The sequence below is a fragment of the Lutjanus erythropterus genome, chromosome 3, assembly GCF_056507025.1.
Source record: "Lutjanus erythropterus isolate fLutEry1 chromosome 3, fLutEry1.hap2, whole genome shotgun sequence".
NCBI classification, from domain to species: Eukaryota; Metazoa; Chordata; class Actinopteri; order Lutjaniformes; family Lutjanidae; genus Lutjanus; species Lutjanus erythropterus.
In genome coordinates this window covers 37,056,630-37,320,084 of record NC_139319.1, presented here as the reverse complement: position 1 = coordinate 37,320,084, position 263,455 = coordinate 37,056,630, and the positions used below count along the sequence as shown (strand labels likewise).

The following is a 263,455-nucleotide window of genomic DNA, read 5'->3' as shown; positions in this document are numbered from 1 at the left end:
CGAAAAGGATAGGGACCTTCCCCTATCACGTTACCTTCAGGGAACATAGGAACTAAAACAATTCAACGCAACACTTTTTGTAGGCTACACCAGGCGATTGGCAGTGAAAAAACTGATGTCAGTGACAAACTTCCATTTGCACGGCATGCACAGATATCGTGCACAGCTAAATCTGTTTTAATTTTCTCTGTAAGGCTAAAGCTGCTAATATGTCACTTTATATAAGTTTTATATTCTTTAATACGTGGTAAGTTCATCCAAATATCGCCTTTTTTGAAATTTACTCCGACATATTCGGAGATGTGAGATGTGAAAGCTGTTTTAGACAGTACTGAGGACCAACTGCAGAAGCGGGGGGATAAATTATGCCAGATTGTGCACTTCAACAGACACACTTGAATACTTTCCACGTCGCACTGTGAACGCAGCGCAGTGTCTGCTCACAATGATGACGTCAGGCTCTGCAGGCCCACCTGCTGGAGCAGCACACAGGTGAGAAATGTTCAAAATGACCGAGAAAGGTAAACCTGAAATGGCCAACACTGACATTGTTTCTGCTGTGTTAAAGTTAATCAACGCCAGATCAGATGAGCTGAAAACTTTGGTCCAGAATAATTCTGCTCAAATCACGGCTTTGAGGGAAGAAATGGAGTCTGTCTGCAAGCAAATGAGTGAAGTGAAGGGGAAAATATCCAAACTTGAGCTTTCTCTTGAGGAAGAAAAGAAACATGTAAAAATGCTGGAGACACGCATCACCGAGATGGAAAGATATTCGAGGAGGTGGAACCTTAAACTTCATGGTGTAACCGATGGGTGGAAGACAAAGATGTACGGAAAGAAGTGATCCGCATCTGTCAGGTGCTGCTGCGATAATTTGAAGTGAAAAGCTTTATTTTTATTTGTGAAACAATGCAAAACTGATTTATGTTTTTTTTTTCAGAAGACACACACTATTAAACATTTTCCGATACAGTTGCTAACCTGTACCTGTTTAAAAAAATGCAGTCAGTAACGTAATCCAAGTATCCCAACACTGAAGTAATTTAACTGGATTACTGCAGTTTATTGTCTTTAAATAGCCCATTTTACTGTCATAAGGATTGTATCATGTTTTTTTCATGTCCAGACACAGCAAAGCATGACCCCTTCAAAGTATGGTTACCATCACATGGACGACTATACAATTAAACGTCCCCACCCACGCTAGTCGGCGCCAGAAATACTAGTTGTTTAAAATATTTAAAAATGAAATATGTGTCAATATTTCATTCATGCATGATGCCAGGTATCTGTTGCCGCACGGCACTAGTCAGGGCTGCGGCTCTGTCAGACGGCAGCCCCTCTCACCCAGCGCGTGTGAACCGATCGCCATGGCAACACCGGATGTTTACATCAGCGAAGTCTGACAGATGAATGTAGACTGTGACAGAATAAGATGATATATATTCACTCGACTGGAGAAACGTGACCACATTAAGCACAGACACAGACATATACCTGCAGGCGGAGCTGCTGCTGCTGCTACTACTAGCTGCTAACGTTAGCCACACTGTGTGTCAGCATCCAATCAACAGAGAAATTAGTCACCAGGAACATCCCTTTTGCACATCTCAAGTAAGCACGCCTGTGGTGTTGGTGTGCAGCAGTGAAATGGCTCCCCGCTGAAACACTTTCCCGCCGCTCATGTTCCGGACGTTGTTTGGGCTATTCACCGTTATGGCGGTATATGAAACGAAAAAAAAAAGACCGGTTTTCGGTACGAACCGGTATATCGCCCAGCCCTAATTTAACCTTTTTTAAAAATAAATAAATAAATAAATAAATAAATAAATAAATAAATAAATAATAACTCATAACAGTTATGTTATGTATCAGTTAAGTATATGCAGAGTAATCAATAGTCCATTAATAATAGATTAATTGTTGCAGCTCTGTGTTTTACATTTGTTATTGGGTTTATTAATCCGTCCAGCTGTTCCTTCCTTTGATATGTGCAATTTAATGATTGATTGATTGAAGACAAAAAATGGTGAAATTTCCACCCATTGCAGCATTTTTTCACTAGAGGCCATGATAATGAATTGACAGCTTTGTGTGCACTGTGCAGGGTAGTTAATCATTCTTTATTTTCAATTTTCAATCCTACTAATAATCCCCATTTTAACTAAATACATCTGTCCTTTTTTTTATCTGTAGCTGTAATGGAATACATTTGCCTTTTTTGTATCCAGATTACATGATGATAACATGATGTGAGTGTTTCTGGGACTTCCTATAGAGACAGTGAAGGCTGTTGAAAACTTTGTGTTTTAACTGCAGCTTTTTACCACTGCCCTCTGCTGCTGAAGCCTGTTTATGTTCACTTGACATGCGAGGTGGACTTTATCCCCAACAAGGTAACAACAGTTAATTGCAAAATAATTTTTCTGACCATATTGTGCAGGCTTAATGGCAGTGAGAGATTTGGGAAGAGCACAGAAAACAAATGAACCCTCCCCCCCAACAAGCAAAAATCTAATCTTATGCTGTCTACTTGTTGGATAATTTCCTATTTAAAATTCTATTATTTTTATTTTTGTAATATACCAACTATAAAAAATGAATGCTTATTACATTAAGTTTGTTGTGCGTAAAAAAAACAGTCTGTGGTATGGAATTTGGATTTACCCAGAAAAGCACAGGTGAAACTTTGAACATGTAACAATAGCTTCATTCTGTTAAAGTGTTAAAATCTCACCCGAGTCAGAAATGTGTGGACACGCCCTGCTCCAGCCTCTTTAATGTCTAGACACAGATTACCAAATTGGAATATGCTTCTTGGACTTAGCAAGCGTTCATATTTGGTGTCCATTTCTCAGTTTCTTTCTCTGGCCTGTTTTCAGTAAAGCTAATTTAGATCAGTGTGTGAGGAAGTACTATTTACATAAGAAATAGATCAGGCATAAGAAATTGCCCACCGTGTGACCATTTGCGGCCCCAGCAGGGGCACTGTTGTCTGCACACTTTACAACAAGTTCAGCTCTGTCAGACAGAAGAAAGCTGCGGTATGAACTAATTGACACAACTCTTAACAGAGTGACATAGTGTGTTGTTTAGAAATGGTTCAGAAGTGGTTACATAATAATTTAAATTCCAAAAATGAATTGAAGGTTCTTGCGAGTGTCCCCTGCATGTTCACCTCATGAACTAACCTGCTAAAATTGGTATGCTAGCATATTTTAGTTAGTTAATTAGTGGCTCTGGATCAGAGCTAATGGTAGCTAACAGACAGCCAACGTAATGTGTCAGTATTAACTGTTAGACCTGTTAGTTCTTGTTTTGTGTGAGGTTAAATACTACATCAGAAATCGTGAACATGCAACATAAGTAGTAAACTTGAACAGCCAACTTCACCCTGAGAAAACATCAACTTCAGACTCTGCAGCAGCAAACAACTAACCTTCACCTGTTCATAAAGCATCACTAGTGATGTTACTAGTGATTGTTTTTTGACATACTTAACCATCTTAATACTTTGTTCAGTTTTAGTTTTAACTTTCTTTGGTACTTTACTTAAGTTAAGAGGTCTGCATGTTGCATATAAACTCCCAACACACCTTTCTTTCACTGCAGCCATTTTCATATGAAGTGTGTTTGTGAATTTTGGGAAATGTGTAATATATGGAAATGGAGTTCTTCATTGACCCCTATTTCAACCATAAAATGACAATGAGAGAAAACAGAGCACACAGACATGTTTTTTTTAATTTTTAAGTTCTTTATTATTAATATTAATTGTATACATTACCTGTAGTCCTTCCCAGAGAGCAAGCCAATTTATTATTGACCAACTCATCTCCTCATCATGATGATAAAAACTATGGATTCCAGTCCAATTAAGTGTCGTAATGCCAAATTAGAATGAAATAAACTGGAGATGAGCTCTGATTAGGTCTTACTGGTTCAGATTTATATACATGTGGCGACGGCAGCAAGGAAAAACTCCCCCTAGCGGGAAGAAACCTCGGGAGGAACTGGGCTCTCTGGGAGTGGCCAAGGGCTGGGTACCAAACTCGCGAATGATGCTTTGACTTTAATGGTGGTTAGGTACGAGATCAAAGTACTGACTACAGAACTGAACTAGCATACATCATCTTTTTGTTTTTTAATGTGGGGAAACCAGAGCACCTGGAGGAAACCCACAAAAGCCTAACAGTAATCTTTCGAAAGGCCTGTCCACACCAACAACAATAACTATAACAATTAGTCCCTCACTAGACGGTCTGAGTAGGGAGTAGGGAACTTTAAATGCACATGGTTCTCAGGCCATGGTTCCCCTGAGAACCATGTGGTGCTGATCCTATATTACATACAGACTGCGATAAGAATGGTCATTATATCTGTCAGGTTGTTGACACTTGTAGCACCAATTTAATAATTATTAACATTTACGGTTATAACACAATCTCAGATAACAATACTCTGATTAATGATGTGGAAAAAAGAATTTTCTACTGGCTGGCCAGATTTCCAAATGCTTGTCTACTTATAGGAGGAGACTTTAATGTTACATTGGACAACACAATTGACAGATGGCTATCAAGACCCCCGACAAGAGCCAACACAAATTTAAAATTGCTAATGCAAAGGTTTGATTTAATAGATGTCTGAGAGACAAATATCCATGTGACAGAATCTTTACTTGGTCCAACAGATCGAGGTCTAAACAATCTAGAATAGACTTTTAGTCATTATGAGATCAAAGTACTGACTACAGAACTGAACTAGAATACATTATCTTTTTGTTTTTTAACGTGGGGAAACCAGAGCACCTGGAGGAAACCCACAAAAGCCTAACAGTAATCTTTCTAAAGGCCTGTCCACACCAACAACAACAACTATAACAACAAGTCCCTCACTTGGAGTAATGACTCACTCCCTACTCAGAGTAGACGGTCTGAGTAGGGAGTAGGGAACTTCAAATGCACATGGTTCTCAGGCCATGGTTCTCAGGAGAACCATGGCCTGCGAACCATGTGGTGCAGATCCTCATCCCGGCCAGTCGGATGTGAACTGATATTTTTTGTTATTGTTCTTGGTGTGGACCAGTGTTTCTCAATCCTGGTCTTCAGGGACATCTTCCCAAAAAAGTCTTTTAAAAATCTTTTAGTGTATTATAGTTAAATAACTGTGATTAATGTATAGAAAATAAACAAGAGATTGAGAAACACTGTAATCCTGCCTAATCTCACACGTTGCTGATAAATAAATAGTGAGACCTCTTACTTTGTGTTGAAGAGCAGCTAGTCCAGTTCTGACAACTAACCACTACGTCATCTTGTGTATTTCTCTGTCTATTATAAGTCAGACAGGCTCTCTGCCTCGGCTCCAATTTCACCCAATAAATTAAAAGCAATAGAAGCGATTTGGTCAGCGCCATAAAAGTATCAAAGTTTGGTACCCAGTCCAGAGCCGCCCTCCTCCTAAGGGCTCGGTGAGTGTCTCCTCCTCCACGAGATGAAGCTGGTCAGGAACCTCCTCTTGTACCTCCACCTGAGAAAAGACAAAGACAAAAGAGAGTTAGTCACCTGGCTTTTCCTGCCTAATTTCACAAGTTACTGAAAAATAGTGACAGAGTGAGACCTCTTACTTTCTCTGTGCTAAAGAGCAGCTAGCCCACTTCTGACAACTAACCCCCACATCACCTTGTGTAGTTTTAGACCACTTTTTTCCAAAATTTAAAAAAGATGCTCTTTGATTGGTAAATTTTGATTAAAGGTTATGAGATAGACAATTAATAGCATCAAATTGATGGTATAGTATTTGTTTAGGAAGAAATATGTAAAAACGTCTAACAATATGTTATAGGAAAGTGAAAATTCATTCATTTAATTACTGTGAAATTAATATACAGACATCTTTCCCAAAAATACAAGACTGGGGACAAGACCATCTTCAAAGTCTTTTAAAAATCTTTTAGTGTATTAGTTGAAGTTGAATAACTGTGATTAATGTAGAGAAAATAAACAAGAGATTGAGAAACACTTTAATCTCACAAGTTACTGATAAATAATTAGTGAGACCTCTTACTTAAGGACTTGGTGAGTGTCTCCTCCTCTACGAGATGAAGCTGGTCTTCTCTTCCTCTTGTACCTCCTCCACTCATTCCTCTTGTACCTCCTCCACTTGAGAAAAGGCAAAAGAGAGTTAGTCATCTGGCCTCTCTTTAAAATTGTGGTGTCTACTTACCTGTGGCAGATATTTTTCTTTTGAGTCTGGCAGACAAAGTCTCTGCATGGCCAGACTGCTCTAGATCTGAGAACAGAGATACAACACTCAGCACAGAGTTGGTGGATTTTACATTGTAAGTCGGCAAATCGTTTGTTAAACTCAACAAGCATCAGAGTCAGTTTGACTGCAGGATGAGACGGCACTGTCTTCTTACTTGTCTTCTGTAGAATAGGATGTACGCTGACTGGCAACGCTGCTCACACACGGAGGCTCCGGTGGTTTCCTCGACAAATGAGTCATTGTAGGTGAGCCAGCGGTCAGCAGGGTCGTCCATGTCCCCATCTGGGTGCACCCCGTCGCTGATGTAGTGTCCTAACAGGAGACCAATGACTGTTAGTTTGGGTGTCTTGACATGTGAGGTTGCATTTGCATGAATTATTGCAATTACAATTTCTTGAAGGCACTGATAATATGTATAACATCCAGATATATGATGTGTCTGAGAACCTGATAGAGGACTGCAGACTGTGACAGTGTCTTACCAAAGATCCCTTGGGAGCCTAGATGACTTATGATGCTCACCAGGCGGTACTGACTGTCACCCTGAGAGGGAACACAGTTAAAAACAGTCAGTTACACAGAAGAAACCCAGCTACAGACAGAGCTCACGTTTCCTTTGGACTTGAACTCAGGTGAGATATTTCTTACCTGGCTGGATGTCACCAGCAGCTTCCTCAAGAGCTCGATTTTGCTGTTGAGTTTCTGCAGGTGCCCGGACTGACTGAAGTGGAAACGCTTCAAGTGCAGCATCAGTACTCTGTAGAGAGGAGAGAAACAGAAAAACATGGCTTCAGAAGGTTGTTGGGATTTTTGCTTCATACATGAAAAGTGTAAAATGTTCAGATATAACGTAAAGTAAAAATGGGGTTAAGGAGTAAATGCTGCGGTATAGTCCTTTAAGGTCCACAGTTGGACTATCTGTGTTGGATGTGATGTCACTTACTTAGGTTGGGTCTTAAAACTGGACTGCCGGACAGACGTGTTAGCACCGCAGTCACACTTGAAGTCTAACTCTGTTTCCTGGACAACGACACAGAGACAACATGCTGTCAGCTGCTGGACAAAACAGACTGTGTTTGGGACTGAAGTGTGTGTTCATGTGATGATGTCACTAAAGGAGGACAGGTGGGTCTTACCATCAGGTAATCCTGCAGCATGTCCTGGACTGAGCTGTGAGGTTTCAGGATCAGAGACAGGCTGCTGAAGTCTTCCTCTTGTGTAGACTGGGCTCCACAGCTACACAAAGGGACAGCACACAGAAAATATTTACTACTTTGGCCTTTGCTGTTATTCAATAATCAATAATTAAACAGGGGCAAGTACAAATGGACTTTTGTAAAGTGAAAAAACAACAGTAATGAAATGTGGAAATTGTTCACAGTATTTTGTATTTGGCCTGTATGAGTTGTATAAGGAGAATAAAACTTCTCCTGCTGTGTGTGATGTCTTTGTCTCTGTTGTCGTACCTCTTGCAGGTCCTGGTGGTCTGCATGCTGAACAGTAGGTTTTCCTGAACAGGGCATCTGTATTTCATTCCAGTGATGGCGGCAACATCCTGCAGTATCGGCGTCAAGCAGCTGATCTGATACAGGACTGTGGTCAGGAACTCGTGGGCGTCCTAAACACACACAAACACACACACACACACACACAAGGTTTGAGAGGAGAAACTGTCTCGCAGGAGGAGGTGAAACAACAAGTATCATCGAACCAGATGACTCACGTTCTGTTGGTTGCCCTGAAACTCAGGAGCCTGGACTGCTACGGTATTTTTGAATGACATGAGGGCGTGGAGTTTGGTCTCCGGGTCGGTGGAGCGGTGACTGCGCACGACGTTCATGAACATTCTGCAGAGGGTGGAGACAAAATAGGAGCAGTAAGTTTCTGGTGTTGTTTTAGTTTGGTCTCCATGGTAGTGTGTGTGTGTGTGTGTGTGTGTGTGTGTGTGTGTGTGTGTGTGTGTGTGTGTTTGCGTTAGTGTGTATGATGCTGCTGTACCTGATCACTTCGGCCACTGGGGTCATATCAAACACCACCTCCTGGCAGCTGATGTCCCTGATGAAGTCCACCAGTGTGATCAGGCTCTGGAGGCTGGAGTTCATGTAGCAGATCTGGGACGGGTTTGGAAACCTGACACACAAACACAACACAACATGGTTCTGCTCATATTGGAAAAATGCATCAAATTTAAATGTAGAGATAATCCTACTAAAATCTGTTTTTATGTAACATTTTAAAATGAGATAATTATTTTCATGAGCGCACTTACATACATCGCAGGTGGATAAAATATTATTTGTACATTTGTCATTCTTTTGTGGTCACACCACTTGATATTTTCAGGTGTATTCCATCTTACTTTTTGTAAAACAAAATGATGAAATTGACATTTCAAATGACACGAAACCAACATGAACACAAAATGTACATTTCAACAAACCTGATGCATGTTTTTAAAACAAGTTTTTAAAAGAATTGAAAGAATTTGAATTGCTCATCTTGTCAACTCTGATTTGTCACTGAGCCAAAAAGAAAGAATCAAAAGCTTTGTTTTATATGTGTGTATGTGTTTTAATGCAGATTTACTCACCCAAACTGCTGACATCCATAGAGCACTCCAGGGGGCTTTCGGGGAAGATGTCCCCCGAGCTGTCCAACGATCTCAAAACAGACAGCATGAAATTTGGTTCTTGTTTTGGCTCTAGAGAAACAAAGAGACACAAACACACACGGTCAAGAAACCCGACAGATAAGAAGCTGTGAAAGCTCTGTGCACATTCATGACTGTTTGCTGTCACTCTCAAATTTACAGTAAGCTGCAAACAGCATTATTATTTTTGTGCCTGAACATTAAAGGGTTTCAACTTATAACTTTTGCTGTCATGAGTTTACTCAGGAACTTTTTGACACAAATATGTTTTTGTTTCTAAAACTCAAAGATTCAGGTTTTTCTAAAAAGAAAAGTAAATTATCTCAACAAAAGATCATTGGTTTATTTATTAAGCATGAACAAATTGTGACCAATATCTGGTCTTTCTCTCTGTGTAATGATTCATTGAAGGTTTATAAATCATTTGGTAGTTATTAACAAATACTTTTTTAAAAACTTTTTATTATTTTTTGTTAACAGTGAAATAAGTACTACTTTGCTTAAATCTGTACACAAACACAGATGTGATCAGATGTTCAGTTGCAGCGTTGGCGACTGCTACGGCCACATTTCAGTTGGTACCAGAACAAGTACTGAGGTTCAGTCAGCGGCCTGCTTCTGATCTATTTGTAGTTTTAAATGAAAGTTAAAAAGTGTGATGGTGATTGTGCACCTACCTGTTGGTGGGTGGGTCCTGCTTGGCCGGTGTCTGGGGGGCTGCCTGGTCCTGTGAAGTGGTTGGAATGGGCTGCTCATCCTTCCTCTCCTCCTGGTGCTCCTGGTGGTCCTGGTGCTCCTGGGTCCTCCCATCCTTCTCGTCCTTTTTCTCCGGCTCATCCTTCCTCTCCTCCTGGTGGTCCTGGTGGTCCTGGTGCTCCTGGCTCTCCTGGGTCCTCCCATCCTTCTCGTCCTTTTTCTCCGGCTCATCCTTCCTCTCCTCCTGGTGCTCCTGGCTCTTCTGGACCCTCCCATCCCTCTTGTCCTTTTTCTGCAGCTCGTCCTTTTTCTCCTCCTGCGTCCTCTCCGTCTCAGTTTCCTTATTTAACTTGTCCCCTTCGTCCTTGGTTGGAAGCTGAGAGACTCGATTCTTTTTCTGTTGGAGGAAACGGAAACTCTCAAGATTCAATAATAAAGTTACACATTTTTTTTTATAGAAAATGTACAAGTGCAGACTGTAAAAAAATAGTTACTGCCTGAAAAATTCAATAGTTTTGATTTTAATATTACAATTTTAACATTTACTTTTACTTCAATAAATGTACTCAATATTTTTATTAAATACATTGTTTCGAGTTTGTAAAATTCAAAGATTTAAGTTGATGTAAAGAAGAAAAGTCAATTATCTCAACAAAAATCAGTAGCTGGTAAAACTTTTTCAAAACTTCAGAATTAGAGTTGGGCTCAAGACTCAAAAATCTACTGCAGTTTAGTTTTATTTAATTCATAGTTCATAGTGTGTTTAATGTGAAGCTGTGACACGGTGTGTTAAACTTACACGACAGCAGTTCAGGATTTTCCTGCAAACACTTCTCTTCTTCTTCTTCTTTGTCTTTGTTGTGTCCTGCTCTGGCTGAAGATCTCCAGCTGTTGTTGCGGTGGCTGGTGTCTCATTAGAGCAGGCGACTTGGTCCGTGGTCTTGTTTTCTTTATTCTGTAGTAAACATTGGAAGAAGCCATGTCAAGCATCTTTTGTTCCCAAATTTTAAATACAAATCCTACAAAGAAGTAAAATCAGTTGAAGGTGAAGCTGTGGCATTTCTAGCAGACATACCACTGGTTGACCAAACAGTTTTTGCAGCCAAGTCTTGTTTTTATCTGGGTTCTTGGTGTCGGGAACATCAGCCCAGGCGATTCTGGTGATAAAGACAAACACGGTCAGTTTGGAACAAACAGGACAGTCTGAGTCACTTATCCATAATCAGTGTAATAGTCAGCAGGAGAACCAGTGAAGGAAGCTGAGGAATGTACTTCTGTTGACAGGCTCAGCAGGAAAATGTATTTTAGCCCATAAAATGACCCACCTACAAAAAGTTAATATCAATTCAAGTGTAGGTTTTATTGAGAATATTTACAATAATGTAAGAGGAACTTGTTCTTACCTTCTACAAGAAGTGGAGCGTGGTCTGCTGTTGTCCTCTTCTGTTTTATTGGTGTTTTGATTTTTCTGTAAAGAATAAAGAAAAAATGACAAAATTATTCTAAATTGTCTGAAAAATAAATGCATGTCTTCATAAAACATGTAAGCTAACTTCAGGGAAAACAGGTATCTACCAAACTCAAAGTCAGATAGCTACAAAGATTTCTGATTTCTAAGTTAAAATGATCAGCATAGAAAATGTGAAACAAACCTCTTGTCGTCCAAAAAGTCGTTCAAACATGGCTGCAGGTGTTTTTGAAGGTACAATACAGCTTGTTTGAAACTAACAGACTAACTAACTGACAAATTAAAACTGTCCCTGGTAGTGGCACACGTTAGAATGGAATTATAACATGGAGCTCGATGACATCATTTCAACAGTTCTTCAGTTCTAGAACACATTAAGAACACCAAAAAAAAATAAATTTAAATAAATAAATAAATAAATTCCATGTAGTAACTGCTACCAACAGAGAGATACTGGTCATTTTAATCTCCACATTCCTCTTGTTTGAGTAACATTTGATTAAAAACTACAGTGAGCAGCTGCTTAGGAAATTACTTTAGAAAAAATAGCACCGTATATTTGTGAGGGAAACCAGACAGTATTAAAGGGATGGTTTGGATATTTTAAAGGTACTACAAGGAGATTTAATATTTAGTTGACTTTGGTTTTTAATATCTTACCTCTATTGGAATCTATCTTGAAAAGCTAAAAATACATAGTTTATTTTTTAAAAAAGCTGCTATAGTTTACCAAAACAGCTTGGCATTGTAGTTTTAACAAAAGTTAGTCAAACAGGAGGAAATATGGAATACTTGTTAATGAGATCAAGTCATTTTTGGTTTGGGTCTTCATGTGGGATTTGTTGACAAGAGGAAAATATAAAGTGTATAACCAAATATTCACATTAATAAATTGTCATAAGTAGTGAAAACATAAAACTTAAACTCAAAATTTTGTGATTGATAGACAGTTAACCAAACATGAAATTGTTTTTTATGCTTAAAATTAATGAGCTCTGTCTTGTAGAAAAAAAAAGTTAATTAAAGTCATAATGAAATAAACTAAATATAGTTTTGCTGACCTCTAATGTTTTTTTTTTGTAATTTACCTTTCTTCTTGAAATAAAATTGGATATTTGAGTTTTAAAATATATCAAAAAATCATATTTTAAAAATTGTTCACAGTGAACTATAAACCTGATTTTTCTTTATTTGGGTTCTTGAAAATTAAATGGTTGCAAATGAAAATATGAAATTATTAACCATTGTTCACTTCAACATTTTTTTAAATATGCATTTTTTTGGTTTCTACAACTCAAAGGTTCAAGTTTATCCAAAGATGAAAATTAAATTATTTCAATGAAACATTATTATTTTGTAAAACTTTTTCAAAGCTTCAGTGTGTGAGTTGGGCTCCAAACAAAAAATAAGTTGGTTTAATTAAACATTTTAATTGGGTTTACAGTGTAGATTATCCTCAGACTAACATAAATACTACATTGAAAATAAGATTTGGCTGTTGAGTATCAAATACTTACCTCCTGTAGGCTTGAAAGGTGGGTTTGAAATGTTTGTTTCTTGCCCTTTCATGGACGACAGCAGCTGAAGTCGGCTTGGATTTCAGTCTGTGGCCGATCACAAGAGACACATCACAGTTTCAGATCAAGAAAAGCTTCACAACATCCACTGAAGCTTCACAAACAGTATAAGCTGTCTGTATGATAGCTACGTACACTGTAAAAAATTCCAAGTTGACTCAACTTAAAAAAATTTGTAACCTCGCTGCCTTAAAATATTGATTAAAGTTAGCAAATTATTTCAGGTAATTTCAACTCACAACTAAGTTTCTCCAACTTAAAAGACCAAGTTCACATGACTTATTGCTTTGTTGTGGGAACTTTATTTTTTAGGTCAAATAAACAAATATTTTTATTGTATCAACAATGAAACTCAAGTAATCTCAACTCACTTTTGATTTAGTCTAACTAATTATGTAAAGTAAATTCAACACACAACTAAATTGAAATTACCTGAAATAATTTGTTAACCAGATTTAAAAATGAGTTGAGATTACTTGACTTACGTTGTTCATACAACAAAAATATTTGTTTATTTGACCTAAAAAATAAAGTTCCCATAACAGAGCAATAAGTCACATGAATTTGGTCTTTGAAGTTGGAGAAACTTATTTGTGAGTTGAAATTACTTGAAATAATTTGCTAGCTTTAATCAATATTTTAAGGCAACGAGGTTACAAATTTTTTTAAGTTGTGTCAACTTGGAATTTTTTACAACATGTATCAGCTTCTTGAATGCAGCGGTTGGGGTTCGAATCTGACACAAATCAAAACAATGAGAAATGCCACCTTAAATCAACTATTGTGTGAAAACAGTAGGCTACCAAACAGAACTTTGGATCAAAGTCAAACATTAATTTCTGAAACAATTTATTTCAAAAACATTAATTTTAACAGTTATTTCAAACATTTTAAAACATCTTTTTAAAACATTAGCTTAAGAACAATATGTGTGTTTCTTACCATGTGTCAGTGTGTGGGGTGATATTTGTGATGGATGTGTGTGTGTGTGTGTGTGTGTGTGTACATGTGTGCATCCGTGTACGCAGAGTGGCACCATCACAAGCAGCGAGAGCAATTGGCTGCCATTTCAAACACTTTAACACATCTGTTTAAATTATTAACATCTCTAAAAAAAGGAAAAGCAATGACAGTCTGTGTTTCTTAACATATGTCAGTTTGTGGGGTGATATTTGTGTGTGTGTGTGTGTCATAAAACTGAACAAATAACTTGTTTCTTCCTTTGTGTAAACAGGACACTAGAAAGTTCACATTCTGTAACTCCTTGTAAATGTGCTGGAAACAGGTCTGATTTAACTAATGCAGGAATAGATATAACATTACTATTTTGTTGTGCAGAACATCCTATGTGTCTTTCTATGTGTAAACAGGACACTTAAAACCGTTCACAAATGTGAATTTCTTGAAAATATACCAGAAACATGTATGTACCGTATTAACTAGTGCTAGGACAGAAATGACATGGCAGCTGCTCTGTTGTGAAGAACATCTCTACACTGTGCGCTGAAGCAATTTGTTGCGCAGTCCATGAACCCGAGCAGAGCAGGTGCTTCCTCCAATGTCCATGATTACCTTCTGAATTACCTCCAAGGTATACTTCAGTTCCTTTGGATAATCAATGTTGAGGCAGTAAAGTAGTCCAATCAGCACCGCAAAGCCGTTTGGTACATCTCGCAACTCACGCAAAACGATGCGCTCCTCCAGGATTACGGCAACATCCACGATGTTCTTTGATTGGGCTGTCATCTCCGCATTTTGCTCTGTGGTGATCAGTAGGCCAACATTCACTCCTTTTATCACTGCTGGTACCTCCACGGCGTCAGTGGTCTGAAGTATAGAAGAACATACAATGTGTATACCCCTAGCATTCAAAAAGATCCTATTTGCTGATGGTGTAGTTCTGCAGAGTTCCCTCCCTCTCAATGTGTTTTGTTGTGGTTCTTTCTTCTGACATTTGGGCATCAGCCTTTGGGCTGCAGGGGCGGGTTAAGGATTGCCTTCAACCAATAACCAAAACACAGCCAGAAGGAGGGAACTCTGCAGATCTTCACACCACTACAGATTCTAGTGGGGCCTTTTGAAAGTAAATCCTATAAATTTTAACATCAAGTATGTCACACATTACTCAATACTGGGTGAGTTTCAAACACACCTCTGAGAACTTGATGAAGTTTGAGGGATCCTCTTTTAAGATGAATGGAAGTCCAAGAAGTACTGTGGATCTCTTGTTCTGGTTGGACTTCTGCAACACCATCAAAACAGGCATTTGGGCTTTAGGGTAATAGATAGATAAATATCTAACAGATTAACATTTTTTTCTGCTTGTTTTGCATAAACCTCTTAACCCCTTCAGACCCACATTTTTTCTGCTGGGCAAAAAAACAATTTTCCATCTGATTCTAGCTCCTCTCCAACATAAAAAAGTTGAAAAAACAAATTTTTGCTGACTCATGTTTTTAATAGTTATTTTTCATGTCCATTACAATGGACGCCACAACACGATGGGCGTAAAACATCATAAAAACTTAAGAACAATAAGGCTGAGTTTTTCCACATAGTAATCAATCAGGTATGACCTAAACTGGATCTGAACGGGATGTTTGCACATGTTTGTGTCTGTGTACAGTTGTGAACATGCACATGAACTTGACAGGTATATCACAGCATTAGTAAGAAACAGCAGTGAGGTCATCACCAGGAAAACCTGGAGCCTGCAAGAAGAGGGTCTGTACAAGATCTGCCTTGTGTGTGTGTGTGTGTGTGTATCCTGTCTGTCTGTATGTATGTCTGTGTGTGTCCTGTCTGTCTGTGTGTGTGTGTATGTGTGTCCTGTCTGTCTGTCTGTGTGTGTGTGTGTGTGTGTGTGTGTGTGTGTGTGTGTGTGTTTGTGTGTGTGTGTGTGTGTGTCCTGTCTGTCTGTGTGTGTGTGTCCTGTCTGTGTGTGTGTGTGTGTGTGTGTGTGTGTGTGTGTGTGTGTGTGTGTGTGTGTGTGTGTGTGTGTGCCTGTGTCTGTCTCTCTGTGTGTGTGTCCTGTCTGTCTGTCTGTCTGTGTGTCTGTGTCTGGCATTTCAAGAGTTAAAATCCTCAAAATTATTAACTATTTGTTAGTTTTGGACAGGGCAGAAGAAGTTTAAGAGATTTATGCAAAAAAAAAGCAGAAAAATCTATTAATCCATTAGATTTTTATAGCACTTTTTCTGAAGTGGAGTGTATGTAAAATTCCGAACACAGTGTTCTGCTGCCCTGTTAAAAAATTTGTCATGAAAAAGGCATGATTACAAAAAGGTGTGACATCATCACCAACACAGACAAGATGGTGGCCAAATAAAGATGAAATGTTGGCCCAAATTGGACAAAAATGACCAAACGAGGCCAGAATTGTACACTTTCATCATAGCCCTTAGGGAAGCAAATGTATGGACTCTAGTGTATTTCCAGCAGCCAGTTTGAAAAGAAAAATGTGAGCATTTCAGACACAAAATATACTCACACGTGTCTATGAATTGATTTCATTTATCCTAAGACACTTCCGTAACAAAGAGGACCTTAACTTCATGACTTGAGGTCTTCATCATCTGTTTATATTCCATTTTCCAAGCACTGCTGGGATGGACTAGATTCTAGTCCAACCCAGCAGTGCCTGAAAAACAGACTCTAAACAGATGATGACATGATGCAATGGTCTCAGAAATCAGTACATTTTTCTAAACAGATTATCATACCAAACATGGCTGTTGTGTTTACTATTCACTTACTTCAGGATCCAGAGATTCAAGAAGACTTTGGAGCTCGGCATCATGTCCCAGGTTTGTTTTGCGTTGCTTCCGTGCTTTATATAAGTCGATCAACCTTGGCAAATGCTGGTCAAGTCCACTCAGGAAGGACTTCAGGAGGTCAGCAGATACAAGACGTGTAAACTCGGCACCAATCTTTGAGGAGTGGACACAAAACAAAAAATATTAATAAATGCAGAAGAACAGTTTGCTCATCCCTGGCTCAATACCAATTTATCAAGGACTAAGGGGATTATTTTGGACATTCAGTCCTATTTGTACTACTATGAACCTGGCTCTGGTTCATGTCTCATTATTGCCTACTACTTAGATGTAAAATTGACACGATATTTCAATTGCATGATGAGGGATTGCTATGGCAAACGTGTAAAATTTTAGACATACTACAAATAGGGGTAGATGTCAAAAATACTAAACTTCCCTTTTATGTATGTGTGTTTTGTCAAGACTGAGAAAAATACACTATGTGTCAAAATTATTTTAATTGTAATGAAGGGGGAACATGTGGATGATGTTGGAACTTACCTGTCTTTCTGAAAACAATGCTGGCCATCTGCTTTCAATCTCAGTCACAAGTGGCTCCTGTCTGCGAAGCGCAAAGGTCCGGCCCATCAGTGAATCAATCAGATTACAGTCCAGCTTCTTCTTCTTGACTTCATCTAGCAGAGATTCCCTCTCCTCTTCAAGGCTGTTGGGAGTTCTACCTTGAGGGAAGTCTGGGAGAAAGTTGGTCTCGGACCGCCTTGCTTTCTTCATCTTTCTGGTTTCCTGCCCTGCTGACCTCTTGCGGTTCACTGTAAGCTTTGGACATCCGGCAATACGATACTTCTGACGCAGGTTCCCCATCTTGAAACCGAGACTAAACTTCCAGGAGTAGAATCCCTCTTTAGAACCTGGCTCTTTTAAGCATGGGTGCTTTTCAACCAGGGTTTTGGCAACTTCTTCTATTTGTCTCTGAGTTGGATAAGCATTGAAGTCATACATGGCCCGCCCAACCTTGTCAAGAATGTCTATCTTTACGTCAGTGTGAGAGGAGAGAGGCAACAGGGAACCATCCTTCTGATAAGCTTCATTTCCTCGCCTGAGCTTCATCTGGATGTCGTAAGAGAAGGTGGGTATGGGGAACGGATTCGGCCAGGGTTTTGAGCGTCCGGACGTCTCGCCTGAGGACTGACTGGATGTGTCCAAGCTCGCTGTGTCCAGTGTGTAGTCTGACTGTGGACTGCTGGGTGGTGCCTTCATGATGACCTTCAGTTTAATCCTTTCACTGGGTAAATCCTCCATGTTGTTCAGATTACAGAACTGACCACCGAATTCTTCATCCTGGAATTGGATGACCATCTCACCCTCCAGGTTGAGGCGGGTCTTCAGCATCATCTTCAGCTCATCCACTGTCTCTGGAAGACCTTCAGTGCGAACTCTCTGAATGTTGTCATCTGCAAGGACGATGTGGAGCAACATGCTGACTTATATATAGATGGGAAAGCAGGGAGAAAAGAGATGTGAAAACAGGGAGAAAGAATATGAACACTGAAGTCAGAACATTTGTCACATAAATGAGATAAAACAGCTGTTTCCAAACAATTAAACTGACTGGACAGGAGAAAGTCCTGTGCTGATATTTAAGATGACACTTTGTTAACGACATTTGTTAAAACCCCTGTTTCCTTGCAAAAAAACAAAAAACAAACGTTCCTCCTCTTAAAGCCATTTTATACACACCATTTCAAACAGGGATCATGCAACCTTTAAAATATGAATTATGTTTTTTTTTAGTTGCTTAATTTGACTCCTCTTCTGATGTGTGATGTGGTGTTTCATCCAAAAAAATAAAATTTGGCTGTTTTATGGCCTGTTTTCATGATGGAGCTTTGAAATCTATAAAAAAAAATGTCAATAAAATTACAATAAATAAAAAATAAAAAATAAAAATTTGGTTTTCTTTCACTATCATAAAGACAGTGACATGTATGCTTTTGAACAGTGCATAGATTGTTTTGTTTGGTTATAATTTGCTGGATGATTTTTACTGTCAAAAAATAAATTTCACACATCTCTCCATATAGCTCCATAATCATCAGGCTGCAGCCTGACTGTAAGCCGAGGAGGGGTCGTGGTTCTTGGCCATAATTTTAACAAGCACCGGGCAAATGTCTGGAAGATCGCAGGTCCCTTTCCCCCTTTTTTACCCCCACTATTTTCCTCATCCTCAGCACGCCTCTAATAGAAAACTCACGGGTGATCACAACATTGCCACGAAATGGCCCGAAAACATCCAACTGAACCCTGTTTTTGGCAGGAAGACAACCTGGTCCTCAGTTTGAACTGAGCAGGGAGGCACATGTTATTACTGGTGCACTGGCACCATCTGGGGCTGAGCGGAGACATGGGTACCAGTTTGCCATAAAACGGCCAATTTTTAGTTTTTTGGATGAAATACCACATCACACACCAGAGGGTTACAGACACAAACAAAACAAAGCAATCAATATCAGAAAAGATTGATGATCCCCAACTCTGTCTTGGACATCAACATTTGGATCCCCCCAGTGCATGCTTGTTGATGTGTCAAAGCTGTATTTACAAATAAACATGACAAAAAATCTACAATTAAATACCTCAATGTAGTAGAAACACCCTGGGTGAGACCAGGAGTCTTCCTTGAAGGTGGTAAGGGGACAGTGGGCAGTAGCTGTTCAGCTCTTCTGGTTCAGCAACAACAAGGTCTGCAGAAGGTTTCTTGGTAAGTTCATAGCATCTGAGGTGCTCTAAGTACCAGGCCGAAAAAGGCTCAATGTTGAATGAGGCCTTGTCTGCAACAATCAGTACTTTGAGAATTTTGCCAAAATCAGGGAGGCCACTTGTGGTGCCAAGAGACACAAACATACCCTCGGAGTACACTGTGCCATGCAGAGAGGCACTAGAAGTAAGAGACACAGATGGGACATCTTTATACTTTGACTTGATGGCCTGTCTGACTGAATAATCCAAAATGTCTGGAGAAACAAGAGACATTCCCAGCTTCTACTGGGGGCTTGAAAAGGCTGGGCATGTCCAGGAAGTAAGCCAGCATGAGCTGGTGTCTTGTAGCTAATGTGAGTAAAATATTCTTAAAATAATTCACATCACGGACAACTTTTTAAAAAAAAAAAACTATGCTTAGCTTCAAAACGGATTGTCCAACAGTCAAGCAATGGTCCAAAGCATCGGATGAGGAAGGGATAATGTTCTATAAAATGATGTTTGGGTCTTAACTTGAAGTCCGGGAAATCATCCTGCAGGAACTGCCTATGGATCGATATTTTGTACTCCAAATAGCACAATGATTCAGTTGTAAACACAGAGGAGGCAAGAAGTTCCACAATGTCTTTCAGTTCAAGCAGTATTCTCCAAGTTGTGTTATTCTCTGGGACCAGATGACCAACCATCAGGGTTAGCAACCTCAAAAGAGTCCAATTCTCATGTCCATTGCCCCCGATTGTTCCATTAACTTTAAAAGTCTGAGTTAGTCTCTGAGGTGGATTAGTCTTATCTGAGAATGAATATGGGAAGCTCTGAATGGCAGTGTTTAATTCTTCAAGTGTAAAGTATTTATCAGAAATCAATTTTCCTAGACACAAGCTAAGTTCAACAGGCACAATTCCCTCTAATAGGTCATGTAGAACATCAGGTGGGAATCCTGTTACAGTGTGAAAATAGGTCAACTTGTTTAAAACACAGTCACTTTTGACACCATCTACACAAGACAAATCTGTGTCCTGTTTGAGCTTTGATACACTGGCTTCATAAGACAATTTAGTCCTCAGGGGAAAGGACTCCCTTCCAACTTCAATTGTCTGAATATCCCTACGACTTGCCAAACAAAATCTACAAAACTTATCTACATTAAACGATTCCTGAAAACCAGCAAGAGAATGTGCTCCTAAGTTATCAGCAGAGACAAAAGCCACAGTACCTTTAACATTTGCCCCCAGCCGCTGGATAAAAACACCTCGGTTTTCAAGTATTTGTATGTCTTTCAAAAGAGCATCTAGAACAATACCATAACCAAATTTTTTTAAATCAGCACTCTTACACAAAACTGCAAGGTAAATAGATGACAGGGCAGATCTATATTTGATTGGTAGATTTGCAATTACCCAATACACAGCACACACTTTATGTTTCTTTCTGGAGGTACCTAACGGATTACACACCTCAAATTCATCTGTATACAAACCAACTGCTATTGATAACTCATCGCTGGAGAGAAGTGGATTTTCTTTGAAGAACAGGCCATCACGAAATGCCTTAAATTGGCCAGGCTGTGAATTAACACAAGATTCTTCTACTAACACTTTGTCAAGGATATCATTCCTACTCAGCAATTCAGTTATCACACGAAGTATGGGCACATATACAAAGCTTTTTTTCTTATCTGCATCCAGAAAATACTCTACTGGCTCAATGACTGGAAAATTATCTTTGAAAAAACGTGATCTTTTGTGATCAGTGCCAAATGGACCACTCCTTGACAGAAAACCAAGTGGATTCGTTTGCTGAACGACCTCTGTTAATAACGCCAAGAAGGGGCCTTCAGAGTTACAGTTGTGCTCCCTTAACACATTTTCAATGGATTTCTTTGTGCACTCTTCAGCTAAAGTACCAATATCATAGAGTGATTCAACTATTTCCTGTGTAGCTGACTTAGATACATGCAGGATTGTCTGCATACGCAGGAATAAGGACGCAAGTCTATGCTTGATTGACTCTCCATTAACATCTTCATATTCCTCTTCTTCCAAGACATCGTCTTGAGAGACATCAATGTCTATTGGTGCTGTAACATCACATCCCTTGCTGGTAGATCACGAATCAACTCAGGTCTTAAATCCTTCAACACACAACCACTATGATATCTACTTCTATGTGCTGTATATGTGGAATACACAACTGACTTAAAAAGACAGCGCTGAAAAGGGCAATTCAAAGTTTCCTTATTTTTCAAATGGACTCGCAGATGAACAAAGTAATCTTTAAGTGTACATGACTCTGAAAACTCACATTGTTCACAATGCAGTCTATATGTCACAATGCTACTTCCATGAGCCACAGCATCTTGAGGTCGACCAGTCACTGTTTCATGCTTAAGTAAATGATTCTTGAGAGCTACTTGTGTCTTAAAAGAGCAAACACAGTCACTGTAGATGCAAGAAAAGGGACAAGACCTGCTATAATGTCCGTGTTTCAACGAGGAGAAAAAAAAGGAGATTTAGTTAAGTTGACATTCATGCATAGCCTACAGTCACAGCCAACAGGCTCTGGCCGCAGCCTTCCGTGTTTACTGGAGGCTGCAGCCAGACATATGTACAGGATCGGTAGTGAAATTAGATACAAATCGATCAAAAAAAACATCAACTTTACTGCAGAATGATGTTTAAAACACTTTTTTTCACCGGGAGTACTACACTACACATGCGCGCACGCATTACAACACCGACGTCGCTTTACGGCTGAATCCCCGGTCGGCTCGACCGTTAGACAAAAGACGTGGAAGAAGCCAAAGGACTTCTCCAGAGACATTCTCTAAATAATTATCGTAAATATATACCTTTAAGATGGCGCATACAAAACACCTTCTTCTGAGTAAGATTAACTTAATGTTTACGTTACAACAGATTCCCTTTATCTAATATGACACTGCCAGTCTGTTTCTCGCCATGCAGTGCATCAGACGAGCAGACTAACTTAGTTACATTACACTGCTGTAACGTAACGTCAAAGCACAAGAAGTAACAACAAACAGCCCAGCGAAATACATAACCAGTCGATCAGAGTCACACACAATTAGTCAAACAGACCACAATGTAGCGGGTCCCGATTAGGTATCCGCTGGCAGGTGTACAGATAACCCTCTGATAGGAGTGCACTGGATATATTGGTAATATGACACAGAAATCAGCGACGCAGGACAACAGTTGCTCTTTCTCCATTCAAAAGGATTATGAGCCCAACTTCTGCCGCGCATTGTAAAGCACCCTAGTGACGCTGCATGTCAGTGCTGCCACCCAGTATCCATTTTTAGAAACAGCATGTCATTGTGTGCATGTAATCTCTCATTAGAAATTACACAGAATAAAATTAAATACAATTGCAATCAACCAAAAAGTGACTCTTAGAAGGAAAGGAAACAAAAGTAATATCTCAACAAAACACTTATTTTATGAGTATCACAACAACATGCCAGTAATAACAGGTAAACAGCCATATTGTATAAACAGTTAATAAGGATGATTTCACTTACATGACTGTAGAAAGTTAACGTTACATGTAGACTAGCTGTAATTATAAAACCGGGCTGGCCGGCAAAGACAACATTAAGTTACCTTCACGTTTCTACTACTGAGGACGTTGAGAGACGTTCAGAGACAGCAAATGTTCAAAGTCATTTTTCTCACTTTTCACTTTTTGACATATGGTAATGCTCATAACATTCAAACGGTTATGAATAGCAGAGAACTTCTAATTAATGGAAACAGACCTATCAAAAATTGAGAATATAAAAATGCCACCATGCAACAGTTTTCCCAGGCCACCACACAAATAAAAACAAGTAGCAAACGTTTTATGCAGCAAACTACACCGAGCTTCTGTACTCCCTAATGAAATGCAGTCCACATTTTCCCGCCTGCATCGACTGAATTCACTTGCCAGCAAACTAGCAAGATACAAATCGTTAGCAACATTACTAACGTTAGCCAACTACACGCAACTCGGTTCTCTTGCACACATGCAGCAAACAAACGTTGAGTAGTTTTCATCCGTTCATCCGTAACTTAAACTGGGAGTCAATGTACCAAAAAGATGGACGACGAAGTTTTTGACAGGAAATATGCCATTAAAGTTAGCTAACTATGCTAGCAAGCTTGCATTGCACAAGGCAGAGGGAAGACGGCCACCCTCTTTAGATTTAACCGAGCATTTGAACACTCATATGGTAAAAATAAAATTATGAATTTACCTTTTAAACTCACTTAAGTCCTGAGAGGAAAAATATAATCCTTAGTCCAGCACATGGAGGCCCAACAGGAGGCCAGGAAAATGAATGCAGGCACGGGTTGACAAGGGTACTGTGCAGGGGCAGTGTTCTGAGCATGTGCAAAACCCATCACACTATTGTACGAGTTGGCTACTCTCACATTTCAAAGTAGACTGTACTATTTCATTAGTTGAAAGGATCAAAACCTATCATTTCTAGTTGTCTCAACTTTTTGGCAAAATTTAGTTGACCTGACACACAAACATAAGTTGAAGGAACTAAAAGCAAAAAATTTTTTTTACAGTGTAGCGAGAACACAACTTACACTGGCATGGTTAGCAGTTTGTGTGCAGTTATGTGTGACGAAGGTGAACAGTGCTGATGACAAACTGTCAGTATGTGTTTATCCATATTTGTTCATATATTGGCCATTTATCTTAAGAAGTGTGTCCTGACCGCTGAGAATATCTGCAAAACCATGGTCAAAATGAACAAGTGGTGTTTGAAATAACATTAATTTAGCTTAGTGTGATTATTATATTTTTACAGTCACATTAATGCTTAATAAAACAATTTAATTTCATAATTTGTTGGATTTAACAAGAGGCAGATTCACATTGTTTGTTACAGACACACTGTCATTCTGTCAATTATTTATTTTTGTAAACATAACAGCAGTGGTATGGGAGATCATTACATAGGATCATAGAACAAGGATCAATAAAAAGAGAAGTAGACAATGTCAGGGGTTACAAATAAATTGCAATATAAATAAATAAAAAATCTGCAATAAGATTGTCCCAAAAATAAATTAACATTATAATAGAATCCTAAATTTGGAGCACAAACTTAGGATTTTCACAGCTTTCCTATTACTTGAGGTGTGTAAAGTCTCTTCCTTTTTAAAGGTACAGAAAGAGGGTTTGATTTTTAGCGCCTTACATTTATGGATATAGAACTTGGCCAGCAATATGATGAGATCACATAGAAAAAAATAATTTTCTAATTCTTTCTTATAACTTGTAAACCCAAACAGTGCATCCTTAAAGCAAAGTACAAAAGCATCATAGATATAGTCCAGTATAAAGCAGCAGATGCCTCGCCACAAAGTCCGAGTGTGTTTGCAAGTCTAAAACAAATGGTAGACAGTCTCTGGGTGCATGTTACAAAAAGTGCACATGGTGTCAATGTCCTTCTTGAACCTGACTGAAAATGACTTGACAGGATAACAACAGTGAATGAGCTGAAACGTAATCTCTTTTACTTTGTTATCCAGTAAATATCTATTATTTTTTCCCAACATAAACCCTGAACAAGCTTGTTCCAGGTTGCTATTACATATGGGACCGAAACACAGTCAGTCAGGAATAATGTGCGGATTCTTTTGTTATTTTTACAGGAAGCTGGGAAAAAGCACAGTTTTCCTGTAGGTGTGTCAACTGGGTCAAGCAAAGGTGTTTTAGCAGAAGCTGAAGAAGCACAATCTTTATATAGCTTGATAACTCCAGATGGAACAGCATCATAGACCACAGCAAATTGTTTAGGGCTCACAGGAATCTTATAATGACAATGAAATTCTTGGTTCCCTCCCTATTGAAACGTTGACCAACCAGCACAATCCCATTTTTGAAGCAGCTGTCAAAAAATAAAGATTTTCTTTTATAGCACATATCCATGTTGTTCCATATAAAATATCTGTTTGGAGAAAAATCATGTTCATAAATAAGGGACCGTGCCAGAAGTGTTTGCTTATGAAAATTTGAGAGAGAGACAGGAATCCAATCAATGTTAGAATTACAAAGTACAGTAAATTCAGGCAAATAAGAAAACATATGATGGGAAATAAAATTCCACACAGAGGTAGGGTCTTTTAAATGCTGTCTAATCCAGTTGACCTTGAACGTTTTGTTCAGTGTGCTGAAGTCAAAGAAGTTGAGTCCACCGCTATTATAGCTATTCATTAAGACTAACTTTTTAATATAATGTGTTTTGTTCTTCCAAATAAAGTTATAGAGCAATTGGTCAATTTCTTTACTATTTTTTTTTCCAAGGTGATAGCAACATAGGTGAGCCTTGATATACCTTTTGCTTTAGAGAGTAACGTTCTGCTGTTTAAGGATAGATCCCTTTGAAGCCACTGATAAATTTTTTTTCTGGCTTTTTCAGTGATCTGGAGAAAGTTGAAGTTATAACTATTCCCAGGTAGGACACTCTCTCCTTAATTGGAATATTGGAAATGGAGGGTGATTCACATTTCTTGACTGACATTAATTCACATTTATTTACATTTAAATGGAGACCTGAAGCCTTAGAGAAGACCCGAATTATGTCAAGAGCAAGAGAGATTTGAGAGGCGTCCTTTAAGAAAAGGGTAGTATCGGCCGCTAGCAGTCTGATAATGATTTCCCGGTCTATAACTGACATACTTTTCAAGCCACTAGCTTTGATATGATTAGCTAATAATTGGGTGGAAAGCAAGAATAAATAAGGGCTAATAGGGCAGCCTTGACGTATGCCACGTTTTAGTTCAAATCTGGGAGATGTGCCATTTTTCAATTTAATGAGCTATTTCCGTTAATTGTTCTGCAGAAAAAGTTGCCAAAACCAAATTTGTTAAGTGTTTTAAAGATAAATTTGTGTTAAACTGAGTCGAAGGCTTTGTAAAAGTCCAGGAAGAGAATGAATCTTTCATCGTTAATAAAGTCTGGGTAATCTAAAATATCAAGTACAAGGCAAATATTGTTGGAAATATGTCTATTCCTCATAAATACACTCCACGGCTCATCTATAATATTATCCAAAACATTTTTGATGTGCTGAGCAAAAGTAATAGACAAAATTTTATAGCCATTATTTAGAAGACTAATTGGGCGCCAATTATTATTATTATTATTATTATTATTATTATTATTATTATTATTATTATAAAGCCCTGTGGTAGAGTTGGAGGGAGAACTGGGCCTCACTGCAAAAGGTTTGTATTAGTTCTTTAACCTTGAGTTTTACTGTTTCATGACACAAAACAGAACTATTAAGTTTCCAATATGAATTCTGTGAATAGTTAACAGTGGAGGGAAGTATAGCCTTGTGATCAGTTAATGGGGTGGGAAGAATGTTAACGTTTGTACAATCTTTAAGAATATTTCAGATGAACCAAAAGTCTTTTCTAGATTGTTTAGACCTCGATCTGTTGGACCAAGTAAAGATTCTGTCACATGGATATTTGTCTCTCAGACATCTATTAAATCAAACCTTTGCATTAGCAATTTTAAATTTGTGTTGGCTCTTGTCGGGGGTCTTGATAGCCATTTGTCAATTGTGTTGTCCAATGTAATATTAAAGTCTCCTCCTATAAGTAGACAAGCATTTGGAAATCTGGCCAGCCAGTAGAGAATTCTTTTTTCCACATCATTAATCAGAGTATTGTTATCTGAGATTGTGTTATAACCGTAAATGTTAATAATTATTAAATTGGTGCTACAAGTGTCAACAACCTGACAGATATAATGACCATTCTTATCGCAGCCTGTATGTAATATAGTCCCTGTAAAATTATTTTTTAGAGTACAAACCCCAGCAGAACATTGTGAAGCATGTGAGAAAAAAATAATTTCCCCACTGAGACCATTTGTCTTCAATCAATCATTAAATTGCACATATCAAAGGAAGGAACAGCTGGACGGATTAATAAACCCAATAACAAATGTAAAACACAGAGCTGCAACAATTAATCTGTTATTAATGGACTATTAATTACTCTGTATATACTTAACTGATACATAACATAACTGTTATGAGTTATTATTTATTTATTTAAAAAAAAGTTAAATTCTTAGATTTCAGCTTCTTAAATATGAATATTTTTTGGTTTCTTTACTGCTCTGTAACAGTACAGTACTCAACATCAACGTGTTGCGTTGAATTGTTTTAGTTCCTATGTTCCCTGAAGGTAACATGATAGGGGAAGGTCCCTAGTCTTTTCGTTAAGCTGTCTGTCATGATTCCACACCCACTCGGTTGATGCCACGCCCCCCACGCAAAATCCGGGCCAAAAGTCTGAAACTGAAAAATAAAGATATGAAACTGAAAAATAAAGACATGAAACTGAAAAAAAATTGAAACTGTAAAAAATAAGATTTGAATCTGAAAAAAATAGGATCTCAAATATCAAAACATATGAAAGTGAAAAATGAAAATAAATAATTTATTCAAATGAATTACCAGAGTGAATCATAATTATATTTAACCTGAAAAAAAATTTTGTGCACTTATTTTTATTTTGAATACACTGATGTATTTTTCAAAATTCAAGATCAAAACTTGAATTTTCAGTTTCAATTTTTATTTTTTCAAGTACAAAACTTTTGGCCCCAGTATAGCTCCATAATATTGGGGAAGACAGCAGTTTAGCTTTTTTGTCCCCTTTTTTTTGGGGTCTCTCCCCCATTTGCTGTCTGTCTAGAGCTGTTCTATCAAATAAAGTCTAAAAAACAATACAAAAAACTCAAACATTTGCTGAAGACACCTCCGTCCTTTTTTTTTTTTTTTTTTTTTACAGTGTACACCATATTTATATTAGAGGGAATGATTTAATGCAGGATGTATTATGAATTCCTGTTGCTCTGTATTACCACATGATCAAGTCACTGTGACTTTCTGTGATCAGTTAACACTTAATATGTGATCAGTTAAGGAATGTTGATTCACGGTTACTTGAAATGATACGTGATCAAGTCAGCTGGATTTCAGTTGCATAAAAGTTAATGTAATTGTAGTTATATTTAATATGTAAATGTTTGCATCTGACATTCAATTTGATCAGAAAAAGTTTTACGCACACTGTAAAAAATATATAGGAATTTAGTGGAATCAGCTAATCTTTTCTCATTACATAAACACAGAATGCAAATTTAATTTATTCAAGTTAATTATATATACTATAATATACTAGACAGAATTTATAAACATGTCTTTTGACTTGAAATGATGAGTTGAATGAATGTACTGTACAGAATTCACTGAACTCATTTCATTATGTTTCTAAAGCATATTAGCAGACTTCCCAGCATGCATTTTGTTAAACAGTTAAGTTAGAGTTAAAGCTGTCTTGAGACCCTTCTTTTTTGTTTTATGTTCAAAGAAAAATCATATGATAGAAACACTTTAAGATAAGTCATGACTGAATTAATATCCAGTTTATTTGACTAGCCTATTTGTATTTATATATATATACATATATATATATATATAGGCTATTACTCTCAATTTCCTTAATTCAAATGCAGGCAACTTAGAATTTTGAAGCAGCCAGGATACTAACTTTTTGAAGTTAAACAAATATGTTTATTTTTGCAGTGTCACTGAAATCAACCAAATTTAGTTGCATATTCATGTATGAAGTAACCATGAATGAACATTCCTGAACTGACAATCTGTTAAGTATGAATTAATTGCATCAAGTCATGGTGACTTTTGTTAAAACTGAGGAACAGGAATTCATGATACATCCTGTTTTTATTCATGAAGTAAATCATTATGAGTCGTGCATTAAGCATAATTAGTGTTATTTATCCATCTAGATTGTTCTGTGACTTTTCAAATATAGTTTTGGCACTTTGAGCACCACAAGCAGAGTCATGTAGTTCCACTGTAGACATCTCTACAACTGATATCTCCGAAACTCTGCAACTCACGCCAAAACAATCTAGATGGATAAACAGCACTACAAGGCAAAGGAAAATATACATTTCAGATTTTGATCTGATTTGTACCCTTATTGTTGTAGTGTTACCTTATTATCTCTGTATCACTACTGTAAAGCTGCCCCAGGTCTGTTTTCACAGAAGACATTTTGGCTCACTGCAAGACAAATACAGGTGTAACTAATAACATTAACAATGGCTTTGTTCCATGTAGGTGCACCAGCGGGCCAAGACAGTCAGCCAACATGCAAGAACAGGTTCTCTGTAACTGACACACCTGAGGACAAGCAGTTATTATTGCTATTAATTACACCAACACTTTCCAAGTATCATACGTATCAAGTATCAAAGCTAAATAGGCTTTAATAAAATGTGCATGGAAATGATGTAACTGAATAATTACTTGAAGTTTAAACAGTTCCGCTGCGTGATATCACATTTGCAGAAAACAATGTGAACCAGTATTTAGTGTATCATTTTATCAAGTATGATCGTATTATGAGGTATTTTTGAGCAGGAACCAACAGGCAGCCGGCACACATTTAATTGTGTTTGTGTGAATAGAGGATATGCTTGAAATAAAGTCAAGCTTGGGGTCTTTGGGGTTCACCTGAATCAGAATAGGTTGTTCAGGAGAGCACAAATAATGCAACAGAAACTCATATTTCTTCTTTCCAGAGTTGCTCATTATTATTCAGAAAATGTCAGCTCCATGATTACCATGCACCCACCTTAATCAATCACTCATATAATCCACAAAGATTATTCCCTTCAATGGAGGGATATTTTGATATATTTGTACATCATGACTGGAGTTTCTATTTCCAGTGCAAAGCAGGATTTTCGATTTCTAAAACTTTTTTTCCCCCAGTTTCTGATTTTTCAATGTCCTCCAGTTAAGTGGGATGACAAGGTTTGGCTTCTGCTCTGGACACCTACAATTACACAATAGTGTGAAATTACATGTTAGTCTACCTGCTGGTTTCAGTTTTATTATTTTTACTTGCAGTTTGGTTAGGTTTGAGCAACAAAACTACTTAGTTAGGTTTCGGGAAAGCCTACCTTTCAAAACTCACAAAACGCATTTTACAATTTTTGCAGTTAAGGGCAAGATGTAATTAACCAAGTTACTAGATTCATCAGTTTGATCCCTCTGATTAAGATATATTAATTATATATATATTATATATATATTATTTTCTACTTTTTATCTTCTGTCTAAACAAGATGTTTTTGATTATTCATTATTATTATTTCAATACTTAAGTAGATGTTTATTTTTACACTTAATTTGGTCTAATTTTCACTCAATATGCAACAAACTCCCTCTACTGGACAAACTGGGCTAATTTTAAACATAAACTTCACAACCACTTTCAGTACATATGTTTCTTTTATTTGGTAACAAAGAATTAAGTACTAAGAGTATAAAAATAGTTGATCTCCTATACAATGTAAAAGGTGTTGTTACAATATGAAATAAAAAAAAAACTCAACAAGAAAAATACAAATATCCTGAACTATATATTTACATTAGTGTTTAGCTTTGATGTTTTCAGTTTGTGCGTGTTTCGATGAAATCTTCTTGTCCAATATTTAATCACAGCTCAGACAAAAACTTATGTGACAGCTAAATCAATGATTAACTTTGCTTTTCAGCCTTCTTCTCTGGTTGGAAGGGGAAACAGGTGTGGGCAGCGGCTCCGTCTTCGTCCTCTCGTCTGTAACAGCAGAATCCTGTTCAGGTTCAGTTTTCGTTTTAAGGGGGGATCCAACTTTAGGCTTCTTTGTTGGAGAGTTCTTGTGGGCAGATGGACAGCTGTGCTGGTTCAGACACACAGAGCACAGAGGGTTGACAGGCAGACAAACCTGCTGTCCGAAACCCACCAGCAGCCAGTTGATCTCACTCCACAGCTCCCTGTAACGCAGTGTGAGAGGAACATCTCAGGCTGACTTTAAACCTTTAAACCATTTGAGTAGAGTGCTGTAAAAATTACACATTAAATGCTCATTCTGGTTATGTAGCTGCACTATGCTCATTAGCTAGTCAATAACACTGATTTAATACTAAATAGTGTCCAAATGTGGCAGTTATGTGTAGAAAATCGGTTCAGAATTGACAGAAAGTGTTGTATCCCTCTGTGTTTTGAACTACATGACTTGGATAACATCACTGTTGACAGGGACAGACTTGTGTACCGAACATAATTTAGCAGATGATGGATTTGTCACTCCTCATCATTTAAAATTAAATGATCAATTTTCCTCATTTTGATTTAAAATTTGCCTACTGTCAGTCAAGACATCCTACAGTGAGGAATTCCTATTAATCACCCGAGTCAGTGATGTGCTACATGCATCTGGAGCGATCTCAGTCGGACTGATTTTTATAGATTTGTTGGTCCGTGTTAATCAGGTTGTACGGATCAGCAGTGATTCAGTCCTGCTGTTACCTTGGTAACCACTCCTCCAGGGCTTTACGTGTTTCCTCCGGGTTCTTGGTTGGTTTCCTGAGCCAGCCCAGCCTGTTAGAGATGCGATGCACATGTGTGTCAACGCCTAAACAACAACAACAACAAAAAAAAAAAAATCAACACAATAAATCAGCCCATAAAGATTTACAATTTTAGAAAACAGTAAATGGTGATCTGGACCCACCTCACATCCGGTCTACTCACAATAGTGTAGGTATACAGTATTTATTCTATTTCCATTTAATCTGTTGTTTTCTATACTGCAACGTTACCAACCCTAGATTACATGACCATACATGAACAGCAGCTCTGAGCAGTCAACAACTATTTTGATTATAGATTAATACAGATTACTTGATTCCAGCTTCTTCATTGAGAGAATTGACCGCTATGTTTTTATTTTATTTTACCCGAAATGCTATATATTTGGACTATTTTTGGACAGCTGGTCAGACAAAATGTGCAACTTGAAGACATCACCTGCGTCTTTAGAAAACGTGATGAGCATTTGTTACTGTTTTCACACATTTTTAGACCAAACCATCGATTAATTGAAAAACCAATCAGCAGATCAATTGACAATGAAAATAAACATTAACTGCAATCTTAATTTATTGTAGGCGTTTAATGGAAAAGTTCACTTAGCAGCCAGGCATCTGATAGGTAGACATTTTTCATAAAAAGGCCTCTGACTTCAGTTTTTTAATTTTGTTGAAAAGTATACACGAGCACTGTGTTACAGTGGCATGGAGGGAGTGAGGTGTTCTGACTGATGTCACTTTGGTATTTTTAAACACTTTTCCCATGTCTCTGTGTCTCAGTGATTCACGGGGAGTTGGGGAGTTTCTCTTTACTCTTTCAAGGGTCTACAGGACAGTGGATGCTGCACACTGTACAGACTGTAAAGCCCCCTGAGGCAAATTGTAATTTGTGCTATGCAAATAAACTTGACTTTCAAAAAACAACTTTTGAAAAATGTTGTACCCATTAATCACTTGGACAGAAAACACTGGAAAATAGTTTGAAAAACACCAAAGTTAGCCTTTAACTTCTCTGAAAAAGATACTTTTCTGCCCAGACACCTATAAACAACAGGAGCCGTGCTGCCAAAGAAAACTTCTATCGCCTGAGATATCAAGGCCTGAAGCCTGCAGTTCAGTTTTGTAAACATGTGACCGTTTCTTCCATTTAATTTGTAAGTGACCGTGTGCACACAGGAGTGTGTCCCCACCGATGCCGGACACCTGGTCCCAGGCGATGTCCATAGCCAAGTGAGCCATCTTTGGTCCAACCCCTGGCAGGCGGACCAGCCCCTCCACGCTGTCTGGAATGTCCCCACCAAATTCTTTTTGCAGCATGGCCGAGGTCAGCTTCAGATACTTCACCTTATTCTACAGAGGGGTGGGTGGGACAGAAACTGATTTCAATGTGTAAGTTCAATAACAAAACACAATTTCATGACATCTGAAGTCGCATGGGATCATGGGAGTTGTTGTCTTCATTGCTGATGAAAATCTATCTGACGACATTCAGGCTGAAATCACATTAATGGATGAGGCAACAGTAAAAATGTATTTGTCTTGTGTTTAGTCATATTCACAGATTTTGTTCTTCACTGTCTGAAGTATCTGACATATCCCATGTTTTCCCAAAAATTCACTACTGGCTAGCACTGAAACACATCGTTACCTTGAATAAATTACAGATTTCTCTGGGTTTACTATTGTTGGAAACATCTGGGACAATGTTCACAACTCAACAAAACATATAACATACATTGAGCATTTTCTGACATTTTAATGCTGACATGTTACAACTTTAAAGGGACAGTTCACCCCCCAAAACAAAAATTTGTATTTTCCCCCTGGCCTGTAGTGCTATTTAACCATCTAGATTTTTTTGTTTTGAGTTTGGCCGTAGCGATGTCTGCCTTCTCTCAAGAATAATGGGACTAAATGGCACTTGGCTTGTCATGTTAAAAGCACCAAAAAAATACATTTGAAAACTTTAAAACCAGTGTCTCTTTCCAGAAATGATGACCTGGTTACTAAGGATAATACAAAGACCTTGTTGTGAGCAGTTTCATATGTGAACTGCTTTCTTACTGTAGTAGAATCTACTGGAACTACTTTCTTTTCTACTAGAAAGAAAATAGTCTCAAAAACTCACATCAAAAAATCTAGATGGATAAATAGCAAACAGGTGAACTGTCCCTTTAAAATGTAGTGATATAAGACATAAAGAGGCTTGTGTTTTACCCTCCAGAAGCCAACAGGGTAGATGAGTTTTCCCAGTGTTTCATCATCAGTAGTGAGTATATTCTGTACAGTGCAGCCATGAGCTCTGAGCTTCTGCATAGCTGCTGCCGTGACCTGGTCCTTCGTCTGACTGGACAACATGAGTGAGACCAACACCTGGAAACGTCTCACCTGTGCCAACAAGGAGGACAACAGAGGGAAAGAGATTCATTATTTTGACCTATTGAGTTACGTAGACTTAAAAAAAACCTAAAGCGCACCTACATGTGCAGGAGCCTCGGTATCGTAGCATTTCTCCGCTCCCATGCTGTCTACAGGTGCATCGCGGCCGCTTCTCATCTCACGAATGTGTCCTAATTGCTTCTTCCAGTCCGGAGGTTCCCAGTGCTCTGACTTCACTGGCGGAGCACCTTCATCCTTGTCATATTCCACCTTCAGCTGCCTCCTCCTGCGGCTGTGTGAAGACAGCGGCACAGCGTCCGTTTCTGGTTTCGGAAGCGCCGTGCCATTGGAGGGGGCTTCTGGGAAACCACCTGAATGAGCACAGGGGAGAGACAGTGAGAAAGACATGACAGAGCAGCGATACAGTGAATCTACATAAAAAAAAAAAAAAAAAAAAAAGAAAGCATCCCACAAAGCAAAAAAACATCCAAGACATTAAAAAATTGTGGGAACTTCATTGAACAGCTCACCCCAAACCACAGACATTCATTTGTAACCATCAGTCTTCAGTTTTTGGAACTTGACTGTACCCACTCTGCATTTGCATTTACAATACGTCTAAGATTTAGGATTTTATTAGGATCACTATTCGCTGAAGTGGAGCATCAGCCACTCGTCCTGGGGTCCACACAAAACATAAAAACATTACGACAGTTAAGACGCTTACAACCTTGATACTAACATAAGAAAAGTAGAAGTAACAATATTCTTTCTCGCAACATTTTACTATATTCTTATTCATAAACACTTATTAATACACATGGTCTATGTGTCCAGAGCAGAATTGCCCTGTATTACTATACTCTTAATCATAACCACTTACATCTGTGTGTGTGTGTATATATTCCAAAAAAATAATGAATATGTACATGTAACATATGAATATGTTATATGCTTTTACTTAAATTTGCTCTTTTCAATACTATTACTCATCTCGTGACCAGTTAGATAAACTGTTCCTGCAGGACACATTAAGCCCACATGTCCTCTGAGAGGTGATGTTAGGATGTTAGATCAAAGTCTGTCCTGCAGCGGCCTCACATGCAGCTTGTCTTGTATTGGAAGTCAGATCATAACAACTTTCCCAGCGTCTGCACGGACGCAACCGTCTGTTGGAAGCTACTTACACGAATTATGGCTTTTTTCTAAATATTTCCCCAAGTGTCTGTGTTCAACTAGTGACCTTGCATAAACATTACCCGATGACAAGGGGGCCGAGGAGGGTCTTTGCTCCGAGATTCTCGCCTCCTCTTCCTCCTCCTTGACCGCCGCAGAGGAAACTGGGCCCACGTTCCTCCGTCTGTTGGTAAGTTTGGTTCTGAGAGAGGCCGCGGGTGTGCAGTCAGCATTTTGACCCCCACGCCGAGTGATCAGAGACCTGCTCTGCATGAAATAAGGAGAGGTCATCATGATACCCTGAACTACATAACAGACCCTCGTGCTGCAGCCTCCCTGAAGCATTGAGACGAGGCGGAAGTTCGTTTCCCATTCGTAGTTTCATGGTCACGAGTGTATATAGTTACCCCTTTTCAAAGTAAATTCATTAGAGAAATACTACTACTACTACTACTACTACTAATGATAATGATAATAATAATAATAATAATAATAATAATAATAATAATAATAATAATAATAGTGATTGATAATTACAATTTAATATATTACAGATTATATTTATATATAAAATGGAATTATATACCACGCCATGTATTTTAAAACTACAGATATGAGTTCAAGAGTGAGCAATATCACAAAAAAGAAGTAATTAAATTTGCACAATGACAACACAGAACACTCATAACACACATAAATTATTTTAAATAACACACACACACACGGTACTTGAATATGATATGCCTATAAAATTGTTTGCAGAAAGGAAATAGTCTGTGTAAATAAATTAATTTGAACCCCTGCCCCATCTATACAGTAAACATATTAAAGTTGAGATCTTCACAATCATCGAAAAGCTCCACCTTCAGGCAGCCTGGTGACGGTGCAGCGTCTGAGCTGAAGCCGATAAGGAACCAACTTCAGCATCATCAGCCTGTTAGCTAGCTGTTAGTTAACTAAACCGTTGGGTAACGTTTCACTTTTTGTAATATATGTCGTTGTAAATCACTGATACTCGGATAGTAACTATTTTACGGGGCCGTTGAGAATCGAAAGAGTTGCTGACTACTGTGAAGCTGTTTTTCTCTAATATCTAGTTAAACCCAGTCCAGCAAACGAGCTCTAGCATAACTAGTTTGAGTCTAGCTTGCTCAGAACTACATTTCCCATCAGTGAGTGCGACAAACGTGTTTTTGTAGGAAGTGGCCCTGTCAGAGCATTACTGTGTCATCCGGTAGAGGAGTGGAGGACCGAGCTTGGACGAGAACGAGCGTTCAGCAGCAAATACAGAGTTATATGAACGCAGAGAGGCAGACGGCTCTATCGGCTGCATATGGACGAAGCTGAGGCTGAATGAAACCGCAAGCGACTCGTCTCCACTGAGGTGAGAGGAGAGGGGTGGAGGGAAGGAGGTGTTGTCTTTTTGAACCTACCACCAGACCTTGAGTGCCACAGAGGAGGAGTGCTAGCCCATGACACACAATGTAAAGCGTAGCTAACGGTCCAGCAGCAGCGCCATTGTGCATTTCTCTTGCTTATTTGACCATGTTTGTGTTGTCAGGTGATCACAGACATGATGGCTGTGGTCTTAGGCTACCTTGCACCGATGCGGTGGTTGTTGTTGTTGTTGAACTGAAACAGAACAGTCGTTGTCTGTCTGCTCACCTCCCCTCCCCTCTGTCTCTGTCAAGTCCACATGACATGACAGCAAATTCTCCAAACCTGCCCCCCCCCACCCCCCGGGTTTACACATTGACAGGCTGGGACTACGAACTTCACTGCTGGAGTCTTAAAGGTGCTGTTCACCCACATTACATAAAATTGGGTTCGCACGGGTGCTGGAAATCCTTGAAAACACTTGAATTTTAATGTATTGTTTACAATGTTTGAAAAGTGCCTGGATTTTGGTTAAAGTGACTGAAACTGCTTGAAATTCATAATAATAATCTTTCATGATAAATCACTACTTGACTGATAGTTAGCTTTTAGATAAACAAATTATTTAGTCAGATTTGGCTCAGACAAGGTTAATAGGATGCCAAGTCTACTTACAGACAGGTGACACATGAAACAACATGAAACTTTGTTTTCCTTCAATTTACCACCCATATGTAGAATGCTATCACAAACAGGGCTCCAACTAATGTATTCATTATCAATCAATCTGTCGATTATTTACTTCATTAAGCGATTAGTTGTTTGTCCTATAAAATATCAGAAAATGGAGAGAAATGTCAATCAGTGTTTCCATAAGCCTAAAATGATATGACTTGTTAAACGTCTCGTTTTGCCCACAACCCAAAGATATTTGGTTGATTGTCATATAGGAGTAAAGAAACCAGAAAATATTCACATTTAGAAGCTGGAAGCTTTTGACTTTTGACTCTTTTTCCTAAAAAAATACTCGAACGGATTTATCTATTTTTTAAAATAGTTTAGTTTAGAATTGATCAGTTATTGCAGCTCTAATAATGAAGTATACATTCTGGTTGTTTAACGAATAATAACATCTGTTTTAATGTGAAAGTGAAGTGAAATAATCACTTTAAGTAAGAGGAGAAACTTAAATGCACCTTGAAAATACTTGAAAAGAGTTTGAGTTTGACCTTGCAAAGGGTATAAAAACCCTGTATCATCTCTTGTGCCTTAAGAAAATAAAATCAGTTTAATGAACTACAAACTATTGTGAATGATCCAATTTTAAGATGCTGAAGACACTGTTTTCATGTCAGTTTCAGGGTTCGTACAAAATCGATTCCAAAAAATCTGGAAAATGCTTAAATAAAAACAAAATCACTCATGTATAGAAAAAAACTTTAAATCTTTGAAATGAATCCTATCATCATTTTTGTCATTCGGTCTCTCTTGATCCCTTACTCTGAAAATCAGCAAACCATAAAATAGTCATTTTCATGCAGTTAAAGTGAGTCTGAACAACTGGTGAAATAAGCAAAGCGACAATATACATTTATCACTGTAAGTATAAAGGAATTCTGTAAACTGTATTTTTAGCAACAATTTAGATGTGATGAAAAAGGCTTCAAGAGTCTGGAGATTTTTGATTTAGGTGCCTTGAAATTGTGTGAATGTTATTCTTAGGAAGCTGTTTGAACCCTGAATTAAATGAACTAATTTACCTTGTGTGCTACGAAGCCATACATAGTGTTTGTTGTTGAAGATTTAAAGTGCTGCCGCCAACTTATGTTAACTTGATCTGGTCCAGTGTCAGAGGCAAGACAATAAGCACCAAAATTACAAGTGAGAGCACACAATCTATAACAATAATAAGTAGGGGTATCATGATACTCTGGTAATGCTTGATGTCAAGCAGTGATGTTAATGATTAATATTTAATTAATTGATTTGCTGCTAAGAGTTTAACCAACATTTAACCAAGTAATCGTAATTTATTAATCAGTAATGTACACCGATCAGGCATAACACTGACAGTTGAAGTGAAGAACACTGATTATCTCTTCATCATGGCACCTGTTAGTGGGTGATGTACACTGTTGCCCATAAAGTTGGAATAATTTTGTTTTCAGACACATTTCTCTTTTTATTCCTATTTATACACATCAGTAATCACTTTTGACTAGGTGCAATGATTATATACTGAGTCCCACAACAACAATTGTTTGGTGCTATAAAAGGCAAGGCATTCGCTGTGTTGTCCTTCTCCTGCTTAAAGTCTGTATGCAGTGAGTCCACATTTTCAGAATTGGCTGTATAATTTTCAACCATATTTGACACAGAAGTTCCCTAGGCTATGCCTCATCTGACGCAACTGGCAATACACCAAAGAGTGCTTGCACTCTGACAGGATGGACACAAACAAGCCAACACTGCTGATTTCCTTGGAATATCGCAGAGTGCGGTCTGCAAAATCCTCAAATGTAATCGAGAGGAGGGTCATTTGAGGCCACAAAAATCTCCAGGACGACCACAACTAACTACCAGACGAGATGATCGGCAACTGCTTAATCTGTGCCATAAAAATGGGAAAGTGCCAGCAAGCCGCTTTTGTTGTTTGTGGAGAAGACACCATGCAATCAACATTTCCCGCCAAATATAACATTTCCCGTAAATTGAAGATTGCTTCAGCATGGTTATCAAGCAAGACAAATGACCAAGTGTCTATGCCTAACTGTTCAACACAGAGTTGCTCGACTTCACTGGGCTAGGGAGCACAGAAGATTACAACTTGGGCACTGGCAACATGTTGTCTTTATGGATGGGAGCTGTTATATCCTTGACCATATAAATGGAAGACAAAGGGTGCGGTGATCACGTGGTGAGAACCTCCGCAATGACTGCATCCCGGAAACCACTCAAGGAGGTGGCGGCTCAGTGATGGTATGGGCTGTTATTCATTATGGAGGAAAAACCCCATTGCTGATGCTGGATGGAAACGTCAAAGCCATTGTGTACCGGGACATCCTGGAGAACCATTGCCTCCCACATACAAGAAGGGTCTAAGGGAACAACTTTAGGCTGCAAGACAACAACACAAGAGCACAATGGGCAGCTGCAGTGAGAGCATTTCTTGATGCAGAAGGGGTGCACCAGATGCCATGGCCTGCTTGCTCCCCTGATATGAACCCTATTGAGCATCCCTGAGATGCCTTAGGCCGAGCCCCTAATGAGAGGGACAATATTCCTCAGAGTCTACAGGAATTAACCCGGGATCTGACCGAAGAGTGGGACGTCCTGCCCATTGACGGCATCAGCAAGCTTGTGGACAGTATGCCATGACGTCTTAACGCATTGATCCGTGTCAGGGGTGGCCATACTCGATATTAATGACATTGGACATTGGACATTGTTATGCATGAAATCCCCTCGAATATGTCTTTTCTGTTAAACTGACCAAGGTTGAAAAATTTAAACAAAACCCTTTATCCTATTGTTCAATACCCCCAATTTTGTTTAAGCCTGAATACACAGTTTCCAAAGGTTAATTGTGGTTTAATTTTCACTGTGATATGTTTGGAAGAGATTGATCAATAAAGTTTTGAGAAGATATATGTTTTATCTATCAAGAATAAATCACATTGTCACAATCATTTCATGAGAAGAGGCAAAAAATATTTTATTCAAACTTTATGGGCAACAGTGTATTAGGCAGCGAGTGAACATTTTGTCCTCAAAGTTGATGTGTTAGAAGCAGGAAAAATGGGCAAGTGTAAGGATTAGAGCGAGTTTGACAAGGGCCGAATTGTGATGGCTAGATAACTGGGTCAGAGCATCTCCAAAACTGCAGTTCTTGTGGGGTGTTCCCAGTCTGCAGTGGTCAGTATCTATCAGAAGTGGTCTAAGGAAGGAACAGTGGTGAACCAGTGACAGGGTCATGGGCGGTCAAGGTTTATTGATGCATGTGGGGAGCGAAGGTTGGTCCATGTGGCCCGATCCAACAGATGAGCTACTGTTGCTCAAATTGCTGAAGAAGTTAATGCTGATTCTGATAGAAAGGTGTCAGGACACACAGTGCATCGCAGTTTGTTGTGTATGGGGCTGCATAGCCGCAGACCAGTCAGGGTGCTCATGCTGACCCCTGTGCACCACTGAAAGTGCCAACAATGGGCATGTGAGCATCAGAACTGGACCACGGAGCAACGGAAGAAGGTGTCCTGGTCTGATGAATCACGTTTTCTTTTACATCACATGGATGGCCGGGTGTGTGTGCGTCCCTTACCCGGGGAACACATGGCACCAGGATGCACTATGGATGTTACTTTGACATATACCACCTACCTGAGCCTTGTTGCAGACCATGTACACCCTTTCATGGAGACGGTATTCCCTGATGGCTGTGGCCTCTTTCAGCAGGATAATATGCTGTGCCACATGGCAAAAATGGTTCAGGAATGGTTTGAGGAGCACAACAACGAGTTTGAGGTGTTGACTTGGCCTCCAAATTCCCCAGATCTCAATCCAGTCGAGCATCTGTGGGATGTGCTGGACAAACAAGTCCGATCCATGGAGGCCCCACCTCGCAACTTACAGGACTTAAAGGATCTGCTGCTAACATCTTGGTGCCAGATACCACAGCACACCTTCAGGGGTCTAGTGGAGTCCATGCCTCAATGGGTCAGGGCTGTTTTGGCAGTAAAAGGGGGACCAACACAATATTAGACAGGTGGTCATAATGTTATGCCTGATCGTTGTATCGTCGTATTTTGTGTACCATTTCTCTGGAAGTCACAGGTTTTCACAGGTTGGTTTGGTCTGCCTTGATAGTGTAGAAATGGCAGTAATTGCTGCCAATTTGATATTGTTTTGTTTGGCGGAGCATTTGTTGAATAAGGACATGTGGATAAAAGCAGCTGTTTTGAGCGAGAGCCTTATTATTCTTTTCATTTAGATTATTTGTCCTTGAAAGAATCAAGAATTAATGCTTTGTATAACTAATGTGCTGCTCAAATTATTTGGATGATTCATTGCAACAATTCTGTGGCTGTGATGCAATTTACCAGATTTCCTAAATGTGTGTTACTCTTTTTCCAGGCAGCTATCAGTCCCAGCCTTTGTAGTCTATCACGCCTCCTGATCGGGCCATGAATAAACAACCAAGCAAGGAGAGTCTCAAGGACAAGGTGAAGGGGATCTTTGGGCTGGGACCCCCACGGCCACCGAGCAAACAGAGTGAAACCAAACCGTCCGAGTTCATCATTACAACTGACATCATAAAGGTGTGCAGAGGATCTGTTCATACACACTCAAACTCACCTCATATTTCAATTTCTGTGAGAGATTGGACTGATCCAATATTGGTACTGGGGCCCAACATTGATTTAAGGCATTTATTGGGTTTCAGACTCACAACACTGATCCTCATTCCCATCTAAATTCCACAAACCCTGTTTCCCACATGTTTTATATTTGTAAACATGAAACTAAATGCAATTTATAAGGGCAGGAAGTGCAAATTAAGAGCTGAATACAGTTTTTCACTTCCATAACGTGTAATATATGGGAAATGCATTCCACATTACTATGGTACAGTTGGAATGAGGAAATGTACTTCCCCCCTCACTCACAGTGTAACAATAAACCAACACAAAAGTGACCTACATAAACATTGCCTGCATAAAACCACTATATTTTGAACAAACACATTACAGTAATATAATAAGCAGCAATATTTGCATTTTGAAGCATAAAATAAGTAAATTTTAACTCTCAGCAATGCTGCATGGGAAATTATGCATATGATGGCTGCACAGCTGCACTACTACTAAAAATAAATAATCAGGAACATCAAGAATAAAAGAGCGCTGGTATCAGTATGGCACTAGTACAGGCAGATATCCAAATTCAGATATCGGAATCAGATCAGTTTTATCCATCGTATTTTGCAATGCGTCATGTCCTTGATGTTTTTCAGGAGCTCCATCCAGACTGTGGTCTGAGCAACCGTGTTCGCATGATGAACCACGTCTGCGATCTCGCCAAAACGAAAAAGTTTGAGGAGGTGAGTCTGCTCCGGGTGTGATATTTCTGATGCAGCACTGCATGTATTTCTCTGTGTTTGTTAAATTCTCTGTGTGGTCGCACATGTGTCTTTCAGCATGCAGTGGAGGCAGTGTGGAAAGCAGTGGAGGACATGCTGTCTCAAGAGCAGCCGCCTGAGGCCAGACATGCTGTCCTGCAGCTACTGAGGGCCATTATACAGGGACAGGTATGTAGAAACACACATACACGGGCAAATACAGAATGTGAATATCATTCCTGTCACTTTATGAATTCATGATCACTGTTTTATTTATTTAAAGGGCGAGCGGCTCGGCCCTCTGAGAGCCTACTTTTTCAAGGTGATCAGAGACTACCAACCATGCAACGAAGACCTCTCTGATAGGCTGGAAGTTTTCAAGGCCTTAACTGAAAATGGGAAAGACATCACATACCTGGAGGAGGACATAGGTAAAAACACCACGGAAAAATGTTACAGCATGACCTGGGATCTGTTTTACACTAGTAGCACCAGCACCTGCACAAAGTTAGGAGCACCACTAAAATCAAAATGTAACCCCCTGGGGCCCTGAACAGAATTCTGCGAAGGGCCCTCCTACTTGACCTGTGAGCCATGGAAACCATTTGCCCCACAGTTACACCTGACACCCCAGTGCTCCCACTACAATCCTCCCTGCTTTAAATTTTTTCTCCCTCTGTCAGCCTAACCTAAGAATAAGTATCTACATGGAACAGAAGAGCTAAAAAGAAACAATATATATTCAATATAATATTTTCTATATAATCTTAAAGGAGAAATCTGTAATATATTTACTATAACAAATCATTAAATTATCATGACATGTCATCAGTGATGAAGGAAATCTGCTAAGTTGAAATGTTTGCCAAATTATTAAGTGTTCTGTTTATGAGTCATAAAAAATAATTCATGAGTAGTTTTTCATGATGATTCATTTGAGCAAAATGTTAATGGAGTGTGTATGTTCAGAGCAGTGGATGTTTGGTTTCAGGATAATGGACTTAACTTTACATTGACAGGCAACTGACAGTTATAAACAGCTGATCAACTTAGAGTGCAGTTGTTCTTGTCCAGTTATAATGTTGCACTCGTCTTGCATTCCTGCAATGTTTATGTGTCCTGCATGAGCTGAGCAAACAACTTGCTTCAACCATACATGGTATATTAAAACAGGATTTCAACCTATTTAAGATATTGTCTATGGCTGGAACTCACCATTTGGACCTCACTACAAGTGTTTGGATGCGTAATTGTTATATATTGCTCCTTTAAGATACATGAATAGTAACATTATCATAAACAAGAAATTCTAGATGTAGAATATAAAATGTAAAAAATAATGAAATATAACACTGAGCGTTGGGTCTGCTGTTTGGTCATTAGTGCGGTTAATAGTATATATTTAATTTAGTTGCACTGTCTCAATAAATGGTGGCAAAATGCAACTAAATGGTCACAGTCTGGTGGCCTGATGACGCTGAGTGACTGTCAGGTTCAAGTAACCAGATTCTTTGGTCATGAATTGTAGAGTAAATGTCGACTTTAAACTGACAGCACCGATCAAAAGACAGGTCAGATTAGATTTCCATAGGCCTATCACGATAGCGAAGTTTCATATCAGTCAATATCGATAATTATCCATCATGTTGCCCTTGACTGATGACGTGTTGTGTACTCCAAAGGATGGAAGCAGCTAAGGCAATTAAAAAAAAAGTCTTTAAAAAAGTTGTTTTACTGGTCTTGGTATTGCTGCATAGTTCATGCACAACAGTGTTCTGATAGTTGTCCATCAGTTCATCAGTTTTCTTCTGCTTATCCAAGGTCAGGTCACGTTGGCAGCAGACTGAGTATCACGTCTCTTTTCCCAGCATCACTTTCCAGCTCTTCCACCTCTCCTGACTCTTTCAATGTGATGGAGGAGCATTTGATAAAAAATGAAATTGAATTTTAAAAAAAGAACAAAAAAAAGTGGCCATGCTGACGAGCTGTCCTGCAACAACTGATGAACATATTGAACTATTTTCTAATGGCCATTGATGATGTGTCTTTTTGACATTTTGGGCACATATATGATGGTTTTTATGAAGATCTGAAAACTAGACTTGCACATGTCAGCACTGATTGTTAACCTTCTGTTGTAGCTGACAAATCCTGGTGTTTGAGATTCATTTCTGTGAGCCACCTTGTAGTACAACTTGGAAAGGCGTGAATCATCTTTTGCACAAGTATTAACTGGTAATATTCTTTTCTATTCTCACACACTTTTTTCCTGTCCTCCAGCACGCTTTGTCCTCCTGTGGATGGACATCGGTCTCACCTCCGATTTTCTCAACGTTCTCGTAAATCTGGTGAAGTTCAACAGCTGCTACCTGGACCAGAATGTTTCCATCATGGTTCAGTAAGTCAGAGTTTCACACAGATACACACACTTATATATTAATATATATATATATATATTTTTTTTTATTTAAATGAAGAAACTGTCATTAACATGCATTTTCTCTGCCTGTTCTGTTGTGCTCTCTGCAGGAAAATCTGTCTCCTGTGCAATAGAACTACATCTTCATCAGACATTGAGGTAGGTATTTTGGTTCTTCACGTTACAGATTTGTGTTAAAAAGATGTTTGTCAAACATCTTGTTAGTATTCAATAGTGCTGTTGTTGTTCAGTGCCAATAAGAAACATTATTGACTCAGCAAAGACCTTTTAAATAATTCAGTGGTTCAATTAGAGACTCACAGGTCAGAAAAATAATGTGAGGTCTTTCCAGATTTTTATCAAATGTGAAAAATCACTGGTCCAAAGTCATTATACAATAAACCTCCATTAAGAGATATATTTAAAAAAGGGTTAATACCAGCAATAGTTATTTTCACCATCACAAAAATTAAAAAAATTCTAACAAATGATGAAGAACCTGTTTACATTGTGTTGATGCAGTGGGCCTTTATCACCATCTATACTGTGTTTTCTGAGTATATATTTGCAAGACCAATTCCAGAAAGTTTGGATATTGAGTAAAACATAAATAAAAACTGAGTGTGATGATTTGAAAATCATTTTCCACTTGTACTCAGTTGAATACAACACAAGAACAAGATATTTAATGTTCAGACAGATAAACTTAATTGTTTCTTTGGTAAATATACACTCATTCTCAATGTGATGCCTGCAACATGTTCCATAAAGTTGAGACAAGGGCAACAATAGACTGGAACAATTGTGGAATGTTCAACACCTGTTGGGAACATTCGACAGGTAAATACTGTAGGTTCTTTGGTAACAGGTGACCGTATCATGATTGGGTGTTAAAGGGGCAACCCTGTAAGGCTCCGTTGTCCACAAGCATGGACGGGGTGAGGTTCACCACGCTGTGAAAAACTGCGTGGGCAAATAGTCCAACAGTTTCTCAAGAATGTTTCTCAACACAAAACTGCAGGAATGCAGGGATTTCACCATCCACAATTCATAATATCATTAAAAGATACAGAATATCCAGACAAATCTGTGCATGTCAGGAGTAAGGATAAACACCAATGCTGAATGCCTGTGACCTTTGACCTCTAAGATGGCACTGCATTAAAAACCCAACACACTGTGTGTGTAAACACAGTTTGTTGCTGCATTTTACAAACGCAAGTTAAGAGAATGCAATGAGAAAGCCATCACAACATCCAGAAACTCTGCAGACTTCTCTGGACCTGAAGTCATCGGCGATTGACTGATGCAAAGCGCTGTGGTCCACATACACATGACTGCTGGAACCTCGAGGGCTGTTGCCAGTGCTGACTTCATCTGTGGTGGTGTGTCGGTGTGTTGCTGCATCATGGATCCGCCTACAGATCTGACCTGTCTGCCACTGAAAATGTGTGGTGCATTGTGAAGTAAAAAATATGAGAATAGAAACCTCAGACATTGTTCTCTGTTCACAAACACTAGACTGAGTACCCCTATCCAAACATTTTTAGAACATGTTGCAGACATCAATTTCATGTGTATATTCACAAATACAATAAGGTTTATCAGTTTGATTTTATATTGTATTCAACTAAATATAGGTTGAAAAGTTTTTGGGAATCATTGTTTTTTTGCATCCTAACTTTTTTGGAATTAGGGCTGTATTTGATACTGATCTGCTCATGTATATATCTGCGTGCGTGATGTGTGCAGGTGGCACTACAAGTACTGGATGCGGTGGTGTGTTACAACTGCCTGCCCTCAGACTCTCTCACTGTCTTCATCATCACACTCTGTCGTACCGTCAACGTCAAGGAATTTTGTGAATCCTGCTGGAAGGTGAGAAAACACATATACATACACATGTGTGAAGGATCTGAAGTGAAAGGGCATAAATCATAACCTTCTCCTCTGTTGTTTGTTGTTCTTCCGTGTTGTGCTGCTCTCTGCTTGTCCAGTTGATGAGGAAGGTGTTGGGGACTCACCTCGGTCACAGTGCCATTTACACCATGTGCCGCATAATGGAGGAGAGGTATTGTCCTTGGTTTAAGCTGTTTGAGCATACTTATGAGCCAGTGCTGCTGGTTACTGAATGTATGTTTATGTTATGGCTGTATGTGTGTCTCTGTAACTTCCTGCACCCTCCACCAGGGCGTACATGGAGGATGCACCATTGTTGAGAGGAGCTGTGTTCTTTGTTGGAATGGCACTGTGGGGCGCACACAGACTCCCTGCCCTCAAAAATACACCCACACTTGTCCTGCCATCTTTCTACAAGGTACACACACGCACACACACGCACGCACACGCACGCACACGCACACGCACGCACACGCACACGCACGCACGCACACACACACGCGCGCGCACACACGCATACGCATACAGTGGTTGCATTCTTTCTGATGGTATAATTCAATGTCTGTTACAGCTGCAACTGGCTATTATTTTCATAATTTTTTTTGTTTAATCAATTAGTTGTTTGGTCAATAAAATGTTTTGTCCACAACCCAAAGATATTTAGTTTACTGTCATAGAAAAGTTTAAAAAAACAAAAAAACAAAACAAAACGAACAACAACAAAAAAACCCAAGAAAATATTCTTCTTTGAAAAGCTGGAATCAGAGAATTTTGACATTTCAATAATAAAAAAAAAAAAGACTCAAACTAATTAATTGATTATCAACATAGTTGGTGCGTAATTTATCGATTTATTGATTAATTGTTGCAGCTCTAAGTGCTGTCTTGGCCAAAATGGTCTTATTGTTTAAATGACAAATGCCTTCTGAAAGGGGGGCATGCCAAACACCTTTGGGTACCACTGTTTTAAGGTAACTTAAAAACAACTGTTCTTATTTTCAGGTGATTATAGACTAATGAAAGCATACTTATAAAATTATATTAAATTACTTCCACATTCTGCCATTAAATCCCTGCATATCTTGCACGTTGGACCTTGAAAACATATTATCTCAATTATTTTAAGAATTATTTTCGGCACTAAATAGTCTGACAGTTATTTTCTTGATTTCTTGATCTGGTCTACAAAATGTCACAAATGACACAATGGAGAAAAAAACAGTCATTATTTCCTGGAGCCAAAGGTAACACAACAGTCCTTTTTTTGTCCAATAATCATTTTACTATGATAGAAATACCAAAACTGCAAATATTCATAACTTTCTTGACTTATTGATTAATTGACTAATTGTTTCAACTCTAATGTGTCGATAGAAAAATTTCAACCTCAACAACAATAAAAAAGAAAAAGTAGGACAGCACTCCCGTTTCGATGGTTTATTGCCACTTGGAGAATTCGAATTAAAATGTCTAGCCATCAATGATTTGTCATTGTGGTTATGAACAGAACATTTATGTTCACCGATCCAGGTTTTTAACTCTTGTTTTGTTTTCCTAACATATTACCAGAGGGCTGTAACTACAAAGTGAGATTAATGGGTTAGCGAGGTATGTTGAGTCTAAACCCAGGATTTTTACTGTCACGAAGGTGGCTCTATTTTAACCTGACAAGAGCACCATGGTAACTTATGCTAAACTCATAACCTGGTTGGGAGCAGGTTATATTCAGAGTTTCAGATTGAATCATCTGTAAAAAGGGTTAGGGGGTTAGGGTTATGAGTGATATAGCTTTTAAACTGAGGGAAGACATTAAAAATGAAAAGTTGCTGAGCTGTGTGTTTGTAATATCACCGAACAAATCCATATAATGTAAAAATGTAACATAATGTAATGTAACAGTGGCACAAACTTCATGCATCGCGCTGTCATGGCAACCTCCGTTTGGTGATGCAGAGTCATTTTTCCCGTATATAATCCACACACTAAAATAATGATGAAGCAACTACAGACACTTTGAATACTTTTCACTGTTATCTGTTTTGTCTTGGTGATATTGCAGCTCAGATCACTGATAAGAAAATTCATCATCATTTATCACAGACAATCTTAAATCAGTTACACTCATTTTACGTTGGTTTGGTCAAAAACTTCAGTGATGTCCACGTCTCTGTCATCATAGGACAGTGTCAGACAGACTTCATCATGTTTAAATCTGCTGTATGGAGTTTTATTGTTTAATGTGCAGTTTTCATGTTAGAATAAATGGCAGCATTAAGACCGCATTTAGTCGATCAGTAATTTTCTGACGGCATTCTTCTTCTCCTGCTTTATTTGCAGCAACAATGTTGCTTTTTACCGTAATGTATTTTGTATATTTTCCACAGCTCCTAATTATAACAACTTGATAATTTTGACTTAAGTAAGTGGCTCGCGATTGCTTCACTTCATGTGGAAAAAGAGTCAAATGACGCAACAAACACCCCTTTTATATGAACGCACACAAAGATGACAGCCTGGATTAACAAAGCAAGTTCATAACCACCGTCGTGGTACCAATTATCTCTGATTGTGGTTTTAGGCTTTGTCGATCCAGATCATGCAAAGAAAGCCTGGCTGTGTTGAGCTTGCTTCGTAGTCCAGCCCTCTGGACATGTCAACTTTGAGAACAAGAATAAGTTCTTCTGTTGTCTCTTTTTCTGTCCAAACATCGCTCTGTCACATTATGGTATGAAACACATATTTTCATGCATGCATGTGTGGTGCAAAGGCAGGACCCACTTTGTGTTTTTAGTGTTAGTTCTACTGATGATTTTTCCTACCAGGCAGCTCCACTGTGACTTCATCGGTTGTAGCATTCTCTCTGGTTCTTATGATTCAGAAGAGATGAGCTTGAAAAATAATGAGTAAAGATAAATGAGACATGACTCAATAGAATGAAGTCTGAGTACTTAATATAATGAATGTAATAAATCAGTTGTGATAACTGTTGCTGCCTGACTTCTGCCGCTCAGGCCATGTCGTGTGCCAATGAGGTGGTGTCCTATGAAATCGTCCTCTCCATCACCAGACTGATCAAGAAGTACGGCAAAGAGCTGCAGGTGGTCACCTGGGACATCCTGCTGGGAATCATAGAGCGGCTGCTGCAGCAGATACAGGTGCACACACATGCACACGCAGAGAAAAATACCAGTTTGTTTATGATCAAATGGCCTGTCTCATCCAGTTAATTTTGTTGACTAAACATTTTCATCATAGTTTTTGCCAACAGCAGTTTTTCAGTGACAAAAATGAGACGATAACTAAATAAAAAGTAAACTTTGATGAAATCTAATGATACTTTATATCAAATTTAAAATGGTGTGGGAAGAAATCCAATATCTGTGTGTGATAGGGAGGTTAGAGGCACACAATTAGATAGTATTGATCTACTTGGGAAGTCAACTAGCATGCACTTTCTGCATGTCTCTTAAACTGCAAAAATGTCAACAATTGGGAGAAAGAGAATAACAAATAAAAACATAAATTTCACATTTGATGTCAAGGAAAACAGGACCCTTTGTAAAGTGTGTGCAACGACAATCACAGGTAAAACACAGCAAACTTGTTTTTCAAGCTAATATTATTTTATCAGCTAACCTGAACTGGTGTTTTATATTAAACTTGAAATACAATACAAACAAACAACCGCTGTCCCTTACTGATTAGGGAAGTGAGTGACCCAGAGTTACTAGTCTTAGATCATAAATTAAAAGGTCAATTAACATACTAAAGATAGTACGTATAAAGTTTCAATGTCCTTAAATTGAAACAGATAAGTGACAAAAAGAAGAATGCACACTTTAAGAAATGCAGTGTACTTAACATTAGATATATGATGAGAGAAAGGAGCAGAAATATAGTATACTTAGTGTTAGTAACAGGTTAATAGATGTTTTGTTCAGGAGTTCAATTAGTTTGGAAACATTTAAATAATGCATTTCAGTTGAAATGGAGCCAGAAAACCAGAAATATTTTTTAAAATATGACTGAAACCAAACGCCATTTTGATCAAAAGACTTTGACTTAAACTAAATTACGCTGTCAGAATTAACATCGGTCCCATCTGCCTTCACAGACAATAGGCAGTGCGGAGCTGAAGGCCATCGTCTATGAGCTGTTGACCACAGTGGAGGAGCTGTACGAGCAAAACGGTTACCATGGCTCCACAGAGAAGTTCTTCAATCTGGTGGAGAAATGTGCCGACAAGAGACCTGTTAGTACTCTTCCATCCCCTGGTGTCATTCTTTGTTTTCATGAGGTCCTCTTATATACCAGTACTACTTTTCTAATAGTAACCTTGTGTGTCTGTGTGTGTGTGTTTGTGTGTGTGTGTGTGTGTGTGTGTGTGTGTGTCTGTGTGTGTGTGTGTGTGTGTGTGTGTGTGTGTGTGTGTGTGTGTGTGTGTCTGTGTCTGTGTCTGTGTGTGTGTATGACAGGATGCATCAGTGCTGACACTCATCTCATACAGGGCCCAGTCTATCCAGCCAGCCAAGGATGGCTGGATTCAGAGCCTTCACCGCCTCATGGAGAAATTCTTCAGGTATGACACACACAAAGATGATAAAGATGATGATGATGATACTGAATGTGTCAGTGACCAGGTTTTGGTATTTTCTTTGTGGACCCCTTTGTAAATCACCACCTCGATCACTGTCTTGTTTCTGTGGTGTTGTAATCTCTCCCACCCCGCCGTCATCTTGATCTGTCTGAAAGGAATGAGACTCGCAGTGTGATAAGGATCAAAGTGCTGCATATCCTGTCCTTTGTGCTGAGTACCAACCGACAGCTTTATGAGGTTTGTATGCTCACAAACACACACACACACGTACACACCTTACTGACCGCCAGTAAAGCCCTCTGTCACTGTCATTGTTATTGTATGTCTGTGTTGTCTCGTTTTGCTGCTGTGCACTGACGTGTGTTGTATTTCACGCGTGGTTAACCTTGATGGTTTATTTAATTCAGTTTTCTCAGATTAAAGGTACTATATAAGACAAATGCACACTTTGTTTTTTCAATAAAGTTGGGGAAAACATGTCGTCTGAACACACACTGCTCACAAAACTCAAACTCAAACTGTTAAAATAGGCAGTGCTGAGCAAATTTGGATCAAGATGTTCTTGCTACATTGCTTATTTTATGCTAAAATACTTTCAGAAACACGTTTTAGTGACTGTTCAGTTGTAAAACGAGAAAGATTGCAACCAGGCAGCCGCCATTCTGGTTCTGAGGTCTAGCAGGTAACCCCAGACTTGAAAAGAAAGATCTTGTAAGAATGATAATTTTAACCCAAACTATGATCTTTCCTTAACCATAACCAGGCGGTCTCTAAACCTAATAGATCTAATACAAAGGGTTGTCACATTACAAAACTTAATTAGTTTGTGCAATGTGCACCATGAGCAAACAACGCATACAAATCTTGCATGCATCACCTGTTTCAGAAACATATTTTAGTGAACGTTTAGCAGTAATATAATAACGTTAATCATCAGGTTGCCATGTTTGAAACAGACACAGGAAATACTGAGAGAGACTCACATGTATAAGCACGCACATGTACAAAAAGACTAAATTGACTAAATAGCAACAAAACTACAGGGAGTGTGATGTCATTCACTCCTCAGGACTCCATTGTATCTTTACATTGAAAATAGTTGTTTGCTGACATCTTATGAGGCCGAATGTTGTTTTCAGCAGTCAGTAAAAATAAAATTCAACAAGATAACTCTTTCTCTTGTTTTCTACTTGTTTTAGGATGAGTTGATTGAAATGGTGGTGATCCCCCAGCTCAGTGGAATAGCTGAAGACCGGGACCTGGCTGTCAGAAAACAGGCCACCCAGCTGCTGGTGGACCTCGCTGAAGGCTGCAACACACACCACTTCACCAGCCTGCTGGACATCATTGAGCGGGTACATGTGGTCTTACTTTTACTCTCATGAACCCATTTAGTTCTTACCAGTCCAGCCGTGACGAGATAATGTCTGTTTTTTATTGTTTGTTCTCTGTGTAGGTGGCCAGTCGCTCTCTGGTGTGTTCAGGGCCTCTGGAGGTTTCTGAGAGAGACCCCACAGCAGAGTCTCCTATGGAGGATGTCAGGACTGCTATACTGGGCCTGCTGGAAATCCTGCAGGTACGCACATACAGATATTGAGGGCTGGATTCACATAAATGACATTAAAGGAGAAGTCTGTAATATATTTCCATGAATAAATCATGAAATGGTCACAATATGTCATCCGAGATCAAGTAAACATCCATTATATATAATCCTCCAACTAGTCCTTGGTCTGCTCCCTGGCCTTCTTCTTAAATCAGCCCAAACTATTTTCAGTGATTTTAAAATACACATGTTCACAGATAGGAATGTTGTCTGCCTAATAGGTAAAACCTCCTATGACCAGGGGTGCAAATCACCAGAGGCTCCACAATACAATATTATTGTGATTATAAACATTTTGCGATATGCTAAATGTTGCAACATTTGTGATATATTGCAATTTCACCTGCAAATTATGTCTTCGAAGGAAACTTTGTCATGATCAGTTTTATCTAATAAGGTACATTTTTCATCTCACTTCAATCATTTTTACTGCAGCAAAACAGGATTGCTATGCAGACAAACTGACCAACATATTCACACACATATCTTTTAGCCTAAGTTAAGGGGGAAAATTAGGGGAAAATGGCATTAAAAACTTTTTTTGCCTGTGCTACAGTTAAAAACTATATTTTCTGTTTTTGTGAATTATATAGAACTATGATGAATCCATCTGTTTCTCTCCTGGCAGAGCAAGCTCTACAGTCTACCAGCCAGTCACGCTAGTCGTGTGTATGAGTTGCTTATCAGCCACCTGCAGCTTCACTACAAGAACAAGTACTGTTCAGCTATCGCTTCCAGTATTAGACTACAGGTAGGGCAGTCATTTTTTTCTGCATATATTTGTATATCTCTTATTCCATTTGTAATGTACTGTTCATGCCTGCTGACTTCTGCTCCTTTGACTTTTATTCTCTCTCTCAGGTGTTTGATTTCTTCCTGATGATGCGAGCAGACTCTCTTCACCGTCTTGGAGTCCCCAACAAAGACAGGGTCATGAGGTTCAGCCCGTACTGCTACTGTGACACAGGGTGAGGCCACGCACACACACACGCTGCTTTTGCTACAGCTCTTCCCCACATCTGTTTTGCTTATTATAAGTCCAACCAGCTAAATATTAACAGTAGTGGTACTTGTGTCTTTTGTTGTTCCAGGGAGCCAGAGAAGCGTGTGAGTGAAAAGAAGCCTGCAGGTTCAACATCTCCTCCTGCTGGCAGCCCTGCTCCCCCCGCTGCTCCTTCTGCTTCAACAGCCTCAATACGCTCAGCCTACCTGCCCTACGCCCCTGCCTTCAGTGTCCTGCTGCAGTGCCTCAAGATGGTACACAAACACACACACACACATTTATTGTATCCACAGATCAGTGGCATGCAGGGAGTACAATATCTGTAGGGCTAGAACTAATGATTATTGTCACTATTAATTAAGCTCCCAGTTATTTTCAAGATTAATTGTTTAGTCTATAAAATGCCAAAAAAATGTGAACATTGCTCATCATAATTTCCCAGAGCCCAAAGCGACATCTTTTGCCCAAAAATAGATCAAAACAGACTCTTCATTTACTATCATATATGACAAAGAAATAAACATTCCTCATGTTTAAGATGCTTAACGTGGCAATTTTTTTTAGGATTTTTGCTTGAAAAATGATTGAAACCACAATCGATTATCAAAATAGTTTGGCAACTAAATTTCTTTTGATAATCTAATACAGCTGTTCCCGAACTTGAGAATGCCATGGCCCAATTTGAAATCTGAAAATCTTCTGCGGCCCAACCAAACCTTTAATCACAGCTCCAACTAAAACACAGGACTAATCGTACCAGTGACGAGTTATAAGACGCCTTCTGATGTAAATGTGACAGACCTCTTAATACTGTGTAACAGTAAGATAAAATAAGATAAACTTTATTGATCCGACACTGGGGAAACATGTTACAGCAGCTGAAGGAGCAAAAGTTGAAAAATGATACAGTTGTAAATGGAATACAAATAGCATAAAAAATAGAATCAGATATAAAAAGGAGAATAAATATAATGAGATATAATAGAAATATATGGATAAATACAGGTAAGTGCACACACCTGTTGAACTAGCTCAGATAAATGAAGACTGAAACAGAATTGAAAGCCCATGGCTTTTTTTATTAGTTTAAAAAATTATGGTAATTATGCCTCCGCCCGCCGAAAGGTGCCGGGCTGGATTCCTGTTCTCCGGTTGTCTTTGCGTACGTGAGTCTGTGCGTCCGTCCTTCCGTCCGTCCGTCACAGATTTTTGTTTGCACAATAACTTTTGAATGGATTTTTTTGGACGGATTTGCACCAAATCTTGTGTGCTAACAGTCTATACCAGGTACATGAACTGATTAAATTTTGGAGACCAACGCTTTCAAGATGGCCGCAAAATGGCCGCCTGACAGACCTGTCTCTAAAAACACACTTATGCCAATAACTTGGTCAATTTTAAAGCTTTTTTTTAACTTTGATATATTTTTGAATAACTATGTTGGATACTATTAGGTAATAAAGGTAATAGCTCTTTCCTTGCAATCTTTTCTCATTAACTGTATACTGTATCAATAGAGCCATAATTCTCAAACTCCTGGGACACTTGCAAATAGGATTTATAATGAATCAATGGTTTCAATCAGGTGTAGGGAACACAAAAAGTCACAGTTGTATGAAACTGTTGCAGGCGGAGGCATCAGAATCGACGCTTTAGCGTCGACTTCTACCCGTTTTCATTTCAAATTTAATTAAATTCAATTGAAACTTAAAAAACATTTAATTAGCTTTTTTCATGACCTCTTACAGCCTACCTACAGACTAATAGATTAATTGATTGATCATTACTGCTCTAAATTGTTTCTGTATTACAGTGAGTTTGCTGCTGTCATTAAAATATCAGACATGTTTTATTTCTCTCTTGTAGGAGACAGATTGGAAGGTCTTGAAGCTGGTTCTCGACAAGCTGCCGTGGACGCTGCAGTACAAAGTGCTGCTGCTCACGTCACCGTGCAGCTTGGACCAGCTCTGCTCGACACTCTGCTGCATGGTAGTGCATATGAAGACTGTACTTACAAGTCTGTACACTTGACCAAATGTCACTCCATGTTGCTCATTTCCTTGTCTGCGTGTTTGTAGGTGACGGACCGGCTGATCTCGGAGCGCTTGAAGAAGACCCCAGAGGGGTTTTCTCGCACTGATGTTCAGCTGGCTGTGGTTCCTGTCCTCACAGCGATCACCTCCTACCATAACTACTTGGAGCAGTCGAGACAGGTACAAATGATAGTCTGACAGTAATATACTGTGTGAGACATAAGAGTCTTGCATTATTTTACCACATTACATTATTGAACCATAACAGTGCAATGGGGCTAACTAACTATTTTATTAACCTTTCTTTCACAAACAAAAATATCAAATATACACAGAATGCTGCCTATAAAATGAATCAATGAAAACAATCGGTATTAGGTTCTGTTAAAGAGAGAGGCGCATATCTGACAACAGATATGCCGATACTGATACAGACCAATAAGACAGCATTGGGCCAATAATGTTAGTCAACTGATATATAGTGGTCGACCAATATTTATTGGTTTGGCTTTGATTCTTATTTCACTGTTGTTCCGAGGGTTCTCTGTCCCTTTCTGACCATTCAGCTGTCACTCTGTTTGAACCATCTTGCTGGATTTTGTTCTACATGTATAAAACATTACTTTTTTGGAAACCCGTCACACAAAATAACATCTATGTGTAAAGAGAACTTTATACAACAAAAAAGCATGAAAGACCGTTCAAATATTCAAACTTTTGTGGCAGCTGATTTCAAACTTTTGAACGGTTGTGTACGTTGAGGCAGTCATTTTTAATGTAACCGGAATGATGTTCACTAATTTCCTTCTCGCCTCTACAGAGAGAACTGGTTCAGTGCCTGGAGACCGGCCTCATTTACCGTTGTGCCAAGCAGTGTGTGGTGGCTCTCACTATGTGCACAGTTGAGATGCCTGATATCATGATCAAGCTCCTTCCTGCTCTCATCGTCAAGCTCACCCACATCTCTGCAACCGTTGCCATGGCATCCCCTATGCTCGAGTTCCTCTCCAGTGAGAACCAAAAGCTTTTCTACAAACTTTTTCATTGGTTTCTAACAATGTTCTGTACCATTGTTGAACGTTCAAGGTCAGTTAGTCACTCGAAGTTTTCTGTGACAGAGGGAGCACGAAATGTGAAAAACTTCTGTTGACGTGTTCTTTTCTCCTGTTCTGTTTCATAGCTCTGGTGCGTCTGCCCCATCTGTATGCCAACTTTGTAGCTGAGCAGTATGTCAGTGTGTTTGCTATCTCTCTACCCTACACTAACCCTTCCAAGTAAGTGTTCACATTCAAACAGACACATACATATATACCCTAAGACACACAGACACACATTGATCTGTTTGTGTCTTCCATCAGGTTCAACCAATACATCGTGTCCCTGGCCCACCATGTGATCGCCATGTGGTTCATACGCTGCAGACTCCCCTTCCGCAAGGACTTTGTTCAGTATATCACAAAGGTGTGTGCTGTTTTTTCTTCCTACTTTTATTATTTTTTGTTTTACTTGCATTTCTTTGAAATATAACACCAACACTGAGACCAAGAAATTCTATACACTACTGAGAGAAAAGTATAAAAGCATAGCTTCCACATGGAAATCAATACCATTACCATGTTTTCACCTTTTTGCTGACATGATGACATGACATGAAAACTTTAGAGCATTCCTAACTTTCTCACCAACTTATGTAAAGGAGGGACTTTTCTGTCCAAACATTTATCACACAATACCTGAAAAGGAGTAATTTGATGTTTTGGGAGTTTTTTTCCTTGCAGAGAGATACAGCAGATCAGTGGTTTTCAAACGTTTCCTTTGCCTTTATATCAATGCAAACCTGGTTTCAAAATGAACAAACTGTGATCAGCTGATTCCAGTCTGCCTGCCTGCAGGAGAGGCACTTCATGATGTGCTGGGATTTTAGATGCTGAAGAAAGGCATGAAAACGTTAGCTAACAAAATTATTAGACGATGTAGGCTGATATTGTTCAGCAGATAGTCTGTATGAAAATGAAACAATCCTTGAAAGAGTGGACATACAGGTGAGCAGCAGCACACCGGTTAGCATCAACATGCTCTGTGTTCACACAAAGTCCAGCGTTGTACAGAGCTGAGTGTGTTTATTTGTGCTTTAGAATATAACTGCTGTGAAACAATCAGAAAATAATGTATTATTTCTCTGATTCACTGCTTTGTTCTTGTGAACGCTGCTCCCTCACTTCATTCACTCTCTACCTCTCTCATTCAGTGAGCTGAGGAGCAGGGGGTAATTTTGAATGGTGTTTTTACAAACAGTCCTGCATATTATCCCTTTATGTCTCAGAAAATGAAGTTTTGGACAGAATACAAACTGCTGACCTGTGATACAAAACAGTGAATCAAGTCTAAGCAATGATGTAAAGTTTTAACTTGTGTGAGTCTTATCCTTAATCGTTTAACATTATTTAGGAGTTGCTGCAGACACTGTATTGACTTTAAACTACATTTTTACATTTTTGTGTCTTGACATTCATGTTTGTCTCTTCGTTCAGGGTTTGCGTTCCAACGCCCTGCTGCCATTCGATGACGGTCACGAGCAAAGTTCTTTTCGTGCCCGGAGCACCAGCCTCAATGAACGGCCCAAGAGGTAAAGCATACGTACACACACAGCTGCAGGTGCTGACGTACAAAATGGCAGCACCATATACTGACCATGTGGCCATTGTTGTGTAAGAGGGTCGGGGTTGCCAAGGTAACAGGGGACTCAGCATGTCTGGTACTGTGACGTGATGGTTGCAATGACTCCTCTCAGGTTGCCATGGTGATCATTAGTTCATTTTATTTATTGTTTATGCTTTTTACATTTTGAAATTTGTTCTTTTTTCTACCACAATTTCTTTTTCTTCAGAATTCACTTTTCATACTGGGGGTGGACAAAATAACAGGATCACCTGTATAATATAATGTAATGTAAGGCAATAGATTAATTGTAAAACTGTGTTGGCTTCTGTCAGAGAGGGTTTGAAGCTCTTGAGTGTGTTTGTGTATTATGTTATACAGGATTTTGTGTTACTGTGTCCACCACCCATAGCATATAGAAGAACCTACATGGTGATAACATGAGAAAAGGCCTGTAGGGTTTGTTTCTCCTGCTGTCACATTTTACCATCTGTTTATAACCATAGTAAATATAGAGTTTACTTGTACACAAAGAGAAATACACACTGTTTTTCACACAGAGGTGTAAGGAAGCTTTTCTCAGCAAGGCGTCATTCTCATCTGTACATGGTGTGAATGTTTGTTGGTTGTCTGTGTCTTAATTGCCCTAACAACCCAGGATAAAGACATCCAAAGTAACTCAATACAACACAGAGAGAAGGAGGGGGACTGAACCAGCTGAGACTCAGCAGACTACCTGGGATGTGTGCGTACCACTTCTTAACTGATGGTGGCTGTGATACACAGATTTAGTGCCAACTGAAAAGAGGACAAAGAAGAGGGGATTCAGCCATTGTAATAGATATATTAATATCTATGAAAATGATTTGGAAACACTAGTGTGGATACACGACTTTTGGGTAACACTTTTAGGGGTGTCACTTTTTTTTTTTTTGCACTGACCGAGTTGCTGATTCTGCCTGTGATGTTGATTATTGAAATTGAAAGCTTATTTTGAGTTTCAATTTAATATTAAAAATTGTAAAGGATTATAATAAATAATATTTAAATTTCTGTTATTTTTTGTTATATAATACATATACACGTATATATATATATATATCAGTTGATAGGAGATGATAAAAATTACATACAAAAAGTGCAGTTACTCTTGATGGATACTGAAAAGGTATGTAGAGGGCTTTTGGGGAGTGAGACAAAGCAAGAACGGAAAGAGCATAGATCGTGCTGGATTATTTGCACAATGTTTTCACATATATATTATTAACATGATATTAATATTTGATTTTTAAATATCACGCTATATTGTGACACCCCTACTTCAATACAGTATTAGCACAGTTAGTTTGCTGCAAGCCAAATATCAGGCAGGACAATACAGACTGAACTGAACTGAGGTCTTGAATGATAATGTAGATCATTTTCTTATATATCGTTGGTACTTTTGATACTTAATTAATATTGTATTGTTTTAAACGTGGTTGTAAAAAAAGTATCAATGTTTTGATACTCTAGACCTATTTCTTATATCAAAGACCCAAAATAACTTTAAAAAGTAAACAGTATTGTTTGAGACCACACTACACACTGATGAGCCAGTCCCCAAATAATTTTTTGCACTGCTTTCCCTTCTCCTCATTTTTTGGCTTTTTTTTTTTTTTTTTTTTTTTATGCGGAGGCATCCATTGTAGCTTTTTATTCAATCCCTTCTCCTCCTCCGTTCTGCAGTTACATATGTTTTAAAAAACGGTAGCTGCAGCCTCTTGATCTTTCTCGGGTCCCGACAACTAATTTCAACAAACCTCATAACACCCTTGCTACCATTGCAATCCAGCACACTTTTCATAGTGATACATAATGCCTCTGCTTACATCAGTTTCTACTGATCTTCACACCAGTGTTCAGTGTTCCATGTTGTGCTATCATTCATTCAGCGCTCTGTCCTTGTGCTGCTCATTGTCCTCTTCTGGGTCGGAGTGCTGCATGTCAGATTTTATATAAATGATTTTAAGTTGACTACTTTTTTCGTATTTAGCCTCTTCTCACAGATAAATGCCTTGATTATCTTTTGAATATATTGAAGTAGAATAATTAATTAAGTATAAATGCTCTGACTTGCTGTGCTCCAGCCCTCAGGTTTAACCCAGCATTTCATTTTCAGTTGTTCAGAATTGTTTTCCCTTGTGTTTTAACTTTCATGATGTCAGGCCTGTGCTGAGTCCATCCCTACTATTTTACTTCTCCTGTACCAGTCCTTGGCTTCTCTCTGTACCTGCTGTGTGAAATAATGTTTTATTTTGTTGCTCCTCTTGAATACTTTGTGTGTATTTTCTTTTCTGAGTAGCAGAAGCTCTTTTACCCTCTGCTGTAGCTTGTCTGTTTTTCCTTTTTAATCCTTTTTTTTTAAAATCCTTTTTTATTATTCCGCTCTCCTGTAATCTGATTCATAGTGTTCACTGCTGTTAATTTTCACCTTGTTTTGTTTTTCTTTCAATTCTTCATTCAACCCCTTCCCCTGCCTCCTGCTGATTGGGTGCTGCGTTGTGGTTGTGGTTTTGGGGGGTGGTCGTGTCATCCTGGATCCTTCCTACATCGCTCCTGGCCCCTCCCTTCCCCCTGTGACCTTTGACCTTTGTGGCCCTATCCTCTCTACCCTGCCCCCCAACCCCCAACCCCCAACCCCCTTCTGCGTGGCGTGTACCCGTTGGTCACCTGCTCATGTTGCTCTGGTGCTCGGGTGACGATTCCTGCTGCCTCTGGTACACCTCGACACACCGCACTCTCTCCCTCCACACTCCCAAACCACCACCACCCTCACGATGACCCACCCCCCTCACTGCCCACCACCACCTTATCGCCAACCCCGGGCCCCCGTTCCCGTCGCCCTCCGACATGGGTACTCACCACCACCCAGTCTGCGGGCAGCGAAAGTGGCGAAGGCGGCAGCGGCGGTAGCCAATAGCAGCAGCTCTCCAGTTAAAGAGCTGAGGGACCTCTCAGCCATGGACGCTTTCCGTTCCCGCAGCATCAGTGTCTCCGAACACGCGGTCCGCAGGTTAGAGAAGAGTCTTCTGGGTAACCAAACAAAAAAAAGAACAACTACAACAACCCAAACACTTGTTGCTTCCTCCATGGGATGGTTGATGGGGTGTAGGGTCATTGTCATGTGGGTCCGTTGGGCGGGCGTTGAGTGGTTTGTTGCCAGGGAATACCTGGAGCGGGTGGTGCATGCTGGAGGAAGGTTTGTGTGTCGACCGTTTTGGTTTGTTTCAGGCTGCGATCATACACGTGCTGTTTTACGTTTTGTTTTTATGATTTGCTTTTGCATGCCGTGTTTGCAGAAGACATCACAAAACATTTGATGTTTTTCTGTTTTATTTTGCTCTAACACAGATTTTGCTTTTATTTTCATTTAATTCTTAATTTGTCTTTGGTTTGACTTTTTTGTTTTGCTGGGTGTATTGCTGGTTTTGATTGGCCTAACAACAAATGAATGGCAGGAGGGAGTGGTGCAAAGCATGTGTATCCAAAGTGAGGGGGATCTTATCCTGACAACAACTGCAACCTACAACTCTGCCTCCCTTTTCCTGGTGGGAGGGCACTTCTTTCTTCGGCCAGTGACAGGGACAACAGCAACACAACGGCTTTCTTTTGCTTGCTTGACACATGTTTGTTTTGCTCCATTCACAAACATACACTGAGCTGCTATGACCATGGCAATCCTAGTGTGGGATTTTAGGACTAGCTGGGCTGATGTGAACTTAAAATGTTTGATTACAGACTCAAATCATTCCTATCACCACACATATATATAAACAAGCACCTGATTTATCTTCAGACTTTTATGCTTATCTCTGCTTGGCTGTCTTGCTAAAGTGACTGACAGATGTGTGATCTTACATTGCAGTTGTCAGATGTGGCTGCAATGCCACTATGTTAAGTATGTCATATCCCTCCTGCCCAACAGATGGCAGTAAAAGCCCAGTACGAACTACTACTACTGTGTATTTTTATGTAATTTCAGAGTGAAACATGGAACTTTATCAGGCTAAACAACTGCAATGTAAATCTGTTGTACCTGCTTTAGCTGCTAAATGGCTGCAAATCTTCTCTTTTCTCACACAGTTGTGTGCTTTGTGTCTCTTGAATGGTAACACCTAAGTGACAAGTGAGATTGAAGCCTGTTTCCTGTGGACACTTGCTTCACTTCAGACAACATCACCATGTTTGACATTTTTGGACGTTTTTTTCATAAACTAAACCGTATGTGATGTTGAGAAGTTACTCTAAACATGTTTTGTTTAATTCTTGATGATTAGCTGAGCTCATGTCGTGCCACTCATACATCCATACTGACAGTTGTTCTGTATCAGCATTAAAAAAGCAAAGCATTGAATTCTTACAAATGCCATGATATTCAGCTTTAGGTGGGTACCACTTTACAACACGACTGCCGTTATAGATGGTTTAAAATCAGGTTATTAATTAGGTTGTAAACACTTTATAAATTGTTAATAAGGTGTTACAGCACATTAGATAAAAAGGGCAGAAGAGACCTGTTGCTTGCCAAATAGTGAGCCTACATGTATCTGCACTGTTAGGCCTCAGATCTCATTGCTTATTGAGCTTTTGCTTCATTCATTCTGCAGGCAGAATTGGTTTAAATCTGATTGTTTTTTCTGTACTCATGTGTGACTCAGATCAGATCAGAACACTTCAGAACTGTGTTCATGCAAGTTTAATGTCACTCACTCACCTGAAGTGTCCTGCTGTGAGCGGCTTGTGAAGAAGCGCAGACAGATGTAGTTAAAAGTAACACATCTTGAAATTTTGGATGAATCCCACCACTCTTTACTCATTCATGCACACCTTAATACAGACATAGTAGTTACCGTCTCCTCACAAATTTCCTGGCTTCCACAGCACATCAACATCAAATGAAAAACTATAAACACTGTTTTGACTTTTGTGAGACACCTTTGTTTTTGCACAATGTCAGTTCAGAACTGTGACCAGTTCACACTGGAATCTGATATTGGCCACATTTAAAAACAATGTGAACAGCGAAACAGAAAAAATCAGATCTGAGCAATGAATCAGAATTGAGCACTAAAGGCCCAAACTTATTATTATTATTATTATTATTATTATTATTATTATTATTATTATTATTATTATTAACAAAGATTATTATCAAAGCAGCCAATATAATTTAGTTATTTTGGTGAATTACAGCTATTTAAGAATGTTTTAGACTACAGCAGAAAGCAGTGATGAGCACTAACATACAACAAGAAGATGTAGAGGGAGACGCATCGTCTGGACTGTTTATCATAGTTTAGAACAATGTAACACAGCTCTGTCTGTTTCTCACTGTAAAATGACGCCAGTCTGCAGTGTAGTTCATACTTAACTGAACCACAGAACTATATAGTAACATTAAGATTCTTCATCAAAAAAGATATTTTCTTTCTCTCCGTCTCTCTCTGCACATTTTTTTTTTAAAATTTGGTTTAGGTGGTGCTGCAGCCCTGTCAGCATTCAGCACCCACAAGTTTGTTAATAATTTACTAGAATGTAACACCTCTCAAAAGTTTTCCTTTGACATCAGATTACCAGATTCAAACTCTAAGGCTTTGGCAATATTGTTTTACATTTTCAGCATGCATTGTTTTACTATTGACAGTAAGGCTCCCTTTGCCAATTATAAATGATGATGAACTCATATAAGATTTATTAGTTGTAAGCAGTAACTGGATCTTGCCAAATAGTGAGCACACATCAGTGTATGAAAACTATGTTATAACTTGTTTGAAAGTTTTTATAAACGATTTATAACGTGTTTGCAGGCTAATTAATAACCTAATTATAAACATTTAAAATCATTTGTCAGGGTAGTCTTACTGTGACTACTGAGACTAACGTGGCACCGCATTGGGTAAACTCAGTGAAATAAAGCACAATCGATTGCAATGTGCCTACTAATATTAGAATGCATTGCACACGGCACACCCTGTTTCAGTCGTTTCAGCATTTCATGGTCATGTTGTCTGAAGTACATGTCTAGTAGACTTTGACGTGTATAATGAATCATTGCCAGTAGAAGACCGGTAAGTATAAAACGTGAGGAATATTTATTGACACGCTGGGACTTGGTCTGAGTGAGAGATTTGTTCTTATTCCTTCTGACAGAGCTAATGAACCTGCACAGCTGTGATAGAAATCTGATCTTTAAGCCTCTCAGATTCAGAACCAGTTTTTATACTGTGCACGTACAGTATATTTATCATTTCAGTTGGCATTTGTGAACATACCTGAATTGGATTTCATATTAAAGATGCAATCTTGTAGAGGTGTGAAACAATGACAAAATTAATTTTCAGTTAGGACGAACCTAACCCAACTATAATAGCATCTTATGTAGAGTGGAGATAGTTGGAGGACTGACACAGATAAAGCTAAAGCTGTTTGCCATGAGACGTCCACCAAGGACAGATGTTTCTCTTCCATCATTCTCTGTTGTTATTTCTTGTTGTCTGCATCATTTTGTTATTGGTCTCTTTATGTAACTTTTCTTTGGTTTTCTTCCTGGTTATGTGAGAATGAGGCCTGAAAACAGTCTGTCTGCCTCATGTAATCCCCATCATCATGAACAGAGACATAACAGTTGGGTGCAGAAAGGGTGTTGCTGTGAATCATTCATTTTCATTTTTTTGTTTACCTCAGAGCAGTGAGCCAGCGTGGCCTTCATTTGGACCGAATTCACATCCTGTATTTTGTCAGCCCTGATTGAGACTGATGTTAACGTTTGTAAAGGTGCTGTTAACCTCATTTGCCTGTAGAGCAGGCAGTAATGGTTGTTGTGGATACAAAGAGGTGCTGCTCACTCTACAGTGAATACTAATAAAGAGAACTGGCTGGGCTGCAGACATTAGTGCTCACAGTTAAACCCATTCACTCACTCACAGCTTCTTCTTACTGGTTCCTCTATAGCCCTGTGCTTACTTAGCATAAGAATATGTTACACTGTGGATCCCTTTAGCCTTCTACACAGAGCTTATTTACATTGAGGGAAGTAACCAGTGTGGTGTCATGGCAGATGAGACACACTCATCACCTCTGCATTGATTTCTAAAAAATGTGTTTCGGTCACAAGGATGTTTCTTAAGATATATATATAATACTGGGAGAATCACATTGTGACTTAGATTTTGATGCAATTTTCCTCATTTTGAGTGATTTTTGCTTTAATATAAAAAACAGTAATTATGGACTGTATTTAAGCACTATGTCACTTTATGATTGCTGTGTCAGGAGAAAGGTGCTTGTGATCAAAACGTCGGCACATTTTTGATAAATCGATGCAGAGGTGATTGAAGAAAAAGTGGTTGGGGGGATTTTTTTAAATAGAAGAAACTGATTTTGGGTGGCTTTGATTTCCTGCGCCACCAAAGAGTCCTAAATGTCTCCTACAGATTAGGCCACTTATACCATGTCCCAGCGTGTGTCTGTGTGTTTGAGAAAATGTAATTATCTATTAGTGTATCTGCTCATATGCTTACATGTGGATGCATGTGTACATATAAATGTGTGTGTTGTATGTACTATAGATAGAAACAGGAACATTTGTGTGTTTGTGTGATTTTTATAATGTTCTGCATTTCTCTGTTTGTATATCAAAACTTGCATGTCTCTGTGTGGACTGTTTTCATGTTAAAATATATCTCGAGCCTGTGTGCGTCCCTCTTCCTCCTCTGTCCTCCTTGCTGCTGTTTAACGTTCTCTCGGTTTCCTCCTGTAGGATGCACACCTCAACCACCACCTGCAGTCTGGGCTCCGCTGATGAAAATGCGGTGACTCAGGCAGACGAGGGGCTGAAGACCGTCCACTTGGAACTCACAGAGACCTGTCTGGACATGATGGCACGATATGTCTTTTCCAACTTCTCTGCCCTGCCGAAGAGGTTGGCAAGGACCTTGTTTATTTTTTACTCAGTAATCAGTTTATGTGTTGGTTGGCACCTCACAATGATGATGTTTTTGTAATTGAGAGAGAATGCAGCGGTCATTATCTCAACCTTTTTTGTCATCAGGTCTCCCATCGCAGAGTTCCTTTTGGCTGGCGGTCGCAGTATGACCTGGCTGGTGGGCAACAAGCTGGTTACCATAACCACCAGTGGAGGGGTCAGAACGCAAGCGCTGCTGGGCCTGGACATGGCTGAACGGCTAGGAGGAGGAGGGGAAATGACAAGGTGAAGCACAGCCACACACACCAAAAAATAAGAACTGATTTGGTTGCTCCACCACTTTGATCCAGACTGAAAATGCTTGACACCTGTGGGAGGGTTTGCCATGAAATTACGTGCTGAGATTCATATTCCCCTCAGTATAAATTATAATAACTTTGGTGATCCTTTAACTTTTCATCTAGCATTGTCATTAGCTCAACATTTAACTTAATTTAATACTTAAGGAGTACATGCTAAGGATGCTCACATGCTAAAACAAGATGGTGAACACAATAAATGTCATACCTGAGCTGCTTGCATGGCTGTAGACTCTTAAGGTGGAAATATACTTGCTTTTAACTACGTGTTCGCATACACATCCCTACGCTTCATGGCTGCCTCGCGTATCCTGCGTCCATTTGGAGCAATGGTTGTGCGCGTCCTCAGAAATTAACACTACACATACGCAAATGCAAACGCATAGTTAAACAGCAAGTATATTTCCAGCCTTAGACTAGGTTTTACAAAGATTAATTTAATCCAAGATTAGTTCTACTCACAGTTTAGCAAAACTAGGTTTAAAATGAATAAATCTGGTTTTAAAAATAAGCACAGCCATATTACACAATTAAAATCTAATCTCAATCTAGTAAATCCAAGTTTATTGATGTATATCAAAAGAAGTTATATTATTCCTGAGTAGAGTTCTCCGCCAGGCAACACGTAAAGAATATTTGGATATAACCCCTTTTTAATCGCTGACATTTTTATTAGTAACTGTGATTTAATTTCACAATTATTACTTTTGGTCAGTAGCTGTAACACATTTAAATGAAAACGGGTAGAAGTCGACTCTAAAGCGTCGATTCTGATGCCTCCGCCTGCAACAGTTTCATACAACTGTGACTTTTTGTGTTCCCTACACCGGATTGAAACCATTGATTCATTATAAATCCTATTTGCAAGTGTCCCAGGAGTTTGAGAATTATGGCTCTATTGATACAGTATACAGTTAATGAGAAAAGATTGCAAGGAAAAAGAGCTATTACCTTTATTACCTAATAGTATCCAACATAGTTATTCAAAAATATATCAAAGTCAAATATAAAAAAGTTTTAAAATTGACCAAGTTATTGGCATAAGTGTGTTTTTAGAGACAGGTCTGTCAGGCGGCCATTTTGCGGCCATCTTGAAAGCGTTGGTCTCCAAAATTTAATCAGTTCATGTACCTGTTATAGAGTCTTAGCACACAAGATTTGGTGCAAATCCGTCCACCTGTTCAAAAGTTATCGTGCAAACAAAAATCTGTGACGGACGGACGCACAGACTCATGTATGGCCGGACAACCGAAGAACAGTATGCCCGGCACCTTCGGCGGGCAGAGGCGTAATTACTTTTACTTTGTAATTTAATTACATGTAACTAGTTACCTGTAAGTAGTTACTCTGCAGCACTGCTAGTGTCTTATTAGACATCTGTGTGAAATGTTTTTATAATTAGCCTATGAATTCTTGAGTTATGGCCAAAAATGTGTTTTGTAAGGTTACAGTGAGCTTTGACCACCAAAATCTTATAAATTCACCCTTGAGGCCAAGTGAACATTTGTGGCAAGTTTGAAGAAGTTTCCTCAATGTGTTCTTGTGATACGGTGTTAACAATGGACTGACCCCAAAAAATAATGGCTGAGGCCACGGCTGTCACTTGTGTGGAGGCATAAAAAAGGTTTTTCCAGGTTTTTCAAACATTGTGAATCACTGACGTCCTTCAGCATACGGCCATGAATTTGGACCAAAAAAAAAGCTGATCAGTCCTGTAGTATTGTGGTCAAGCTTCAGGTCGCACTCATACATTGCTTGCTCATATGCACACACAGGAAAAAATAGAGCAACTGGTATACTGAAGTGAAATAAAGAAGAGAAGAATCATAAAACTAAGTTGGGTTGAATCTGTGCATTAAAGTGTAAATTGCAGGTTAAAGTTCTTAATAAAATTTCTATGCAATCTTATGTAAAATGACCATTTTAAAACCTAATTTAAGTTTTTTTGGACATAAGGACAAAAAAATCAGAGGAAACAGTGGTCTGTTTGACCAAGGCTCTGAGCCTGCCTCTGACCAACGTGCAGAAGTATGTGGTATTGAGTCTGAGTAGTTGTCTTCAGTGAGTTGGTATTTTTAGCTAGTTTTACAGTGCATTTCTCTTCCGGCACCATGCCGAATCATTATGTATACTACGGGTGCACAAACTCCTGCCTGTCAGCCCACGGTTTTCCTGACAGGAGAAGAGTGGGCGCTAGCTCTCACTCCTGGGGGCGTTTTGTGCAGGTGAAGAGGCGGGACATCACTGCTGCCTCTGCATCTAAAATGGCGGTCTGACTGCTGGCTGACACTGACCACACAAGCACCTAAGAAACAAACAAAAAAGTTTATCAGGGAACTGTCCTTCATCCTCCCCAACCTGCAAGTTGTGCTTTAACTTTCTTCAAGCAACTTGATTATTTTCCTCAATCCATCATAAAAAAGCAGCTATTTTAAAAATTAAACCTCCTCCAGTCTAAGTTGAAAGTTAATACTGGATCACAGTTTAAATTGGAGTGCAACAGAATTAAATTTAATTCTGGTTTAGAGTAAAAAAAAAACTAAGCTGATGTTTAATTTAAACCCTTTCTAATGTTAAGCTAATTTCAAAGTTTGGTGCAACATAATTTGAAGTTAAGCCGTTATTTAATTGTGTTTAGAAATGAATCCTTACTGGTGTGACGCGGCCTGGCACGCTGCTTTGTACTCAATTTCTCTTTCCTGGCCCTGCAGGTCGGATCCATCACTACACACCCGAATCACCAAAGAGGCTCCAGCCAAACTGGAGTCTCAATCAAGCCAGCAGCACAACAGAGCCACACGCATCCGAGTCCGCTCCATGTCAGGTAACAAACATTCAGCTGACTGGCAGGTAACACTTGGCCTCAGGACATTGAGCATCTCAGGACACACCAGCTTCTCTCTCATTATTTAAGACAACACCCGTGGTTTTGGTTTTGAGGAGAACTTTCCTAATTTGGGACAATATTAAGTTTCCCAAGACTATACAAACCTTCTTCTGGAGTAATTGTCGCCGGCATCTACCAGCATTTGGCTAACAGTGCTATTTCCCAAAATCCATTTTTGAAGCATCTTTTGAAGAGCAGGTAAAGTGACTTCCCGCTGTCTTGAAAGGATGGCTTTTATCCTCTACAGATTTGCAGCCATGCTTTTATCTGTGCCTGCTTGTGTTACCTCATCACTTTCAGACTGCAACCCACTCTACTCCTGTCTATCCCTGATACATTTCATTTCAATGAAGATTAGTGGCATTATTTATCATTACTCTATATCAAGTCATAGGGCATTCAGAGGAAAATGGAATACAAGATTAAACTTCTTCGCCATGATCCTCCACATATTAATGTCTCTGTACTTCATGTGCTTTGGATTTTTGTGTTAGTGGATCTGCATGACGTACGGTATCACTGCCAGATCTTGCTGCCTGTAAATTATGCAAGTGGTGTATTTTAATGATGTAAATCTTTTTGGCTTCGTTAGTCTAGAAGAACATGTTTTTTTCTGCACAGTACATTGCGTGTCATTTTGCTGTGTCTGATGTTTTATTATAGCAGACGATGATGCTGTTAAAAACTGAATATCTGATCAGATGAGTTTTCTGTTTCAACCTGGCCTGAGTATAAAGGGAGGAGAAGAGCTGACAAGTAATGATGAGGATGACCTTCCTCTCTGTCTCTGTCCATTCCAGGCGGCCACGCTCTACGTGCTGGTCCCGCTCAGAGTCTCAGTCCTCTGGTGTCCCCGTCCGAGGGTGAGTTAGCTGCTCCGCTCTCTCCGCCCTCTGGATCCACTCTGGATGGGCTGGGTCCTCCGTCCACCACCTCTGCTACCACGTCTGCTCCCCCGCCTCTCAAGGACAACCCCAGCCTGGCTGAGTTCGTCCCCATGCTCACACAGGGCTGGGCAGAGATCTTCATACGGAGACCGTCTGGTATGCAAACAAATGAAATGTTGTTGTTTTATCATTCAAAGAAGGTTCAGCTACGTGGTTTTATTATTGTCTACCTCAGCCATTCCCAAACTTAAGAATGCTATGGCTCAACGTGAAATCTGGAAATCTTCAGCAGCCCAGCCAAACTTTTCATCAGACTAATCATACCAATGATGACATATAAGATATGTTCTGATATTAATGGGACAGGTCACCAAATACTGTGCAACATCTGTCAAACTAGGCCAGATAAATCAAGAATAATACATGATTTAAATCTCATGGTTATGTTTTATTAGTTCTGATTACTTTTAATTTGATTATTAAAAATTATTTAGAAATATTTTAATACAATGGCTGTGGACCACACTTTTGATGAACACAAGACCATAGCATCTCAAACATTTACAGTAACACCAAGGTGGTTTTCTTGCTGAGTCAGCTAACCCTGTAGGCTAAATCACCTCAGAACTGTATTCTGTTGTCAAACCTTAGTCGAAGTCCAGAAAATTATTCATGACACTGTTGCAAAAGCATCTGACAGTGTAATAAAAATGAATGACATCTTAATGATACATCCAAAATGTACCTCTTTACTTGAGGTCAAGGAAAATATTCCTGACAAACTTATCATGGGTTCATGATATCTAGTGTCAAAACCAAGCACATTTGACAATATAATGTAATGCTAAAGCATAAAGCTATATAGTTTCTTTAAGTTTGATAATGTCAAGTTGCCGTAACAAAGACATTATTGGCTTGATAAATGTCAATTTGTCATAACAAAGACATCTCAAACAGTCTCAACTTTGCATTAAAAATGACATAATTGACAGAATGACACGAAACAACAACAGTCAGAAACATCCATAAATATTCCTTCATGTTCATGACAGGTGTCATGACATGGTTATGACAGTGTAACAGCAGTGTTCTGCACAGTCTTTCAAATAGTGTTACCCAGCTGACTACAAGGAACAATACAACAGACTGTTTTCTGATGCACACCATGTGCTTTTATATTGATTTTCCACCCAAAGATGCCCTTGGTTTGTATTTATTAATGGACAATAAGAGAATGAACTTGTTACTGCAGTTTTTAAATTCAAGAGCATCCTGATGATAGATTGGGACGTGCAAGCTATCCTCTTTTGCATTTGCTGAGGTTTAAAGGGATAGTTGAAATTATTAGATATGCAGTTGTATGAGGCTCTCATCCATACTCAGTTTATTAAATACAGCAGATGGCAGTCGGCAAAGCCCCAGTCTGGAGAAGCAGAGAGGAGTACCAGCGTGGAAACTGAGCAATAAACTGCTGTAGATAGGGCCAGTCCAAATGTATTTTACCCACTTAAAAAAGGCCCACTAAAAAAAGAGAATCTAAGTGTACACTATATTAAGAGTATTTTCACCACTTTATCATGCCATCAGAGGTTTCCAATGGGAAACCACTGTTATATATGCCAAATATCACTCTCTCCAAACCAGCACCACCGGTGAAATTTTACCTCACAGAACACGGGAGTTGCTGCTCTGCTGGTCTACTCTCTATCGGTTGCCTTAATGTGTTTATTTCTTTGTTTTGTTGTGTGACTCTGGTGTATCCGAACCATCCTTTTAAAATGCCAAAGTCAGAAAATAGCCAAACCAAACAGATCAAGGTAGAGTTATACCGGCAACTCCCATGTTCTGCAATGAAAAATTACTGATTTCACCTCTGGAGTTTGGTCGGTTTTGAGAGAATGTCATTTGGCTTATATAACAATGGTTTTCCTTTAGAAAAAGGAAACCAGTAAAAATATTGTAAATATAGTGTGCACTTAAACTGATCAGTATTTTGCAGCAGAGTCAGAATTGTTGGATATCTGAGCTTGTTGCAGCTTGCAGTAATGCTGCATGAAGATAATGACAAAAAACAACAAAAATACAATGGCAACTCAATATTGAGCACATTTTATCTCTTTGCAAGTTGATTTTCATACTGTTTTGATGATGTGAAGTAATTTGAGTATGCACCTGGAGGAAAATGATCTAATAATTTCATGCTTTGATAAACTCTCAGCACTAATGTAATCTGAATTTATATTTGCAATGCTTTATTTGTAGTTAATGGGCTGAAATGTTCAAGCGCTTATTTGGTCTTTTTATAGCAGATCACTGGTTTGATGTGTCTGTCTCTCTGGCTGTCGGCACAGGTAACACGAGCTGGCTGATGTGTCTGGAGAACCCACCCAGTCCCTTCTCCTCGGAGCTCGGCAACATGCCGCTGCAGGAGCTCTCCAGCGTCCTCATGGCCATGGAGGGAGTGAAGGAGCCTCCTACCCAGACAGCCAGCGCTCCTGCCAGCACTGCTGCTCCTGCACCGGCCACTGCCTCGGAGCCCCTGACCCAAACACACAGCAGCATCGGGGGGAAGGCGAACCTGATCCAGCGCTCCAACACTGGTGAGTAACAGCCTGAAGAGTCTGAGGAGAGAAACCTCCTTCATCTTGTTTTAAGATCATAAAAATGTCATTGTGTCAGCAGTAAAAATAAAAAAGCACAGTTAGAATATTTAAATACAGAGCAGAAAATCATAATGGTTTCATAAATGTAATGTTCTGCATGAATGCATCCCTCCTGTCTGCCTGACTGCCTGTCCTGGGTCACCTTTAATGGACTGAGATAAATTTGCCAAATTGCCTGTAAATACTCTGTTTGAACCTGAGGGTGATCAATACGGCAGCTTGGATTTACTCAGGTCAGTGATCGTCAAAGATCACTGCTTTGACATGTGTTTCTTTTATGCATTGAAAATCTTTTTTCTCCCCATATTTCTGTGCTTGTTTCATTTTGTATTCATTTGTTTCTCTGGGGCTCACCTGCCTCCAGTTATTCAGCTTCACATTTTCTCTTTCTTTACCTCATCAACTCCTCTTTTTTCTTCACTCTTCCTCTCAGCAATTTTCTCATCACCTTTGAGACTTTTTTTCTCCTGTTCTGATTTGTTTGTTTTCATGTTTTTTTCATCCTCACCACCGTGCTGGTTTGTGATTGGCTGCGGTGTATAATGTGGCGTCATGTGCCACCGACCTGTCCGCTGGCATCCCGCCTGCAGTGGGCGGCTCTCTCTGGTCTCTGGGTTCGGGCTCTGCCCCCCTAGGCCCCCCGGCCCCTGGCAGGTTGCACAGGAGCATTTCCTGGGCAGGTACCGTCCACCACATGTGTGCCCCCGCACCTCCCCCCTGCAGAAAACGCCTGGTGTAGTGTATTTCTTCTCACTTGCACAATACAGCGGTCTGTGTGACATTTGATCATCACATGGCTTTCATTATATCTCCTCTACAGCAAGTGAAAAAATAACAGCTTAAGACCAAAATATTGTTTTTACAATAAAATGTGTTGAAGGAATAGTTTGACATTTTGGAGAATATGCGATTCAGTTTTTTACACAGAAGAAGGATATCCCTCTCCTATCTGTCTGTTCAATGTAAAGCTGGTTAGCTTAGCTTAGCATAAGGGTTAAAACAGGTAGTGCGACTCTGTCCAAACAGAACAAAATCTGCCATCCAGCACCTCTAAAACTCACTAATTGACATGTTATATCTTGTTTCATTAATTCATGCAAAGGAAATTGGAGTTTTCACTGCTGTGCTTTGCTGTTTACTGTAAGAAGTCATAAAATGACCATTGTATTTCATCATACATGAAGGAAGTGTGGAGGGGGAAAAACAGATTCACACAAATTCAAAATATTGGAGTAAGTTGAGTGCAGTACCCATTTTTGAATGTTACGTTTTGTTACACATTTCACCTTTAAAGGACAGACATAAAATAGAATCAAAGCAAATAAATATGATTCCCAAAATATTGATCTATTCCTTTAATTGCAAGGGAAGGATAACTTCTTTGTTCATTTTGCAGTCCTCTCCTGCACACCCGTCACAGATAACTCAGTTGTGCTGCTGACCTGCTGTTTTGTACTTGTGCAAGTGAAGTAATTCAGAAATTTCTGCTTTACCCATCAGTCTTCTATTAACACAGGGGGGAGGGAGGGTCCTCGACAAGCAATGTTGAAGACCTGCCTGCACACGGATCAGTCTAACGACACCTAAAGATGGATCATGATTTATTTTTTGACTCTTTCTGATTTGTTTTTCCCTCCTAATCATCTTCTCTAACTCTGTTGTCCCTGAAATATACCCCCAGGTTGACCTTTTAACCTTTGACCTTCTGACGTTGTCAACAGGAAAGCCCAGACCACATCCAACTCACATGCCCTTCATCGACTCACTGGTAGCCCAGTGGGGCGATGACGAAATCTGCAGTGCAGTCTAGAGCTGCAAATAATGATTATTTTCATTATCGATTAATCTGTGAACTGCTTTCTCAATTAATCATGTTGATAAAAATGTTGATCACTGTTTCCAAAGCCTGAGGTGATGTCCTCAAATATCAACCCAAAGATATTCAGTTTACTGTCATAAAGGAGTATAGAAAATATTCTCACTGGAGAAGCTGAAATCAGAGATGTTTATTCTCTTGCAAAAATGATTAACCAATTGTTAAAATAGTTCATTTAATACTTGACACCTAATGGATTAATCAGCTAATGGTAGCAGGTCTAGCACGATTTTGAGGGCTGACACTCAAGTGCCAAAGACACCTAACTTCTTCTTCTCTGAGTGTATGCAGAGTGTTATTTTGGAGATGTAGGACCGGGGGTCCTGGTCTGGGCTGCTGTTGCAGCAGCTGCAGTGTGTTTGGGCCGAGATAACCTGCAAACAAACCAAACAGATGCATGCGTCCTGATGGAGAAATCAAGTAGATGAACCAGTGACGGATAGAAGCTGCCTGCTGCGTTGATCTGTCTTTGTCTCTGATCTCAGTGATTGTAGTTTGGTTTTACTGAAGTCTGTGATGTTATTGTCTAAGTGCACATGTGTGTTTGCCTGTGTTTGTTTGATCAGCGTGGATGCATCTGATTCTGTTTCATGTCATCATGATTAATTTGACTTATTATGTGCTTAACTACAATGTAGATTTTAGAGAGAATGTGTGTGATTTATCAAAATTATTACTGACAAATTGGATGAAATCTTTGATGTTTGTTGTGGGAACCTGTATGTCTTTTTGATTGTGTAACTAAGAGTGGACAACACTGTTTTATGTGTGTGTGTGTTTTGGGGGTTTACTTTATTTTTGGTGTGTGTATTTGTGTATCCACCTGTAACCCACATGCTTGTTGCTGTGTCCTGCTGTAGACTCTGTGGTGGTGCCGGAGGAGGGGTCAGGGGTCACCACAGCACACACCCCGTCTGATTGGCTGGAGAGTGAAGAGTTTGAGCCAATGCCCTCTGATCCCATCTTTATGTCCACCGACAAGTTCACAAAGACCCCACCGCCTGGAACGCTGAGCAGGGTGGGTAGCTGGTGCACTTTAATTCCGGTCTGCAGCAAATGCAGGGACATAGACTTAAGCCCCTGAGACCGTCAGGTTTAATGCCACGCCACAGGACGACAGACTTTGTTTGTTGTGTGAGCCTGATGAAATTTAGAATGAGGTTCTTCTTTACTTTGCTGTCTAGCCTACAAGAACATAAGGAGTATACTTTTGACTGAAATATTTTGTACACTGTGTAAAACCTATATAAAAACAGAATGCAATGATTTCCAAATTCTTTTCAATTTGATGCCCGTTTCAAAAAAAGTTGGAGCAATAGAGCAACAGAAAAAAGAGAATTTTTCAACACAAAACTGGAAGGAATTTTGTGATTTCATGATCTACAATCAATAATTTCATTAAAAGATTCAGAGAATCCAGAGAAATCTCTGCATGTAAGAGGCAAGGACAAAAACTGCATTGAAAAAAACCACACAATTGTATAAAGGACATTTCATAGGCTCAGGAACACTTCAAAAAACTGTTGTCAGTAAACATGGTTTCTCACTGCATCTACAAATACAAGTTAAGACTATCATGCAAAGAAAAAAAACATATATCACATACATACACAAACAGCACCAATTTCTCTGAGGCTGAGCTCACTTGAAATTGACTGGTGCGAAATAGAAATGCAAATAAGAACTGATGCAAATTGTTGTGGAATTTCTGGATGTCATGACCTCCAGGCTAAAGAGGAAAAGGATTGTCCACATTTTTTACCACCATTAAATTGGGTGTTAATGCCCATGGCATCATGGGTAACAGTCACATCTGTGAAGGCCCCATTGATGCAGAGAGCTACATACAGGTTTTGGAGCAACATATGCTGCCATCCAGATGACGTCTTTTTCAGAAATGCTTTTGCTTATTTCAGCAAGACAACATTAAGACACATTCTGCATGCGTTCTAACAGTGTGGCTTTGATTTCAGGAGCTGCCTGCAAGTTAATCACTTTGAATATTAAATGTCCTTCCTTTGTAGGTTATTCAAGTGAATACAGGTTGAAAAAGATTTGCAAATTGCATTTCATGTATGTCTTACACAGCGTTCCAATTTCTTTGGAACTGTGGTTGTAATTAAGGGAAATGTTATGAATTGATTGTGTCTTGTAAACCCTCGAGGGTTGGGCCCTTTGTGTGCATGACGTGAAATGAAAAGAAATCAAATCAGTACACAAAATGCTATGTGTACTACAGTATGACAAAGAATAAAACACTAATATATAAATAGAATAAAAGACTAATAGATGTTAATTCACATGGCTTTGATAAATAGCTGACAAGAGATTCCATGTCACCTACACTGCTTCTAAGCATGTTTCTCCACGCTTTCTCCTGCATCACAAGCAGCACTGGCAATTGTGTAATCACACACCTACCAATGTTTTTATTCTGCTCTTATAGAACTGTACTGTGGTTTTGCATGTTTTAGCAATTAGCTAATCTACTAAAACATGCTAAACCCTCAGTATGGTCCTTTTAAAGTCCTCCCTCTTCTTTTTTTAAATCAGCTCCTCTAATCTTTCTCCTCCAGTCCTCCTCCACCTCCAGTCAAGATGATGAAAAGTCGACGCTGGAGGAAGTGAGTGAGGGAGCGATTCCCATTGATCAACCCACTCTGGGACCCTCCACCCCAGGCAGCCAAGGGCCCGAGCTTCCCTTCCAGACCCACACTCAGTCCCAGGGTCACGGGCTGAACAAATCCAGCTCCTCCCCGGAGCTCCAAACGTTACCTGAAGCCTTCTCCAAGGCCGCTATGGAGTCAGAGAATGCACCAGGAGACACGTCGTGGCCCAGAGCACCGTCAGAGGGCAAACCTCAGCCCCAGCAGCCTCATTTTGAGAAAGAGAAAGTGGAAGGAAGCACAGGAGGGGACCTTAATGGACTTGGAGGTCAGAGTCAAGGGGGTGAAGGCCCAGGTGTAGTGTCATCTCAAAGTGGAGGAGCGAGGATGAGGTTGGAGTTTCCAGCAGCACCGGCGCAACCTGGACCCATCTCCCCTAGTGGAGGACACCGACCCCGGGGTCACACCATCTCGGTATCTGCCCCCTCCTCCAGGAGGGAGAGGAGGACAGAGAGGGACTCCTACCACAGTCGACCCGGACCGAGCAACACGGAGAAGATCTCCGGACTGAGCCCCAGGTACTCCCAAGATTTACTGTTTCTGCCAAACAGGTGATGCAATATATCAACCCGAGCCAGTAAGCTCATCTCTGCTCCTCTGCTGCCATCCAAAATGGCAGCCTGCCAGTGAGGAAATTTTAATTACAATCCAGTTTTAAGTAGCAAGGTTGCTTGAGATGATGGAAAATCTGTCATTGCAGATTTGTATCTGTGTTGCAGCACTTATTATAGATTCTAAAACCTGGAATGAAGTGTAATCTTTAGATGGATGTATTATATTTGTATTTTTATGCCATGTAGATGTTTATTTAATCACTTATTTATTGCTTATATATGCTAGGGAAAGCAACATAACAGTCACAAAAGTGACATGAGACAAAACAAGGCAGAATATACTGTAGATCCATCTAGAAGTGATGTCATGATTACATCACGGTGTCAGCAGGAGGCAAAAACAAATCACCTCAGAGTGGTTGGCCACACAACCAAGAGAAAATGTCATCTTGCTGTGTTGTTTGGTGCCTGAATTGAAATAGTAATGGCTCAGAAAATTGAAGATGTATCAAGTACAAGCTGCCACTACCAGTCAAAAGACCAAAGACATCTATGATTAAGACGAAAACTAGGAGATGTCACGACAACTTGAATTACATTATGCTTAAAGGTTATTATGGAAGTTTTGCCCAAAGATGCCAAATATAAACAGCCTACTCCAGCTTTAAATGCCATGTATATAAATAAAGGCAAAGGTCAACATGTGGGATATAAGCTCTAGTAAAGCTATAATATGTATGTAAGTATGCAATATAAAGTTTCACCGTTAAAATTTCTATAAATCTTATGTTATATATTTTGTTGAGCTGTGTACTTACATTATCCCTGATGTTTCCAGCAATGTCCACATGCTGAAAAATACACATTAGCACGTTATGTCAGATTTCTCTTTGAGTTCTCAGCTTTATCAGCTATGGTGGTTGTTTGAAAGAGAAGAAAATAAATTCCATGATCTTCACAACAAACTTTTTTTTATTATTGACCCATTGTGGCAGAATTTACATACTGTGCATTTAACTTCTTGTCTCCAACACTTCTTCTCCTCTCAGTCTTCTCATTTTTGTCCCCTCTAGCTTTGTCTTCCTCCAGCTCTACCACTCCCCTTTCTTTGGGAATGAAGCCAACAAGCCGCTGCTGCTGCCCAAAACTCAGGTTAGCTGGCCTCTGTGACCTCCATAGAGTCTGCTGCAGTGTGTTCTACACAGCGTTCCTCACAGTGTCTGTTCTCTGTGGTAGGTGATTGACCGCGCTGTGAAGGTTCTGGACCAGATGCCTCCTTATGACACCCATAAGATCGGAGTGGTGTTTGTAGGAGCGGGACAGGTGAGAACGCACGAACATTGATTGATGTCTTAATTGAATTTTTACTTCTCAGATCCTTCCTCTCCTCTCTGAATTCACACCTTCATCCCCTCGACCTTCTTCAGGTTAGCAACGAGGTTGCCATCCTGTCAAACGAGTACGGCTCCAACCGCTACGCTGCCTTCTTAACGGGCCTGGGCAAATTAATCCATCTGAAAGACTGCGACCCCGACCAGATCTTCCTTGGTGGGCTCGACCAGTACGGAGACGACGGAGAGTTCACCTACTGTTGGCATGACGACATCATGCAGGGTGAGCGTGTGTGTGTGTGTGTGTGTGTGTGTGTGTGTGTGTGTATAACATTTGTATTTCCAGGCAGTTATTCTGTGTTCTAGAATATTTGTGAGAGAGCGTGGGTCAGAGCGAACTTGATGTTGTTAAAAGCGAGGCGAGTTGTATGTCGTGTGACTGTTCTACAGTAGATTTAGTCAACTTAAAGTTAAAGTGGAACGCACTGCAGTAATTTATGGAGTGGAATTTTAAAATGTAAAATGTGTAGGAACCCCGGAGTGACGTTTATGTTAATTTAGTTATTATTTTCCACAGTTGCTCTGCTTATTATTAATGAAATGGTTTCTGTGCAGCTATTTTCCACATAGCCACGCTGATGCCAAACAGGGAGAGCGACAAGGGCTGCTGCAACAAAAAGCGCCACATTGGCAACGATTTTGTTATGGTGGTGTACAATGACTCAGGGGAGGAGTACAAACTGGGCACCATTAAGGTAAACGCACGTGCACACACACACACACACACACACACACACACACACACACACACACACACGTGTCTGAAAACTGCAGTATGTATTTTGTGCTTCAGCTCTGCTCTCTCATCTTCTTTCCTCCCGTTAGGGTCAGTTTAATTTTGTAGAAGTCATTATAAAACCACTGGACTATGAATGTAACCTGGTCACCCTGCAGTGCCGCAAAGGTGAGCTGATTATTATCATCATTATATTCTTTATTTTTTTCTGGAGCCTCATATAAAACAAACTTACTGTGTATGGATCAATGGGAATCTTAATTATGACTTAAGCAGAAAACCAACTATAAGTATTAAATTCTAAAACCTTACTTTGATGTGCAAATAGTAAAGTCGAGACTTGACTGATGTAATTTTCCTGCAGGGGTATTGCAGCATGTGTTGAAGTCTGCGTTAGCTTTATGAACAATGTGACAGGAATTATCAATCAAAGCATTAATAGCAAGACACTCCCAAGCTTCAAGTTTGTCTTCGTTTGTCGGCCCACTAATTAATCCACTGAATAATATGTGTTGCCTGGCTTCAGTCTCCTCTACCATTGTCATGTTCTCGTCTTTAAAAAGTTTGCTTGTTTTGTTTCAATCCATGAGTTTTCACTGGTTAAAAATAAAAGAAAGTTGAGAAGAAAAATTTCAAGGCAAGCTGTCTTGTTGTTTTTTTTTGTTGTTTTTGAGCTTTAAGTCAAACTCTTATATTGAAATGAGCTAAAAAAGGTTTGCTGACCTATAATCTTTTATTGATTTAATAATGTACATTTCTTCTTTAAATAAACTCGAATCTTTGAGTTTTAGAAACCCAAAGAATTCTGTATTTCAAAAAATGGTTTTATTAAAGTGCATAAATAATGAAATGGTCACAACTGAAAATATTACATTTCTAACCACTATTTACTTGCAAAAACCTTTTTAAGATGATTTCAAAATGTCATGTAAACATTTCAGTTCAATGCAAAATTTAAAAAAAAATTGCAAACACAGTTGCCTTAGAATTCTGAGTTTTCTCAACTTTCTTTTTTACAATGTTCCTGACAAAAACCCATCTGCACTTCTCTGTACAATTTATAAAGGGAAATCACTGACTGTGAGACAGGTGCTGTCGATAAGTTAAGCAGAGTTTTATAGATCACAAGTGTAACAGATTTTCTTCTCAGGACCCAAAGCATTTTTGTGCTCATTATCTTTTATGAATCAAACTTAAACACACTGTCAGAAATGATTTTAAGATTAAGTTCAAGTACAAAACGATGAACATTTTCATAAATGAAGTCCCTGGTCTTGTTCTCCACCTCCCTGTGTTTGGTTTTATTTTTATTCCTTCTCTGTTTCAGACCTGGAGGGGTTAGTGGACACAACGGTGGCAAAAATCGTTTCAGACCGCAACCTTCCACTGTTAGTCAGACAGATGGCTCTGCATGCAAACGTAAGTCTTCCCTTTATCTACCCCTCTCACACGTACGCGCTCGCACACATACTTGACTGCTCTTTGTCTACCCTCAGATGGCCTCTTTGGTACATCAGTACAGAGCCAACCCCTCTGACGCCTATGCCTCTAAGTGGCTAGCGAGATTACGGCACATTAAGAGGATCAGGACCAGGGTAAGAAAGCACATGAAGAAATAAATGGTTCCCTTTCATCACTGTCACTACTTTCACTTCAGGATAGTTTTCAATTTCCTCTCTTAAATTTAATCCATCTTGCCTTCTTTGTGTTCTGGCTCAGGCCCAGGAAGACATTCAGTCTCGCTCGACGCCCGGCATCTCTCTGACCCAAGGGCACACGCAGCAGAACAAGTCGTTTCAGCAGAGCACTCCTGCAGCAAACCCGGAAGCCTCCGGACAGAGGAAAAGACTGGTATCAACAGTGGATGATTTCACTGATTTTGTTTGATTACATTTCTCACCCTGGCAGACACACACACACACACACACACACACACACACACACACACACACACACACACACACACACACACACACACAGACATGCACACACCTGCCTTAGAGCTGAGGTGAGTTTACTTTCACCTCTCTGTGTGGAAGAGTTCAGGATGACAGAGATTTTGACTTAAACCAGTTGGGACTTTGTATTGGAGAACTTCTGAGCTTCATGGTATTATAAAGGCTTATTTTGTGATGAAGTATTGTTATGTGAAGACAGTAATTTCTGCATATTTTTCAAAAATTTTTGAAATGCTAACGCTTTGCACTTTTTAGGTCTAATCATGAGGTTTCTGATGTGCAACACGAGATGAGTAAAGTTGTACAGAACACTACATTTGAGAGCAGGGTGTGTTTGTGTGTAAATATGTGTGTGGAATAAAAAGTGAACATGAAAAAGCTTTGAAGTCTGGATTTGTGTTCTTTGAGTGACTGCTCAGTTGTACCATAAACCTGTAGCCAAGGGCAGGACAATTATTCTTATAGTTATTTATTTTAGTATTGGGTGTCCAGTGTTGGGCAAATTACTCAGGAAGTTCAATAAGTTAATTTTTACTTATCACTCCTTTTAAAAAGTATTACTTTACTTATCACTTGGTATCAAAAGCAATTAGTTAAATTGCTCATTAAATCACTATATTACTTTTGTACCTTATTGGTGGCCCTGTTGTGCTTCAAAGTTGAACTTTTATCCACTGAACTGCTAACACACACACACACAGAGCTTTTGTTGTCAGCTGTCCAGATGTTGGCTGTGGAGGAAACAAAGTCGACTCCTCTGAGTGTGGCCTTCAAATTACATTTCATCACCACATCTATCTCTCTGGAGGAGCCAAACAAACTCAACGTGATGGCAATACTACCACTTGCTCTCCCTCATCCTCCATCCTTCATTGAGCTTTTTGGCAAGAAGTTGCAGTGACCTTCCCTGACCTGCTGGACGTACACGTCATTATATAGCCCTAGGTCAAAAAGTTACTCAGTTATTTTGAGTAGTAACTGTCACATATTTACTGTTTTGGAAATTATAATCCCTTATGCTACCCGTTACTTGAGATGTATATATATATATATATATATATATATATATATATATATATATATATATACATATATATATATATATATATATGTATATGTATATATATATATATATATATATATATATATATATATATATATGTGTATACACATATATATATATGTATACACATGTACAGTGTGTATATATACACACTATATATACACACTATATACATATATATATATATATATATGTGTATACACATATATATATGTATACATATATATATATATATATATATATATATATATATATATGTGTGTGTATACACATATATATATATGTATACACATATATGTGTGTGTGTGTGAAGAGATGAGTACAGTGAGCAGGTCAGTATAGTGAAGTAAACCTGAACAGGCTGATCATCCTGAAGGGGTTCATTTTGCAGTAATGATCAAAAATGACTCACTGTACATTATCCCACTTTATTACATGGTTACTTATCAAAGAAAATCATTAGTTTGACACAAAATATTCATTTTATTTTAGTTTTATGGTCAGAACTGTGTCCATAGCAACGGTCTTTTATGAGGTAATAGGAGACCTTAGGATGCTGTAACTGACCAATCAGAGCTGAGTATTTAACAAAGCCGTGTAATATGTTATAATGTGTAGAATAATGCAGTTGAATGACATCTCCCTTAAATATCAGTCACATTCTGAAATTTACAGCATAACCCAAAGGATTTTTCTATTTCATTAATTAATGATAACATGTTACTGGCTAAGATGATCGTTGCATATTAGCTTGAAATGTGCATGGAATAATGGAATACTTTTTTTTTTTTGCATTTGTGATTAAAAAAACACTTACCCGTTGACCACTCGCCAAAACCATTTCATGATGCACAGTTCAGCTGTCAAACTCTTTATTCGACTTTGTCAAGTGCAAAAGCAGAAGAAGTGCTACAACTGCAAAATACAGATATGAGATACAACGAGGAGCAAAGACAAATTTGTAACACCATTTTAGAACCAAATGCATCGTACAACACAAAGGAGACACGTAGAAGACAAGAAGGTGGGCTTTGGCACTATCTTGTTAGCACACTGCACACAGAGCAGGAATATGAAGACCAGTGGAGGCGTTAACTGCTGAGCCTCGTGTGGTTTGGAAGTGGCATATTGTGAACAACGATTCATATTAAATAGATGGATAGCTTTGGCTGTAGTGCTTCAGTTAGACTGGAGGAATGTAAAACTTTGGGGTTTGCAACGCCAGTGCTTGACCTATGCTTATGCCACTGCAGCACATAAACAATACTGATCATGAAAAGCAAAAATATATACACCACAAAGCACCAATATATACAGAAATGTACACACACAGATGAAGCGTGGCCTCTTTCATTCCTTTTTGTGAGATCCTGAAACTTCAACTTCTTAAACTCTTCTCTGATCTTCTTTATTTTATCCCATCGACTCGCCTCAGTTGAGCCAGGATGCCCTAATATTACTGTTTGACATGACTTCAGACTTCACCAAATACATAAAAAATGTCTGCTTGAAGGCACTTATTAGTTTCTGTCACTGAGAAAGTGGGAAAAAGAGTAAAATCGCCCCATACGGTTTCTCTGAAATATCTCTTAAACCAAATCACACATTTCTTCTATACTTTTGATAACAAATGTAATATTTTTTCACTTCCATTCACTGAGCCTCCCCTGAAACTGTTTGGAGGCCTGCCTCCGACTGTAAAAACCTCTGATTTAGAGTGCTAACATTTTGCTTTATGCTGTTTAATGGTGGAGTCTGAGGGGAAGGGAGACAAAAAAAAAAAAAGCTTTCAATCACAATTTGGTATGCCCGTCAGTACCTCTGCAACATCGGCCCTTTCTCATATCCTTTATAAACCCATGAAAACAGAGCAATGACAAATACCTTCCCAGTTTTTTGGCTGAGAGAAGAAGGAAGCTGAAGTCTAAAGTCAGTGGCACAATTCAACCACAAAACATAACATTTCCCTAGATGACTGAAAACACCTACTTTGCCCCCAGTTTTTGGTTCTCCTGGTTTTGGGGAAAAGGGTGGGTTCCCTGAGATCTGCCCACTTGACACAGGAAGTACGTACATGTATGCTGATGAAAATACAACATAAAAAAAACAAGAGCAGACAAAAGTACAAACACAACTACTAGCTATGGCTTCAACACCTTGATAATACTTACTAGGAGGTTTCTATAATGTAGCTGTTAAGATATGAAACGAAAACTTGACACATGAAAGTTAAATATGGCATCGGATATCAGCTCCATTAGGAAATAAAGTGCTAAGTACAAAATGAATGAATGAATTACTTGGCATGGTAAAACTGCATAAATGATGATGCGAAAGCTTTGGCGACGTTTATAGTTAAGATACAGTATGAGTGAAGCTTTCTCTATTGGTTCAGGACACCAAGCTTATTACTTTGCACCACACCTCGCCAAGAAACAGTCTACATCAGAACAAAAGTGCTTTTAAATCAAACCCATATAAAACACAACACATTTAAAAAAAAAAAAAAACATTTTGAAAAGATAGTCAGACTGGGAGTCGTTATAGCTTTATGACGGGAGAACTTGTGTTCAGTACTTTATAAATGAAAGCCTCAACTTTTATCAACAGTCTACAACTTCTCCACCGAGCATCATCTTTCCTCTTTCCCTCTTCTCGCTAGCACTCCTACGCTACTTTGGTCTGCGCTACTACTACTTGCTACACCTCCTTCATGTCGGTACTCGTGGTTTCCCTTTTCATTTCTCCATACTGGACGGTTTTATTTGCACCCTGAAAAACTGGCTGCTGGGATCCCAACAGCCTTGTGAGTGTTTGTGTGTGTGTGTGTGTGTGTGTGTGTGTGTGTGTGTGTACTACTAACTCTAAATAAAGATGGATGACATGACTCCACTTCCTCCCACTGTACAAAAATTAAACCAAAAAATAACGTTGTGCAACTATAACTAGCACTTGTACGCTTACTGTTACTGCACCAAATTAGTTAATTTATCATGAATGAAGTAATTTGCAAAAAAAAGGAACAAAGGGATGATGAATGGTAAATAACTGACAAACACATGAAACCCTTTTTAAAGCAACTCAATCAAAACCAAACAGAAAAAATAACCCTTGAACAAACATCAGCGTGATAAGAACTGCCTAAAATGACAGAAACCATTTTTGGGAAAAAACTTATTTGACCCCTGTCTCATCTGTCAACGTGGAGGGGGTGGGGTTTTTGAGTTATACTGCAGCCAGCCACCAGGGGGCCAAGGAGATGTTTTGGCTTCACTTTTGAGGGGCTGTCATGTCGTCCATCTTTATACATATCAGAGGCATGTATGCTTGATATTCTTGTACATCTGTGGGCTGTGTGTGTGTGTGGCACATCACAATTAGCGCATCTGTGCCTACAGTGTTATTTCTAATCTCTGCATGTGTTTACCTGCATGTGCGTATATCTGTGGGTCCATAAAATATAACTAGTTTCAGACAGGCCACAAAAAGTACCCATGGTGACCGGAAAAAAAATTTTTTTTATACATATATATATATATATAAAAAATACGTAGACAGACAACATAAGTGAGAAATGGACACAACTTTCTGAGATACACAAAAAGACTGATTGCATTGTCTGCTTTCAGTTGGTTAAGTCCTCAGGTGAGCACGCTTATGTGCTCTTGTCAGTGACCCCACATAACCTCCAGGGTCACATGGGATCAGGTTTAGTCCGGGGGGGGGGGTGCGGAATAAGGAACAGGAGTGTTTCTTGGTTTGCATGTTGACCTGAATGTGGCGGACTAAACCAGCTCAGTTAGCGCCTGGTGACCTGCACCTTGTTTCTGCGAGAACTGAAATGGGATTTGGACGGATCACTGCTAATAAAACCTGCAAAGTCTGATTTTATTGCTTTCTGTTCATCTTTAAATGCCCCTAACTGCACGTCTCTGTCATTCTTCTTGTTCCCGCCCACTGCTTTATCCTTCTTCTTTCAGATCCACGATTTTCTCTTCATTCCTTGGGTTTAGAGAGGATCACCTGGGGACAAAACCTGCTGCCCCCTCCCTCTTCTCGTCTTTAACCCAACATTTATTCACTTGCATTCCTTTTTCTCCACCTTCCACTTTTGTTTCTCTCCAGAGTCCTCAGGATTTGGAGTGCCCAGGGCCGTGTCTATCTAGGTTGGGGTGCACCTTGTTTTTGAGGGGTGGGGGTTTGCGTTTTCGCTTGCGTGTGGGAATAGTGGTGGTGTGAGCCGGGTGGTTGAACAGGCTGGAGGCAGGGAGGGTCTCTCTCTCTGTCGGGGGGTCCCAGTCCCGGCTAATGGGCGTAGATGGTAAGGAAGGCGTGGGTGCAGGGGTACATGGAGGTGCAGTGGGTGTTTTGGGCAGTGTGACGTGGGAAGGGGGAGTGTTTGCTAAGGAGACGGGAAGAGAGGAGGAGTCTGTGACGGGTGTAGGCGGAAGTGCACTGAGCAAAGGTTTGGCTGATGACTGAGCAGCAGGTGGATGTGTGGCGGCAGAAGCTGGTCTGGGCTTTAAAAAGGGGACGGGTGTGGCTACTGGAGTCTTTTTGGGGTTGGCAGCAGTGTTTGGAAGTTCATTTTTCTCCGTCTTTTTCCCCTTCCTGCTCCCTTTGTGTTTTTCTTTGCCACTCTTTCGTTCTCTCCACCCAGCAGAGTCCTTGTCCTCCACCTTCCCTCTCTGTCCCGCCTCGCTCCTCCCTCCCTGACCTCCACTGCCACCTCCTCTCTCCTTCCCTCTACGCCTCCTTTTCCTCTGGGCCCGCTCCAGCCTGCACTCGACGTGGTACAGATCCTCTGTTGCCATGGTAACACGGTCAAGCTGTTGCAGCAGGGCATCAAGGGTGGGGAGGAGCCTCCTCAGAGAGGCTTCAGTCTCTGCTCTCTCCCTCCAGCTGGTGCTACCCATCACCACCCCCGGGCCGAGCCCCAAACCCAGGCCGAGCCCGAGTCCCAGGCCGATACCCGGCGCCTCTGTCAGGCTGCAGGGGCTGGAGGAGGCCGGGCGCCACGAGGCCTCAGAGCCCGCGTCAACGCTGTCCGGGGTAGGAGGGGAGTCAGGACCATCCAGCGGCGGCAAGCACAGGGACTTGCAGTCGCTGGTGGAGGACGAACGGGACGGTGGCAGCTCCATGCCCTCAAAACGCACCTTATGTCGGAACTAAGGAGAGGATAAAGGAGGAAAGGAGAGAAGAAAAGTGTGAGGACTGCAGTTTTTCACAATTGACCCTTCCTAAGCTCCACCCCTTTTCTGCGCCCCAATGACGGTTGAGCAAGCTTGGTACCTCAGTCAACTTTTTTTTTTTTAACATCTACCTGCAGTGTAACACAGAAAAATGCAAAGGGCATAAACCTACTGATAAGAAAGTAGTATTTTGTGTTGAGTGTGTTGTTGGTTGCCAGAAAACTTGACTCATATTATAACATATGTGGGTCATTTTGATGCCAAAAACAATTTGGAAAGTGAGAAAGCAGTTTTGAATGCATTGTTTGCCTCTGCTAGAGTTTTGCAGTTTTGCGTTTGTGGTTTTGGGCTTAGAGTTTTGAGAAAATGAGCCAAAGATTCAGAAAACATGTGTTAACAATTAAGAAAAACTGTAAGCCACTTTAAGTAGTACTAGAGACATAACCACTAATGGACTATTGTGTTTCGTTCCTGAAATAGCCACAGCAGCTGTAAATATGAAACAGGAAATGTACCTCCTTGGCTCTGCTGAGTCCCATCCACATCTTGAGTCGTCGGAGGAACAGCTCAACCATCTCGTAGTCTTGGAGATCCACAGCTGGACGGTACAACTCGGCTCGTGCGCGCCGATAGTTCCTCAGTAACACAGAAGTAACCAACCACAGCAACACCAGCCGAAGTACGGCGAAACTTGCGTGGAACATCAGCGAGGAGATGGTGTTGGAGGGGCCGGTGGTCATCCAGCTGGGACGCCATGATAGCAGACCACGTCCACTGGCACCCAACAAAGACAGACAGGCAGAGCTCACGCTGCCGTAGCCGTCCAGGACAGAGTGGAAGAGCTGAAGGAGACAGAAGAAGAAAAGTTTTCTGTGATTCCTCACAGTACTTCACAGAGAACAAGGCTCACACACCTCAGATCAAACTGTCAAACTAGCCAGTGCTGATCAAACATGAAACAAGATTCTGTTGCTACACTGAAGTATTTCTTGCTTAAAATGTTTTAGAGAGAAGTTTTAGTGTATTGTTTTAGCTGTAAAACGAGAAGGAGTGTGACCAGGTTGTGTCTAGTAAGAAACCCAAGATTTGTAAAACTCTTGGTTCATTCGTGTTTCTTCACTGACACATTATGCCAACTAATTACATTTTAGAATGTAACAATGCTGTGGTTAAAAAATATGGGTAGGTTCAGGGATAAAAACCACCTGGTCACTGTTAGGGAAAGATTGAGTTTTGGGTTAAAAAGATCATTGTCGCAAGATCTTTCGCAGGTTTGGGGTTCCCTTCTAACTGACCACAATCAAGTCTTTAAAACAGTTGTCCACAAAATAATGGGTGAAGTCACAGTGGCTCCGTCCATTAATTTTACTGTCGATGCTTGTGAACCAATAAAATAATCAAAAATATAATCAAGTGCTTACATGTGCACTTCACGGTCTGTAATAAACCTGTACATGTAGTGGAGATAAAATAACACCAATGTCAGACCGTACTTAAGAGGCTTAAATTTTCTGAACTCTGGATTTTTAATATCTAGATCAGAGTTGTCAAACTCTGATTCATCCTGGGCCTAGAAATGATAACAATTAATTGATGATTGATTTGGCTGTTAACGTAAAGCAGCACAGAACTGTATTGTGCAAATTAGATTCTTTGCAAGCTCTTGCAAGCCACTTATTATTAGGTGCCAGGCCAGATTTGGCTCCTGGGTCTTGAGTGATCTAGATTTACTTGTCAGAATTTTGGAAAAAGTAATAAACATTCAACCTTTAATGCCCACAAGATTTTTGTAAGCATTAGCTAGTGATGTGAGACCTACATATTCAACTGAAAGACAGATGACATACAGAAAGAGATACCAGAGTTGAACCTAAAGCACCCAACATGTGCTGTAATGAAACATCTTCTCCAATGGACAAAAACATCAAAGAGTCGACGCTCATGCTAGCAGAGGTACAGCTGTGTTTTGAGCTAAATGCTAATGCAGCATGTCAGCATGCTAACATGTTTATGCTAACTGCCTCTGTGGAAAATGAGTAAATTCGCAGTGCTATCATGTTGATGTCAGGCAGGTATATTTACCAAGTTTAGTATCTCAGTTAAATGTGTTAGCATGCTAACATTTGCAAATTAGCAACAGAGTGCTACAGGAATGAGTCCGAAACCCAGAAATGAGTTAGGATATTAGCACTACTGGTGAGTTGAATTTCTGAATGGATTTTTTGTTATTTGCCTGAAGTAAGTTTGGTGGTAACACAAGCATGCAAGAAAAAATTTTCATGGCATGTTCTACGGCATAAAAAACCATCAGTAAATACCACACTCGTGAATTTTGAAGCTTTAACGTGTCTTTAAAAAAGTGATTGCTAACAAGTGGCTAAATAAGACTACAGAGGTTGTCGGGGACTTTAAACATCATTACGCTGATCACCAGTCACTCAGTTTTGGTGATGCTGAGTCACGTGACCATGATGAAGTTCGTTTAAAGCCTAATGTTTGCTTTTTTTATTTGTGACGATTGCATTTATCCTTCAAAACTCATAAAAGTGGTGTTTGTTTGAGAAGATTATCTTGCTGAACAAAATGTGTCCGTGTCATATTTTTGTTCACCAAAGAGTTTATATTCTGCACTTATCCAAAATCCAGTAGACAAATCCCATTGGCTTTTTGCGGAGGAACAGGAGCGATGCTAACGTACAGGTCAGTCTACTAAAATATATCATCCCTGCAGCACTCTATAAACCCAAAGTTCAGCTGAGACTGATGGGAACATCATTTAATTTGCAGGTATTTAACGTGACATACATACATACATTTAGCATTTGCTTTTGTCCACAGCGACATACACGTGTCGTGATGTCTGCTACAGTATTTGCTGTTCTCTCTATCTCTCTCTCTCTCTTTTAGTTCCACAGCTGCTGGCTTTACCTGAATTTTAGAAAGTTAAATTTGAAAATAGGTCACAGATGTGGACTGATAAATCAAAGCTACTTTTTGAAAACCAGGTTTGACACTTTCCTACTTAAAATAACCATCACTCATGGTACAAAGCACTCTGAACTGTGGGTAATGATACTCTGTGGAGAAAAGAGCTCGCTGGTGAAAAGAAGTTGTTTGCTTCTTTGTTGCAAAAAATGATTAATCATTATGAATTCAATTACTACATTATTGTGATAAAATACCTTTTCTGTTTTTCCTCCTTTTGTTACTCCTCTTTCTTCCAATAATGTTCATTCATGTAATATAATTATGCTTCCATTTTGGCAGGACTCTCTCAGAAAGATGGATTATATCTCAAGGGAACATGCTTGTTAAATAAGAGTCACAGTAAAAAGTTAAAAAAAGATCTGTTAGTTAACACTGTGTTATTATATATACAGCAGAGACAATTTCTCTTGCATTATACAGTACATTTTATACACTAAAACAGTGGTCCAGGGACACAGAGGAGGGGTCTGTGGCATTGTGCTGATTTATGTGCTGGATTGTGAAGATTTATTTATTTAAATTACAGTATAAAGATATGCAATACAAAAAACATTTAAGTTTATTTAACCAAAGGCTTCATTGTTCAGTGAATTATATTTAAAATTTTAAACCTAATTTAGCAATCTATATCTTTTAAATGGACAGTTCACCCCAAAATCAAAAATACATATTTTTCCTCTTACCTGTAGTGCTTTTAATATATCTAGATTGTTTTGGTGTGGCTTGTTATATGGGCTGTACAGATGTCTGCCTTCTCTCCAACATAACAAGACTAGATGGTGTTCAGCTTGTGGTGCTCAAAGTGCTAAAAAAATACTCAACAACAGTGTCTCTTTCCATAAATCATGACCCGGTAATTCAAGATCATCCACAGACCTTTTTATGAGCAGTTTCATGGAGGAACTATTTTCTTTCTGCAGTAGAATCTACCAGAACTACTTTCTTTCAACTAGAAAGAGAGTAGTTTCTACATGAAACTGCTCACAACACAGTCTATGGATTATCTTGAAAAACTGGGCCACAATTTCCAGAAAGAGAAGGTTGGGGTTGAATTTTTCACATTTATTTTTTTTGCCGTTTCCATTATATTCAAGAGAAAGCAGACATCACTACTGCCGATATCCCCAAAACTCGGCAGCTCTAGATGTATAATCAGCACTACATGCCAGAGGAAAAATATGCATTGTTGATTTTGGAGTGAACTGTCCCTTTAATTAATTTAATTTAATTAATATATGTCAAGCAGGCATCACCCACAAATCACCCTTTAATTTCTCTACATTTCTCTCGTGTTGTTCCTTCCTTCACACAACTAAGTAAAAATATGCTTTAAGCTTATATATAAGCCTACATTGGGGGGTCCAGGGTAATTTTTTTATCTTGTAAGGGGTCCTTGGCTCAGAAAAAAGAGAACCTCTGCTCTAAATGACTTTGCTTTGTTGTCATACTGTCATCCTTCAGTAAAGCTGTTTGGCAGCACAGTCAATATACTCCAAGCTGTGAAGCAGTCTGCATTAAAGTGACGGTTTATAGAAATTCTGTCCGTTGCCATTGTGAAGACAGATGATTGTTGGCATGACAATGAATAATTTTCTGAACAGACTTAACACAACCACGCATGAAAGGTGAACAAACACGTGGGCTGGATGAGGTTTGATACTTGTACATTAAGCTGACATTATGTTTTGTATGTGCGTTTGTGTGTGTGTGTGTGTGTGTGTGTGTGTGTGTGTGTGTGTGTGTGTGTGTGTGGGAGAGGCTCAGCGAGAGGAAAACAGAAGGAACAGAGACAAGAGAAAAAGTCTGACCAGGTGTCCTGTGTGTGAGTAAGCCAGCATCAACAGCAGTAATGCCAGAGCGACTCCCAGCAGCTCCCAGACTGAGCGCCGCAGAGCTCTGCCAAACACAGCCCACTCTCTGAGGAACCGCAACTGGTGGGACGCCTGGATGAGCGGGGGTGGGGGGTGGGGGTGTCAGAGAATACAAAAATGTGTTTGAGAAAGTGTGAAGCAAATAAAAAACAGAATGACAAATTGTTTTCTGTGGCATCACAACTTATTTTCTTTAGTTTTTGCCACCACTTCTATTTTTATAACAGCTGTCTTTACATTACTACAATACTATTCTATACTATACTTTTCTTAATTCTATATTTTCCTGTCACTAAATCACATGAAAAGACTAAATCCTGCAACGTGTGAGCATATCTCTCAATTCTCAACAACTTCCCTCTCTCTCTCTCTCTCTCTCTCTCTGTGGCTCTCAGCTCCAAGGCTATTTTCTACTGAAGACGTGAATCTTTAAAAACTTTTCTAAAACAGCTGGGAACTGTGGACCAAGACTACAAACATCAAACCAAAGCCAAGGTCAAATATCCAACTAACCAAACTTCATTGGTGAAGTATTTTTACGAGGAACACAACGAGGAGTTTCTGGTCTGCTGTTGTCTTCATGTTAGTTTATTTGTGTTTTTGTCTGACTTGTGTTTTTAAAGGATAGTTTGTATTCACTGATGTCACACAATGACAAAAACAAGGTAAAAAAATCGGGGCAGTGGCAAACCAGGCACTCCTGTGCTTCGTGAGGTAAAATGAATGGTTTTGGTATGGAGTTTGGTTGGTTTGGAGAGAGCGACCCCGTCTGTTGCTGACACAGTCCACAGTACCTCATACAACCCTACATCAAATAATCCAAACTATCCCTTTAATATGTTCTTACCTTGAGCACCAATATGAACAGCAGCAAGGCAGACATGACTGAGTACAGCTGACTCTGTCTGGCCAGGGGGTAGAAGTCTGTGAAGGCATCCCGCGGGTGCTTCAGGTACGACGCCCACTGCTGCGTGGCCATGGTGCAGCGTCTCAGGTGCAGCCCGCACACAGACGCTGCCAGAGCCAGTTTGCAGATGCCCAAGAGTCTCCAAGCTGAAAGCACGTACACATAGCCTTCTTTGAGGAAGCCCAAGATCCCCCGCACCAGGAAATACAACACCAGGGCGAGGAGGACAATCTGGAAAACAGAAAACCACAACGTCAAACTGGTTAGACTGTCGCCAAAGCAACAAAGCTGAGGACAGGGGACAGGAATCAGAGCCCTGTACTAAGAAGGGGGTTAGCGTGGTAACTTTCAGGATTAACCCTGACTTTTCAGTCCTACCACGGTGGTTCACTTCTTACCGGGGTACATTGCCATGGTAACAAATGCTGAACACCTAACCTGCTCCAGAGCCAGTAATGTTTGAGGTAAGAGATCAACGTGGATAAAAGCACTATCTGCCGACCAATCAATTCTCTTGAAAAATGTATTAAACAGCACTGAGCATCACCAAGATCCTTTGTCTACTGATATACTAGTTGTACTAATAAGACAGACAGCTTTGAATTCTGTTTCTATATTTATTTCTTATTTGTTCCTCAGTACTTTTCATACTGCGCTCTGACTAACCGGTGCAGTATCCTAAATGCATGTATCCATATTATGAAGAGAGGGGTCTCACTCAGAAATATATCATTTAACAGGTTCAGTTAATCATCTGACTCTTCAGCTCTCACTACGTTTGTAGCTTCTAACTGAATGTCTGTGGTTGACAGTTTATTTTCTCTGCTTTCTTTCACTTTTTTTTTTGTTTATTTTCAGCTGATAGGAGTTGTGTTGTTGCTGCTGATGAAAACCGAGCATTTCCTGATTTTGCTGCTTCATGATAAAAACATTTAAATGACAAAACAACAGGGGACATTGTCAAGAATTTATAGGAAATGAAACGTCCACAGATGAAAGACAAGCGTTTATCAGTTCAAGGACACAGGGCTCGGTAGCTGCTGAGATGCAAATCCCTGTTGTGTTGGGCTGACATGCCGAGTCAAGCCGAGTCAAGCCAAGTCAAAACAAGCAGCAGATGTGTAAGGGGCTCTGGTCTCTCCATTGTTTTATACACACGAGAGACAGAGGTGAAGGGAGGAAGTTCAGTTGCTGCATGGGGAGACAGGGTGCAGCCATCACAGACAAGAAGAGAGTAGAGCTGGAGCACAAGTGGAGTTAAAACCACAGTGAAAAGCAGTAAATAATGTCTGTGGTTGGGCCAAGGTTGTACTGAAGTACAAAATATCTGTTTCTCTGTCAGGGAAAAAGTGTGTAGTTTCCAGTGCAGCGATGCTGGAAGTGGGGCTGTGACGAGAAGTGTCACAGTGTGGTGTGGCTCCCCTTCTGCAGAGAACATAATAGAAGCAGCTGTTTTGATGCACACCAGCAGAGACTTCAAGCTAAAATTGTCTCACACGCCATAAGAATACATCCAAGCAATACATTACTTTAATGGAATGCACAAATATAATTATGCAAAGATTTAGAAGTGCAACTATTAGTTGATTATTAACTTTATTGCCAGCTACTTTATAATATTTGAGTGATTTTTCTATGAAAATTCTCTGATTTCAGCTTCTCAAATGTAAATAATTTTTGTTTCGTTATCCCTCTAAGACAGTAGATTTAATATCTCTGGGTTGTGAGTAAAACAAGACATTTGAGGACACCATCTGGTCAACATTTTCCACGATTTTCTAGCATTTTAAAACAAATAACTGTTAATCTATTAATCAATAAAACAATCGACCGATAAATCAACTTGCAGCCACAGTCAGATCTACATGTGCCCTAATGATGGAGCAGTGGTTATATGACTATTTGTTTACAACTCCAATTGCCTCTAATTTTGTGATTAATGTTGTGTGTTATATATATATTTTAGTGTATCCTTAAAAGTTTTTTATAAAATGGATGTTTTATTATCACAGACTGTGATTTTTTTCCCTTTTTTGTCAACTGTCCTTCCTGCATCTGTCAGCTGCAGCTGTTGTTTTTTAGTCTGGTTTTAATAGCGTACTTCTTCAGATTTATCTAATATTATTGTTTGCTCTTCATTTGTAAAACATACTGCTCTGCTGTCAGTAGAGTTGTCCGTGTTGCAATTAGTCAGATGCAGCAAAAACCGGCCTGTTCGTGTGTACATGCTCATTATAGGGTTTAATCCCGAGAAACAGGATTCCCAGGAAATCTAATCAAGACCGTTTCCCATTTCCCAGGAAATATAATGATGGGAAACAGGGAAAAGATGTTTTATTTATTTAGCTTTTTAAAACACAGAACACATTCAAATATACTCAGAAAAATGTAGGCCAACAGTTTACTGTCATAAAACATGCAGCAGATATGTGTGTGTGTGTACCTGCTGTGTGCCGCTAAAACGCAACACAAACCATTAATTAACACAAAGCACATACATGCTCTGAGTTTGACCTTGTACAATTGCACCTCTATTGTACAGCAGGTAGTATGGTAACGCCTTTTGGCCCATCAAATTCATTCTGTTGCAGGCTGACCCTTGTGATTACGCCAATACCGTAGTACAGTTGACTCACTGAATTCATCTGATGAAGGTAGCTCACATTCGCAGCCTCGGCTCGCCCCAGCAGAGAGGCTGTATAATACTTTGTTTAATAGAATGGCTTAGAAAACACCAAATGACTCGCTTTATTGAATTTCATTAGTTTATATAATGAAAATTTGTAAAATATCACTTTCATGACATTGTTATTCTCAAAAGACATATCACAGAAAATAAACTTGGCATTTCATAATTCTGGCAGTCACAGTCGAGCAGCAGATATAAGAAAGTTTAAGCTGGATGTGAAGCTTATATCAATTCTAATGATGATGGACATAAACTGTGTTCTTTGTCTTAATAATGATCAAAATAGTACACAAGAAAGGTCAAAAAAGGATCATATATATGCGTAATTCTTCTTGTTGCATTAACTGTTGCCTGAAATGACCAAGGCTTAGCTGAAGTTATGCCTTAAAAAAAAAAGTTTATTTCCTGGGATTCCCGGGAAAATTGGCTTCTCTTCCCGGAACAGAAAAAGTCTCATTTTCGGAAAAAATATTAATCCCTGGTGCTCATGTCTAGATTAGGAAACCCTGGGAAACCGAGTTGATAACCAGCATCGTGTGATTGCTTAGCATGATTACATTTGTTAGAAAGCCAGATAACTAAACGACTCCCTGGGTATGTTGAACCTGTTTTATAGTACAGGCCTCTGGTGTAGCTCAGTGGTAGGAAGGTTTTGTGATTATTGACAGTATCAGAGAAGTTACCATGAGAAGGAGCTGCAGGTCCAGGCCTGTGATTGGCCACAGAGTAATGACAAGGAGGTCGAAGCTGGACTGGGCACGCTCAGAAACTGGAAACTCAAACAGGAAGGAGAAGACAGCCAGGAGGTTTGTGTTGATGTTGAAGAGCGAAAACTCCACAAACACAGCACGGGTCCTGTGAACACACACACAAATACACACTTAATGGATAACGATAAGATCAGGAGTCAAGATATTTCACTTCCTGTTTTGGTTCCCTCTCTGTTTTGGAACCAACTTTAATATGTTATTTATCTTATTTAAGATGGATCAGTTTTATTTCATATGAGAGATGAAAAGTACTGATTTAGTTTTGTTCAAAGGACACATATAAGTGTGCTGTCAGAGGCCTCCACCACCCACTTTTTATTGACTTTTAGCTGCTCCCATCTGAATATATGCAACCTAAAACCAAATGTGGGATTAACAGGATTAAAGTATTGTTTATACCATCAGTTATTATTCACAGAACAATTGTTGGAGGTCAGCCCATATTCTTAGCACATTTTATTTTGGATTGTGTTCTATCTTTTATTTCTATGTTTAATGTTTTCAACTTTTTAATGACTTGCAGGCTGCAAAACAAATTGCACTTCAGGGAGAATCAAAATCCAGATTTATGATGCCACAAGTACACATGATTCTGTTTTATTCCATCATTGTGAAATTGTGACTGATTTCTATTCCCTTGCATCTGGCCCCTGAACTTTTAGACTGGCCAGTGAGATCAGTGTGCAAACTCATCTTTTAAAACATAAAAAATAAAGCTATATAAACTGTAATACACAGAGGGAAAGGATTATAATGCCACAAAACACTGTTTCTACTGATTTTATTGCCTTGACCTGTGTTTTTACATTTTATATCCATCAATGCACTTACATGTTTTTTGGGGACAGATCACAGCAAAATCAAAACATACACATACATATTTTTCTTTATTAATCTAGAAGGTTTTGGTGTGAGCTGCAGAGTTTTGGATATATCGTACAAAGAGACGTCTGCGTTCTCTCTAATATAATGGAACTAATTTTCACTCAGCTTATGGTGTTTAAAGCACCACTTTCTTTCTCGTAAAATGAAACTAGTTGCAGAAAGAAAGTAGTTCCTACATAACAAGGTGACAACAAGGTCTGAGGATTATATTAAACGACCGGTTCAGGATATCTGGAAAGAGACACTGCTGTTGAGTTTTCAAGACATATTGTTTCTGTGCTTTGAGCACCACAAGCCGAGTGTCATAAAGTTCCATTAAAGTCACTATTTTCAGTCCTGTATTTCTGTGTTCACTACCTGTAGTCGAGCCAGTGCTGCTGTTGCAGCTGCTGTAAGGAGGAGGAGGCCTCGTCCAGACTTCTCTTCAGCTCGTGGACAACATCTCCGCTGTTATTCACCTCCATCTGACCTGAGCGCCACGCCCTAGAAAGACGAGTGGGAGGAGACACAGAGGAGAGCAGAGAACACTGACATATTGAAGAGGTTTTTCCCAACAGAAGTTTCAAACATTTCCTGAAACTAAAGTTCAGTTTGTCAAAACTTTGAACACAAAACCGAAGAGTGAACCATTTTGTCAAAACTCCACAAATCTCTTGCAAAATGAATGTGATTCTTTCCAGTCTTTTTCGTACCTGTTTGTGTGTCTAGCTCCAAAAGCAGTGAAATTCTCAGCGTCTTCAGTTGGAGATGTAAGCCAGCCCTTCCCCCGAACACTGTCCTCTGCCCTGGAACCACCTGCAAACAGGAAAAAAAGTTTCAACAAGATCAGGTTGACATGAGGAAATAGATGTTGATTTTAAACATTAAAAACTTCATGCACTTGACTCAATATTATTGAAAGAAAGACAGTCACAAAAAAATAAAGAAAAATCCAAAATATCTATTTTTCATGTGTACAGACTCAATAAGTTAGTGAGGGTTTCTGTCAGTCGGATTAGTGAAGCAACAGTCTATTTAAATATTTAGCTCCCACCAAGTTCACAACAAAGGAAAAAACAGCAACCGCATTTCAGTCTCACCCTGTGTGTCACGGATTTGACGGAGCCTCAGTGTGCCAAGTAACACACTTCCTGTGTCTCTCAAGAGGGCGGAGTCGTCCAGTAGCCGTGGTAACAGGGATTCATTCAGCCACATCAGAACATCATCTCGGCTAAAAGAAATAAATAAAGGATATTTGAAAATGTATAAATATATATATGCAAACCCAATTCTAAAAGAAGTTGGGACATTGTATAAAATGTACTGTACTGAATAGAAGAAAATCATTGCATTCTGTTTTGTTTTCAATTAAATTAAAAATGAAAACAAATTAAATTAAATTAAAAACACCCTTGAAAAATGAGATTTTATTTTCAGCAGAAGAAAATAAAAAATAGGAAAATTTTTCATAAAAAATCCCATCGACTGGACCCCCATAACATTTTCAGTTATGGTCAATTTTCCATCTGAGGTTCTACCTCTGTGTGTGTGTGTGTGTGTGTGTGTGTGTGTGTGTGTGTGTGTGTGTGTGTGTGTGTGTACCTGCTAATGTTATGGTACTCAGGTGTGTGTAGTGCTCGCTGCAGCTGAGTGCGCAGTCTCAGGCTGTGTGTGTCTTTGGCCGAGTCAGAGTAGTTGAGAAGCAGAACCACCAACAGGAAAAACATGTAAACCAGGAAATTCTGTAAATGAGAAAAAAACAATTCTGTTAACCAACAGGAAATCGAGCTCTAAATGTCAACAAAAACATAGTGAGGATACAGACTGAGATGCACCAGCAGGAATTAAATCATGGCTTAACTTTAAATTATGTTGCACCAAACTTTAAAACTAGCTAAGATTTAAGAAAAAAATAATGAAATCTTCTCTTTAAACCTGTGTTTAGTTTTTACTCTGAGTAGATTAAATTTAATTCTGTTGCACCAAAACTTTAAACTCAGATATTAATTTTATACTTAGTTCCTCAGAGAAAGTGAAGAGACAATCTCAACCCAGTTGAGTTTAGTTTTGTGTCTCTTCTTTCTTTTACTTTAGTTGATCTGTTAAAACAGTCTGCCAGTCGCTGACAGGCACTTCCATCCTTAATGTGCTGTTTATTTTGTGTTGAGTAGACAAGCTTCAAAACATTGATTAAATTCTCTTTAATTCTGGATACATCAATACATTTGGATTTACTAAATATATATTTGTTTTTAATTGTGCAACAGAGCTCCGCTCAATTTTAAATCTGGATTTACTCATTTTAAACGTAGTTTTGCTAAATTTTGGTGAGAATTACTCTTAGATTAAATTAAACTATGCTGATGCAACACTGTCATAGAGACAAAATCATGGCTCTAGCCTTGTCCATCCCTTTCTGACTCACCTTCAGCATGGTGTGCAACATGTGGACTTTGCGAGCTTGGTGTCGAGCCTGAGACAGAGCAAAGCCTTGTGGCGGTCTCACCCTGGGGACCCGTTGGACCACTCTCTCCACCCGGGGGAACTCCACCAGGATGTCCTGGTCCTCTGGACGCAGGCGGCGCACACACACTGCATAGTAGGCTGTCTCACACAACACCTGTGGGACAGAGAGCAAGAGCTGTTGGGGTTTGGAGACTCTTTCAAACCTCCATTGTGGATGGTCAGCATGACCACAGCTAAATGGAGATTTGGTCAAAAGAATATTTCAGGTGTGCACAGTGTGTTCAAGTTTTTCAGAAACAAAGAAAAACTGCCAGCATACTTTGAATTCTGAAGAGTTTCATACTGTTGCTCAAAAAATGTTCCTGGTTAAGTTGTAACACCACACACTGTCTCTTCATCAGTGGAATCACTCATTAATAAAGATTAAATGGAGTTGATAAGTCTTGCACAGCCAGACCTCCACTGCGCTCAGGGTTAGAGAAAGGTCTGGCTCTGCACATAATTATTCTGCTATTGGTGCTATGGTGAAAAGACACCTTAGCCCGTTTATATTTCTTTAAGCCAATCACAATCGTCTTGGGCGACATTAAGCCCAGGATGCAATGACGATGTGCCCCTGCAAAATAGCGTTAGCAGCCAAGTTGCTCATTTGTAATTTTCAACACGCTAGCTCAGAGGTAGTTGTTGTTTCCTGGGGACTTTAAAAATGCAAACAGTGGATGCCATGATGCTGTCTGAAACAAGTGACCAATGGTAGGTTTAAACAGTACAGTACATCCAGTGAGTCAGACTAGGGGTTGATGGGAGCAGTGAGAGTTAATCATTTCAGTTGTAGGTCGTAAAAAATCAAAACAATCAGCTGAAATGCTCTGAGGAGCTGTATCACCAGACTGTAGAGTCTAGTAATACAGCTAATTATCAAGTTACACAGTCATTTGATTCATCGTTAATAAAAAAATATTGGTTATAATGGCTATGAAACAGTCCCAGTTCAACACTGATGCCTCCATATGACTAGCTAGCAAACAATGTAATGGTGCATTCAAATGGGGTTGCGTTTATTATGTTTACTGCGTTTATGAAATGAGCCCACCTGAACACCCTCCTCATGTCGTGTTCATGACATTATGAACTGGAAGTTTTCAGTTAGTTCTGAGTTCACAACATGCTATTGACAACTTCTGTGTCATAATTACGATTTCAAGAGTTCCAATTGAATGTACTATCTCGTTAAGTTTTTTTTAGGTTTGTACCCTTAGCAACTCAGATGCTAATTTACCATTTTCAGCTGGTAGGTTTCTAGCTCAGAGGTTGTTGTTGTTTATCAGGGATTTTGAAAACAAAGAAGAGCGGATACTGCGATGCCGCCTGAAACAAGTGAGCGATATCAGGCTTATACCTACAGAGTACACTGAAATCAGATGAAACAAGCCTGTGTTTACTTTTTCAAAAGTTATGTCAGCCAGTTAAAAAGACCCAGGAGATTTTTATTTACATAATTTCATTTTTGATGTTATCTTTTGTGGTCATAGCAGAAGAAACACTATAGCTTTTGTCCACAGGGGCCTCCAAAATCAACACAGTATGAAAGTTCTGTGTAGTAGCTTTATATTTTAAAAATACATGTGATACAATGTGAATTTAAAAAAGAGTATGTGTGTTTGGTAAACTGGAATCTCTGAGAATAAATGTGTGTGTACCTTAATAGGCTCCAACAGGAGGCAGGAGCACAAGAAACTGGCAAAACAGGAGATGAGCCACATCATCGCCACGCTCTGACTGAAATCGTGGGCCGCCCAAATGGAAACACCACTGGCGAGAGCGATCCCCACCCAGCTACCCCACAGGGCAGCACGTCCACACCAGGGAGGAAACCGTCTGGGGCGACACACATCTGTCACGACTGGAGACGGTAGAGGAAGGGTTGGAAAAAAAAAACTTTGTGAAAGGAATTACTGATAAAGAAAAGTGAGATGAAAAGAGTAGAGATGAGATGAAGTTCCCAGAGATCAAACACAGCACAATGATCAAGTAATAAATAAAAAGTAAAATATAGAGAGACTTCTGAGAGTGTATCAATACCAAATTCACAATATTAACTATTTGAATGCAAGGAATTTGCATTTTAATTATCTTTTCTGACGCATTATGTCTCTGAAGGTCATTTTGCACTTCACAAAGAAAATTCTAGTCAAGCCCTCACAGAGACTCCCGAGTCTATTTAATGAATAACATTACTAACAAATCAATCGAGTTCCCCAAAGAAGAATAAACGATGTCTTAAAAACTTCGGACCTGGTGCAGAGATAAGAGTAGCTTTTGAATTAGTATTTTTCTCTGACAACACAGGACTTGTTTTGCTTATTAAAGATTCAGGCAGCAAAATGAAAGCATGATGCATATATATCCAGATGCACAGCTGCCACTACTGAGTAAAAGTAACAGCCTTATGCATTACTCATCCTCCCAAACTTTGCTCTTTACCTAATGAGAGTTTTTTTATCCTATGAACAAAGATTTATGTGGTCTGTAAAAACCTCGAACAGCTAGGACAGCTTGCACATCATTGATCTATGAGTAAAACAACTTACTGATGCCCTTTTAAGTCAAATTTGGAAATCTTTCACAATGACTTTGTTGTTGTGATGGATTTAAAGATGTTATGTACTTGGCGTAGGGCAGATTTTTTGCACCTGCCTTCAATTTACAATTGACAACAAAGAGCTTTCTGCCATTTTGTTTGATAAAATAACCAATTTTCTATTATTTATTCTCATTTAATTTATTATTATTATATTTGTTTTTTGTTAATTTTACATTTATTGCTCGTCGAGGTATTAAGAATGTCACACAAATACAACCAACTTCTTTTGAAATTATCACTTGTGATAGCATTCTTAAAATAGTAAAAATGACATGTGAAGGTCCAGTCAGTGTTGATGGTAAATGGTAGTCCATTGAAGCAATAAGTTTCTCAGTGTGAGGTGTATTGAACAAAAAAACTCTCCTTCTTGGGAGCCTACATGTACCAGGATGCATTGCATGTGGACTTCTGACATCCAGAAGGGTGTATCAACACCCTAACTTATAGCTATTACTTTGTTGGCTACCAAGAGGCGGAGACTAGAAAGCTGTGTTAAAATAGCCTGCAGTTCTTCCGTAACGTCAATTACACCATTGTGACATCACTGGATGCAGGAAGAACAATCAATTTTGCAGAAGGAGAACTCTTTCTCTTTCTCTGTCAAGTGTGATTCTTTAAGATTGATAAATGCAGGCACTGAGGGCTAGGATGGATTTTGATTGATATCTTAAATATATTTATACAGAATGCCTACACACACACACACACACACACACACACACACACACACCCACACACACACACTAAACACACCTGTGTTTGAGGTGAAAGCGGTTTTTGGTGGGTCTCTTCTCACAGATTCAAGAGGAAGAGGCTCATTCAGCTTCTGGAGGAGAATCACTTCAGTCTTATCTCCTAAAATGCTCGACCTGACACACACACACACACACACACACACACACACACAATGGCAATGGATGGTTAGGTCAGGTTAGTGAATCCTTCACATTTCATAAAAGTACAGTGAAAAATGATCAAATCTCATGTTCAAAGATCAAACTTACAGGTCAGCCATCTCACTTTCATCTGCCTGAGGAAAGAAGTTCTGTCCATCTGTCAGGATGTGTTTGATCAGATCCTCGTCTGTTGGTGAAAAGCAACAGTTTAGACTTCAGAACTCTGGTTTGACACTGACACTGTAATAAAACAACCAAATGCTTCGGGTAGCTTCTGTATTTTTCCACCTGGACCAGAGTCGAAAATGAACTTTAAAATGTGAACATTTATTAGCAGTGACGGATGAATTTTCCAGCAATGTACCAGACACTGTCATATTTTACCAGCATTTGACTGGTGGCTGATGCTGATGTTTTTGTATCCAGCAACATAAAAACATCTCGGCAACTGTGCATCATCAAAGAGCATTCACTAAAAGTTTTGTTTTTGGCATTGACAAACAGATTGTTATTCTATTCAAATTATATTATATTACATCATATCATATCATATCATATCTTATAGAAGGGATCTGTACAGAGATAGATTTTTTTTTTTAAAGTGTAAGACTTTGTTTAACCAGACACAACTGATTTATTGCTCTCACCAAATTCACCAAACTTCCACTGCAGAAATGGCAATTTTATCATCATCCTCACCTTCATTCAAACTTAACAGTAACAATAAAAATTCACTAAAATGCCTTGGTTCATCTCCCCACTGTTCCAACAATCACCAGCTCTGGTTGTTTGGTCGAAGCAAACCCCTTTTTTCAGCGACATAAATGTGAAAATATTTTGTTTGTACACGCCATTTCTCCCTGCTGATTCTTTGATGTTCAACCTCCTTCTTGCTCCACTCTCCACATTTCCACTGTGATTTAAGGGTTTATTTCAGCCAAACCAAAGTTGCTGATTTATGGAACAGTGGAAAGACAAGCCAAGACATTCTTGGTGAGTTTTATTTTGATTCTTTTTAATTTGAATGAAGTCGAAGATGACTATAATAAAACTTTTATGCAAAGGAAGTCCGGTGAATTGATCGAGGCCAAGAAAACAGCTGTTCCTGGTTAAACAAAACGTATCTTACTCTTTAAAAAAAGGTCTATCTCTGTAGGGATCCTCTCCATAATATTGTCAGACACGTCAACAACACTCTGAGCCTGTCAGCTGCAAAGACAAACATTTTTAGTGGACTTAGTATGAAAGTACACAGTTGCCCTGAAGCATTATGTTGTTTTGCTCAATAATGGACCAATTTAAAAAAATGCTGACCCCATTAGTCACTTAGACACAAAGACATGGGACAAGTTACCCTTAAATGCACTCAGTAAACTAATACAGTTTAAATACCTGGTTTAAAAGCTTCCCTGCTCTGGTTACCTGAGGAGGTGAAGTATTTGTTGCGTTGGTCAGTCCCCTCCTCGTCATCGGGGTTAAAGGTCATGTCAACGCCCAGGTGCCTGCTCCCCTGACCCCGCTTCAGCCTGGGCAGCCCTGCCCCATGCCCCGCCCCTCCCACCACAGACACATCACTCAACAGCTCCGGCCAATCCCTGTCCTCCTCCATCTCCTCCTCTGCCATGCCCCAACTCTCCACACTGAAACACACAGCGAGAAATGTTTGTTATGCACTGTGACATCAGCAAATGACACAGTTACCCTATACGAAGGACAAAAAAATGACATAAGCATAAACCAATCAATCAATAAATAATAAATAAATACATTTCTATCTATCTATTCATTTATTTCTACTTGTATTTAGTTATGTATTTATGTGTCTGTATGTTAATAGTGTAGGTGGTCCTACCTCAGTCCTGCTTCAGACTGATGTTAGGACCATTCACTCATTTAACATACAGACACATAAAAAAATAAATGTAGAAATATATAAATAAAAGTAAAATTAAATAACTAAATCAATAAATACATAAATGTAGATGTATGTGAATAAATATATGTATATATGTACACAAATATAGGAATAACCAAAATGTATTTATTTTCATTTATTCAGGTATGTTTATTTCTTTTATCATTCCTGACTATGTCATTGTTCTTTTTTTTTAAATCCTTTATAACTCTAAACATTGTCAGAGTTGTTTCTGTTTCTCTAAAAGCCAACAAAACAGTGAAGCATCTCAGGGGATGATGTTGCTGTTTCAATAACAGTGGAAAATTCTGGCTTTTGGAGTCATAGCTGTTTTGTGATGAAATGGAAATCACAGAAAGGCTGATACAAAAACAATTTTGAACTTGCTCAAAATTACTAACTTTTTCATCCGCTTTTTTTTTTTTCCATTTATGCTGTCTATTTTTCTGTTCTCTATTCTCCTCACTTCCTCTGACAGCTGGCAATTATAGTTCACTTGGCACTCATAAAGTCATGCATTATCTACAAGTACTGTCATGGCAACTGAGTAACTCGCCTTTTGGTTGACGGAGTGGGCAAATCCACGTTGGTTTCCTCTGAGTTGGTCTGAGGAACAGAGATGGATGGATGGATGGTAGCATAGATAGATAGAGAGAGAGAGGAAGAGAGACACTAATGATCTCACAAGGGAAAAACAAAAAAATGTTTCCTTGCTTGACTGCACAGTTCATATTTATTTTAAGTAATCACTAGACTGGAAAAACCATGGGATTTATTTGAATTTAATATTGATTCCAACGATAAACTAAAAAATAGATTAAGGCATCTGAATTCAATTTTATACTCCAGCCTTTTCCTGTGAGACTTTACCTCGCCGTTAAAAAAGAGGAAGGAACTCCCGGCCATGGAGTTGTCCAGGAAGTCATCAATCTCCACAGACTCCTGGTCCACTTGTGGTGGAACCTGCTCCACAGACACACACTAACATTCACACACACAAAGAAAACATTTTCAGCATCTTATTTGTCCACTGGGAAGTAAAAAAAATAACAGATTGTGTTATAGTTTGGGGCGGTTTTGTGTTACCTTGCTGCGGCTCATTCGGAACAGCGTGAAGACGAGCAGATAGAGCGGGTAGACAATCAGGCAGGTCACCACACCTGCTGCCACCGTCTCTCCATTTAATGAAGCAAACCTCGCCACGGCCTGCGGGCTGCAGCACAGGATGGCATTCAAATGTCGGAATAAATCACCAGTAGTTGTGGTAATGTGAACACAAAGGCAGGTGGATGGGGAAGAAAAAGACATTCCTGTACCTGTATCTCTTGTCCACCACAATGCTGTACCACAGCGAGTTGGCCAGTAAAAAGAGCTGTAGGAGCACAGTGCAGCACGTGGCTCTCTGCAAGCGGGTGAAGGGGCTGCGGGGGGGTCTTTCCCACAGCGACAGCCACAGGTGACTCTCACACAGCGCCCTCTGAAACTCACACCGCAGGAGGCGAGGCAGTTGGCGAAGCACAGCCTCCTCTGAAGGAAACAGGAAGGGTACTTTACTCTTTACTTTGCCTGTACTTTTACTGTGCTTGTTTTCACCCAAAGAGAGGTGTGGCCATTCTCAAGTCAGGGATGTGACGTATGCCTGCTCTCATGTAAGAGTGAGCAAAAAGGCAACAACCATCAACTGAAGCTTATTATTATGGATGATTAGGTTGTAGTTTCTTACCTGAGGCCTCCACCTCAATTTCTACCCGTCCGTCCGTTCTCTCGTTGTCAACTGACAGCCACTCCTCAACCAGGAAGTAGTAGCTACTTCCTGTCTGCAAGTCTTTGACCAAGACGTATTGTAGCATCCATGCCGGGGACAGACCTGAGGGACGGTCATAAAGAAGTGTGTTCAAATATCAGCTGGTTAAACTCTTTGTGATCACACATCTCGGTTGCGTATGAATCAGTACCCTTGTTGTCATGCCAAATTCGTAGTTTCCAGACGCTGCCCAGGCTGGTATCCGTGGCAATATGAAAGATGTCTAGGGCGTTGCGTGTGAAAGCCCCTCTGCTGTCAAGATGGCGGTGTCCACTGCGGCTCTCTCGTCCATACAAACTGATTCCCACATGAGCCGTGGTGCCTGGAGGGACAGAGAAACTCATTACATTAACTATTTCCACAAATTCTGAACTCTGCAGAGACTCTCTCGAGATGTTTCTGGGCTTCAGCCTGTGAGGCAGCGGTGTATAGCCCCCAGTTATTACTGCATGCAGACTCTGAGGTCGGGACACAACGGTTTCATTGCCATCTCGGTCTCTTTCTCCGCTCTGAGCAGACTCAGGATTGCTTTGGCTGTATTCACACAATGAGATGGAGGTGTGGGCGTGTTCATTTGTACTTTAAAAAACTGCTGTGAACCACCTCCTGCCTTTTCAAACATGTAGGAGAAACTATGGTGATTAAGACACTCGCGAAAAACCTGAAAGGCGGTGTCTAGAGCCAGTGTTTGGTTTGTCTGTTCTGGTAGAGACACAGTGGAACAACATGGTGGACAATGGAAGAGGACCCTCGCCCTTTGTAGGCTTATTCTAAGGTGATGAAAACACAACAATTCTTATTTTGAGGTGATTATTCATCAATTAAAACACTCTTCTGCCTATAAATCACCCTAAATCTTACACATTGGACCTTTAAGGCACTTGTGTGACAAAAAATAGTTTCTTTTTACAGAAACTTCACTTACAGTAATATGTAACTTCAGTGTCTATATAGTACTGTGAATATCCATTGCACTATTAAATGACACCTGTGCATATGTTTTAACATCCCCCTCTGTAACTTACCAGCACCTCGGCTCCAGCCAGTCTTGACCTGGATCTCATACTTAAACAGTCCATCTCGGCCACAGAGTGGAACCACGCCAGCTCGACGCAGATCCACCTGGTCCAGCTTGTGCAAGATGGCTGCTGCCACAACGTAGCTCAGTAAGCCCAGCATGCACACCAACAGGACGACCAGGCTTGGTGCACCAGAACGCTCCTGAAGGAGAAGGTAAACGCTTTAATCTCTGTATCTGTGTACAATTATCCATTTTACAAAGCAATATTATTTATCTATTTTTTCTGTTAGTGTAATGCTATCTTATGTCATGTGAACAAAAAGTGTTTGATATTGTGATACTGACTGGCACTTTAAAGCTGATGGCGTTAGGCGGTACAAACAGGCCTGCAGCGAAGGCTGTCAGGTGCCTGGTGCGACACACAGCTCTGCTGGCATTGGTTTCTGCCAGGGGCACCATGCCGTCTGTCCGCCACTGTTTCTCACTCTCACTGAAGTACTGGCAGAGGGAGGCAAACACCCCGACCTCCAGACGAACACCCACAGGCTGAGAGGTGGGTTTGCAGGCCGTGCTCACGTTGATAAAGTAGTTCAGAGTGGTGTCGTATGACCTGTGTGACAGGACGGGACAGAATAGTTTGGTTGCAGGTGAATCGTACAAAAACAAAATTTAATTTTGATGGACAAACCTATACAGTCAGTTAATGAAGCACTCCAGCTCCAAAATCAATGTGTTGTTTTTTCAATGAAAATATGGTCAGAAAAGCACAAGAGATCGTATCGGCATTTGATCCACACTTCCTTCACAAGACCACAGGTATGGTATAAACAAATGGCAACCTGAATAACATTATTTTTGCCAGTTCTTATAGTTCCACCATTTTTATTTAAATGAAATAAAGATCCCTGATTCTGTTGAGCCCTACAAAAATAACTCATATTTATTAAAACTTCTAATTCTAAAAACACAGAAGGCATCACAGGGCTTTATCTGGATGAATACAAATTCAACTAATTACATAAGGCAGTGCTGGGAAAACAAAGCAAACTTCATAGTATCAGAGAAAATGTTGCTTCAAGTATGAAAAACCCAGTGTACCATCACTAACTCCTTGTTTTGGAGAGATTTCTGCAGGAAAAATCTGTTCCATTTTTTTCTTTTCAGTCTTCCCAGTAAGACTGACACATACCTTTTGAAGAAGATTTATGGCCAGAAATTAAAAAAAAAAAAAAGATTAGGGAGATAAATGCAGAGAAAATAGGATTGTTACAATCATTCAGACATTTTAACCCTTTTTCTGAATCTGTATAAAACAAAATCCAAAATGAATTGCTTGGTGACCTGTGAACTGGACTTGAGGCCCTCAGTTGCTGCCTCAGTTGCTACAAACATAAGTATATAATCCTGTTTGATTCTGCAGTGGATGAACAAAGGCTCTTACTCTGGCGACAGGAAGAAGGTGTACTTCCTGTGGTCAAGATCCTGCCCCCGGGTCATACTGAGCGTGATGTGTTTTCTGTCCGTGCAGTTGAACTCGTTGGGTTGTTCATGTGAATGGAGGTAAGCTGTGATGTATGGCTCCTCCACGTCTTCCCCTCTTTTATCCTTTTCTCTGACATCTGGCAGAAAAAGGAGAAAATAACAAGAAGAATCGAACTGGGTCAATGCAATTACAAAAGAGAAACTAATTAGACTTCTATGAATCAAACCCATTAACTGAACCATGCTGTGTCACTGAATGACCAAACCAGGCAGTTATATAATCCATATAGTGAGTTCAATGAGTTCTGTTAATCTCTGTACCTGTTATGTTAATGCTTCTGCAGCATGTAATCTCCTTCTTTGGCCAATATAATGACTATATGTATGCTGGCAAGCCCATTCAAGACTCACACTGCTAATCTCTCAGACTGCAATTAAACACTGGACTGACTCATAATTATATATCTGGCACTAAAATAACATTGGATGTCATTTCAATTATAAAGAGGGCAACAAGTGCCAAAACAACACAGCATGGTTCTTCGCTGATCCCAGAGAGAAAATTGCATCGTCACAGCTGCATGGACACATTATGACAGAACAAACAATAACAGTGAGAAACATAAAAGTGAAACAGGGTTCACATGTTTTATAATGGAGTCATACACGACAATACTACAGCTTCAAAATGCTGTGTCTTCACACAGTTTTTATCCCAAAGGTTATTTGAGAGACAAATAATGTCTCTTCTTCGGGCCTGACCGATGCTGGATTTTTGGGGCTGATGATCAAAATAATTCCAATATCAATATATTGACTAATATTCTTTATGCAGAAAATACATACATAATATAGAAAATATACATAAACCAATACAATGATACTTCAAATGTGGTAAACACTTGTGACAAAGCTATGTCATGAAGGTGGGATATTCAACAATATAACAATAAACATTATTGTCTAAATGATATTAGGACAGGAAACTGTCACTGGTATTTTTAATTTTAATTATGAATGATTATGAATTTAAAAAAACACACAATAGAGTCAAATATATGTATATATTAAACAGAAATAAGAAAAAGTATCAAATATCCATAAAATACTGACTGTAAAGCTAACAAATGAAATTGTTCTGTTAAAAAAGTTTTCATGTAGAAAACAGAAAACATATATACCCATGCAAATATAGACCAGTATAGCTGTGATAGGCTGCAATCGGGCCACTAATATCGGTCAGGCTCTACTTCTTCTACCCAAAGTTGCTCATTATTGATCAGGAAAAGATCATTCCAGAATGTAATGCAGTGATGTTGGAAGTACTAATCTTTACTCTTATTTAAGTACAATTTTAAAAAGTACTTAATCTTACAATATACAGTATTATATTGACATATATGTCTAATATTCGGGCGCTGTGAACTGCCACTAGACATTAAGACACATGAATGCAGCATGACTGTAATTTCGTATTTTTCCTTTCAACTGAAGAATATTTTTTTAAAATCTTCACTGCAAAGAGTTCCTATTTCCAATCCAAAACAGAATATTTAGATTAGAGAGATGTACAGTATGAGGATGTGGAAATATATTTAAAAATTAATGATACTGATGAATATTAGGATAGAAAATAAACTATTTGCCTGATTTAATGTGATGTTTCTTATAAACCACATTTACTTCATGTCTTCTGTCAGAATACAGATACATATATTTGTTGGTTGAACAGATACAGATACAGATAATGATGTCATGATATAAATGTGTGATGAACATGGGCACTCACCCTCCAGAGAGGTGAAGTTGAGCTGCACAAACAGCCCCGCCTGTCTGTTGGTGTTTCCAGGGCTGACCGTCACGATGACAGAGTCACAGTGGCTGATGTTAACAGTTCCAGCTGAGGGGACGCCTCCTGTACCAGAACCGTCAGGACCCACCTCTGTTCCACTACTTGCGTTGTTAATGGCAACCGTGATGGCTAGACTGTCATCCAGTCCGGAGATGGGAATCTGAGTGCCATTTTCAGTGCGGAACTCCATGGACGCCACCTCAGTAGAGACGGTGTAGTTTGCCACATAGTTGAAGGGGAAGGGGTTGGACTCCACCTGGTGAAGAAAAGAAGACAAGGTGGAGAAAATTAGATCAGACGGAGTGAGGCTACAACAAACAAAAGGCTATGAGACATAAGATACAAGACCACTTTCTGTGATTGCATGCTGATGAGACACTTTGACACCAGCAGCTGTCAAGCTGCCAAGTTCTTTGACAGCAGGGTGGAAGCACCACAAAGCACCCTGAAGTGCCCCAGAGTGCTGCCTGCTTCCATTCTGTGTCATGTTAATGAATTGGGCTGAACACACAGAGTGCCATCTGCTCTATTTTTTGTGCTATACGCAATATAAATTATTTATTATATATAATATAAATGATCTGATTCTGATAAATGATGAAATATGCATCACAAGCTTTACAGCTCTTTTCATTTCTCTGCCTGTTGCTCCCTCCTGGAGTTTCAATTCCCCTGCTTTCATTCCACATCATTAAATAACAAAATCTGTCCATCCAATATAGTCTGTATGTAATGTAATCATGTGTTGATCGGCACTGAGAAATGCACTTCTGGCGTGTGGAGTCAGGCTGCTGCTCGCTCCAGAAATGATGTGATGCAGCACTTCAGAGCGCCTCCACCTCCTGTGTGTCCCTGCTGCTTAATGGGACATCACAGCTCTGCAAAAGGTGTTACTCACCCAAAACAGTTCATTCATGCCTAAACACCAAGTTGTGTCAGTACATTGGTAATTTTGCCATTGTGTGAAAGTTGAAGAGGAGAATTTTGTACTTCATTGAGTAGTTCCCATTTAGTTTCATGATAGATTTTTTCTGATGTTACCTGAAAAAGTAGTTGCATGATGCTGTTTCCTGCAGCAGCTTTGCCAAGGCTGTTGTTGAAAGCGCGGGGGATGGAAAACCGCTGACACTCTGAAAAAAGAGGAGAGGAAAAGAAGATCAAACACTGACTGTGTTTACCTGGACTTCAGTATCCCAGTATGAACTGATATAAACTATACTACTATAAGCTAGAAGAGGTCACTCAGAAGAGGGCAGATCTCCGCTCTGCAAACTGTAAAGAGTATTCGAATGTGACCCCTTTGAAATCACCAATATTTTTGATTAGTGACTGTAATTTAAATTTTTCTTCTCAGTAACTGTAACAGATTATACTTGCATTTATTTTGTAATTTAAAGCTACTACAAGGAGTTTTAAACTGGTTATGAAAAGGTCTCAATTTAATACCGGCAACTCCATATATGACTTACATGAGCAAATAAGACCATCCACGACAAAACTGTTTATTTGGTCACCTATTTGATAGTCTTGGTACCGACCCCAGTGGTCGTCTGGTGAGACAAAGGTCATCTTTCTTTAATACTGGTGATGGAGTAAACCACTCCTTTAGTTAATCTCCTGTCTCCAGTAAGATGATGCCTTAAAAGAAGAGACTGCAGCCCCACTAGTCACTCACATTCACACACACGACCAATCACACAATTGATCTCCTACAATAACTGTGACTAATAAATAATAATTATGAAATGAACTATTCTGATTTATAACGTACAACTTTTTAAATGTTACGAGGTGATGAAAGTTAGCAACAAAAATGTTCACCAGCTCATGAGACATTAGCTACGTAAGCCCACCTGGACTGTTGTTGCCGTGGTAACAGAGCAGGCTCTGGGGGTCTGCCAGTTTTCCCGTGGCGGCGATCTCAGCTCCCCTCAGCACAAGCGGCTCCTCGTTGAGCACACGGGCGTGCATGAGGATCAGCATGAGGACTGAGGAGAGGTTGTAAGCCTTGGCTGCCACTCGCAGAGGGTGTAGTTCCAGTGAGGAGGGGGAGGGAGCTAACAGGGAGCCTCCTTGTTCATCACCAGAATAGTTAAGATGGGAGGTTATGGGGGGTGAGGGGGAATCTACGTAGGGGGGCTGGAGGTAAGACTGGGATGCTGATTGGCTGACCTGATGGATCAGATCACCTGGAGGGAGGAAGAGGAAACAAGATAAGGTCAATTGATTATTTTTTTTTCACTTTTTCTTTAAATACATTTATGTATCTGTTATTAGTGAATAAATAGAAAGAAAGTATTCCCTACATGAAACTGCTCACAACATGTTCTATTATCTTGAGTAACTGGGTCTTGATTTTTGGAAAGACACACTGGTTATGAATATTATTACTCTTCCTCTTCTTATCATTACTATTATTAGAATAATCATAATCATTATTATTTTTCCCTGTATTGTCCCTGTCACTGCCAGCTCCTACAGTTTGGTACATAGGGGGAAACTTGTTAAGAAAAAAGTTGGGCTTTAATCAGGTTCGGGCTGAAATATGCTAATGCGGGACAGGTCTGGGTTGGATTCAGACATAAATTTATTGTGCTTGGGCCTTTTCAACTTTTCAGGCTAACAGAGAGGCAGCAAACACTCTTTCTTACCCATGATGTTCAGGATGTTGTCAGCTATCTCAGTCGGAGTGACGGTGCCCCGTCTGGTGTCACTTTGCAGTATCTCAAGCATGGACTCCAGCTTGTTCAGAGTGCTGTTCTGACACTCCTCACAGATGAACTCTCGACTCACCGCCTGGAAAACACAAACACAACTGGTCGTTGTTTTTGTTTTTTTTGACAGTTTTTTCTTTTCTCACTTTATCTGTTGCCTTTTCTGATCACCCTCCTTTCTTTTCCGACCCTCTTTCCTTTCCTTCCCACCTCTCCACCCTGCCATCCCGCTCACCGTGCACTGAGCCAAAGCTGCGGAGGTCTGCTGGATGTCGTTCACAGTGGTCAGGTCTAGAGCGGTGAGAGCTCTGGTGATGTTGCTGCGAACTCTGACTCGGTAACCCCGTTCTTCTCGGGACACCCACACCGACTCCCTGGTCTGCTCATACTGAAGAAGGTAAATCCAGATGTAATTAGATTTATGATTGGACCAATAACTGTATACTAATCAATGTCGGGGCTAGGCCTACCTCATTTAGGACTGTAATAAGAGCCAATGACAGCTCTCGGACCCTCTGGGAGTCTCCCTGCTCCAACAGCTTTTTGAGTTTGCTGTCTGTCAGCTCAGACAGCCAGTGGGGAAGGCTGTGGTACTCAGGAGGTGGATGTGGCAGCATGACCTCCATGGTCCTGGACACAAACACAAAAGACAAAACACTGTTACTGGACATGGCATTTCTAACTTTGCTATATTTGTGTGGACCACATGTGAGTGTAAGGACAGTAAAGTGGTTTAGAAATTGGAGGATTTGATTTAAATACATTTATTAATATTCTTTTTGTACCCAGAATCAGATAAATTCACTTTTTTGCCATGGCTCTAGGGTTGGCATGTCATATGGCTGGTCATATCATTTAATTTAGACACAAATATTTCAACAACAATTGAATAAATTGCCATTGAACTTTGCATACAAAATTTGTGGTTTCCAAAGAATGAATCTAAATGACTTTGGCATGAATGAATGAAAGAAATTTCTCATTTATCCTGAGAAATATATCAACATCTACTCGATGGATTCCAACAACTAGGTGCGTAGGGGTCACAGGTGGGTCTCGTTGGGCCCAGGCCTATTAGAAGGCTTTCTTTTTTAGTTGGATCATCCAGTCAACAGCAATCAGTTAATTCTGTTTCAATTATTGAACAACAACAACAACAAAAAATAGTTTTCTTGCTTCATGATAACCATCTGATGACGGTCAGATTTTGTGAGTGGCAGTGAATGTCACAAATGCCAGATTGTGAGCAGAACATCCTCTGCATTGCACAGATGAGCAGAAGCCTGCTTTCTGCTAGCTTACTGTCTTTTTTATGTAAAATCAATCAACGGAGCAGTTTGCTTCAGTCATAACGAGCAGAAGGAAGAAAGTTAACCCAGACACCTGCTCCTGCGCCAGTTTCTCCTGAACACAAAGGCGTGTTTTCAGGCAGTCACGTAGGGTTTTATGAGAGCTGCCACCGTTTGCTTGTCTTGGTCAAACAAGGCATGACTTGTCTTGCTAACAAGGCATTAATACAGCCCACCTGTACACACTTTTCTATTTCTGTGGGAGATGGAGAGCATGACGAAAGTGATGAGATGAGAACTGAAATGAGAATGTTCAGAGCAGACTGTTCACTTCTGTCACTTGCTGAGGTGCGTACATGCTGTATTTCCCAAAATGAATTTTCTCCTATTGGCCCTTGTCACCCTGTCCAGAACAAGCTGTACTAGTGTGAAAGACTCTTTTCAGCTATCTGTCAGATAAAAACTGGCATCGGGGCATCAGTGATGAGATACAGACTGAACTGTTTTTCCCTGCTCTCCTCTGCAGGAGAACTGACTGAATCGTTGGACTAATGAAAAAAACAGTGTGCTGCAACAAGCCATGTCATCTTCTGCTGTAAAGTCATTTATTATTTCTGACTGTAAAAACCCAGTGCCTATTTCAATATCACTGTTTCTTTTCCCCTCCTGTTAAAATATTTTATTCTTCCTTGTGCTGAGGACCTGCTATATATGCATTCACAGACCTATTTGTCCCCAGACCAAAGCTTGAAAAACACTAATGATGTACAGTAGCAACTTATCTTAAACACACGGAAGTGTATCTCAAGTGCTAATAAACTAATAAACTATGCTTGTTTAATAAACTTGCTGTTAGGTACTTAGGTACAATAACAGTATAGATTTAAAATGTTTTTTTCTGACATTTTCTGGGAAATCTTTAACAGGAGCTGCTGCTAGATCCCATAACAACTTAGAAATTGATCAAAGAAAGGATCAATCCACTGTAAGATAACATAGAGCTAAACTTTATTAAGCTGTGTGGTGAAATTAAGCTTTTCCACTTTGATATAAAGATAACAAATCAAAAACAGAACAAAAGACAGAACACAAACAAAACCCTTGGAGATGTCGGGGCTTTGTTGTAACACTGAGAAAAACTTCAGTAATGTCCAGGCTTAGCTGGCTGCAGATGTAAACAACACAAAGCTGAAGGACTGGCTCTTATTTAATTGGCCTCACTGCTGCTTAACTGAACTAAGCAATTGAGTCAAATGTAGTTACTTGTTGAGCGCAGTGATGCCAGCTCCCTGGTGGTCCTCCACCGTGATGGACACGGATACACGGTGCCGGGCCGAGCTGAAGCCCGGGGGCAGGTAGGCAGAGTGCTCTGGGCTGCTGCCTTTGTACACACAGAACTCCTCGCAGTAGTCTTCTCTGCAGCGCGTCACCAGCAGACTGTAGAGCAAAGGAGTCTCTGACACGCCAAGGTCACTGTAACCTAGAGGGAGGAAAGACAAAGCGAACACACAAGAGAGGAAAAGATGGGGTAATGGAGGGAGAAATATGCTAATGAGATTGGATGAGCGTAACAAACGCTTGAAACAGGGGGACAGAATGAGAGCAAAGCCAACATATTGTGATTCAGGGGCAGAAACTTCCAATCTTTAGTCTTAAGTGAAGTTAAGAGTCAGATAGGATTTTTACCAATTTGGTATAATTAGCTTTAGGAATCCTATCTCATTTAACTTCATCCTATCTTATGTCAGGTTAGGAAATCCTAAACAATCAATAAAACATTGCTTATTATCTAGTAACTAGCACTACTTTTCTCATTTCTCAGAGCTAAACAACTTTGCAACCATTGATTTTTCTAATGAAATACGCTGATCATACTTTGAAACAGACAAAAAAAAAAAGCATAAAAACGCTACCAAGGAAAGAGAGTGGGTTAATATATTCTCTGCTGGTGTGTGAGAGCGAGGTCATGCCCCCTTTCTTCTTACCTGAGCAGTTGAAGTGCACCCGCTCCAACAGCGTGTGTATCCTCCAGCCGTCACCGTCTCCATCCCCTGTCAGGTGACACTCTCCGCCAGCCGGGGGCATATTGTGGTGCAAGGTGATGGAGGCGGCGCCCTCGCCGTCTAGACTGCCGTCGGTCACGTGCAGGGTGAAGATGTAGGAGTCTCCGAGGCGCAGGACGCCCTGCCGCAGCACCAGGTTCATGCCGTCACTTCCTGTGGTGGTGGAGGAGGAGTCTAGGACCAGAGTCTCGTTCTGCAGTGTCATGGCACTCCAGCGCTGAGACACAGAGGGAGGAAGATCTTACTAAAAGCCACATTTGGTGATTTCCTCAGAAATATGAAGCCACTAATAAATTAAATGAGCAGCAATTAGCCAGCCTAAAAGTTTTCATTAAAGGTAAGGATGACTACTGTTTCTTTTTGGAATCTGTTTCAATGTTTGCCTCACTGTACAGACCAAACATTTGGAGCCAGAAGTGACCGACAGGTCCAATTAAGCCTAATTAGGGGTTTAATAGGTTGAGGATGTGAGTCACATAATGGGACGAAAGGCAGCTTTGAAAGAGTAGTTCAACATTTTGGAAAATACACTTAACGTATGATATATGTTCTATCTGTAAATTGTTTTTAAATTTATTGATTGCTAGTTAGCTAAAAAGTTTAGCTAGCAAGCAAGCAAACAAAAACATTGTATTGTTTGCTAGCTCGCTAGCTAAAATTTTTTTTTAATGTTATATTGATTTCTACTTAGCTAAAAAGTTTAGCAAGCAAGCAAACAAAAGCATTGTATTGTTTGCTAGCTCGCTATCTAAAAAGTCGGTTAGCCTAGTTAGCCTACTCATGACGGCTCTGCAGCTCTAATTTCTAGAGCTTTCTAGTACTAGTTCCATAGAAAAACATGTTGACTAAATTATCAAATTGCGTGAAACAAAGAAGAGACACATACAACTAAACTGGGTTGAGTCTGTCTTTTGACTTTAATGTTCTCAATCCATCTCAAAAATGCACCTGTCTTACAAGTTAAACCTTTTCAAGTGTAACTTCATGATTAATACTGAATCACATCTTAAATTTAAGTTCAAAGGTTTGGTATAACAGAATTATTTAATCTTGGTTTAGATTAAAAGGTAAACTGAGGTTTAAAGTGAGGTTTAAGTGTAGTCTTTCTTAATTTGTAGCTAGTGTAAACATTTGATGCAACATAATTTACAGTAATATCATGATTTAAGCGGCAGTATGAGAACTGAAGGACAGTTTCATTATAAAACAGTGACCCCAGTTAGAGTACAGCTGAACACAGTCAGCTGGTATTTGCAATCCGAGGACCAGTGACTCAACAAGTGTTTTGTCTTTCAAATTGTTTCCTGGTGTTAGTGAGGACCAAACATGTTCTCTATGGCTCCAGTTGTACAATGACCTCATCCTCCCACCACACACTGCTGCCTGCATCACAAACCCCAGTGCGAGTCCAAGCAGAGGAGAGGGGGAGAGAGGTGGAGCAGGAGGAGGAGATGGAAGGAAGGGATCTGGAAACGTTGATTTCACTGTCGCTTCTGTGATGCAGTGACCTCATTTTGCTGCGAGACGGAGAACTGGAATTGGAGTGTGTGCTTGTACCCTTGTGTGGGTTTACCAGTGTGTGTATACATCACTGTCATTGTGTGTGTGTGTGTGTGTGTGTGTGTGTGTGTGTGTGTGTGGGTGCGTGCGTGTGTGCGTGTGTTTACCCCACGATGAAGGCCCTGGCAGTTGCTGCAGGCTCCTCTGAGGTAGACATACGATTTCTGGCTGACCTCATAGATGGACTGGGCCTTACAGGACACACACTCTAGATACACTATGGGAATATGGCCACTCTGGACAAGTACCTGTCACACACACACACACACACACAAACAGATAAATGCCATCAGACGTTAGCAATTCAGGCAGTAGACACTCTGACAGGAGGCTAAATCCAAAGCTTGATCCATGTGTAGTTTCTCCTCCTCTCTTTATGATGCACATATACTCAGATATCCAGTACCACACTATCTGTCATGCCACCTAATGTTTAGATAGAAAACATGAACGGTTCATCTGCAAAGACGCGGACATCCCTGTCCATGTTTTTTATGGTTCACTGCAAGGAATTGAAATCAAACAGATGTTGGTTTATTCATTTTAAGAATGGTGTTTGTTTTTTCTTGATTAATCAATTAGTTGTTTGAGCTATAAAATGTCAGAAAATGGTGAAAAATGACGACAAGTGTTTCTCAAAGCCCAAGATTATGTCCGCAAATGTCTTGTTTTGTCCAACACCCAAAAATATTCAGCTTAATGTCATAGAAGAGTAAAGAAACCAGAGAATATTCACATTTATGAGGATGGAATCATAATTTTCGCTTTAAAAAAAAAAAAAAACTGTTCAAACGTATTATTCAATTATATAAATAGTTGGCAATTAGTTTCATAATCAATTAATAACAGCTTAATTAATTGCAGCTCTGCTCCTCACATTTTTTCTTCTGATTTTCCACCTTTTGCTCTGTCTCACTGCCTTTTGTTGTATTTCATCTCATCAAAGAGAGTAAAGGATCAGTGTGTTTTGTTGGCAGCAGCTTATTACTCCTGGTTGTTGAGCTGCTGATCAATAAACAAGAAACACAGAAAACAAAGCTTTGTAGAAAGGAACAGAGCACACTGAGAATTTGAGATCTGGGAGAAGATAATCATTACTGGAAAAGACTGATTATTATCATCAAAAACGAATAACAAGACTGATGAGCATGAAAAGAGATAAAAGTTCTGCAAAATCTTAGAGTGTTGAAACATAATGAAAGGACAATCCAAGGGAAACTCTACACATATAAAACTGACAGGCAGTATGTACATGAACAACACATGTACACAATAAATTTATTATTAACTTATTTATCAAATGAAAATACTGAACAACTGTGGCACCAGTAACTCATTACTTTTATTCAAACAAACAAAATCACTGCTTAAACTACATCTTCCACTGTTCACTATGAACAGCTCTTTACACACTGCCAAGATGTTCCTCCTGATTGCTGTGTCACAAATTACAGAGAGAGCAACTGTTCTGACAGCAGTTTCCTCTAGTAGTCGAGGACAGAGTCAGAGTGACAAACCACTTCTAACATGAAAAGATTTATTGTTGAGTCTCAAGATGTGAAATACCAAGATTTTGGTTTGGTAAAGCGTCCTGAGCACAGCAAAATAATAAGAAATACAGGCAGAGGGTAGGGTCTCTGCAGAGACAGGTCCTACCACACACTTCTAGTGGCTCACAATTTAAGATTGAAAAGGATTATGTTTATATAAGTCTATACATTGTTGTAAACACTCAAGCCCACTAGGCTGGTCGCTCTGTGGGCCACTTGAGCCCACTCTCCTAAAACAAGAATGAGAGAGATGCTCCTCCTCAAGGTCCTCAATACAAGCTCAGCTGTTAGTCACAATTGAGCAGCTGAATCCGTAAGACAAAAGACAACACCGATAAAATAAGCAAGGTTTTGGATTGGCTAGCCATTTAGCTCCATTTTCTTGAAACATGTTCAACTTTTCATGCGCTAATCCGTGCGCTTGTCATTGTCATCTTTCATGAACTGAACTGGACGTGGCGAGACATTAAATTTGCTATGTGCTAGGTTTGTCTATGTTGAAAAGAAGAAAAAAACTGAAGATGGTTAAAAGATGTTACTGGGGGCCCTGTAAAAGCAACATGTCTTCACATCTAAAGTTAGCTAATGTTAGCAAAACGCTAGCTAACTAATCTACATGAATCATTAGCTCGCTTGTTAGCCAGTGTTTTCCTATTATTACAGTGCCTAGCCAGTTAGCTAGCATTTGTGATACATCACTTTTAAAGGAAAAGGAGAAAGTTGACAGAAGTACCAAGTTTGCACAACTGTTATTGAATCACAGACTGGAAAGGGGCGGGACTTAGGAAGGGTCACTTGTATTGATTTGTGTATATTAGAAATAGACAGATAAATCAGCTAGCCTCCCAATAATAGCTTATTGAAGATATATTGTTATTGCCGTATGCTCGCTGCAGAGTAACAAGAAATTACAGTACAGAAATGTCAAACTAGATTTGAGGTGACTCAAAACAGTGTTTCTATTATGTTTTTCCACCAGAGACCAAGTTGTTTTTTTAATGGTAAAAGATTCAGTGTATGTCTATATCAAGATTATTTGTTGGTTTACGCGTTTATGTTTAAAAAGTTAGTATTGGCTGATATATCAAATATAAATATTAGTATTGAGCTCAAAATCCATGTAGCAGTTGGGGTAATAATAATAATGGAACAAAAAACTAATCTGTGGAAGAAAACAATGTTTTTTCTTCACTTCAATCCCATTTATCATCTCATGACCCCTCAGATTAATCCTATGAAACACTGTGAGGGTCCTGACCCACAGGTTGGGAGCCATATACCTAAAGCATGCATGTATTCATGTGTGCAGGAGAACGTATGTACTTACAGTCTGTGTGGTGGACTCTGGGGCCATGCCGTCCTTGCTGATGGTCAGTCTGAAGGTGTATTCGACGCCCGCCTCCAGCTCGGAGCCGGAGATTCCCAGCACCGGGCCACTGGAGCCCAGGCCGAAGTTCAGACTGGAGCAGTGCTCGACACCCTGTAAGCAAAAGTAGAGCCATAATTTTAGCAGCATTTTGTTTATGACACTTACTTTTACATAAAATAAGAACAGGGTTTGGTATGTAACAGCAGACTTAACTACATATGACTCTTGTAATGGGTCTGGAAACTCATAAACTTCCTATCTTAGAGAAAATTTAAACTACTAGAAGACTGGTGACTGCAGCAAGTGCTTCTAAATCACTCGTGCAAAGAACAAATCTGTTTGTTCGAGTGGTTGTTGCATCAGGCTCATTGTTTAAGTTGGACTATTTCTAACTGATGCTGATAAAAGCTGATATTTGTTTTGATTGCAAGTTGCTTTGCAGTTTTCTCTTGTTTATTTAATGTTTATTTGTATAGGGACAAATATGTAGCATAAATCAATGCCACACATCATAGAAGTTACAGTCTAAGTTAATTTGTAATGCCTGCCCCTAGCTGGGCCTTTGAGATACAAAAGACTCAGCAGCAACTTTACCGGATCATCTAAAACTGCACTGGGTACCTGAATCTTTCAGAACTGAGTATAAATTTTGAATAACCCAGCACCTTCATATATATGTGATTACTTTCATTTTTGCTTCAACAAGAAGAGCTCCCCTCAAGGCATTTGGTGAGGCTGCTTTGCGTTTTTTGTGCTGAACTATGGAATACCCTCCCTCTTGATACCAGAACAGCAACCTTAAGAATAACTTAAGAATAATTAAAGACATATGCTTTTAACAACAAAACATAGACTTCCATTCTAGATTATATTTTTACGGATTACATTTTTACAGTTTAAACACTCTCTCTTTATCAGCAGTGCTACACACAGTGGTGAGTGTGTGTATGTGTGCGCATGTTGTTTACTGTATGTGCAAGTGTGTAATTGTCAGGGTGGGGAGCAAAACACCAGCTGTGGAATGCTGAGTTTATCTCTAAACAGTTACATAACCCTTTAAATGTCTGTCTGCTTAAATGTACAGTACACACACACATATAAACAGACACACACACTCCTGCAGGACACACCCATCCTATTGGGTCTTATATTGTGGTCTTGTGCTGCACAGGCAGAATGTGCTCCCACCCAGCCAAGGAAGCAGTGAGTGTGAAAAACACTAAATGAATCTGTGTGAATTTACATACACATACACACACACACACATGCATAAAAGCATTCACTCGACAATCTAGAGACACGATCACAAACTGTCCTGAACTGAGTTCTCCTCTTCACATTGATGCTGCCAAGCTTCTCTGAAAGCAGTTACAGTACTCGGGACCAGATGACCATTATGTAATTTTTCCACAGTCTCTTTTGCAGAATCAAGTCTGTCCTCCAAACTCTGTCTCATGAATTCGCCAGTAAGAAGTATCAATAAAAGCCTGGAGAGTGGAGCTTGGATTGACAGTTCAACACTCTTTTGTTACTATGAGACTAAAGCCAAACATTGAAAATGCAGCGAGACACGAGCAGGAGCAAAAGCAGAACAGCAAAGAACTCGGCTTTACTCAACAGTGCCCTCCTGTACCTGAGGACATTTTAAGGACACCTCATGTTCATTCACTTTAAGGTCTGACATATACTTGCTTTATAACCATGCGCTATGTTCACACACATGTAGGGTTAATTTCTGAGGACATGCATAGCCAGTGCTCTTACATAAGTGAAGTACGCATTTTAACTCAAAGTATGATTTTTTTTCTTATACCTATCCATTGAGTTTTTGTTCCTTTATTTCGCGTCTTGCAGGACATTGCATATTTATCATTGCTAACTTGATCGCAGAGCTCCGAATGTGCAAAGCTGACGCTGAAGGTGTATGTACAGTGTTATAGTTTGGAGCGTCAGGCCGCTGCCCAAGCTGCTGTATTTGGCGAGCTTGGAGTGAGAATGTGTTGTCTATCTTGATGGTTATTGTAAAGCTGTAACTGATGTTTAGACAACTTTACAATTGGTTAATAAATGGTTTCTAAAGGATATATACATATATTTGGATTTTTAACAGTAAAATAACTATTAAATAAAGTTAAATTACTTTAACTAACTAATTCATTTATATTATACTTATACCAGAGCTGCTTTTTCTTGATGATGATGATGATGATGATGATGATGATTATTGCTGTGGGGATTATTGGTGTCAGTTGCAAATCCAGTCAGAGTTTTCACCATTTGGAAAGCTTTTGTAGTCTGTGAAATGTAACTTGTGTAATGGCTTCAGTGTACGGTTGTGGCTTGTGACATTCACATGTAAATTGGTGTTTTATGGTGGTTTATGTTGGTAATTGTCATTTTTATACTGATTTATTGTCATTTTGTGCCTTTTAGCGCCTCTTTTCTCTCCTCCTTTCTACAACATGTTACTACATTCAGATTGCACATTTGGTTGTCAGTGTGTGGTCATCTACACTCCTGGTGAGGACTTGAATATGACTATTAATGTACACTGTAGTGTCATGTGAATAAAAACATTTTGCAAAGTCACTTAGTGAACAACAGAAAGCTTGTCAAACTTTTGTTTCATGGCTGCCCTTGCCTTTGAAGTGCTTTGACACCCCCAGTGGTAGTGGAGCAGTGACTGGTTGTCTGGCTCCATGTTGGGGTCGTAGGACTGTTCTGCACTGAGCTGCAGGTCCTGTGTCCTCGACCACACCCTGTACGTGCCTCCCTCTATGATGGGCATCAGCCTGGCAAGAACAAAGGGTTAATATTAACAAAACCACAAATAAAGTCGAGCAAAGTTCAACTTAACCTCACCTAGTTATCAACTTATTGGTCAACAGATCAACACAGTGAAGCTGGAATTGTGGAGATGCACTCCAATGCAGAGGACACACATCCTAAATTTCAACAATGTGTAGTGCGGGCCCCTGCATTACACATGCTGATTGGTTGAGCCAACTTCCTTATCCTGTCAGAAATCTCTGAAGTTTTAAAGTCACACTACTCTGGTCTTTGGTTTGGTAGCTGGTTGGCTGCGTGTGTCGCTCCCTCTGGATCTGTTGGCTTTGAGGAGATATATTGACGCATCAGCCATTTCTTTTCAGATCTAACTCTGTGGACTGAGGGTTTATTTCAGCCAAACCAGAGTTAGTGACTGCTGAATCCGTTTAAAGACTAAAAAGATGTTTTCTGTGAGTTTTATTTTGTTTCTGTCAAGTTTGAATAGTGTGTTTTATGATGATCTGTGAGGTAAAATTGCTGAGTTTGTCAGTGAAGTCTGGTTAGATGATGCACACAGATTCTGACATAGAAGGTTTCTAATAGAGAAACATTTTCATTCAAAGAACCCTTCTTTAAGGACATCTGAAATTGCTTAAAACTCTTTCATCAAGGGTTCTTTGTACCAAAACATAAAAGGGTTCTTGGGAGGGTTCTAAGTAAAATCCTTGGAATGTAAAAGGGTTCTGGCTGGAACCCACTGTGTGGGCTCAAGAAAAAACTTTTTGATTATAAAAAGGTTTTTGGTAGAAAATCCTGGTAGGGCCCCTTCAAGGAAAGCTGAGATCCTTTAAAAACCTTTTCGTCCAGGATTCTTCAAGGGTTCTTTGTTCCATAACATATCAAGTTCTCTTGGACTATAAAAGGGTTCTAGCTAGTAACCCCTGGGTGGATTCTAGATAAAATTCTCTAAATATAAAAGGGTTCTCAGTAGAACCCTCTGGGAAGGCTCTAGATGAAACCCTTGTTAGCACCTTAGGAGATGGAAGGGTTCTGGATACAGCCCCCCCAGAGGTGGAACCATTACACCAGAGAAGGGTTCTCTGTAGAGCCTCTCATGGGGGGTTCTCGGTGAAAACTTTCACAGATGTTTCTCAGTATAACCCTTCATGTTGGGTAATAGGTATAATTCTCTGAAAGGCTTCCAAGTAGAACCTTTATAAAAGTTTGTACCAGGAAACACAAAGGGTTCTCCTATGGGGACAAGCTGAAGAACCCTTCATGGTTTCTAGTTACTACTTTTATTTCTAAAAGTGCACTTGTTTTAGTCTGAGATGTTGGTGCATTAGTACAACACCTAGCAGCAGTGAATGTTGTGTTTAGAACCTTTAATTGATAAAACAGGAACAATAAATAATGAAATAAATAAAGAGTCAGAATGTTTCTCCACTGACCTGGCAGCCATGACACTGAGTTGCAGACATGCAGCTTTCCTCAGTGGCACGTCTTCATATGACAGAGAAAACACCAAGCTGTAGTTCCCCGCTGGCAAAGTCATCTTTGGCAATGACAGCTGCAGTCGCTGCACATCCACCTCCGCCGGCAGGCGAATTACAGGGACATGCACAGACTGAGACGGCTGAGTCGGAATACGGTGGTCTTTGTCATTATCACAAGAGGGTGTCGAGAGGATTTGCCAGAGGTACTGAGCTCCGTAGCGCAGGCAGCCTTTCAGGTCAACGCTGGCCTCCACCAGAGCAGGCTGGGAGCGCCAGATGGCCAGGCGGGGGGCTTGAACCACCTGCACTTCTGGCTCCTCACATTCTAATACACTGATGTTTACCTCCACCTCGGGCAACACCCAGCTCACCAGGTTACTGCAGTTTGCCTGGCAGGAAGAAGAAAGAAGATGGTGAAATTACAGAAGACGTCAAGCTTTCATGCACAGCATTTTAATTTATCTCAAATTTTACACATCTGATGGATCTATAGATTACATGGAATGAGGTAGTTCAAAGAAACGTACTTTGACCAGGTAGTGTCCTGGCTGTCTGTACACATAACGGACGGTTGTGGTGTTGGTGTGAACTGGAGTAGAACCATCACCAAAGTCCCACAAGCACTCCACAGGATTAGATCTAGGTGTGACATAGGCCTTCAGGGTCACTGTCTTGTTGATGAAAGTGTCGTTAGGTGCTGCGTACAGGACAGCGGCCGTCAACAGGTTCTGCACCAGGATGTGCATGGTGATGTTCTGAGCATGCAGCGCGTTGAAGGCCTTCAGGTAGATGGTCAATGACCCTGCTTCTCCTGGCGTGTAGGACACCTGAGATTCAAGAATTCATTGAGACACATCTCCAGCTTAACAGTTTAACTAGGTACCACTTTACAATAACCATCATTAATCCGTAGTAAACTGATAGTTAATTAAAGCTACTACAAGGAGTTTTTAACTGGTTAAGAAACATTCTCAATTTAATATTAATGGCTCTATATGACCTATGTAACTAAACGAGACCATCCTCGAGAAGACTGGCTACTTCTGTCTAGTTATTCTCAATGCCTGACACCAGGTTGGAGTCTGTGAAGTCAGATAAAACAAGCCTGTGTTTATGTTTTCATATCATTGCTACTGTGAATAGTATGTTAGCTGGTTAAAAAGAAGCCAGGGGAGACTTTTATTTAGGGGTGTCCCGATCTGATATTGATATCGGTCCGATATCAGCCAAAAAACAACTTTTTTATCGAACTGCATCTAAAATCTCCAATAAGCAATCCATTTTCTGCTCCAGCACTTCTATCCATAGGTGACTCTGGTTGCTGGCTATTGTTCTCTGTTTGAGTAACATCACTTGATCAAGCCTTTTCTATCATTCCACACTACAAAATAAATAATAAAAGTATGTATGATTCGTGCTGATATTGTATCGGATCTATATCAGTATCGGCCAATACTCAAGGCTGCAATACCGGTATCGCATCGGAAGTGAAAAAGTTGTATCGGGACATCCCTACTTTTATTTAGATAATTTTATTTTTGACTTTATGTTCTGTAGTTATTACACTGGAAACACAACTGCTTTTGTCCACAGGGGCCTCCAAAATCAACACAAAAAGAAAGTTCCTTGTAGTAGCTTTAAACTTTAGTTAATCGTTATTCCACTGTTAACAAACAATGAAATTTTTATGTTGTTTACTAATTATAAGTAATGCTATATTTTATGTTATGTTATCATTAGTCTTATATAGTTAATATATAGTTTGTAAACTGTCTATAAACATTATTTGTATGGCTTTTATAAAGTCGCAACTGACTAACTTTTCTACTTATGTTTGCGATTAACGTTCACTATGTTATCTTACATTACATTTTCTTGTGTTTCATTATGTGAACTTACATTACATGCTTACTTTAACCCAAAGCAAAATCTTGCCCTGAATCTACCAAAGAAGTTTTTTTTTCCTGAACCTAAGGAAGTAGTTTTTGTGCCTGTTTTTTAAAAGTCTGCCTGGATGTTGCTTATTTATCATAGTTAACTTGACTGTGGATCTCCGGACGTCCAAAACTGGTGCTAGAGTTATAATTTGAAGTGTAGGGCGACTGACCAAGCTGCCGTATTTGACAAGTTGGGAGTGAGAATGTGTTGTCTATAAAGTTTCAACTAATATTTATAAGAATCTGTTAATGGTAGTGCATCTATAAACATTATTTAGATGGCCATTATAAAGTTGCAACTAATTTTTATAAAGTTTAACAATTTCTTAATAAATGGTTAATAACGAATATATAAATGTTATTTAGATGTTTGTTGACAGTACAATAACCATTGAGATAAGTTTAATTAACTATTTATTTACCATTTATTAATGATGGTTATGATAAAGTGTCACCATTTAAGTTTATGTCCTAATTATAATATCTACAAAGGCTGAATATTGAAGGGATCTGACCTCTTTGCCGATATGTGATGCCTGGAAGGGGTGGTGCAGATCAAAGGTCCACAGGAAACTAACAGGTTTGCCCGTCAGGATGTTTGCCACAAACAATCTCTTAACACCCACAGGGATCGCTGCGCAGCTTCCCAGGATGGAAAGCCCACGAACCGGCTCCATCACCTCAACATGGAGGTGCCGTCTCTTGGAACTAACCTGGATTGTCATGTTGCAACGCATAAAAATATGTGCATTGTGTTAGTTTGATTAAATTATCTACCTGGAGTTAACATCAGAGTCAATGTAGTGATAATCAAATTTAAAATAATTATTTTCCTCACTTGTGCTTGAAGGCACTATGCATGAAATGTTCATGTGATTAACTTTCAAATTATTATGACAACATGTGTTCTTGTTGAAAATATACAGCGTATGTGTTGCTTTCATCCTTTTACTATCAGTGTCTTTAGTTCACATCAATGTGTGGGGGGTTTGGTTGTCAGTGGCACTCTTTTCAGTGGTAAGTCTGACATTTCCAGAACACTTCACACATCGAAGGTCAAATTAAAGGTCAAATGTGTAACAACCTCGTGTTAAAAATGGCTACTGCAGTCCAAATTCAAAATATTGGAGCCAGTTCAGACAGGTTGCCCGCAGGCTGCATGGACACTGAAACTACAGAGATCAAGACGAGCAGTTGCAGTTAGTGTATTTTTGTTAACTGATTGTTGCTAATAATCGATTAATCAATTAATCATAACAAAACGCAAACTTTTTTCTTTTTTCTCCTCATTTTCATTTTTTCCATCTTTTCACATTTTAAGTCTACCTTTAAGTTTCCTTGTTTTACAAATGCCTCCGCCAGACAAGACAATCTCAAATGATGTGCAGTTACTGCCACTTCTAGATTATTGATTAACTATTGATTAATACAGTTTGAATTGATTAAATTCTTAACAGTGAATAATCGATTAAGGATTATAATTAACATCCCCTAATCAGCATTTATAACTGTCAATTGTCTGTCAATGTAAAGCTGAGGCCAGTGTCCTGAAAACAAAAGCACACTGCTCTGAAAATACACACTGGAGTTTGAGTTCAGTGGCTGCCTGCCAGACTCTATTAACATATTGCTCAGTCGAACTATTATAAACATCTAGTCCTTCTTCAAGACGATTAATGATTTCTTACAACTCATAAACAGAGAATTACTAATTTGTTGCACATCTAGCATTATTCACTATTAATTTTAGTTCCATGTCAAGAGTTTAATCGTAAAATGGGCCAAAACAAAAGCAAATGCTTTCGATTTTTTTCCAGCAAGTGGTGGAATAGAAATTTCAAAGGGGAGCACAGTGGCTATAACATTGTTTCAGAGAAGCCAGTATTTCATCTAAGCATTTTCCCCTTAATATCTTAAGAAATATCATGGTAATTTCATGTTAATATATGACAGATTTCTCCTTTAAGGTAAGATTTGTTTTAAGTAAGCAGTAACATCAAACGTCTTAACCATGAAGATATCAGATGACAACCAACATCTCAACAAGAATTCAATGCGTTGGGCCATATATGTACTTCTCATCAAACTTTATGCCTGTTCTACTCTTCTATGCCAAGGTCTCTCTGTAAAGAGTGTCATCCAGAGAATTAAAGTTACATACAATGATGCCATAAAGTTGCTACTGTATGTGACAAGAATAGTTTCATTGGACTGTCAGCACTGTCAGCAAGTGTACCAGACAGTGATAATAAACCTTAAGTGTTAACTTGTGCACAAAACAAAATACAACATAATATAGTATATATTAAATGCTAAAGGCTACATAAAAAGCTGTTCCTGTTATACTTCTGATATGGCCGTGACAGCTTTAATATTTGAATGTTTTTTTTTATATACAGTGGAAACTGCTTATAGTGATCATGACCATAGTGATCGACCACTTATTGATCAAAAACCTTGAGACAGAAACATTCCTATACAAATGCTGTCCAGTTACAGTGTTCATCTTGGGTCTTTTCATACTTGACAACGCTGTAACCCAGCTACCGGAGGCTGCTGCTGCATGCACATTGAAATCATGATTGAAAAAACAAACTCATTTTCTCTCGATGTAAAAACGCATTCTCCTGTTAAGACAATGAGATAGAGCAGCATAACTACAGCAAGATATATGTATGTACAGTACTATACTGTATTATAGTGTCTTTGAATTATATACACAGTATAGTAGTTCAGTTTGTACAGTAATTTTAAAAGACTTTGAAACAGCTGTACTGTATTTTGGAACAGTCAATAAAATTCTGTTAATAACTAATCTGTCCATTTCATTATTTAATATGTGATAAATATACAAATGTCATCTAGATATTCTGCATGAGAAATAAAGAAGGAGAAAACAAAATCGGCTAAAAGAAGAGTACAATCAACAGAGTGCAGATTTCAGTCAGGCAATACAAAAAGAATTCCTGGATGCAACTCCTCAATATTTTTATTATTAATTGTAATTTCATTAACTATATTTTCTCAGAAACTGTAATTGATTACAAATACAGTTATTTTGTAATGTGCCTGCATGCAGCTAGTTACATGCAAGTAATTTTCCATTACTACTTAGGTGTCATAATTAGCATATGATTTTTGCTCAACAACCTGTTTTGTGAGGTCACAGTGAGTCCAAGAGGAGGTTTGTACCAAATTTGAAGAACTTCCCTCCAGACATTTCTGTGATATTGTATTTAAGAAAGTGGAATGGTTCTCAAGATTGATTCTCAAGTCTAAGTGGACGTTTGAAGTTTGAATAAATACGCTCAAGGCGTTCTTGCAAGACCATGTTCACAAGAATGGGATGACCCACACACATAATGCCTGTGGCCATGACTATCTTTGGCATAAAAAAAAAAACATTTTTTCAAAGCTGTTGAAATATTCAACAAAAAGTCATGAATGTGCACAAAAAAATTTGGCTAATAGGTCCAGTAGTACGCATGATTAGCTGTGGAGGGGGGGATCACTGTAAGAAGTTTCCACTGTATCATAACGGTTAAAAACTGACCAACCAAACCATCTGTATTACACATATGCAATCAGTCTCCTTTGACTTTACCTGGTTGTGAGCAGTGAGATTCACCATGTATGTATCCACCCTGCTGAATGTGTGGATGTAGGTTTGGTTGGGTTGAGGGATGACTGTGGCATCTCCGCTGATGCTGAGGATGAGACGAACGTCCGAGCCTGCTGTCATAGAAATGGTGAACTCCACTTTCTCACCGACTGCTGCAAACTTTTTACTTGCCCTCAGCTCCAACCCTTGAATTTTGTCCTGCACAAAGAACTCTCTGGAAACCACTTGTCCGCTGATATCATTGGTGGCATTCAGGGTAACAATGGCTGTTTTTGGCTCTTGGAAAATCAGAGAAGTTTTCTTTCCTGTTTCTGTCCTTCCTTCCAGCTGCCATGTCCAAGTCACATTGGTTCCTGTCAGTACCTCACCCTGAAGCCAGACGCTGACGCCTGTTGCTACATAACTCTGCTCTGTCACATTGGTTGCTGTGAATCTCAGGCCAGAAATGACTTCCTGGACACTGACAATCCCTGACACAACCACTGAGCTAACTTCATTGAAGACCTCTACACTCACAAGCTTTAGACCAGGACTGATGAAGGTGTGGACCTTCCAGGGTTTTTCCCACTGCAGAGCCTCCTCATTCACTGACCAGCGGTACTGCAGGTCTGAGCCTTCGGTAGCCAGTACTGTCAGGTTAGTCAGAGCATTGACTGCAACTGGGTTTTCGCTGATCTGCAGGTGCTCTGCTCTTGCTGGTTCCAGGAAGTGGATGGTTCTGTTGACCGACAGCTGGCCCAGGAGGTTGGCTGCCTGGAGAAAGACCTCACATGGCCCTGGCGTGGAGAAGTTCACCTCCACCATCTTACCGCTTATGTTGAAACTTGAACTGGCAGGGTCTAGCTCTCTGATGAGGTTCCAAGTAAATGTCATGTTGGTTCCTTCCTTTAGTCCCGCTTGAAGGTGGAGGACATGATTTGTAGCAAAGTAACAACCGTCCAATCCTGTGCCTCCTCCTCCGAACTCCTCGTCTGCTAAAATCTGTAGCCCCTCCAGCTCACGTTGGACAAACAGGAAGATACTTGCTTGTGTTGTCCCTACGTCGTTCTCCGCTGTCACAATGATGTTGAACGTGCCAACAGAGCGGAAGGTGTAGAACATGGTGTGGGTCCCTGGGATTGGGGTGCAGCGGTCACACAAGATCCAAGAGAAACGGACACCATCTCCCTCCTCCATCTGGGCCTCAAAGTGGACTGAGGCATTAAGAGGGACGTTTATCAAGCTGGCGTTGACAGTCAACCCAGTGATTGGTGCAAGCACAGCAACGGGTAAAGTGGTGTGATTCCTACTAACTGGGTTGGATGCTGTCAGTGTAACATTGTAGTTTCCCGAGATGTTGTAGGTGTGGAAGATATTCTGGCCTGTAAGCAAATTTCCATCCCCAAAGTTCCAGACGTAAGTGACATCGGAAGCCAAGGAAGATGTTGTGAAAGTGTACGGTGCTCTAAGGGTCAAGTTATTGTACTTAGTGCCGTTATGTTGAATAACAATCGGTCCTATGGGCATCAGAACATCAATCATAATGCTGGTGTTACTGGTGGAGATGTTATTGAAGGCAATGACTGTCACCATGTAATGATCCGGGTTTTTATATGTTGTCATATAATTTCCAGAACCACGGATGAGAACAGGGTCTTCCTCTCTGCCAAAGTCCCACTGATAGCTGTAGTTAGATTCTGGCTCAGCTTTGGCCTGGAACCGGATCTCCTCTCCGACAGCATATTGCGATTTCTCGAGGGTAAGGCTGATGTTGGTTAAAGCAGGCTGCACGCACACCCAGTTGAAGAAGTTGGCCTTGGTGGCTTTGTTAACCCCACTGGAAAGCAGCAGAGAGAGGTGGTAGCTCCCACTCGTCCAATAGGTGTGCGAGATTCTGGGGTTACCATGGAGCGTCTTGTTTGTTCCATCCCCAAAGCTCCATTCGTAAAGATGAGCTGATGCATTACCAGAGACCCAGGCCTGAAAGTTGACAGGGGTCCGCTCTTGGACACACCCAGACGGCTCCATCCTCACAACTTGAAAGACGAACACCTGGACTGGCAGGATTGTCCAGCCAGAGCTCACAGCATTCATGGCGGTCACATTCACCGTGTAGTTGCCATCTTTGATATAGCTGTGTGACACATGAGGTTCAGATGTTGTGTAGATTTTCCCATCGCCCATGGAGAATGTCCATGTGATGTTATTACCTGACGCGAGACGTGCCCACACTTCAGTGGGACTGTGAAGCTCTGTAGGAGAGGAACTTTCAGCTGTTAAATCTTCAATCTCCTCATATACAAACATCTCGTCACAGACTTCTGTAAAGCTGATGGTGTTATTTACCGACACGCAGACATTAAAGACACCACTCTGTGCATAAGTGTGCGCCACGCGGCGACCTTGCAGCGGGGCAGAACCATCTCCAAACTGCCAGTCGTAGTGAATGCCATAGGGCGAGGGCAGTGGATGAGCCTCAAAATCAGCCGTTTTGCCTGTGAGGAGGAGCCGTGGCTCTGTCTGTATGTCGACACGAGTGAGGATGCTGTAGACACTCATGTTGATGCTCTGACTGATGTTTTCATAACGATTGGACACTGACACCAGCGCTGTGTATATTCCTGTACCGAAAGAGGGAAGAAACAGAGAAGGAAAAAGAGGTGAAATTAGCCATCTGACATTATCTATGCACCACCTTAAAATGTTTTAACCTTGGGTAGTTTGAAACAAAGTCAAACTAAATTGGTCGCTGCCCCATTAGTCAAGACTGTGTGCTGGTACTGCTGATAAGGAGATACCTGGCTGAGAGTAGATATAGGTGACATTGTTGCTTAGGAGGACCTGATTGGGCGACTCTGGGCAGACGAGGGAGGAGGAGTAGGGAGGCTTGTACTCAAACTCCTTATATCCACCATCACCAAACGACCATCTGCAGCATAACAGAGACAATGTAGAACCAGGAAAAGATGGCTTTAAAGTTCAGACCAAAGATTTGCGACAAGGTGAGTTGAAACTTGCAGCTCCTTGCAACACTGTGGCCTGCAAAGTTCTGTAAACCTGCCAATTTACACCAATAAGGCTGGACAAGACAGTGTGTCATCTCCATCAAGGTAAAGACCAACTTTAATGTTATCATACAAGCATACGCAGTACAACTGTGAAGTCAAAATCAACCTCTGCATGTAACCCTTCCTAGCATTAGGAGCAGAGGGCAGATACTATACAGTGCCAGGGACCAACTGAAAGGAGAAGTCACCAATACGAGCTTTTGACAGTGGACAGAAAGGCCATGTCCAAACCCAAATTAGTATCTTACATCAATCGTTCAATCTGTTTTTTGTTTTTTTTATAGATGAATAGAATTTGTCAAAGGAGCAATATGTAGCAATTGCATGTGCAAAAAATAGTAGTGAGCAGTGAGTTGGAGCCATAGATTGTATTGAAATCCTGTTTAATAAATTGTCTATGGTTGAAGAGTCGTTCCACCGCCCCCCTCCCAGACTTGGGCAAGCTCAGGCAGGCTGCAGGAGTGCAGGACGAGCCAACGTCGTAAATAACAAGCGACGACGAGTCTACTGTAAGTCGATCAGCTGTTTATAACTGTCAGTTGTCTGTCAATGTAAAGTTAAGCCTGTTATCCTGAAAACAAAAGCCCGCTGCTCTGAAAATGCACACTCTGGAGATTGAGTTAAGTGACTGGCTGTCTCACTGCCTGACAGACTCTGAATATTGCTCAATTCAACCGTTCTAAGCATCTACTCGGTGGACATTTGACATGAAGTTGAATTTTAATTAACGTGAAACAAGCAAACAAATGGCTGTAGCGTTGCTGCCAAAGTAGCGAGTATTTCAACTTAACATGTTTCCTTGATCTCCAGTGACACATCATAGTCATTTACGTATGATTTATTACAGTAAATATATCACAGATTTCTCATCTAGAAGATAAATGAGCACAGTGATTGTGAGTGACTTGTTGCAGAATTATTTCTTGTACTGATCAAAATTTGCATGCAAAGCCAGTGAATCAGAAATAAAATGTTATTTATATTGTTATATATATATTGTCTCACAGTAGTTATGATCTCAGTACAAATAACCACATTCAGTCATTCTGAATGTGGCCTAAAGCTTGTATCACAGACACGGCTATTCCTCAGACATACTGATGAGGTGATTCTCTCTTTCTTCTGTCCCAAACGCCGCTATTCCTCACAGTTTGTAACTGACTTGACCAGCTGACTTTGGTACAAGCTGATTGGCTGTTGAAACAGGTGACACGCCTTATGTTTTAAAATGCTGTCAGCCAGCTTGATTCGAGCTGAGACAGGCCAGTACACACTGCTATGCCTTTTCCTTGAAATGTTCCAAAACTGTTTTGTCTCATCATGAAACTTTGGTCTGAACTGGGCTTAAAAGAAATACATAGAGCTTAGATGAATAGAGGCACTGATAATTGTTTCCATTCACACAGACACACACACACACACACACACACAGACACACACACACACACACACACACACACACACACACACACACACACACACACACACACACTCACACTCTCACAGTCACTGGAAAGTGGGAATCTTCTCTGACGAGGCAATAGAGGGTTTGGACGAGGAGAAGTGGAAACTCAAAACTCAGGAAGCCTCTCTGGACCAAGAATGGTGAGAGTGGAGGGAAACTAAGTGAAAGAGTGCGCCACAGTTGGGAGAGTGGGAATGTGAAAGAGGGAGGGAGAGAAAAGAGTAGAAGAGAAAGAGTGGAAGAAAAAGGAGAAAAAAGTACAGGGGAAATAGCCGAGCAGAGGGGAAAATTCTTGTCAGCAATCCGCTCTAACCACATGGTTATAAATCCAAGGATCTGCATGGTATGATTGCTGCAGTGCTGTTATGGCGCACAAGAAGACAAAAACAGAAAAAAGAGCAAAGAGAAAGACAGAGAGGCCAATAGAGGAGAAGAAAAAAGAGCTGTCAAACACAAACAGATGCGCTGTGGTGTCACTCAGCCTTTAAACTCTCTAGGCCAATCTACACTCCAAGAAACAAGGGTTCTTCCTGAGTGGCTGAGGTTCTACTTTTCTTGTGAAGAAACCCTTTTTGTATAACACTGATGGTTCCACTGAAAGAAAGAATTCTTCAAGGATTGCTGAAATCCTTCAGGAAGTCTTCTATAAGGGTTTTTTGTACCCCCTGTGTGGTTTCTTGTCAGCACCCTTAGAAGATTTAGTGTCTGTAACCCACAGAGAGCATTACAGAGGCAGTCCATCTATCCATCTATCCATCCATCCATCCATCCATCCATCCATCCATCCATCCATCCATCCATCCATCCATCCACCCACTCATACCTGAAGGTAGCGGCCACAGACATGTCGACGAGCACAGAGGTGGTGAGAGTCTGGGTGGAGCCCTGAGGGACCACATCTGGTACGCCCTTCACTGTAAGGTTGGCCATGGGCTGCAGCCGGTCTACAGTCACGCTGAAATGCTCCGTGAGGGTGCTGACATGGTTCATGGCCGTCACCTGGAAGAGATACCACACGATGAGTCGGGCGGTTGCAGACCAGCTGTTGAGAAGCTGAAGTCTTGTGTCTTGTGTCCAGTATGTTAGCTTTAACTATGACTCAACACTATGAGGTGCAATCATATGTCCAAACACATTCTGTGACCTGTGAAGGTCTCAGAGATAAAACCAGGGGTTCCCAAACTTTTGGGTGGGCCCATGTTTGAAAAAAAGCAGCAAAAGTGCCGTTTTTGCCCCTAAGGTAGATAAAACATGATTAAGTGTTGTCTATAGAGCTCAATGGCAAAATGTGATATGCCGCATACAGTTGGTGGCCTTATCTTTTCATCCTTGCCCCTCAGACAGTCTGAGTCTGCCACTGACCTCAGAACAGATGCACATCAGACCACAGACCACCAATCTGGCAGGACTAATGGCTAAAAGACTATGATAAATAAATATTCTATACCTCCTTTTGCTGAGGACTCTTTACAGGACCCAGTATGAAAACCACTGTATTAAATCAGTGATCATTCAAGCCAGTGTGATAAAAATGTACTAGTTCCAGTTGCTTTTTCCTCTCACCTGTGGCACAATTTATCCATCTACATAGTTCTGGTGTGCAGAGTTTGGAGACATCAACCACAGAGATGTCTGCCTTCTCTGGAACACAAAGGAACTTAAATGCAGGACTAAAACCTTTGGCTTTTGATTTATCTATTATGTTGATTTTATTATATTATATTAATATTATTCAATTTTACTTTATTTTATTCAACATTATCTGTTATTTTATTATCACTACTGTTTTGTTTTTATCTTTTTTTAGAAGTTTTATTATTTTTATGTTGTTTTGTCTCTAAATTATATATTATATTAATACTGCTTTTAAATCTATTCCATTGTATATTATTGTCAACAGTTTTATTTGACAAATTAAGTATATATTTTTTATTTCACTCTCTTGCAGTTTTCACTTGTTCTGACTTATTGTCAGTTTGTCAGTCATCTCTTAAGCACTTTGAATTGCATTAACCTGTATGAAAGGTGCATACAAACAAAGTTTGATTGATTGAATGACTAAATGGTACTCAGCTTGTGGTGCTCAAAGTGGTAGAAAATACATCTGAAAAATTCAAAACCAGTGTCTATTTCCAGAAAGCATGACCCAGAAATCCACAGACTTGTTGTGAGCAATGTCATATAGGAACTTTTTTCTTTCTAGAAGAAAGACAGTGGTGCCAGTAGAGTCTACTGCAGAAAGAAAAGAGCACATCTAGTTTCATTATATTCCAGAGAGGGCAGACATTTCTACGGCAGATATCACCAAAACTCTGAGACTCTCAACCAAACAATGACGATGGATAAGGAGCACTACAGGTAAGAGGAAAAATATGTATTTTTGATTTTGGAGTTAACTGTTTATTTAATATGAATATATGATATTTTTCTTAATTGTCCATGATAATAAGTTGAATAGGACTCTGTTAACGATGAAAATGTCAAGTTGAGCTCTGGCAAACTATGAAGGCCATTTTCCACAGTTTTCTGACATTTACACACAAACAATTATTCAACATAATAGTCAGCAGATTACTTAATCAATTGTGAAAATAATTGTTAGTTGCAGACCTAGTCTCCAGGAACAAAAATGATCATGTTCAAGCTGATTTAATAATAATACAGAGACAGTTGTGCCAACTAATTCTAACATATGTATGAAGGAAACTGCATTACAAAGTCAAAGGATATTCAGGCTGGCTTGTGAAATAAATTTCATTTCACACTATTTTTCACAGGTAGATTGTCTGAAGCTGTTTGTGAAACACTTTACTAACAATAAACCCTGCAGTTAAACCACCCAAATCTTCATTTAAAAAACTGGATATCCCAAACAAACCTGTCACATATGCATTTAATTAAGACAACTAATACACTGACATGAATGTAACACGTAACAGAGACTCACTGTGAGCTTGTAGACGGCAGCGTGCTGGTAGATGACATTGAGGACAGTGTTATAATACGTGAAGTACGGCTTGTCATCCACTGTCCATTTAAATGTGGGATTGGTGCCTTCATGCACTGATGCTGTGTAGCTCTAAAACACACACAAAGATATACAGTTAAACATGTCAAGACATGATGAAAAAGTGCATCAAGGTTATTATAGTTAAAGGCATAATATGCAACATTTCCATAAAAAACAATGTATAGACTCATATACACATACAATCTTTCAATTATCACCAATGACCCACTGTAAATGTGTGGTTGTGTATGTGCAGAGACCCCGTGCTCTGCCTATATTTCTCATTATTTTGCTGTGCTTGGGATGCTTTACTAACCCAAAACTCTGATGTCACAACAATCACCCATCTTTCTACTGATTCTACCTTGAACTAAAATTAAAAACTGGAACTTGGTGTGAAAAAAAAAAAACATTTTAGTTTATAAAAACTAGACTACAAAAAACTGAAATGATATTGTGCACTTATAAAACTAAAATAGAAAAAATGTACAGAAAATGTATTTAATTTTAGTCATAGTCAATTTGATTAAAGTTGTTAACACAACAAGCATCAGGAGGCATTAGTGCTTATGTTTACCGAGGCTGGGAGTCACTTGTGTTCAGAAAGTTTTGTGTTTGTAGCGTAAAGCCTGTTTTCAACTTCTTATATCTTTCCCCTGACAAATATCCCCCTATTATAAAAAACTAATACTGAAACGAACAAAACTAAACTAAAACTAAACATTTTTGAACTATAAAAAATAAACTGAAACAAGCAACTCCACTCTGGAAACTTACTGAAACTAAATTGAACTGAAAACCAAAATTAAAATAAAATAATGAAAAATGCTAAACTATAATATGTGTATCAAAATCAAATCTGAATTCTGAATAGAACAACACATAAGCACAGACGCACACTCACCACGACTGACTCCATCAGCACCCTGTGCGCAGGGTGCGGCTGTACAATCAGCCCTCTGAGCGGCTCCTCCAGCTGGACGACCACAGTCAGGCTGGCCTCCGTCACATTATTGTGCGCCTCCAGCTCCACATGCACCGGATTCTTCTTCTCCTCAACCCCCAGGCTCAGATGCAGCACTGCGTACAGGCTGGGCTCTGCGGCCTCCACCCTGGACCCTGAGCCCGGGCCGGGCTGGCAGAGCGCCGGATTGGAAGAAAACTCTGTGGGACAGCTGGGCTGGAAGGTTACACTGCAGTTAATGCCACGGCAAGAGGCCTTCGTCTCGTAGCGGGACTGGACACGGAGCAGCAGTCGGGTGTCATTGGGCTGCAGGTAGATGGTGCCGTTCCGGGGAGACGGGTGGAGGATCGTCAGGCCCAGAGGAGGCACCACCCGTAACGGGCATGATGCTGAGGCTGGGTATGATGGTTCAGCAGACGTCACCTAGAATTCATCAGGTTACATTTTGTTACACATTACACAAACAAATATGCAATTTATACACTACAGTAAACACTTAAGTAGCAATAAATAGTATATTTCTATTTATTAGTCTCTCTATAGAGTACGGATGAAATGATAACTAGTTTTATAATAAACCATGACAAAATTCCAGACAATTTTTATTACTGTTTCAAATTTTAATTAGCACCAAAACTGCATTTAATTACCGTCCCAAAGTTGGAAAGAGTCTCCCAGATGTGGGTGCAGCAGCAACTTGCACCCCATTTACAACTGGTATTAAGCTGTGATCAACATCCGGATAAATAGTCAAGATTGATGTATGGATTGTATTCGCATCTACATAAGATCTGAACACAGTGCACCTTCAGAATACTGCCAGATGTGGTCTGGCAGATCTGGTCACATTCTGACCACATAGCTTTTACACCTTTACACCATTAACATGCGTTTCTCCTCAACTGGATACAGATCACTTTATAATACCAGGTGAAAATGGTTTTGTGTCGGTGAAAAAGTGATTTGGATATTGCACTTGGCCATTTTGATTACATTTCAATTTTAGTGTACAGTGCTGGTCGCTACATGTTGTTTTAGAAAAATGTCACCTGACTATGATTATACCAAAATAATACTGTTGATTTCAGAATTTCCACAGTGTTTCATCTCTATTATCTTTTGTCGCTGTCAGATGCATGCTGGGACATGACATACAGCCTTGATGTCTTACCAGCAGGCTGTAGAGTCCAGGTTGGGGTAGACCAGCGGACAGCTGCGCTCCCTGCAGCTGAGTCTCACTGTGTCCCACATACAGCACTCTGACAGGGCAAACAACATCCTCCAGCCAGCCTCCCTCACCGTCCTCCACCAGCGCCTTCACGTCAAGCTCCGGGTCAGGCAGAGGGTCGCTGTCGTGATCGGCTGAGCTGTCTGTTGACTGTCTGGTGTTGTTGATCCAGAACCAGTCCGACTGGTTGAGGGCTAAGACAGGCTGCCGCCATAGTGACTGTGGGGAGGACTGGCAGCGGAGAAGGGAGGCGGGGCCGGCGTCGTGCTGCAGGGCGATGACATCACCACGGGAAACCAGGAGGTCCTCCACTTGTTCTTGTACCTGGAAGAAACAGAACAGAAGTTGCAAAAGATAGAAGTAAAATTGTTCGTTAAAAATTTTGTTGTGTTTATTGAATCAAATCTTTATCTGCTGCCATCTCTTCAAAATCCAGTGTGTACTATTTATGTAGATATATTGGTAGAAATTAAACATAATATTCATAAGTATACTTAAATTACACAGACAGCAGTACAGGACGCTGCAGTGTTGCACCACCATGTTTCTACTAAGGTTGCAACACTGTAATTTAAGAATAATAAGTGAAGACCAGTCCTACGCTATAAGTTGATCAGCTGTTCACAACTGTCAATTGTCTGTCAATGTAAAGTTAAGACGGTTATCCTGAAAACAAAATCCCACTGCTCTGAAAACACAAACTCTAGAGTTAGAGCTCAATGACTGCCTGCCAGACATATTGCTCAACTTAACTGTTCGAGATATTTACTCCTTCTAAAAGATTATTAGTGATTTCTTATGACTCATAAACAGACACTTACTCATTCGGCAAACATTCAGCATAAATCATTAATTTTAACTCTCATTAGCATGAAATGGACAAACAAAAACATTATAATGTTATTCCGAGCCAGAACATAAATTTCATAGGAGGCTGTACCACTGCTGTCAGAGAAGCAAGTATTTCAACTTGGAATGTTTTCTTGATTTCTGATGATAAATTTTATAATTTATTACAGTACATATATTACAGATTTCTCCTTTAAAACAATGCAATATCTGTTATTTATGGTATCAAAAGTACAGAAGCTATAAAAAAAGGTCAGTTCAGTTCAGTCATTATTGTCCTGCCTGAAATTTGGCTTGCAGCAAAACCAGACAGCGTTCAATGACTTGTACTGCACCAGTGCTGCATCCAGGTGGTTGATAAAAGTTAATAATAATAAAAAAAAAAAAGTTAATTGATGCTCCTTGGACTTTTTTCCAAGAGGTATCAAGTGTCATTTTTATACTCTAGTATTTTATCAAAGTTTAAAACTTTGGTATTGTGACAACTCAAATTTTTACAGAAGCCCAGAAGAGACAAATCAAACACTGGCTTGGAAGGGAAGGGTGAGACGTGTTTGCAATCTACAAGCTCACCACTAGATGCCACTGAGTCCTACACACTGGTCCTTTGACTGCTTATCCAGCTGGCTCCCTACAAATATTTGCAAACGTAAATCCTCTCACCAGCACACGTGCAGCTGGTCCCGCTGGTAGAGTGAAGACCACCTCGTTCTGTAGAGTGTACCGAGGCCTCAGAGCCCCGGGGGTTAGGCGGTGAGCCTGGGTGCAGTTAGGACAGGAAGACGGCTGGCAGGGACTAGAGAGGGGCAGGCATCGGCGCTGGAAGGAACACCACTGCTCGAGTTGTGGGCAAGAAGGTGGATCATTGTTCCTGGTGTCATTGGGGACACAAACAGCCACCGAAGAGCACAATGGACCTCCACAACCTAAAAAACAATATATATATATAGTTTTAATCATTTATTTACCTGGAGAGCACAGGTCAGAAAACGAAATAAGTAAAATATACGCAGTTAGTGGGAAAAGAAGTATTGAGATCTTCAGTAAAGAAGCACCCTATAATACTCAATACTTCAATTTACTAAAGTACAAGTATTCAATTTCCACCAGAATTTTCTTTTTGATTGATAAAGTCACAGTGCATAAGAAGTAGATAAACTGAACATTTTTATTATAAAATAATAAAGAGTAGAAGAATTTAATGCTTATTTTTCATTGTTAGTTTGGGTTATTTGATGTGGGCTTGCATCAGGTAATTATCCATAGTCAGACGACGAGCACCAGGACTGAAGCTAAGCAATGTACTGCTGTGGACGGGGTCAGCAACAAAAAGTCTTCTAGCCAATTAAAAGAGGTCTACCAAAAAAAACAATATAATTTTAAGTACATTATATTTCAAAATATTTTCACCTCTTTACTTTGCTGTCTGGCAGCATTCAGTGACAGGAAACTGCTGTTATATAAGCAAAATATCACTCTCTCCAACCAAACCAACCAACCAAACTCCATGGGAGAAATCAGTAATTTTTCCTTGCAGAACACAGGAGTTTCTGGTCTATCAATGGTTCGATCTGTTGGTTTGTGTTATTGTGTGATTTCCGTGAATCTGAACTGTGTTTTCAACAAACTGAAGCCACGCAATAATAGAAACAAACAAACAGATCGAAGCAGCAGTGGACCAGCAACTCCCATGCTCTGTGAGGTAAAATACTAATTTAGCCTATAGAGTTTGGTTGGTTTGGTGAGAACAATATTTTGCTTATATAACTGAAGCAACCTGTCAGAAATAGCTGTCAGGTGGCAAAATAAAGCAGTGAAAATATTCTAAAAATAGCATTCACTTAAAATGACATTGTTTTTTTTTAGGGGGACCTTTTTAAAGTGGAAAAAAGCTACCATTGCTTAGCTTCTGTGCTAGAACTCCTCTGCACTTCTCCTAACTGGGGCTGTGCCAACCACCATCTACTGTAGCTAATAAACTGACTATTCATAAGTACCTCATAAAACCCCCACATCAAATCATCCAAACTACCCCTTTAATATCTGACAGGCATAATGGAGCCAAACTGCAGATAAAAGAAATGAATTACTTGACCTAACAATAACCCAAAGAGACGAAATCGAGAATCTCTCAAAAAGTCCAAAAGTACTTGTGGAATCTGAATGTAAATGTGTGTGTGCATTTGTAGTGGGAACATAATTAGTGTGCTAGGCTGATATGCATGTCTGAATAGGGTTGAGCAAACCTGCTTTTTGTGTAATTAATAACCCAGATGCATTATCTCAATATCTCATTCTCCACCATCTCATCCCCTGCTGCTGCGTTCACAAATTCCAAATCAAAGTTTCACAGAAAAGCATGCTCTCGTGTCTTTAAAAAGCTGCTCGCCCCTCTGAGGATTTCTGTTTCTCACATCTTTCATGTGCATCCGCTCTCTGCTAGTCTGTCTATTGCACAGCTTTGTCTCAGTGGACAGGCACACACAAAAAAAACACTGAAAGCATTTCAATTTCTTGTGCCCTGTGCCGTGCAGCGTTGTAGTTAACGTGTCATATGTCTGGTTGAGGACATGAAGCGCTCAAGAGGGAGGTGACCTTGATCGCTCTTGTTTCCTTCCTGTCCTGTTTTGCCCTCCTTTCTCTCCATTCAAACTTTTCTTTCATGTTCACCTACCTAACAGCTTTAGACAAGCCTGGTCAGTGTGTGTGTGTTTGTGTGGATGTTTTTGTCTGACTGGAGGTGGACGCAGGTGGCTTATAGAATTTTTTGACACCTGCTGATGCTCACGAGAAATGTGTTAGCGTGTGTTAGCGTGTGCGTTTGACTCACTGGGCAGCAGCAGGTGCAGGCCGGGATAATGACAATGAGGTCTGTAGATCTGGAATCGGATGTGGACGTGTGAGCCGAGCTCCTGAGTGACAAACTCCAAGGAGGACAAACGACCTGCCTGAACAAAGCTCAGAGCAGGGAACAACAGCACCTGAGAGGGAAAGTGAGAAAAACAGACAGACAGTAAGTTTGACAAACAAAGGTTTGAGGAGAACGGAACGATGATTGAACAAGCTGTGATTTTCTTCCTCACCTCTACACTGCCACTGGGAGGTTGTGGAGTAGAGAGAGACGCGGAGGGGGGTTGGTGGAAATGATTCTGGTAGGGAAACACAGCCAGGCCCACCGTGTAGATCCCTGCATCTGGAACACGCACTGTGGAAGCAGAAACAGAATGAACTCAAGGTGACAGCAGAGGAGGGAGGATTTAAAACGAGGACAGCAGAGAGGTAGTGGAGGCAGTTTATAAGAAATGATGGGGAAAGTGCAGTCCTTACTGTTACAAATGACTTTGAGAAAAAGAGGTGAAGGAGAGGCAATGCAAGTAAAGTTTATATAGTTTATAAGTGTTTTTTTTTTTAACAAATTTCAATAAATTGCATCCAAGTGTTCCTGAGGATGGGGCCAGGTGTATAGTCACAGTGACCTTTGACCTTTAAACAGCAGATTCTAATCAGTTTATCCAAGTGGACATTTGTGCCAAGTTTGAAGAAATACCATCACAGCATTACTGAGGCATTGCTTTCACAAGAATGGGATGGATGGACGGATGGACAGTAAATTCGAACACATCATGTCTTCGGCCACAGCTGTTGCCAGCGTGGAGGCATGTAGACTTTGTTTCTGGAAATTTTATGTAACATTTTTACTTAAATCCGACTTTTTATGTTGTGGAAACAACAGGCCAACCTGACTTGAAAGGCATCATTTACACCATGTTTTTAGACTAAATTTTCACTGTAGATCCTTAGACTGAAACCACGATCACATGCCTGTGCACACCGTCTAAACTATGTGTGTGTGGTGTGATGGTGTGCGTGCCCAAGTTAACGGCATGTCGGGGCTTTAAGAAACTTGGATTAGGTCAGATGAGCAGGATAAAGACATTTTACTTTTGTTTTTTTGGGGGGGTTATTTTTTTTCTGTTTACAAATGGACACCGTTCAGCTGTTTGGGAGATTCTGCAACACTGTTTTCCTGTGAAACTCCAGCAGTGTCTTGTTGACTTAAAAACACCAAACCCAACCTTCAGCTGGCATGAGAGTGACGAGATAATGACTGAATTTTCTTTTTTTGGTGAACTATCCCTTTAATTACCATTTTAGTGAAAAAAAAATCATTTTAAGACTTATTTTAACAAGAAGCTATATATCAAATTTATTGTACAGCTGCAGTAAACAACAGTGTTTTGAGCCCTGATTTAAACAAGCTGACAGTTTCAGCAGTTCTCAGGTACTGAGGAAGTTTGTTCAACAGGTGGGGAGCACAGAAACTAACACCTGCTTCACCTTGGTTGATTTTTATCCTGCGTAACACTGAGCAAAGGCACAAACACACTGACAGCTATAACTGATGCATGTCAGTTGATGCTGGCACACTGCAGACATCAGGTTTGAAATGCCAGCAGCACAGAACCAGCAATATTTTGGGAATATGTATATATGTATCTGTTTTTCGCATATAAACTAATAATTTTCATAATGTCATTAATAATTTATTTCTTTAATAAAATACCGTCCTCTTGGGAATAAAATCCTTGCCTTTTGTAAGGTCGGTCTTAAATTATTAAATGGTGCATGATATTCACGATTGTATTAGGCAGCCAGGATAATGTAGTTGTTCACAACAATATACAACAGTTTGAGGAGGTTTTACACTCCAGCAGGCAGCAAACTTCAACACCGACTTACAGCAAGAAGATGGAGAGGGGGAGACACTCATGACCTTCGATCTTCTCAAGCAAAAATACAAGTTACCTGACTACTGTCACTAGTAATACGCACAGCTAAAAGTGGCCATAAAAAAGAAAATCGATATCCAGAACTTTGACAACTTTACTCCTCCCTTATTAATAGAACTATGGTCTTTCCAACCTAAAAAAACTATTACCACAGATATATTTAATCTTCTCTCACCACGATGATACCATTTCAATCCATCAGAGCTGAACATATATCAATCAGGCAATAACTGGTAAGCTATATGTAAGAATACATTTTCCATGTCACTCAACTCCAAAACTCAACTAATTCAATACAAGGTTACAACCCATAAAATGCAACTTATGGGCTAACAACATCTGCACACACGACCCCTCTGCAACAGACAGCCACTTTCATGCATTCTGGTTCTGCACTCCGGTTCAGTGGTTTTGGTCATAGGTCATAGGAGAGCTGTCCAAGGTCCTCCACCTCAGCATCCCTCTCTCCCCATCCATTGCTCTTTTAGGGGACCTCTCCTCATTCACAATCTCGCAGGATCTCCAAAACATCACCCTGATAACATTAAGAGTAGCCAAAAAAATCCCCCCCCAATAGTACTCAACTAGAAAGAAAAAAACAAATATATCAATAAACCAATGGCTCAGTCTGCTAACAGATCATGCAAATTTAGAAAAGCTCACGGCACCTCTACATGACAATCCAAAACTATTCCAAAACACCTGTTCTCCATTTCTGCAGTTCATCTAGAGCTGATTCCTCTTTACACCACTTCAAAAGGCTTTGGTCAGCACTTTTGGTTGAGTTTGATCATTGTTCCAGATGACTTGACAGGTCTGGGGGCTTTGTACAAGTACAAGTAAATGTGAGATGTATTTAGGCCTGAGACCATTTAGTGCTTTATAGATAGGTGAAAGGATTTTAAAATCTATCCTTTGACAGTCTGATGGACACAGAGCAAACAAAACTACTAAGGAAACTAAAGAGACTAAAGGTGTATCTGCTCGCTGCACAACCACAGAGACAGAATCAAAGAGAGAGCAGACCAAAGAAACACAATTAGACAGACAGACGGATTCACACACACAGAACTGCCACACATAAACACCTAATTTCACACTGTGATGCTAAATTTCAGTCCAGTTTTGAAGGCAGTTTTTAGTCTGTGCTTGTTTTTCAGACGTCTGTTCACCGTTGTACATTTCTGTAGAGGAATTCAGCCTCATTAAGACCCTTCCAGGTTTGAAGAGTGATGTGATCAATCCAGTCCACCTTCTGCCTGAGCTCTGTCTGCACCAACTGAAGTGTTATATTATGTGTTACATTATGAGACCAGCGCATACCCCTGAAGTTTGCTACAGAATAGGGATGGCTCAATACCTGTCCAATACAGATACTGCAATCTTAATAATCTGCCAATACTGATACCAATCCAATAACCGTCTTTTTCCCTGACTTAAAGCGATGGATTGCATTATTTGATGTAAGAATGTATGAAGTACTTATCGATCGTATTACCTACAGCTGCTGCAGGTTGGGATGCAGCCAGTTAGGAGCAGCAGAGAAGAGCACCAGTACAGAAACAAAACAAAGTATTGCTGTGGACAGGGTCAGCAAAAAAGGTATTTTAGCCATGTCAAAAAAGTCCACCTGAAAAAAATCAGCTTAAAAATCAGTTTACATGAGCGCTATATTTAGAATATTTTCCCCACTTAAGCATTGTTGTTATTCAAGCCAAAATCCAAGGACAAAATCAGGAACTTTCCTTGAATTTATTTGCTTTTGTACTTTCTTTAAGCTACAGTTACTGAGTTTGCCTATTGAGTTTGGTTGGCTTGAAGAGAGAGATATTTGGCTTTTATACAGCAGTTTTGTACCTCATACAACCCCACTTCAAATCCAGACTATGCTTTTAAACAAATTAGCCATTAATAATATGGACACACTTTGTTTAAAAACATCAAACTGTGACACAAATATTCTTATCCAGAAAAAATACACAGCCCAAAGCGTGACTCAGTTATACAATACGGTTGCCTCTTTTCATTTTAACTTTTTCACACAAAACTTTTAGCATTTTTTATTTAAAACTCAAACTTATACTTAAATTTAAAACTCCGTTTGGATTATATCGGATTATACACCTAAATTGATCAGCTGTTTATGTCATTTCAATATAAAGCTAAGTCCACTGTCCTGAAAACTGCTCCAAAAATACACACTCTGGAGTTGGAGTTCAGTCACTGCCTGCCAGACTCCATTAACCTACTGTTCAATTTAACTGTTATAAACACCTACGACTTATTAATTACTTCTCTCAAGCGGACACTTTCTCATTTGGCACACATTCATATCCAAAATGGTACAGCTGACCTACACAGCTCCTGAAAGTCCCAGCAACAAGTGTCGGGGATTCACATCTGAAGATACCACTCAAAAGTCGTGGCAAATAATGAATTCAAGAGATGTGGTGGAGTTGAACTAACTTCAGTAACTTCATGACATACTGTGAACTTTGGTATGTCGCAACATGCTAATGAAGAAACTGTGTACCAATTTTCATCTCATTAAAGACAACAGAAAAGTAGAAACATCATATTTTGCTAGTACTGTAGCGCCCCCTGTGGGTAGAACTGTATAAAATGCAACACACTCATGCGCTGTGGCTGTACGTGCAACATGTACAAATTTGGTGGCAATCCCATGTTGTATTGAGGAGTTACGGCCTGTGACTCTCCCTGTGGAGTCCCAGGCCAAGCCTCCTGTGTCCTTTCCTAGGATCACCCCTGTGACTGAGACAGAGTGAGAGGAGGGGAGGGGGGCTGGACATCACACTTTATTATTAATTATCATGTAGAATTGTTTCCAGTCTTCGCTGTCCAATGAGTCTGAAAACGTGACCATGCTGTGACAGAAACAAATGCTATGTTACAATGATGCAATTTTATGAGATGCTTCATCATAATATTCTGATGCAACCAAAATGCTGAAAATGTCTCTGGATGCTTCTTCTACATGCATGTATAAAGTGTATAATTGTCCAATTATAAATACTGGTTCAGAGAGCCAATCTAGTGCTTGTGATTAGTTATGAAGGAGGCTGTTTACTTTCCCTTTCTATGCTTGTTTGTGCTACAACTTTAATTTACATAAACTTGATAGTGAGGAGGGCTGAAATTCTCTTTTTGAACAAAGAATAGAGTGCTTTGGGGAAATTGCATTTGCATCAAATCTGCACCTCCGTTCTAATTTTCTTCCTGTGATTACAGGTTTCTCGGCACTGGGAGATGCTGCATGTCTAAGTGTGTCTATGTGAACGTGTGCAGCATACCTTGGGGGCTGTACTGGCAGACATACGCCCGCTTGGCATTACACGGGTGTGAGCTGGTCTGGCCGCGCTGGTTGAGGGACACGCACACGTTTCCGCGGGGGATCTGGGATCGAGGAGGCGGGCCCTCCTCTCCCTCCAGCGCCTCTGAGCCATTCAGCCAGCGCAGCTTGCCTGGAGAGTCGACATCGCTCAAGCCCAGCCACACACCTCGCTCCCTGGGGTAGGAATAGACACGCAAGACAAGAGATTAACACAGCGCCTGCTTGATATTTAGCTCTGAGGCTGCTGACAGCTGGAAAATTGGCTCCATCACTTGAAAGACACACAAACAATCATTAACAAAGCTAAGATGAGGATGTTTCAAAGAACATAGATGCAGCTGGAGGGCAGATGATGAAAAGACAGAGAAATTTCTTTTTTTTTTTTTTTTACACGTCCTTGTGAATGTGATAGCTGTGAGATGGGGCAGCACACCACACACACCTTACAAAACATCCAGACTTGAGTCAGTGTGGGCCTCAACAAGGTGACATTGAAGTCTGTGAATTATATGTCCACATGTCTTCAGCAGTCAATGGTTGCTCGGCAGAGAGAGGGTGAATGGGCTTTGATTGAATCCCTACACGATGTTACAAAGGGTACTTAGTATGACACTGTGATTACAACAGATAAATTGGATTTTCACTCCATGAGTCGACTAATGGGCTGCATATTCTTCCCCTCTTCAATTTTTCTTTGTCATACGCTGTGAACTGAAAAAAAAAGGTCTTCCATCTTAAAAAAAGGAAGTAAGCGTACAACTTAGGGCTGAAACTAAGGATTATCTTCATTTTCATTTATTCTCTTGACCATTTTCTTGACTAATCAATTAATGGTTTGGTCCATAAAGTGTCATAAAATGGTGAGAAATATCTTGTTTTTCCTCTAATCTGTAGTGCTATTTAGAGTGTTTTGATTAATTAATTGATTGTTATTTTAAAAAAACATGAAAATGAGCTCATACCAAACAATATGATCAATAAAATCTTTTTTCCACAGCAACATAATGCATTCTGAGCATTATGAAACATATAAAGGTGAATATATTATACATATACAATATACTTGCATATACTGCCAGATCTTTATTTGATAGGAGATCGATTAAAGAATTAAATAAAGAAATAAATACATTTCCATTGTCCATCAGTATGTTTTAAGATGATAAGTCATACTAGCTATTTTAAAAACAGGTTTTGGATCCTCCTGAGTGGACATCCAGCTCTCATATGTTATAATGCCGATGACTGACTGCACCTCACACTTGGAATAACGCAATGAATTCAGTTCCACAATTGTCACTACCATTGCCAAGTAATGGATATTATGAACAATAATAAGAAGCTTAGTATTGATGATTGCAAGATACACAGAAAAAGTCACAGTATGCCCACGTCTATATTTTAACAAAACAATTAATCTTCTTCAGCAGCAGTTGGCATCAAACGTAATGGTGCAGGACTACTTGTGAAAAAAAGATCTGAAAGAACAAGGTTTTATAAAAAATACAAGCAGAGAGGGAACAAGAAAAAAGGGTCTTTGAGGGAAAAAACAGGGACTGATTTTAAAAAAAAGACTCCTTATATAAGTGAGTGGGTGGAGGAACACATGAGCGGAGGAGGAGAGAGGGGATGAGCTTCATCTGCTGCAGGTTTTTTCTTCAGCCTACGAGGGCAGGGCCTCTACCCTCACATTAACACACACACACAGACACACACACACACACACACACACACACACACACACACCATGAACTGTGGACTCCTCCTCCCAGGGTGTTAAAGTTACAATGCAGCTGTGCTTTTACAGATGTGTTTTTTGCGACCCTCTCCGACCTAAACACCAAACACTGGAGGCCTTTGGACCAGTGCAAGGCCAGGAGCTTTTTCATCGTAGCAAAGCCAAATCCAGAGTTTACTTTATGTCCATATAGGGTGCATCACAGAGATGGAGAGTACATACAGGAAAGATGCATTTCAATTGTTGTTCTACTTTGCACCATGGCTAAACCTGACATGATCTGTTCACATCTGAATACACACTACACTATGTGGGGGAAAAACAGCAATGTCAATATCTTCACACAGTCAAAGAATGAATGGAAAACAACAGAAACAAATGGGAGAAAATGGATAAATAAAGCGGTGAGCTTCGGTTTAATAGTGAATAATAACATGGACAGTAGTGCCCTTGAAAACAGCCTCATGTCTGAACAACACGTGCACCCACATACAAACACATAGGGACACATTCTGTCAAAGAAAGCCTCAAAGTTCACACAAACATGAAAGGAGGGAGACAGGACAAACACGCTCTTCATACCCCCATCCAAACCATGCTCTCTGTGATTGTCATTGTTTTTGAGTTCAACATCTGTTTTGAGTATTTGATGTCTGTCACAATGTTTTTTTGGCTGTCGCTGCTGCAGGCACACAAGGCATCATAGTGAGAACTATTAAGTTTTTCAGGCAAAGAGGGATGACACATTGTGATGCAGAGCTGGCAGGACATCAGTTCTGTACCCGACAGCTTCCATCATATTAATGATTAATCATTTAAAGATTAAAAGGATAGTTCACCCAAAACTGAAAATTCAGTCATTATCTACTCACCCTCATGTTTAGTCTTTTAGTCCACAAAACTCTGCTGGAGTTTCAGAGGAAAACAGCATTGCAGAATCACTCAAACAACGTAAGTGAATGGTGACCAGTTTTCAAATGTAAATAGAACAACTAGAAAAAAAAAGCCCTGACATGCTGTTCACTTGTGTGCGTGCACACAGTTCAAACGATGTGCATACACGTACGAATGTGGTTCCAAGTTAAGGATCTACAGTGAAGATTTAGGCTAAAAACATGGTGTAAATGACATCTTTCAAGTCAACTTGGCATTTTGAGGCTTCAAGAGACTTGGATTTGGTGGATTGTTTTTTCCGTTTGAAAACTAGCCACCATTTGTTCAGTTGTTCGGGAGATTCTGCAACACTGTTTTCCTTTATTCTGTTTTCTATTGCTGCTAGTGTCTGAGAGTTATCGTATGCCTACAATGACAAATTAAGTGTCTTATGAATGATTAATCCATTGAGGTTTGCAACTCCAGCCTCTACTGATGTAGTATGAATACAGACATCTTTGTAGGTATATATATTTATGTAATAATAATAATAATGATACATTAGTACTTGAAGGAAATGTTTGCTGTAAATCTGATTCTGTCTCAGTTTGAGGAAAACTGATGGAAAATACACAGAGAGAACTACTGCAAAAAAATCACACAGAAACACTGAGGCCCCATTTATGCACCCCATACAGGCAGAAACACTCACTGTGTGACTTTGTGTGCCAGCAGGTTACACAGTGCGTCACTCCTGACTATTGCCAGATCCCCGCCGCGGTCTGAACACTGTTGTCGAGCGTCTGTCCAGTTCAACTCCCCCGGAACGATCTGGAAACAGCGTGAGGACTCGGTGTGGAATACGCCATCCTTTGGACAGTGAGGGGAGGCTGGAAGAGGACAGAAACATTCACATTATTTCCCAGATCATTTGAAGTCACACTTGCAACATCATGGAAAGATACAATCATTAATTTATTGTGAACTTAAAAAAGACTTGACTTCAAGATTAAGAGAAAACCTTGAGCTTTCAAAAGTCACAGTGCACTTATGGTTATTGGCATTACAAAAGGGACTATTATAGATTATATAATATACATATACACTGTACAATGTATTCTATAACACTCTAGAGGATGTGTCAAACTCAAGGCTCAACATCACACTTTTTGTGGCTCCCATGACCTTACAAACAATATAGTTTGTGCAATGGCATCCTACACTGCATTATGAAAGTACTGTGTCCATAAACTACATGTTTCATGTCTTAATTTTTTTTTTTGTTCAGCTCTCTATCAGTCCTATGTCCTCCTCTATAAAAATAGTCTCTAGGTAAAGACACGTTTCTCAATGGAAATTATTCACTGGAATCACATATGAATAGTGAGAACTTCCCATTTGCCACCACACTTAATACCTTTTATTAAATTCCTTCGAAGTCTTCACTACAGACATTATATGAACGTGGACAGACATGGATGTAAACTGTAACTTGATTGGTTGGTGGAGACAAACAACTGTTTTATATGACTATATGACAGCTGACTTCTCACTTTTTCTCAGGACACCTTATGCGGGGGTCGTGTTAACGCTGGCAGAACTTTGCAAATCTCTGCTGGTTACATCCGGCAGATGTGGTGACATTGACATTGTGGTGACTGAGTTACATCTTCTAGTTAAATATTAAGCTATTACTAAAACCAGTACTAACCAAATGCAGAGGCAATTGTGTCATATGATAACAAATAGATATATTTTTGTATTCTTCCATTTACTGAGTTTGACACCCTTGCTCTAAACAGAGACAGTAACTGAAAGGGCCATTAAAAATCAAGGTTTTCACAAAGTCAGTACTGTTCAAACAGGATTTACAGACTGTACTGTCACTTCATGTACCAACATTAAGAGAGCTCTGGAGATTGTAACAAACAGGATAAAACTACAGGAAAATGGGCTCAAAGATGGAATCCACATTAATGATTCACAGAGTTATTAAAGTATTATGAACACTGAATATTTATTGTGGAACTGGCATTAATATGACCTTTCCTTCCTGGACGTTTGTCTCTCTGCACCTCCAATTCCACTATAAGTTTAATACAATACACAATATATAATGTCGATATTGATGTGTGAGAAAACCTCTCGTTAGTTCCACAAAAGGCCTGTTTTACAGTTTACAGTGGTCAGGCTATGAGCCTCTGAAAGGCTGAGACAAGCATGGACCTGAAAAGATGTAAATGAACGCAAAGAGGATTTTTTTTAAAAATGAAAGACTATTGAAGATGGCGTGTGATATACAAGAACACAAATGCATACACTATCCAGTTGAGACAGCAAGAGAGAACCCCCAGTGACATTTTGTGTCTTTCATGTTCCCACTTTGCCCTCCAGTGAAACACATCAGTTTCACTAACTGTCGCCTTGTCCTGTCTCTACATTTCTTCTAAAGATACGTCTGCCACTTTGTAGAAACCAGGCCCACAATATCTCAAAGAAACAACCTGGTGCACAGATCAAATAATCAGAAAATGTTAAATTATAAAAATGAACAGACAGAAGAAATCTTAATGCACTGTCATGGGAGATAAGACCGGGTATGAAGGAGGGGCTGTCTGGAGACGAATGGAGAGGGAAGATAGGTTAAGCGTGTGCGCGTCCTTATACTGCATACATGAGAGAGATTGCGTTCCCGCCTGTGTATGTGTGAGAAAAGGAGATAGAGACACAGTTAATGTGTAGCTGCTTTAATATCCTGAGACTTCACTGATGGGTCACTTTGACTAACTTCAAGAAACTCAAGTAAGGACTCAGAAACAAATTTAAAATTAAAGCAGCTATAATATTTTTAATATTTAAAGCTACTACAAGGAACTTTAACAATGTGTTCACTTTAGAAGCCCCTGTGGACAAAAGCAGTAGTGTTTCCACCATAATAACCACAAAATATATCCTCTTTTTAACTGGCTCACTATAACTTTGTCTGAGAAAATGTAAACACAGGCTCGTTTCATCTGATTTCAAGGACAGTGGTTCCCAAACTAGCAAGCTCTGCTTCAGAAGCTGAAAAAAGTTCATCCCCCATCTGACAATTGTATCAATCATTAACACTAACTGTGGAAGCAACTGATAAAAAATGACTCAAGCTGAATTTTTGGGAAAAGAAAAAAAGCCAAAAGCTTTGAGTACTATACTCACTGCTTTTCAGAAGTGCCTTTAATAATGCAGTGTTTATGATTTATTACTGCTAAAGTGCCAATTAAGAAGCCTTATTTGAGAAAAAAAAAACAAAAAACAATTAATTCACAATTTGCAATTAACCCCAGTGATGGATGTGCCTCTGAGTGTTGTTTACGAGCATTTATCCTATTTGTTTTCCAGACAAAACCCACAAAGACCCAGAGAGCTCCTGTTCAGATTTGCAGCAGCAGGAGAGTCAAAACTAATCAGCTGTTGATTGCCACCAGGAGTTTGAGTAAAACATCACTTCTGTGCTGGTACATTTATTGACCGTCAATCAGCTAAGTGTTATTAGCTGCTCAGAGTTAGCTGTTTGTTGATTAGGGTTGACCCGAATGGTTTAAAGATTGTACCATTGCCACAGTAATTGATATTGAAATCAGTATTCAAAGGTTTTTTTTAAAGACCGGCAGGAGGCATTACGTCAGGGGCACCGAAGGAGAGGCAAAAAACTGATAAAGAACGAGCCACGGAGCTCATCTCTGGCGTTTCATTCATCTCAAAACCTGCGCACAGAAAAAACAGGCGCGTGAATGTGAAACAAGCGCACAGAACAGTATCTACAAGCGGGAAAGTTTCCTGCTGAGGGAGCAACCCTGCTTCATGTGTGCACATGCGTTCCCATGAGCATGGGGCCATGACGAGCGCAAGCTCAGTTATTGCTCATCAAGTTGACTTTTGAGATTTCAGAGGCGGGCGGAATAGTCAGTGGATGATGACTCCCCTCCTGTCCTCGTCTCTCATTAGACTCATAATTACAACTACAATTACCGCCTCACACATGTTGCAGTCAATATCCATGTCTATCCAGACTCATATAATGTATGTAGTAAAAACTTTGAAGGAATTTAATAAAAAGTATTAAAGGGGCCCTGCCTGTCACATGGCAGCATGATAATAGCATAATCTGTAAGTAAATAATGGGTGCAGTTTGTGGAAAGTATGATAACTTGTGTTATGCTGCCACAAAGTTTGGAATATTCACAGATAAATTCTCACTGAAGATTTGAAGATGCAAAAATGGTATTCAACACAGCCCTCGTTTTGATGTGTCTTACCTTTGGCAACTTGGACACCATCCTTTGTGATCTTCCAGTCTACATTCAGGCCAACAGCACCCCAGCTGACAAGCGTGAAGTCAAGGCTCTTATTGGCCACAGCAAGAGGTGGACAGCGCAGCTCTAGTTTGGGAGGAAGTGCCACTGTCACTTCTCCGCGTGCAGACACCTGGATTAAAATCACATGTAATTTAGGGACAAAAGATTTATTCCATTTTTCTTTCATTATAACGCACAAAAGGATTTCTTTTTTTTATTGTCTCATACCTTCTTGTGTCCAGCCCAGGCCATCAAACTGATCGCATAACGCCCCGGAAGTCCGTATTTGTGAGTTGCTGCAGTGACCCCTGTTCCTGAAGTGTTGACCCGGGATGAAAGGTCCCCAAAGTCCCAGGACAGCGTCACCGGAGTGACAGAGGAGGCGGCGGAGAAATTGATGCGGTTGTGAACGCTTTGCAGTGGGAGAGGCTTCAGAGAGACTGAGAAGTCCACCACAAACAAATCTTGAGCCTCTACCCACCCACATTCCTATACAAAGAGAGAACCATGTGAGAGGTTTGCAAGTATTTCAAAAGTAAAATAAAACTTCCCTCACTGTTAATTGTTAAGATGTTTGTGGTTTTACTATTAGTTTTATGGTTTTAAATAAAAACTTGGTATTAATGAAACTTATGAACTGCTCTTATTTAAAATAAACAAATCTTGATTTTCAACTGTAGTTTTGAATAACTTGTCTTGAGCTGCTCTGCACAGCAGTCATGCAGGAAACAGATCCTGAGTATGTAGGGAAGTCATTTAAGCCTCAGGGGGAAGTTGTTGGTGGGTTATAGGAAGGTTTAGAGGAAATCCTGAGTGTTGTGTTTACCAGAGAAGAAGCAAAGCAAGAGAAGACAGGAAGCTACACTAAAGGAGGTCTTTGAAGATCTTATAGTAGAGAAACTGTTTCATTTTACAGTACACTGGCAAGACAAAACAAATTGTGCTTTGTATCAAATTAGACAAACAAGAAATAATATGTTCTTTATTAGACAGCATTCGACCCTTTATTAGACTTAATTAGAGAATAATAAGGGACAAATTACAGTAGAGCTGTACTGTAAAGTACAATCACATCTCTGCTTAGAGTCATTTCTCTGCCTACAGTATTACAGTAAGTCTGTCAAGTCACACAGAAAAATATAGTAGCAGAGGTGTGCTTTCACTTTAGTTTATAGTGAAGCTCTTTTGTAATGTGTCCCTAATTACCCTCTAATAAAGAGGGGTTGGAATCTCTTGGTACCTCATCTCGCAAACGCAGTTATATAGACACTAAATCAGCTGTAGACTGTCCAGGTGCTGCACCGCCCTCACAGCTGAGTTCCACCTTCATCTGCCAACATCGTTTCAAAATCGATTTTTGGGATTTGTGAACCCATTCAGACTCTTCCACACCCCCGTCATAATGCATCTAAGAATCAAGGATTTCCTCCACCCCTGCTAATATAGTCTAGTCAGGGTCTAACAGTGTCAAACAATATGCTTTAATTTACAATATGGTTTTGTTGCAATGTGTCCTTTATTATCCTTTAATAAAGTCTAACAAGTGTCTAATAAATTGTCTAATACTGTCCTATTAATAACATATTATTTCTAGTTTTTGTACTGCTTGTTACGTTTGATTAGTGCACTGTGTTCCACATACCTTCATAACATCAGAGTTTGTACAGGCAGCAGAGCACTGAGATTCGCTGATGAAGTTTGGCTCTGAGTTCGTGCTGCAGAGACACTCATTGCTCTTCCCCAAGCCACCATAGCGGTGCGATGCTGCAAAGCACACACTATTACACTGTTCACGTGTGAAGTTTCCGGGCGTAGAGGACGAGAAAATAACAAGCTCGCTCCGTCCCCCTCCGCCGCTGCTGCTGTCCTCGAGACAGCCTGCATAGTTCCGACCTGTAGAGGAATGAAAGGTTTTGGATCTCTGTCAACACAGTGCAAATATAAGCTGTCTCAAATCTTATTTATAATTTTAATCCGCATCAGACCCTCTCTGACCAAACTAGCAGTGGGGATAGGAAAAGGTCAGCTGATGAGCAGCTTATTCCTCTGATGTCAGAATTCATCATCACAAAGATTGTATAATACAGTAAAATTAATTTTTCATGGATTTAGGTAGATAAGCCTCTAATCATCAAGTGCACTTGCTTGGTGTCTTTCTGCCCCCAAGATGAGCTTGTCAGAGAGACTTACTTTAGGTCAAGGAAGTCTACTTCAATTATGGTGCACATGAATATCAAAAGTCAGGATAGAGAAAAGGAGACGAATGAAATTTTAAAAAGTATTTTGAGATGTCTCATTTTTGTAACACGTCTCTGCGTTAGCATGAATTTGCTTCATACCACAGGTGAGCAAGCTGACGTTGAGCAGGGGTTGGTGGCGGAGCTCAGGAGGATGGTCGCAGAGCATGGCACCCACGTGTCGAACTCGCACCCCTTTCTCCTGGAGCCACCTGACGAGCCGGAACAGCTTACAGTCGCACTCGAAGGGGTTACTGCTCACGTCACTGGAGGAGAGGAGCACAGGGAAGACATGCCACTGTTAATAAAACAACCACTGTGTGGCATGTGCTAATGATAGCTGAAATCTATTAAAAAGTATTAATACTTATATTTTTTGTTGACCACATCTTTTAAATAATACAATATCTGTTAATTATAGCATCGAATTGCCAGAGCTATTTTAAAAAATGATCTTAGTGCTCATTTAAGACCTCAGTTCAGTCCTGTCTTTACTGTCCTCCCTGAAATTTGACAGCGATTAGTATTGTGACTGGTATAATTCTGGTATCTGGTACCATGTTGGTAACTGGTGGCTGAAATTATGTTTGAACAAGCTACAATAAAGATGGCAGAACATTCTGAGTGATTGGCTAATCTTAGCTACACAAAAATGTCCTCACACAAGCAATTAACCTTTGTTAATAATTTGTTATCTGCTACAGAGTGCTAAAATTACACAAAGTAGTATAAGATAACACTCACCAACATTTATGTCACATTTTTTGTCGCTCTGTTCACAACAGTGTTGACACAACTGCAGCAAATAAGCTAGTTTTAATGTTTAACAACACACACACAAAAAAAATAAAAAATAAAGGGATATCTAAACAAAAAAAGTTTCACATTTCAGCTTTTGCATTAAATAATACTAATAATAATTTTGGTAAAATAAAATATCTCATTTGATGGGGTTAGATGTAAAAATAATTTCAGCTAATAGTTAGCATAACAGCTAGCTCCTGCTAAAAAGTGGAAAATAGTTACATCTTTCCTGCTTAGAGTTTTAAAAGAGTATTAAAAGGCTGTATTTTACCTTAATACACATACTTAAGCTGTGTTGTTGCCCAGTACCTTTACTCAGGAGCATTATAAGCTAATTAAATCAAAATGCTGACAAAACAGGACACAAAGCATAGTTAAAGTAGCTAGTTGGAAATATCACCTGGCAGAGCTAAGCTAGCTTGTCCTCCTTGCTTATAAACGGTCCACATGGCAGACATCTTGACTTTTCACAGCAGAAAAAAGCACAGGTGTTACTAATTAACATTAATGATTAAAGTTATCAGTTGCTGTGCTTTTCATGTTGTGACATATCAAATTATACCTGGTTGAATACTCGCTCCTGACTGGCTGTAGGGTGTCCATTATTTTCTGGTTAATTTCCGCTCACCATTCTAAATCAATGCACTGGAATGAGTAACCATAGCAACAGGGGTGCAGTCAAAGCCTGCATTTACAATACATGAATTGCAACATGTCAACAAGCCAACATCTAATTACAACACACAGTGACTTCAAGATTTCTTTTTGTGTTTTTGGAGTTTATAACTTGATGGCTGGGATAAAGAAGTAAATCGCTCCTCTGAACTTCCTGATATTTAATGTCACGAGTAATCATCTGACATCTTGTTCGCTATTCAACTCTCTACTTCAGGCAGTGGCCAACAGTGCACATGGCCAGTCATTTGTTTATAAAAATCTGTCATTGATTTGGGCACGATGAAACGGCTGGATAGCTGGCTAGTCTTAAAGCTACTGAAAGATTATCTGTACTTATTTTATTCATAAGTCCTCTATAAGTTGAGCAGACTAGAGATATCTCCCATTCCCAAGCCCTATTTACGGTTAGTCCTATTAACTGGAGTGGTGAACAACATTTACATCACATAAGAACCTTAAGAACCTTAAGAATAGTAATGATTCTTGAGTAAAACCATCATCTGTCACCAGGAAGTTATGGCTTGTGAAAAGCTTCAGATTTTGATCTCATGCATGAAAATATAAATTAAATGGTTGTAATTTTTTGCTTTGGATGGTGGCCATAGTGAGATCGTGCTCTTTGAAGTGTCCATTATCAGGGATTAATGGACAGTGTAGAGTCCAGAACCATCCAATCCACAGCCTCACAAACACTGTGCCTTATTTATTATACAGCTTTGTTGAATACTCAATTTTGATTGGTCAGTTACAGCACTGGAAGGTCTACTATTTCTGTATAGCAAATTGTTGCTATGAAGAACAGACCATTGCTATGGACACAGTTCTGATCATAAACCCTGGAGGAACAATAAAATTATTTTTAAATCAATATTTTGCATTAAATTACTGATTTATATTGATCAGTAACTGTGAAATAAGCATAATAATGCACAGTGAGAAGGTCATTATTGTGAAATAAACCCTGACAGGATGATGTAGGCCCCCAACACAAAGTGGAGGAGGGGCCTTACATGTCACTGACAAAAAGGTGTATTCCTTTAAATGATGTAAGAGAAAGAAAGGGACAAGGGCAAGGATGTAAAAAGGAAAGGGTATAAAGAGAAATAATTGGAAAGGAAGAAGCAATGGTGATGGGAGTGACAGAGGAAAAGGAGAAATAAAGACACAAGAGGAGAAAAGGACAAATATATTGGATAAGAGATGGAGGGACAGAAAAAACAATAACATTATGTGACGTGTCTCTCTTTGCGTTACAGTCAGTTTAGCTTTGCTAAAATACACACTCTGCACAAGGAGAAAACTGAGGAATAATTACTACTCCCTCCCTCCCACTCCAATCTGAAATAGAGCTTCATTCATCTTGTGTGTAGGCGAGGTGACTGGAAACACGTTGCCTGATCAGATGTATGTGTTTGAGCATATGCCTCTATGCATGTGTGTGTGTATATATGTGCATATATACATATATGTTTAAATTTGTTGGAGAAACAAAACACAGAGAGAATAAGAATGAATTGTGATTACTTACATTTGAGTTAAATTGCATAGGTTATCACATATTCGTTCTTCTATGGTGGTGATTTGGTTGTTGCTCACATCGCTGATGGGAAAAAAAAGCAGATAAATCAATGTTGACATTAAAACAAGAGTTCTCTTTTTTCCCTCCACTTTTGTGACTGCACTGTGGCAATTAGTGCAACTTCTGACTAATATTTGTGTTCATCAAAGAAAAGGACATTCTCACGTCCTCTTTACACAAAAATGATGCATAACTCAGATATATAACACAACACATAACTGAATGAAATACAAGTGTGAATTTGCATACATATGCACATAACACACACACACACACCATTTAATCTCTGTGGCTATTATTATAGTATAAGGAGTGGGAATAGGTCACATCAATGTACAAAGGAACCCTCCGCCAAGTCCAGTGACATCTGCCACAAGACTCTACCACAAACAGTTATGAAAGGGGCGTGGTAAAAGTATAGGTGGGGTGGAAAACCATCACTAATGAAACTCTTTGTCCAGTGATGCTTAAATGCTTAAAACAAACAGGTAATGACTCGTGAAGGTGGCGTTGCTAAAGTATAGAGGGCAGTGCCACGCCCCCTTTTGCCATTTGGATGAACAGTTTATCAGCTGTCCTTTGGCTCATGACCAACTTTTCCACTAAATTTTGTGAATCCATTTGGACGTTACAGTAAGTTGTGGGGTCTTTTTGTGACAACTCCCAGTGCCATGCCCTGTTTTTTTTTAGCATAAACACAAACAGACACATTCACAGACACACATTTGAACTCCGCGACAAGTTTCGGCCTCCGGCAGTTTCCTCCTAGGGCGGAAACTGTGGGCAAAGTGTGGGGAATTTCTGTGGACCAACCGACTGATTGAACCGACCAATTCTGGTATCGTGACGACTCTAGTCTGCACCATGTTGGTAACTGATAGCTGAAATTGTGTGACCAAGCTACAATAAAGATGGAAGAAACTTCTGAGCGATTAGTTAATCTTAGTTACGTGAAAAGAAGCATTTAAATAAGCAGTTAATGGTTTCACTAACTTGTTATCTGCTACAAACTTTTAAAATTACCCAAAGAGGTATGAGATCCTGTAAAAATTTGTAATATAAAAGTGACTTTATATTGGCTCACATTTATGTCACTTTTTGTCACTTTGTTAACAACAGTGTTGGCGATAAATAAGCTAGTCCCACCCTTTGTTGGCTAGCACTTTAGCCACCAATACATTTTGTTCATTGTTAAAAAAGTATGAAAAGGCTGAAATGACCGAGCCACCAACCAAGGCAGAGACTTGTAGCTGCTGGATGCAGCTCATAAAACCCAAACATCTGAAGTGCTGAATAACTGACTGCGTTCAAACTTTTGATGTAACTACCACCTTCTTCCCCCCTCCATTTCCACGCTTCTCTACCTCTTTCTTCTCTCCCTCTTCTCCCTTCTCCTTCTCCACTCATAATCTCCTTCTCCCTCCCTCTCTCCTCTATCCAGTAGGCTACATAATGGAGCCGTTGTGTGGTGGTTTTGGAAGGAACTGATGGAAACCACCAGAGTCCTCTCTTAACACACACACACACACACACACACACACACACACACACACACACACACACACACACACACACTTAAACGGGTGGAAGAAATAAGGTAATGGGTGGAGGAAGGGAGAGATGGACATATGGAGAGAGGGATAGAGGGAGGTAGTGGGAGCCTGGAGCAGTAAGCTGTAATTGAACTTAATCATGCTGTGATTGGTGTGTGTGCGTGTGTGTGTGTGTGCGTGTGTGTGTGTGCAGTATACACTACGTGTGCTTTATTTTGTGCTCTCTGGTCCAGTTAGCTTACCCCGGGGATTTCTGCCTACTTAAATCCAGACTAAACCAAGCCTTTCTCTCTTTTTGCTCTCTTTTCATCTTCCTCCTTCTCCCTTACTCCCTTCTCCTCTCCTCTCCTCTCCTCTCCTCTCCTCTCCTCTCCTCTCCTCTCCTCTCCTCTCCTCTCCTCTCCACCTTGGGTCCTTATCTTCTCTATGTATTTGTACTCACAGGACTGACAGCGGCCCACAGCAGAATACACCTCTGGGGAGAACATTGATCCCGTTCCCTTGAAGATACCTGAAAGATAGATCCATTAATATGCAGTACATATACTTAACAAAAATATAGAAGCAACACTTTTGTTTTTGCTTCTTTTTTTCATGGGTTAGAATAAAAAAAAAATCCTTTTCTGCACATAAAAGGTTAAAAAATTATGCACAAATCCATCCACCTGACAAGTGTGGCATATGGAGACACTGATTAAACACCAGGATTATTGAAAGGGCTGTCACTTTTTCCAGAGATTCTGTTCAAACAAATTTGAAATGACACACAATTAATTTGAATTAGTTCAGATGTCATTAACAAGATTATTTTTGTGATTTTATTAACTTTACATTACATCCATCAAACAACATCTAACCTTGGGTGACGAGCTAACAGGAGACTCCACAGATATGTTGCTGATGTAGAGCAGGACAGTTGTTTTGTACAAAGTCAGCTAACAGCTTTGTTAGTAACATAACGCACCACGTCGCAGATTCTTTGGTGTCCACTCATACGTGAGAATTGAGACAAAATGGTATTTTGAGGGGGTTTTGATTTTACCGTTCATTTACGCTGGAAATATATATTTTAAAAGATCAAACTCTGGGCTATTAAACCTTGTAATGGTTTATAGCCCTACATTTAATTTTTAATACAGTTCATTTTTAATTAAATGTAGACGTCAGCTGTGTCAGATGGAAATTCTGACGAGTCGACATTTTACAGAGTTGACAGGATGTTGCATTTTTTCATTTCACAGCATAGTTGTAGTGAGTAGCTATTTCATTTTTTAAAGTTGCTCAGACTTCTCTTAATTAATCAAAATACACATTTTAAATTAGAATTATTATTTAGCTTTAATTTAGAAGGGCTATGGAGTTGACAATTTGAAACACATCTGATAGCAACGTCATTAAATGAATTTGTTGGAAAATAGAAAGTTTACCAGTGCTTGAGCAGTTTCCAGCCTTTTTTAAACCAGGAAGTGAGACAGGGGTCCTTAGAGTATAGACCTTTTTATTACTGATTAAATCATGTTTTTGTAAAAAAAAAAAAAAATTAAAAAAAAATCAGGAAATCTGGGATACAACTTCAAACATTTTCATTAAAAATCTGCTATAAAACTACAACAAACAATATGGGAAAACAGATGAGAAAAATCATAAAGACTGAAAGAAATACTACTGACACTATGTTATATGTGTAGTGTGTTGTTAAAATGAGAAAACTAATAAACCATAAGTTTTAAAAAAAAACAAAGATGATTATAATAGCACATTTTATACCTGTGTTATCAGCAGATAGTGTTTTTGAAGGCTTTTGACAGATTTTTAAATTGTTTGAAGTCGGGAATTGTCTGCAACAAGGGTATTTTCTGGCACAGAGCAAGTTTAGAAATGAAAAAAATTAAAGCAGACCAAACATTTCAGAAATTACATATATTTCATATGTATACATCCTTAAAGAATACATTTTCACCAAAAAATGGAAGAAGAGTGTTTGTATTAATAATTGTGCAAATTTTCTCAAGAATGGGTGATGAGTATCCACTCAAGGTGGCTTTGCTCAGCAGGGTCCTGCAGTTTTGCAATAACAGTATAATTATATTAGTTTACTGATACATTAATAGGGCATGTAACAGGTCAAGCTATTTCAAACGGTCTGCTGAGCTTATAGATTCAATTTGCGTTCAAACCGGTCTTTACAGTTTAAATTTTAACTTAAACCCCTATTTTCAAACAAATGTTTGAATTTTAAATAAAAAGTAACAGCTCTGATTATTGTATAGGTGCGCCTTGGACTGACCACAATAAAAGGACACTCTAAAACGTGCAGTTTACCTTGAAAAAACACATTTATTAAACACTTAACTCTGGATATTTCACATAGAGCTACAGACACCATTTTTTTGTTCTCAGGAGGGCAAAGTCATGACCCGCCCTACTCGGCTTCTGATTGGCCTAAACCTAACAAATCACTCCTAAATCTAACCAAACCCACCAACCAAAAAAACATGTGGAATCTGTAGCTCTACAGCAACAGTAAAAACAAGAACAAAAGTGTTGCGTTTGCTGAGTGTATAAAGTTAGACAGATCTACAGAGATGTGTGTAGATAGATTATGTGTACTGTAGGGGGAAATGATAAGAACACACAAACACATAATGCTGTGTGTACTCACAGCTCTCGGAGGCCAGTGAGACGTTCTAGCAGGCTGGTATCAAGGGAGGAGATGTGGTTCTTGGAAAGATCTCTGCGGGAACAAAGATGTCCACATTTAAAATGCATGTGAAGGCAAGATGACTGCATGCACACACACAAACACACAGCAACAGGAGAATTATACAACAAATAATAAACCACTAACAGAGAGCATTTTCTGGTTAGTATTTTGTGTGCAATGATGCATCAGATTACAGCTATTGCCTGGTGAAAATTATATCGTCATTGTTATGTATCATAACAACTTCTTGGGAGCTTAGGTTAGTAATTCATCTTCTTTTGCCTTTTGTTTGATGGAAGCTAGTAGAGTGTGGAGCACATGTGGAGCAAGAGGGATGACATGAAAAAAAAAAAAGACTCCAGTCATACTTAAACTGTGTGTGTGTGTGTGTGTGTGTGTGTGTGTGTGTGTGTGTGTGTGTGTGTGTGTGTGTGTGTGTGTCAGGTCCTAAAGCTACCAGCTAGGACACCAAGTAACATGCAGTTCCTTTATCAAGACTAAATAATGAAAATCACCTAAATTAAAGAAGCACCCCAGAGACTTCGTATTGTACTTTCATAAAGTTGGGGGACTTACAAGAGACAGATTTATAAAATACTGGTCAAATTCAAAGCAGCAGAGACTGAGACATCCTGACTTTTACATCCCTTGCACGGACGACACCCACCTGTAACTCAGAGTGGGCACCTGCTTAATTCTGCATAGCTTTAAGCCTCAATATAATTTAAACGGGTAAGTTACATAAAAGCTGATACAGCCATAAAGTTGTTAGGAATAGGAAAATTAGCTATAGAGACCAAAACTTTTTTTTGTTTTTTTTGTAAGAGATTGTAAACAAAAAGAGCCCTCTTCGATGACCTTATTTGAAATAAAACTTGGTACGGTGTAGACATGTGCTCATGAGAGTACCCTTTCAATGGACAAAACATAGATTTAGGTGACAAAAATACTCGGCATGCGTGCTGTCTGGCTATCCAGAGGTGGACATTAGAAATACAAGCTGAAATAATCTGTAGTTCTTCCTGAACACCAACGAAATAACTGTTACATCACCGGATGCAGGAAAAACAACAGATTTCGCAGCAGGAGAGGTCAGCTTTCTCGGTCAATATAGCATGCACAGGAATTTATTGCCTAAATTTATTACATTTACTATCAACACTGACTGTATATCCACATGACAAGCGCCAATTTATCACTTTAATTTAGAAGATGTTCTAAAGACACGTGCTGAGTCAAGAAAAAGCGTAGCCATATGGAACCATCCATGAAATGATGACATCCACCTTCAGACCTGTGGTTAGAAGTTAAGGCAGCTTGAGAGTTAGTGGGATTAATTTTCGATTAGACAGTGGAAAATAAAGCCCTGTGAGATAAGACGTGAAAGGACAGCTCGTGAGAAAACTGTAAATGTCACTCATTCGCATTCATGCTGCAGTCCACGAAATTACTGAGTCTATTGTGCAACAGCTCCTGTCAAAATGATGGCAAGTTTTGTGTCTTTTATCCTATTTTGTTCTTTAGTTCTGCTCTCACACACAATAAGTCGACTCGCTCACTTACACACTTCCGCACATTCTTCCTCCTTTACCAGTGAGAAGAAGAGTCAAAAGCAGAGATGAAGGATTGAGAGTGGAACAGTGAGAACCAGCAGACAGGCTTCACTTTGGTAACTGACCATTTTAAATTAAATGCTGTGGTGCTGCAGAGATGTCCTGGCCTACACATCACGTTCTACAGATTACAAAAACACCCCAGCAAAAATCACACCATAATCATTTCAATGTATTTCAATAAAAATGAGAATGGGACAGTTCACTCCAAAATCAAAAATACAATTTCCCCCCGGCCTGTAGTGCAATTCATTTATCTAGATTTATTTTGGTGTGAGTTGCTGAATTCTGGACATATTTAAGCTTTAGAGGTATCTGTCTTCTCTCCAATATAAAGGAAGTAATTGGCACTCGGCTTGTGGCGCTGAAAGCACCAAAAGATACACGTGAACAACTCAAAATCAGGGTCTCTTTCCAAATATCATGACCTGGTTACTTAAGTTAATCCACAGACCTTGTTGTGAGAAGTTTCATGCAAGAACTACTTTCTTTCTGTAGTAGAATCTAATGGCACTTTCTAATAGAAAGAAAAGACTTTATTTTTTCGTGCTTTGAGCATCGCAAGTAGAGTGCCATTTAGTCCCATTATACTGGAGAGAGAGCAGACATCTCTACGACCGATATCTCCAAAACTCTACAACTAAATAGGGAAATATGTACTTTTGATTTTGGGGTTTCTGTTTGTGACGCTTTTCTCTTCAGTGATAATTTGATTGGCCATATAATTATCTTAGTTTCATTTAAAAATACTTTCAGATGTGATGCTCTGTAATAGGGCTCCCCAACAATATTGGACTAAACCGTTAGTCGGTGTGACGAGTCTTGGTCAACCATGTTTTCATTTATCTCTTATACAGAAAAAACACCTCAAATTCCCTTCGGGAGCTGCCCCTTGCAGTTAAGTCCCAGGGATTGTTGCAGCACGAACCTTTTCTCTCTTTACCACTGCAGTCACTGGCACACTGCTGCTGACTGTGCGGTAGCTGCTATTAGCTAGTTAGCTCAGTTAGCTCAGTTAGCCAACCTAGTAGACTGGGATACAGTGTCAGAAACCAACGGAGGCTAGTTTAATGACTGGGAATACAGTACTGAGTTGGTTTATAGCAGCTCTGACCAGGACTCTGACTCCAGGGACGATGAGGACATGGCAGGTTTAGTCCAGGACGGGAGGTGTGAAGCAGTTGAGGAGCGAGTTAATTTGTAAGTATTCATCATCCATCATGTTGGTAAGTGTGTGAGCACTTGTCTTTTGTGAAGTTGAAAGCTCTTTATCCCTGTGTTTTGAACAACAAGGTTATACTGTGTTGAAATAAATGATCAAAATGCTCAGTGCCCTGGATGGTTGTTCTGAGACATTCAGAGTCAATGACGGGCAAAGTCACATCCCTTGCCGAAAAAATTTAATAAAAATATGAACGTTAGTCAATGATGAGACACAAATTATTTTATGATTCCGTTTGAACTGTGCCATGAATTACAAATGTGTTGTTTGTCAATTTAAAACATAATTTTTGAAGTCAAGAAAGTCACAGATTGTGGTGGGTTTGTCATAGTTTAGTTAGTTTGTGTGAAATCACTCAGTGAACTACATCATTTACGTCATCAAGACCAACACTCCTCTTCCTCGTAACATTATCTCACCTTTTATCAGCCAGAATGACAAAGAATGAGTAAAACCCACTGTTGTGTTGCCAAACCCTGGTATGAAAACACTCATAGCTCCAGTGGCTAACGTTAGCTTCTGGAAGGAGAAAATTATGACATCATTCACATGACTTCTGGGTGCGTAGTCTTTCTACTTAGGTATTTTCACAGTTGGATACCTCAGCAGTTTTATGACAAACAGCAGCTCCTTTCTTGACTTGTGTAATTAGTGCCACAATTCAAACAGGATAAAAAAAAAGTATTTTCTCGCCATAGACTACAGTTCTTACTTTTTCCACAGTTTGGTCCCACAGCAGTCCACAGAAAGGGGTGTGACTTCACCTCACTCTTACCCTTTCTGACGTTAGTATTTAGCAACAGGCGCCCAAAAATCTATATTTAAATAATTACATTTATATCATAAACATACAACGACTAGTCAACTACTGGCTTGAACTGATGACTACGAGTCGACTAGAAAAATCTTTAGTCCAGCAGTTCTACTTCGGTTTCCTCTGTTCGCCTTTGCAGCAAAGCTTCGGCTGCATGTGAGAATGACAAGACAAAAGGGAGAGAAAAGAAAATAAGGAGCCAAGAGACAAGAAGCCAGGAGGATGTGAAAGAACAAAAAAAAAAGATCACTGCCTGTGTGTGTGTGTGTGTGTGTGTGCGAGACAGAGAGAGGACAAGATACTGCTGGCCTGGAGTTTTTAAAAATCAAAGCGTAAGACAGCAAAATGTCTATGTGAGTGTATGGGAATGTACTCCCCTTTTCTCCTCTCCCTCACTCTGTTTCTTTCTGTGTGTGTGTGTGTGTGTGTGTGTGTGTGTGTGTGTGTGTGTGTGTGTGTGTGTGTGTGTGTGTGTGAACAGAGCAGGACGCCCATTCCCAAAAGGAAACATCTGTACATTCCAGACAAGCTGTGTAAGAAAGATGGAGACCGAGGGAGAGAGAGTTCTCCTCTGCTAAACCCATCAGCAGATGAAACAGTGCGGCATTTAGACGCTCCACTCCCACGAGCTGATCATTCGCACATTAGGCTGACACCTCGCCTTATGTAATCCTCTCAACATCAACGCCAGGTGTGCGTGCGTGTGTATGTCTACCGCTCGAATGCATATGAAAACTTTCTGCCGGACCTCACGGGCGACGCTGCATCGGCGAGAGGAGCTTAAGTAGAGAGAAAACGCGCATGTTAAACGTGACCATATACTGTGACCTTCACCATGTCTATTAGCAACAGGCTCCTGTTCTCTCGGCTACCTCTGGACACACATGGTTTCATTTACACACATGCGCACACACACACGGTGTAGCACACTTGAGGTATAGGCCTGCGCACAAATACACACACAGAGCACACATATGGTTCTGTTTTACTAACGGTGTGGCCAATGATCTAACCACTCCTTATAAGGCCTGTCTGGTGCCACTTATTCTGAGCTGGAGGATGAGAACACACACACACACACACACACAGTCCTCATTGACTACTCGGGCAGAGGGAGTGACAAAGGGGGCATGGGCTCTACAGGGGAAAAGATAAATTTGAAGTGACAGAGAGATGGAGGACATGAAAAAGACAAAGGAAGCCACCAAGTAAGATTGATGTCTGTTTGACTTCATCCGTCTCCCATTTGCACAGAAATGAGACCAAAAAAAGTCCCGAGTTTGGTGATGAAAACTGTGATGTAGGTCTGATCGGAGGACAGATTGGTATCTGCTGCATCGCAGTGGCGCAGTGGTCCAAGTCGCTGTAAGTGAAGGCCAGCGCTCCACTAACCCACTAAACACAGACTGCTCTGTGGTCGCTTTCATCCCCCTCAGCCTGCCTGATTCCTCTGCTGGTGCACTCTTAGAAAAAAGGGTTCCAAAAGGGCTCTTTCTGAAGTATGAGGTTCTACCCAGAACCATTTGCTTCTGAAGAAGCCTTTTTAAACAAAGGGTTCATCAAGACTTCTTTGTAAGACTTTATAAGAACTCTTTTCATCAAAATAAGCCTTTTTTTCTTTGTAGAACCATCAGAAGACAAGAGGTTAGAGGTTATATATGGAACCCTATGGAACCAGTGGGTTCTAGATAAAACCCCTGGAATTTAAAAAGGGTCTCGGTAGAACCGCTCAGTGGATTCTAGATGACACCCTTGGAATATAAAAGGGTTCCTGTAGGCCATTTTCCACCAAAATAGCTCTGGTTATTAAATCAGTACCATTCAAAATTCTTAGAACCTTGGTGCTATCGAGCAAACCAGCTTGTGTTTGCACTAGTTTTGAGTGGGACCTCTGTAGTCAAGGATGTCACTGACAGAGGGCGCTGCACAATCCACAACCACCCGTCGAATATGACGTCCACTTTGGTTCCCAAGGAAATGCTGCTATTGTTTGGTTCCAGCTGTGAACCAACTTTTCAGGCTCCATAACTCTTTGTTTTTTGTGGAAATGCTGTGGATAGTTCAAATTAGGTGCCTGAACTGAAATGGAACTGCTTCCATGTGGTTGGCATTGTTAGGGGCTGTGGAAGGGGGAAAGGAACCAGATAGGCCTTTTCCACCCACATGGAACTGGCCTGTTTCGTTTCCCCCACCTAATTTTGTGCATTTAACTGTTCTGAGCATTCCCACCAAAAATGAACTGGTTCAGGAGCTGAAAATTTGGTTCCCAGCTGGAACCAAAAAACAGCAGCTTTTCCTCAGGAACCAAAGTGGGTGTGTCATATTCTACAGGCTGTTGTGCATTCTGCAGCGCCCTCTGTTGATGACGACCTTTAATTACAATGGTTTCACTTGAAACTGGTGGAAATGATGGAACTGATTAAAGAACCAGAGCTAATTTGGTGACAAACTGCCCAGAGAGGGTTATGTGTGAAACAGTTACACCATAGATGGGTTTTCTGTAAAACTTCTTATTGGAGGTTCTGGGTGGAACCTTTCACACATAGTTCTAGGTATAGTCCTATATATTGGGTTCTAATTAGAACCCTCAGAAAGAGCTCTGAGTGGAAACTTTCTAAACGAGTCAACCAGAAATGCAAAGGGGTCTCACATGTAGACAAACCAAAGAACCCTTTATGGTTCTAGTTAGCACTTATTATTTCCAAGAGTGTTCCTCCCTTCCTCAGTCACTTCTCCCAATCTGTTTCCCCCGTTTTTCCTTCTGTGGCTCTGCTGCTTTGTTTATATTCAAAGGTTGGGCAGTCTTATAGGAGTCTGACGGGAAGGCGAGCAGGACGAGTGGAGGAGGGGTTAAAGATGATGGCGTTAGAGGAGGAGAAGGCAGGTGTGAAGGGGAACCAGCGGTGAGCGACACAGCCCAGGTCTGGAGAACAATTGCCCGACTGTGGGCTCCACGTCCCATGGGCGCCTGTCCTAGTTCTGCCCCACATGTGAGAGCTGCCAGGCGGCATCTCATGCCTGGGCCAGGAGTGGAGAGGGGGTGGTGGGACCGTGGGAGGGATCTCAGGAGTAGCTGGGTACTTTCCCTACTGCAGGAAGAGAGGGAGCATGAAATTAGGGGAATGGGTCTCGGAGCTGGGGAGAAGGGGGTGTTGATTGAAAAAGTTTGGTCTAAAAAGCCTAACATTTTGCTTCTCGGTCTGGCTGGCTGGGTCACAAACACTCTCCTCTTTAGAACATTCTGTCCATTTTTCCAGCTGCTGCTGCCTGGGTTGTCTGGTGTCCAGCTGGCAAGTGAAGGGCAGCTGTGTGCAGCGGTTTAACACACTCACTCAAAGAACGACGCACACACACACACACACACTTTTACATGCCGTCAATGCATGCAGGAAAAACAAAAATCCTGTAACACAGCCTTGTGCTCATTGCTCACTCTTTTTCTGGTAAACGAAACTGTGCGCGTCCCACATATCTTGAAGTCATAAACTGCGTGCTTAAACCGAAAATGGGTCTCAGGCCTGCAGTATTTCTCCTGAGTGACTATACAAAGAGAAGAAACCAAAAAGTTATTACTTCAATGAAGCATAATTCCAATACAAATGGAAATAACTGTATTTTATTGATGAAAACTCATTAGATAGCTCAAAACCAAATACAAAGAACTGGTTTGAATTTTCTCCACGACTATTTCTTACGAACTTGATTACAAAAAAACTGAATCGCAGTGCAGGGAATTAGAAGCAACTGGTTAAAAGCAAATGGAAGCAACTAGTTTGTGTAAACAGTAGTAAAGTGGGACCTGCTTCTATTTCTATACTCAACAAAAAACATTTAACGTTTAACAAATGTTTTTGCTCCCAATTCACACTTGCTGAACTCTTAGAAATAAGAGTTCTACCTGAAGGGCTGAGGTTCTACCAGAATCATTTGCTTCTACAGAAGAAAGGGTTCATCAAGGGTTGTTCCATCCAAACAACCCGTTTTTAATTCATAGAGACCTCGGAAGACCAGAGGTTACAAATGGAACTCTTTTAAAATACATTTATAGAGCTCTATTAGTGGTTCTAGATGAAACCCTTAGGATATTAAAGGGTTCTTGGTAGAAGACCCTCTCTGGGTTCTACATGAAACCCTTGTAATATGAAAGGGTTCTCTGTAGAACCCCTGGGAGGCACTTTTCCACCAAAAGCCTGTCTGGTACTATCTAGTGAGCCAGCCTGCATTTCCAGCAGAGAGGGTTCTGGGTTGCCTGCTGTTTAATCAGCATCTCCATATAGGAGAAGGAGAAGTGTTCACTGACATAGATTTGAACAAAGTTGTGCACAGTCCTGAGAGAGAGAAACTTTTTTTGTGCACTAAAGGAAGTCTTAGATCTTTTACTGCTTCTCCATCATCAGTATGAAAATATCAACTAACACACTGAGGCAGAAGTCACATAGTGTCTCCCAATAAAGCAAACGATAAAATGAAAAGCACATAGACACAGAAATAAATTGTCAACACACCAGAAACGGGCTAAAATGAACAAGATGGTAAAATTGAGGACACAAAAGCAATCAGTTAAAGTGAAGCTTATAAATGTGTCCTTGATTAGCATTTTGTAAATAACACTGATTTACAAAATGGCAATTAAGACAATTAAACATCATACATATTTAGCAAAATTGGCTAATGACGTAAAAGAACATTGATGCATATTAGCTTCTTTCTGTCATCCTCCACGTCACTCTAAAAATGAATGTGTTACCTCGTCTCATTCTCACCCTCCGTGTTGCTTTTTTGCGTGGGAAATAGCACACGCTCGGTTTTTGTTTGCATTGTTTACACATCTGGCCGCTTGTCTTTTGAAATCTACAAATGAAAAAATAAAGGACAGCTGCAATTTGCATTTGAACTTAGGCAGGACAGACAGGTGAAAGATGATCATGTAAAACAGCACCAGTCCCGCTGAATTACATTCATGTCACCCTCATGCCTCAGAAACATGCTAATCAAATGTTCAATGCTGAACACAATTATCATTTCTTTTATGTCACATTTTGTGGGACTGCAATTATGAAGCGCTGTTTTAAATGAGGTTTTCTGGGTCCTCTAAGTTATTACAAGATAGTGTCATCAAAGGTGAGACAATTAAATGCTAGGAAGACTTTGCATTTCCTTTGTAGTACATAGTAGATCATGTTTCCACCCAAATGTTTTGTAATTCATAAGCACACTTCAAGGAAGCAAATTAAACTGTGAATCAGGGTGTTTTAGTTTTCCATCATCTAATGCCATGCTATTATTTTAAAGAAGTAGCAGAAAGATTACATTTATGTTATTCTAATAAATTCTTTTGTTAACACACACTTTGTGGCGCCGGCCTTTTTATTATCCCCGAGGCGTAAACCTGGAGGGGATCGTGTAATGAGTGAGTGAGGTTTTTTGTGCAAATTCACAACCGTGTGCAGAAGGACCTCTGAGGTTCAGAATTTTTCAAAAAGCCTTGAAAATCTTTCTCATGTTTTTATGGCCAGAGACTTTATGTTTTCAGGTCGTCCCATTCTTGCGAACACGATATCCCAAGAACAGCCTGAGGGAACTTCTTCGAACTCAACAACAATAAAAACGAATGGAAAAAAACAAAATATAATAACTCTGGATGGCGTTGGATGAATTTAAAGGATCGCCAAAACATGACTCATCCTAACCATGAATGCCAACCAGATTTCATAGCAATCCTTCCAACGGGGACAGTCAAGAGTGGAACAGCTGACGGACCTACATACTGTGCAAGTGCAAGCCTTTTCAGTATGTTTGTATGGCTGGCTGATCTGGTTTTGTTGCTATTCTTGGCATTGCGTCACAGACACGGTGATTACACTTTTTCTTTGGTGTCATTTTCATCGACAGACTGGAGGAGAACTGGTTTACATTCAAACAGCAGATTAAGGACATGTCTGCAGCTCATGTACACATCGGGTGAAAACCAGGCCTTTGCACATCTGCACAGTCTAACAATATTTGATATGCACAGAACATAATCACTTCTAAGAATTGCTGTGTAAAACTGACACAAGCAGAGTATGAGCATATTTCTAGCCTTGAATCTACACGTTTTGTTTTTTAAAAAATGCATTTGGCTCCAGGCAATCAGGCTGCGCAGGCAGCACTTTAATATAATTCATCTCATGTTTGTAAATGTGGGAAGCTCTGCATAACCTGATGCAACAAGTGAAAGAGAAAGAGAGCGTGAATGCAATGGAATAAACAAACAGCAGAGAGAGCAGGGAGCACAATAATGAAGACTGTCCCCCCCAGCCCTTAAAGGGATAGTTTGGATTATTTGAAGCTGTACGATGCACTTATACACAGTCAATGTAGAACCTACAGCAGATGTGGGTCAGCGTGCACCCAGTTTGGAGGAAGAGAGAAGACCATCAGAAGCTCAGCCATGTACTGTTGCACACAGCGGACAAAAAAAAACAGTGTTTTAGTCACCTAAAAAGGCCTACCTAAAAGAAAATAACTGTTTCAGTATACACTACATTTAGAATATTTTCACCGCTTTACTTTGGCACTACAATTTTTTCAGGCATAGTACCTCTGTATTCCTGCACATAAGAGCGCCTGCCTGTGCACTGTATGAAGCCACAGATCAGATTTTTGGGTCAGAAAGGTGGAAGATCAGACTGAAATAAAACTTTACTTTTCTAAAGATTTCAAAGTTTGTGGCCGTGTGTGTCCTTCCATGCTGGGACTCGTGTCTGCTTCTCCAAGCTGGAGGCACGCCAACTGTCCTCTATTACGCAGAATATGGAGACATCTCTTTTACAACCACACATCAAATAATCCAAACTATCCCTTTAAATGGTCTTCCAACGCCACTGAAGCGAGCAACGCTTCGGCCACCCTGACAGCACAGAGGTCAGCTGCCGGGAGATTCTGTGGTGAAAATGACGCCTACTTCAGCCCCACACCGTGAGCCGGGTGACCGACTGCGCTGCGTCATCTTCTGCTTCCTTAACTGACTCTGTGCTCTTTCTGCTTGTTTTGCTGGTTGCTTCAGTTTCATATGTGGTTTTCAGGTTCACTGGCATGAGAAAAATGAAAGACTTTTTTTTTTTTACTTTCCACCTACACAGGTCCTTACAAATGGCTTACAAACAGGAGGACACATCTGCATTATGGCTACAACGAACCATTATTTTCATTTCTCGATTAATCTGTCAGTTATTTTCTTGATTAATGGATAAATTGTTTGGTCTATAACAAGGTCTGAAACCTGCGGCTCCTTACTTTTCATTTATCATCATTGTAGGTCTAAAGTGACTCTTACAGTTTCTACTTGTAAAAGTGTATATCCTATACACCACAATAAAATAAAAAAAATAATAATAATTTGTCAACTAAAATGTGCATCATAGCCTATGTCAATGGCTCAGCATGTATTCCTCTAAATTTTGTGGCTAGTCTTAAATCTCCCTTGGCTAGATAAGAACGACAAATCCAAAAAAGAAAAGTTAGAGAATTTAATGGTTGTGGCTCAGGAAGACTTTATTTTCTTTTAGCTAAAAATATCTCTTATGAGAGTAAATGTTGTGGTCCCCTGATCTATAAAATGTCAGAAAATGGGAAAAAAAAAATGTCAAACAGTGTTTCCCAAAGCCTGAGACGACATCTTCAAATGTCTTGTTTTGCCTACAGTCTAAAGATATTCAATTTGGTGTCATGAAGGAGTAAAGAAACCAGAAAATATTTTCATTTAAGAAGCTGGAATCAGATAATTATAACTTTTCTTTTATAAAAAAATTACTCAAACCGATTAATTGATCATGAAAATAGCTGGAAATTAATTTAATAATTGATTTATAATCGATTAATCATTGCTCTACTCTGCATCATGCCCTTATTCTTATAAACATGTTACAGTTACATTTTTCAGCTGTGACAAGTTTACATCCGAAAACGACATGGGACATGGACTGCATGGGTATTTCCTGTTTAGTGATTACTTGAAAATGAAAATGCAAAACAGGCCTTTGGAATTATGTGACATGACATTGGATGGGAATGAAACGCACCGCTGACTTGCATTTCAATCGAATTTTGGCAGGGCTGTAATACCACAGTTTAGAGACAAACAATCCAGTTCTCCATTTTCAGCCTCAAAGACCCTTGTTAGCATTTAGCTCATGCAGGACCAAGTGTTATTCTGAGATATCTTTATGTCTGTGACTCTCTGCACCCGGTGTGAACAGACTACACAAACAGATTGTGCCTCCGATTCCCTCGCAGACACAAGGCGACAGCACACGCCGCGTGCACACACACACAAACACACACAAACCCTCTTGTCTTGGCTGCTCATATCTCTACGCAGGGACCAAAATCCAATTATCCTTCTCTTCACCTCATTGTAAAGTAACAACAGGTTAAGTTGTTTTGTCAAGCTGCAGAAAAAGTCAAATGTTTCGTCTGCGGTGAGCGCCTGCTGTAGTTTGTTCTGCCTGGCACGACCCAGTCCAAAGGAGAAGATTTTTAATTAGTGTTCCTTTTTAGGCTGACAGCCAGCGACTGACAATGACGGTTTGATTGTACAGTCACTGGTGTTACTTTCATAAGAAAAGAGGTGCTTCTTAATTTCTTATTGTTGGGGGAGGGACATAATTTTTTTTTTTAATGGACAGGCTATTTACTGAACACTGACTCAGTTCCAAACTAGTTGACACCATGTCAAAGTATCAGTATAAATTGGCCCCCAGCCAAAAAGGACAGAAGAAACTGTATTTTTGATGACAACATGTGTGAATTGTCACTTCGCCTGACTGCTTTCTCTTCTCGCACCGGTCAGTAACAGTGCAGTGTAGTAGCTGATGTTACCAACTCTGCGTGACCCAACTTCAAACTTGAAAGCTATAACCTGTTGACCACGACACGTCTGACACGTTTTGATCCGTCTTCCACATGGCGGCAGGTTCCACTGGTACACCAGCAGCGTATCAGAAGTCTTTTGTCCACTTGATTATGTTCCTGTTAATACTTTGTTAAGATTCTGTTGTTATGATCACAAGTCTGCATAGGTTTCTTTTATTTTGAAAAGGCAGCGTTTCTCAAACTTTTCACACTGTGTACCACCTCATAAAATATTTGGTCCTTGAGCACCACCGTTATGACCTACGTTAACATACAGTGAAGCAGTCGGGACAGTTCAGACCTTTCCTGTCCTCACTTCAGCTGTCCCTATCAAATGAAGGCAAAAAGCCGCAAAAGCAATCTTAAAAAATACATATATGCAAAAATAAAGAAAAAATACAATGCAGAGATTTGACTTTATGTGAGGCATGAGCTCCTTAAAAAATATGCAGGACGATGTTTGCTTGGCTCAGCTTTACTTGTGATATGCTTAAATGAATCTCTTATACAGGTAAAAATGCAGGAAACTGTGGACATCATTACCATAAAGCCCTGAATATATGCATCATTTAAAGCTGCTATGATGAATTGCTGTAAGTTAGAGATCATGTTTAGAGTATTAAGGGTATTTCAGAGCATTTGTGGAGTCAGTATCAATTTCTCTTTCCCTATTTCCCAACAACAAAATACACTCTTCTGAACTTAGCTCATGTCTCTCTGCTCACAGCATGTTTCTCTGCTGCACGACAAGTCTTTAACTTACAGCTACAACCTACAGCATGTTATTACAGCCTGAATGCACTAAATGTGTAATGTCTTGTTCTACACGTGGATCACACACTGCCCCGCTGTACAAATTAAATGTCTAGTTATCTCAGCTAGAATATTTTCTTGAAGCGATGCTCCACCCAGAAGTTTTGTTTTGAGTATCAACTCTCACTCTCTGGAGGCAGTTGTAAACAGTGTTGTTTGTTGTTGCTGTAAAAGGAGCCGTGGTCAGCATGAATTCAAATCAGTTTCAATGGATTCCAAGGGTAATAACTTCCCAAGCATCCATAGATGCTTTTCAAACCACTCCTGCAGTATAATCCCCCTTTCCACTGCCCAGTTTCTCCCAAAGGCGGCTAAATCCTCAAAGCTATGAAGCTCATACCTTCAGTATGTGTTTAAACATCTATTTTAGCAGGAAAAGCATAGCTGTTTGGGATGTGCTGAGCTTTAGAATAAACTTAAGAGCAGTGGATCCAGCTGCAAGAGTGATACGAGAAGATTTTATGGATATTTTTACTGTGAGAATTTGTCACTATTGGTATACACTTATTTTTTGTTGGTTGAAATTATGATGTATTTTTTGTAGGTGGAGCTGAACTGGAGGGAAAACTATTCCCTAAACATGTTTGGTAATGTGTTTCTTAAGAATGGCTAATGAAAATCTGAATTTTTCTGAATATGTCACTCACTCTCCTTTAGAAGATTTTTTTCTCTGGTGTTTTTTTTTTTTTTTTGAAAAATGGTCACCATTCATTTAACTTGTTTGGGAGATTCTACTGTGCTGTTTTCCTGTGAAACTCCCGCAGTGTTTTGTGGACTTAAAAACTAAACCCAACCTTCAAACAAAAGGGTGAGTAGATAATGACTGCATTTTCATTTTTGGGTGAACTATGCCTTTAAACTAAACACCTCTGGGTTTTGACTGACAAGGGGAGAAATTTAAAGACATCACCTTGGGCTTTGCCAAACAGTGATTGACATTTTTCACTATTTCTGACCCTGCAGACAGAGACGCTGCAGCCCTGGATTTGTTGGATTTGTTGTTATCTGATTTCCTCTAATAAATAAAAACAATTTATACAGGGGTAAGTAAAAATCATCTTTAGGCAAGTAGATTTCTAACCCAGTTGCCCAACCAGGCAAGTGAAGAAAAACATTAACACTGTGACATAATCATGACATCAGCCCAAAAAGGATCTATAATCTACACCCAAAACAGTTGCTGTTCTCTGTCAATGAGCAAACCACAAAACTTTACAGCTGAATAAAAACACTGAATAAAAAGGCCAGAATCTACAGACTATAATATTTTATTTTTAATATACTGTACCTTCATATCTTAATAAGCAGTGTAGGTATTAGTCAATGCCACAAAAGTCCAGCAGAGTTCAGTAACCCGAAGTAACCAAAGTCTATCACCAGACGTGACTGACAGCAAAAATGAGCAGAAATAAAGCTCAACACACATTTTGAGCAGACTATCCCTCATAAGAACACCGGTGTCATTTTTGATCTTTGGCTCAGCTCATTTTCAGTTGCTTATATCAGTCAAAGCTCCTCTTCAAACTGCAGCTCATTTCACGTACTTGTTTTACGGCAATTTAATTGCATCAATTCTTCACTGTCAAGGCTTAAAATGAACTCCCACAGATGGTGATTGATCGTGTGTAATGCAGTTAGAGCGTGAAAACGGTCAACTCATCAAACTTATATTAAGACGCCTTAAAAAGCAATGCTTTATAGTTGGTGTGACGGAAGATCTAGCAATTTACAGGCTATTTTAAAGTTAGTGTCAAACTCCGTCAAAATGAAGCAACAACAAATTGCTTCCCCCGCAGGTACAGAAACAAACCCTCATATCTTTGGCTTGGCTCAACCAAGACAAATGGCACTTAAAAAACAAGAATAGGACCATTTAGGAAACACAGACAGAAACTAAACCAAAATACTTCATGTGTCATAATTGCTTCCATTGTACACTACAGTCTCAGAACAGCATGCAAACATTTCTTATATTCCTGCTGTCTTCCTCCTCAAGTTGAGATTCGCCTGCTTGACGCTGGGCGACCAATCAAAGGACAAATGATCAGTGACTGTGTCAGCTGTACGACAACTGACTTTTATTAGGGGTTGACCAATATGTTTTTTCAGGGCCAATACAGATTATTAGTAATCAAGGAAACCAATAACCAATATTTGGAACACTACACATTTACAGAAAAATGAAAATCTTTGTGTCAAAAGTTACAAAAACATAACACAAAATGTTGAAAGCTCTTCAAGCATTAAAGTTTAACAAAAAGAACTTGTCAACACTCAACCAGTTAGACAGTGTTGTAGGAAGGACACAAAACAAGACCGCAGAATGGTGACTGCAGACAGAAAGAGGCTGCTGCTTCAGAGACAAAGCAGCACATTTGTAAATTTAATTATCTTATCAGCAACTGCATTAAAAAAAAAACTCACTAATTCTGCAACTGATTTTTATTCCAACTCACGAGATACCAAGATTTTGTCATCGTCCCTCAGCGCCTCACTGAGGCTGAGATGCTGCCAGAAAACACATTTAACACACGGTTAATGTTTAGGGTTACACTAAGTGTGTGACATTACGCACCAAGGTTGGGTGAGGTCTACTGAACTGGCATGTGCCGATGTCCGTCATGAAACATCGCAATGGACGATGATATCGTTGATATTGTTTTTGGATACTTTGTTGTGTACTTTTTATTAGGACTGTCACATAAAACCGATGAGTGATGATGAATGAATGATAGTAAACAAACTAGATGGTCTAACAACAGCATAACCATCAGTGCAAAATAAAGGAATGTTGAAATTGAAAAATCACATCAAATCATGACCTTAAAATCATATGAAATCATGGATTGGGAGAATCGTGATATCCCTACTTTTTATATCTATAAATTGGGCTGTACGTCACTCTGTTTTTCCACTAGTAAATAAGATGCAAGGTGTTATTATTATGAACTCATTCTTCATTTTTGTGCTCGGTGGCAGACACTCAGCTGACAATGATTTCATCAGTTCTACAGCACTTCTAAATCACAATGTTACAAAGATAGAGGGCTCGGCGAACAATGACAATCAGGCAGTGTGAAGGACCACGGCATCATCCATTGGCCCTATGACATATGTGTTACATGATGTCACTGAAGATGAAGATGAGAGGCACATGATGAAAGTCACAGAATAGTGTGTTTCTTCCCGTGCTGACAGGTACCGTGCGCATCTATATGAGTCAATGAGTGAGCCATATGAGTGACGAAACGTCGTATCAGAAGGGTCTGGGAGTGAGAATGGATTCTGATAATTAGCACACTGATAATAGGTCAATCCCTCCCACCAAGTTTCATGAAACTACTTTTTCCATAATCCTGCTGACAAAAGACAAGCAGGCAAACAAACGGCACCAAAAACACAGCCTCCTTGGCAGAGGTAATAAAAACAACTGTACTTTATTCCTGATTTCCCAGCCTGTGTATCTCTTTCTGTTTCAAGCCTTACAGTCTGTGAACACCACACATCTGGCAGAGCTTTGGCAGGAAGAATTGCAGTCAACTGTGTGAGTGATGCCCACATGTGCACAAGAAAGTCTCCGAGTACATCCGGAGTGTTGGTGTCGCAGGGTGCGAGTGAGAAAGTTGCAGTGCTGTGAACTTAACAAGAGTTTCTAAAACTTCAAAGACAAAGTATAACTTTAGTCTAGTGGATGTTGCATCACCCCCCGACACACACACACACATACACAGGCTTTCTTGCGAAAAAGAGTTCCTTCTTCAGCCTGCTGTGTAACCACCACCACAGAATTGAGTTAATAATGAGCCAAGACATTTCAGTAACCATTGGTTAATAATCACTAAGTGCATGGACACACACACACACACACACACACACACACACACACACACACACACACACACACACACACACACAGAAGGAGAGCATGGGAGCCGTCTCTTCTTCTTCTCTCCCTGTTTCTTCCCTTATTCTCTTATTTATGACCTTCTGGAATGTCTGCCTCTGTGAGTGATGTCATTAGTTACTATTGCCATGGTAACAAAACAAATTCTCCCCCGCATACGGTCCGTACATTCAATCTTTCCTTTCCCACTTCACTTAAGTTGGCGAGTGTGTGTTTGTGTGTGTGCAGATGGTTGTATGGATGATAACCACCTCTGGACGAGAAAAACAACAAAAAAAAAAAGTGGGAGAACTACAGATTGAGTCTTTTCTGTCTGACTGCTGTGAAGCCTCATGACCCAGTGCAAAGCCAAAACTGCTCCCTGTAAATAGACTTGTTTGAAAAGCACATCACCACGCCTGCAGTGTGTCTTGTGTGTGTGTGTGTGTGTGTGTGTGCGCGTCTCGCTGCCATGGTAACGCCACAAAATTCTCCCGAGAGGGGCCGACAGGACCGTGGTGTGTGTGTGTATGTGTGCGAGGGACCCTTGAGTGTGTTTACAGTTCAGGTAAAGGGTGGGCTGCCCAACACAGATGCACATCTACAACTACATGAGGAAAGTTAACTGGAAACTAAATACTTTACTTTGTTACTTGTTCTACATATAGTGTTAAATATTTTTCTTAACTAAATTAATCTGTATACAGTGTAACTCTTTTCCCCATTTCTAACCTGGAAAAACTGTAGAAACAGCCGGCTGTAAATTATCAGTAGACTTACACAAAAAAATATTCCCATAGCTGTATATATTAACAAAAAAAAAGTTGGGTTAAGTTAAATTATTTATTATTCACAACCTCACACCCAGCATGGCAAGTGAATTGGTAATATTAATGCAATTAGCAGTGATGTCCCTGGGTACGCTTGTGTTCGACTGTTGGTTTTTTCACCTGGAAAAATATTATTACCTTCATGCGTTTGGCGTTTTTATCAAGATAGTTTCAACGCTAATAAGTCCTCATATTGAACTAAATTTAAAAACAGTGGTCATGAACAGTTAAGTTTTATTGTTACAGCCTGCTTACACCTAAAAATCATTTGTTGCATCAACAAGCCTCCAAAATAAAGAACAACAGAGAGGCTCTGGATTTATAAAACAGTCTTACAGCTCTAGATGGATCTGAAGTGAAAACAGAAGCAAAGTTTACCACAGCTTAAACTTAATGTCAGCTTTTGCGCTAATGTTAAGTTAGCTGATTATTTTTGGACTAGCCCTCGCACCAGAAATCACGCAATTATGTTTTAAAAACTAAAGTTATGTCTTTAAATTTAAAAAGTCAAGTCTTTTCGAGTCATCTGTCTCAAGTCTAAGTCAAGTCCCTAGTCATGAATACCAAGAACTTCTCAACACTCAACCAATACCAAGTCCCCCACCTCTCATACATAACCTGGAAGTTCTAAGCAGGTTAGCATGCTAACAAGCTAGCATATTGACATTCTATACATTCCATGCAAATTCTGAGCATGTTAGCATTAACCTTCACCTCCAAGCACAGAATGAAAACACACAGGCAGCACACACACACAGAGGTTAACATTAGCTTTGGGATGGAGAAAGTCATTACAGCGCTTTGCCGTCCGTTGGGTGTCTAGTCTTTCTATTTACTTGTCTTCCTACACTTATACTTCAACAGATTAATGACAAACAGTGACTTTCTTGACTTGTAAAATTATCTTTTAAATTGAAAAATGTATCATTCGTGGCAGAATTTAAATGGGATCAAAAATTAGTTGTCTCTTGCCATTTGACTACTGCTCACATATTTCCTGAACTTAGGTCTCTTGGATGTCTGCAGAAGAGGAGTTACTTCTGCTCTCTATTTGTACGTACACACCATCCATCGTGTTGGTAAGTCATTAGATTCTGGATATAGTGTTTCATGCATAAGTGTTGTCTTTTCCTAAAAGGCTGCATTATGATGTAATTTTCTGAACTTACCAGACTGTATTTACATACATTTACATACATAAATCAATAAAAATTACATTGTGTTAATATTTTGTGAAAGCACCAATAGTCATCCCCAAAATATTGTTGAAATATCAAGGGATTTGGTCAAAAATATGGCGATAATTTCATTTTGTCCAAATTGCCCAGTGTTGCAATTCAAACTAACGCAATACATCATATTCTATAAGATCATTATACGTTTGGACTATTTCAGAATTTATGTATGTAATTTTAGAGAAAATGTACATACAAAATATATCTTATATTGCAGAATAGCCTTAAAATACTGAGATATTATTTATAAGACATATCACACATTTAACAAGAGGCGCGCTTTGTGCTCCAAAAATATATATTTAAATATATAAATGAATATCATGAACATGCAACGACGAGTGAACTCTTGGCTTTAATGAATAAACTGAATGTTCTGAAGTCTCAGTCAGATGTTGGCTGAATTCCTCATTCATGCTCTCTGTCTGCTGTTCCAGGACAGACACAGTACGACTGTGATTTGTGTCACTGTGATCTGCGAAACAAAGGCTATAGACTTTAAAAACTTAAGTTCAGTCCACAAGCATTTCCCAGAAGTGACTTCAGAGTTGCATAAACTGTCTGTATGAAGTGCTGAGAGATTTTTATTATGTGTGCGGGTTGGAACAGATGAACTGGTGTTTAATGGGAATGCCTTTCTCCAACTGCAATATGTTTCATACTAGACTGACACTGATGATTTTGCTCACCAGGGGTGTGTCTGAAACGTTTAAATTTGGGGCCAGGTAGAAACACGGGGGACAGAAGAAGATACAGCATAGCTTCTGCTTTATTTTCAGGTCATTTCTCTTTGGTTTTTGTTACAGTCTAATTGATCAGATGAATATCTGTTGCTTTTAACTGAAAGAAAAACTGTGTAACAGTACAATCAATTTGTTGCCAACAGCTTTGGGACATTAAACAGAGAACAAGTATGACCACAGAGCACGTGTGCATTTTTAAAGTTTAGAGTGGTAACATCTCAATATTTATAAGTCTGGTTGAAATAGCCCTCAATCAGGAATCAGGGATTTGTTTATCAGAACAATAATCAAGACTGTAATAAACAGCAGATGATCACACACCAGTGAAAACATTATGTCTTTGAACATTATTAAGACAAACACAAATTTAGAGTTCAAACAATTAGGCTCTGACTAACTACCGCTGCCGTGGTCTAAATACATCAATGAAGTGCAATAAGCAGCAGAGACTCACAGAAACACATGAAGGTCACATCGCAGTGCTGATTTTGTTTGGAGAAAAATGAACATCGAAATTTAGCTTTCATCACTTTACCAAAGAAAAAAGCATCTGAAATTTCTTCTGATGAAATAAAACAATCAATATGCGCCGGCCTGCGCTCAAACCGTGAAGTATTCTCTCTAATGTCTAACGCCGGCCAAACTCAAACAAATGCATCAGTGATTCCTACTTTGAGGACACACACACACACACACACACACACACACACACACACACACACACACACACACAGAGCCAGGTACACGCCAGGGTGAGCTTCAATGCAAGTCCATCAAGATTTTAATGATGATCCGCAGTATTGCATCATATTGGCTCATCTATTTATATTAACAGAAAATTAATCAGCAGCTATTTTGATAATCACTTACAGTTGATCCTGTTTATCAAGCTAGATTTTTTTTGGTGTCACTTGCCAACTTTCGGAGATATCAGCCATAAAGATGTCTGCCTTCGCTCCAATATACTGGGACCAATAGGCACTTGGCTTGTGGTGCTCAAAGCACCAAAAAATACAACAACAAAAAAAGCCAACAACAGTGTCTCTTTCTAGAGACGATGGCCCAGTTACTCAAGATAATCCACAGACCTTGATGTAAGCAGTTTCATTTCTATCAGAAAGAAAGTAGTTCCAGTCGATGCTGAAGTAGTTCTGGTTAATTCTACTGCAGAAAGAAAGTAGTATAGATGAATAAATAGCTCTACGAGACAGAGGAAGAGTATGCATCTTTGATTTGGGGGTGAACTGTCCCTTCAAGTCACATTTAAAGTAGAAATGTTAATTACATTAACAGGCAAGGTTAATCTTATTAAAATGATTTTTTTAATCACGTTTCAATTATATCTGTTTCCGTGTCTGCCGAAACTTTTTACTGATTTAGATAAGCACATTACAGACTTTTTATGAGATGAAATTAAACAACCAAGGATAAGTAGAGCAATGTTACAAAGTCATTAATCACGAGGTGGACTCTCTCCTCTTATTTTCACACATTACTACTAGGCTGCAGGTTCACAGAGAATAATCAAGTGGATCAAGCTGGTGTCTAAATAAAGCTAAATGAATCCTTTTTTCTCTTCTAGCATTAGCAACCTTTAAACTACTCTTCTCTCCAGGACAATATTCATCCAGCCCTTTCATAATCGTAACACTGAACATTTTGGCACAGTTTTGTACGAACTTTGGCTTCAAAAGTTGGTCTACTCTAACTCATATTCATACATGTTAACTCAAACTCGTGTTTCCCCCCTGTCTGGGCTAAATCCTGTATTCTGCATTTTCCAACATTGATAAATATCACATTGGTGGGGTTTTCAGGAGTGTCAGGGATATATCAGAGATGTAACATCCCTCAGTCCCATCTGTTCTGTTACTTCCAAGTATGACACTTCACTAAATCTAAAAATCCTAATTTCTCTAATTCACTAGACGCAGCATATGTTGTAATCCTGAAACACCTCCAAAGGCTAAAAAGTTCATATCCCAAATGTATCAAATTATCAGCTCAGTTACTGACACTAATAATGTCTAAATTAAAGAGGATTGTGAAAAGTACGTGATGTGAGGACACCAGACTCACTTTAGAATCGGGCCCTAATTTAGGTTCATAAAAGTTCATTGAGTGCAAAGTCACATTTACTACAATTCAAAGCACTGCATCACCTGCATAACTGTAACTCAAAACCTTTAAAAATGTACCTGACTGTGTTGGATAGCTGCAAAAGATGTCACAATCTAATTAACTTTAATTGTATTATTATTATTCAGTGAGTTTTACTCTCTTTCTTATGTTATGCATTCTATTTTCATCTTTATTTTTATACTACTTATACTAGTATTATCAAGTAGGTTTTATCCATGTGAAGATGCACTCTATGTATTTTCTTATTTTGTCTTACTTCTACTAGTGGGTTTTATTTTCATCTTATGTCATCTTACAATATTGATATTCTATTCCTGTTTTTATATTCTATGTCTTTTTTATGTGAAGCACTTGGTGGTGTAATTTTTGTTGTTGTAAAGAACTTTGGGCTTCGTTTCTTGTATAAAAGGTGCTATATACTCTGCCCAACAACTTACAGGAATACAATAATGAAAATCTTGTCAGTTCCTTAATCTAAATCTTCAACCCAGCGCTTGGATGTACCATACATCATTGGTGTTCAGGGTGAAGGCGGTCAAACTTTGAAAAAGAAAGGCTAAAATATAATTTCTTTCTCAACCCTTTTGGCACATCGGAGAATTTTATTGGATTGGAAAGTCTTCCATGAGACTGAGGGATCTGGTGTTTTTTTGGGTTATTTTTCCCTAAAATTGGAGAAAATTAAGTTTTCGCTGCGGGGACTTCTTAAGAAATTCAAATCTACTTGGGGTCCGATCATACGATACTTCCAGAAATGAAAGACTCTCCCTATTGATACATAACTTTTTCTGGAAATATTTTTTAGCCCATTACTTGTTTATTTGTTTTTATCTGTTTATTTTTGGTAAGACTTCATATTAAGGTGCTTGTAGTAAGTGGGCAACCTGAATATGTGTTAATAAGACTATATCAATGTTAATAATAGCATAATAAAGATGTGTATTGTTAGTTTGGGTTAGGTGTTAAGGTTAATTAATTATTTATTATGCACCTAATAACCAAAAAATGCATCTATTAACAGTTAACAGTTATGCATTAGTTAACTGTTAACAAGTGCATCATAAAGAGTTAATTAACCTTAATAATAAGTATTGTTAAGAAGTGCTTTGTAAGTGCTTATAAATGTCTTATAATCTAATAATAAAGTTATGCTTATAAACACTTACATAGTCTTATTAACACATAGTAATGTTAAAAAGTAGCTTATATGGACCTTATTACATATTACCTAACACTTATTACAAGCACCTTTAAGTGTTACCTTATTTATTTATTATTATTGATATTTTTTTCTTTATTAGCATCTTGCATTTTATTTATCTAGTTGACATTTGAGGCTGTGTGATTTGTTGTGTTTTGGGGGAATTAACTGGATGGGGGAATGACTGATGGGGAGAAAACTGCAAATTACATGTGTAGTTTATGACTGTGTTTGAGAATAAAGATCGTACCAGCTTGGTTCCACCTTCTCAAACGTGACAATCGAGAACTGAATGTCTGACAAGTTTAAGTAAGTTTAGGTTCATCTCCCACCCCTTCGATGTCGTAATGTAGATACTGATACTGTCAACGAAAGCAGCACTCGATGTAAACTTTATGTTCTCAGACACAATCCACCTGTCTGGCCATGGCGTGCACACACATGGTGACATACACACTTGTGCAACACGAGCAGCCCTGCTGTTGATCTATTATTCCTTTACAACATTTCTCCTAGTTGATATTTTAAGGACAGCTCTGTTCAGATCCACTATTTGTTTTCTCCTCCAAGGTCTCGAATTCACACACAACGGTGCCAATAATAAACTGGACTGAAACCACAGAGAGGGAAACGGTCCAGTCTCTCATTCACTGTTCATGTTTGTGGAGATGAAAACCTCAAGAATAAGGGCTTAAAGGTACAGTAAATAATTCTGTGGCAAAAGAAAGTTGAAAGTTGTTGAGTTTCATTCTTCGGATGCTTGCATTTCAGGGTGACCAGACATCCTGAAAAGTCCCAGATTACAAGCATTTGTCCCAAATCCTGTCCTGCATGTCCTGAATAATGTGGTAATAGATAACATGAACCACGAGTCCATGAAACTATTTTGATCAAGTAAGTCACTAAAAAAAGTGTCTGTAGGCTCCTACAGCTTAATGACAAGCTTAGCCGCTGAAAAGACGTTTGAAATGACTGTAACATGCGTCTCACTTGGCAGGCAGAGAGCATAGGCACATCGTATTTGTGTGTTTATGTGGGTGTGCATGTGATATGTGCCAGCTCTGTGTGTGTACGTGCTGCTCTGGAGTCAGTTTGGAAGAATTTAGGTAGAAATAAATGATTCTATTTCAAAATAGGTCCACCCAACCAGCAGACAAAAAAACATCAGCCCACGCCACGGCAACACTTCAAAAGTACCACAGTTCCGTGGAAAAAACGCAGACCTGGCAACCCTGACCAGGACACGTGCCTCATATTGTCCTCAGAAACGGTCCCAATAAATTATCTTAGTTATTTTGTACATTTTAATCCTTCTGACATGACACTTCCATTCTCACCCTCGGGAGTGAGAATCAACAATCAACTATCCCACTATTTATCTCCAAACTCCTCAATTTTGAGATTGTCAGTTATTTCAAACATTTTGTTGTTTATTTAGAGCATGTTACACAACTTTATGGATGTGCGCAATTAGTCGACAACACCCTCACTAGTCAGCACCAGAAATGCTAGTCATTTAAACTATTTATCAATATTTTATTCATGTACAATGACAACTGTTGTTCTAAGGTGTTATGCAGCCGCCGCCATTAGTCGGGGCTGCAGCTCCATCAGACAGCAGCCCACATCGCCCAGCATGAACATCTCGATGATCCGCCCAACCCCGGATGTTTTTATCAGCAAAGTCAGTCAGACGACAGCTCGTAAATCCAGCACGATCTGGCAGTGTTTTAATCTAGGAAATGAAAATAAGGCTGAATGTAGACTGTGACACAATAAACTGATATATAACCACCTGACTGGAGCATTCAGCACAGACACGGACAAGCAGAGCAGGCTGCTGCTGCTGCTAGCACTGCTAACGTTAGCCACACTGTGTAGCAGCTCGTCAGCTCCAGGTAAATGATGTCGTGTACCCCCAGACACTGTGATCCTTTTCAGTCTGGCAAGGTGAGGCATTTAGTGAGCCAGTGCCTTGTTTTGTAAGTTAATGTGCAATGTTCATATTGTAATTTGAAGAGCTGACACGCTGAAATTGCTGTTGCCTCACTTCAAGTTTTGTTTCCCGTGGAGGGTCAAGCTGCACTGTTTGGATGCTGACTGCAGGCCTGCTCATATTAGCTGCAGCTGCTGAGGTGGACTTGATTTCCAGGTGATGAAAACCTGTTAACTCTTTAACTTTTAGATTTACTGTATTTTGTTTTTGTTTAGAAAAGTTGCCCTTGTCGACTTTGCATTTGCATTACAAATACTGCAATAAGTGTTGTCTATGTCAAGGTTTTCAAAGTTTTTAAAAGTTTTAAAAAATTGATTAAGAATTGGTACACTGTAGTACTGACGAAATTCAGTTGGTTACCTTAAAAAGTACAGAGTTTGGTGCACGAGCCTACAGACTAGCTAAATTACATTAGCTACATGCTTACATGCTTAAAAACGGCTGTAAAAGCTAAAGATGTTACGCCCAATGACACCAAATATAAACTGCCTACCACAACTTTAAATGACCTTTGTTTTAAAATTCTGTGCCATATCGCTAACTCATTTAAGTTGTCAAAAGAATCAATACTTCAATACTTTTTCAATACTTCAAACACAATACAATACTAACATCCAATAGTATCAAAAGTGCTGAAGCTGTAAAAAAGAAAAGAAATCTAAGTGATAATTTAAGACTTCAGTTCAGGTCAGTCTTAATTATAGACATTTTTTCTAAAATAACATAATAATAATCGTCAGTAGTGAAAACATTGAATGATCTTCAGGGCAAAGGACAAAATCATATATCATGACATTTTTGATCAAATAACTCGATGTAGAGATTGTAACAGTATTGCAGCAGGGTTTCTGCAGGTTTCAACAACTTCAATTTAAGACCTTTTTAATACAGTGAATGTAATTTATGACCTGGTTTCATTTAGTAGGTGCTGCTTTTTTCTCAGAAACACACTTAAAAGTGAGACTGAAGTTCAATCCAACTTTAGGAAAAGTAATGTTTACTCCATAATGTTTTGTAATTAAGAGATTTTAAATTTTACCTTTCGACACACCTGCAGGAACCCTGTGTATGGATGACTAACGTAGGGACCATTTGGTGCTTTCATTGAATATTAACACCGTGAGATTTTTGAGAAGTGATTAAAGGCAAGTAAAAGAACAGCTAACACAGTCTGGTAAGTTCAGAAAATGACATCACCTCACCGTAATGCAGCTGTTAAAACCAGGAAAACACAACATCATATCAGGATGTAACAATATCTAAAATCTAAGACAACATCTAGTCTCATATGTCAATATCAATATGATATTGATATATTGCCCAGCCCAAACTAACATTATATCAAAGTTTATCATGTCACAATAAGAATGTTAATATGGGGTATCTAATTATTGATACAAAAACATTTTAAAGACCCTATTTTCAAGCCTTAAACATCAGTTTGACTGTATTCTACAATGAGGCCGTGAGAAAGACTTTAGCAGAGCTTACTAAATACATCTTTGAGTCCTGCACTCTCACCTCAGACAGTCTGGACATTACCCAGATGAGTGCCTGCAAGTAAATGACCTTTTTTAAAATTCTTTAAATAATGAGTGGATAGATAATACAGGCCGAGCGCAGCCTTCAGCGTTTTAAAAATGAACATCGTTAAGTTCTCCGCTGGATCTCGGCTGGATGTCTCCTTCTGCCGCAGTCGACCATGAAATCAGAAATAATTAAAAGCAAAATATCTGATTTGAATTCCGTGCTCCTGTCTATAGGGTGGGAGCAGCAGACAAGAGGCCAAATTAGTGATGACGGTTAATGTTCACAGTCGGTCACCTCCACATACAGCTACCGCTGGCACTGTAGGACCAGCAAGGTTTTTTTTTCGAGACTGATGCAATTAGACACCCAATATCAGAGACAGATCCTGCTGCAGGGTCTGTCTGTGATAAACGTGACACCTAACAGAACACTTCTTCCCTCGTATGCTAATACTCTCGCTAAATGTCAAGTGATATGAAGGAACCTTGCTGGGATGAGAGGGAAGCTTTGAATACTTTCAAAACAATCACAAATATTACCAATACGCCTGCTGTGGAGAATTCCAGCTGAAACACACTTTCACTTGCATCTAAAACCTGATTTCAGAGATATTCATGTGCTTATTTAGTAAAGTCTCTAAAGTTCCAAAATAACACACATAAGCCTGGTACGTAAGACAAATCTGTGGGTTCAATGAAAGAAGTGAGGGGAAGTGTGAGGGGAAATAAATAATTGATAACATATGTCTTCCATCGGCGCAGAACAGAATGTTCTCGCTGCAGCAGCACCGGAGGCTGCAGACCGATGTTCACCGCAAACACCAGGTTCACTTCTCTGGTGACCAGCTTCCACTTAAACCATCAAACTGAGGCACACATGCACACACTCAAACACACACGCAGTGTCACTTTGGCCTTGGATAGAAACCTGCACCACACAACAAAGGTCACCTTTAAGTAAAGAAAGTTTTTATTTTTTTAATCATTATTATCCTTCCAAGTATCAAAATTCTGCACATTTTTCCTCAAAGATTATTCGTATGTTTTTCTCTCTTTTGTTTTTAACGTTCTATACTGGTGCACGGTGATGGTTTGGTGCGAGCTTTTCAAGACCACATTAATCTAATCACTACATCTGTCAGAGCGCCTGCGCATGACTGCAACTATCAGTTCTTTTCATTAATGGCTACTCTGAAAACTATTTTCTCAGTTAGTCAATTATTCATTTATGGCTAATGTTAGAAAACTGTCACATTTTCCCAGAGCCAAAGGTCACCATATTCAATTGCTGGATATGTTTGACCAAAACACAAATACTACCTCTTTCTAGTAATAAAAAAAAATGTAGGAAAAAAAAGTAAATGCTCACATTAAAGAAGTTAGAGGAAGCAACATTTTTGGCAATGATGATGACAACATCAAAAACAAAAACACTGATCAAGTGAACTTGGAGTATAGACAGATCAATCTCACATGTTTGAATGACACAAAAATAGTGTTGAGGTGTAAATAAAAACATGGCAAAGCTTCCTCTGGTACCCAGTTATTAGTCACCACATGGCCGACAAATACCAATATCAACAAAAATGTATTCATTTGTCAAAAGGGAGAAAAATACATAAAAAAAATAATGAAAATAAATAGAACTGCAAAGATTAGTTGATTAATTGATTAGTCGATTGAAAGAAAATTAGTAAACAACTAGTCTGATAATCAGTAAATCATTTCAAGCACAAATGTCAAATATTTGCTGCTTCCAGCTTCTCAAATGTGAGCATTTGCTGCTTTTCTTTGTCATTTATGACAATAAAAGAGGAGTCTTTGGATTCTGGACTGTTGGTTGGACAAAAGAAGACGTCACTCTGGGTTCTGGGAAATTGTAATGGGCATTTTTCACAATTTTTTTTTATATTACACTTTTTTTTTTTTTACTACCAAGCGATTAATCAGTTAATGGAGAAAATCATCTGCAGATTAACTGATTATGAAAATTAACTTTACTTGCAGCCTTGCAACCAATCGACCACTTGTTTAAGATCTAACATGACAACAACAACAAAAACAAAAGCACTTATAAAATGAACCTGGATCATTTTCTCAAATTTGGATGACGCAAGAAAGTGCTGTGGTGTGAACAAAAACATGGTAAAGCAGCCTTATTAGTCACCATATGACCAACAAACACCTATGTGAACAAAAATCTATTAATTTGTCCAATATATACATACACAATATATACAATATACAATTTTTTTTAAAAAGAGAAGCCTCTTACTTCCTTGCCACGTTATGAAACTAGTACATCGTTGTTGAGGCAGTGTACTTACAGCACGCTGGTGGCCAGCGGGATGTCCGCCGCTGCTGGGGCCCTCTCCAGCCCGATGTTGGAGCAGTTGACGACGCAGGACGCCTGGGGCCCCGCCAGCGCGCAGCTGCAGTTAACGGGACAGGGGCTGCAGCTCCTGCCGCCGTCCCCCTGCGACCCGGAGCCCCATGCCTCCAGGCAGCAGAGCGCCACAAGCAGACCGGACAAGAAGCTAAACCTCGGGACGCAGACGCCATGTTTTCGCTTGGATAAAGTCTGTCCATTTCCACAAGGCATAGCTCACTCACATCTCATCGCCTCTGATGGTGTAAGTCCTCTCAGTCTGGGAAGGAACTGGGCACACAGGACAAAGACAGACACACGCGTCCTTTTTTGCTCTCATGTGAGAAGACAAACACAGAAGAAGGGATGGACTTTTTGACACTCGTATCTCCCTTTGCGTTTCCTTTCTTCTTCTTCTTCTTCTTCTTGGATCCCCTTCCTCTGAAAATCTAACGGAGCTTCTCCACAATCCTTTCAGGGGAAAAAAAAAAGTTTGGGAGAACTTCCTCTCTCCTCCTCCTCCCACTTGTTGCAGTTCCCTGAGCCGCCGCTGAGAGCTGGATTTCCTCTCACTCCGTCCTGCATGTGGACAAACAGTGTTTTCATGGATATGGAGGGTCATTTCAACCAGCAAAACAAAAATCATGAGACAAAAAGTCTAAATTATAAGAGAAAAAGTTTACATTCTGAGACAAAACGTCGAAATAATGACATAAAAAGTCATAAATATGGGTTAAGATAAATATGAGGGGTAAAAAAAAAGTTGTAATTATAACAAAGTCAAAGACAAAACTTTGATAAAAGTTGAAACTATGAGACCAAACATAGAAAAAGTCGAAATTATGAGATAAAAAGCCATAGTTATGAGTTAAAAAGTCTAAATTGAGAGACAAAATGTCGAAATTATAAGATGAACATTTGAAATGATTAGATAAAAAGTTGGACTCATGAGTTTAAAAGTTAAAGGTCATATTTATGAGATAAAAGTTGAAATGATGAGTTAAAAAGTCATGATTATGGGATAAAAAGTCAAATTATGATATAAAAAAGTCGAGGTAAAAGTCTTCATCATGTGTGAAAAAATCAAGATTTGTGAAATGAACGTAAAAATTATAAAATAAAAGAGTGATAATAATGAGATGAAATCTTGAATATATGAGGGAAGTCATAAGATAAAAAATTAAATCTAAAGACTTAATGTGCTGCCACACATAGACTGTTCTTTTCTCCAATTAAGAATTGATTAAAAAGACAGACAGTACCAGAAATAAAATCTGTTCAGCCTTGTATTGAACAAAAAAAAGTAAATAAATATGTAATTATTGTCAATATTTAATCAAGTCCACTCAAAAGTGTAGTCTTCTTTGTATTATTTTATTTATTTTTATTTTATATTTGCTTATTTGGCAGGGAAAATGCACAGCTGTTTAGCTGTACCAGAGTTAGCTATAAGTTAGGAGCTCTAAGTTTTTATCTGTAGTCCCTGGGCAGGAAAACAAGGAATAACATCTCTGCTTTAAAAGAAAAAAAAAAAAGTCATTATTGGATTTACCTACTAAAAGGCCTCAAAGCAAAAGTTTGGGCCCTACGTTTGCCCTCATTTGATTAATATATGCACCATGTACAGTATGTTTGACACAAGCCTGGTTATAACGAAAATGTGCTTTGACATTTCCATTAATATTCAGCTTTAGTGGTGGCCACATGTTTCCCATCTAATTTAGCAGTTAATCCCCACACAATTAAGTTAGCAAAACTGACTGACGTCCAGTCATATGAAGGCTTTGGGGACCCTGAGGGTCTGGGGCACTCTGATTTACCCACTCTGGAATCCAGGCATGATCAAAGTACAAGGTTCACTTAATTCATGCATAAAATCTGGTAAATAACAGTGCTTGACTAACTCTGACTACAAAAACATAGGAAATAAATATCTATACAATAAAACGATTAATAAAAACAACACAAAATATGCAGAAATGAATATTCTTGGCTCAAATGTGAAATTCTCACATGTCTGTCTACACTTTAGTCACAACCATTGACCTCAAAAAGCTGCTGCTTTATGTATTTTGTTCAACAAAGTCTTTCTGAGGTTGATGCAGATGCCAGAAAAGCAGACACATCCAGGGCCCCGCTCTCGCTGCGGGCCCCTTGAAACAATCAAGGGGCAGCTATTCTGCCTGAAATGCAGTTTCCAGAGCCTCTACTTTGGGCTTCAACTCTTTACATTCAGCCCAGTCTGACACCAAAGCGTATAATAGTCCCGCTAATCCACTAGAATACCATGTCAGTGTCACGCTTAGCTTACATCCAATAAGTAGTTCACAAGTGTGTGGTTCAGTACCAGCAGGGGGCGATAATGATGGGAGCAAAGGACAAACTTATTAGGCTATAAAGAGCGAGATGTTCGTGTGGGGAGGAGGCTGGGCTAATGGATGAGTAAAACACAGAGGGCTGATTCCTGTATGTGACATGTTGTCAAAGTTTTAAACACACAGTACATAAATTCTGCTGCCAGGTGTCTCTTTTACATTAAAACAACAACAAAAGACGAAGTGTGATGATGTTGTAAAGTAACGGGGGATCACGGCAGGTGTTATCACCACTCAGGCATAAATCATGTTCGTGGAGGAGGTAATATGTGCTGCAACTTCCTTCTTCTGTCTCCGACGTATCCGACATGGTTTCACAGAAGTTATAGCAAGAGCTAGCGGGAAGCGCTAGCCTTGAATAAATTACAGATATTGAATTTAGCCATTATTGGAAACATTTGGGAGAATCTAAGTACACAACTCAACAAAATATAGAACATATGTCTTGTTGTTTTAGACATTTGAGTGCAGAATCATTACGCAGCTCTCACTCAGTTCTGATGGTTGATTACTGCACTGCATTCTGTGGTGTGTTATTTAACTGGGGGTCCTGCATCATCCTGTTATATGTCAGGAAGTAATTATTTTAACCAAAACTATCACTATTTTTACCTCTTTTCTACAATAACCAGATATGATACCTGATAATATTTGCTGTTCAGTTAACAATAGCACTTTGTGTTCAGAAAGTCAGACAGTCATCCCCAGTTTCAGCATCCCTCCTTTAAGTCACTCATGGTTCACAGACCCGGAGTCTGCAGTGTTGCAAGCACACAGTGTTCATGTGCACAGACAGTGGGAAGACTTCTCCTCACCAATCACAAGAAGCCTTTCATCTGTCAATCATTGTCATTCAAGCGTCAGGCCCCAACTTCAGAGACTTTCGTCATCTGTGTCATTCTGGACATTGGCCATCACACTGCTGGCGTTTGAACTTTAATTTTATCTATACCTGCAGTTTCTGGTACTGCACTTTTTCATCGCAACCGAGTTTTGAACTTTAACACGGTGTGACAGCGGGACTTTTCATTCCTGCACAGTTGTGGATTATTTCTGGATGTTTTCTTGTTATTACTGTGCATCCATGATAACGAACCACATCACCCTCACTTTCACAATCACATCCATATGAACATACATCCAGCAATAAGTGTCAGCATCTCTCTGAGAGTGTGTGTGAACTGGATTTATTGAATCACTAAATCAGTCCTGTTCTGACCAGACAACCTGTGGAGAATGCAGATTCATAGTACTTAAAGGTTAATTGATCACAGAGGTCACAAGCTTGGTATTCAGAAAGAGAACAGCTCTGTTACACTATGTGCTGGGAAAAGGTGGTAGACGTTTTTGTCTAGTCTAAATGACCACCTTCCTGTGGCACTCACCCCCAGTCTGATGAAGTGCTGTAGAAACTGGTTCCCCTGCACGTACAGAACAGCATCCGAGCCAGCCTGGACGCTCACCAGTTTGCATTCAGAACCAGTACATCCACAGAGGATGCTATCTCCACCACCCTCTTCACTCACTTGGCAAGGCAAGGCAAGGCAATTTTATTTATATAGCACCATTCATACACAAGGCAATTCAAGGTGCTTTACAGAACTTGAAAATGCATTAAATTAGAAACAATAAGAGAGCATTAAAATTGCATTTGAGATAATTAAAAACAAAAGCTAAAAGCAGGACAATAAATAGTTTAAAACATTACAGAAATGCATATAAAGAGAGAAGCAAACATAAAACAAAAGCGGCAGTAGACAAATATAAAAACAATAGCTACAGATTATCCTAAAAATATGTAACGTATCCACTTCACTGGTAGGCTGCAGTAAACAGTAATGTTTTAAGACCTGATTTAAATAAACCGACAGTTTCAGCTGACCTCAGGTGTTCTGGAAGTTTGTTCCACAGGTGAGGAGCACAGAAACTAAAGGCTGCTTCACCTTGTTTGGTTCTGATCCTGGGAACACTGAGTAAACCTGTTCCAGATGATCTGAGGGGTCTTGGTGCTTCATAACGTATAAGCAAATCACAGATATATTTAGGCCCGAGACCATTTAGTGCTTTGTAAACTAGTAACAAGATTTTAAAGTCTATCCTTTGACACACGGGAAGCCAGTGCAATGATTTAAGCACTGGTGTAATGTGCTCCACTCTCTTGGTGTTGGTGAGGATTCTGGCAGCAGTGTTCTGGACAAGCTGCAGTTGTCTGATTGATTTTTTACTCAGACCTGTGAAGACACCGTTACAATAGTCCAGCCTGCTGAAAATGAAAGCATGAACAAGTTTTTCTGTATCTTCCCTAGACAGAAATCCTTTAATTCTTGCTATGTTTTTAAGGTGGTAGTAGGCTGATTTAGTAATTGTCTTTATGTGACTGGTGAAATTTAGGTCTGAGTCCAGAATGACACCAAGATTTCTGGCTTGATTTTTAGGTTTTAGCATCATGGATTCAAGGTGAGCACTGACTTTTGATCTTTGTTCTTTAGGGCCAAAAACAACTATCTCAGTTTTGTCTGTGTTTAGTTGTAGGAAATTCTGGCACATCCATGTATTGATTTCATCAATGCACCTATTTAACAGATGTAGGGGACTGTAGTCATCTGGTGACACTGTAATATAGAGTTGTGTGTCATCTGCATAAGTATGGTAGGAGATGTTGTGATATTCCATAATCTGAGCAAGAGGGAGCATATAAATGTTGAAGAGAAGAGGCCCAAGAATGGACCCTTGAGGAACTCCACATGTCATTTTTGTTCGCACAGATTCATAATTGCCAAGTGACACAAAGAAATCCCTGTCTTGTAAATAAGATTTAAACCAATTTAGCACAGTACCAGAAAGTCCCACCCACTTTTCAAGTCTGTCGAGCAGAGTCTTATGGTCGACTGTGTCGAATGCAGCACTGAGATCAAGTAATACCAGAACTGAAATCTTTGATGCATCACTGCTCAGATGAATGTCATTCAGAACTTTTACAAGTGCAGTCTCAGTGCTGTGATGTGCTCGAAATCCAGACTGATAGACATTAAAGAAATTGTTTTGCACCAAGAAGGCATTAAGTTGCTGAAAAACAACCTTTTCAATGATCTTTCCTAAAAAAGGTAGGTTTGATATGGGCCTGTAATTGTTTATTACTGAGGCATCCGGGTTAGGCTTTTTTAAAAGAGGTATAATGACTGCGGTCTTCAGGGCCGTTGGAAAAAGGCCTGACTGAAGAGAACTGTTTACTATCTGAAGTATATCTGATGCTATGCAGTTAAAAACATCCTTAAAAAAGCTTGTAGGCAGAGTGTCGAGGCAGCAGGTAGTGGACCTAAGATTTCTGACTATGTCCGTCAAAGTTGCATAATCTAAGGGGTGAAAAAGTGCTAAATTAACTGGAGCAGTGTTATGAGGCACAGGTGAAATAGGTGAAATAGCCACTGTGTTGACTGTCTGTCTTATCTTTAAAATCTTGTCTGTAAGAAAAGAGGCAAAGTCATTGCATCCCTTGGTGGACAGCAGTTCAGGAGGGACTGATGCTGAGGGGTTTGTCAGTCTGTCAACAACAGTGAATAAGGTCCGTGCATTGTTGTTATTTTTGTTGATAATCTCAGAGAAAAAGGACTGCCTTGCCCTTTTTAGCTCCAAGTTATAGATGCGCAGACTTTCCTTATAGATGTCATAATGAACCTGGAGTTTGTTTTTTCGCCACCTGCGTTCTGCTTTTCTACATTCTCTTTTTTGAGCTTTTATCAGTGTGGCATTCCTCCATGGTGCTTTTTTCTTACCAGAGACAACTTTGACCTTCATAGGAGCAACAGTGTCCATAATATTCATAGCTTTAGAGCTGAAACTATGAACCAGATCATCGACAGAGACTGAGGGCAGAGCTGGTGTAGGTGTAAAATCCTGGGTGAATAGTGTACAGGTGTTTTCGTTGATATAGCGTTTTCTGATCACCTCTGTTGTAGTTTTACTGGTGTTAGCGGAGATGGCCATTTTAAAGAAAACACAGTAATGATCAGAAAAGGCAACATCAGTCACCACAACCTCAGAAATGTTGAGCCCTTTGGAAATAATTAGATCTAAAATATGTCCCTTATTGTGTGTTGGATCTGTTACATGCTGGGAAAGTCCAAAGTTGTCCAGGATGTAGAAAAGTTCTTTTGCACTGCCATCTTTGGGATTATCAATATGAATATTAAAATCACCCACTATAACAACACAGTTGAAATCAATACACACAACAGACAATAGTCTAGAAAAGTCATCAACAAAGTGTGCATTATATTTTGGTGGCCTGTAAATGGTTACTAATACTGCTCGACAGGAGGATCGCAACTGCAGTGCTACATATTCAAAAGACTCAAACTTCCCATATGATAACTGTTTGCACTGGTAAACATCCTTGAATAAAGTGGCTACTCCACCTCCTTTCCTAAGTTGTCTAACTGAGCTGATAAAATGGAAGTTTGGGGGGGCTGATTCAATAAGAACTGCTGCGCTATTGTTTTCATTTAACCAAGTTTCAGTTAAAAACATAAAATCAAGGTTTTTGTTGATAATAAAATCATTAATTAATAGTGACTTGCCAACCAGAGACCTGATATTTAATAAAGCAAAGTTTAGTGTACTAATGCTGTTATCTGACACAGTCTGTGGCTGACGCATAACTGGAGTCAGATTAGGTAACGTAGCTGTGCGTTTTGAATACACATTGTTTTTCCTGATGCTAGTCAAAACAGGAATGACAGACCTTGGAGACGCCTCTGGCTGATACTTTTCAATCTCAAGATGTGTTTGACCATGCCACCGGCTATTTAAGATTGCCGGTATGTTTAAGGAAGCGGCATGGGGTCTGTCTCATCTCTGACAAGCAGCTGGGTGATTGGGTCTGGGGCTGCTATTTAAGAGTTTGTCAGTTTGACTAAGCTTCAGCGTGAGCTTGATTGGTGAGCGTGGTGGAGGAGGGGAAGGTTGATGCTGGTTCCATGGTGGTTGCGGTGGTGGTGGGGAGGATTGACGCTGGCTCTGTGGTGGTTGTGGTGGAGGGCAGGAGGGGGGTTGTTGGATCCTTGACTGGGACAGGGACATCCTCTGAATGCCTTGGGTGATGTGGAGCAGAGGGTCAGGTGAAGGGGGAGAGATGCAGGTTGTCTGTCTCTGTGCCCCGTGTTTGTCCTTGGCTCTTATCTGTCCATTCTTGTTTTGGTTTAGCTTTCCAAGAGCATGACGTAGGTTGGCCCCGAGTAGTCTGGATCCAGTGATGTTTGGATGAATCCCATCTCGCTGAAAGCGGTCCTTACAGTTCCAAAAGATGTTAAAATTGTCAATAAACTTTATCCCATGAGTGAAGCACGCCGATGTCAACCATGTATTCAGGGCAAGGAGTCTGGTGAAAGACTCAATTCCTTTCCCCAGAGTTGGAATGGGGCCAGAAATGAACACATTTTGTGACTGACAATCGGTCAGTTTCTCCAGGAGCAGGGAAAAGTCCTTTTTTAGGGTCTCAGAGCCAGTTTTCCTTCGGAGAATATCAAAAGACCCAGCGTGGATAATGATCCTCATGTTACTTGGGTGTGTAGAGAGGATCACTGGCAACAGCTCTGTTAGCTCCCTGACAGATGTGCCGGACACTGTTAGATTTTCAGTCTTTGCCATTCTTACATGCTTAGTTATTGAGTCCCCGATCAGGATGGTGTCTGGCTGATCAGATGTGGGGTTGAGGATATTTCTCTTTGCCCTTGGCTTCTCAGGTGTGGAGTTAGCAAGGTTTTTTCTGGCCCTTCGTCTAGCATTGTTTTTTGGGCTATTGTTTGGATTTTGGATAGCCTTAATACCACGAGTGTGATTGGCTTCCCTGGGATTCGTGTAGTTAGTATTATCACACATTTCATTTGGAGCCAGTGCATCGTACCTGTTTTGTAGAGACAGTTCGAGTGGAGGGGTGAGCATTGGGGCTCTCCTGACTGATTGCCTGCTGGATTTGCCTGTGGGTCTAACAACATCAGCCCAAGATCTAGCCGGAGTTGATGCTTTTGGTCGAGCACCAGTCCTGTGCCAGTAGGAAGAGTCGTTAGGAAAGGCCAGTTTGGGAGCCTCTGCAGCTGATCCAGTGGTGTTAGGACATATCCATGGGATTGTGTCAGCCAGGTCAGCAGTGGTATGCTCCACATTTGATGTATTTCCGTATATAGAAGTCTGTCCATCAGCACCTTGTATAGTAGCTGCCACAGAGTCAATGAACTGCTCACTCTCACGAATTTGTTGTAGTGTTTCATTCTTCTTTTGAAGCTGCCTTATCGTCTCGGTTAGTCGCTCACACTCTGTGCAGCTCACAGATTTTGCCATGTTGTCCTTGTCTTAATCACAGGCTCCAGTCACAGACACAGCAAAAGGCTTGCACTGTGCCTCAGCCCTGTTCGTACACTTGAAAAAAAGTGGCAAAAAATATGGTAGTAGTCCTCTGTATCTATCACAAATTAAAAACCCAGTGATTTATAAGTATCCAGGATCTACTTTCTGTAGCTTTTAGCAGGAAAAAACAAGTATATCTGCAAAAGAATGTAAGCAAAGCGGAGCGCAAGCAGCAGAGCGTCTACACACTAAGAGAGCCGGAAGCAGTCGCTTTGGGGAAAAACAACATCTACATCAGAATGCTGTTGCTGATTCAGCTCAGCTCAACGCATCCAGCTCTCTCCCATGATTCTGTTTGGCAAACTGAACACTACCTCACTGTGCAACTGGATATTGGACTTCCTCTCAAACACAACCCAGACAGTTTGAACTGATATTTTCACCTCTGCCAGTCCAGCACTGGAGCAGCAGTGGAGCCCCTCAGGGCTGTCTGCTCAGCCCCCTCCTGGTCATGCTGTACACTCATGACTGCAGCACATGGAGAAAACTCTATTGTGATGTTCACAGATGACAACACCATTATCGGAAAGAATAGGAAATAGGAAATAGGAAAGAAAACAACCTACTGCTCAAGGGCAGAGAGGAGGCAAAGACACACACCCCTGTCTGCATCAGTAGAGCTCAGGTGAACAGTTTTAGGTACCTGGGAATAAACATCGCAGAGAACCTGTCATGCACATTGCACATCTGCACCCTGGTAAAGAAGGCTCAGAAACAGCTGTATTTCTTAAGGAAATTTAAGAAGGCAAAATTCCTGTGCCATGTTCTTGTTAATTTCTACAGAGGAGCAATTGAAAGCATCCTGACTGGAAACATCACAAACTGGCATCATGGGACATGCACGGCACAGGACAGGAGGACTCTGCAGCAAGTGATTGAAACCCAGAACATCATTGATACCCATCTACCAACAATACCCACCTGAGCCACAGGCTGTTCACCCTGCTGCCATGAGGCAGGAGTACAGAAGTAATGTATTTATTTAAATTTATTTATTCTACATACAAGTTTTTCAGTTATTTCAATCATGTCAATTGATTTTCAACATCCTCTAAAATCTTTGAATACACTGAGACTTCATCACAATCTGGGAGTCAAGATACGGCTATTTTTGGTTAAAACAGCCATTTTAAAACAATTCAAACAAATACATTTTAAATGTCATTTAGATAAAAGATCTTAAACACCCTAAAATATATAACCGAGTTGAAGTTATGATCAAACTTGGTCCACCAGGAGTTTGAATATGGGTACCTTCAGTTCAAACAGCCATTTTGAATTTTGAAAATGTCAGAAATTAATTCAGCATCCTCAGTAACCCCCACGACCACTCCAATATTGTCCAAATCAACCAAGCAGTTGCTGAAATATTGTCCTTATAGGTAATTATACTAATTTATGCCCAACATATGCAAGTTAGCATCCAGAAGTTTCATAGTACTCGGGACTCCTACTTTATATTTCTGAGATTAATCTTTGAGGCACTCAACATTTCTTTGTCTGCATGGCAAGTAGACTACTATTTATTAGTTTGTTCTATTTTTTTTCAATAGACATTTCTACAGACTATATTTTTTATTTATTTATTTCCACAATCAATTCCAGTCAATCAATTCAAAGAGAGAACTACAACAAAATCTCATTTTACAACCTTGTTGAAATGATAGATAAAGCATCTTGTTTTTAAGTTGGCAGGTATCTTTTGAAGTTTCAGAAAGTCTGTCTCTGAATATGTTGCGGTACTTAAAAAGTCTGCATGAGGTTGAGCCAAGTGAACATGGCATCTTTCTAAATTCAGTTCAAGCCAAATCAATTTAACTTCACTTACATTTATAGATGCTTTATTGGCAAAACAACCAATGTACAGCCTTGCCAAAGCAGGATCATTATGTGTATGTGTGTCTGGTTCAGTATCTCTGCATAAAAAGACCCTCATGTAGGTTGATAAAAGTTGGACCCCATAACCAAAGCCTTCGTCATGCATTGATGGACTCTTAAATCGTTTTAAAGATAAAACTACAAAGAGAAAATGTATGAATTTTTCAGGTGAAAAGTAAGAAATCATTATGAAGCAGTCACTCTGCATCCCTTCATCTCGAGGCAGTGATATGACTGCAGACAGTTAGGCCTCTCTCACCCACAGAGATGTTACATCATTTTCCATCTTACTGAAGTGTAGAAATGACACGGCTCTGCTATGATCTGATCATGAAATGACAGTTGTAAAACATCACATCTTTCATATTTTAGAATACAAGCCTCCCCTCCTCCATCCTTGCATCTCTCTCTGCAGTATTTCCTGAAGCCGTGCAGGGCACGTGTTAGAGGTGTTTCCTGGGTATTTGACTTGGCTGGGGACCACCCATTCTCCCTGCAGGCATCTGGTGCTCAGTACAAAGAAAAGAAGAGTTCCACAATAGCTTTTGCACTCTCTTATCCTCTTTGGCAGCATTTCATTACAGAGTTCATATTTGAGGAGCAAAACGTGTGTGAGTGGAAGAGGGGATGTACTGACCGTTCTGGGCCACATAACTCAAATAGTTACAACAAGTGGGTAACTGTACTGTAATCTCAAATTTCAAAACATACAGTACAATACAGTACACAAAATATTACAGGTTTTACAGACTATTATAGCTCGTATGCTCCATATCAGTACCAACTCTTGATTATTATTATCCTGGCCAGGGGATCATGTGATTCCTTCTGTGTGTCGCCAGCTGTGGTCACAGGCATTATGTTTTCAGGTCATCCCATTGTTGTGAATTTGATATCTCAAGAACGCCTTGAAGGGATTTCTTCAAATTTGGCACAAATTACCACTCGGACTCAAGAATGAGCTGATTAAATTTTGGTGCTCAAAGGTCAAAACTCATGTCCATCCTGTTCGTGTGAACATTGCAGTTGGTACAAGCGTCCACTTGGACTCAAGGACATGCACTTAAACATGCACTTAATACCTTTTATTAAATTCCCTCAAAGTTACTGGTCAATATAGTGGTACGTTCCATGTTAAATCCCTTCAAAATCTTCACTATATGAGTCTGGACAGACATGGATGTAAACTGACTGTTTGGTGGAGACATACAACTGTTAATGTAGACAGCACTCAAATCTCTGCTGGGTGCATATTCAGAATCTTGTGCCTCATGTATTCACTTTAACACCAAGCTTAGCTCTCATGTGTGACATCTTGATCCTCTGAGGTCTCCACTGGATTTAAATCAAAGTTTTGTGGGTTTGGCTGCGCAGTTTGAATCTGTTAATAATGTGCAGAAAATGGCTCCAATGAAAAGAAGACAGCGGAACCATTTTGACAAGAAATTATCTTAAATTGTAAAAATGCATAAATTGCAAAAATTAAGTGAAAGAGAAAAACAGAAATAGACTAAAGATAAAGATAGACATCACAAAGAAAATTTGAATATTTTTACAGGTTTAAAAATGAATATCCCTTGCCTAATATGAAATTCATAAAACTGAAATATTTCTTATTTTTAAAAGCGAGTTTGACTTTGATGCCAGTCATGATTTTATCAAAGGCGGTGTGTTCTGTAGAGCTGACATTTCCTTTTGGACACTTGTCTCTTCATTTGAAGGCAGATATTTGAGAATCAAGCTTCAGATACTTTCTCAGCACAGAATAATGATACATCTTATCTTGAACCGTGGCTGTAGGTCTTGAAGGCCAGGCGCTGATGAGGTGCAGCCTTTCTGAAAGGTACAGAGCCAGTTTATACAGAAACCACTGCAGGCCTTCTTGTGTTTTTACGATGAACAAAGACAATGAGGGAGGGAAACGACACAATTCATGTCAGGTTAAATTGCATGACCTATAATTATAGTTAGAGTCTCAAAGGGCCTCACAAGACCATATTATAGGCCTACAAAACACAAAAGGATCTATTGCTGCAGTCAAGCAAAGAGAAAACCTCCGCAGAAAATCTGAGAGCGTTAAACTTTGGACCACTGAGCCACCAGAACACTCCCTGAAGAGGAAACATTGATTTTCATCATGTTCAGGTTGGTTATGTGATCAATATTCTGCTCTCCAAATGATTCTGAGCAAATTGCAACAAACAGTATACAGACATGTTGTTTCGCTGCAAGGCTGTTTAAGCTTTAACATTAGCATGCCAATCGGCCAATTATCCCATGTGTACAACCACAATCAATCATTCTGCACAAACACAAGACTCTGACATGTGAAAGTGAAAAAATGAAAATGCAGAGGGTGAAGCTAACGCAGCTAACATTAGCCATGGCCTGAAAAATGTGAATGTCAATGAAAAAGGCACTGAGTGTAAATAAAGCTCTATATCTCATATATCTTTATAAAGACTGGTCTAGTGTGATAGCTCGCTCTCATTTGCAAATTAACACAAAACCCAAAGTAGCCCACTGCTGAGGCTGATGGGAATGAAGCTGACACTTTTATTTCACAGGTCCAGAATTTCCTAATAATTTCTGCAGAAGTTTCATAGAAATAAATATGTAATTTGATACAAATTATAGAGAGAATAGAAACACCTTTTTGAGTTTAGTTTATAAGCTGATGTTGACACCCAGACTTTTTTTTTGTTCTGTTTTGTTTTTTGTGAAAGAACCTCTCTAGTTAATGTACAACGATTATTGCTATCCAAATATTCATTCACCATTAATTTATGATTAGAAACTGAAACTGAAATGTTGTATTGTTTGCCTGTAGACCCCATAGTTGTGTTATAATGAGCTAGATACAGGACTCAAAGATGATGTCCATTCGGTCTAATGAGAATTGCTTGCCTGGTGCATTGGCCAAAAAAGTTTTCTAGTTTTCCTCCTTGACCCACCCACAAATTCTCACTCGCCCCAGAGACTTTACATTATGATGATGTCACAGATGTTTAAATTGTTTCTCTCTGCTCCTGTAAAGTTTGACAAATCCAAAACTCCGTGGATGAAAAATACACAATAGAAAGAGTCACAACTGACCTTTCTGGAGTTTGAAGTATCCTGTCATCAGTTTTACAGGTCTTTTTTTTGGTTTGTGGCAAAATGCTTTTTGAGCCACAGGGGAATTTGTCACCGCATTATCACTGGAACAAAAAACTGGAAGCAAGACTGAGCAATAATGCCCTATTTAGATGTATATAGTATATCTGTGGTAGTCCCCTTATCTGTGATTTCCAAAATACACGCATAGACTGTGTGTGGAAAACAATTCATAATATGCATAATATGTAAATTCTCCCATTAGGGGTCTCACAAAAATGTTTGCTGAAGTTGTTAACAAGTGTGGGATCATAGGAGTTGTTATTTTCACTTTTGAACAACAACAAAAATTATGAGGTCCTTTCTCTGAGCTTTCCTATTAATTTGCAGATACATCTCAACACATAAATGGAACACATCCAATAAAGTGTTACTGGAATGTCGAGTGCGGAATGGAATGTGGTGCCACTGGCTTCACTAAAGTCATGAGGATTCCTCCTCTGGTAATCATGAATGTCTTTACAAGTTCTTTCATGCTAATCCATCCAATAGTATCAGACTGGTCAAAAGTGGACATCAGTTTGAAATGCTTAACTCATACGTGTCCTACAAAGTTTCAGTATATACTTAACCAAGAAAATATACTTTATAGTAGATATAGTCATTAAGTCTGTCCTAGTTCATCCTGATCTAACCACGTATAGATTACAGCGTGGATCCTGTAGATATGAAGTTGATCTCCTTTCAGCTGACTGTTACAGACGAGTGGAGCTGGCCCAGTGAACCAGGTTGTCCAAACGTATGAAATATATTTGTCTGGCCTGGTCTGGTCCAGTCTGGGCCGGGTGAAGGTAAAATGAGCACGGCTTCTGTTTGGTTATGGGGAGGGTCCTCCAGCCCGGCCAGGAAAACAGCACTTACAGAGGCCTCCGTCTGTGTTATTGTAGGGCTACAGGAAGAGTGGGGGACAGGAGAGGGAGAGAGGGGGGAGACGGATGAGGGGATAATACAGAAGGAGAGAGAGAGAGAAGAGTCTGGAGAAGGTGAGGGAGATGGAGACAAAAAGTAGGCAGGACACAGTTGTTTTTAGATAGAGGCTGTAAAAGCAAAAATGTTTCATTTCCCTTTAGCCATCGGTTCCTATCTTGGGGACTGAGACCCTTAGAAGAGGTCACTAAATGATCTAGTGGATATTTATTAAACCACAATACTTAAAGTTACTCAAAGAAGCATTAATATTTTGTTGCTTTTGGTGTGCTGTTTAAAAATCTCCTCCTGCTTGTTTTTAATTGGTCAACATACTATTCACTGTAAATTTGCCTGGAAAAATGTGAACACAGGCTTGTTTCTTTCTCATAACCAACTCCCCGTAGTAGCTTTAATGCAAGAACAATACTTTAATTGACGCCACATTTAAGGCATTTCAATCATCATGATTTCTGAGTTATTAATGAGGTTCATGTCTTCTTCACAGGTCAGTCTGCAGTTAAAAGGAACACACCAATCACTGCTGTGCACTTGTATTCTGTTGATTTCCAAATCAAGATGAGAGAAAATGACCTCTTGTAGCAAATCACAGCTTGCATGTTGCAGGTTTGTTGAAACAAGCTACTGGATGGCAATCAGGAGGGCTGTAACCATCTGGGAGACAAGTATCAGGTTGTGTTTGAATGTAAGACAGAGTGTGAGTAGATCCTGATTTTCAATAAGCATTTTCCAAAGTATTACATTTGTCATTACTATCATGCAATCAGTTGTCTGTGTGTGAATTTGTTTACACACTTGTCTCCCATCTCGGAGATTAGTATCAGGGTTTGTTTTGAATATAAGAAAGAGTGCAAGTAGAGTGAATTTTTAAAAGATACACAAGAAAACATTTATGACTTAATGCTCAAGGACCTCTCATAGTTTTAATTCACAATTTTTGCAAAACCTTGAAAAATCTATATAAAACCTAAATATAACCCCTATTGACTGCTGACTCCTCACTCCTCTTAACCAGCTGGTAGGGGGTGCATGACATCAATAATTGTTTGGCTAAAACAAAGACACTACTAGCAGTCTTGGGGAGTAACTACTTACATGTAATTAGATTACAAAATAAATGTAATTGTAATCTATTACAGTTACTGAGAAAAAAAAAGCTCATATTGGCTCATAATGTAGAGCCAGCCAATTAACTGTAACGACGTGACCGTTCAGAATAAATACATTATAGAGGCTGAGAGTTTCATGGCCAATTAAAGTTACCTTGTAGTAGCTTTAATGCAAGAACAATACTTATAGTAGCTTTAAATACAAATTCAAGGCAACATGTTTGTCTACTTGTACCACCACACCACTGATTTTCAGGGGGAATTAGAGACCATCTTATGAAGGGATCACCCCAGCTGCAGCACCGGTCAACACGTCAATGTTCTGACCACCAAATGCGTCTCCGAACTTCGCCTTTATTTTGATCTCAGTTACACACATGCAAAGCTTTGTGACTGCGACTTGCATGGTTGTGATGCTGTTGCATTGACAATATCCATTGACAGACCGACAAACACCTGGCCTGTGGTTGTTTCCATCACAGCAGGTAGGTTCTAAATTTTCTCTCAGCCAGGAACCCCCTCATGTATGTCCCCTTACAATATTTCAACATAGCCTATTTATTTTACACTTCTACTTAGGTATGTAAAAACAGCACAAGACAAATGTAACGCATTAAAAATATGCACCATGTCAACACATTTTGGCTTCCTGTCCATTTCAATTAAGCCACATTATACTATAATAACTATATAATAACTTTTAAAAATAACTGTTTTTGAGAAGACAAATACCAACAAATATGGAACATAGGAATTTTTGAAATCTATCTTTTTCAATACATTTTGACTTTTGAACTGTATAACACTCTGGAGTTATTGGAAATGTTTGGGTCACACAGAAACTGTTCAGGATCCTCTACTAGCTGTGCCAGGGTGAGTCTGTGACATGCTGCTACTATCTTAAAAATACATGTGAAGTTTGTGGACATATTGCTGAATCTGTCCAGGGGAAAATGTTTTTTTTCCAGCAGTTGTCTTAGTTACGGCTGGACAGAGCTACCAAGGCAGTTTTGAGTTTGTATGTATGATATTTATTCAGTTTGGAAAATGTCATGATCTCTAGAAAGCATTAATGATCACTTCAGTTGGCTGCTGACTCAACAGGGACCAGAAATCATCTCTGTTCCTGAGTTGTTATTAAGGGTCGGACTACTTGCTGGAGTACTGAATTACGTTTCATTACACAGGAGTTATAATGATGTAGCTGATTCTTTTCTAATTGTGAGTCAGACCCTGTGTGTTTCCAGGGAAACAGAGATATAACGGATTATATTTCTTAAGTGTTTTTTTTTTTTAGTTTTTCAGCAACTTCATTTGTTGCAGTAGCAGCCTGTCGTTTTAAAAAATATCTAACTGACCACCTTGATACCATGTTACCATCACAGCATTAATGGGTGACATATGGGTGACACATGCTTGACTGGCAGGAGGGAGATTTCTACACAAATCTATTGTGTAGAAATTGCTAGAATTGCTAGAATGCAATCTATGAACTTTTTTAAATTTACTGTAAAAAATAAATATTTGTTTACCTATGAAACATTTTTGTAAAAAGATCATAATTGAATTTAAATGATCATGATAGTTAAAATGACTCAATCTGAAAACTTTTCACAGATCCCCTGGCAGCATGCTATGGACCCCCTGCATGTCCAAGAACCACTGCCCTAAACTAGGCATCCCCAGGACCACATTTTGCCATGATGATACAATACCAGCCATGCTGTCGATGCAGGCAAATACTGTGCTTTTATGTGTACAGCTATAGTAACTTTGAGCACGATAGCATCTACCTTTTTCAGCAGAAAATTGAAAAGAGAAATAAGAAAGGGTGAGTGAAAGTAAGGCCAGTCTCTGCTACACAACAATGAACATAGTGCACAGAAAAGAATAGAAAACAGTTCTTTCTCATTCACCTTCACAAAGGCTTGAGGATATTATTATCTAGCCAAGGCCAAACAACAGACAGTAGTGCTCTCTATCAGAATCCATGACCAGAGGCAGATGCTTCACCTCTAATCTCAACTATAGTTAATTATTAGACTCAAGATTCTATGTTCAAAACATGATAAATTTGTAACATAACCATCCAAATAAAGCAGTTAAAATGAGCTTGAGCTCCACCAACATTTAATTGCACCTTATGTCTATGCACCAATGATAACATTCCAGTACAATGTGCAGTGAAGCAGGTCAGTGCCATGAAATACCGTCTAGACAGGACTTGGATCATCCTGAAAGGATAAACATACCATTAGACTGTCATGGCAAACATAGGAGAGAGACATGAGTTTACTTGAAAAGCATTTTTGATGCTGTTGGGAAATAGTGAAAGAGAAACTGACACCCTACAAATACTCTAAAATATCCTCTAATGCTCTAAACATGATCTCTTAATCAAAGTCCTCCTCCAGTCAGGTTCTTCAAGGAGCAACTGTGAGAAAACGGTGTCTCATGTGTGTGTTTTTTTAAATTATTATTATTTTAAATAAGTTCCAATACCTTTTTAAAATGGCTTACATATACACCTTGACTTCATTTAGTATTCAAAGTTTCATGAAAAGTTGTTGACTACATGTGCAAAAAGTTCTTGCTCTCTTCACGCACCCCCACCCCTCAGTAGCTGTACCTGGCTTCTCCTCTGTTATGCTAGCTAATCATGGCAACTAACTACATCCAGCTTCTCCTGTGGGCTGGGCAATACATGTCAGGGTCCTGCACCACCCTAACTTGACATGCCAGATGGTTTGTTACACAAAACCACCCTGGAAAGTCCTTAGAAAAGGGCGGGTACCTTCAGAAATCACTTAGCAGATGATTGAATGAGCCATCTGTCTATCATGATTATCACAGGCTAATTTCAACTAATCAGATCAAACTTTTGCCAAGAAGAGCAAAAACATCTTTTCTATTGATAAAAGCCATCAGTGCCATCCTTTGCTCTTCTTTCAGTTAAGAAATATTCTCCAGTTCTGATATAACTGATGCTTTTTCAGTATCTACGCTAACCTCTTCAGGAGCTGCCATTGTTCAAAACGAGTTGCTTTCATGGGAGCTTCTTGCTGTCGTCACACCTAAAAAAAGATGGATTCTTGTATGATCTTGTGATCTCACAAGGTAAGCACCATCCTGTCAGGGTTTAATTCTCAATAATGACCTGCTCACGGCATATTATCCTGCTTATTACATGGTTACTTACCAAGAAAATCAATCATTTGAAACATACCATACCAGAGGAGCCATAATTTTCATTGTCAAATCACTAAAGTAATTTTAAAATTAATATTCTGTGTCAAGGTCTGGCATAATCCTGTCAGGATTTATTTTACAATAATGACCTGCTCAGTGTACATTGTCCCTTACATAATGCTCTGAAAGGTACTCTTCTTCCCTACAAGAAGTTTTACTTACTTTTGTATGTTTACATCTGAACTTTTACTTGTAACTGAGTATTTCAACCAAATTTACTCACTGGGGATCAAGTAAAAAAAAAAAAAAAAGAGCTCTTCTTCCACCACTAATGAAGTGGATTCTAAAAATACATGTTGATCATGTTCACCTTTCTGGATTTTCTCTTCGTTATGTCTCATCAAGCCTCTAAAACTGATTCAGATGAAATAATGTGATTGACCTGCTGAAAAGGAGCCCCTGAATGTATGTATTCTCCTCCATATTTATCTATTAATAGCAACAAGTGGAGCGAATAGAGCGAGAAATATATGGTAGCACCACAGCCCCACCTCCACCTCAGCATCCACATATAAGATCTAATTGTAGTTTCTCCTTGGGTGGAAAAAGGATCTACATCTCCATCTGTGCTGAACTAAACAAATGCTTTGTATACTCATGTACTGTGACTGTTCAAGAGTTTTTACATCTCTGCTTTGTCTTTTGCTTTTGTGGGTGTGTAAATCCCTTTTGATCAGACACTGCAGGGTGACCACGCGTGTAGAAAAACCAATGTGATGCAGAGCAGTACAATAGTCTCTACTATTACATGTTTTTGTGGTGGTGTTGTGCTGGACTGCATTAAAATGTGTTTTTTGTCCATCTCAGTTACATACATGGGGTAAAAAAAAACCAATAGAAACATGTTAAATACAATCTAATTCAGAATCAGAATCTAACTAGAAGACATCACTGAACAGAGTGCAGATCTCTGCCAGGCAAACTGAAAAGGTGGCGGTAACCCCTGTAAACACCAACATTTTAATTAGTAACTGTAATTTGATTGCATTATTTTTTCAGTAACTTGGATTAATGGATGAATGGATTGTAGTTATATTTGTTTTGCAATGTAATTACATATAATAATACTACTGCTGCTGTATCCCCGCCCCGTTTTGCTCTGTGCTCCAATAACAGTGAGGCAAACATGATACTCAGCAGACCTTTAATCAACTTTTTCCTTCCCTGTTTCCCGTACTTAGATATGCTAGGCTTGTCTATGTTGAAAGAAAAACAAATTTTTAAGACATTGCTTGGGAATCTGAAAAAGCAACAAAGTCAGACCTGAAATTAGCCAATGTTAGCTAAATGCTAACTAATTATTGAGGTAGATTAGCTAGCTATTTAGCCTACATTTTGGTAACATAAGCTATCAAAAGTAATTATCACCCTAGTGATTGATGTAGATCAGCTAGCTAGTTAGCCAGTGTTTTGCTAATACTAGTGAGACTATAGTATTGACTAGCCTATATATTTGTGGCTTATACAGGTCCTCCAGTTAGCTAAAATAAAAATTTGGCTTTCTTTTTAACACAGACACATAGCATATCGAAGTACAAGAAACAGGAAAAGAGAAAGTTGGTCAATTTTCCAAAAGGTTCGGGACTTAGTGGGGTGAATTACTACTTACTCCCCAACTCTACCAGTAAGTAAGTCTTGTTTTAGCCCAGCAGTTGTTGACTTGTAACTGCTGTGGCCCCAACAGGCTGGTTCAGAGGAGTGAGGAGTCAGCTGTTGGTTGAAGTTATATGTAAGGTTTTCAAACAACTATCACAATAAAATGAATAATTGAGAAAACAAAGAGCATTTTCAGAGCACCCTCCGGTGTCTGGTTTCATATTTCAACCTTTGGCACTCCGAAGAAAAACAGAAAAAGCTCCCGCACACTGTCAGGTATACCTGATGAAGGTCGTCCAGACTGAAACATTGTTCTTGGATATCTGATAAATTAACAGAAAGCGAGACAGTGTGCGGGAGCTTTTTCTGTTTTTCTTCAAGTTGAATCTTCCTCCTACGCACCTGTCATGCTTTCAGGTGTGCAGAGACCTATTTTAACCTTTGGCACTCCCACATAAAACTGCACAGCTCCTTGTATTATCTACCTATGTAAATATCAGCAACATTTGAAAATATTGTTCTTCTATATTTAGTCACTTTGTTTTTTTCTTGTGCTTTCTTGTTTTACTTTTACTTTTCTATTTATATTTCTAGTGTTATGTTCATTTGCACCAACATGTCACAACAAATCTCTTGTAAGTGAAAACCTACTTGGCAATAAAACGGTTTCTGGTTCTGGTTCTGGTTCTGGTTCTGATTCTGATTCACAAAATTCACAAAGCAGTTGGTTAAATGAAACTCCTAACACATGTTTGATTTTAAATGCAGTTTTCATTTGAATTGCTCTTTTACTCTTAAAATGCACTTATTCTGAACAGTCGGACTGTTATATTTATTGGCTGGCTCTACATTACGAGCCAATATGGGCTTTTTTCTCACTAACTGTAACAAATTACAATTACATTTATTCTGTAATTTAATTACATGTAAGTAGTTATTCCCCAGCACTTCTTGTAGTGGCCTTGGCCTTGTTTTAGTCAAGCAGCTGTTGATGACTTGGTTAATTAGAGTGAGGATTCAGCAGACAGTGTATGTTACACTTAGGTTTTACATAGATTTTTGCAAAGTTTTCCAAAAACTGTGAATCATCACAACCACAAGAGGTCCTTGAGCATAAAGTCATAAATGTTTTTGAAAAAATATTAAGCTGTTGGGTGCAGTATATGCAAGATTACCTTAACGACCGATCACATGACAATAATAACAAAACAATCATGTAATACTTTGGAAAATGCTTGTTGAAAATCAGGATCTACTCACACTCTGTCTTACATTCAAACAAAACCTGATACTTGTCTCCCAGATGGTTACAGTCGTCCTGATTGCCATCCAGTAGCTTGTTTCAACAAACCTGCAACATGCAAGCTGTGATGCAGCAAGAGGTCATCAACAGAAAATCAACAGAATACAAGTGCACAGCAGTGTCTGGTGTGTTCCCTTTAACTGCAGACTGACCTGTGAAGAAGACATGAACCTCATTAATAACTCAGAAATCATGATGATTGAAATGCCTTAATTGTTTTGTTAATTAAAGTATTTTTCTTGCTTTAAAGCTACTACAGGGAGTTTTTAACTGCTTATGAAACACTCTCAAGATGCCTCTATGAGACCTACATAAGCAAACAAGACTGTCAGCAAGAACACTTTCTATTTCTATGTAGTTATTCTTAATGGCTGCCACCAGGTCCAAGTCCCCATGAAAAAATGATGAAACAATCCTGTGCTTAAATTTTCACAGGCAAAGTTACTGTGAGTAGTACAACATCATGTTAAAAAGAAGAAGAAAGAGATTTTTATTTAGATAAATATATTTTTGATGTTGTGTTTTATGGTTATCACAACAGAAACACTACCCCTTGTGTTCACAGGTTCCTAAAAACTCAACACAATGTGAACATTCTTTTGAGGAGGTTTAAGTCATGGAAGAGATACTGTTAATAAAATAATACTACTAATAAAAAATGTCTTTGTTAACTGTAAGTGTGAAAGATGTTGATAGTGCTTTTTACTTTACTACATTTATTTAACACCTAGTTACGAGTGACTTAGAGCACTGCAGCCTCTAGTCAAGACTTCTCACAGAAAAACGAAAAAAGCGAGTGAGTGAGAGTATGGGCAGCCTCTGCAACATAATAGTGAACACACAGGAAAGAAGAAAAAGCAATTCTTAATCATTCAGCTTCACAAAGACTTGGAGTTATTATTATCCAGTGGATGTCTCAAGGCCAAACAACAGGCAGACAAGTTCTCCATCAGAGTTCACACCGCAGGTAAGTGCTTTACCTCCAGTATTAGGCTTCAGGCCACTTTGGACCCAATATAAACTACGAGCACAAGCCACTCAGGTCCAGCTATAAAGACTCAAATAAACAGACTCAGTCAGAATACCTCTGCCAAGGCTGCGCTGTCACCTAAATGTGTTATTTTAATGATAGAAAATGATTTAACGCCACCTTGATCCAGAAATGTGCATTAGAATACACAAAGTGATAGATACCTGTGCTGACTGGGTGCTGGCCAGGGTAAAACATAAATATACAACAGAAAAATAGTTTTAGTCTCATGAAGGCCAGGTAGAAATATCTCCTACTAGTTTCTTTGTTGACTGTAAATGTAAAGATGTTGGCACCAGCATATTTTAAAGACCTCCTCCACTGAAAATCACATTTTTAAAACTTGTTAACATGTCTGTGTGGTGTTTTTTTTTCCTGTGTTCCTGTTTTTCCTGTGTTATCAAGAGTGAAATAAGCTGTAAATGCCATGTCTGAGCATTTCTTAATTCAAAGCTGCAGTGAGCAAGGACAATCTCACAAAAACAGCAGCGACGCCTAGGAAAAGCTGGATGTAGCTCTTTACCACGATTAGCTTGCAAAACAGAGGAGAAGCCATGTGGAGCTAATTAGAGGTACGGGTGAGGGTTGGGATGTGTGGCGTGTGTGTAACAGGGTGGGGGCTATTTGCATGAACCTATGAATACAAAATGAAGGCAAGGTGTAGATCTATATGTAAGCCATTTTAACAAGGTATATATATATATATATATATATATATATATATATATATATGTATATTTTAAAGGCCACTATGTCAAATTGGCTTCAAAGCTGAGCACATTTCCTGGGTTCTTGTCCAGTACATTGGAAAGATGATCTCTGCTAATGTCCCACATCATAGATTTGAGGTGGCCAATCAGAGTATTTTGGAGATGGGAGGCTACTCTTGGTAGTTTCTAGCTAGTAAGTATATTTGCCAGTTCTAGAGCACATGTGTTTGCTAATTGCTCTTTTCTTCTGTATTCATTCTTGCCTTAGCATATTTTAATTACACATCTTTATCTTAGGGGAAATCTGCACCAAACACCAAAGCAGCTTCTTTTGTCAAACTACTGGTCACAAGGATCACAAATGAAATATGATAGTTCGCAATAAGCTTATTGCTGGACCTGACAGGACACGTCACGTGATTCCAAGGTGGTAGCACAAAATCCAGGGCCCTGTATGTAGGAATTCTCTATGTACCCCTTCAATCATCCACAGCTATTTATTTTAGTATCTTTGTAGGTATTCGCCACATAAGGACCCTCTATACTCAGCTCCTTTCCCCCCTCTGACACTCCTGATTCACTTATTTTCAGCAGAAGCCAGTGATTAGGCTAATTAGTGTACAGTTTTATTTTACAGTTTAACCTTGGGGATAAATATGTGTCTTATTTAAGAATACAATTACATATTTAATAATTTTGAGTCTCTTAATAAGGCAGGATGCTTGGTGCTCAGTTTCTAACCTTCACCCAGCAACAACTTTGAATGTCAGCTCATGTGCAGGTGCCACACGAGGGGCAGCTGTAGATCAGATGGTACAGCAGATCTGACATTAATTAAAAGTAAATCCCTGACTCATCCTGTTGAAGTGTCCTCAGGCAAGACACTGTGCCTTTAATTTTTTCAGATGTGTGTGTGTGATGAAATAAAAGGATCTGCCAATTAAATGTTTGGAAGGAGCCAAAGTGGACTCATTACACCTGGTTTGACTGATGCTGCAGCAATACTGACATTTCAATACTTGTGGTGAGCCTCTTGTGGCAAGAACACTGAACTGCACTCCTTCATGGAAAAAAAAAAAAGAAAAAAAAAATCAAATAGTACCTTGTTACAAATTACAAATCCTTATTGCAAATACTTGCTCATCAAATCTATTAAAATAAAATACAAACAAAATAAAATACAAAATGAAATAGAAAAAATATATGGGAAATGTATTTAATTAATTTAGTAATTTAGTACAAACACATAGCCTGAATTACAAGATAACAAAAACACACGTTCCATCTTTCTTATTTAATTTGTAAACTTGTAAAATGTAAAATGGTTAACTGTTTTTCTGCCAGAATCAAAGTCTTGCCAGGTGTAGTGACTTCCTGGAGCCTGGTCATCATTGAGAGGTTGCCAGGCAACCAAAGAAGACTCCAATGGTGAGCAATTCTACTACAGGTGAACAGGGTAAAAAAAAATGTAACTAATATATATCACCATGACACTTCCCCACTGGGTTATTTATGTTAAGATAACTATTTTTTGTGTTACAAATCAGAAATCTGAACATCACTCCAATCAGAAAATACTTTAAGCAGCCATAAAAAGTCCATTTTCAATATGTTTTTGTGAAAAAAAAAATCTGGCTATGATTGAGAATTATGGTTAAGTGTGGAAGTGTGTGTGTGAAAGTGTGGTAAAATAAAACAAAAAATTAGGGCCTGACTGATATGATATTTTTAGAGGTGAAAATTTCACTGATAAACGATATGGTGAATTTTTGAGCTTAATAAAAATAGACCTTATCTATTTAGATTGTTCAATGATTTTGTACTAATGTGACAATCCAAAGGTATTTAGAAGGCTGATTTCTTAACCATGTATTAAATAATATTATATGTTTTATTTAACATTTTAAGTAATTTAACATACATTGTCAACTGATTGTAGAAATGAACACCAAGATAAATAAATAAAAATTAAACACATGGCAAAATACAAATCAGCACTATTCAGTATCAGTCAAGTGGTGAATATTTAAATGCTGTCAGTCAGTTAGAGGCAGGTTGTAAAACAAGAAGCAGCTTCTCATCATTTACACCTGCCAGAAAATTCCTCTCAGCCTCATAAATGTTCCCATTTGTGCTAAATCTAATTCGTCCCAAGCACCGTTGTATGTATTATATGTTCTATAAAAAGCTTGTTTTCATATCAGTTTTCCTATTGGTGCATATCAGAAAGCATTCTCATGTAATATTTTGTCTTTATTCTTATTATTTTTCCACATTGTGGATCAATACTGGAGACATCAAAACTATGAAATATGGTATCATGTCGTAAGCAAAAGTGTGAAAACAAGGTGAAATATGATTTTGCTTTTTAAGAATCTAACATATGACACACTGTCTTTTGCACTTGCAATCAAAGATTTAATAAAATCATTATGAAATCTTTGATTGCAAGTTCAGAAGACAGGGACAGGGTGAAAGGGTCTTTTTGCTTTTTATTGTTGACTCGTAGTCTTTAGAGTTCCAAGTTTACAGTGTTTCCAAGTTTTTTCTTTTCTTTTTTTTTTTTTTTGCTCTTATTATTTTAGATTCTTTGCTTTGATGACAGCTTTGGACACTGTTGGTATCATCTGAACCATTTCTTAGAAAACAAGAGAAACATGTTGAATGAGAAGTGTGGCCGAATTCTGGACTGGTACTGTGGAAGTGTATTTTGAACATCTTCCTTCTAATGAAGCTCAGCGTAAGTTCAATCAGGAAGACCTTCTATTACGCTGCCTTCATTCATAACTTTCCTTTACTCCATCTCTCTCCTCCTATTCCCTCTAATCAGCTGTTTGTGGGCGTTCACCTTCATCTTTACCATCCAATCAGATTTTGCCACAGTCGCAGTAGCCAGTCAATTTGCTGCTGCCAAAACTTTAAATCGTCTCTGTCTTTGCTCCATCAGTTGTCATTCAGTCAGTCGCGCGACCCTCCTCCACCCCTCTCTCCTCCAGTCATTGGACCCAGGTAGCAGAAGATGTTCACCTCGATCCTCCCTGACACCCTCTCCTCCAGCCTTCAGGTCCAGGCAGCAGGAGTCCAGAGCCACTTCACCTCATCAGTCTCTGCTTTGAACCTCATCATCACCACCACCAGTGTCTAGACCCCGGGAGGTTCTCTTCACTACAGCTTCATCACCCCCATTTATATATGTGCATATTGTTTCACCTCAATGGGGTCTAACCACCAAAGACTTTTCATGTTTCATATCTCATGCATGTGCCAATAAACCATTTTTGTTTACTCTTAGTCTCTCCTGATTGAACTACTCTGAGAGATGACATGTTATGAAAGCAAAATAGCCCCAAATCACAAATGATTCAATGTTTTTGCCTGCCATGTCTGCTTTTAAGAGTTTCAGGACTTTTAGTTAGAAATTTAAGTAAAGTTTGACACCCTCCGGAGCACAGTGTGGACACAGCAGAAAATGGTACTCATTTTCCTGTTCCTGCAGATCACACAATTCACAGAATCTCCTTAAACACAGTTAGATTTATTAATCTCTCAAACTCACATTTTGCATTATCAGGATTTTCCTAAATCTCTTTCCTTTTTAAAGCAATTTATATATATGTAATTATATTTTTCCTGAACTGCCTTTGGCCAAACCACTGGTTCTTATCAAACCTGTAGGTTTTAATTGAATTTAATTCATGTATTTAATAAGTATTTCTCTGATATATTTCTATTGCAAGCAGGAGAGTGTGAAGCTGCTCAAGTCTGCTCACAAAGATATTTTCATCCTCTTGTTTTCTCAGCAGCCATGTTATCCCGTTTTCCATTTATCTCCCTCACATACACACAGCTCACAGGACAATAATGTCCTTTGACAGGCTGGTAAGGTCAACCCTCGGGCTGTGTGATAGCTGCACTCCAGGGGATTGTTGTGGAGATGGGCATAAACCTTCCACTCTTTACCCACCTGACACTCACATATTAACTTAAGACTGTGTGTGTGTGTGTGTGTGTGTGTGTGTGTGTGTGTGTGTGTGTGTGTGTGTGTGTGTGTGTGTGTGTGTGTGTGAAGTGAGGGGTTGTGGGTTAGTTAGTTGTGGGGGGTCCTCTGCTTCCTGCAAACATGTTCCCTGCATAGAAGAAAAGAATATATAGAAGACAAGTCAAGCAGTGGAATTCAAGGATAAATGCTGTGGTCATAGAAGCGTATAAGCATCATGATGTATCTGCTTTGTCTGCTGCTACTCTGCTCTGCTGTGTGTGTGTGTGTGTGTGTGTGTGTGTGTGTGTGTGTGTGTGTGTGTGTGTGTGCACAGAGAGGGAGACCAACAGGTAGAAACTGTCTGCAAGTCACATTTTCAGATGACTGACATTTACGGATAACGAGAAATGCATTGTACATAATTAAAACAAATGAACAGCTTGAGGAGGAGAAAATTTTTTAAAAGTATTTATAGAATACCAAGCCCCACCCCGTCTGTGAAATTACATACATTACATTATATAATCTCTTATTCATAAACATAGTTCTAAATGAAATGGATAATGAGAGTTTTGTGAGGGTTCACTTCATCCCTCTGAATAGCCCTTTGCACAGCAGCCATCCTGATTTGAAATATCAATCAATACCTATCAGGATTAAATGCTAATTAAGGTTTTGTTCCATGTAGTGTAGCAGAGCCTTTCCAGTGAACCAACATTCACCACAGCAGCACCATGATTCTGTTTGACCTGAATAGAACTGAACCTTAAAGAGGTACTGCACAATTAAACATTTTTTGAGCTGTAACCTAAATTATGTCACTGTACTGTGATGACACTCTCACTGTGCAAAACTGAAGCCAAAATATCCCAGATACAAGCACTGCGATCTTGTGATTGTTCTCAACCCTACAGCTGTCTGATGTCAGGAGTGGATCTCAGCTGTCCATCATGATATGACACCGTGTTTTTATAGCGTCAAACAACTAAAAAAAATCAAACTGATCAGAAAAATAAGCACTGTGCGATAAGAACTACCTAAAATGACAGAAACCATCTGCAATTTGATGTTTTAGTTTGGTCTATGTCCTATCTACCAGAATGGAGGGGGCGGGGTTTATGACCTGTACTGCTGCCAGCCACCAGGGGGCGATCGAGATGTTTTGGCATTACTTTAGAGAGCTCTCATGTTGTTCACGTCTATATTGCAATGGCTGAAAATGGCACGAAACTCCACCTACTGTTTTATCCTGAAACTTGCAAGGTTGTGATCGAGTCAACCATTTGGTACTGCTCATCATGATATTTATATAAATAAAAGAATGCAGCACTTAGCTTGTGGTGCTCAAAGCACCAAAAGAATACAAATAAAACTGGGAAAATTCTGAATCATTGTCTCTTTCCAGAAATCGTGGCCTGGTTACTCAAGACAATCCACAGACTTTGTTGGGAGCAATTTCATATAGGAACTATTTTTTACTACTTAGGCAATAAAATCTGTTGGAACTGTTTTTTTGTTTTACAACATTTGATTGTTTATACTTGTATATAACTGTGTATTCTTACCCTAAACTTAAACAATTGCTCCTCATACCTGAACCTAGCCAACCAATCCAACGAAAGCAATGAGCAATGGCCGGTGACAGGCCACAGCTGTCAGGTGAATGAATTGTCTTGACAAAGTGCTCACTAACATGAATTTGAACAAATATGTGACCAACATTTGAGAGAAATAAACCTTTTGTGAGCATGGAAGAAGTCTTAGATTTTTCTCTTGAAAAATGAAAAATGGGGATAAAAATCAAAAGTGTTGCATTTTTATTTTGATTGAATGTAATTAAACTACATTTTGCTGCTAATACTTTTACTTGAGAATGTGTATTTTACATTGTTGTACTGGTACTTTTGCTTACATGAAGGATCTGAATAGTTCCACTTCCAGCACTGCAGATACCTGTATTATCCACAAACCAACAATCACTTGGTCATTGAGCATTTTTCTTTCTTTCACTTGTGATTTTTAAATTGCCATTTATTTTTTTAACATGGACACTGAGAAAACAAAAATAACTGTTTATTTCTTTTCTTTAGCTCTTAAAGGCATTCACAGGTCCACATTACACAGGAAAAATACTGTACAGGCTGATAGTTTCAACATGGAGAAGCGGGAGTTGACTAATTTACACTTGACCTCGCTTTGAGATAAATAGCATACTCAAAGTAAGGTCCACTGCTCGACTGCATTTGCTGCCACTACACAGAAAGATAAAAAGAAAGCCATCATGCCATTGACCTTATAATTATGTATAACAGACTAGAGCCAAGGTCACTGGTACTCATCATACTGTCATACCTGCGAAAACCCTCAGGGAAGGATGTTGTGTTTTGGTAATTGAATGACCAACATGTAAATCCTACCACCAGGGGACTCTCTCAAATTTAAAACAATAACAAAAGACGTAGTTTGATGACATCAGAAATGTCTTTACTGCTAAACAACCACCACTGCAGGTGAAAATCTATCTGGCATGATTTAGGCAGAAATCTTCTTCATGGACAAGGTGATGTATTATATTCACAAACCTCTCTGGGGGTTCTCTCCAGAATCTTTCCACCTTCTAATAGTGCTGACAAGAACCCAACCAGGGGTCTACCTAGAGCCCTTTTATATTACAATAATATTGTCTAGAACCCACCCAGGGGGTTCTACCAAAACATTTTCCATTATAGTGGTTTAATCTAGAAACCACTCAGGGGGTTCTACAGAGAACCCTTTTACATTATAGCACAAAGAACAAAGATTTCAACAATCCTTGAAGAACTCTTTCTTACAAAAAGGGTTCTTTGGATAAAGATAGTTCTTAATGGAACCCTTACTTTTATAAAGAACCCTTGACAAACCCTTCCTTCAAAAAAGGGTTCTTCAGAAGCAATTCTGAGAGTTTATATTATTATTTTTAAAAACCCTTTGACTTACTCCAGGGTTCACTGCTGATAATGTGCTTTTAATATAACAACATTTAAATCCTTTAAGGTCTGGTGTGTAAGATTTTTGATGGTTTGTTGGCAGAAATGAAATATAATATAAATATGTATGTCTTCATTCATTTTCATTCGTGTATAATAAATTGTATTTTTGTTAGAGGAGAGTGATACGAGGTGTTTGCAGTCTGCAAGCTTACTGCTCCTTACCACTAAATCCTCCACACTGGTCCTCTAAATCAAAATAATTTAGAAAATGAGGACTACAGAGCATACCTTATGATGTATCTGTAGTTGGATGTTATCTCTTTATATAGATCACCATAATGCAGTCTAATACAGACTGTAGGAGCACATCTTGCTTTGAAAAGTAGGAATGGTCACTCCCAGTATAACGGGTGAGACTGAGAATGTACAAGCAAAGGTTCGGGTAAAAAGGTCAGTGCAAAGAGCAAACAAAGAATGAATTGAGTGTAATGTGCTTTGTCACTTATGCATATCAGCCCTAATCCTGAGAAATGTCTGACCTGAACCAGCAGCCTTTTTGGATTGGATTCAGGAGCAGGTACAGTGGAACATCCTGTTATATTCAGATTTATTCAGGCTTGTGGAGTGTGATTGTGCTGAATCAGCCATGGTTTATGTCTGACGGTGTGTTTTCAACTACAAGCACCAGCCTCTGCTTTGCCTGTCATACATTAATTAAAGGTACTCTACGGCATTTGTGACCACTGATAGTAGTGCTGTGGAACTATGTGCATGTGACACCGAACACGGGCTCTGAACGCTGCTCAATAGCACCAGAATTCAAAACTTCCAAACTCCAATAACTTGAATGACTATCAAATGATTTAAATTGTTGGGCTCTTCTAGATTTCTAGTCATTCGCTCTAAAAACAATGTATGTACCGTTTTACAGGCACCTCTTTCACAATGAAAGCCTATGGGAAAGAAGTTTTTCTGGGACAGTTTACATGAATTGTAATTACACTGTTTGGCCACTATGTCAGATTGGCTTCAACGTTGACCACACTTCCTGGGGGCTACGCTGAAAAGATGAGTCCTGCTAATTTCCCACATCATGCAGAAATCCACACCAGGTCACATGGGAAAATGTTTTTAGAGGGGCTTGGGAAAATAGCATTTTGATGCTGAAACATATGTATATGTAACATCATGGAGCGCAAAACAAATACATAGTTCACTGTGGGCACATTGCTGGACCCAACAGGAAGTGTCAGACGATTTGCTTTCATTCAGACAAAGACTAGACTACTCTGTCCACATCACTCAGCGCTAGAGAAAGGTCTGGCTCCACACATGGTCATTCTGTTATTGGGGAAAAAAGTGTCTTGGCTTGTTTGGATTTTTGGCTATGCAAATTGGCTATGTGTGTATTTGTATGTTTGTATCAGTTTTCAGCATGTAGGTTTCAGCTCAGAGGTTGAGTAAGAATATGATTGGGGTAATTGTTATCCAGTTATTTGTACAGTTTGAACCTGGCGATGAAATGTGTCTTATTGAGCTGGACTGAAAGACAGCACAGAAGCACAAATTTACTCAGAGGCACTTAGAACAAGATCAATAGTGCAGGGTTCTACCACATCAGACAGAACCCTAGGAGCAGGCTGTGCAAAGACGCTCCTGAGATGGTCCAGCACATAATAGCAGGGTGGAAGATGCAGTAAGACGCAGGCAGGAACAGTGGACATGGGACGTCATAACCAAGTGGCTGGCGTGGTGTACAGGAACATCTGCACTGAGTATGGGCTGGAGGTCCCTCGGTCAGATTGGAAGACACCTCCTAAGATGGTTGAGGATGACTGAGCCAAGATCCTGTGGGTTTTTCAGATCCAGACTGACAAACTGGTGATGGCAAACCAACCAGACAACCAGTTGATCCACAAACAACAAAAGAAGGCAGTGGTGATAGATGTCGGAATCTTGAGCGACAGTAACATCAGGAAGAAGGAAGAAGAAACTGTACAAATAACTGGATAACAATTACCCCAATCATATTCTTACTCAACCTCTGAGCTGAAACCTACATGCTGAAAACTGATACAAACATACAAATACACACATAGCCAATTTGCATAGCCAAAAATCCAAACAAGCCAAGACACTTTTTTCCGCAATAACAGAATGACCATGTGTGGAGAAGATTGAAAAATACCAAGGGCTGAAAGAGGAGCTAGACCAGCTGCAGGGAGTGAAGGCAACAGTGGTTCCAGTAGTGATTGGAGCACTGGGGGCTGTGACCCACAAACTGGGAGAGTGGCTCCAGCAGATTACAGGTACACCATCAGAGGTCGCCGTCCAGAAGAGCACAATCCTAGGAACAGCTAAGATACTGCACAGAACCCTCAAACTCCCAGACCTCTGGTAGAGGACCCGAGCTTGAGGAAGACACAAAGTGTCTGTCAATGGTTAATCCTGAGAAGTAGCTAAATCTGAACACAGAAACACACACACACACATACAAACTTGTAGTTCTGCCCTGTTCTCATCTGATAACATTTTTCTTATAGATTTTTTTCCCCATAGTTGAAGCAAGTTTGTTTCATGACAGCAGTGAAGGTGGTCAGGGGAATTCTTTTTTTTCGCCAAGTTTTTTCTCAGCCATTCAGGAGGGCAGACGTGGACTGGAGCTCTTGACTCTCACGTGAAGCATCCTCTCTTTTCTGAGAAGCTCTCCGTCCATCTTTGTCAAAGATATGCATCCAGGCTCTTTGATGATGCTTGCATTAAACGGAGAACATTTGATTCCAAGGCCACATTCGTCCACAATCTGTCCAACACAAACACCACACCCAGGGGGTTTGCTCAACACAACAGCCTCGCAAACTCAGTGACCATACTTTATTAATGTTGCACTGTGCTGAAGCTGAAGAAGTTACATTATGAAGTAACTGGTAACTTAGTTTTTCCCACAATTTGAAATGTAGTTACCCACATCCATCTTTCTCGACATGTTTTCTTATATTATTCCAGTCTGCTGACCTACATTTTATATTCTTTCAGATGATCTGTGCTGCAAACTGTCATCACTAAGTTGGAGGCTGAAAGTCCGGCTCAGTTCATCACTCCAGCAATTTTCAGGCCTCTTCTCTTTTTCAGCAACAGTGACAGACAGGTAGGCTGTTTTTAATACTATGAAACACAGGGAGACATTTTTGAAAATAATTACTATTATTGTGGTTGGCATTTTATCATGTTGTGTACTCTATTCTGTTGTGTGCTATTACAGTAGATGTATACATATATTTGCTGCAACTTTACTCACGATCATTCAACTTTTAGACTGTACTGCACTACTGGCTTGAATTTGTGTATGTTGTTTGACTTTTGAATTTTACTTGAATAGTTATAAATTCTAGCTTCCCTTATGTAATTTTATTTTCTATTCTTAACCACAATGTAATTCATTATTGGTTCTAACTCTCTGTGCTGTTTGTCCTAATGCTGCTGAATATTTGTCCTTGGGGCAGTGGGGGTCGACTAAAAGTTTCTCTTAATATACACTAACTTAGTTCTCAGTTCTTCATGTTATAGCTAATCAAAATGAATTATTAAATGCTTCATGGGTAAAAAGAAAATACACAAACTGACAAAATGATCAAACATTCTGTTGTCCTTTATTCAACAAACGCAGCAAATCAGTACAGTATTGCATATTACATTTACATTTTAAGTCATCGGTTGTGGCTCGTTTGGCATTCACAATGCAGCAGATACCCTCAGGTATGTTCTTCACAAAAATCTCTCATATCTCTCATATATCTTTTATTTATTAAATCAATGTTTCCATTTAAATTCTTAATTCAATTAAACTAATAAAACTGAATAATATATGATGTTTAATTGAATTATATTAATTGAATCTGTACAATCTTGTAAATTAATCAAATCATATTTATTTACACACATTTCAATAGAATATGTAACTGCCTCACGTTGTCAGTCAGTTTCAATTTGTTTATCCTCCTGTTTTTTTTGGTTCCTACCTGTATGCAGTATGTGGAACTAATTACTGCTGACCTTGCACTCCGCACGTCATAATTAATCAACACACCATTCCAGCATAGCACCAAAGGAAGCAAAACGTTAGATGAGCTCTCCAAGTGTAAATATTAAAGATGTAAATGTACAGAATACAGTGAAGAAATATGATAATTATATGAGCAAAACGTCGCAACTACATTTTTCTGTGATATATGTACATGATTTATATGTCATGTGAGTGTAGTGTGTATGTGAAGTTATGTCTTATAAGTGAAAACAGGGTTAAGCTGCAGGCTGTGCTGTGATAAGTGTGACTGTGTCTGTCATCTCATGCAAACATATATAGCAGCTGTTGTATAGCTGCAGGGACATACATACATGCATTTTGTTTTTTGTAATTTTTTTTCTCTCTCTTTCAATCCAGTTCTCACGGGCTGGTCAATCCTTGAAATACACCTGTTTTTAACTATGACCTCGGGCCTCGTGTTTACTACTTTAGGGAGCTACAGAATAAGTTTTGTTAAGTATCAGTTTTTTTTCATTCAAGGTTATGAGACTTTAGAGGACGTACAAAAGGTGTTTGTTTCCTGTCCTGACAGTGGAGGTGCCCTGAGAGTAGAGCCTGCTGACTTTTACCATATCATTACATCATTGTACCTGCTTTGTGTCATCGGGTGTATATCCATTATTTCTGTCTTGTTAACACATTCTTTTGGTTTATCTTTCCCACAAATAAAGAATTCAGAAGTCACCTGTCGCTGTCTTCATGATAGCAACTCTACTTTTATTAAAGAAAAAGAGAGATATATATGGGTTGTTGCTGCTCCCTACAGTACCGCTATTTTTGTTAGGTGAGTAATTACCTGTGTCAAGTCAGGTAAGGAGGCAAACAAAACATTGAGAGAAACAAAACAAAAACTGAGATGTTACGAAAGTTTTTTTATTGGATTATAAGGAATGCAGGTTGTGTGCATTCCACAAGAGATAAACATGCAGATGATCATGTAATATTTTTTATATACAAACTACTATTATGTTGTATCCATAATATGTTGTTCTTGATTAATGTGACTAATGTTACAAGAATAGCTACAGATATATGTAATTGAACATTGTTACATCAAATTTTAAGGAGTTAAATGAATACCTTTTAATTTACAATAATAATAATAACAATAAACTTCACACATTCGATAACAGCCTTGAACACAACTACATGACAATATTCCACAATAGTCATTTACTTGGTCAAATCTGCCGGAAACTTCACATCTTCATTGGCAGTCCAGGACTGAACGTATGATATGAGTTTTGTCAATGGGCGTAGCCAAATGGCTTGATTATGTCATTTAAAGTGCAGTGAACTTTAAACAAAAATCTGTACATACATGTATCCAGGTAACCAGATGCACAAAAAAGTCTCTTGGACCCAGAGGCTAAACCCAACAGGAAGTCGGCCGTTTTGAATTTTGTGGTCAATTTCGGCATTTTACACACGTTGTATTTTAATGAACTCCTACCGAACTCCTACCAGAATAATCCGACTGACTTCAAAATCAGTTTGTGCCATCTAGACTACTTTGTGATCAAAAGTTATTACAAGATTTGGCCAGTGTTAAAGAATGTGGCTATGGCGTGGTGTGAAGTTTTCTCGCCATGAAACACAAAATTGCTATAACTTTGGATTCAATGATGCAATGTGCACCAAACGTCACATGTTTGATAGGAGTCCCACCATGAACACATCTACATGACATCCAGGACATAGTCATAGTGCTACCTAGTGAAGACAGGCAGTGACATTGAATTCCTCTCTGCAGTGGCCAAAGCACATGAAAATTCAGCATAACTCGGCCGGCTCGCAGCTGTTGGGCACCCAACCTCACTGCGACCATCTCAGCTTGGCAGGTACCTCCTATTTTCCATGTGGTATCCAAAAAGATCAAAGGTCAAAAGTCAACTTCACTGTGATATAATAATAGTTGGCTCTATCTCATCTCTAGTCATTGGGGCCAGATTTTTTTTTTACCAAACACGGTGGGGGCGATGATCTACCAGGGCGCCCTCTCATGCCGACCCTCATGCAGACCTAGGTGAGGGCTGGATATGTACCTCATACAACCCCATTTTAAAAAAATCTGAGCTATACCTTTAAAGGAACTATTATATATTTCCCTTAGGCTTTTAGTGCTATTCATCCATCTAAATAGTTCTGGTGTCACTTGCAGAGTTTTGGAGATATGAGCCATAGAGATAACATAATGGAATGAAATGGCACTCTGCTTGTAGCACTCAAAAAAAAAGTAATTTCACCCAAAAAAGTTTTTTCTCCCTCTTGTGTCATGCTTACTCAGACTGATTTTAGTCACCTCAGTACATATAATGATGAGCACACAAACCTGAAATCAAAAACTAAAGTAAGTGAGTAAAAACACAATGTTGCTCTTTCTCTGTGATGAATGACGTGGTTGATATCATGTGTGGTCTGATTGGCTTCACGCCATCTATCTAGTATTTCATGTTTAATGAGCAGACTCTTCAAACTATTTGTTGAATATGAAGAAAAAAGGGCAGAACCACCAAAGTCCACATTAAGTGCTCTGGAAAATGTTCTCAGTTTCATTATCCCATTTTTTGTACCTCATGTATTTAGTCTTTGACCGACGGATGGAGCAAACTGTTTAAAAGGAGGAAGACTAGTGAAGTACTGTGGTGTGACTGTGTGTCAAATGGTTTACATGGCTCTCAGGTCATTTCAGAGGGCCCTTAGCAGAATTTTGTTAAGGGCCCCATGGAGGTCAGGACCAGCTCTGTTATTCACTGTCTAATAAAGAACATATTTCTACTTTTGTCTGACTGAAAACAAAGAACGACTTGTCAGGTCTGTTCTGTCAAATAAAGCGCGACCAATGCACTCATAGTTACATTCCACCACTGATGCTGAAGCAGAGAAAGACTAGAGAGACGTGTCCCAAGACGCCCACGGTGTCCACAGAGCAGAGCTGCTCCTCTCCCCTGCTGTCACCATGACATTTTGACGGCTGACGGCTCCAAATGTAACTCTCCTTTTCTTCCTCTTTCTCTGAACTCACCCATGATTAGACTGAAGACCCCCGCGCCTCTGCGCCCGCCCGCCTGCCTGCTGTGTTTTACACAAGCAGCGCTCTCTCTTTCTCTCCTCCTCTCTGTCTCTTTCTTTCTCTCTCCGTCTCTTAACAAATCGCATCAAAGGAGCAGCAGAGGGAAGGGAAGAAAGTTGAGGGAGGAAGGAGAGAAGCGAGGAGCTGCTGCCGACACATTCTGCTCAGCACCGCGGACAGCGAAGGACCGGGAGCTCGGACACGAGCTTATCCATCTATATCGGAGAATCACTGGAGAATCGGGGGACTGAATGGAAAATGGGAAGTTTGTTTTGCGGGATCTATTTGTTTTAATTTGATCACACAGACTTTTTCCTCAGCTCGTCAAAGTAAGAATGTTCTTGTTTCCTGATCTCGGAATAAATCATCACTGAAGCGCGATCTAAATGTGTAGCTTTGCAGTGGGAGAGAAAGAAGTCATTGAGATAGCACTAGTGCAGGCATGATCTACATTTATCATCTATTCTTTTCACACACCCTTTATTATAGAGCTTGTAGTCGAGCAGATCTGCCGTGCGTAAAAGCCGTGGCACTGTTCACAGCGGTGCTCCCGCTGGACGCACGACACAGCGAGTGATTTGTGTGTTTGCAGTGTCAGGTAGAGCGACACGACAATAACCAGCGACATTAAACACACCGGAGGAGTGACCGCGATACAATCTGTGGTGGTTCAGCTGCTTCTGGTGCGTAATTACGGATACGAGACTCCTCGTTGTGCTCTCCGTGTTCTCAGAGGTGGCTAGAGCGCACACTTGCATGCTATGAGTCACTCAAATACTTAGATTTGAGACAACAGTAGAGCTGCGATGATCAGTCGATTATTTGTCAACTATTAAATTAATCGCCAACATTTTTATAATCAATTAATTGTTTTGAGTTTTCTTTCTTTTAAAGAAAACGTGTCTATATTATTTTTTATTTTACCTTCTGAAATGTGAATATATCCTGGTTAGTTGTGGTTGTGGACAAAATTTATTTGAGGGCATAACCTTGGACTTTGGGAACATTTTTCATAATTTCCTTACATTTTATGGACCAAATAACCAATCAATTGATTGAGAAAATGGTTGACAGGTTAATTGATAAAGAAAAGAATTGTTACTTGCAGCCCCAGACAAGAAATAAGAATAGACAAGTTTTCGGTCAATGCATTTTATCATGGTTTTTATCTGATACCTTCAAGTGTAGTGGATGCTGATTCTCCTGTTTCTGTTCCAAAGTGTGCACGGAAATTAACATGGCAGGAGCAAAGACTTTCTTCTAAATCAGTGAAAACAGCAGGAAACTAATTTAAGTCTGGACTCTTCTTTGCACCACCTTCCTCTCCCACAATGGAGCCCTTGGACCAGACCCACTGGTTTTCCCTTTCACCGGACCTTAACGCCTCCTACGCTGCCACTCTCTCACCCTTCCTCTTTTCCTACCCCCACTTCTTCAACATCTCCTCCAACATGTCCACTCAGAGCGTCCCCTTCGAAGGCAGCAGCACTCTGATGACAGCGGTCATCTCCCTCACAGTCTTCATGGTGGGTCTGACTGGCAACACTCTGGCCATCTACGTGGTGCTGCGCTACGCCAAAATGAAGACAGTCACCAACATCTATATCCTGAATCTGGCTGTAGCTGACGAGCTCTACATCATCGGGCTTCCCTTCCTCACCACACAGAACTTGCTCTCCTATTGGCCCTTTGGTTCCTTCCTGTGCCGTGTGGTCATGACGGCGGACTCTATGAATCAGTTCACGTCTATTTTCTGCCTGACGGTCATGTCCATCGATCGTTACCTGGCTGTGGTTCATCCGATCCGCAGCACCAAGTGGAGACACCCTCGTGTGGCCAAGGTGGTGAGCGCAGCTGTGTGGGCCGTGTCCTTTGTGGTGGTTCTACCAGTGGTCATCTTCTCTGATGTTCAGGTGGGTCTATAAACGTCAGTCCTGGTCACCAGTCTGTCTTTTAAAGTCTGTGTAAAGGAAACGGGGACACATTATAAATGTCACAACATAATTTCTAAAAACATGAAAACACTGAGAACTATGTACTGAATTGTGGCATTAGACTGTTAAACTGTTGTTCATGATTTCTGTGTTCAGGATTTTTGGGGGGGACCTGAGATATGAGTCAGTGATGTGCCATGGTCCCCTAACACTATATTAGCCACACTAACCAACACACAAACAAAGCCCGCCCCCCTAATAGTCAGTTACAACATAACTCAAGCGACTCTCTCAGTCCAAATCAGCCCAGCAGTTCACTATAGCTCACTTCAGTTCCAACAACCCACACAGAAGAAAAAAAAAATCATCATTGTCTTCTGGTTCTGGTGGCTCAAACATGTCTGGACATGTCCAATAAAGTTGCTAGACGTAGTGTCTGTGTTTTAGGTCCTTTTCAGGTCATAGTGGTGTTTTACACTGAGACAGCAAAGCAGACACACCCCCAGCATTTCAGAGCAGAGAAAATTTTATCATGATTTTAGTCCTAATTTTGTATACTTAGTGATTTTTTTAATCATTCAAATTCTGGTGGATGATTCAGAACATGTTTCTGTGTTGTGACAACCTCAGAGCACACATTTACACATTTATTGTTGCTTCATGATCTTTAAGTGGAAATTAGCTGCAAATTAAGAGCTACCCCAAATTTAAAATACAAACACAAACTCTAAGTTTGTTCTGAGTCTAGTCCAGACTTCGTATTGGACCACCAAACCCAGTGAGTTACTGAGAGGGAACTGCAGAGACATTTAAAGGCCATAGCTTCATATTTCTACAGAATCCCAGTGAGCAGCAAGTTGAAATCTAGATGAAAACAGGCTGATATTCGGTCAGAACGTCTAAGACTTTTTTTTCTGCCTTTCTTCCAAAGGTTACAAAATTAATGAGCCACAAAACACAAATTTGTTCATCATTTTAACAATTTGTTGAGTTGTAAGTTGAAAGAGAGATCATATTGATTAGTGTGAAGGCATTTCTCCAAAGTCACATTTTACTAGTTGGTGAAATCAGGCCTACGCAAAGATGTTATTTCAACGTATTTAATATTTCATATAAAATGTCATAAATATGAACTATAGGCTGTGTGCTGCCAACAAGAAGCTTCCAAGACACCATAACGGGACAAGTTTCTAGTGTAAATAAAGATACTGTGCATCTTGCTGTATACTAACACACATGCACAAGTACTCAGGCATACTGGTTAGAACTCCAACAATTCTGAAAGCATATGCACAAGGACATCGTATAAAGAGTGACAAAGAAACAGAGAGATGTGGTGGTTGAGTGGGCTAAATGCAGGTTTTTTTGATCTAGTGACTGGGGTTTGAAACTTGCATGTGAGTTTTCTGGCTTTCACCTGAGAGATTTTTAAATAGCTTCTTAAATAACTCAAAAGTGATGATAGGTTTCTACTTGCACACTGTAGAAGATGAAAGATTGCACTATTGCAAATCCCAGTGAAAGTCTAGATTTTAACATTCGATCAGTACCTTCTAATAGTTGGTTCACTTTTGAACCCATTCTGGACGTTTTTCATGTCCTTGGTGCTTCTTGTTGGCAGCAAGCAGCCTGTAAAGTTCATTTCTTACAGTTCTTCATGCCGAACAGATTTCACCTACCAATGAAATGAGACTCAAGTGAAATACCCTCATACTAATCAATATGGTCTCTCTTTCAATGTACAACTGAACAAATTCTCTAAATTATTAAACAAATTTGTGTTTTGTGACACGTTGACGTTGTAGCTGCATTTTAGCCGGTTGAAAGGAGGGTGTGAAGAGGTCTCAGATGTTTAGATCAAATATCAACCAATTTTTAACCAGAAATCAATGTTGAAATCCTGGTTGGTGCTCACCAGGATAAACATCTTTTCAGTGGAAGAATACTCACTGGGATATTTTGGTTCATTTAAAAACAAATTTATTAGTTCCCCCAGACAAATTAATTACGAGTATTAAAAACCTTTCCTAGTTTGTGCATTCAAAGATACTTGGTGATTTATAGAAAACCTGCCAAATAGAAAAATAAAAACAATATCAAGAAACACATTCACTCAGAATTCCAATCCGTCTTTCATGCTTGCATTGCCAAAAACATAATGTAAATCTTGCACAGCAGCCAACTTTAAAACGATGCTACAGATGGAATAAGGCCAGAATGAGTCAGTACTGTCTTTAACTTTAATTCAAAGCTGCTCTAAAAAAATGTTTTCATATTACCAATGGATAAATCCTCTTAATGTGTGAAGTGAAAGGTGTCGCTTGTGGTGAGAAGGGAGTTGAGTGATAATCACTAGTAGTTCTCTACAGCTCTATGGAGCATTTTAGCATCCTTCCCACCTTAGAACTTTTAATATGTTTTTGCTTTCTACAACCTGCTGGCAATTGTTACAGTGAGAAAGCGCAAATAAACACACTAAACCCACTGTACACTACCTGTGCAGCACCAAACGGTGAGCTCTCCATAGTTACTGACTAGCTAGTGAAGGTAATGAAGCATTCAGCCGCTAAAGAGCAAAATATTTCCCTCCAGAGTTGGTGGAGACCAAAACAAAGCTGCTGAATATTGGACTTCTATATTCATCAGATGACCTCTAACTCCAAATGATGATAATGTTTGTCTGAATAAATAATTATAACTATGTGCTAACAAGAGTGCTATATCAGCTTAAAAAAAATCTATTTAAATTTGTCTAAAGGAAAAAGAGAGACTTCCTTCCAAACGCATTATACACTTGAGACATTAGTTACTGAAAACATGTGAAAACACTGAGAACTTTGTAGTGCTGAAGTGTGGAGTTAGACTCTTGGTCCTGATTTCAGTGTTCAGGATTGTCTGGGCAGAGCTGAAATGTGGCTTGGTGATGTGACGGAGCCAACAGTATATAAGAATGACACCTCCTTCCCTATTCCTCACCCTCCCTAACAATCATTTATACAAATGTTCCCTCAGAGATTCTTTCAGTCCAAATCAGCTCCAATAAGAAGGTAGAAGGAGTGTCTATGTTTTAGGTTGTTTTCAGGTCATGGTGGTGTTTGACACTGAGACAGCAGAGCAGACATGCCCCCAGTGTTTCAGAGCAGAGAAAACTGCTCACTTTTTCATGATTTTGAGACCAAAATTTATTTTTAATCATTCAAATTTGGTTGGGTGGTTAAAACATGTTTCTAGGGTTTGAAAAACTCAACAAATTATTGTTGCTTTACATGATCTTTAATGCAGGTTTAAGGCGTGGAAAGAATATGCAAGAATATAAGTTAGTGCTGCAAACTGATTTAAAACACGCTGAAGTGTTTTGTTCAGAATATCAGCATGAGCTGTTACAAGTGTACGGACAGAAAAGCACTGCAAGACGTTGTGTAACGGCAAGAAAACACAAAAGCTTCTACATCAAAGAATGCAATATCTGACAAAGTTGCTATGATTCAGTTGTACATGCAGGTGCAGCATTCCCAAAGGTCATCGGTTTGATACCAACAGGACAAAGAGGCCTTAAAAAGTGATTTGTTGGTTTGACAGTTATTTCCTGTTCGCACACAAGCTCAACACAACAAAGTCTGGAAATGCCTTCCACAGTGCATAATGTGCTTCTTTAAAACCGACAAAAGCGGATAATGTAATTTGCATTTCTCCAAACATCCCTTCCTGCATAATTTAATAATTATAATTCTTATCCTATGGGCCTCAAAGTCCAATGTTTACATCTATTTTTTACCCACTCTAGTGCTGAGGAGATAATGACTGAATTCTTAATCTGCTGTCATGTTTTCTTTAATATTTAAATTTCACTCAGGTTATTTCCTTTCCCCTCAGGACACATTTAACTCCTGCAACATGATCTGGCCAGAGCCAAAGAACGTGTGGTCGACAGCCTTCATCTTGTACACCGCCACGGTGGGCTTCTTTGGACCGCTGTTTATCATTTGCCTCTGCTACCTGCATATTGTGATCAAGGTGTGTATCTGCACGCATGAGGCTGATCAAAATGTATAAATTCATACTGTAATCTGCTTCAACATGACGATCATTTCCATCATCAGCATCCTCCCCCTCATTTTCATCATCATCATTATGTCTCTTATAATCACTGTCTTCATCATTATCATAATTAAACTATCTGTGGTGCTCTTCCGGCAGGTGAAGTCATCAGGGGCACGGGCGGGCTTCACCAAGCGTCGGCGTTCGGAGCGCAAGGTGACGCGGATGGTGGTGGTGATCGTGGTGGTGTTTGTGCTCTGCTGGCTGCCGTTCTTCATCATCAACATGGTGAATCTAGTGGTCATCATCCCTGAGTCTAGCGCCACTGCCGGCATCTACTTCTTTGCCGTCATCCTGTCTTACGCCAACTCCTGCGCCAACCCCGTGCTCTACGGCTTCCTGTCAGACAACTTCAAACAGAGCTTCAGAAAAGTAGGCTGAATGTCCTCTGAGAATAAACACTGTGTGAAAGTGAAGCTTAAAGGAATAGTTTGTAGAGTGACCCTGTGAGTGGAACCATTGTACAATGAGAGGGTTCTCCATTAGAACCTGTCATAGAAGGTTCTGGATGAACCCTTTCACAGATGATTCTAGGTATAACCCTTGATGTGGAGTTCCTTGTAGATCATTACTCGCTACTCTACTCTCTCCTCCTATGAGGAGAAACTGTAGAACCCTTTATGGTTTTAGCTAGCACTTTTTCTCGGGGTATACGGTCAGCAGTCGTTTAGCTCAGCCTTCCATACGAACTAAAAGCAGGGGGAAATAAGTAGCCTGGTTCTGTATAAAGGCAAAAAAAAAATCCACATTTCATTTCACCCCAAAATTCAGTCATTATCTACTCCCCCTCATGCTGATCGAAGGTCGGGATAAGACTTTTAGTCCACAAAACACTGCTGGAGTTTTATAGGAAAACAGCGTTACAGAAGTTTTCAACCGTAAAAAAATAACTGAAAAAAAACAAAACATAAAATGCCTCCATACTACTCATCTGGTGTAATCCAAGTCTCCTAAATAAGCATAAGGCATCAGCAGAAAGAATATAATGTGGCTGAATAAAACTGTAGAGGTTGAAGATAAGATATGAAAGGCCTGGCTTTGATCTTTGTTGGGTAAAATGATGATCTTACCTGGTAATTCAAAAAAAAAAAAAAAAAAAAAAGTTTTTCACATCTGTTCACTCAGTTGGATCATTTCTCCCAGAAAAGCGAGGTAAGGTGAAGAATCACTGAGAGACTGACAACATTGAGCTTATCAGTATACCTGTTATGAATTGCTTGGAGCAGGTGCCAGTCTACGATATGCCCAGGGGATTCGAATAAGCAATGAGGCAATGATGACATGGATGCAGAGTATGCCATTCAACTGTTTGTTAAAGTTGAAATCAGTTTCTGCAATACATGCCTAACCAGGGCAGGGAGAGTTTAAGTACTCAGGTGGGGTTAGTCATACATAACCTGCACAAGTACATCCCAACAGGGGGAGCCAGAACATTTCAGGCACAAAAGCACTTAATTTAGGATACTGAGGCATAACTATACAAGCAGAACACAAAATATATTCATTTTATAGAAAACGAGACAATGAGATCTCCTCATATATTCATTATTTAAATGGTTGTCTAACAATCCCTCACCACATTCTCCTCACTTTAAAGCTGGTGAATGAAAACTACTGAAATATGTAGAGAGAATCCCTCTTTTTTTTTTCAAAACAGCCACAAAGGAAATGCATTTCAGATCATAACACACGTAAACTTGATGGATTCTGTCCGTGAGTTTATGTAAACATTTTAGGGGGTTGGTATTACTTTTTGGTGGTTCTATGTCTGTCCAGACACATGCATTTAACATTTTGATGCATGCATCTGGTGCACCTTAGTTGGAGCTAGATCTAAAAAAAACCCCTCTTTTAGATTCAAATCACAAATTTCAACCTGACCCCAGCAATTTAAACCCACTGAAAATGACAGTGAATGGGAAACACCGGGGCTCCTCTACATCAAGAATATGTTAAAAGCTTACAGTATGTACTGAATCTGCATTATAACACCTGCCAAGATGAAACAGATGCTGCATTGCATTTCCCCTAAAATGTTTTCTTTAATTTTTAGGAACAAATTTATAATGAAAAGCACTACACTAATTATGTAAAACATTATATAAAAATATTCCAGCCAGCTGCTATAATTTTGCAAAGTGTAACCATGCTAGTGATGTGACATGCCGGGGCATTTTAAGAGGAGGGGTCAATAATAATTTTCCAGCCAGGTTGTCAAATATTGTCAATGGACCTTCAGCATGATGGCTGTTGAAGATTTCCGCTGTGGCTTCAGAGCCGCAACAGATAATTGCTGCTGTTGTGGCCTTGCAGGTGCTGTGCGTGAAGCTGAGGTGCAAGTCGAGCGGCGTTGATGATAATGACCCCAGCGCTCCACGCACTGAGAAGACCACAGCACACGACTGCGTCTTGCTCTCCCCTCGTAACCAGGTCTACCACGACCCCCAGAGCAGCCAGGTAATCTGTAAATCTGTTTATGTGTCTGTGTGTGTTTGTGTGTTTGTGTGTGTAGGCAACAGGATTTTGGACAAAAAAAATATTGGGTTTTGGATATTGGCCATGAAGATATCTGCTTTCTCTCTTATATAGTGGGACTAAATGGCACTCAGGCTTGTGGTCCTCAAAGCGCCAAAAATATCTATTCTAAAAATTCAAAACCAGTGTCTCTTTGCCAAAAGAGTGACTCTGTTCGTCAGGATAATCCACAGACCTTGTTGTGAGCAGTTTCATGTAGGAATTACTTTCTTTCTAGTAGAAATAAAGTAATTCTGGTAGATTCTACTGTTGAAATAAATCATATTATGATTATATTAGTATTAACAATAATATTCTATATTATTATGTATTTTTTCAGCACCTTGAGCACCACAAGCCAAGTGCCATCTAGTCCCATTATATAAGACAAGGCAGACATCTCTATGCCCGATATCTAAAACTCTGTAACTCACACCAGAACAATGTAGATGGATAAATAACATTATGGGTAAGAGGAGAAATACATATTTTTGATTTTGAGGTGAACTGTTCCTTTAAGTGATAATGAAGAACAGAGACAGGCAGATGTAATAATAACAAAAAAAAAATAATAATAATAATTGATTCGCTATTTTTTTTTAGGGACACACTTGTACACAGACACACACAAACACACACACACACAGGCTGTTTTCAGAACAGCATACTAATATACTCATAATACTATACTAAGTATGGCATCAAATTGGGTATGTAGAGTGTTCCAACTGTATGGTTAGTGTGTTTTGTGTATGTGAGAGATGTGAACAAGAATTCCTGTGTGTGCACACCATTTGCTAACGGCAACTTCCCCACAGTGCACTACATCTCTGCACACACGCCTCCAGGGACAGCCAGTCTGTTCACAGAGCACTCTTTCCCCACAGCCACACAGAACAGCAGCATATCGATCTACTGTATTAAATTTATTCTGTTTAGTTAAGCACTGCTTTAGGTAAACTTCATAAGATAAGGTGCCATAAAGTGATTGTTTGCCAAAGACTGATTGTATCTCCCAGTTTATATACATCTATAGTACAGCTACTTTTATAAGTATTATGTCCCTGGAAACAGCAACGTCTTTGTAAAACTTCTTGTAACCAAAAAATCACAAGTGTTTCCGATATTAATCAGACATAACATTTGCATTATTGTAGGCAATATTATAGTATTGCTTCTGATGTTTCTATGTGTTTGTTACGTCTAATATCCTTGATTAGGAGTTTGGAAACTAGACTGCAGTTTACATGATTGGATGAGTTAAAGCACCATAGACTAGAAAATAAGGTGATGATCCCTTTTACAATTATCCATATGACAGTGTTATTGGAACAGAGCAGACTATATTTGATTTTAATATCTTTATTCCTCCTTTAAATTAACCACAAACTTTACCATGTTCATAGCTGAAGAAATAAAGTGCGTTCTGAATCACTGACTGAAGCTGAAATAGAGGACATCCCCCTATTGTTACATGATCCTCTGCTCTTTTATCTGCCTTGTCAAGAACTTTGTTTGTTTGATAAATCATACATATATATAAAACCTTTATTATTATTATCAGCCACAAAATATATGCTTTTTAACAGATTAAAATGTCATTGCACAACATAAGACTAATACATCTCATGTTAAATATTACAGTTTAACAGGCACTGCAGTTGGTCTGAGAGTAGCTACAGCCAGCTTCAACTTGCGAGGTCATTGTTGCCCACGTGTGCACGAGGTCACACCAAGTTGGGATCAAGTCAGACACAAATCTAACTGACATGCATTGGGTATCAATCGACAGTGATCGATTCTGTGATTGAGCATACTTCAGTATGAACAGTATGCTGGTATGGCAAACTTTATCATTCATTTAGTAGGCAGTATAAACTGATTTAGTATGAAGCTGGCAGTGTGTTAGAATGTGATCTGGACACAGCCACAGAGACACTGCAGCCCTGATGCATCAGGATTTGCCGTGCTCCTAATTAAGAGGAGTTCAACACCTCTGATTGAATCAATAAGCAGGTGTGTGTGCGTGTGTGTGTGTGTATGCATGTGAGCATGAGAGCAGCCAATTGAAGCAGGATGGTAAATTAACTCAGATGTGGAGTCCCTGATGAGGGAAAATTCTGAAGGTGCCACTGAAAAATTATGAGATTAGCCTTTGGTGCATGTGTGAATGTGTCGGGGCAGCCAGGAGAGTGAAAAGCTTTGAGTCAGTCTCTGGAGGAGGGGGCTTCAGACCATCCAATTAGAAAAGGTGTACAAGAGCTGTGTGGTACATTAGACAGAGTGGCTCTGATGAGACTCTCTCAGAGCACCTAAACTACAAAACTACCTCCATAAATCACAGCTTTGTTTTTTTTTCAAAGCGTAATTTCAAGTCATAATTCTTTGTTTTCATCTGACCAGAAAAACAGTGAGAAGCAAATTAATGCTAACACACGCATAGGCACACCGGATGTAACACACCTGAAATTAACACCTGACAAGTGCCAAATATGAGTAAATTTTCCAATGGGAGAGGTCATTAATTTATCAAAACATTTAGCGCCTTACAACTGATGACCATGTATTTGTCAGCTGCAGAGCTCAAAAATGAAGGATGGATTCATTATATCTATTATTATAGTGCCTTGCATCTGATTTACTAAAGAGAAAACTGCTTGTATAATCACACTATAGAGTGTTTGCACCAAAGTCACACTTTGGTCCTGGATTTTGGAGGTACTGTGATGTAAACAACAGCATGGATTACATGCTAAATATTCAATTCAGACTGATTTCAGGATGTCTAAACCACAGAAAAGTTCAGGAAAATGTGTGGAACCTGCTAAAACTTACAGAGAAAGATTTGGTCAACAGGAAAGAGTGTGACATTTTCATAAGATAAGGTTAACGGCACTAGAATTCATTATATTCACATGGTGGCCTTTTTGCTCTGATGTCATGCTGAGGGTGGGAAGCTCAAATCTCACACTGCTGTGTCCAGGTTACAAGTTGCATAAATGTAGGAAATTTTAAAAATCGCTGTTATTTCACTGCTTCTTGATTGGTCAGTACCTGAAAAGACACTGGATAGTGAAACTCCAGAGGGACCGCGTGGCATTTTTCAGGCTAAAACAACATATTTGATAACTCATTAGCTACCTTGAGACAACAGCTAATGTTAGCATTCAACCAGTTCCTAGCTAACGTTAATATGTTATTGTTTTACACAGTACAAAAGGTGTCAATTCAATCAACCCACATCTTGGACACATTTATTTAAGTCTGTAAGTAAAATGTACTGGCTGTAATCAAGCTTGCAATGTAATGTAACGTCTTGCCTATTGTAACATGTAACACTATCAAATGGTGATGTTAGCTAGGAAGTGGCTGAATGTTGTTTTACCTTGAAATATGGCCAGATGTCCATTCCAGCTTTTCACATGGTGACATGATAATGGTTTCTCAGAAACTTCATGTTTGTACGACTTGTTACTTGGAACATACCAATTGGACATTTGAGTTTCCCACCCCTGATGTCAGAGGAAAATGGCCGCCATGTGAATATGATGAATAACTTCTGGGCAATTTTCCCGTTTATTTTCTGTCCCTCCTTTTTCACCAAGCCCACATACAGTTGTTTCTTTAAATGTTGCAAAGTGTTCATGGCGTGCTGATGGGGGCCCGGTAGCGACTCATCAATGACAGTTGTATTGTAAAAGCCATGGGAGGTTTAGGGCCTGCTGTACTGCAGACGATCAACTGATCTTTACATTTTGGACATTTAACTAAATATCTTGAGTCTAATAGTCCACTAGAACAACTTCTTAGATCAAAATGCTGATGATGAAGTCAATTGATGAAAAACTAGTAAATTATTACAAGCTTATGTATGATTAACCAAAATTGACCATTTTGTGCAACAGTGATGCCTTCAAACAGAAGTCTACACAACTTATGAACAACTTGGTCTTTCAGACCATTTCCACTCACAAGGGCGTGATAACGTTCAAGAGAGGGGCGTTCATATGAACTCCTCTCATGAATACAGTTAATGTGATTCTCGGGAACAGCTGTGAGCTCAGATGCATTATTTGCAGTCAGTAATGCTAACATGGCTGACCACCAGACTGATGATGTGTCGTGATAACAACTTAATTTACCAACAATTGTAAAAAAGTTTTAATTTCTGCACAAACCAAACAATTATGTTTCAATCTACCTGCCTTAGTAAATCAGATGGTGAGTCTTTCTTTGTATCACAAAATTGCAGATTAAAATTACCAAAATTTCAAACATGAAATCCTCACATCTGCAGGACTGACTGTCTTTTTTTAGTCACTGGTAACAGTTATATCACTATGACTAATATTTAAAATATTCTTTATAATCCAGTGATAATGATATGGCTTAAGCAAAGGCTGAAAAATAATGAAAGTAAGTAAGTACCTTAATCCACTTCTGATTTGGTGTAAAGAGAGTGAACAGTGAGGCTGGTATCAGTGAGATAAAATTACACTGTTCCTGTTAAGTCCTCATGTGTATGAGGACAATTTAAATCAAGTGTGGGAATGGCGGACTCCGCCACTAGCGACGAGCACTTCTATATAGAGAGGTAATTACTAAATTACTAAATATAAATACACTGAATAGCTGTTGCACATAAAAAGCTATCTGAAATGGGGCTTTATTTCTTGAACATCATCAGGATTGTACCTTTATTTGCTCAGTATTTTATAGTGATTGTTTTGGTAATTAAAAATAGAGACATCTTAGTAACATTCAGGGTGGCACACAGATTTGAATGCTGAAGTGTTGTAATAAGGACTTAAAATCAGTGCATTTTTGTTAGGAGACAGACAGGCACTAATGAAGATATACTAATATACAGCAAAGGCTGTGCTAAGTTCATGGTAATTATTACAAAAAAGCTTATAATTGACTTGTTATTATTCAGCTTATTGGTTTAATCATATTGTTTCCTCACAGCCTGGTGGCAAATATTTTCAGGCTGGTACTGGTCTGCAATCCAGAGGTTGAAAACCTTTTTCTGCTTTTAACAAAAAGTAGACTCATCCAGGTTACCCAGAAGTGAATTAACAGTCTTTCCACCCCCCCAACCCCCAACACACACACACACACACACACACACACACACACACACACACACACACACACACACACACACACACACACACACACACACACACACCAAAACACACACACACTTTTTAGTCATCCATCTATTTTTTGCTGCCTTCTTCCTCTCTCTATGTCCCCTCCTCCATGACCCTTACCCTCTTCTTCCTCTCGCTAAAGATCTCTCCTCAACCTCTGGGCTCGCCTACCTCTCACACAGCAGCAGACATGCACCGCTCCACCCCCACATGTCTGTCGCCCTCCACTCGCCCAGGTATCGGGCCCACCACTGTGACGGTAACCTCCACAGCAGCCTCCATGGTAACCTCCATGGTAACCCCGGCTGAACTTCCCACCATTACTGCCCTGACTACACCCTCCTCCTCTGCATCCATGGCTCCACAGGAACAGTAGCCAACGGATGATGAACATCGGGTGTTTGAGTTGAAAGCGAAATGAGAAGATGAGAAAGAAAACATGAGATGAGACTACTGAAGTGGAAGCAGAGATGGATGTTGGAGAGGTGGGGTAGCTGATGCTTATCTACAGCTACAATGTAAAAATCCATTTATTGGACTATTTTCTCTCACACATGTGAGCACTCATTTCACATGCATTGCAAAATGTATGCTCCACATTAGTGAAAGAATCTAATGAATGTGTTTCATGTCTCGGTGTGTGTATGTGCACCTGTATGACTCACCCAGCTGTTTACATCTGACATAAGTGCCTTTCCACATGCTCTCAGCGACCATCATGGCTCTAAAGGATACAAAAACATTTATACCCTCTGTTTCTCATTTCCTCTCTACCAATCATGCAACATGTAAGAATGTATTTACTTTTCCGAACCAAAAATTCCATTGAACATATATTTAAAGCCAGAGGAGAAGATTCCCTGCAGGTACCCAGCATCAGAAGTGTAAATCGGGCATTACAGGGTTCCTTTTTGCAACCAGATTCAGGCTGAAAAGATGAGGATATTTTCAGATAACAATCTTGTCTACTACAGCTTTAATCAGACAGCAAAACAGCACAGAGCGCTACTTCAGAATCTGTCTTTTCTGTATTATAGTAAAGATGCATTTTTCCATTTCGAGCTCCTACTCACTTCTGTTTTCTTTACTTAATGACAATGGGTAAATTGTGATGAATGCCGTCAGTACAGCTCTGTGGAGTAAGTCTGCAGTAATACTTTTTACCATTTGTATTTTAAGAAAATGGCTTGCTTGCTGTTCGTCAGCTTCTCAGTGGCAGGAAATGTGACTCTTTTGCCTGCTCAGTGTCTTTCTGCAAACATGTTGCCAGTGTTGAACACAAAACCTCTGACCTCTCTGTATATATATATGCATCTTAATTTGTGTATTTGTGTGTGTGTGCACATGGACATTTGTGGCTGCATATATGTATGTACATGTTTTCTCTCTGCAGAAGCCGTCATGCTGATAATTCCAGGGTTTATTGTTGGTAGTGTTATTGTGTGACCATGATTTGCTCATAGCCGTGTTTACTGTGCAGTAGATGCTATATCTAAACAGACTGGCAGCCCAGTACCTCAGCCTGCTTATCCTGCAAACATGTCTGCCCTTTTACTGTTGAGGGCCCTGTGATGTTTTTATAGACTGTATAAAAGAAGTGGACGTAACCTCCAGATGTGAAAAGTGAAGCAGAAGTGCCTTTGCCTAGCTTCAGACTTTCAAATCCTCCCACTCCACTGTGTTGACTGATTTGCTGGTCTGGCATTGTGACATGTAACAGCGGTTTCTCGATTAAAAAGTAAAAGACCAGTGAGTGCTGCTGGTGGACTAACGATTAGCCAATCAGCACAACACGGTGGGATAAATCCCATTGTCAAGCAGTTGTCTGGTTGTCAAGCTGTGAACTGAGGAGGAAAAATAACAGCAATTGTGACCACTTTAGACAAAGCAGATGTGGCTATCATGGCTGTTTTATGTTGAATAAAGAAGAGAAGTGCGTTGATCAGCTTGGCATGCTGTGTGTTGTGTTTGCTGCCACAGAAAAGAGATAAAAAGCCACTGTTTATGTAACGTGTTAATGTAGCAGCAGAGCTAACTGATTAGCAGCCACGAGCTAACTTGATGGTGGTCTGAAAACCATAATTGTCTTTAACTTGTCTAATAGATGCTAAATAGTCAATGTTAGCTTTTCACAGACCGGACAAGCTCTGCTGTGGCAGCAAACACAACACACAGCTGATCTACACACTTTATGGCCGACTAATGTGACGTAACCACCCATCACACACAAAAACCTCACAAAACCAAAGACTGTGGGGGCAAAAACAAAAGCACCTGTGTCAACACAAAATGATGGCGGTCTCTAGTGATTGGGGAAAGGGAAATCCATTAAAGCAGAGATAGTGTAAGACTGAATATGGAAATGGAGTGTAACAACTTAATCATTCAGTCTGATATCAGGCTATAAGTGCCTTATACCTGCTTTATTGTTAATGGCCAGCAGGGGTTTGCAAAAAGAAGTCTATGAGAAAATGGCCCTACTTCTCATTTGACCCTAATGAAGTTATGGTCTCAATCACGAGCTTCAAGTCTTCTTAAATGCAGCACGATGTTCATCTCTGATCCCGTTTAGTAAGATATATAATAAAGCAGGGTGTGTTTTAGGGTGTGGCTACCTCGTGACAAGTTGCCACCACAGCAACTAGCAATACGTAGCCATGCACTGTGTACATTTAAGTAGTCGTGAACATGTTTGTTTTCCCTGTTTTCATCTTAGAAATGTAGTTAATGAAACTTAAATGTGACATTTTGGTCGCTTAAAAATGTTTTCTTCAGTGTTTGGTTGTAAGGAGTCAACCTTTTTGTTTTTTTGCTGGCCAAAATTAGCATCCCAATTAATTACACGTTTGTCACCTTAAAAGATTAAAAGAGAAAGAAATTTTACAGCTCAATAAAAAAACTGTTGAAGTTAAAGACTAATGTTACAAGGGACAGTGATGCTGGTGTTGGTGATGTATATTGTGTATGATGAGAGATACAGTTCACAGAATGGTTCCACAGAAAACTGAACTAAACTAACGTACCGCAAATTTCAACATTCTTGTCTCTTATTTACCTTTTTGACAAATGTATTTGTAATTCAAGGCACAATTCAAATGGGAATGAAAATGTATTTGTCTCTCGCCATATACCACTGTTCATTTTTTTCCCCCTGAAGTAAGGTCCAATGGGGCTCACTGGAAGAGGCGTCACTTTGACTCTATTGTGCATTTAATGTGAATTGTGGATTCACTCAAGTTAGGTTACCTCAAATTCTGAAAGATTAATTCTAACTTAGCAGAGACTTCGGATAGATTGGCTGCAACAAAACCATATACTGGGTACCAAAGGGATTAAACGCAGGTATCATTTGAATGGATAAATTTCAATACTCCTTGATACTGAGTTACTTCAATCAATAACTTAAAAGTCAGATCCAAACCTTGTTCTTCTCCACCTCCACCCTCTCATCCAAATGTTTTCAGTATATAAACGCTTCAAAACAGTACTCCTCAAATCAATGGCGTGACGTCATGTTGGCTAAGTCCACTTCTTATACAGTCTGTGGTTGTTTTTTGGGGATAAGATGAAAAGGATTTCACCACAGCCACAGAAAATACTTGTTTTTGACCAGTTGGTAGACAATGCAGGTAACCAGAGCAACAATATTTTTGCTTGTGCTATGCCACTGTTTACTTGGCCATGACTGCAAGCAAACTTTGTAAGTGACTGTTTGAACACAGCTTCTCCTTTTGCCAGTAGTGCAGTGAGTGACCATTGTACAAGCACAAAAAGGTTGATGTATTTTATTTGTTTCAGACAACTTAAGTATTGCTTTGTTATCGCTTATGTAATCAGTTTCTGTTTTCAGTCATTGTGGTCAAAGTTATTCAATAAAAGTGGATAAGAATCAAATAACATTCAGATCAATGGATTTAGTTTATTGTAGTGGCACATATTTCAGTGAAAATGAGTTTACAAAATATCAATAATGGATAGTGGGCTGTTTCAGACACTTTTCATGTGTGTAAAGAAAAAGAGAAAAACAAAGCTGATCAGGTGAATATAATGACTGGAGGTGATGACAGAGAAACTAATGGAAACTGTCCCTGCAGGGAGAAAAAAAAAACAAAACAAGGCTGCTCATGGTGAAGGCCTTCACATGCAAATACAGAGGCTGTGTTGTATATTTTACCAGATTGTTATTGTTCAGATGCTTCAGTGGTGTATGTTGTTGGCTTTCTTTGGAATAAAATGTTGTGATCGAAAACCATTTCTCATCATTTCTCCTTGATGCTGTCACAAAAACACATCCTACATCTGCACTCTGTCACTGTCAGATTATGAAAGGTATTAAAACAGAATCTGCACAGATGATCACAACCTGGAGTGAAAGGAAGTACTCAGATCAATCAGGAACAATAATATTTTGTTGATTTTCGAGACAAAGGTGGTAGTGTTTCCATATAACCAGAAAAATATAACATCAAAAATATAATTATCCAAATAAAAATCTTTTTAACTGGCTAACATAATACTCACTGTAACTCTGTGACAAGCATTAAAAACAACTACACAGAAATAGCCAATCTTCTCCAATAAGTAGCAATAGAGTGTAAAAATTCTCTATTAAAAAGGATAGTACACCTTAAAATGAAAATTCAGTCATTATCTACTCACCCTCGTACTCACTGAGGGTTGGGTTTAGTGTTTTAGTCCACAAAACACATGGTGACCAGTTTTCAAATGAAAAGAAAAAACAAAAGAAAACACAAAATGCCTCCATACAGCTCTACATGCCAAGTTGACTTGAAAGACGTCATTTACATCATGTTTTGAGCCTGAATCTAGATCCTTAGCTTGGAGCCACGTTCATGTGCACGTGCACACCATCTGAACTGGGCGTGTGTGTTGTGACAGTGTCCAAATGGCATGTCGGAGCTTTAGGAGTATTGAATTACACCAGATGACACCATTTTTTACCAGTTCACCAGTTTTGTTTTTTCCATTTGAAAACTGGTCACCATTGACTTACATTATTTGGGAGAGTCTGTAACTGTTTTCCTGTGAAACTCCAAATATTCAAACTAAATATGAAAGTTTCTGATAGTAGCAGTATTTAATGATTTGCCACAGAGAAGGAGAGGAATGGCAGAAATAAAATCCTTATACTGTGTCATTATCTGACTGTGTGTGTGTGTGTGTGTGTGTGTGTGTGTGTGTGTGTGTGTGTGTGTGTGTGTGTGTGTGTGTGTGTTTTTCTTCTATGTTTTTTTCTTTCCCAGAAAGGTCTTTGGAGACAGCCCATCCTTGTAATGACCACAGACTGGATGTCAGGTTGATTCTCCTTCATTACTTATGTAGCCGCTCACAAACCAACACAGGCAAATGTACACACGCTTAATAGCATAATGTAATACATTATACATCATTCCATGAAATAATTTATTTTATTCAGTCCTCTAAGACTGACATCACGGACATGCATGTGTGTGGGCATACGTGTACGTAAAGAGCAGAACATTGATTTTTAAACTATGTACACTTCCCTTTCTCAAACACAGCTGTGAGAGGAAAGAGACAAAGGGAAAACTAGCAGCAGGCAGCAATCTTTATTCATTTAACTATATTAAACTTATACCATGCAATGCTGATGTGGGAAATGTCCTCTTCAGTGTAAGTGCCTCTGCTAGGAAGATTGTTTCCATCTTGGCTCATTAGTTTGTCTGTCAGCAGGACTTCCCATAAAATTAGGAATAAATTTACATTAAATTTGGTGGACAGTCCTACCCCCTGGCCAAGGAATAATCAAGCTGGGTCCAGTGGGAGAGAGTGACATGCAGTAAGAGATACCAGTAATTTAACTTTGAGACTCTCAGTGGTTTTCAAACTTTTTGTGCCCAAAGCACACAAAATGGAAAGTCAAAACACTTATCACTCATATCACTCACTCTGTAAACATGTTTGTGGTAACAAATTTTAAATAAGGTGCAAAAAATTGAGTATTTATCAGGGAAACAAATGAGGAAGAAATGAAGAACTAACATGCTAGTTAACCATTGATTAATGAGCAACATCTGATCAAATTTTATAGAGTTGCTAATGATTACTACCTGAGTGATTGTGAAGGCTTGGCCTGGCCTTACTGGGAGAGATGTGTTGCAGCCTGCCATGAGCTTCACAACTCTATTAACCACCTGTCCCACAAGTCCAGTAGTTAATGTTGCTTATGAAAGAGTGATTCATTTGTTGTAGGGCCATCAAGAGATGATGAACCCACAACAACTCTTACTATTCCATAGCTCCCATAGATAAAACTCATATTATACGTTCAGGCCTGGGTGACTACTGAACATGTGAAGTTTCAGACAGATTCGACCAAGTAAACAGAAGTTAATACAACTTGCTTTGTTTGGGCAAAACATCGACCTTTGCTTAAAATCCTTAGTTTAAGTAACTCAAATCGGATTTCCTAATATTCAATTAAATATTTAATATATTCCTATGTGAACATAGTTTACATATATCTGTTGCTATTGTTATTGTGACAAACATTAGCTATAATTATCAAGGACATCATATGAATATAACATAATAGTAGTTTGTATATAATCAATATGACATGATAATCTGTAAATAATCTGCATATTTATCTCTCTTGGAATGCACCTTGTTGGTTGTAAATTAATCAAATAACATAATTCACATTGCTTATATTTCAATACAATATGTTTTGTAATGTTTATTTGTTTATCTCAATGTTTTGTTTGCTTCCTTCCTTGCTACCTGACTCACTTGATACAGGCGAGTATTCACATACATATATATATATCTTCTTCTTACATCAAAGTAGAATTGCCATTATGAAGACAATGACAGGTTACCTTTTAAAAATTCTTTATTTTTAAGAAATATTAACCAAAAGAATGCCTTAACAAGACAGAAATAATGGACAGACACCAAGTGATCCAAAGCAGTTAAAGTGATGTCATGATTTGGTAAAAGTCAGCAGGCTCTACTCTCAGGGCACCTCCACTGTCAGGACAGGAAACAAACACCTTTTGTACATCCACCAAAGGACAGAACTTGGCGTTCTTGGGTCAGTTAAATTCTGGGTCAGTTACCATGGTAACTGATGCCAGTGTGAAACTTTTACGTGACTGAAATAAAATACTGAATAAAACAAAAACTGATACATTTCAAAACTTAGTCTCTTGAAATCTAAACAAATATTTGATTAACAAGATGTACTATGTGATTTCAAAAGAAATTAATATGCAGATTTACAGGTTACCATGTAATATATGTTGATCATTTACAGCCCATTATATATATTTATATCATGTCATCCTTGATTGATTAATTATGACTGGTAACATTTGTTACAATGACAATACATACAGACAGAATGTTAAGTGTATAAAAAATTTAGTATATAAATAAAAATTAAATTATTCAGTGAAATTAAGCATTATTAAATTTTAAACAGAAACATTAATTTAAAAAATAGAAGATTACATTTTTGTGAACAAATTACACATAGCTGAGTGTATTTGCTGCATTGTGAAACAACAACAACTGATGTCAGTTTGTGTATTTTTATGAAGAACCAAGAACAAAGTTAGTGTATATTAAGAGAAACTTTTTGAGCTCCACTGCCCTGAAGGAAAATGTTCAGCGACACTGAAGGATAGGTTACTGAAAAATGAAAAGTCAGTCATTATCTGCTCACCCACATGCTGATTAAAGGTCGGGTTTATTTTGTTAGTTCACAAACACTGCTGGAGTTTCACAGGAAAACAGTGTTGCAGAATCTCCAAAACAATCTCAATGAATGGTGACCAGTTTTCAAAGAGAAAACAAACAAAGTGGTTTAACATTTGTGACAAGTAATGGAGGCATTATATTTTACTTTATTGTCCCAAATGATATCAGGGCAATAAAACCGTAAACTTTAAGCAGTATTTTTAATAATAATTAACTCTGCATTCAAACATACAAATACAACAAAACACGTGTATATAACAAACCAGAATTAAGAAAATAAGGATTGAGTATACACAGAATGCACATAAGGGTTTGAAAATAATGCCAACCACAATATTATTTTCAGAGATGTCTCATAACCCTGTGTTTCATAGTATTAAAATATCCGACCTGTGACAGCTGCTGAAAGAGTCAAGAGGTCCCAAAGATTCTGGAGTGAGACGTTCGATTCCATGTTAGTGACGACAGTCTGCAGCACAGATCATCTGAAAGAACAGAAAATGTAGGTCAGGAAACTGGAATGATAAGAAGAAATGTCTAAAATGTGGGAATGTGGACGTGGGAAAAACTCTGTTGAATGAGGCCTAGTCTATGAAAAGATGTTTAGATGATAGTAGTTTGAGTAGCTGTCATTCATTACTTCTCTCTGCTAAATATTTTGCAAAAATCACTATGATGCAACGATTGTCAGCAAAATATTTCATCATTGTTTTTATGGTGCAGTCAGAGTTCATCTGACAATTTCCTGTTTGAGATTTTAAAAGGCCATTCTCCCACATGGATGCATGAATACACTCTGTCATAAACACACTTTTCATAAAAATGAACCACCAGACCAACAACACACAAATAATCAGGGTGACGATGCAGCACAAGTCAGTTCAGTATAAACCAGAGTAAATGACAGGACAATTAAAAAACACATTTAACCACAGAGACAGAAGAGAAAAGAGAGAAATTCCAAAATAAATATTCCCTGAAACTCTTCAGAGTTCAACATAAAAACTTTTCAGGTCTTCAGCAATAAACAGCAAAAAGAACTCAGTTTGTTCAGTTCAGGATCTCAAAACTTGGTCCGAGTAAACCCTCTTCACTGAAACAAATCAAAATAGGATCAGTGGGAAAGTTTTAGTGCTTCAGTTTAGTAAAGAATAAAAAGAGTAAATCAACTCGCCAACAAAGTTAATTAGAGATCTGTGGACAGGTGTCAGTTGTTTGGTCTGTGATCAAACAGCAAAGGTTTCTGAAAGAAGAAAATAAACAGGAAAAAAGTGGAAATGAAGACCTGGGGTTCACCAACGCACCTGGCGTGAAGGGAGATTATTGATCGGCTGGTTCTGGAGATTATTGATCGGCTGGTTCTGGAGATATTTGGTCTTTTCAGAGACTCACGTGGAGTTTTTCCCACGCCGTCTTTCAGACACCATCACTTCCCTTTTACCTCCATTATAAAGGAAGAGACGTGGCCGACTACTCAAAAAACGGTCAGTGATTGGTTGTCAGGATGGACAGGTGACAGGGGTGTGGCCTTCATTCATTAACATTAATTAATTTTCTGTGGACAGAACATATTATTAAACATTACTATAAATATACCCAAATTAGCCAAAAGGCTAAAAAAAAAAAAGGTAAATGAATGAAAGAAATCTTCCTGATAATCAGAGACAGGTCACTTTGAAATGTGGACGCTGTTTAAAAAGGCCTTTGTGTCACATGTCAAACTCAATATCAGCAACTTTACAGAGACATTATGAAGAAATGAAAATAAAAGACAACTGGATAAGAAAATGTTTATAATTCATAGAAATTTCATGAACTCATTAACTGAAAATGAATAAAACGTCAGTACATTTCTTCATGAAGAATTTAAATAAAGCAAACATCAGATATCACATATATCTATTATTATATATTATATATATTATATATATATATTTAAAATTTTAGAAATATTTTATTCTCCTTTATTTCTTTATTTTATTTCTTTATCATTCTGTTGTATTATTTTACTCTTTTTCACTCATAAATCTTTTATTTTTATATTTTAGGGGCCAGTTAATAAACAAGCATTAATAATAACATTATTAGCATATAGCATTAATAATTATTTACCAGAAAAAATAAGTAAACATAAAAGGCCCATAACTAGTTCTAAACTAAAACACTGCTTTAAACGGTCTCAATTCAAAATGACTTGCACAGTTTTATTTTACAATATTCATATTTACCTTGTTCTGGACTCCAAGATCAAGGATCAGAGCTGCTCCAGGACGTCCAACAGGCAGGTTTAACTTGTGCTCACTGCTGTCTGTGAGGGAACATGGACTGTTTGTAATATCTAAATCAGGGGTGGTGATGCTAGTTGGATTTCTGTTTTGTCAGCTTATAACCAACACACGAGGTCACTTGTATTGACACAATCATGACTGTGGTTTATTGTAAAATTTTGTGTATTGGACAAATTTGAACAAAAAATGAAGAGAAAAGAAATGCTGTGTTTGTGATGGTGCGTTTAAACATTGAGTTGGAGGAGGTCTTTTGTGTTCCTTGCAGACTGCAACACAGTGACAAACACGTCTAATTATAATCTCCTGCTGCTTATCAACACAATTAACACTTTTTTGTTTGTTTTACAGACTATTCCTATTCTTATGTTACTCACATCAATTACATGCGAGATCCCCACCTACACAAACCCAGAGCACACTAATCACATTTACATCTGAATGACTAACTGATGAATCATACTCATTGTATAAATTGTGGGCTGTATCTCTACGCACTGTTACATTTTTGCACCCGGCCATCGGTTCGCTGCCCTCATTGCTTCTCTATGTGATTATGATTGACATCCCAGTCAAGTGGCCATCAAAGCTTATTATATGCTCTCCTGCAAAATGCTTCCTGTCTGCATTAAGACTTGAGGTTAATCACCTGGGGTTTGACTGTCACTCAGTATATCTGTTTACAGACTCATAGGCTGACTGACTGTTCGCTCCACTGCATGACACATGATAAAAATAATCACAGTGACAACAGAAGGAGCTGCATTAGCATGATCCTGAAAAGCTGAGAGAATGAGAAGATGATATAGAAAGCAGAAGATGTATACATCTTAAAGTCCCTATATGTAGGATAGGAATAGTATCTTTTAAATTATTTGTATTTATATTTATACCACTGGGGGTCACTAAAGTCATACATTTTTAAATTTCCACAGGCTTTAAATGGCTTGTGTGTAAGATTTAGGAGTATCCATTGGGATAAAATGGCAGGAATTGAATATAATATTCATAAACGTGTTTTCATTAGTGTGTAATTGCCTGAAAATAAGAATAACTGTGTTTTTGTTACCTTAGAATGAGCAATGCTGTATAGGCATGTTTCTACAGTAGTCCTGAACAGACAAACCAAACACATTTCGCGGCCACTGTCAAGTTCTTATTTGAAAATGGTGAGGGTGATGTCTCCAATCCAGATTCACCAGTCCACCAATCAGATTCTATTCTGTTATTTATATAAATATCTAATAATGCTATTTTAAGCCTATAGTCGAAATGCTGCGACACAAATGAATGAATACTAAATGGACCTTGTGGTGAGACTGCTTTGTCCACAAATAAATAATCTGTCAAAGAACAAAAATCATTCTCTTCTTCAATAGTTCTGGCAGATTCTACTGCTGAAAGAAAGTAGATCTGGTAGATTCTTCCATAGAAACAAAATAGTTCCCACATGAAACTGCTTACAAGAAGGTCTGTGGATTATCTTGAGTAATTGGGTCATGATTTCTGGAAAGAGACGTTGTTGATTTTTTTTTTTTTAAATGTGTTTTTGGCGCTTTGGTCACCACAAAGCAAATACCATCTAGTCCGATTCTGTTGGAGGGAAGGCAGACATCTCTTCAGCCAATATCTTCAGAACTCAGCAACTCACAGTATAACTATTCAGATGGATTAATATCACTACAGGTAAGAGGAAAAATATGTACTCTTGATTCTGGGGTGAACTTTTCCTTTAACACAAAAAATGAATGAGAGACAGTGATATATTGGAAAAAGAGCAGGCAAGAAAGCCAAACAGTTTATATACAGTAAAAAGGAACGTTCACCTGGACGCATAAATAAATAAATGAATGCTGCTTTTAATGAACTTTAACTCACCAATGTTCTGTCACTTATCTCATCTCTAATACTTTATATAAGCAGCAGTTTAACCAGCATGTTCACACTTATCAGGGGCAGTACATTCATAATGTTTTATACTGTAGCTCGATTTTCTCATAAATATCATCAAAATAAAAACAACTCAACACAAAGCTGTTCAAAGCTTTTCAAGCCAAGTTGCTGATTCTTGCCCCTCTGGCAAGGTCGGAGCAAAAGCATTGTTTGGTGAGTCGTTTTGTAAGCTCGGTTCGTTTGACCTTTAGCTCTGCCTTTATTAGATTTATTATTTATTTATTTATTTATTAACAAACCAGCTTAGACACCCACACAAGCATGCAGGGATGGGTACACTAACAAAGTAGGGTAGGCGGGTCACATATTGAACAGCTCCTCTCCACATACTGACACTGATACGTGGTACCACTTTACTATAAGGCTATCCTTATTGCTGATATATAAATGATTTATAATTAGGATATTAATTAAGTTTTATGAAATATTAAAAAGCTGTTACAACACATGAAATAATAAAGGGCAACAGCGGACTGTTGCTTGCCACATAATGAACCCACACGTCTGTTTTGCTCGCTTTCTTTGTCTTCTCCATCAGCAGCGTTTATACCTTTCATTTTCATCTGATATCTGTTAATAAGTTACCAACATTTAACCACCATCTACACAAAAACTTTGAGGAAATGTAGACAGAAATTAGAGATGTGGCAGCCGTGGCATCTGTCACTGGTTTCATTGTGCTTTGAGCACCGACCAGCTGAGCTGAAGCGTGCACCGCATGCTCACGTTGCTGTGCGCACCGCTCCAGCCAGCGTGTGTGTGTGTGTGTGTGAGTGAGACAGACAGGACAGAAGAGAAGGTGGAAGGTGGACTACTGTACGGTTGACTTTGTCACTTGACTAGCCCGGCTGAGCCAGTGGTATTTTCCAGTGATGTGACACAACCCACAAGTTCCACACCGTCCTGTGCATCACCTGGACTTCCACCTGTGATGTCCTTCCTGTAATGTTGTTGTTGATAACACAGCTGTACCTGCATATTGTGATAGTTTCCTGTTGATAGTCTACAATTCATGAATACTGGTTTCATACAAATTTTGGACATGCTAAGAAATCTCACACAAATATCATGTTGGTAAGGAGCTTAAGATGCTGCCAGTGGTTGAGTGTTTGCTAATGCCAGTGAAAATGCTCAACCAAAACAGAGAAAAAATCCGTCAGTTAAATCAGTAATCTCCAACAACAACTTATCCACAAACTAATTCATCATCTGTTGATAAAGTTTTCAAGGTCTCACTGAAAGTTTAATGGTCCATGGAGGGTTAAGTTGTAGATGCTAGCTGCAGGCGTGCTAACACTAACACTGCTGCAGGGGACTTCATTGTCAGGCTATGACCATGGCCATGACACATTTTGCAGTATTGTCTGTGCTCTCAGCTACTACTGTCGTGATTTATTGTGACCTGAAAAACCTGCTGCTGGCTGTAAAGCTGCTCTTTCGTAAAAATGTGTTCCGGTCGATATCCTTAAAAATATGGAGTTCAGAACCCAACCCTAAACAAGATGTAACACTAAATTATTAGTTCTGTGTAATTCTGCAGAACTCCTTTCTTTCTACTGAAGCAGTTTCATGTTGGAACTACTTTCGTTTGTGTAGACAGAAAGTAGTTCCTACATGAAACTGCTCACAACAAGATCTGTAGATTGACTTATAACTATTTTGTGAGATTTATCATCAGTAAGCAGTAACTGGATCTTGCCAAGTAGTGAGCCTGTGTTATAACTTGTTTTGTTTATTAATGCTTTATAA

At 39.4% G+C, this 263,455-nt stretch overlaps 6 protein-coding genes across 7 annotated transcripts; 2 read left to right on the top strand and 4 right to left on the bottom strand.

Moving 5' to 3' along the window:
• Window positions 1-6,212: 6,212 nt before the first annotated feature.
• On the bottom strand, window positions 6,213-8,117 carry LOC146330482 (ubiquitin carboxyl-terminal hydrolase 37-like). Its single transcript, XM_084714077.1, has 8 exons — window positions 7,994-8,117; window positions 7,737-7,888; window positions 7,407-7,506; window positions 7,214-7,290; window positions 6,919-7,027; window positions 6,753-6,813; window positions 6,425-6,582; window positions 6,213-6,294 (listed from the first exon to the last, which is right to left on the bottom strand). The coding sequence occupies exons 1-8, from the start codon at window positions 8,114-8,116 to the stop codon at window positions 6,289-6,291; spliced, it is 786 nt and encodes a 261-aa protein (XP_084570203.1). The 5' UTR covers window position 8,117; the 3' UTR covers window positions 6,213-6,288.
• An 8,938-nt stretch (window positions 8,118-17,055) lies between these two features.
• Window positions 17,056-18,118, bottom strand: LOC146330481 (uncharacterized; the record flags this gene model as incomplete). Its single annotated transcript, XM_084714485.1, has 1 exon — window positions 17,056-18,118. A coding segment is annotated over exon 1 (861 nt), but the record flags the coding sequence as incomplete, so codon positions are not given.
• A 12,431-nt stretch (window positions 18,119-30,549) lies between these two features.
• nthl1 (nth-like DNA glycosylase 1) lies at window positions 30,550-35,647 on the bottom strand. The gene is made up of 6 exons (XM_084716043.1): window positions 35,329-35,647; window positions 34,172-34,440; window positions 33,908-34,078; window positions 32,881-33,040; window positions 31,629-31,734; window positions 30,550-31,093 (listed from the first exon to the last, which is right to left on the bottom strand). Exons 1-6 carry the CDS (start codon window positions 35,588-35,590, stop codon window positions 30,811-30,813), a joined length of 1,251 nt encoding a protein of 416 aa, XP_084572169.1. The 5' UTR covers window positions 35,591-35,647; the 3' UTR covers window positions 30,550-30,810.
• A 791-nt stretch (window positions 35,648-36,438) lies between these two features.
• Window positions 36,439-83,275, top strand: tsc2 (TSC complex subunit 2). 2 transcript variants are annotated; one of them, XM_084716042.1, is made up of 42 exons: window positions 36,439-36,629; window positions 41,753-41,937; window positions 42,633-42,719; window positions 42,816-42,926; window positions 43,021-43,168; window positions 45,018-45,135; window positions 45,267-45,315; window positions 46,909-47,034; window positions 47,154-47,227; window positions 47,347-47,473; window positions 50,067-50,210; window positions 51,170-51,307; window positions 51,531-51,634; window positions 51,808-51,889; window positions 52,852-53,007; window positions 53,109-53,228; window positions 53,887-54,009; window positions 54,120-54,226; window positions 54,350-54,515; window positions 56,128-56,250; window positions 56,340-56,474; window positions 57,115-57,304; window positions 57,475-57,568; window positions 57,653-57,755; window positions 58,826-58,920; window positions 61,867-62,007; window positions 66,754-66,915; window positions 67,045-67,203; window positions 69,989-70,101; window positions 70,965-71,207; window positions 73,403-73,651; window positions 74,305-74,394; window positions 76,451-76,608; window positions 78,167-78,774; window positions 79,884-79,962; window positions 80,047-80,133; window positions 80,238-80,424; window positions 80,757-80,896; window positions 81,027-81,105; window positions 82,265-82,356; window positions 82,434-82,532; window positions 82,657-83,275. In XM_084716042.1, exons 2-42 carry the CDS (start codon window positions 41,803-41,805, stop codon window positions 82,822-82,824), a joined length of 5,709 nt encoding a protein of 1,902 aa, XP_084572168.1. In that variant the 5' UTR covers window positions 36,439-36,629; window positions 41,753-41,802; the 3' UTR covers window positions 82,825-83,275. The 2 variants fall into 2 exon arrangements, with proteins under 2 accessions (XP_084572168.1, XP_084572166.1); XM_084716040.1 differs by lacking the exons at window positions 36,439-36,629; window positions 41,753-41,937; window positions 61,867-62,007 and having other exon boundaries at window positions 42,637-42,719.
• A 4,208-nt stretch (window positions 83,276-87,483) lies between these two features.
• On the bottom strand, window positions 87,484-198,640 carry pkd1a (polycystic kidney disease 1a). Its single transcript, XM_084716039.1, has 56 exons — window positions 198,140-198,640; window positions 168,855-168,926; window positions 166,635-166,703; window positions 164,589-164,660; window positions 161,681-161,844; window positions 160,984-161,234; window positions 159,570-159,830; window positions 159,303-159,471; window positions 155,717-155,894; window positions 152,353-152,567; window positions 147,335-147,456; window positions 147,082-147,232; window positions 144,915-145,177; window positions 143,346-143,726; window positions 142,115-142,597; window positions 141,148-141,279; window positions 139,024-139,199; window positions 136,466-136,596; window positions 133,671-136,288; window positions 130,582-130,779; window positions 128,657-128,956; window positions 128,085-128,518; window positions 126,506-126,656; window positions 123,823-123,975; window positions 121,053-121,193; window positions 119,308-119,602; window positions 118,586-118,802; window positions 116,504-116,663; window positions 116,269-116,421; window positions 115,971-116,115; window positions 115,173-115,508; window positions 114,361-114,449; window positions 113,257-113,575; window positions 111,427-111,604; window positions 110,331-110,595; window positions 109,990-110,185; window positions 109,116-109,286; window positions 108,884-109,027; window positions 108,477-108,687; window positions 108,247-108,373; window positions 108,031-108,141; window positions 107,717-107,766; window positions 106,668-106,885; window positions 105,354-105,432; window positions 105,103-105,218; window positions 103,406-103,608; window positions 101,665-101,859; window positions 100,842-100,981; window positions 100,340-100,470; window positions 99,953-100,055; window positions 99,618-99,743; window positions 98,289-98,460; window positions 94,857-95,147; window positions 93,947-94,081; window positions 89,666-89,992; window positions 87,484-89,126 (listed from the first exon to the last, which is right to left on the bottom strand). Exons 1-56 carry the CDS (start codon window positions 198,412-198,414, stop codon window positions 88,089-88,091), a joined length of 14,001 nt encoding a protein of 4,666 aa, XP_084572165.1. The 5' UTR covers window positions 198,415-198,640; the 3' UTR covers window positions 87,484-88,088.
• Window positions 198,641-236,981: 38,341 nt separating this feature from the next.
• sstr5 (somatostatin receptor 5) lies at window positions 236,982-251,801 on the top strand. The gene is made up of 5 exons (XM_084716038.1): window positions 236,982-237,933; window positions 241,828-241,968; window positions 242,152-242,424; window positions 244,366-244,509; window positions 249,865-251,801. The coding sequence occupies exons 1-5, from the start codon at window positions 237,352-237,354 to the stop codon at window positions 250,096-250,098; spliced, it is 1,374 nt and encodes a 457-aa protein (XP_084572164.1). The 5' UTR covers window positions 236,982-237,351; the 3' UTR covers window positions 250,099-251,801.
• Window positions 251,802-263,455: the final 11,654 nt, after the last annotated feature.

Coding starts and splice junctions, on each gene's coding strand:
- LOC146330482 (XM_084714077.1), bottom strand. CDS start 8,116: ATGTTCATGAACGTCGTGCGCAGTCACCGCTCCACCGACCCGGAGACC. Junction 7,507..7,736: donor ACCACCAGGACCTGCAAGAG/GTACGACAACAG, acceptor CCCTTTGTGTAG/CTGTGGAGCCCAGTCTACAC. Junction 7,291..7,406: donor TGCTGCAGGATTACCTGATG/GTAAGACCCACC, acceptor GTCGTTGTCCAG/GAAACAGAGTTAGACTTCAA.
- nthl1 (XM_084716043.1), bottom strand. CDS start 35,590: ATGCTTCAGGGAGGCTGCAGCACGAGGGTCTGTTATGTAGTTCAGGGT. Junction 34,441..35,328: donor CTCGGCCCCCTTGTCATCGG/GTAATGTTTATG, acceptor GTGCTCATTCAG/GTGGTTTCCCAGAAGCCCCC. Junction 31,735..32,880: donor GGACCAGGTGTCCGGCATCG/GTGGGGACACAC, acceptor GTTGTTGTTTAG/GCGTTGACACACATGTGCAT.
- tsc2 (XM_084716042.1), top strand. CDS start 41,803: ATGAATAAACAACCAAGCAAGGAGAGTCTCAAGGACAAGGTGAAGGGG. Junction 71,208..73,402: donor CTTCATACGGAGACCGTCTG/GTATGCAAACAA, acceptor CTGTCGGCACAG/GTAACACGAGCTGGCTGATG. Junction 78,775..79,883: donor ATCTCCGGACTGAGCCCCAG/GTACTCCCAAGA, acceptor TGTCCCCTCTAG/CTTTGTCTTCCTCCAGCTCT.
- pkd1a (XM_084716039.1), bottom strand. CDS start 198,414: ATGCCTTGTGGAAATGGACAGACTTTATCCAAGCGAAAACATGGCGTC. Junction 161,235..161,680: donor CGTCAGCTTGCTCACCTGTG/GTATGAAGCAAA, acceptor ATTCCTCTACAG/GTCGGAACTATGCAGGCTGT. Junction 100,982..101,664: donor TGTTGCACACCATGCTGAAG/GTGAGTCAGAAA, acceptor TCTCATTTACAG/AATTTCCTGGTTTACATGTT.
- sstr5 (XM_084716038.1), top strand. CDS start 237,352: ATGGAGCCCTTGGACCAGACCCACTGGTTTTCCCTTTCACCGGACCTT. Junction 241,969..242,151: donor ACCTGCATATTGTGATCAAG/GTGTGTATCTGC, acceptor CTCTTCCGGCAG/GTGAAGTCATCAGGGGCACG. Junction 242,425..244,365: donor TCAAACAGAGCTTCAGAAAA/GTAGGCTGAATG, acceptor GTGGCCTTGCAG/GTGCTGTGCGTGAAGCTGAG.